The 258196-nt window shown below is 34.4% G+C and overlaps 1 protein-coding gene, 1 non-coding gene and 1 pseudogene across 3 annotated transcripts; 2 read left to right on the top strand and 1 right to left on the bottom strand.

The window, feature by feature from the left end:
• The first annotated feature begins 66571 nt into the window (after nt 1-66571).
• On the top strand, nt 66572-233044 carry Dmxl1 (Dmx like 1). Of its 2 annotated transcripts, XM_077801235.1 has the most exons (44): nt 66572-67109; nt 86380-86505; nt 89136-89207; nt 93317-93395; nt 99147-99279; nt 101821-101887; nt 103087-103265; nt 106512-106701; nt 107849-108017; nt 111869-112081; nt 115133-115386; nt 115481-116165; nt 116255-116376; nt 123758-123847; nt 123927-124029; nt 126785-126904; nt 127197-127418; nt 128292-129974; nt 130885-130992; nt 139836-140005; nt 140504-140601; nt 141567-141732; nt 142698-142959; nt 145088-146169; nt 146866-147057; nt 149875-149951; nt 165481-165608; nt 166083-166331; nt 175580-175758; nt 179443-179585; nt 186348-186433; nt 187942-188143; nt 189987-190104; nt 193296-193358; nt 200264-200350; nt 203097-203218; nt 203579-203720; nt 207680-207740; nt 219880-220007; nt 225242-225334; nt 227077-227168; nt 228088-228140; nt 229732-229949; nt 231697-233044. In XM_077801235.1, the coding sequence occupies exons 1-44, from the start codon at nt 67023-67025 to the stop codon at nt 231919-231921; spliced, it is 9138 nt and encodes a 3045-aa protein (XP_077657361.1). In that variant the 5' UTR covers nt 66572-67022; the 3' UTR covers nt 231922-233044. The 2 variants fall into 2 exon arrangements, with proteins under 2 accessions (XP_077657361.1, XP_077657365.1); XM_077801239.1 differs by lacking the exon at nt 193296-193358.
• LOC144255701 (protein zyg-11 homolog A pseudogene) lies at nt 78683-80842 on the top strand (annotated as a pseudogene).
• Trnaa-ugc (transfer RNA alanine (anticodon UGC)) lies at nt 228210-228280 on the bottom strand. The gene has a single exon. It is a non-coding gene; the product is annotated as a tRNA-Ala (tRNA).
• Nucleotides 233045-258196: the final 25152 nt, after the last annotated feature.

The following is a 258196-nucleotide window of genomic DNA, read 5'->3' as shown; positions in this document are numbered from 1 at the left end:
TCGACTGCTAAGAGGTACAGGGGATCTTTTGGGGGTAATAAAAGGTTTCTAAAGTTATATTATAACTATGACTGCAGAATTCTGTGCAGCCAAAAACATTGAGTTGGACATGGGTACACATGGCCAAATTTTATGTTGTGCAACATATATCTCAATAAATCCTTCTTAAAAACATAATAAACCAAAAACCCCAAAGGGATGGGGATACAGCTCAGTGGGCAGAGTGCTTGCCTCATAGGTACAAGGCTATGGGTTCAATCCCCAGCACCACTAAAAAGAAAAAAAAAAAATACCCTCATCTGAGGGGGAAAAACGTAACAAACACTTTTAAAACTATTTACTTATACAGAAAAGCAAAGAAATTATATGACTTTTTTTGGGGGGGGGGCTGGGGTATTGGGGATTGAACTCATGGGCACTCAACCACTAGCAACATCCCCACTCCTATTTTGTATTTTATTTAGAGACAGGATCTCACTGAGTTGCTTAGCGCCTTGCCTTTGCTGAGGCTACATTTGAACTCATGATTCTCTTGTCTCAGCCTCCCAAGCTGCTGGGATTACAGGCATGCACCATGTGCCTGGCCATATGATTCTTTTTTTCTTTAGTGTTCCCAATTACCCTTAAAACTACCATCGCAAACACATAAATTCTATTAAATGTATTTCCATTTTATAATTTTTTAAAAGATTGTTATTCTGAGGTATGGCACAGATTCTCATCCTCACTCAAGACTAGAATCACGGAAGCAGAACTCTAGAACTATCAATGATGCCTAGTTACTTAAAATTTTGAATCAGCTGGCCTAAGAATAGAACCAACAGTGTCATCTTTTTAAAGTTCTCCATGGACCCAAGCATACAGTCAGAACTGAGAACACTGATGTAATAAACAGAATATGAAATTATGAAAACAAGCATTTTTAGGTAAAATAAAGAGTAGATATATAAGAGCTGGGAATATAGCTCAGTGGTAGAATGCTTGCCCAGCATGTGCAAAGCCCTGGGTCTATCCCAACATCACACACACAAAAAAGGTACTTTTAAAAAAAATTATTTTTTTTTATTATTTCTTACATATATCACAATAGAGGAGTGCATTACATTCATAATTTTTTTGCATTACAATTGTTAATACACCTTTATACCACAACTTATCAAATCTCTGTTTGTATATAAGGTATGTTGACACCAAATTCACATCTTCATACATGAATTTTGTATAATGATGATTGTCTTCTTCCACCATCCTTGCTATTCCCCTTTTCCTTCCCTTTCCCTCCCACCCCTATTCCCTATCTTGAAGCAATCTTCCTCCCTTGCTCTCCCTCCCAACCCCATTTTGTGTCACCCCCCCCCCTTATATCAGAGAAGACATTCGGCATTTTTTTGGGGGGGGGGATTGGCTAACTTCACTTACATTATCTTCCCTAATGCCATCCATTTCCCTGCAAATGCCATGATCTTATTATTCTTTAGTGCTGAGTAATATTCCGTTGTGTATAAATGCCACATTTTTTTTTATCCATTCATCCACTGAAGGACATCTAGGTTCCCTCCACAGTTTAGCTATTGTGAATTGTGCTGCTATAAACATTGATGTGGCTGTGTCCCTGCAGTATGCTGTTTTTAGGTCCTTCAGGTATAGTCCGAGAAGAGGAATAGCTGGGTCAAATGGTGGTTCCATTCTCAGCTTTCCAAGGAATCTCCATACTGCTTTCCATATTGGCTGCACCAATTTGCAGTTTCACCAGCATTGTATGAGTGTAACTTTTCCTCCACATCCTCACCAACACTAATTGTTGTTTGTCTTCATAATGGCTGCCATTCTTACTGGGGTGAGATGGTACCTTAGAGTAGTTTTGATTTGCATTTCTCTGATTGCTAGAGATGATGAGCATTTTTTCATATATTTGTTGATTGATTGCATATCCTCTTCTGAGAAGTCTCTGTTCAGGTCCTTGGCCCATTTATTGATGGGATTATTTGTTGGGTTTTTTTTTTTGTTTTTTGTTTTTGGTGCTTATCTTGTTCAGCTCTTTATATTCCCTAGAGATTAGAGCTCTATCTGATGTGTGAGGGGTAAAAATTTGTTCCTAGGATGTAGGCTCCCTATTCACCTCACAGATTATTTCTTTTGCTGAGAAGAAACTTTTTAGTTTGAATCCATTCCATTTGTTGATTCTTGGTTTTAATTCTTGTGCTATAGAAGTCTTATGAAGAAAGTTGAGGCCTAATCCCACATGATTAAGATTAGGGCCTACTTTTTCTAATATTAGACACAGAATCTCTAGACTAATATTTTTTTTAGTTGTTTACCATTATTTATTTATATGTGGTGCTGAGAATCAAAAACAGTGCCTCACACATGCTAGTCAAACACTCTACCACTGAGCTATAACCCCAGCCCCCAAAAGTACATATTTAAGAAAAAAAAATGTTTTTGTCAGTACAATGACAAATAAAAAGTAAAATACTAAATTTTACTGCAAATTTGTTATCTGAAGCTGTCCTGTACTTTGTACATTGTAGGATGTTTAGCAATATCCCTTTAGTTACACTGATAGATAGCTAAAACTCCCATCCCCGGCTTTTAAAATTGAATGAGAAAATGTATATAACATACATAAAAACAGTAAGTCCTCACATCCTCAAATATTGTCACATCCTCAAATATTGTCACATCCTCAAATAGAGCCATCTGTGGGGGGAGCCACTATGAATGATTCATGCCTTCCATCCTGAAGTGAGAGGCTTTGACCAGTCACTTACATTTCATAGTGACCTGGATGTTGTCCTGGTTCAGGAAGTTGTGGGCTACTTCAGACCTTCAGACATTGATGTGTCACCCCAAGGGTTGAATTACACTCACCTGTTCCTTTGTGATACTACCCCTTTGCCCTGTTTGGGATAGAATGTTCCACCGAAACTCCCATTGTGTGTCCCCTTCTCTTGCTTTGACTTTGGGTGTGGCCTTCCTAGATGTCAGTCAGTCTGCTGATAGCAGACATCATGAAGCTAGACTCAACCCCCAGAAACCTGACCCTTTGCCTCATTTGAATGGCTTCTCCTCAGTAAAAGAGTTCAGCACATGCACTCTCACTCTCTCTCTTTCTTTGGACCCTTAAGGTCAGAGGAGGTGTCACAGGACCCCAAAGAAAAAGGTATTTGTCTGTCTCTATGTGATTATTTTGTGCAGCCCAGTTCACCTGGAGTGACCCTGAGCGTGACAATTTCACAAAAACAATAGCAAAATAAAATTCATTTCTCTACAGGTAAAGAATCCTTGTATCAAGCCTCATAAAATTTTCCCCCTTTTTCTCACTCTCCAAGTGCAGACTTCTAGTACATAAACCCAAATATTCTTTATCTAATATTTCAAAATATAAAGCTTCACAAAAATAATCCAAAGAAGTCCGTAAAAGCACTTTTCCCATGGGAGAGAATTCACTTAATAACATATCCCATTAATCATCTTAATAATTCTTTACATTTATTTAGAGTGTCTAGAATTATAAAAAAAATTCCTTCTAAAGACAAAATATTCCCAAATATTAAAAAGCTTAACATCACAGATTTTTCTTCTAATTCACTTGCTTTCTACACTTCAGCCCACAATACTCTGCAATCCTAAGCATGCCTAATTCTGGAGAGAAATTCCAAACCCACTAAATTTCTAAAAATCGCCCTGGAGTCCTCCACAGGCCACCAATTGTTGTGTTCCTTTTGATTAAAACACTCAGGGTCACTGCAAGTGAACTGGGCTGCACAAAATAACCACACAGAGACAGACAAACACCTTTTTCTTTGGGGTCCTGTGATGCCTCCTCTGACCTTAAGGATCCGAAGAAAGAGACAGAGTGAGAGTGCACATCCTGAACCCTTTTACTGAGGAGAAGCCATTCAAATGAGGCAAGGGGTCAGGTTTCAGGGGGTTGAGTCTAGCTTCATGATGTCTGCTATCAGCAGATTGACTGACATCTAGGAAGGCCACACTCAAAGGCAGAGCAAGAGAAGGGGACACACAATGGGAGTTTCGGTGGAACATTCTATCCCAAACAGGGCAAAGGGGTAGTATCACAAAGGAATAGGTGAGTGTAATTCAACCCATGGGGCGACAAGCCTACATCTGAAGACATGCCCTCAACTTCCTGAACCTGGACAATACCCAGTCACTATGAAATGTAGTGACTGGTCAAAGCCTCTCACTCCAGGATGGAAGGCATGAATCATTGCGAGTGGCTCCCCACACATTTGGGCATCTGGATAACTGAGTTTTATATTTTATAAACCTAGAATCTATTATTTTAATCAGACTTGAAAAAATTTTCCAGTGTATAATATCTAGCTTTCAAGCATAAAATGCAGAATAAAATTTACCACTTTATTGATGACTTCAAATTATCATCATCAATTATTGAAACTTCAATAAAAGGGGGAAAGATACACTCACAGCATGCCTACAGAGTTCTCGGCAATTTATATCATCATGGAACTAAATTCTTTTTTTTTTTAAAGAGAGAGAGAGAGAAAATTTTTTTAATATTTATTTTTCAGTTTTCGGGAGACACAACATCTTTGTTTGTATGTGGTGCTTAGGATCCAACCCGGGCCGCACGCATGCCAGGCGAGCGCGCTACCGCTGAGCCACATCTCCAGACCGGAACTAAATTCTGATAATAGCTATTTCAGGTAGTTACTATTATCCCCATCTTTTAAGGGACCAAGTTGAATTTGTAGAGAATTTTTCTAAAGTTAAGTCATTGCTAAGACTGGCTAGCTGATTCCAAAGCACATGTCCTATTAGCCACCCCAGGCAGCTACATAATAAATCACTTAGAATAAATAATATATGTGGAGCTATTTGCCCTGCATTAAATGGCCCAGACCACTGTGCTTCTTGTGTTTATGGATCTGGTTAGGCTCTGCTGAGGACTTATATGGCATATTATTCATTTCCTAGGTAGGAGCCACTTGTCTCTGTAGCCCATCCCCCAGCTTGGTCCTTGCCCAGAATCCATTTGCTCAGGTCTTGGGTAGCCTTGTGGTTTAAAAGATGCAGAACCTCTCCCAACCCTAGTGATCTTGAAGGGTGTCAATTATGATCATTCCATTTCCCTTGCCAGTAATTGCTTTGGGCATGAATACGTGAGACAATTTTGGTCAATGTGACATGACAGGAAGCCTGCTTGGGGGCATCCAGCAGAAATTTCTCCTAGCTGATAAAAATAGACCCAAAGAAGAAAATGACTCCTTTTCTTCAAACTGATGATACATTATCTTATATCATCTTATGGTCATAAGGAAACAAGCCCAGAACAAGAACCAACAGGCAGAAGATAACAGTGAAAAATAGAAGAAGCTTAAACTCCCATGTGATTGCACTTATACGACATACCTAGAACTTATATGAAATACCTAGAATTGGGAAATTCATAGAGAAAGAAAGTAGAGGTCATCATGGGTGTGGGGAAAAGGGGATGAAGATTTCTCACTTCATGGGTGCAAAGTTTCCATTAGGGGTGATGAAAGTTTTTGGAAACAGTAGTGATAATTGCACCACAAATGAATATGTAGTTAGTACATTTGCATGTAATGTAATTAATACATTTGAATAAAAATGGTTAAAACAACAACAAAAAAAGAAATTATTGGAATGAATACATTGTACCTTCCTAGAAGGTATAGTCTAGACACAGAGAGGGTGCTTTTGTTTTATTTTGTTTTGGTCTCTCATACTTGACACCATGTAGTATCTTACATGCCTTTTAACAAGTGAAAAACATTTGAAAAAAATAAAAATTCAGCAAATTAAAAAACAATTGAGAGAATCTTATTTTTTTTCTTTGTTTTTGCCCTGTGAAGTTTTTTAGATACAGTCCTATCTCAAGACCAAAAAAAAAAAAAAAAAAAAGTTGGAACTGACTATTTCATTTCTATGGGAAACAGCAATGAATGAGATAATATAGCTGGTGTTTATTAGTATGCCAATTTTTCAGAACACTGAAAAACATTCTTTTGTTCATTAAAAGATATGTCACTCAGGAAGCAGGTGGCAAAAATGTTTATCTTGCTTCTGAATCCCTCCTTCAGGTCTGCTGATGTGGTACCACCAAAAGTTCAACTATGACCAAATCTAGTAGTCAAGTTGTTTTGGGTACTTTGGGTGCTGGGTAACTCTAGCATTCCTGGTTATATCATTTTTGTTTTTATTTTTTTCCCCTTTCTCTTGGAAGCTTAAAGAGTTCTTTTTCCTAAAGGTATATTAACATGAGAATTTCTGTCATTGGCCACAAAGTTTTGGGATCTATCAATGGATAATTAGCAGAACCTGTCCATTCTTACAACCTACATATCTGTGCTTCCCTAATAAGTTGGAAAATAGTAAGTACAAAATATTGTTGTATCAATGAATAAATTGATGCTGTATGATCCAAATAAATTTTTACTGACATATTCATGTATTCACTTTTCATTGCCACTGAAACACTTTTTCTTAAAAAAGTAAATAGTTATATGGCTGGGGTTGTAGCTCAGCAGTGGCACACTTTCCTGTCATGCATGAGGCACTGGGTTCGATTCTCAGCACCACATATAAATACATAAAATACCAGTCCATTGACAACTTTAAAAAAATCTTAAAAAAGAAAATAGTTTTTTTAAAAAAGTAAGTAGACAATTACAATAAGGAAGTTTAGATGTTATGCTAGAGGTATACCCAGGTTATTGTGGAAGAACAGAAGAGTGACTTTTTAAATTTGTGTTTTTCAAGCAGAGGAAATAACATTTTCAAAGGAACATTTTCAAAGGTGATATAACTATCACCTATTGTAGATAGACTGAAATCCTATTCTGGCATATTCAGTCACATCTCCCCTCTCCTTCCAAGATTATTTCTCAGGACCATTCTACTGGTTATGTTAATCTTTCAAGTGTACATTGGCATTTTAGCTCTGGAAGCAAAATAGAAATGGTTACAAGATAGAAAGAGAACAAATGGGCAATAATTAGCCAAGAACAAGTTGAAATGCCGAGATAACCAACCCATGGGGTAAAGAAAATACAGGAGCATAAAAGAGTAAAGATTACAAGGGCCAGTTGATATTGAAGGGAAAGAAAATACACAACCCCAAACAGACTTAAAATAGTAGAGGTATATTAAGAGAAAGCCTGTAAGTTTTAGACTTTAATTTCTATCTAAATCACTACTTTCCTTATTGATAATTACTTTCTTATATAGTTAATATGAATGAATTTGTTCTTCAAAACTCAAAAAGTGCAGTGAGACCAGCTCTTCCAATATGCATTCCCTCTGATCCTGTTTGAGTAAGATTCTTCTCTTCCCTGCCCCACACCCTCAAACATGCTCTACCTCTATTCTATCTTATATGCCATTTACCTTTGATGAAGCTCCTTTTCTTTTCTCCAGTTAGTGAACTGATATTTTGGGCCTGAATAAAGTGCTAGACATTTTGCTAGATTCTGGAGATACAAAGATGACTCATACGTGGTTCTTTCCTTCAAAGTTGGAAACAACCTAAATTTCCAACAGTGAAGACATGGTTAAAATAATTATGGTATGCCTGAAAAAGAGATTTCCATTGTCCTTAAAAATCATTTTACCAAGAATGCCTAAATAATATGAAGAAATGCACACAACCTAATGGCAAATGACAAAAAGCTAGTCTGGATACTGATACAGAAAATGGGCTTTATGCCTTGAGTCAAATCAAACTTGGTTGCAGAGCTGCCCACACACTTTCTAAATGTAGGAAGGACTTTGAGCAAATTACAAAAACTTTCTGACATTCAGTTTCCTCATATGTAAGATGACAGTAATAATGGTAACTACTTTTATGAGGTCCTGGTGATGAGTAAATGAGAATATTAATGCAAAGTGTGTGGCCTGATGCCAGCTCTTTGTAAGTAGTCCACAACAGCTACCCAGTGTGAGTGAGTTATGGTGTACTAACAAAATAAATATATGCATTGTTTATACACAGATACTAAGAGGAAAATGTAAATAGTAAATAGTGATGGGTAACTTTTATTAGCTTTCTTATCCTTTATATATTTTCTACAATGCTTTATCCTTAAAAAGGAAAAAGAAGAGTCACTTGAAACAGGTTATTTTCCAGTTTGCTTTTTAAAAAAATCTATTATAACAAATATAATTAATAAAATTAGAATTAGATTCTATTGTAGCTTGAATTATTATGCCATTTAACTTTTTCTTAAATATTTAATCCTATCTCAGAAAATTAGAAAATATTAAAACATCAAGAGGGATGTAGAACTACTATTAGAAAATAAAAAAATACCAGCATATGCTTAGATATGAAGTCCTGCTTTAAATGAATAGTTCTAAATTTAAATTTGCTGAGATTATTAGGTGTGTTTGTGTGTATGTGTATGTGTCCATTTAGGAATTATTATTGTAGCAACAGAATTTGGCTTACTATACAATAAAATATTCGGTAAAGAGGTGGAAAAAATTTTTTCTAGTCCCTTGAGCGAAGCTTGTATAGAAAAAAATCATATTCTGCTTATTCAGAATTGAATCATAAACATAGAGAAAAACAATATAGCCTCAAAAAAATATGGAACACTTAGCCAGATATGGTGGTACTCACCTGTAATTCCAGCAGCTCAGGAAGCAGAGGAAGGAGGATTGAGAGTTCAAAGCCAGTCTCAGCAACATCAAGGAGCTAAGCAACTCAGTGAGACCCTGTTTCTAAATAAAATACAAAATAGAGCTGGGGATGTAGCTCAGTGTTTGAGCGCCCCTGAGTTCAATTCTGGTATAAATAAATAAATAAATAAAAAGAGCTGGCGATGTGGCTCAGTGGTTAATTGCCCTGGATTCAATCCGTGGTGCCAAAAAAAAAAAAAAAAAAAAAAAGGAATACTTAAATATTCATTAATATTTATTCTCATTTAAATATAAGAAACCAAACATGAATTTTTAAATTCACTGACTTTTCCTATTATTATAATGTAAAATGGAAACCTTCCTTACAAATCTATACTCTTTTAAAATAAATGGCTACTTTGTGCTATTTTTTTGGTAGAACAAATGTTGCAGGAAATGAGTATACAAAATAAGAAACAGGAAATATGGGTGGTTAACAATGGGTTTAATTTTGCTCCTTACTTCCACACAAACACCTGCACAGTTTTTCAAATACTGTACATGCACTAATAATTCCCAAATTTACAAGTACTGAAAATGTCATTTCTCTTTTTTCCCTGCCTTCTATTTCTTTTTCAAATTTCAGCCTAAATGTCAATTCCCCAGAGAATCTCTTTCCTAAGATTTAAGATTAAGTCACTTGTAAGAGAAGGACCCTTTTGGCCTTGATCTTCAGTAAGAAATATGTTCCGTAGCATGACCTGGTACACATGCAAATAATCATTCTTAAACAAATATTTATTCCTATGTAGCCAGTCACTATAATAAAGCACTAAGTATTCTAAGTGAATAAAATAGATTTAAAACTTTGGCCCTGATAGAGCTTACATTTTGGTGATCTTCTTTCTGCCTTTGCCTGCCTTAAAACTAGACTCCATCAGGCAGTTGGCCAGACAGATCCTAAGTCAGATCATGCCACTCTTTTAATCAATACCATCTAACAACTTCCTGTTTCACTCCGTCAAAACCAAAGGCCTACCATGAACTGTAAGGCCTTATATGATCTGCTTTCTTTCCTTAGTACTTACTGTTCTTCCAGCCTCTCCCCTTCATTCATATTGGCCTTCATTTTCTTCAAACAGGCCAGGTACACTCAGGAACTTTGCACTGGATATTCCTTATGCCTGGAGTATATCTTCTCCAAAGATCTCTATGACTCACTCCCTTATTTCCTTGACATCTTTAATAAAAGGCACCTTGCCATCCAGGCTACCCTTTGTAAAATTTTAACATCCATCCCTGACATTTTATATATTTCTCCTTGCCTTTTGTTTTCCAGTTTCTTGTTACATTCTAATATGTTCTACATTTTATTAATTTATCTTATTTATTAGCTATCTTTCCCTTAGATTTGCATTAGTTTATTCACTGCTACCAAATTGAAATAAAGCTTTCACAAAAGAATTCTTATTCTCTTATTTTCTGTTCTTTTCTTTTGTTAAAAATGCTTATATTAGCCAAGCAAGGTGGCCTAAGCCTGTAATCTCAGCTACTTGGGAGGCTAAAGCAGAAAGATGACAAATTTGCAGCCAGCCTGGGCAAGGTAACAAGACCCTGTCTCAAAAAGAAAAATAAAAAAGGGCTGGGGATGTAGGGGAGGTAGCTCAGTGGTGGAGTGCCCCTGGATTCAATCCCCACTACTTCAGTCAGGGGATGGGGGGTGGGGGTTGCAGGGGAAATGCTGATCTTAAGCCACTAGATTGATTACATAACCTACTTATGGATCATAATCCACAGTTTTAAATTACACTATTTTAATGAATGCTTTCATTGTATCTTACACATTTGTTTCACAGCATATCGTGAGTGTGTGTGTGTGTGTGTGTGTGTGTGCGTGCCCACGCACTTATTCTTTGTCATACTGTGAGTGCCATGAGAGGATGAAGAGTCAGGGCTGTCATACTTACATTTCCAGTACTAAGCATACTACTGTAACAAACCCAAGTCATGTGAAAGCAGAAGTCAAAAGGGAGCAGCAACTGTAAGCAGAAATCAGTCACCAGGTCAGTGATGAACAGAAACACAGAGGGAAGTAATAAACATGATCTATGAGAGAGGAACAGAGCTGGAGTTCCAGCTCTAAATCCAAAACTTTTTTTAGCCCCCCCACTTTTTTTTAAGAGTGAGTTTTTGTTTTTTGAAACAAATGCTACATAAATAGCAGATATATTGAACATCTTGATCAATCAGGGCCAACAATCCAAACAAATGGTAATAGTTATTCAGTAAATAAATAGTAATAGTTTCTAAATTTTAGGAGATTATTATTGAATATCTAGAGTAACTAATTTATTATAGAGGTGGGAAGACAAAGGATGATGTCTGATATGAGCCCCGTGTCCTTTTCCCACCCAGCTGGTTTCCTTTACTCTGCCGCATAGCCCTGCCACCTGAGTGGGGCTCCTGCCTGACTCTGCACAATAAGAAGAAAGAGGATCTAGAATGTATTAGGAAGATATTTTCAAATGTGAATAGAACTCCAGGAATAATCTCTCCTTGAGTGTCCTCTCTTCTAGGAAGGAAATTTAGATGCACAAACCTAATCCTCACTCAGGGAAGGAGTTTAGATTAGTGATGGAGGACATCACAAGTCTAAGTAAGAGTACCAGCCTCATTTTCTATAGGATTATATGGACTATGTATGTGGTTTAGAATTAGAACACTTGCCTGTTGCACAAGGCCCTGGTTTAAATCCACAGTACTTAGGCCACAAAGGAACTTTTGGCAATACAAAAAACTTGATATAATTTCTTGCATCTTATCAGATCATAACAGTAAAATTAGAAATTAACATGACAAAACATTGCAGAAACTTTTTAAAAGCATAGAGACTGAACAGTACTCTTTGGGGTTATGAATGAGTGATAGAAGAAATCAAGGGAGAAATTTAAAACTTCTTGGACTGAAATAAGAATAATAAGACAACATACCAGATCATGTGGGACATTATGAAGTCAGTTCTAGGAGGAAAGTTTACAGCTAAGAGTGCTTACACAAGAAAATCAGAAAGATCCCCCAAAAGCACCTTAATAATACATCTCCAGGCCCTTGAAAAAAAAGAACAAACCAATTCCAAAACCAGTAGAAGGAATGTAATAATGAAGATCAGAGCCAGGCACAGTGGCTCACACCTGTAATCTCAGTGGCTTGGAAGGCTGAGACAGGAGGATTATGAATTCAAAGTCAGCCTCAGCAACTTAATGAGGCCCTAAGCAACTCTGTGAGACCCTGTCTCTAAATAAAATACAAAAAGGGGGGCTGGGGATGTGGCTCAAGCGGTAGCGCGCTCGCCTGGTGTGCGTGCGGCCCGGGTTTGATCCCCAGCACCACATACAAAGAAAGATGTTGTGTCCGCCAGGGGCGGGGGGGAATATATATATATATATATATAAATTACTCTCTCTCTAAAAAAAATAAATAAAATAAATATTTTTTTAAAAAAGGGGGGGGGAATGGGGATGAGGCTCAGTGGTTAAGTGCCCCTGAGTTCAATCCCTGGTACCAAAAAAAAAAAAAAAAAAAATCAGAGCTAAGTCAATGAACTTTACAATTAAAAAAAAATACAAAGGATCATAGAAACATAGAGTTGGTTTTTTGAAAAGAAAAGCAAGATTGATAAGGCCTTAGCCAAACCAAAAGAAAAAGGAAGAAAAACCAAATAAATAAAATTAGAGATCAAAAAGAAGAAATCACCACAGGCATCGTAGAAATCCAGTGGATCATTAGGAACTATTTTGGAAATCTATACTCTGATAAATTGGAAAACCTAGGAAAAAAATGGATACATTTCTAGACAAATAAAATCTGCCAAAACTAAATCAAGAGGACATGGAAAATCTAAACAGTCCAATAACTTACAATGAGATACAAGTGTCAATAAAAAGACTTTCAATGATGAAAAGCCTAGGAACAGATAGATTCTCAGCTGAATTCTACCAAACCTTTAAAGAAAAACTAATGCCAATACTCCTCAAATTAGTCCATGAAATAGAAAGTGATGGAACACTTCTAAATTCATTCTATGACGCCAGTATAACATTCATACCAAAACCAAATAAGGACACATCAGGAAAGAATATGACAGAACAATGCCTCTGATGAACTTAGATGCAAAAATATTTAATAAAATATTAGCAAATCATGTTCAACAACATAGTAAGAAGATTGTATACCACGAAGAAGTTGGTTTTATTCCAGAGATGCAAGATATACACAAATCAATAAACATAATCAATCACATTAACAGAATTAAGGACAAAAATCACTTAGTAATCTCAATATCAGAGAAGGCCTTTAACAAAATTCAACACTCATTCGTGGTAAAAACACTGAAGAAACTAGAGATAGAAGGAACCTACTGCAACTTTATAAAGGCTATAAATGAAAAACCCAAAGCCAACCTCATAGTAAAAGGGGAAAAACTGAAAGCATTTCCTTTAAAATCTGGAACAAGACAAGGATGTTCACTCTCACCATTTCTACTTAATATAGTGCTAAAAAATTCTAGGTGGATCAATTGAGCAAGAAAAGGAAATAAAAAAGATAAAAATAGAAAAGAAAGAAGTTAAATTATCACTGTCCACAGATGATATGATCCTATACCTAGAAAATCCTAAACACTAATACAGATTTAGCAAAGTAGCAGGTTACAAAATCAACATACAAAAATCAATAGCTTTCCTATATACCAACCATGAATCTGCTGAGAACGAAATGAGGAAGATAATTTCATTCACAGTAGCCTCAAAAAATAAATAAATAAAATACCTAGGAATAAATCTAACCAAGGATGTAAAAGACTTACATAATGAAAATTGAAGAACGTTGAAGAAAGAAATTAAAACCTCAGAAGATGGAAAGATTTCCCATGTTCATGGATAGGCAAAAATAAAATTGTTACCAAAACCAATTACAGATTCAATGCAAGCCCCATCAATACCAATGAACACAGAACAAGAAAAAAAAAATCCTAAAATTACTTGGAAGAAAAAAAGACCCAGAATAGCCAAAGTAATTCTAAGCCAAAAAAGCAATGCTGGGAAGGCTGGGGATGTGGCTCAGCGGTAGAGCACTTGCCTCCCACATTGAGGCCCTGGGTTTGGGCCTCAGCACTGCAAAAAATTAATGAATAAATAAATAAAAAGCAAAGCTGGAGATAGCACAATTCCTGACTTCAAATTGTGCTACAAAGGCATAGTAACAAAAACTGTATGGTACTGGCATAAAACAGATACATAGACCACTGGTACAAAATAGAAGACACAGAGTCAAACTCAAACATCTAAAATGATATGTTCCTTGACAAAGTTGTCAAAAACTTGCATTAGAGAACAGACAGATTTTTAACAATGGTGCTGGGGAAACTAATTATTCATAAGTAGAAGAATGAAATTAACCCTTATTTCTTACCCTGTACAAAAGTGAACACAAAATGGATCAAACACCTAGGAATTAGACCAGAAACTATGCAACTTCTAATACAGAGCACAGGGTCAACACTCCAGCATATAGGCACAGGCAACAATTTTCTTAATAGGACCCTTAAAGATCAGGAAATAGTGCCAAGAGTTAATAAAAGGACCAGCATCAAATTAAAGGCTTCTTCTGCACAGCAAAAGAAACAATTAGGAAGATGAAGAAAGAAGGGCTGTGGATGTGGCTCAAGCGGTAGCACGCTCGCCTGGCATGCGTGCGGCCCGGGTTCGATCCTCAGTACCACATACAAACAAAGATGTTGTGTCCGCTGAAAACTGAAAAATAAATATTAAAAAATTCTCTCTCTCTCTCTCTCTCTCTCTCTCTTTAAAAAAAAAGATGAAGAAAGAATATAGAGAATGGGAGAAAATCTTTGCTAGCTACTCTTCTAACAAAAGATTAATAGATCTAGAATGTGTAAAGAACTCAAAAAACTTTACACCAAAATATCAAATAACCCAATTAATAAATAGACAAATGAATTAAAGACAATTATCAAAAGAAGAAATACAAATGGCCAACAAATAAATGAAAAGTCTTCAACATCATTAGAAATTAGGGAAATGGAAATAAATATTTTGCTGAGATTTCATCTCATACCAGTCAGAATGGCAATCATCAAGAATTCAAATAATACCAATCTCAAAAAACTAAAGGCCAAATGTTCTCTCCAATAAGTGAATGCTGATCAATAATGGCAGGGTGGGGCAGGATATGGGAAGAATGGAGGAATTTTGATTGGGCAAAGGGGAAGAAGGGGAAGGGAGGAGGTGTGGGGGAAGGAAACATGATGGAATGAGATGGACATCATTCCCTAGGTACATGAATGACTGCACATATGGTATGGCTCTACATTGGATACAACCCCAGAGAAATGAAAAGTTTTGCTCCATTTGTGTATGATGAATCAAAATGAATTTTGCTATCATATATACCTAATTAGAAAAAATAAATTAATTAAAAGAATAACAATAAATAAAAATAAATAATAATAAATAATATATAATAAATAATTATATTATTTAAATAAACAATTTATTATATATTATAATAAATGCATATACATAATCAATAATAATAATAAATAATAATAAATGCTAGAGAGAATGTAGAGAAAAAGGAACACTTTTACATGTTGGGGGGACTGTAAATTAATAACTTCACTATACAACCACTATGGAAATTAGTATGGAGGTTCCTCAAAAGACTAGGCATGGAACCACCATATAACCCAGCTATATCACTCCTCCATATTTATCTTAAAGAATTAAAGTGAACATACTATAGTGTAACATGCATACCCATGTTTATAGCAGCACAACTCACAATAGCAAAACTATTGATCCAGCTTAGGTGCCCATTATTGGATGAATGGATAAAGAACATATGGTATATGTACACAGTGTAATTTAATTTTCCATAAGGAAAAGCGATATCATGTCATTTGCAGGAAAATGAATAAAACTAGAGACCATTATGTTAACTAAAATAAGTCAAACTTAGAAAAATCAAAGGTCATATATTTTCTCTCCTTTGTGGAAGCTGGAGATGAAAAAGGAAAAGAAAGGTGGAGTTTGATCTCATGAAAATCAAAGGGAAATCAGTAGAAGAAAGGGACCAAGGGGTGGAAGGTGGGGGAGAAACTGGAAAAGTCCTAGGGAATTGTATTGGCCAGATTATATTGTTATGGTATGTGCATATAAGAGAATATGTAAAAATAAATCCCAGAATTATGTGCAACTATAAAAATTTAAAGTAAAAAATAAATCCCAGCATTGGAGGGAAAAATAACTATAAAATTTGACCATTTAGATGATCCTACCTGATTTACCAGATCTAACATTGGAGATGACAGAAAAAAAATCAAGTAGAAATAGTGTTCTTATGTTTAATCTAACTACTTATACAGACAAAGACATGCAAGTATTTTATTTATGTTTGGTATATTTTATACATGTAAATTATTTTACATATGCAAATTTCCTTAGCAGTAACAGATTTAGCCATAAAGCCAATAAACCTTACATTTCAGTGCTTCTCATTGACTTGGGCCCCTTCTAAAAATGAACCTAATTTTGTCCTTTTTTTGTTTTTGTACCAGGGATTGAACTCAGGGGCACTCAACCACTGAACCACATCCACAGCCCTATTTTATTGTATTTTTCCATTATTTTTAAGAGGGTATCCCCCCAAAATGTATGCAATTCATGCCCCCATAAAATCTGGATTGGCCCATGCCTTCAGGAATATTATAAATTGTAATGGCTGATTCAAGATCAAGTTGGGAGTTTTAAGAACTCAGGTCTAAAGAGTAGTCCTGGCTTTCATGAGCCCCAACAATTAGGTTACAAATTGAAGAGTTGCAGCTGTAACATTTAAAGAAAGAAAGAAGAAAAAAAAAAGCCACTTTTGCTTCCCTGTTCTTACCTACTGAAGAGGATAAATTAGGGCTCTTAGGAGAACATAAAAGAAGATGAAGAACCATAGTACAGCAAGTGAATATGGAAGTAATTGCTCATAGTCCCCAAAAACTGTGTAAAAAATATACTTTGTAATCATTATTTGACTTGTAATTTATATAGATCTTTAGTAAATCCTGATTAGAAATGTAACAGACAAACTGGAAATCTGAATGTAGAGGTGTGACGTAAAACTAGATATTCACATTAGTTTTCAAGATCATACTTATAAAAAAAACTATAAGAATCAAAAATGGATCTGGAGATAATAGGAAAATATCTATAGTACACCCTTCCCAGTAAACACCAGGCAGAACATCCCCCAAAGAGTTTGGATCTAGTAGAACTTCTAGAGAGATTGCCCCACTCTAAAATGCCCTCGGATCCAATAGAATTACATTCTTTTCAGAACTGTTTCATAGGGTGAAAAAGTGGTATTAAAGAATTTTCAACTAGTGAGAATTAGAACTAAAGGGATGCTTAGAAGCCTGATCCTCTTTATTTGCATAAAAATTTCCTTTAAAAAGTTCATTTGCTTAATATCACATATTCACAAACTAACCCCAAAGACTGGTAATAACTCATTCATTGCATTTTGTGTATGATTTTACTGCCCCTGCAATTTAGAAAATTAAAATCTTCATGCATTAATTCTGCTTGCCTATAGCTTTATACTCTCCATATTGGATAATAATTTCTCATACCAAAAGAAAAACAATCTCTTCCTCCTAGTTTAGAAGCATTATATTTGGCTGGCCGATGACTTAACATGATATTGATTAATTATAATAGAAGTATAAAAGGAAATACAAATTATTATTACACTTAAAATTACCAAAAATTCCAGGAGATAGATTATATATTTTTAAATAATCATTACCTGTACAACATTTTTGCTATTAAAATGTAAGATAAGAGTTTATTAAAATTGTAAATCCCTTAGTTTCAAGAAATTAGAATACATATTTTTTAAAGTTGTCAGCCATAAATCTTTACTCCTCACATATCAGATAGAGCACTAATCTCTAGGGTATATAAAGAACTCAAAAAGCTAAGCACCAAAAACACAAATAACCCAACCAATAATAAATGGGCCAAGGACCTGAACAGACACTTCTCAGAAGATGATATACAATCAATCAACAAATATATGAAAAAATGTTCAACATCTCTAGCAACTAGAGAAATGCAAATCAAAACTATTCAAAGATTTCATCTCATTCCAGTCAGAATGGCAACTATTATGAAGACAAACAACAATTTGTGTTGGTGAAGATGTGGGGGAAAAGGTACACTCATACACTGCTGGTGGGGCTGCAAATTGGTGCAGCCAATATGGAAAGCAGTATGGACATTTCTTGGAAAATTGGGAATGGAACCACCATTTGACCCAGCTCTCTCTCTCTCCTCGGTCTATACTCAAAGGACTTAAAAACAGCATATTACAGGGACACAGCCACACCAATGTTTATAGCAGCACAATTCACAATAGCTAAATTGTGGAGCCAACGTAGATGACCTTCAATAGATGAATGGATAAAAAAAAATGTGGCATATATACACAATGGAATATTACTCAGCAATAGAGAATAAAATCATGGTGTTTGCAGGTAAATGGATGGAGTTAGAAAAAATAATGCTAAGTGAAGTTAGCCAATTCCAAAAAATCAAATGCCGAATATTTTCTCTGATATAAGGAACCTGATTCATAGTGGGTAGGGAGGGGGAGCATGGGAGGAATAGATGAACTCTATTTTTTTTTAAGAGAGAGTGAGAGAGGAGAGAGAGAGAGAGAATTTTTAATATTTATTTTTTAGTTCTCGGCAGACACAACATCTTTGTTGGTATGTGGTGCTGAGGATCGAACCCGGGCCGCACACATGGCAGGCGAGCGTGCTACCCCTTGAGCCACATCCACAGCCCTAGATGAACTCTAGATAGGGCAGAGAGGTGGGAGGGGAAGGGAGAGGGCCTGGGGTTAGAAATAGTGATGGAATGTGATGACATCATTATCCAAAGTACATGTATGAAGACACAAATGGTGTGAATATACTTTGTATACAACCAGAGATACGAAAAATTGTGCTCTATGTGAATAAGAATTGTGTTGCATTCCGCTGTCATATATAAATTTTTTAAATTTATTATATCAATTTAAAAAAAAGAAATAAAAAAAATTTGTCAGCCATGTCCAGATGAGCCTGGAACATTTTCTGTTATCATAAAGCAGGAAATACTGAAAACAAACTAACCAACAAACAAAAACCAAGGATGCAGGTATGTCAAAGTGAACTTGGAGCCAACTAATACAACACTCAATGTCCAAATCTGTAAAAATGTGAACCACAAAATGAAGTAATATTGAGTTATAAGCCCATGTACAAAGTAAAAATCAGGAAGAGCAGGGTGGTGCATGTCTGCAATCCCAGTGACTTGGGAGACTGAGGAAGGAAAATCACAAGTTCAATATCCATCTGAACAACTTAGTGAGAATTTGTTTCAAAATAAAATGGGAAGAGCTGGGATCATAGTTTAGTGGCAGGGCACTTGCCTTGTATGTGCCAGGCCCTGAGTTGGATCCCCAATATTGCCAAAGAAAAAGAAAAGAATCTATGAGTCTGTACCAATATAAACAAATTATTGAATAATTAAATCACTGAGAGAAAAGAGGTGAATCTCCCATGCAAAAAGAACTTCAGATAGCTTAGGTTGATACTCCATCCTCAAATTATGGAAATTTAACTTCCTGCACTGTTAAGTGATGTCTCTGTATAGCGACTTCTTTCCAAAGAGTTTAGTATAAGAAGGAAGGAAAACCAGCAACTTATCAGTGGAGAAACATGACAAATACTGTGTCATCCAGACAATCAAGGTCAATATGAACAGTGATTTTATATATATATATATATATAATCACTGTTTTATATATATAATCACTGTCTATCAATGTAGCATTGATATGATTTAACAAGATTGGCACTCTACATCTGTGGTCTTCTTCTCAAATACTACAGCTTCTATCTTATATAAGAAAAACAGAATCAGAAAATCTCAACTTTCAAGGTTATCCAAAACAAGGAAATATCTGAGAAAATGTCATAGCCAAGAACCTAAAAACACATAATCTAAAGGTAATGGGATATATTTAATGAAATCTTGGGACAGAGAAAGGACATTAGGTAAAACTAAGAAATCTGAATAAATCACGGCCGTTAGTTAACAAAGAATCAATATTGCTTCAATAATTTTAACGAATTAATTTACACTAACATAAGTTAATAACAAGAGAACCTAGCCGTGAAGTATATGAAAATGTACACTCTTCTTACATTTTCCTTAAATCTAAAATTGTTCTAAAATATCCCAGTTTATTTTAAAGTTTTTAATAATTCTAATATAATCATATCATTTATACATTCCATCATGCTTTCTGTTTTTTCAGTGTAGTTTTAGGAAGTGAACATTTGTCAATCTTAGAGAATTTATGCTGCAGACAGCTTTAATTCTACTTAACCAAAGTGAAATAAGCAACTTATTTAATTATTTTAATTTATGGCAGGCTCTGGATATTGTTTGGATTTTTTTAATTAGAGAATAATTTTAAATTAAATCCAATACCAAATGTTTCTTTCAATTTGTTTTATTTAGCCTAATTATTGGAAGCATAAAACTTTTTTTAAATGTTTTTATTTGTGCATAATAGTTATACAAAATAGCAGATTTCAATGCAGCAAATTTGTAGATTAACATAACACAATTTGATCAGTATTATTCCCCAGTACCTCCCTTTGCTTTTCCCCTTGCTGCTCCTGATCCACTTCCTACTGGTCTCCTTTCTGTATTCATGAGATCTCTTTTGTTCCCTTTTTTTCTCCTTAGCTTCCACATATAAAAGAAAACATACAACCCTTGACTTTCTGAGTCCGACTTATTTAATGTGATGCTCTACAGTTCTATATATATTCCTGCAAATTATTTAATTTAATTCTTTATGCTGGAATAAAACACCATTGTGTAAATAAACCCCATTTTCTTTATCCATTCACCTGTTGATAGACACCTAAGCTAGTTTCATAATTTGGTTATTATGAGTTGTACTGCTACAAACATGAGTGTACACATATCTCTATGGTATGCTGACTTCAGTTCTTTTTGGTAAATTCTGAGGAGTTGTATAGCAGGATCATATAATAGTTCCGAGAACCTAGGAGATTCCTAGTCTTTTAAGGAACTTCCATACTGATTTCCTTACTGGCTGTGCTAATTTATGTTACTATCAACATTGTAGAAGACCTCCTTTTTTTCCACATCCTTGTCAGCGTTTATTGTTATTTGTAGTCCTGATGATTGCCATTCTAACCAGAGTAAGATGAAATCTCAGTGTGGGGTGTTTGTTTGTTTTGAACTCAGAAGTATTTGACCACTGAGCCACATCTCCAGCCCTATTTTGTATTTTACTTAGAGACAGGGTCTCACTGAGTTGCTCAGGGCCTCGCTAAGTTGCTGAGACAGGTTTTGAACTCATGATCCTCCTGTTTCAGCCTCCTGAGCCGCTCAGATTACAGGCTTGCGCTACCACATGCCTGGCTCAGTGTGTTTTTGATATGCATTTCCCTAATCTCTAAAGATATTAAACATTTTTATGTTTGTATTAACTTTTTATTGAGATATTTCATTTTTAAAAAAAGAAACAAGGGCTGAGAATGTAGTGTAATTGAGGAGTGCTTGCTTGGCATATGCATGGCCCAGATTTCAATTCCCATTACCACCTCCAAGACAACAAATATTTCATTTAGAAGGGTGGTGGGATTTTATCCTCCATATAGTTATTCCAATTCCTAGCTCAGTGAACCCAATACTCCACAATACTCCAGCTATTCAGGAGACTGAAGCAGGAAGATCTCAAGTTCAAGGGCAGCCTGGGCAAACTAGTAATACTCTGTCTTAAAATTTAAAAAAAAAATTATAAAAGGTTGGGAGTGTACTTCAGTGATCAAGCACTTACCTAGCAGGTCTGAGGCCCTCTGTTCAATCCCTAATATGGGGGGAAAATGTAAATAGGTTATTCCAGAATTGATCTATAAAATATGTCTGTATTTTTATAAAACTGTATGTTAAAATTAGACTCTAATCTTGCAAATTTCTATTATCTATGCATTCAGACATTTCACAAGTACCTTATGGTACATTTATAGTGACATTTTCTAAATGTAAGAAGCAGATGACTCAAGTAAATTACAACAGATTCTCCATGAGTCAGAGGTAGAACTGTTCCATTGAGTCATTACCTATCAGTCGGAAATTGTCGGGAGAATTATTTAAACATAATCTGAAATCATAATAAGGAAATAAAATAGTCCTTTTCCTACTAGCTTTCAACGTAGTAGGTTTGAAAACAAATTCGTGGAGTCAAAAACTAAAGACATTTCTAAAATGCAAAGCAAAGATGGAATTGTTACGTTAAAAAATTCTAATATCTGTTGCATTTATGATCTTCAGGACAGAGTAGTAGCCTAAGTCATTTTCAGCTAAGGTCCTATATACTAAGATGCTTCCTTTCTGTTTTTGTGCCTATGTAGGAAACATATTAGATAAGCCAATATCATTTTATTAATTCCATCATTACTATCTAGGCATCCCAGCTTCTGAGATAAGCACCTTATAAGTAATCTAACAAATAACACTGTAGCAGAAAACATAATTATGAAATTATTCTAGGCCATAGGCCAAGAATATCTGACCAAAGAGTTTTTCACTGCTCTTTTATTGATGACGTTTCTTATAAGAACACATACCAAAAATAAAGTATCAATATTTGTATACAATCCTAATTTTTTTTTAATAAAAATTAGTTCTCATGAATACCTCAAAATAGGTTGGCCCAGATAATCTGGTATGTAAGAAATACAAAATTGTGCTAGCAAGAGACTATGAGGTAATCTATTTAAAGAAGTGTGGTTTTCAAGATGAGTAATAAGTAGAAAAAAACTTGATCTGAAGTATACTTGAGAATAATACACTGATAAAGGTTATCCAATAATTCTAGAAATGCTTGATATTGTCACATAATTCTCTGACCTTGTTGGTTGAGCCCTTGAGGTCAATAAGAAATGTGTATCAAACAAACAATGATTCTAATCAAATTCCTGGTTGCCTGGTTACAGGACCTGATGTGAAAAATAAAACACTGTTTCTATTAGTTAGTACATGTTGTTAGTATAAATTCAGAGTGACAGAACTAATAGCACCCAGAGATGTTGCCCTAAATAGTTTTGTATAAGGTAAGACTTACTATATCCAGCAAAATAGAATTAATTTCAAAAAATACCCAAAAGCCCTCATTAGAAAGCTGTCTTACTGTGGACTCAGAGCACGTATGGAAAATACCTTACCATACAGCTTCATTATCACATGCTCCACGAGGCCCCAGTATGGGTCTCATCATGGGTGGAACCCCTTTATTCATGATCACATGAAGAAATCTCAAAAAGATTTTCTACAGTGGAATCTAAGATAGACTTGCTTCATCAAGGAAAGCCCAATTTCACTAAGTACTTGTTTAACTCAAGTCTCTGTTTAATGAACCAATTCTTATATCCAAGCAAATCCTTTTAACAGTAAGGTGGGTGATATCATTCAACAAATGGAAAGCATCACACAAAAGTTATGTTCCCAAACATTGTTATATTCAATGAGACCATGCTAGAATGAGTTTTTTATATTGTAACTGTGTTTACGTGGAACTCTGTGGACTTCAGAACAATAGAGCACAGAGAAGTGAAGCAAACATGGATAGACCCACTGGGCAACTCTCAAAAGGTGGAAACCTCAAATGTTGGCAGAACAGGGGATTTGTGCTGAGGAAAGGGTTATTGCTTTTATTTAAAAAAAAAAAAGTGCAAAAAGATTTAGAGATATAAGAAAAGTTTCCATGGTACTGAATTTGAAGCCTAATTTGATGTTCTCCCACATGACAATATTAAAAATAACAAAGAATTCCTTAATTCACAAGCCACCCTCTTCAATGGCAAACCCAAGAAGAAAATCTTTGCTTTATTACTTTTTAAGCAGCCACCAAGATTCTCTAGTAATTGGTTTTCTTTTAAAGATTATTTAAGCCAACCAATATTTAACATTCTATCAAATTTGTCAAAATGAGAGTGTACTATACTGAATTTTTCTATTTTGTAAATCAATTTACTGAAAACATCCCTTTTAGGAAATAACTGAATCTGACATCTAGGGAATGAGTCAAATGTCTGCTTAGATTAAATGATATGTGTCAAAAATTAGAGGGATAATAAATAAATATATATGTATATATACATAATATATAACTATATATATATATATAAGTTAATATTATTTATATATATTTTAATTGATGAGGATGAGAATATTTCTGAGTTTCCAAAATACAGTGGTTACCTCCAGGAACTGTGTGGCTGGGAGATGAGGGCAGGATAGAGACATCTCACTATATTCCCTTTTATAACTTTTAAATTCTATTTTATTTGTTATTGTGTTAAGGTGGGGTCTCACTATGTTGCCCATTGTCTCACTGTTCCTGGGCAGTGATCCTCCCAAATAGCTGGGACTACAGGTTTGTGTCACTATCCATTGGATTTTAAACAATATGACTATATGATCTATTAAAGAAGAAAACACGTTGTTTTTGTTTGTTTGTTGGTGTGTGTGTGTGTGTGTGTGCACAGGCCTTGCACATTGTTGTACCACTGCTATATTCCCAGTCCAGGAAATGGAATTTTTTAAAAAAATTATATCAATATATTTCCCTTGAAACATTATGAATACCAACAACAATGAGAAAATCTCATTCTTAAAATGGTTAAATACATGGCAAATGTCATCCTACCCCTTGGGTTAATAAACTATGCTATCTTACAATCAGAAAGAATGCAAATGTTTTTTGGAGACAAAGAATGATACTTCCAAAAACCATCTCAACAATTATATTTCACTATGCATCATCATATATTATTTAACATAGTCCTTAGGGCAAGAAATAGATGTGCAAAATTAAAACTTTCAGCTCTTCTGATAAAGGGGTAAGTTAGGAGTAGAGAGGTAAGATAATGTTCTGTCCTTTTCAAGTCTTAGAAGCTTTTACTGGTCCCAGTGAGGACAAAGAAACAAAAGGAGAATGGGCAGGACCATGTACAATAGACACATGAATTATTCAGCACAACCTATTTTAAAACCTACATTAAAAGAACATTTCCAAACCAGGCTTCTTGACACACTGTAATCCCAGCTACCGGGATGCTGTGGCAGGAGGATTGCGTGTTCAAGGCCAGCCTGGGCTATTTAGTGAGATCCTGTCTTAGAAAAAAAATGGAGGGGGTTGGGCTGTAGCTCAATGTCAGAGCACGAGCCTAGCCTGTGTGCGGTCTGGGGTTCAATCCCCCTGTGTGCTGTGTGGTGTGTGTGTGTGTGTGTGTGTGTGTGTATGACAGATTTATTTTTACTGCTCTTAGAGATTTAAATTCAAATTATTGAATCCATTCATAACAATAAAGAAAATATCTTTAAATTACTTCTCTTTAAGACTAGTAAAAATTTTTTTTTTAATTTGATAGAGACAAAACTGTAAGCCATGGTGGTAGTGGTGGGGATGTACAAGAGACTGAAGAGTATAAAAACAATAATGTTTTCCAAGGGCCACTTCTCTAATCCTATCTCTAAACCAACCCTTCCTTCCTTCCTTCCTTCCTTCCTCTTTCCCTCCATCCTTTCTTCCCTCCCTCCCTCCCTCCCTCCCTTTCAATGAGACTTCCAGGCAGCAAGAGTTCTAGAAGCCATCTTCTGGACAGGTACACAAATAACCAAATAAGTAGCACATAGCTAATTAATAATAAATGCCATAAACAAAGTGCTATGGACACACACAGAGTGTAGGTGACTATATTCCGACCTGAATATTCCTAATGTTCCTATATTCCTAATGAATAGATACAATTTTATTTATCTTTGAGAATTAATGGAAATTTTTTGGTAAAATCATTTGTTAATATATTATACAATATGTCAAAAAGCATTTATTTCTTTAAGTGATGGCAGTGATTTGGATAGATGAAAGTAATTCATAATTACTTTGTAATGCCTTTGAAGAAGACTGAAGCAAAACATTTACCTTCCTTATTACATTGAACTAATACCAAAATTAATTGTAATCTATTAAGACAATAATGAGCTTTAAACAGAATAAATTGGATGAAGGAAAATGCTAACTAGAATTTTGTTAGGGTTAGCCCATAGAGAAGGTAATTCAAATTCCAACCTACATGTAAGACATTTATATCTCATAAAATAATATTCTCTTCTTTCTCTATCACTCTTAAAAATGTTTCTCCAAAACATTCCTCCATTCTTTCTCAGTGTCTACTGTGATGCTAACTGGCTCTGGCTTCTTTCAGCTGCTTCTAACAGATTCAGATCAAGACTAGATTAGATACAACAAGGCCTTGTGATGGCATAAACAACCTCCCTCTGATAAATGGACCTGAAACATGAAAGAGGTAAACAAAGCGAAAAATCTTGGAGGTGAGCTATGAGGTTCACAGAGGAAAGTTGAACATTTGGTGCACCCACAGAGATACACATTTAAACAATATATAAAGGTCTGCCTACTATGGACCAGACATAGGTTTCTTCTAGGCTTGTTTAAATCTATCTAAGTGTACAATAAAAAACTCCATCTCTGACCACATTTAAATGTGCAATAATGATAGTTAAACCAAGGAATATCAGAAGGGGCTTATATGCCTTGTTATTTTATTTAAAATAACAATGATAACCATTAACTGTTATTAATAACACTAGTAAGAATTTACTGTTTGTCAGAAACTGAGCAAAGCATTTTACTTGCATTATATTATATAAACATCTCTCATCTAAACATCTTCGTGAAGAAGGTACTATTTTAAATTGTTTTACAAATAGGGAAACCAAGGCAAGTATACATACATACTAAGTGTCATGGCTGATTTAAAATTATATGCACTTGCACTTGGGAGACTGAAGCAGGAGGATGGCTTGAGTCCAGGAATTCAAGGCCAGTCTGGGAAATATAACAAGACTTTGTTGTATGAATGAATGAATGAATGAATGAATGAATACAGTTATCCTCTGTGTTGTACTAACTTTTGGAATTTTAATGTTAAGGTGGAAAGAACAGATGTTATTTACAGGAGTCTGAAATGATACACATTAGTACATTGACGGCTTAAGGGTGACTCCTCTTATAAATTATGTAAGTTCAAGCCAATTTTATCCACTGATTTTTATGGTTCAGCTGAGCCACACACCAATGAGGTATATAGTTTTGGCTCTAGAACTAATTGCTAACATTGAGCCTTTAATATGGTCCAGGAGTTGATCTAATTCACTAGCTAGCTGCTATTTTTATCACCCCTTCTAAGACCCTGAGGAATTAAAATTTCATTGCTGGAGAGCTCCAGAGCCAGAATTCAAACACAGACAGTATGATTCAAGGTCCTAACCACTGCTCTGTATAGCCCTTCAATTAAAAGAAGCTAACAAGTCAATTACAACAATGAATCTCTTGCCTCAGAAGTGTAGTCAAAGCTAGTTGCCTAAAAGCAGCCAAGAGTTCCATCATTTTCACATGCAACCTTTCTTCCTCCTATGCTGCTAACTCTATGGGGATGGTAAATCTTACATCACAACTAGACAGTGAAGGGGAGAGGAATAACCATAATTATTTAAGTGGCCTGGAGACCTGTATTATCAACCACTCTGCACATATGATTATTAGAGCTTCCTACTTCATAGTGGAACAGCTGGTAAGGTTCACTAAGGACTTGTTATTTACTCCTCAGGAATAAACAGAAAATTCTTCAGAAAAGATGAATTTCTTCGTTAACTGTCTATCAGTTATAGAACACCTGCTGCTCCTTTCACTGTCTTACCAAGTCTATAACCTTGGGCAGGTTCAGTGCTGTAGGCTTGCTCACCTTCAAAATATCTTATTAATGCCTGAGTGGAAGGAACACTATAAATACAAAATATTAACTACACTTACCTTTGAGACTGTAAACATAACTAGAGATTTTAATGAGTTTACATAAATTAGCATTTGCTTAGTGTTTTATATTTTCACAATCTAATTTACAAACATTTGTAATGTCATTTCCATTCCTCAGTTGCAAAAACAGAATCTCAGTATGGCAAAGTGACTTTTTTAAAGTTACATAGCATATTAAAAGTGGGAATTCGAAGCCTAATTTTTTCTTTTGTTTATTTATTTATTTATTTTTATGTAGTGGTGGGGAACGGACCCAGTGCCTCACGCATGCTAGGCAAGCACTCTACCACTGAGCCACAACCTCATCCCTAGTTCTTTTCTTAAAGCTAAGTCTTAGTCCACTAATAAATAAAACTGTCAGGATCAAAATAAATTTATAGTAGCAAAAACTAAAAATTTGCATATGAAACATTCTATTTATTAATAAAAATTTGTATTTTTACCAAATTGCCTCCTTTCAATTTCTTTATTTGATACAGGGATCAAGGTATATACATTTTACACAATGAACATTAACTCCTATTGTCACCCAACCACTCTAGCCACACTAAACATTTGTAGGTATCTGAACTAGCTAAGCTGTTTTATAATCTTGTTTGACCTGCCTTTGCTTATGCTGCTTATTTTCCCTGGAAAGCCCTCCTTTTTCCTTTGTTACCTCACCTTCCAAAGACACCCCACCCTTTTTATTTGTACTAGGGATTAAACACAGGGCTGCTTACCCACTAAGCTTCATCCCCATACCTTTTTATTTTTTATTTTGAGATAGTGTTGAACTAAGTCACCTAGGTCCTCACCAAGTTTCTGAGGCTGGCTTTGAACTTGCAATCCTCCTGCCTCAGCCTCCCAGACTGCTGGAATTACAGGCATACACTACCACATCTGGCTAAGGGAACACTTTTGTAAGAAACAGATTCACTAATACTCCTTTTCCTTATCATAAGAACTGGCCATTTCCTCCTGATTATGTCTCCCATTTACCTCCTAGCTTACTTCTGTCAGAATACTTGTATACCTAGTTGCATTTTATAGTTTCACATACCTCCCACTTAACTTGATTGTAAACTCTGTGACTACGGCTTAGTACTATAAATATATAATAGAGTCTTTGAAACTCTCCAGTATGTAGTTTTTTGAGGTATATGAGGGCTAGGATCTTCACTGAGTGCCAGAGCATTTCATTTTTTTAGCTTCTTGTATGCACTCTACTTTTAATTAATTAAAAAACTTTTTTTAAAAATTTTTTTGGTGTTGGAGACTGAACCCAGGAGCTACATCTCCAACTCCTGCATCCCAACTTTTATAATAGCCACCTTCTTAGGGAACATTAGAACATTTAGAATTCTTTAGTTAGCTGGCTTATGTGTGCATGTGTACACATCACACACACACACACACACACACACACACACACACACTTGTGCTGGAAACCAAACCCAGTGTCTTGAGCATGCTAGGCAAGCACTCTATGACTGAGTTACACCCACAGCTGTTTCTTCTTTTCTTTTTCTCCTCCTCCTCATCTTCCTCCTCCTCTTCCTCTTCCTCTCCCTTCTCCTCCTCTTCCTCCTCCTCCTTTTCCTCCTCCTCATCTTTCTTCTTCTCTTTTAATAATTCACCATTCTTAATTGGGCTTTCCTGAGGTCAAGAACCATCTGCCTCTCAGAACATTTTAACTTCAGTGACTACCCCCAAAACATATGTTCTATCTCTACAAGTGTTAATGCTTTTATCTAGCCAAAAAGTTCCAGTGACAGGGGCTGAGGGTGTAGCTCAGTGAAAAAGTGCCTATCTAGCACATATAAGGCACGGTTCAATCCTCAGCACAACATAAAAACAATTAAATAAAATAAAGGTATTGTGTTCATCTATAATATATATATATATATATATATATATATATATATATATATATATATATTTGCTTGTTTTGCTTTATTTTTCACACTGTCTTCTGCCTAATATTTTGTCTTTTTGGTTTTAAAATATGACATATCAACAAGCAAGGTTAATTCTACATTTTGTAAATGGCTGTCTAAAAAAATCTACTCAGGCATAGTTTATTTCACAGAAGTGAGACAGTTATGAGTTTCCCCTTTTTCAGGTAATAGAAGTAATGTAGAATGAGTTAAAGTGTTTTATAAATATGTAGTGAGGAAAATAATAGGATATCATAAGAGGTAAGTTTCTTCCTAAGAAATATGATATATATTCATTGGGAACCAAAGACTGTGTAACCAAACATAATGGGTTTGCATCTTGGTGAGCACAAGCCAAAAAGCACAACCAAGACAAAAGAGTAGAGAAAGATCTATTACCTGCAGCAGTTAAGGAGTGTACTGGGGTTGTTTTCAAAGCAATATCCTCTCCCAAAAAGACATATTCATGAGGTCTATACCTATTAATGTAAGAAAGCACATTAGGGATGGCCACATACCTGAGCATACTTAGTTTAAATTCAAAAGGGAAAGATGGTAGATGCATTTCTGGGCATGCTCATTCAGGGTCATAACGATGGCAGACATGAATGCTTTGGGCATGCTCAGTTCAATATTATAATGATCCAAGTTTATTCTAGGTAACTTAAAAGAATGAATTAGCAATTGGCACCAAAAAGGACACGAAGACCATTGGTACAGAATAGAAGACACAGAGAAAAAAAACCACATAAATAACGTCATCTCATACTAGACAAAAACGACAAAAACATATAGGAGAAAAGATAGATTTTTCAACAAATGGTGCAGGGAAAATTGGAAATCCATAGGAAGCAAAATGAAATTAGACCTCTATCTCTCATCCTGCACATAACTCGACTCAAAGCAAATCAAGTACATAGGCATTAGGCCAGAGACCCTGCACCTACTAGGAGAAAAAGTGGACCCAAATCTCCATCATGTTGGCTTAGGAACCAAATTCCTCAACAAGCCTTCTAAACCACAAGAAGTAAAATCAAGAATCAATAAATGGGATGGTATTAAACTAAAAAGCTTCTTTACAGCAAAGGAATCAATCAAGAGTCTGAAGAGAGAGCCTCCAGAATGGGAGAAAATCTTTGCCACCTGCACCTCAGATACAGCATTAATCTTCAGGATATATAAAAACTCAATACCAAAAAAAAAAAAAAAACAAACCAAATAACCCAATCAATAAATGGGCAAAGGGATGGAACAGACACTTCACAGAAGAAGAAATCTGAATGGTCAACAAATATATGAAAAAACTTTAACATCTCTAGAAATTAGAGAAATATAAAATAAAACTATGCTGAGATTTCATCTCAATCCAATCAGAAAGGCAATTATCAAGAATACAAGTAACAATAAATGTTGGTGAGATGTAAGGGAAAAGGTACACTCATACATTGCTAGTGGGACTGCAAATTGGTGCAACCACTCTGGAGAGCAGTATGAAGATTCCTCAGAAAACTTGGAATGGAACCACCATTTGACCCAGCTATCCCACTCCTTGGTCTATACCCCAAGGAATTACAATCAGCATACTCTAGTAACACAGCCACATCAATGTTTATAGCAGCTCAATTCACAATAGCTAAGCTATGGAACCAACCTAGGTATCCTTCAACAGATGAATATATAAAGAAAATGTGGTGTGTATACACAATGGAATATTACTCAGCCATAAATAAGAGTGAAATTATGGCATTTGCTGGTAAATGGATAGAACTGGAGACTATTATGCTAAGTGAAATAAACCAATCCCAAAGAACCAAAGACCAAATCTTCTCTGATATGTGGATGCTAATGCACAACAAGGGGTGGGGGGAGTAGAAGTTCACTGTATTAGTCAATGGGGAATGAAGGGAAGGGGGGGATGGGAACAGGAAATATAGTAGAATGAATCTCACATAACTTTCCTAAGTTCATAAATGTATACATGACCAGTATAACCTCACATCATGTACAACCACAATAACAGGAAGTTATACTCATGTATGTATAATATGTCAAAATAATTATATTATCATGTATATCTGAAAATAACAAAAAATAAATAAACTGTATTATGTTATAGTTTACAAGCAAAAAAAAAAATGAATCAGTAGTTTGACCTGGAGACCTTAGCTGCTTCTCCCCAAGTTTTTCAAAAAAAAAGTCTTAACTGAGACAAAAAGAAAGGGTGACTCTGAAGATGCATTAATGCAGGAAGAGTTTGCCCCCTAAGGTGCCTGCCTGGTTTAGTGGCTAAATGTTGCAAATCAATATTCGTTCCGTCAGTGATTGATTGCAGTATTTCAAACTCTAAAATGTTCAGCAAGTTGTCAAAGATGTTTTTAAGAGGAGATGGCTATCATGAGGTACCACTCTAAGGAGCCTTATAATTTGGGTTGCCAGATTTAACCTATAAAAATATAAAGGGCTTAAGTAGAGTCTTTATGACAGCGCAACTCTATAATGTTATAATGGTTAATAGATGCCTTAAACATTTATATAAACTCAGTATGTACAATACCAAGAGTAAGCCCTGATGTAAACTGTTACTTTTGGGTGATAATTATGTGTTAATGTAAGTACATCAGTTATAAATAATGTACTGTTCTGGTGGAAGATATTGCTAATGCAGGAGGTTATGCCGGTATGAGGAGAAGGGTGTTTATGAAAAATCTCTGTATCTTTGTCTCAATAAAACTCTTTTGAAAAAAAGAAGTCTTAAAAATATCGGCTGTTTGCAGTGGTGTACACCTGTAATCCCAGCTACTTGGAAGGCTGAGGCAGGAGGATTACAAATTCAAGGCCAGCCTCAACAAATTAGCAGGATCCTGTCTCAAAACATTAAAAGTGCTGAGGGTGTGTAGCTCAGTATTAAAGTGCCCCTGGGTTCAATCCCCAGTACTAGGGTGGGGGAGGGGAATATATGGGATATATATCTATATCTATATCTATATATATATATAGATATAGATATAGATATATATATAGATATAGATATAGATATATAGTAAGCTTAATTAACCTTGAACTTCAGATAAACAACAAATAATTTTAGTACAAGTACATCTCATGCAATATTTAGAACATACTTAAACTAAAATTATTCTGAAATCATCTGAAATTCAAATTTAACTGGGCTTCCTGTATTTTATCTGGCAATCCTACTTAGGATATGTGTGGGCATTTCTAGTTGGCACATTGTGAGATGGGGTGAATGGAGGAGTGGGATGTGTGTGTACTTTTGGCAGGAAACAGGGTTACTTTATGTCCTGAAATTATGGTATAATCCCACACAGTGAAAAATTGTCCCACCAAAAATACTAATAGTGAAAACTGACAGACTTACTGGGGAGAAAAAACAAACCAATATTTCCTCTGCTCTCTTAGATATAGCAATGGGGGCCTTCTAATTAAATTGACAAAGCATATTAACAGGGAAAATAAAGTTTGTCTATGCACACAGGAAACTAACAAAGAAGCACGTAGCTCATTAAATGGTTGGAGAATTGTATACTTAAATTCATAAGGAAAAGGGAGCAGAGAGAAAAGTTTCTATGAAAGAATAAAGAAGGTTCCTTAGGGAAGACACCTTTGGGTTTTGAGAGTAAAAAGGGAAGATAAAAAGTTTCTGGTGATGTTTGTTCAGGTAGGAATAGTTTTTCTGTCTTGGAATTTGTGGTAGGTTTATTCTTGGCTTCATTTCTGGGAGTAAAAGTGACTTTTAAGAGGGAAGTTATGGCAGCCTCATTTCCGAAAAGTTTCTGCTTTTAGTAAAGGAAACTCTAAGGACGTTTCTTTATGCATGTGTTGAATTTGAATGACCTCAATTTAAAATCATCTTCATACAAATTCTGGGATTCTGAATAGGTCGCTACAGACCCTTGTAAATCTGAACTCTTGCTCTCTCTCTCTCGCTCTCTCTCTCTCTCTCTCTCTCTCTCTCTCTCTCTCTCTGTGTGTGTGTGTGTGTGTGTGTGTGTGTGTGTTTCCCACTTATAGTTGGGGGAATTGGTATTAGTGGAAATTAGAGACTACGAGTTGAATGTGTTTAAACAACTTCTCTTTTTTCTTTATACTACTAACTCATAATAGTAAAGGTCACACTTTCTTAATCAATTCTATATTTCTGTTTTTAAATATAAAAATCGGACTGAAGACAGATCAGTGTTGCTGTGGTGGAATGCATGACTAGCATGAATTAAGCCCTGGGTCAGTAAAATAACAACAACAACAACAACAACAACAAAAAACCCCGAAACTAACACAATCCCAATATTGTCAAAGATTTTAAAGCAGGACTATGAACAGTGGTTTTGTTTATTGGTAATGTTGAAAAACACACCAGTATAGTTTCTTTTCTCATTTTGGATAATAAAAAATGTACAAAAGAGATCCTTTGGGTTTACAACCTAAAGCTGGTCATGGTCTAAGTTTTTTACTTTCCAAGAGATACAACATCTAATTAGGTCATACTCCAAATGGTACTTTTCTTTATCCTCTTAATTTTATCTTAAGTATATGAAGTACTTGACTTGGAATCTCTTTGAGAAGTTTAGAAGTGTTTAATGTGACTCAAAGCAAAATTTAAGATAAAAAAAATACTATTATTAGAAACACTCTCAGCTAACCTGTTGAGATGTGCTCAGGTTCTTACCCTGCTAACTAAGCATCTACCCTGGAGCTGAAATGGGAGAATGATAAGAGTTAGCCAGTGCTACAAGGAATTTGCAGTCCTCCCAAACTTAGTGAAATCTAAAGCAAAACTACCTTCTTTTTTGTTTGTTTATTTTTTGTTTTTTTTTTTCCCCCGTGGTGATACTGGGGATTGTACCCAGGGCTTCACACATGCTAATCAAGCATTCTACATCCCCAGTACTCACGTTGGGTCTCATACAGTAGCAATCTCCCTGCCTCAGCCTCCTGAATAGTTGGGAGGACAGGCCTGCTCCACCATGCCCTGCACAAAGCTATCTTTATCAGGTTTAAATTCATAACTCTGCTCATGTTCTTGTTTTGAAGGCTTAATTGCTATTCAAGTGTACACTTCACATCTCAAATCTTGGCCCTCATTTTTTTTGTTTTTGTTCTGTGGTATTGGGGATCGAATCCAGGAAAGCATTCTACCACTGAGCCACACCCCTAATGGCTCTTGCTCACCCCGTTTTTCTTCTTCGTTTTTAATATTTTTTTTAAGCAGTAGATGGACACAATACCTTTATTTTATTTGTTTATTTATTTTTATGTAATGCCAGGGATTGAATCCAGTGCCCCACACATGTTAGGCAAGCACTCTACCACTAAGCCACAATCCCGGCCATCTTCTTATTTTGAGAAAGGGTCTCCTTAAATTGCTAAGGCTGGTCTCCAACTTGCAATTTTTCTGCCTCAGCTTCCCAAATAGCTGGAATTATAGCACATTACAGTGCCCTGGCTAGTCCTCATTTTTTTTTTTTTTGTAACCTAAAATCTCCTCATATCTGAGATTCCTCAAGAAAAATGTTTCTTTTCTTTCCCTTTTGTTTTTGTTTTGTATTGTTTAGTTTTTGTTTTGAGATGAGATTTCATTATGTTCCTCAGATTGGCCTTAAACCTCTAGACTCAAGTGATTATCTCAGCCTTTCAAGTAGCTGGTACTACAGGTCTGTGCCACTGCATCCAGCTGCTATATCATAGTTATATTATTATTATTTTTCCCAGTGAATAATGTAGCAGAAGATTTGGGTGCCTATCCAACAGCCATTTCCAATCACCTCTTTCTTGTCCTTATTTTTCTAAGGTTAAAAAAGTCTGTTATTCCCTGGCCTCTTTTGAAGCTAGGCATTTCCAATGCAGTCCACTTATGACCATTAAGATTTAATAGGAAATGTTTGGTAGCTTTCTACAAAAATTTTCCTTCCTGATAAAAGATAGATGGCTTCCTACCTTTCCTCCTCTTTTTTTTTTTTTTTTTTTTTGAGAGAGAGAGAGAGAGAGAGAATTTCAATATTTATTTTTCAGTTTTTGGCAGACACATCTTTGTTTGTATGTGGTGATGAGGATCGAACCCAGGCCGCACGCATGCCAGGTGAGCACGCTACCGCTTGAGCCACATCTCCAGCCCCCCTCCTCTTCTTTATGTTGTCTGGCAAGGAAAAAAAAAATTTGGTGCTTTGATAGCCAATGTGTGCTCATCAGGGAGAAGCCCATGCTTTCCCACTTAACCACCCTGGAACTATCTTTGTTGTATAACACAATTGTATGTCCTTACTGTTTAAGCCATTGCTGGTTGAATGATCTCTTATGTACTGCTGAATATATCCTATAAAAATATCATTTATAGGTTAAAATGCTTAGTATATCTATCATTTTGCATCTATTGATTAATAAACATATGGTATCTTTCATTTGTTCTTGTTGTTGTTCTGGAATGACTTCTAGGAAGTTGAGTGGATTCTATGGAAACCTATGAAGCAATCTGATATTCCAATAGGAAAGAAAGAAGTGGATATACAGACTATTAAAGTCTCTCTATATAGAAACATTAAAGGGATCCATAAATAGAAATTGCTGTGCTACATATGAACATGACTTTTAAACTCAGTACTTTTGTAACCCTAATCCATATCACTACATTCACTCCTTTGGGAAGAACATTTGTTGTGACATAATTCACACACTATACAATTCACATTTCCTCCTTGAAAAGAATTTGCATTCTACTTTGCAGGAAGGGTGAAGACTGTCAAAGCTGACATTTCTTACTCCACTTCTATCCTCTCTACCCCAAAGTCTCTATTTCTACATTTGCCCTTGCCAAGAACAATTCCCCCACCTTTGATTTCTTATCTTCTTGGTGTTTACACCACCAAGAATCTTGGGTTTTTATTTGGTGTTGGGTATTGAACCCAGGGCCTCCCACTTGGTATGCAAGTACTCTCTACCGAGCTAGCCTAGGAGCTAGTTCTTAAATGAGCCCTTCCAAAGAAGGCATAGGTGATAGAATGTGATGTAAGTGGGTCTAGCTAAGTAGTGTGGTCAGACAGCAAGAGGTCTGGGCAAAGCAAGATTGTTGACTAGACAGAGGCAGCAGGACTTGGCAAGTTTAGGAAACCCAGAGGGCTTTAAAGCATCCTTTAAAAGTAGCAATCAAGGCCAAAGAAGCAAACTAATTAGACTCTTCAGGACAGTGGTCTAGAGCCACTGCTAGAAAGGACTTGTTCTTGATTGAAGTTTAGGCAACCATTGTCTTTTTGCGTACTGTAGTCTAGGTATTCTCTAGTTTGCACCTCTCCCTGTCATAACCTTCGAGATAGGGCAATTTAAAAATATTCTAATTCCGAAAAAACAAACAAAAATATTTTTAAAATAAAGATTGAAGTAAACAAGGAAAAAGAGAATGGGTCTTCATCTATTCAAGAGCTCTCAGTGTCAGGCCATCGTCAAGTCTTGACTGGAGAATCAAGTCCATATGTTAGGTAGATTCGTCAAAGCCCTATAATTTTCTTCGTAGTTTTCCTCTTTCAGGATCTAGCCTGTAGCTGGATATGGTGTCATGTATCTGTAATCCCAGCTACTTGGGAGGTGAGGCAGGAGGATTATGTGAGTCTAGGAATTGGAGGCCAGCATGGGAAACATAGTAAGATACTATCATAAAAAAAAAAAAAAAGAAAAAAGATCCAGCTTGAAAAAAGGCAATAATTAAGTGAAAGGGCAAAGACAATTTATAGTTACTGTTAACTGATATCTGATATCTTAACGGTGCTGCTTTCTTATATCTTTATCATCAAATATAACATTGATACCCTCCACTTTACCAAAAGTACATCCTTCAAAGTCATTAATGACATCCTAAAACCTTAAATCCAATGCTTTCTTCTTGGATTTTAACTTTTTTCTTCCCTGAACAGTATCCAATTTTCCCCTGAGCATATAAGCAACATATTTCTTTAAACCCTTCCATGACTAGGTACATGCTTATAATAACAGCAACTTGGGAGGCTGAGGCAGAAGGATTGCAAGTTTGAGGTCAGCCTCAGCAATTAGGGAGAACCATATCAGAACTTTTTAGCAAAAATTAAAAATTTCTGGTCTGCACCTCAGTGATAAAGCACCCCTGTGTTCAATACCCCACCACACAGAAAAATTACTTAATAAATAAAATTGAAATAAAACCCCTCAAAATGTACCTCACACTCACTTGACTGCATTAGAGGAGTTGACCCCTGACTACTAATATTAAGTGATCACTAAGCTTTTTAGTTTTGATTCTCCACTCTTAGCTTTCTAAACACTCTCCCCTTTGGAAATCACCTCCCTTCTTCAGGTTGAACTCTTGACACTTCATGGATATCTCTCAGTTTTTAATACTAGTTTTAATATCATTCCTGAGCTCCAATCTCATTTGTCCAATTATCTTCTACCATGGATACACTATAATTACTTCAAATTTAGACATTAAAATTAGCCTTAGCTACCCCAAATGACTTACTATATTATTCTCTCCCTATTTTTACTACATTAATAAGATACCATTTCCTTAAACATTTAACCCTGCTGGTCAGTGGCTTGTCTCAATTCTTACCCATAAACCTTCAAAATAGTATTCCTTTTCTTTTTCAGGATAAAAACTTCTCTAAGAATGGTATTAAGCAAACACATATACCATGTTAGACACCAAACTTCATTATCTATAATAGAAAATTAGAAACATGTAACATTACTATTCTAAAATTTCATTTTTAAAAATGAAAGCTTTAGGATGATATTTTTTTTTTCCCCAGAAAAATATGCATAGGGGCCGGGGATGTAGCTCAAGCGGTAGCGCGCTTGCCTGGCATGTGTGTGGCCCACGTTCGATCCTCAGCACCACATACCAACAAAGATGTTGTGTCCGCCGAAAACTGAAAAAATAAATATTAAAAATTCTCTCTCTCTCTCTCTCTTAAAAAAATATGCATACCAGAAGTGACTTTTTTACATATAGCAAAAAAGGTGTTTGTTTTCTTTATTTCTAGTTCTAAAGTTTCAGAAAGCAAAAGACCTTATTGAAAACCCTTGATCATTTTAAATATGCTTTAATTAAAGCACTATTTGCAACCTGGAAATTTCTATGATGCTTTTAATCAAGAACTGTAATAAAAAGTCTCTGTACTGAGAATATGGAAGTGTTCTTCTAGAACACAGAAAAGGGTCTTGCAGCCATTTGAATTTCTGGCAATTTCACCTACAGAAATAAGGATTTTTAGAAAGCTACTTACGTAAATTTCCTTCTTACAAAAGCTTCCTTTTTCTTTCCTTTGGGATACAGAGAATAAAAACTCATTAAGTGAAAGATTAAGCAGTTCATCCATTCAGCTCTGTTCTTTCTTCCATTTCTTCAGCCCTGCATTAGATATTTTTCTACAAAATTTGTAGCTCATGTCTATATCTTCATTTAAAAAAAAATCCTACTGGGGCTGGGGATGTGGCTCAAGCAGTAGCACACTCGCCTGGCATGCGTGCGGCCCGGGTTCGATCCTCAGTACCACATACAAACAAAGATGTTGTGTCCACTGAAAACTAAAAACTAAATATTAAAAATTCTCTCTCTCTCTCTCTCTCTAAAAAAAAGAAAAAATCCTACTGGCTGCATTTGAACCCAATTATGTAAATTTATAAAAGGAAGCACTTTTCAGGAGTGATATTCCTTTATTTTCCAAAAATGCAGGAAAACTGCAACTCTAATATTGATTGGAATAATAGTTACCAAGTATTAATCTCATCATCCAGATTAATAGAAACAGAATTCAAACCAACTTACAAAAAAAAAATGGATAGGATGAACATTAAGCAGGACTTGACCAAGGGTTCAAGGGAGGTTGTCATGACTTCCTCTTACTCCCTATGAGAAACAGAGTGCAGCAGAGTGCAGTGGCACACTCCTGCAATCCCAGCTCCTCAGGGGCTAGTGCAGGAGGATTGAAAGTCCCAGGCCAACCTGGCAATATACTGAAACCCTATTTTAAAATAAGTTTTTAAAAAGTCCTTGGGAGGTTCTCAGTAGTAGATTGCTTGCTTGGCAAGCATGAGGCCCTGAATTTAATCCCCATTAGCCCCCCACCCCACACACATATTTCAGGGACTGTGTTCTGGGACAATGGTCCACTCTTTAGAAATAAGAGAGATCCCAAGTAGCTACTGCAGAAAATTCTGGAGAAGGATTCTGATTGACTCAGTTGGGGTCCATCCCTGAATCAGTTACACAGTAATCCAGTAACTTGAGGTGAGGCAGGATAGCCTGGCAGTTAATGACATGTGCTCTGTTGTTGGACATTCCAGACTTAAATCCCAACAAGCTGTGTGATTTGGGGAAATTACTGACATTTATTGTTTCAGTTTCCTTGCTTGTAATCTAAGAACTACACTCTGGGGACTACATTCTGTAAAAATACATAGAATAAGCCTTTGCATTTTATGTGACAATACAAGAATTATTGCATAAATTTTACCTGTTATTCTTTGCTTATCATCCCTGCAGTTTGGATGAGAGCAGGTGGTAATAGAAATGAAGGATGGGGGAAAAAAAAAGAGATGAAGGATGGTGTGCACTGTGCTAGGCAATCAAATACTACCTCTCTGAAAGGAGATTTGAAAATTTTTTATCAAATTCTTGAGGTGCGTACCCTTTAAAGACCAGTTGCTTAGTATATGGTATATATGTATGTTGGACTATTAGGTAGTCCTTTAAAATGATGCTGAAGAAGTATACTTATTTTTTGAAAAAGAAGTTCACAATAAATACTCAATGATATAGTCTCATTTTTTTTGGTAATTTATATAGAACATATTTTAAAAACTATAATTATTAACACAGACTGATGAGATTTGTATTATTTTTATCTGCCCTTTTGTCTTCTGTATTTTCTGATTTTTAACAATGAACATATTTACATTTTAAAAAATTAAAATGAGTATATATTATCTACCATTTTCAAATCATTGTCTTTTTTGCTGAGAATTATACTCCCACTTTCTGTTTGTAAGATAGTTCAAATTTTGTTTTTAAAATGCACAACTTATGTTTACTGTTCTTTTTTAAAAACAAAAAATTCTGTAGTTGTAGATCGACAGAATGTCTCTTTTATTTATTTATTTTTATGTGGTGCTAAGGATCAAACCCAATTCCTCACACATACTAGGCAAGTGCTCTGCACTGGGCTAGCTACAGCCCCAACCCCTTGTTTACTGTTCTTTAAAGCTATTTCATCATCTCCATTTGCTTCTGTCTTGATCATCTTGCAGTTTTATAATTATTATGCTTTTCTTTTACCTCAGAAAATTTATTTTTAGCCATGCCTATCCTATTGCTCTAATTTATTAATGACATGAAATGATATTCATGTTTCTTGAGTTTGAAATTTTCCTTTTCTTCTCATTTCATTATTTTTTTATCTCATCTTTGAGGATTTTTTAAAATTGAATTTGTGTTATTGCAGAGGACATTTTCTTCTTTAGGGGAGCTAGGTCTTCCTCTTTTCTGGATTTTGCATGCTAGATTTCTTAACTTTTCCTTCCCTCCCACTTTTTATCCTTGCCTCCCTTTCTTTATTTCTCCTGTTCATAGGCATTATGACCTAATGTTAAGAACTTATATCCCTACTCCTTACTATGTGTTCTTGGGTAAGTAATTCACTATTCTATGCCTCAGTTTCCTTATTACATGCAATGGGGGAAAATTAATAGTTCCCATTTCTTAGGGTTAGTATGATAAGTTTAAAAATTAATATAAAATGCTTAGAATACCTTGTTTACTAAATATTTATGTTAACAATTATAATTACAGCATCACTGACATTTCTTTCCGATGTGCCTGTGATGTCTAACTGGTATCTATGCTGCTGAAATTGGTACACAGATACCAGTTTGGGGATTTTGTGGGATTTATATAGCCTATAGTCAATGTGCCCTCTGATCTTTTCTAGGTTCATAATCCTTTTCCATGGAAATACCACTGGAATTTGGAGCAGTTCCCCAACTCAGTGTAGATCCTGGAGCCTATGCATCTACCAGTGAAAGGCAGCACAGGTTCTGGTTGTTCATTTCTGTTTTCATCCTTCTCTTTCTAAAAATTATTTCCACTTCCCTCAGATAGAAAAGAGGCAAATAAATAAATATATTTTTGTCTATGCCTTTCTAAATTTGGGATATTTCTGAACATTCTTATGATTTGTTTTTAACTTTCAGGGATTGATCTGGGAGATATAGGCAGAGCCAAACTAAGCCTCACCAGAATCATCAAGTAGTTGGTCATTGCTTTCTCTAGTTTATCTCATGAAGTTGTGTTCCTTCCCTAACTTGGTTATTACTAATAAAATGTGTGCTGTTTTTATTAAAAAGTATTTTTTTTAATGGTTGGTTTGTTTTGTTTTGTTGTGGTGATGAGAATCAAACCCAGGGCATGCTAAGCAAACACTTGATCCCAGCCCCTAAATTGTTACTTAATTAAATATTAGTAGATGTGAAGAGTTTATGGTTCACTTTTACTCTTCCATCATTTTTTTTTTAAAGAGAGAGAGAGAGAGAGAGAGAGAGAGAATTTTTTTATATTTATTTTTTAGTTTTCAGTGGACACAACATCTTCGTTTGTATGTGGTGCTGAGGATCGAACCCGGGCAGCACGCATGCCAGGCGAGCGCGCTACCGCTTGAGCCACATCCCCAGCCCCACTCTTCCATCATTATGCAGAAGTAGACTCCATGTATTGTATGACTAAAGGAGCAACCTAAGTGACTCTTACCTAGATGAAGATTGTTTCAAAGGCACTTGCTTTGTTGTTGGCAGAGGAGAGACTATTTCTTTTGCTGGAAAATTTGATGTTCTGCTTCATTGGTACTGCTTAATACATATATGAGTGAGTGCAGGCATAGTTCCCAGTAAGCTTTGTGTATAGTAACCTGAATATAAAATATTTTTCCCTGCACATACCGCTGGAAGAATATATCATTTTAGTATTTCTTTCTGTGCTCAGGAGACATTCCCTAGTTTCTGTTCATCAACTTGCCTTCCCTGTCTCTTCACCTTTTTAGCTAAGGGAAAGTGGTAGGCTCTGGTGATCTCCCAAATCCAGGCTTCTAGTTTTCTATTTTCCTGTTCCAGAAACAATTAACCTCAGTTTGTCCCTGGCTGAGCAAAAATCCTTCCATGTGACTTCTTCTTTCCCTTTCAAAATTATTTCTCATGACTTTCACCTTCTCTGATATAGAATTCCAGTAGGTATGAATGAAAGGACACTCGGAGAGTCCTAGCAAAGTCCAAAGACCATGCCACACACCAGAATCTCAAGCAAGAGATTTATTGTTGGTAACCCAAGGCAAACCAACAAGGCTGTCCCTGAGGAGAGCAGCGCTGTGTCAGCACTTACAGAGCACCTTCATAGCCCGTAAGCAGAAGTTCATAAGCTGCTTGGGAGTTGTGTCATGAGCTGGGTTGGGGTTGATCTTTTAACAGGCACATGTTCTTACAGGAAGTTAAGCAGCATTTCCTCAGAATGGAAACTTTGGAGCCTCTAGATAAAAATGGCTCCCAACCTAAAATGGTGAATCTGATGCTAATATTGATCTGATTCCAATAATGAGAAGAACCGCAATCTTTTTTGTTAAGATTGTACAATTTACCTGTCAACAAAAGTTAGCCTTTATCGTCTGGGGTGGAGCAAGGAAAAGTGAACTTTCCTTGAACTGTGAAGAAAGAAAAGGAAAAAAAAATATTTTGGAAAGATTGTTCTTTCTATCAAAGAATCACTGAGACTCAAATCGGAAAATTAAAATCACTTCCTCTGTCTTCTCTCACCTTTCCAGCTAGAAGGCATTTGGTAGGCTGTGAATGTACTCCCTTGTGATTCAGGGGTCTTTGGTCTTTTTATAAATAATTTATAAATAATTCTCCTTTAAGTGCTTATGGATGAAGAATCATTCAACTAAACATGTAAGTGTGAGCTAAATATATTTGGTGACCATCTTTAAATTTTATAGGTTTTAGAGTTAACTTTTTATAGCAATAACGTTATAAATTATGGCTAGGATCCTAAATCATTGCTCAAATATCTATTTAAACAAAACTATTCCTGATGAATTTTACAGGCAAGGTTGTTGTTGGCAGTATAGGCAAGTTTCTAGAGCAACCAGTCTTACTTGTGATGCAATCAGGGACACCCCCCACCCCCAAAGACTGGACCTCTTAGGACTAAGGGATAAAACCTCTCATGGAATAAGATAGCCAAGCTAGCTCTTAGGCTTATGGGGTTGAGAACCATATGATAGAATTACTCGTTAAAAGATGAAATGGTTGTCAAGGCTATGAGATTGAGATAACACAGCAGTAGATGGGAAACTGGGAAAGTCAGTTCAGCCTGACTTTGAGAATGTGTGGCCAACAGAACTGCCAGCTCTGAAAAGAATAGTATTAGAGACCTACCCAGATGGTAAAGGCAACTCCAGGTGGTGAGGGGCAAATACAGGTAGAGAATTGTCACCAAAGTAATAGTTTCTTTAGTATAAATACTTTAGCTTCTTAGTATAGTTAAACAAACAAACAAAAACAACAAACAAACAAAACCCCGGCATATTCCAAGGTGGGAACCTAATGAAGCCAGATTTAAAGATAGGTAGTTAGGTAAATTGGGTCTAATAAGTAAAATTGAAAATGAAGGACACATTGATAATGGAATCCCGGAAAGCAGAACAGCACTTGGAATGTTAATGTTCCCAAGGCCCAGAGCCCATACCAAGGACAAATTAATGAAGCAGCTCCCAGCAAAAGTGGAGATGCTAATCCAAAAGTCCTTCCTGCCCAGATTACTCCTTTGGCCCACCTGTCCCCCACCCTTTGGGCCTTCCCACCTACATTCCATCACTTAAAGATAACAGAACAAAGGACAGGAATGCGACAGGAATGCAGGAAAGCTGAAAGAAGAACTTAGCTATAAAAAGGGGAACACATCCACCCTTCCATGGATTCCACCTCTTGGGTCCCCTTCTTCCTCCAGGGAGAAGTCTTTTCTGCTGTCCTTTAATAAAGCTTCTACTTTCCACTCTAAACTTGCCTCGGCGGTAACACTAAGATAGTAATGAGCCATGTAGCTTGAAGAAGCATGATGAAAAAGGTGCAGTGCAATGAAGTCCCACTTCTATCCATGATGACATCAAGAGTCCAAGTTCCTGCCTATTTCATAGATGTCATAAAAGCTATTCCCCTTTGTTCTTTGCTTGAGTCAGTCTAGGAATTTCTGTTCCCCAAGTGCTATCTTCCTTCTGACTCTCATTCCTTTACTGGAGCCAGCCTAGGGATCTCTGTCCCCTTGTTACCAAAAGCTCCGTCCTTGTCCCCAGTGCCAATCCAATAACAAGGACATAGTTCTGAGAAAAAGGAAAGAGGATTATTGCTGTGCTAGCAAAGGATACACACAGGAGACTCCTTATAAGATCCTTGCTTAGCATCTGGACGGCCATCTTAAGTGACAGCCGCCATTTAAAAAAACATATTTTTTAGTTGTAGTTGGACACAATACCTTTATTTAATTAATCAATTTATTTATTTTTATGTGATGCTGAGGATTGAACTCAGGGCCTCATGCTTGCTAAGTGAACCAGCTACCACTGAGCCACAACTCCAGCCTGACAGCCGCCATTTTAAGAAAAAGGTTTCGCTTTCCCGCCCAAGGGCCTTTCGATAAAGGCTTACCATTCCTTCATACCAATCCAACCCTTAACTGCCCACATTAGGACCTGCTAGGCTCTGATTCCTGAGCCTGCCCTATAAAAATCCCAGAACCCAAGCCTGTTTTGCCTCTATCTCCTATAGGTGAAAGGGTAAATTTTCTAAACTGGAAAGCTTGAATGTAAAAGATTAGGTATTATTAAGTTCCTCTGTTACACCCAGAACCTGAAATTCCTGAGATAGTTAAAACAACGCCCTACTGGCCATTTAGCCTAGGGCCCTGTGCAGTTAGTCACAGGGCCTGGACCAATCAGTTTGAATGTGTAACCCACTTACGAATGACCAATCACCCCCACCCGACCTGTTCCCTCCAATGAATGTGCCAATCACATCTCAGAGTTGTTGTTCAATTTCCCCGCGCCTCATGATGATTTGTTCTGATGTATGCAAAGCCCACCGCCCTCTCCAAAAAGTGTACTTAAGCTCTGCTTGAACCTCTGCTTGGGGCTCTGGGCTGCTCTCCCTTCTTGAGTAAGCACGGAGCCCCAGCGCGCTGGAATGGATCCCCAATAAATCCCCTTTTGCCAATTGCATGGAGCCAGTCTCTTGTGTGATCTCTCCCTCCGACACTCCGCCGGACCCCCCTTACGTAGGGAGATGGCCTTTATTTGTTAGCTCTGACAGACTCTCATGTGTATCTCTGCCTGGTTTCCATCTTTCATTTCTCACTTACCCTCTCTCATGCCACACTTTCCCTTCACTCCATCCCAGAGGCTGTGATTTTGCCCATCAGCAGGAATAGGGGGCTTTTAAAGAGGTGATTAAAAGGCTACATTCCATATGCTCTCAGTTGGAGTTGTAATTTACTTGTTAATTTGGTAGTTATTTCTGGGATCTATCTTATTCCTTGAGAGGTTTTACCCCTTAGTCCACTGTCCCCAAAGTTTGGTGGGTGTGTGCTTAAAGACAGATAAATCTTCCTAAAATGGAGAAGAAAGGTAATCCTGTTTTCCCTGAGATTAGGGAGGGGAAGAGATTAGGGAGGAGCAGGGAAAGAGGAAGAGAAAAAAAAACATGTTCATTTAAAAAATAAGTTGCAGTGGCAGAGCAATAAGGGATATATCCAAAGCATAAGGTGGACCACTGTTATACCCCAAGTGCTATCTCCCTTCTGGATCAAGCAGAGCCCTTAATAAAAACCTCGATTGTGTTTAAGTTCTTTCTGGGTCCATTGTTTGTTTTCTACAACTCTGTATCCAAGAACCCAAGGTTGGTAACAGTTGTATAGACATCCTTTTATTATTTTTATGAGATAATGAGTTCAGAATGTGAAATTCCAGCAACACATTCCACCTGTTTTGGCCTTAGCTATGGTATTAGGGATTTCTCTGATTCCTAACTTCGTCATCTATTGTAAATTGACAGTGAGGAGGAAAGTCCCTATTGGTGACTGCCATAGCAAAGGCCCTTAAGGGACAGACTGAGATTAATTGAAATGTTGTGTTCCATTTGTGAAGATGAATTGAAATGCATTCTGTTGTCATTATAACTAAGTAGAACAAATAATAATAATAAAACAAAAAGAAATTACGAGGGGGGACAGTTTGCAGTGGGGAGGAAGGCAATGACAAAGATTTCTGGAAATCAGAGCATGAGAAAGAGGCATAATTACTTCTTATTGGTCTGAAAATCCTAGTAACCCCTTGGTAGTTTGGTTTTCTAATAGTTTTTGCTGCCAGTAACATGAAATACACAGAATTTCATTTTTAAAGAAAAAACTTCCTCTCCCCACCCAAAGCCATTCTTCCTCTTTTATTTCTTGGAAACTAAAGAAACAAAAAAGCAACACCATAAAAATCACACTCTTTGAGGATTCAAATGACAGAATGATATAATTCAATTGCAGCTCAGGAAATAATTAAATTTAACAATTTCCTTGGACTTTGTATATTATCAGGTAGATTTTTAAACTTAGGGCTAAAGGGTAAAAGAATCTGTAAGGAAGCAGGATGGAGGCAGGTAGTGCTGCCTTCTAAATCTATAAGAAAGGATCAGGAAGGGAAGGATGAGGAACAAACATGTACAAATTACTTTATCCTCTCCCTCTTCTTATTTTACTGATCTTCCCACCAAGTCAGCATTATGGAAGTTGTCAGAAATGGATTTGGGATTGAACAGAGCTGTCCTAAGGCTAGTTGTATGACATCAGAGAATAATCTACAGGAGCAACAGCTTGAAGGTATTAAATAAAAAGTACAGAAAGACCAGTGTTTTGAACTATGCTTCTGCACAGATGAGTTTAAAATCAAAATGGAGTCATGATAAAGATGCATGTCACCAAGCTGAAACTAAGCTATTTATCTGAACTTGTGAGAAACCAAGATAGTCAAATTTCCCAAACAGGCCAGTTTTAACTGACATGAAAATGACATTCCCTCTGCTTTAAACTTACACAAAAGATATAACTTGATGTTAATTGATCAGTTGTTTTCCTGTTTTCCAGACACCCTGGCCCTGCTTTATAAGGAAAATCATTTTGAAATGACTAAACTGGTTTTTTTGTTTCTATTTTCTTCAAACATTTCTTTGTCTATAGAATCAACCTCCTTTGTTTGGATGATTAGGACACTTATTCTTTATTTTACTTTTTTGATGAACATGTATTAATTATACATATTAATGAGGTTTATGTATTGATATTACAATACACATATAAAGCATACACAGATCAAATCAGGGTGATTTAACATTTACCTCTCCTTATCATTTCTCTAGGTTTGAAGACTGTATGCTTCTCTTCTATATCTTAATAAAATATATAATAGATTATTTTGAACTATAATCATCTCACTGTGCTGTAGAATACCAGAATTTATTCCTTCTATGTAACTGTTTTATAGCCATTATCCACCCTCCCTTTATCAACCTCACCCTTACCAATGCCTAGTAATTACATTTCTATGCTCAGGTCAACTTTTTTTTGTTTGTTTGTTTGTTATTGAAGCATTTATTTATGGAATTAAATGTTATTCTATTCTAGAATTAAAATAGGGCTGGGGATATAGCTCCATTGGTAGAGTGCTTGCCTCGAATGCACAAAGCTCCGGGTTCAATCACCAGCACCATAGAGATAAATAAATAAATAAAGCTAAGCCAATTAAGATCTTTAAACTAACTTATTCTAATTTTCATCCTTTGGCGAAGGTAAATAAATTTTCTATGACCAGCCATCTCTCTCTTATATTTTATAAATCTGTTATATGTATGTAAGCCAGACCCTATCTGTATTTAGCCTTACTCTCAACTATTAATATATACTCTGTGCCATAACAAATGTTGGGGAATCATGGATACAATATATATTCAAAGATTTTTGGCTAACATTGTTTTTCTCTTTAAACTAAGTTGTCATGTGCTCTAATAACAATTCTATGCTGCAAAAATTACTTTTTAGAGTATCCTTCCTATCCTTCCTATGTCAGTAAACATTTTTTCTCTAAACTGTCAGATAGTAAATATTTTTGGCTTTTCAGGTCATATAGTCTCTCAACTACTACTCAACTCTGCAGTTGCAATGTGAAAGTTAATAGACAAAACACAAATGACTATACATGACTATGTTCCAATAAAATTTATTTATGGGCTTGTGAACTTCTTAAATTTTTATGTAAGGAAATGTTATTGTTTTATACATTAGTCAGGTTTATTACTGTTACAAAATGCCCAAGTAAAAAATTAAAAGAGGCAAGATTTATTTGCAGTTGTGAGTTTCAGTCCATGGTCATATGGTTCTACTGTTATGTGCCTGTGGTGAGGCAGAGCAACATGGTAGAGAAGGTGTGGTAGGTAGAACAGAGCTGCTCACCTCATGGTAGCCAGAAAACAAAGGGGAGAAAAGGGTCAGGGAAAACATATAGTCCCCAAGGTCATGACCCCAAGGACAACTAGGTTCTTTTTTTTAAAAAATTTTTTAAAGAGAGAGAGAGAGAATTTTAATATATATATATTTAGTTTTCGGCAGACACAACATCTTTGTTTGTATGTGGTGATGAGGATCGAACCCTGGCCACACGCATGCCAGGAAAGCGCACTACCGCTTGAGCCACATCCCCAGTTCTTCAACTAGGTTCTAAAGCCTACAGTTTCCACCACCTCCCAGATGTCCACTCAATTATGATTCCATCAATGAATTAAATGTTTATTATTGAGGATAGAGTTCTCATGATTCAATTACTTTGCAAAACACCTCTGAACATTAATGCACTGGGGACTAAGCCTTCAACACAAGACTTTGAGAACATTTCAGATACAAACCATAACCTCTTGTATTGATCCTTTCTGATGATTTAAAAGTGTGAAAATCCATTCTTAGTTTGGAGGCTATATAAAACCAAAAAGCAAAACAGATATGGTCCATGGGGCGACAGTTTTGGCCCAAATTCCTCACTATAAATATAGGAAAACTGAGTGCCTAAGGAGTTAAGATGTTTTTTTTCCAAAATCGCTTGGGCTTAGTGACAGAGATAAAATTAGCATTTTATCCTGACTCCTCAATTCATACTCTAGTCACTTTACCATATCACCCTCAGCTTAAACTGTTAAATATAGCTTGGTTAGGATACTGGATGATGATGATTGCATAAGATGAGTCTGCATAGAGTATTTTATTTATATGTCAAAAGTTTTGTTTTGTTTTGTTTTTGGTAACAGGGATTGAACCCAGGAGCATTTGGCCCTTTTTTATTGTTTTATATATTTATTTATTTTTTAAAAATTTATTTATTTACTCTAATTTCTTATACATAACAGCAGAATGCATTTCAATTTATAGTACACATATAGAGCAGAATTTTTCATGTCTCTGGTTGTTCACAATGTAGAGTCACACCATTAGTGTTTTCATATATGTACTTAGGTAATGACGTCCACCATCTTTAATACCCCCATGCCCTCTCCCTTCCCCTCACTCCCCTTTGAGGTATTCAAAGTTCATCTATTACTCCCATGCTTTCCCCCATCCCTATAATGGATGAGCATCCACATATCAGAGAAAATATTTGGCCTTTGGTTTGTTGGGATTGGCTTATTTCACTTAGCATAATATTCTACAACTCTATCCATTTATCTACAAAGACCATAATTTTGTTCTCTTCTATTGTTGAGTAATATTCCATTGTATGTGTGTGTATATATATATATATATACACACACACACACACCCCACATTTTTTTTTAAAGAGAGAGAGAGAGAATTTTTTTTTAATATTTATTTTTTAGTTTTCGGCAGAAACAACATCTTTGTTTGTATGTGGTGCTGAGGATCGAACCCGGGCTGCACGAATGCCAGGCGAGCGCGCTACCACTTGAGCCACATCCCCAGCCCCATGCCACATTTTCTTTATCCATTCATCTATTGAAGGGCATCTAGGTTGCTTCTACAGTTTAGCTATTGTGAATTGTGCTGCTATAAATATTGATGTGACTGCATCCATGTAGTATGCTGTTTTTAAGTCGTTTGGTTATAAACTGAAGAGTGGTATAGCAGGGTGAAATGGTGGTTCTATTCCCAGTTTTCCAAGGAATCTCCATACTTCTTTCCATATTGGTTGCACCATTTTTCACTCCCACCAACAATGTATGAGGGTGCCTTTTCCCCCACCTCTTTGCCGACACTTATTGTTGTTTGTATTCTTAATAGCTGCCTTTCTGACTGGAGTGAGATGAAATCTTATAATAGTTTTGATTTGCATTTCTCTAATTGCTATAGATGTTGAACTTTTTTATATATTTGTTGATTGATTGTATATTATCTCCTGAGAATTATCTGTTCAGTACCTTGGCCCATTTATTGACTGGGTTACTTGGGTTTATTTTGGTGTTAAGATGTTTGAGTTCTTTATATACCCTAGAGATTAGTACTCTAATGATGTGCGCATGGTAAATAATTGTTCCTGTTCTTTAGGCTTTCTATTTACATCACTGAGTGTTTATTTTGTTGGGAAGAAGCTTTTCAGTTTGAAATCGATCCCATGTATTGATTTTTCATTTTATTTCTTGTGATATAGAAGTTTTATTAATAAAGTCAGGACCTAATCTGACATGAAGGAGATTGGGCCTACTTTTTCTTTTATTAGGTGCAGCATCTCTGGTTTAATTCCTAGGTCCTTGATCCACTTTGAGTTGAGTTTAGTGCATGGTGAGGAACAGGGGCTTAATTTTATTTTGTTGCATATGGATTTCCAGTTTTCCCAGCACCATTTGTTGAAGAGACTACCTTTTCTCCAATATATGTTTTTGGAGCATTTGTTTAGTATGAGATAACTATATTTGTATGGGTTTGTCTCTGTGTCTTCTATTCTGTATCATTGGTCTACAAGTCTATTTTTGTTGCAATACCATACTGTTTTAGTTACTATTACTTTGTAATATTGTTTAAGGTCTGGTATTGTGATGCCACCTGCTTCACTCTTCTTGCTAAGGATTGCTTTAGCTAATTCTGGATCTCTTATTTTTCCAGATAAATTTCATGACTGCTTTTTCTATTTCTATGAGGAATGCCATTGGCATTTGATTGGGATTACATTAAATAATACTCTCCTTAATATGGTCATTTTGTCAATATTAATTCCACCTATCCAAGAACAAAGGAGATATTTTCATTTTCTAAGGTCTTCTTTAATTTTTTTCTTTACCTTTCTGTAGTTTTCATTGTAGAGGTCTTTCACTAAGTTGGTTCCCAAATATTTTATTTGTCTATTTTTGAGGCTATTGTAAATGGGGTAGTTTTCCTCATTTCTATTTCAGAGGATTTATCACTGATGTTCCGAAATGCCTTTGGTTTATGGGTGTTGATTTTATATCCTGCTATTTTCTTTCTTTTTTTTTTTTTTAAGAGAGAGAGAGAGAAAGAGAGAGAGAGAGAGAGAGAAATTTTCAATATTTATTTTCTAGTTTTCAGCGGACACAACATCTTCATTTGTATGTGGTGCTGAGGATCGAACCAAGGCCGCACGCATGCCAGGCAAGCGCGCTACCGCTTGAGCCACATCCTCAGCCCTATCCTGCTATTTTCATGAATTCATTTATTAGTTCTAGGAGTTTTCTGGTGGAATTTTTTGGATCCTCTAGGTATAGAATCATGTCATTGGAAAATAGAAATAGTTTGAGTTCTTCTTTTCCTATCTATATCCCTTTAATTTCTTTCATCTGTCTAATTGCTCTGGCTAGAGTTTAAAGAACTATGATAAACAGAAGTGGTGATCCCCATAAAACAAATGCCAAATGTTTTCTCTGATATGAGGATGATGATGGAGGGTGGGAAGCATGAGAGGAAACTTTAGATAGGGCAAAGGGGAAGGAAAGGAAGAGAGGGGGCAAGGGAAGTAGGAAAGACACTGGAAAGAGATGGATATCATTACCTTAAGTACATGTATGAAGACACAAATGGTGGCACTCTATTTTGTGTACAACCAGACATGAAAAATTGTGCTCTGTATGTGAACTATGAATTGAGATGCATTCTGCTGTCCCATATAACAAAGTAGAATACACACACACACACACACACACACACACATATATATATATATATATATATATATATATATATATATATATATAGTGAAAGAGGGCATCCCTGTCTTGTTTCAGTTTTTAGAGGGAATGCTTTCAATTTGTCTCCATTTAGAATAATGTTGACCTGGGACGTAGCATAGATAGCATTTACAATGTTGAGATGTGTTCCTGTTATCCTTAGTTTTTCTAGTGTTTTGAACATGAAGGGGTACTGTATTTTGTCAAAAGCTTTTTCTGAATCTATTAAGATGATCATATTGTTCTTATCTGTAAGTCTATTGATGTGATGAATTACATTTATGGATTTCTGTATGTTGAACCTACCTTGCATCTCTGGGATGAAGCCCATTTGATCATGGTGCACGATCTTTTTAATATGTTTTTATATTTGATTTGCCAAAATTTTATTGAGAATTATTGCATCTATGTTCATTAGAGATATTGGTCTGAATTTTTCTTTTTTTGATCTGTATTTGTCTGGTTTTAGAATCAGAATGATATTAGCTTCATAGAATTAGTTTGTAAGTGTTACCCCTTTTTATATTTCATGAAATAATTTGAGGAGTATTGGTATTAGTTCTTCTTTGAAGGTCTTGTAGAACTGTATCCGTCTGGTCCAGAGCTTTTTGTGGTTGGTAGGCTTCTGATGGCATCTTCTATTTCATTGCTTAAAATTGATTTGTGTAACTTGTGTATATCATCCTCATTCAGTTTGGGCAAATCATATGACCCTAGAAATTTGTCGATGCCATTGATATTTTCTCTTTTATTGGAGTACAAAGTTTCAAAATAGTTTCTAATTATCTTCTGTATTTCTGTTATGTTTGTTGTGATATTTCCTGTTTCACCATGGATGTTAGTAATCTGAGTCTTCTCTCTCCTTCTCTTCGTCAACGTGGCTAAGGGTCTATCAATTTTATTGATTTTTTTTTAAGAATCAACTTTTTGTTCTGTCATTTTTTTTTCAATTGTTTCTTTCTTTTTTTTTTAAAGAGAGAGTGAGAGAGGAGAGAAAGAGAGAGAGAGAGAGAGAGAGAGAATTTTTAATATTTATTTTTTTTTTAGTTCTCGGCGGACACAACATCTTTGTTGGTATGTGGTGCTGAGGATCGAACCCCGGCCGCACGCATGCCAGGCGAGCGCACTACCGCTGAGCCACATCTCCAGCCCTCAATTGTTTCTTTCATTTCAATTTTATTGATTTCAGCTCTAATTTTAATTATTTCCTATCTTCTATTGCTTTTGGTGTTGATTTGTTCTTCTTTTTCTAGGGTGTTCAGATATTATTTGTTGACTTTTTCTTATTTTAAGGATAAACTTAATGCAATAAACTTTTTTCTTAGTACTGCCTTCATAGTGTCCCAGAGATTCAATACATTGTATCTCTATTCTCATTTACCTTTAAGAATTTTTAAATCTTCTATCTGATGTCTTTTTCAACCTATTGTTCATTCAATAGCATATTTTTTAGTCTGCAGGTGTTGGAGTAGCTTCCATTTTTTATTTTATCATTGATTTCTAATTTTATTCCATTATGATCTGATATGATGCAGGGTATAGTATCTCTGTTTTGTTTTGTTTTGTTTTGTTTTGTATTTGCTAAGAGTTGCTTTGTGGGCCTGAGGTTGTGGCTCAGTGGTAGAGCGCTCGCCTAGCACACGCGAGGTCCTGAGTTTGATCCTCAACATCACATAAAAATGAACAAATGAAATGAAGATGGTGTGTCCAACTACAACTAAAAAATAAATATATTTTTTAAAAGAATTGCTTTTTGATATAATTTTTGGTCTATTTTAGAGAAGAATCCATGTGCTGCTGAGAAGAAAGTATATTTGATCATTGAAGGATGAAATATTCTCTCTATATATCAGTTAAGTTTAAGTTATTGATTGTATAATTGAGTTCTGTATTTTCTTTGTTTAGCTTTCGTTTGGAAGATCTATCCAGCAGTGAAAGAGGTGTGTTAAAGTCTCCCAGAATTATTATGTTGTGGTCTATTTGACTCTTGAACTTGTGAAGAGTTTGTTTGATGAATATAGATGCTGCATTATATATTTATAATTGTTATGTGTTGTTGGTGTATGGTTCCTTTTAACAATATGAAATATCCTTCTTTATCCCTTTTGATTAACTTTGGCTTGAAGTCTACTTTATTTGATATGAAAATGGAAACACCTGCTTGTTTCTGCAGTTTATGTGAGTGGTATGTTTTTCCCAAACTTTCAACTTCGGTCTGTGGATGTCTTTTCCTATGGCTCGAATTATGAGTCTCTTGGAAGCAGTATATTGTTGGGTCTTTTTTTTTTTTTTTTTAATACAATCTGCCAGTCTCTGTCTTTTGATTGGTGAGTTTATGGCATTAAAATTCAGGGTTATTATTGAGACATGATTTGTATTCTTAGTCACTTTTCTTTATTTTTGGTATTTAACTTGAGTTGGGTTTTTTTTTGTTTGTTTGTTTGTTTGTTTTTTGTTTTTTGGTAGTGGTGATTGAACTCAGGTGCACTCGACCATTGCAAGATCCCCAACCCTATTTTGTATTTTATTTAGAGACAGTGTCTCACTGAGTTGATTAGTGCCTTGCCATTGCTAAGGCTGGCTTTGAACTTGTGATCTTCCTGCCTCAACCTTCCATGATGCTGAGATTACAAATGTGTGCCACTGGGCCCTACTTGGTTTCTCATTGATTGGTTTTTCATTTAGTGTAACACCTCCCTTTGCTGGTTTTTATTGTTTTTCATTTCCTCCTCATGGAATATTTTGCAAAGGATGTTTTGTAGTGTAGGCTTTCTAGTTGTAAATTTTTTTAACTTTTGTTTATTATGGAAGGTTTTTATTTCATCATCAAATCTAAAGCTTAATTTTACTGGATATAAGATTCTTGGTTGACATCTGTATTCTTTCAGAGCTTGGTAAATGATGTTCCAGCATCTTCTAGCTTTCAGGGTCTGGGTTGAAAAATCTGCAGAGAATCTATTTGGCTTCCCCTTATTTGTGATCTGGTTTCCTTCTGTTTTGTCTTTTAAAATTCTCTCCTTGTTCTATCTATTAGGCATTTTCATTATAACGTGACTTGGTGTGGATCTGTTGTAATTTTGTACATTTGGTGTCCTGTAAGCCTCTTATATTTGATTTTCTAATACATTCTTCATGCTTGGGAAATTTTCTGATATTATCTCATTGAACAGATTATGCATTTCTTTGGTTTGAATCTATATGCCTTCTTCTATCCCCAAAAACATTAGATTTGGTCTTCTGATGTTATCCCATAATTCTTCAATATTTTGTTCATGGTTTCTTACTATCTTCACTGTGTGAGCAAATTTATTTTCAAGATTATTTATTTTATCTTTATTATCTGACATTCTGTCTTCCAAGTGATCTAGTATGTTGGTGATGCTTTCTATTGAGTTTTTTTTTATTTCATTTATTGTTTCCTTCATTTCAAGGATTTCTGGGTTTTTTTTCCAAAAATCTTTCTTTCTTGAATCTTTTCTTTTTTTTTTTAAAGAGAGAGAGAGAGAGAGAGAGAGAGAGAGAGAGAGAGAGAGAGGAGAGAGAAAGAGAGAATTCTTTAATATTTATTTTTCAGTTTTCAGTGGACACAATATCTTTATTTTTATGTGGTGCTGAGGATTGAACCCAACGCCCTGCACATGCCAAGTGAGTACGTTACCGCCTTAGCCACATCCTCAGCCCTTGAATCTCTTTTTCTTAAAGTAGTCTTTTGCTACCTGTATTTGCTCCCTTATCTCTGTCTTGGTATGATCAATGGTTGCCTGTATTTGCTTCCTTATCTCTTTGTTGGAGTGATAAATTTTTGCCTGTGTTTGCTCACATAGCTCATTATTTAATTCATAGATCATTTTATTTTTTATCATTTTATTTTTTATTTGTAGTTGCATACAGTACTTTTATTTATATGTGGTGCTGAGGAGCAAACCCAGGGTCTCACACTTGCTAGGCGAGCGCTCTACCACTGAGCCACAACTCCAGCCCCGGTCATTTTAATTATGTACATTCTGAATGCCTTCTCTGACATTGCAGCAACTGTGCTATCTATGTATTCTATTATTGTGGCATCTTGGTTTGTTTGGAGCACTTTCCTCTCTTGTTCTTTCATGCTGTCTATGTGTGTTCCTTTCTTGCAGTGTGGATCTGAGGTATTAACATTTATACCATATAATCTTCATTTTATTTATTTTTTGGTGGTGCTTGGGATTGAACCCAGGGCCTTGTCCAGGCGTGGGAAGCATTCTGCCAACTAAACTATATTCTTAGCCCCTCTACCCTATAATCTTATAGTGTCCCTGAAGATTACCTGTACTTCAGCTTGGTGTTTGGTTTGTAGACTCTAGCTGGTGTTCCACGATCAATGCTGCTGCAACTAAAGGTGGTAGTAGTGGAGATAACTCAAGATAGCAGTGGGGGTGTCTGCTGCCCCTGAACTGCATGGGCAGCTGAACTTAAGGTCTCTCACGTGAATTTCCAGGGACACCAAATAAAACACACACACACACTTTACCTTTAAACAAGCTTCAGGACGGCTTCTCCACTCCTGGCCTCAGGCTCCCCAAATGGGAGAGCAAGAGAAAGTCACAAGAGGCTGACGAGAGAGAGCAAGCATGTTCCAAAGTGGGCTTTTATTGGGGGGACCCTTATTCTTAGAAAGTTCCATCCAAAAAAGGCCAGAAGGGGCAGGGTATAAAGGACAGGTAAGTGTAATTCGACCCAAGGGGCCATGGGGCTACATGCCTAAGTCTGAAGACACATCCTCAACTTCCTGGATCGGGCAATGTCCAGGTGGCTACAAGATGTAGTGACTGGTCAAAGCCTCTGCTCTAGGATGGAAGGCAAGAATCATTCAGAGTAGGTTCCCCACAGGTGTCCCAATATGGGTGCAACCACTTTCAGAGAGATGAGGCTGAAAGGGTGGGCCTTACAATGGTTTTGGGCTACCTGTCCTGAGATGCAGCCTCCTGGCTGTATCTGTTGTCCCAAGATGGAGGTTAGTGTGTGGAGGGCTACGGCAATGGCTGCAGATCCCAAGATGGAAGTGGAATAGGCCTGGGTTTCATTGGGTCTGCTGGTGGGTGTTTGTGGTCCTGGACCAGGACCAGGATCTGGGTTCCAGTGTGGGTCTGTCAGTTAGCTGGGCGGTCCTGGGACTAACCTTGTCCTTTGCTTGAGTAGGCGAGGCAGACCTGGGCCTAGGCTTGGACTTCAGGGTGGGTCTGTTGGTTGGTGGTCTTAGGCCTAGTTTTATGCTTGAATTCGGGACCCCCAAAAGACCACCAGAGACCATGATCGATGTAAGCAGCAAAGAGGTGTTTATTGCAAGCTAGTTCAGTCCTCTGTGCGCACACAGCAACTGGTGATGCTGAGAGGCTCTGAGCCCAAGTTTTGCAGCAGTTTTATACACTCTTTGGGGAAGGCAGGGACTTTACATACATCATAGCCTCTCTTAGCAAATCATCACGCACCTCTGGAAAATCATAAAACAACTCTAAAACATGATTAGCACATCCACTGGTGGGAACAAGTTGAGTAAGGGTGATTGGTTACTACAAGAGGGGGATTCATTTGAACTGATTGGTTTAAGCCAAGAGGGGTGTACGTGCTGAACTACATGGTTTCCCAACATGTTACCAACCACCATAAACTACTGGGAGGGTCATCTGGCATCCCAGGTATTTCCCTGTCTCATGCTGATTGGTGGCTGCTAGGGGGTTGCTATGGGTCTCCACCTAGCCTGACTGAGTCAGGGACACCTGGTGCAGCAGATCTCTCCTGTTATTTGTAGATAAACAACTCAGCAGCGTGGGTATGTGCCTAGGAGTGCTCTGTGGGTCTTTCCAAGGACAAAGGTCACATCCCCTTCCTTGGACAGGCTTTGCTCTGAGGTAGATGCTGGCTTTTCACTAGAACTTATCCTTGGCTCCCACCCAGGCCATTGAGATGGTCCTAGGCCAGGGCTATAGTCTGGTGGGGATCTTCATGTCCTCAGTGTGGTCCCAGGCCAGGGCCTGGACCTGGGGTCCCATGTGGATCCATGAGGTGGTCCTGAGCCAGGCATATATTTTGAGACAGCATCTGATTAAATTGCTTCTGGACTTGCTGAATTGCTGAGGCTGACCTTGAACTTTTGGTCCTCCTACCTCAGCCTCCCAAGCTGCTGGCCTGAGCCACTCTGTCTGGCTATTTCAATATTTTTTGTTTGTATCTCTCTCCAATAGACTTCAAGGATCATAATTGAAGGGTTTTTCATTGCTGTGGAAGAAACAAATAAATTATACTTATTTAGCTGTTTCATTGAAATATTTCATTGTTAATCCAAGGTTATTTAATGGGCAATTTAATATGTTAAAAGAAAAAATTTAGCCCTTCCAACCTGGAGAGTACCATGGATGGTCAAGCCCGGTGGCCCAGATCCACCCACACCAGCCTGCATAGGACACAGGTTCTTAGTAGGCCCAGTTTACCCCTCCACCTGCAAGGCAGACACCCGCCAGAGCCTAGCCTCTGGCACAGGACTGCCCCTTCTGACCAACAGACTATTACTTGAGGTCAAGCCCAGCGGCCCAGATCCACCCACTTCAACTTATGCAGGATCCGGATCCAGGATGAAGTAGCACTCATTAAGGGACACCAGCAGGGTCCGGAAGCCCAATATCAAAGTGAGGTACAGACAATATGCACAGGTTACAAAAATATAGGGAAGAAACTGTAATATCTCAGATCCATACTGCAAGAAAGGAAGACACATAGACAACATGAAAAAACAAGGAGGGAAACTGCCCCAAACAAACCAGACATTATAATAACAGAACCCACCAACAGCAAAGTTGATGAAATGTCAGAGAAGGAGTTAAGAAGGTTCATAATTAAAATGATCTGTGAATTAAAGAATGACCTAACTGAGCAAATACAAGCAAAAATTAATCAGATAAGAGAGCAAATATGGGTAGAGAAAGATTACTTCGATAGAGATAGAGACCCTGAAAAAAAAGTCAGAAATCCTTAAAATGAAGGATACAATTCAGCAAATAAAAAACTCAATAGAAAGCATAAGCAACAGACTAGATCACTTGGAAGAAAAAAAGTCAGATAATGAAGACAAAGTATACAGTCTAGAAAATAAACTTGATCACACAGTGAAGATACTTAGAAAACATGAACAGAACATCCAAGAATATGGGACAGTATCAAAAGACCAAATATAAGAGTTATTGGGATAGAGGAAGGCACAGAGTTTCAAATAAAAGGAATGCATAATCTTTTCAATGAGATAATATCAGAAAATTTCCCAGGCATGAAGAACGAATTGGAAAACCAAATACAAGAGGCTTACAGGACACCAAATGTACAAAATTACAACAGATCTACACCAAAGCACATTATAATGAAAATGTCTAGCATACAGAATATTGATAGAATATTAAAAGTTGCAAGAGAGAGGAATCAGATCATAAATAAGGGGAGACCAATTTGTATCTCAGCAGGTTTTTCAACCTAGTCTCTCAAAGCCATGAGAAAGTGGAAAAACATATACCAAGCTCTAAAATAAAATGGATACCAGCCAAGAATCTTATATCCAGCAAAACTAAGCTTTAGAATTGATGAGGAAATGAAAACTTTCCATGATAAACCAAAGTTACAAGAATTTACAACTAGAAAGCCTGCACTACAGAACATCCTTAGCAAAATATTTCATGAAGAGGACATGAAAAACAGTGATGAAAATCAGCAGAGGGAGGGATTACATAAAGGAAAATCTAATCAGAGGAGAAACCAAGTCATGTTAAATACCAAAAATAAAAATGGCTGGGAATACAAATCATGTTTCAATAATAACCCTGAATGTTAATGCCCTAAACTCACCAATCAAAAGACATAGACTAGCAGATTGGATAAAAAAAAAAAAGGTCCAACAATATGCTGCCTCCAAGAGACTCACCTCATAGAAAAAGACATCCACAGAATAAAGGTGAAGGGTTGGGAAAAATCATACCACTCATATGGACTGCGGAAGCAAGCAGGGGTTTCTATCCTCATAGCAAGTAAAGCAGACTTCAAACTAAAGTCAGTCAAAAAGGATAAAGAAGGACACTACATACCGCTCAAGGGAACCATACACCAACAAAACTTAACAATTATAAATATATATGCCCGAAACAATGGAGCATCTACGTTGATCAAACAAACTCTTCTGACGTTCAAGAGTCAAATAGACCACAACAAAATAATTGTGGGTGACTTAAACACACTTCTTTCATCACTAGATAGATCTTCCTAACAAAAGCTGAACAAACAAACTATAGAATTCAATAATATAATCAATAACTTAGACAACTGACATATATAGAATATTCCATCCTTCAACGAGAGAATATACTTTCTTCTCAGTAGCATGTGGATCCTTCTCTAAAATAGACCATATACTATGCCACAAAACAACTTTTAGCAATATAAAAAAGTAGAGATACTACCCTGCATTCTATCATATCATAATGGAATGAAATTAGAAATCAATGATAAAATAAGAAACAAAATCCACTCCAACACTTGGAGACTAAATAATATGCTACTGAATGAACAACGTGTTACAGTAGACATCAAGGAGGAGTTTAAAATTTTTTTAGAGGTGAATGAGAACAGAGATACAACATATCAGAATCTCTGGGACACTATGAAAGCAGTTCTAATAGAAAAGTACATTGCATGGAGTTCATTCCACAAAAGAAAAAAAAGTGAACAAATAAATGATTAACATTACATCTCAAATCCCTAGAAAAAGAAGAAGACTTCAGCAGCTGGAAAGATCTCCTTTCTTGGATAAGCAGAATTAATATTGTCAAAATGACCATACTACCAAAGGCATTATGCAGATTTAATGCAATTCCAATCAAAATTCCAATGACTTTTCTCATAGAAATAGAAAAATCAGTCATTAAATTCATCTGGAAAAATAGAAGACCCAGAATAGCTAAAGCAATCCTTAGCAAGAAGAGTGAAGTAGGTGGCATCATGATACCAGACCTTAAACTATACTACAGAGTAATAGTAACAAAACAGCAATGTATTGGCACCAAAATAGACTTGTAGACCAATAGAACAGAATAGAGGACACAGAGACTAATTCATAAAATTAAAGTTATCTTATTTTAGACAAATGCTTTTATTTTAGAGGCTATATTGGAGAAAAGATAACCCCTTCAACAAAAGGTTCTGGGGAAACTGGAAATCCATATGCAACAAAATGAAATGAAACCCCTATTTCTCACCAGGCACAAAACTCAACTCAAAGTGGATCAAGGACCTAGGAATTAAACCAGAGACCCTGCATCTCATAGAAAAAAAAGTAGGCCCAACTTCCATCATAGTGGAGTAGGCCCTCACTTCCTTAATAAGACTCCTATAGTGTAAGAATTAAAATCAAGAATTAAGAAGTGGGCAAATTCAAACTCAATAGCTTCTTCTCAGCAAAAGAAATGTTCAGTGAGGTGAATAGAGAACATACAGCTTGGAAGCAAATTTTTACCACTTGAACATCAGATAGAGCTCTTATCTTGAGGGTATATAAAGAACTCAAAAGGCTAACTCCAAAAAACCAAATAACTCAATCAATAAATGGTCCAAGGAACTGAACAGACACTTCTCAGAAGGTGATATACAATCAATCAACAAATATATGAAAAAATGTTCAATATCTCTAGTAATTAGAGAAATACAATCAAAACTACTCTAAGTTTTCATCTCACTTCAGTCAGAATGGTGGCTATTAAGAATACAAATAACAATAAGTGTTGACAAGGATGTGGGGGAAAAAGCGCACCCATACATTGCTGGTAGGACTGCAAAATGGTTCAGCCAATATGGAAAGCAGTTTGGAGATTCCTTGGATAACTGGCAATGGAACCACCATTTGATCCAGCTATCCCTTTCCTTGGTCTATACCCAAAGGACTTAAAAACAGCATACTACAGGGACACAGCCAAATCATTGTTTATTGCACACAATAACTAAACTATGGAACCAGCATAGATGCTCTTCAGTAGATGAATGGATAATTAAAATGTGGTATATATACACAATGGAGTATTACTCAGCAATAAAAGAGAATAAAATCATGGCCTTTGCAGGTAAATGGATGAAGTTGGAGAATATAATGCTAAGTGAAGTTAGTCAATCCCCCCAAAAACAAATGCTGAATGTTTTCTCTGATATAAGGAGGCTGGTACATAGTGGGGTTAAGAGGGGGAGCAAGGGAGAATTAGAAGAACTCTAGACAGGGCAAAGGGGTGGGAGGGGAATAGAGGAGCTATGGGGGTAGGAAAGATGGTAGAATGAGATGGACATCTTACCCTAAATACATGTATGAAGACATAAATGGTGTGAATATTCTTTGTATACAACTGGCGATATGAGACATTATGCTCTATATATGTAACATGAACTATAATGCATTCTGGTGTCATATATAACAAATTAGAATAAAAAAATGGGCTAGGGGGCTGGGATTGTGGCTCAGCGGTAGAGCGATTGCCTTGCACGTGCGAGACCTGGGTTCAATCCTTAGCACCACATAAAAATAAATAAGTAAAACAAAGGTATTGTGTCCAACTACAATTAAAAAAAAATGGGCTAGGGATGTGGCTCAGTGGTAAAGTGCCACTGGATTCAATCCCTGGTACAAAAAAAAAGAAGGAGGGAGAAGGAGGAATAATAATAATAATAATAATAAGCTTTTTAATTAGACTTCCAGTTTGTCTAAATGCTAAGTTAGATTACAGGTCCTTATGTATGGAATCAAGGAATAGAATATCCTCAGACCAAATTTAGTTTAACATAAGGTAGTGTGAGTATTTCAGATGAATAATAATCAAAAGAATGCCTTTCCTTTTAAAAATATTTTTTTAGATGTGGTGAACCTTTATTTTATTCGTTTATTTATATGCAGTGCTGAGAATTGAACCCAGTGCCTCACACATGCTAGGTAAGAGCTCTTCCACTGAGCCAACAACCCTAGCCCATGCCTTTGCTTTTTATTAGCTTAGTTCTATAGTTTTTGGATTCAGATTTGGATAGTCTCAGAACTTTTGTGGCAGCCTCAAACATCATTGGGAAGTTTGATTTGGATTGAGACTGGACACTGGAAAGCCTTAGAAAAATTATGTCAAAAGGTTAGATTTATTTAGAAATAATCACAACAAGTGGAAATATTTATCGAATGCTTCCTATGCTCAGAACATTTTTCTTATTTAATTATTATAATAATATGAGGAAAGTTTACTATTATCTCCATATTATAGAAAAGTAAAGTAAAAAGAGATTAAGTTACCTTTCAAAGTAAGTGGTAAGTATAACATTCAAATCAGGCAGTCTATCCCAAGTATATAAATCAATCCTGATTTAGGGTCTAAAATATAGGTATAGCTGGAGGTGTAGCTTGATGGTAGATTGTTGCCAGAAGCCAAGTGCCAATGTCTCGGCTTGGCACAGAATCACGAGCCACCACACAGCTTTGTAGGTTCAAACAGCAATTCTTTATTCCCGATCTCACACCAGCCTCCACACACGTTCAGGGGCAATTCCAATATGTCCGATCCCAAATCCTACTCCATGAGGCTTTTTTCAAATCCCATTTGAATCTCACGAGAACTCAATGGGAACAAGCAGCAGAAACACCCTAATCCCAGCAGCAATAATCTTCAACCTCAACTTCCCTAAAACTCCTATTGTCACGCCCTAAACCCAAGGACTGAGATACTTCCTGCAGGAATACACCCTAATCCTGGATCCACCCTGGTGATTCAGCAGGGTCACCTTTCTCAAACACACAAGCAACGTCGCAGCAAATTTCCAAGGCAAGTCCATTTAACATGGGATACACTGGCAAGGATTACGATGCGTCATACCTACTTGGTAATGGCCCTCAGCAGATTGTATGCTTAGTATGTACAAGGCCTTGGGTTCAATTTCTAGTATGAAAAATAAAATAAGGGCTGGGGATGTGGCTCAAGTGGTAGCATGCTCACCAGGCATGCGTGCTGCCAGGGTTTGATCCTCAGCACCACATACAAACAAAGATGTTGTGTCCACTGAAAACTAAAAAAAAAAAAAAAAAATTAAAATTCTCTTTCTCTCTCTCCCTGTTTTTTTTTTTTTTTTTAAAGAAAGAAAAATAAAATAAATTCAAAGTTAACTTAAAGCCACTTTAAGTAAACTTGAAATTATAATTATAAAACAAGTTCAGGGCTGGAATGGTGGTGCACACCAGTAATCCTGGCCATTGGGAGGCTGAGGCAGGAGGATCTAAATTCAAAGCCATATTGGACAATTTAGGAAGATCCTGTCTGAAAAAAAAAATCATCTATAGGTATGCTAGACCATAACAAAAAATATATATTTTAGAAAAGACAGGACAGAGGATACAGTTCAGCTGGTAGAGTGCTTGCCTTGCATGCACAATCCCATGGGTTCAATCCCCAGGACCCCCCACCCCCACCCCACCACACACACACACACACACACACACACACACATAGAACAAATTGTTTTGGCCTTCTTCTTTACGAATACACCGAAATAATGGAATCACTTTCATCTTTCAAGTGTAAAAAAAAAAGGGGGGGGGAGATGGCTCTTAAACATGTTTTTTAAATAACTTTAAATTGGAAGACCAAGTAAACATATACTGCAAAAGCGTTAGGAAAAGGAAATAAAATTACTAGTACCCGCCTGTGCCCTGCTCTCCGCTGCCCCCAGTAGTAGTTTGAAGTTTTTTAGTGAGATGAAGTGTTTCTAGTTATAGCTATTTATGTAACGTTTACTGAGGACTTAAATTGAAACTGACGCTGCTAAATGTTTGAGATACAGAGAAGAACAGGACACAATGTGCTTTTACGAGGCTTAGAGTATAGAGGGGAAGACGTATAAACTCATGTTTGTCAATAATAATACTAAATTTCTGCCAAAATATAATGACACTTTTCATTTTGGGATTCTTAGGTTCTCCCCAAACAAATGCTCAAAGCAGGGCAGGCGCAATATTAGAACAATACCACTTCAAAACACGTGTTAATTATAAATTTAAAAATACCACATTAGCACTTGTCAAATGTTTAATCCTTTCAAAATTATCAAATTCTCCTGCTCCGCGAGTTGGAAAGGCGCACTCGCCAGGAGTAGCCCCGACACTGCTATCAGATGTTTGGAGGATCACGTTTACTTAAGGATTCCCGTGAGTAGCCTGGAGAGTGGTGCATGTTGGGATTTGTAGTCCTAACAGGACAAGGACGCTGCAATTCCATTAGAAGGCACTTCTCTCATTGAAACTTTGTTTCTCAGCAGTTAAATTAAATCCTAAACTAGAGCATAACTTGACAAGCCTCACCTCTTCCTAGATTTATTAGTCTGCAGCTAGGCTCATTTACGTTCAAAGCTTAAACGGACAGTGAGCTTCTTCACAAGTCTCAAAAACTGGCCTGTTTTCTGTATTGGGCGGAGCTCCAGGTGGAACTGTGCTCATGATTGGCCAGCTTCTGACCAGAGAGGCGTTTTTCTATCTACTTGGGGGAATGTCTTATTCTATTGCACCATTTTTTTTTTTCTGCTGAGGGAAATCTCGCGATATTTCAGCTAAAGGGACCCGAAGAGGCGTAGTGAGCGGCCGGGGACTGTGAGGGTGGAGGGCACCGGTGCCGGGAGGGGACAGGTCAGGCTGGGAGGCGAGCGCGTGCTGCCTGCGCCACTTGGGCTCGGTCAGGGCCGGCTGACCTGGGCCCAGAGGAATTGTGCGGACAGCGCGGCCCTCCTGGCTGGTGAGTGGGCACCTGGTCGCGGCTGGTGAGTGGACCCGGAGCTTCACCTGGGCCTTCGCGCGCAGTGACAGGTGCGCCGAGGAGAGCGGCGCTCCACCGCTCGCCGACCCGCCCCCTCCGGGCCTAGCCTGCCTGGGCACGGGATGAGTCGCGGGCCCCAGCTGAGAGGCTCGTGCTTTTGGCGCCTATCACTGTCTGCGTCGCCGCGGAAGAGCGGCCGCCGCCCCTAAGGGAAGGAGGAGGGAAGCGGCCGCTGACCCCGGGCATGAGCCGGACGCGGCGTCTACTGCTCGACTAAGGCGCCGACATGAACCTGCACCAGGTGTTGACCGGAGCTGTGAACCCTGGCGACCACTGCTTCTCCGTGGGCAGTATCGGCGATCAGCGCTTCACGGTGAGTGAGACAGACTCCCGCGTCGCCCTAGACTGGTTCGCGCCCGTGAGCCAGCCCTGCTGGCCGGGAATGAAGGACCGAGGCCAGGAGCGCCTGGTCGCTCCCTCCGGGTCCCCTTCACTTGGGGCCCAGGCGGACCTGGCCTTTGAGAACGAAGGTGGCAAAAACATTTCGTTCTTTGGGGTACCGTGTAGAGCCTGAAATCATAAGTTAGAATGTGTTAGGATTTAAAATATTTTTAGTCTTATTTCCTTGAACCACAGTGGTTGCCAGAGTCATTTGTCCAAAAATCTTTGTTGAGTAATGAGTTGAGGGCTTTTTATTTTCCTTTTCCATAGTCCTAAATTGTCAAATGTAGAAATATTTGAGATTGGTTTCGGTTTTTATTGTAAGTTAAAGTATCTTTGTAGTTGAAATGAGTGGGTGTCTTAAAACAATTACTAATTGTTTGCTATCAACCCCAGCACTGAGTGAAAGCTGCTTTTCATTTATTTTTCTTCAGATTCACTAAGGAACAACTTTGGAAAGAAAAAGTATTTTAAAAGTAACTCATTTCTACCATTCTTTGAATTTCACATATAACAGTCACGTCTTTGAAAACTTTAAAGATTGTTTGAATTAATTACTGAAAGTTGCACCTTGTTTTTCAGTATAACTTCTTTTTGCTATGGAGTAGTAATTCCAGGTTAAGGGGTACTCAAAGTTAACTTGATTTTTGTTGGTCTTCCCATGTATTATAAGGAGGACCGCCCCACATTTGCTGTTTATCAATACAGTGGCATTTTCTGCCTTACGTATGGTTTTTGCTATAGTTTCAAACTGTAAATCAGTATTGTAGGTGATACCTTTTGTCTAAATATATTTGTAATGATGATGACTTTTGCTACAACTTATGTAGATTATCTCTTTAGTTGTGATTAAAAGTAACACTTTATATAAGTGAAACAAAGTAAATAGCTTAACAAATGCCCCAGGTTTAGGAGGCTTAAATTTCTAATCTTACTGTCTAACTTTGACTTTTTCTGTGTCCTTTGTTAGAATAAATACCCAACATTTAATATGGTTTAGGCATTTAATGCCTAAGTTCTACTTTTAGAGTTATGCTAACCTAGCATTTTGCTTTCAAATAAAGACTATTCCTTCCCTATAGAGTGACTCATGCACACCTTAGTTTGCACTTGACAGTAGTAATTGTTGAAATTCTAATTCTAAATGTTTACCTAGGCAGAATATTCAGGGAAAGAATGAACTCTTAGGGTCTGAGCAACTGTGTTCTCCCTATAACTGGGCATTGCTCTCTATTCTTGTTACTTAAAGGAAGGAAATAAGTCTCATCCTTAGGGGTTTTCCTAGTGGGGGATTATAGGATAGTAATGTTGCATTTTGTATCATCTCCTGGAGTTATATGAGCACTTTGTCCAATGTAAGCTTTTTTAAAAAATTTTATATGTATACATATATTTTAGTTGTCTATGGATCAATTATTTATTTATTTATTTATTTATTTATTTATTTATTTATATGTGGTGCTGAGAATCTAGCCCAGTGCCTCACACATGCCAGGCAAGTGCTCTACCACTGAGCCACAACTCCAGCCCCAATGTAAGTTTTAAGAAAATTTTAAAGAAGGCAATCAGAATCTATATAAGTACTTTCAGATTACATATACAATAAATATTTAAGGACGAAGTCTTTAAAACCTTGGTGAATTGCCTCTCTGTTATTTTTTAGGAGAAGTCAGTTAATGTGCCAAGAATTATATGGTCATCATACACCATCATGTGGCTTGTTCCTCAATTCTGTTTTTAAAAGTCTATTTCCCTAAAGAAGGTTTTAATCATCCCCCTGCAAGCTTACTGCAGATTTCTCCCAGATTTCTGGAAACAAAAGAGTAAATAAGTTTTATTTTTTGTTTTTGTGTTGTTGCTGTACTGGAGATTGAACCCAGAGCGCTCTACCACTGAGCTACCTCCCTAGCCGCTTTTATTTTTTTATGGTTGAAACAGAGTTTGACCAAATTGCTGAGGTTTGCCTCAAACTTAATAATCCTTTTACCTCAGCATCATGAGTAACTGGGATTATAGGTGTGAGCCATTGGGCCTGGCTCTATATATATATATAAAATTTTGTGTGTGTGTGTGTTTATTTAATATAAAGAAATTCCAGCTATCTTTAATTTGGGTGGGTACTTGAAGGATTATCAGTCATGTTTTCTCTATTGCAGCCAGTCAATCCCTGACTCTCTAACATTATATCCATGGTTCGTTAGAAGCTGGGGTTCTTGCTCTTAATTTCCTGAATACTCACACACATTTCAAATTGATCTCTCTTTAAATTGCCCTTTTTTTTCTGTTTCTCATGTTAAAATACAGAATCTATGGTTTACTCCTTGAATATTGTTTTTAACATCTTAATTATTATCATTATTATTATTATTATTTTTTTTTTTTGGTGGTAGGGATCAAACCAGGGAGGGCCTGAATCATGCTGGGTAAGCACTCTTCCGCTAAGGTACACCCCTAGCCCAGATCAGTTGATTGTTCTTTCTTTCTCTTTCTTTCTTTGCAGATAGCAAAAATTAATGGTAGATGACATGTGAAGACTAAGAATTGGTCGAAATTGCAGTTTTACTCAGGGTCGGGATATGAAATCTTCTTGCTGTACCCCCTAGAAAATTCTTTTATCCCTTCTGGTGCTTTATGCCGTAAGACATTCCTGGGTTTGTAATTCCTCACTTTTCGTATTTCCAAATAACTCACCTGTTTTGGCTTTGGAAGATTCTAGAAGTGAGATCCTGTTTTCTCAATAAAATGTGAAAGGTTTTAAATTGAAATGAAATTGAACACCACTTACCATGTTTTCTAGATTTTAAAACATGCAATTATTAATAGAGGTTAGTGTACGTAATATTAGATTTTTAAAAAATACTTAAACAGACATCAAACTATTTTGATTTTGCCCTTAGTTAGAAGGGTTCTAGTGGGCAGTGACCATGTATCACACTTTATTTGTACTTTTATTATATCATTAACTAGTCTTGCCTTGTGTATTTATTTGTGTGTCTGCTGTGGCTTCCTGGCAAGTACCTAGAATAATGATTGAGGGAGTGGTGATGCCTTATAGTTGAGTCATTACATGGCTTTAATTTCTAGCATGGTTCCTTATAGTTATCTATGAGCAAGTTCTTTTGCAATCTTTTAAATTTCTTTTTTTCTCTCTGGTACAGTGTGACTGCAATAGTACTTATACATTGTTACATGAAAAAGTGCACAGCTCTAAGTTCATGGCTTAGAATATATAAGACTCTTTAAAATGTCAACGTTTATGAAATTAGAGTTATAGTCATTATAATGCTTCGCACTAGAAAGTGCTTGATAAATAGTGGTTGGGTTGATTGATTATATGGATAAAGAAGCCTTTCTGCAATATGATTAATAATTACTGTTTTAAAATAGCTTTATAATTTAGATTTGAACCTAAATAAAATATTTCTGTTAAAGTTTGTTTACATTTTTTCAAAGCCAATTGTTATGCATTTTATTATTAACACAAGTAAGCAACTAGGGAAGTCTTCAGTACACTAAATCAAAATTCTTTTTTCCTTGGTTATTGGAATGCTTCTTTTACCCTATTTCCTTGTTAATTTACTTCTGATTTTTTAGCGAAAATATGTGAGCTGTCTGATCTTGATCTGTTGATAATTTTTGGTTTTTAGGAAAATATTGCTTATAAAAGGCAATAAGAGAGGCACTGTTAATGAGAACCTCATATTTTTGTACATACTTCGTGTTGAAACTGTTTTGAATGAAATGGAAAGGGAATTAATTACCAAGAGACAGAAAAAATTGTGCTAATATTTAGGACTTCGTTTTTCTCATTTAGAATTTTAACACCTTAGCTATAGGTGGGAAAGGTTTCATTTAATTTTAGGCAACTCAGTGTTCCTAGCTAAGGGGACCCAGATTACAAATAACAAGACTTGCAGCTATGTGATGCTGGTAGATAAATGGGGACTGAAACAGCATTCTCCTTTCTCAACTCTCTGTGACAGTAAGCAGGCTTTAGTTTAACTCTGTTTTGTTCACTGTAGGGAGGCCTGATTGGGCATAATTGCTTCATTGGGAGGATGGGAAACAATTTTTATTTTATTTTTTGGAAGGAGCCACATGAGTTTTTGTGAGTGGGGAGAATGCAGAAGGGGAAAGTTTGCTGTTGTTCATATCTGGAGAAATAAATATGTTTGTAGTGATTATAAGGGCAATACAGACTTACTTTTTAAAAAATTTGGCTTTCTTTATAAAACATTATAAAATTAAAGTACCTTTAATAGTAGTACTAATTCTCAGTATTTTAAAACAATAATAAACATTGATTACAACATACCAAACTATGTCCTAGTCATTTAACTAGGGCATATACTAACAATAAATTCTTCAGGATCTTCACCTGATATCATTGGTTAAAACAAAAGGTCAGTGAAAAGAAAATCCAAGTATCTTACAGAAATCTAGGGTTTCCAAAGTAGAATATTGGCTCTTACAGTCTTGAATATTTTTTGAAATTTAGAATATTTGAGAAGATTCCCTGTCAAAATTTAAAGCTAAAAATCATGTTTGATTATATGTTTGATAGAATACATTTGCCCCAGGTTTTCCTGTGCATCAAGTTAGCAAACCTAATGTCATGTGTGCCTAGTACAAGGATTTTCCATTGGTTATTAAAAGAACGTTCTGATTATAGGTGTTTTGATAGAAGCAGTTTGTGTACCAATTGTAACATTACCTTTTTGTTTGATAAGACAGTGCCATGTATTCTTTTTTGTTTATTTGTTTATTATTTATTTTTCTTGTCGCTAGGGATGGAACTCAGGGACTCATTCATGAGCTACTACGGAGTTTTTCTCCCAGCCATTGAATTCTTTTTCTAGTAGTTGATTCTTTTCTTTTTACTGTAGATTTGTGAGGTATTTAGATCACATCAATTCATATCATATCTGGGTTCCGAAATGAAAATAGCTATAGGGAAATCTGACCTCGAATCTTGCCCTTTTTAATTTTTGTTAGTATAGTTAGTATTACATATTTAGATTTTGTAATTTAGATAATTTGGCATGAGTTAATTTAGCATCAATCTTTGTTGCAATATTCTTTAACTTTTCTTGATTCTTTATCTTTGCATTGAGTCTGATCAAATCACACAAACTTGATCACTTCTGTGTTCATTCTTACATCCCTGATTCTTTTTTATAAAATATTTTTCATCACATTTTTTATACTTGTACATAGATACAATATCTTTATTTTTATTTATTTTTATGTGGTACTGAGGATGGAACACCCCCCCATCTCCCCCCCCCCCGTAAGTGCTCTACCACTGAGCTACAACCCCAACCCTTTTATCGATTTTTTTTAATAACTTTATTTATTTATTTTTAAGTAGTGCTGAGGGTTGACCTCAGTGCGTCACATGTGCTAGACAAGCTGAGCTACAACCCTAACCCTTTCGTGGATTTTTTTTTAATAACTTTATTTATTTATTTTTAAGTAGTGCTGAGGATTGACCCCAGTGCCTCACATGTGGTAGGCAAGTACTGTCACTGAGCCACAACCCCAACTTCACTTCCCTGACTCATGAGCACTCTTAGACCATATAATAAAATTGTGTGGAAAATAAAGTCACGTTTGCCAACTTCAGATGGGACCTCAAAGCATCACAGGAATCCTCCCACCTGTTTTAACTTTAGTGTCATCTTCTGAAACCTCCCACCCCAACATTCTCTTATTTATATAAGCTTACTATCTGGAATCTGTCAGATCCTAACTCATTTTCAGTTTTAAGCTGAAAAATCCACTTTTATTAGTATCCATTCTTTCTCTCCTCCTGGTACAATTAAAGGGTTGTTTCCTGCATGTCCAGGCTTAATTCCTTTTTCTTTGTTCTGGATCCTATCTTTTCAGTGTGTCTCTAGGACTTTAGTCCCTTCGTTGCAGTGTATATACTCTCCTAGAAGTTCTAAAACATGCTTAAAATTCTCATCTTAAAAAAAAATAACCAACCAGAAAACTCTTGACAAGTTGTCTCTGACTTCTTAGCTATAATCCTTGAATTGTCTATACTTGTTGCAACTTTCCACTTGCTTCTTAACTCCCTAAATTCTGGCAGTGCTTGTCCCCTTTGTCACCAGCAATCACCTTCATGCTAACTTGAATCAACAGGTTTTCTCCATATATTGCTTTCTCTTTGTCATTTGTCATGTTAAGCATGTTGAGCATTATGTTTCTCTGGCTTAGTTATACCATATTCAAAGCCTGTCCTGTAATTCCTTGTTTACTTGTTATCTACTTAGACTGCATTGTCTCTGGTGGCAATGACATCTTTTTTTTTTTTTTTTTTTGTTATTGCATTTCAAACAGCTGTCAGATAGGGCCTTGTACATACTGTGAGGACAATTGGAAAAAAGAATCTATACTGGAGTCAAAAGAGCTGCTCCATAGGTTAAGTTCACCTTAGTCAAGGCCTACACACCTTCTTTTGGGCTGCCTTGCCTTCCCCACATTCCCAATTTAGATCTTCAAAATGTAAAATTTTGGCGACTTAAAGGTTTTAGGGTAGGGACATGGGATTTTTAGCTTCCGTTCGACTTTCCACAAAAATAGCACTCTTCCTTTATTCATTATTTCAATTCAGTTAACATTTATTGATGCCATTTCTTTAGGAGTCATTGTTTATTGGTAGTCAAAATTTTGAGTCAGAACTTTTTAAAAATTGAAACATAATATGTTAAAGGAAAAAAGCTAGTTGTAATACTTTTTTTGGGGCGGGGGGGATACCAGGGATTGAACCTAAGAGTGCTTAATCACTGAGCCACATCCTCAGCCCTTTTATGTTTTTTATTTCGAGACAGGGTCTCGCCCAAGTTGTTTAAGGCCATGCTAAATTGTTGAGGCTGGCTTTGAACTTAGGATCCTCCTGCCACAGCCTCCTGAGCTGTTGGGATTACAGGCATGTGCCAACACACCTGTCATGGTTAAGGTAATACTTCTATCCAAACATCTTCACACTTAGGTCTCTGTGATCAATTGGCTTCTGGATGGTGTTAGAGATGCAACCCAGGACCTTGTGCATGGTAGGCAAGTACTCTACCACTAAGCTGTATATTCTCAGCCCCAAATTTGCTTTTATAGAAGGAATAAGAACCTATCAGTATTGACCACACATAAAGTGTGGATAAGAAAGATCTGCAGAGTTGAGGACCAAGGTAGACCTTACAATTTTATCCATAGTTCCTCTTGCTTACCTTTTCCTTTTAACTAACTGGACAAATTGAGTCTGTGTGTAGAGGTTTTCAAAAGCATAAATTATGAAGGATTTAAAAAAAGTGTTCATTTGGAAATATTGAGTTTTTATTGCATTTGAAATCCTATTGTATACAGTGTGGGAAAGAATCACAAATAAGCTGGATTCTTGCCCTCCGAAGCTAACTATTGAATTGCCTGGATTGCTGACTGTCATAAAGATTTATTTCCCAGAGGAAATTTTTTTGATGTAGCATTACAGTATGTATTTTTAGAACAACTTTGTTGAGATGTACATGTACTATAAAGTTCACCCTTTTAAAGTTTATATTTCAGTGGTTTTAATAGATTCACAGAGTTATACATTAGTTAGCACAACCTAATTCCAGAACATTTTTCTCATCCAAAAGAAATCCCCACTTACTAATAGTTAGTGTCTATTCACTCCAGTCCTACTTACAACCATTAATCTTGCATATATTTCTTATTTACCTCTGTCATCTTATTGTCTCTAGAATTTCTCTATTCAGGATAATTCGTATAAAATAAATCATATAATAGGTGGTCTTTTATATTTGACTCTGTTCACTTTGCATATTTAAAAAAAATTTTAGTTGTAGATGGACACAATTTATTTCTTTCTTTATTTTTATGTGGTGCTGAGTATCGAACCCAGTGCCTCATGCATGCGAGACATGTGTGCGAGACATGTGCTCTACCACTGAGCTATAACCCCAGCCCTGCATAATGTTTTTAAGATCTGTGTTGTAGCATGTATCATTATTTCATTCTTTTTTTTTATTGGTTATTCAAAACATTACAAAGATTGCAGAATCACATCGGTTACACATCCACATTTTTACATAATGCCATAAGTATTTCATTCTTTTTTATGGATGAATAATATTCCATTGTATATTTTATTTGCTCATCAGTTGATGGACATTTGAGTTGTTTCCCCTCCATGTTTATGATGAATAATGCTGTTATGAGCATTTCTGTTCAAGTTTTTATGTGGACTTGTATTTTTAATTCTCTTGGCTATATACCTAGGTGTGAAACAGCTATGCATATGGTAACTATGTTTAAATTTTGGGGGAACTGCCAAATTGTTTCACAGTTTTCGTCACTTTACATTCCATCATCTTACATTCCCATCAGCAATGTATGAGGGTTTCAATTATTCTACATCCTCACCAACCCTTGTTGTTTTCCTTTTGGAGTGTACTGGGGATTGAACCCAGGGGCACTTGACCACTGAGCTACATCCTCAGTGCTTTTATTTTTATTTTGAGACAGGATCTCACTAACTTGCTGAGGCTGGTCTCAAATTTGTGATTCTCCTGCCTCAGCTTCCCGAGTTGCTGGAATTACAGGCATGTACCCCTGTGCTTGACTATTTTCTCTTTAAAGCAAAACAAAACAAAATTATCCTCCTAGCTATGAAGTGTAACATTGTGGGTTTTTTTTGTTGTTGTTGTTGTTTGTTAGTTTTTTGTTTGTTTTGTTTTGTTGTTGTTTTTGTGAACTCAGGGTCACTCAACCACTGAGCCACATCCCCAGCCCAATTTTGTATTTTATTAGAGACCAGGTCTCACTGAGTTGCTTAGCATCTTGCTGTTGCTGAGGCTGGATTTGAACTTGAGATCCTCCCCTCTCAGCTTCCAGAGTTGCTGGGATTATAGGTATGTGCCCCACATTAGCATTGTGGTTTTTGTTTGCATTTCTCTAATGAATAATGATGTTGAGCAATGGTTTAGTGTTATCATAAGTTTTAATAAAAGGTAAATAAAGGATCATCTTTTTTTTCTTTGAAGTTTGACAGACTATTTTTTAAAATTTTAAATTGATTTTTTAAAAAATAAATGACATCGGAATGCATTACAATTCTTATTACACATATACAGCACAAATTTTCATATTTCTGATATAAAGTATGTTCACACCAATTTGTATCTTCATCATACATGTACTTTGGATAGTGATGTCCATCACATTCCACCATCCTTGCAAACCCTCTGTCCCCTCACTTCCTCTCTCACACAGTCCTATCTAGAGTTTGTCTATTCCTCCCATGTTCCCCCTCCCTACCCCACTAGGAATCAGCCTCCTAATATCAGAGAAAACATTAGGCATTTGTTTTTTGAGGATTGGCTAACTTCACTTAGCATTATCTTCTCCAATGCCATCCATTTACCTGAAAATGCCATGATTTTATTCCTTTTTATTGCTGAGTAATATTCCATTGTGTATATTTGCCAATTTTTTTTTTAATCCATTCATCTACTGAAGGACATTCAGGTTGGTTCCACAGTTTAGCTGTTGTGAATTGTGATGCTATAAACATTAATGTGACTGTGTTCCTATACTATGTTGTTTTTAAGTCCTTTGAGTATAGACCTAGGAAAGGAATAGCTGGATCAAATGGTGGTTCCATTTCCAGTTTTCCAAGGAATCTCCATACTGCTTTCCATATTGGCTGAACCAATTTGCAGTCCCACCAGCAATGTGTGAGTGTACCTTTTTCCCGACATCCTCACCAACACTTATTGTTGTTTTTCTTCATAATAGCTGCCATTCTGACTGGAGTGAAATGATATCTTAGAGTAGTTTTGACTTGCTTTTCTCTAATTGCTAGTGATGATGAACATTTTTTCATATATTTGTTGATTGACACTTCTGAGAAGTGTCTGTTGAGTTCCTTGGACCATTTATTGATTGGGTTATTTGTTTTTTTGGTGCTTAGCTTTTTGTGTTCTTTATATACTCTAGAGATTAGTGCTCTGATATGTGAGGGGTAAAAATTTGCTTCCAAGTTGTAGGCTCTCTATTCATCTCACAGATTGACAGACTATTTTTTAACTGCATTTCATTTTGTATTACTTATTAAAATTTTGTGTAATTAATCTGGATATGGTGGTGCATGCTTCTAATCCCAGCTATTCAGTAGGCTGAGACAGGAGGATTGCAAGATTGAGGTCAAACTTAGCAACTTAGTGATACCCTGTCTTAAAATAAAATATAAAAAGGACTACCATTTGACCCAGTTATCCCATTCCTCAGTATATACCTAAAGGACTTAAAATTATCATATTACAGTGATACAGCCACAACAATATTTGTAGCAGTTAAATTCTTTATAGCTAAGCTATGGAATCAGCCTAGGTGTTCTTCATCAGATAAATGGATAAAGAAAATTTGGTATATATGTACAATGGAATATTATGGAGCCATAAAGAAGAATGAAATTATGGCATTTGCTGGTAAATGGATAGAACTGAAGACTATCATGCTAAGTGAAATAAGCCAGTCCCCTCAAAACAAAGGCCAAATGTTTTCTCTGATATGTGGATGCTAACATACATACACAAACCCAACACAAGGGGTTGGGGTAGGGAAGAACAGAATTTCATTGTTTAGAAAAAGGGGAATGACGAGAAGGAAGAGAGGATGGGAATAGGAAAGATAGAAGAATCAATCAGACTATGGGATGTAACTTTGGTATGTTCATATGTGAATACAAGCCAGTGAAACTCCACATCATGTACAACCACAACAATGAGATCCTAATTAGAATAAGTTATACTCTATGTATGTATAATATGTCACAATACACTGTACTGTCATGTATATCTAAAAGAACAAATAAGAAAAAGTTTAAAACGTGCTGGGTATATAGCTCAGAGACAGATGCTCCTGGGTTCAGTCCCAATTACCGCCCTCCCCCCCAAATTAAAAACGTTTTTGTGTAATTGGTATCAGCCTGTTTATTTAATGAATTAATGAAAGTTTACCCAACATGTGTATAGTCTGCTATACATATCTACTTGTTTGTGATAATGAATGACAGTGGTTGTGTCTGTAACATGCCAGGTTTTTGTAGAGATGAACTGCCAAGAATAAAATAACTACTTAAGGAATCTTCTAAGATTTTGTTAGTTGTTGATAACAAAACAAAACTGGAGAGAACAAGTTAATTACTCTCATAATACTGTCAGCTGTTTTTAACTTGTTTTGTGGCTTCTATATAATTACAGAGGATCCTCTATCTGTACTATCTTATTTCCACAGTTGAAGGCATTGAGTGACCTGGAGTTTATGTATTTATCAGTATAACAAAGTGGATATTCATTTTGCCTTATCTATTTCATGTCAAACAAATTGTTTGCCAATTTAAAATTGCCTTAGTTGATGCTGTCCAGCAGTCGCCCGCTGTGGACTGATAGCTCTCACAGGATCCCAGCCCCTGCTTGTAGCCTCTTCTCTTCTTAGTGCCCCATGGGCAGGGATCACCATGGTTCTGGCATGTGGTCCTGTCACCCTGGACTTTCTTCCTTCCGGAAGCCCAGAAGGATGCTCAGGCTGGTGTATGGTAAAAAGAAGCTGATTGATAGAATAGTAAGTGTTTTCCAAGGCAAATGAACCTGGAGATGGTTAATATCACCAAAGCTAAAATCTCTTCATTTACTTTCATAAAAGTCTTCTGCCATCATATTCATTAAGGTAGACATCACTGCAGTGCACTCTGACCTTCCAGTCCCAAACATTGTAAGTAGACTTTGCAGCAGTAGCTGGATCTAGCAAAACCTCCAGCGTCTCCTGTTAGATTTAATAAGCATTTCTTAAGATTCAAGACTATTGTCCTTTGGTCATCTTACTAGTCTTCACATTTTAGGTGATTTCAGTGTTTACTTTCACAATGAATGTTTCTTAGTTACCAAACCTGGAAAACTTGGATATCGCTAATATTCTGGTCATGAGCATATCTGCATTTCTTACCTGTAAAGATTGACTCAAATCTCTCACAGTGCACTACCTGAAATGCCTAATAACGAGCAAACCACAAATCCTTGCAGTCATCAGAGAACTTAAATGTCTGCTTCACCTTGATATTTTTGATCAAAGGCAACTCAAATCAGAACTAGCTTTTTATTTGATACAGAAGAAGGATATCCTGCCAAATATTTCCTTGGATATTTCTGGGGGCAATTTCATCACTGATGGAGCTGTAGAGTTGTTTATACCACAGTAGTCCATAATACAATTTGTGGGACTCTTAGCTACAGATATTGGTTATTCTGACTTCTTTACTACATGACTTGAAGATTTTTGGAGAAGCCAATATGAGTTAGGTTTCTGAAGCACTGAGCTGATATAGGAACAGGTCATGTTTTATGAAGGAATCTCTTTATAGGTTCTTTTTTTTTAATATTTATTTTTTAGATGTAGATGGACACAACACAATGCCTTTATTTTTATGTGGTGCTGAAGATGGAACCCGGGTCCCACCCGTGCCAGGCGAGCGCTCTACCGCTGAGCCACAATCCCAGCCTTCTTTATAGGTTCTTCATAGAGGCATTTTCAATGCATATAATCATGCCTGCCATTTCAAAGTTTGTTACTATAGGAATAAGGACTCATTAGGGATTTGCCAGTGCAGTTCACAGCCAGTGGTTGTGCTCTCAACACATTAGAGCCTGGCTCTGATCAGTGCCTGTTTACCTGTTTACTTTTCAAGACTCTGAAAAGTTTTTCCTATTACCAACAGTGGTGTCTTCTTTTCTTAACCAGTTGAAGAATTCTTGTGGATATTCTATTTGACAGGGTTGATACTGCCAAGTTGGTTACATAAACAGTGGCAGTGCTCATCACCTGGATTCCAGGACTGCAGCTGTCACCTGAGCAAATTGCACAACTTCAAGAAGAGCTCTTCATGGAAGTTAAGGAACTTCTAGCAATAATAAAACAAAGATCACTAAGAATGTAGATGTTGTTACCCTCTTGTTAGTTTGAAAGCTCTTTATTATCTTACAGAGTTACCAGGTGACTGCAACATATCATTGAAAATCAAGGATTGATGAGCTTTATCCAAGTTTTAGTGACTTTTTTCAGTGTCTTCAGTACAAAACAGAGTACTTGGTCTTTTAAACAACATAGCTGAAGTCAGAGTTCTTTTCCAATAGTGACTGAAGATGTGATGAAGCAAATCAACAATTTACTTCAAACCAAGGAATTAGCAGTGAGCTATTCTGTTGTAGTCTACCTGACAAACAGCCCTGGTTATTCTTTGACTGGCAGAGTAGTGTTCTTTTCTAGGATATGCTTGCAATCATGCAGTATTGGCCAAATTCAACTTGTAAGAATGTTGGTAATGACCTACAGATCTTGCAATTCATTTTTTACACTCCTTGGCAACTTCTCTCAACCAACAGTTCAGCCTGGGCATTGTGGGCTATGTATCATGTCTGCAGGAAAAACCCAAGCAGATGCTTCAAAATATTAGTCGAAGAAGAAAGATTGCAGCTTTTGTATGGTATCCAGGAGCATAGTCAGGTAAACCCCCAAGTACAGTAGATAGCAATTTCCATTCTAGAGAACTGAAGGATGCATTTTATGAATTGTCAGAATCTGACTTTATTTGTTGAACATCCTTCTTAACCTGAGGGCTTTGAAGGTGAGCTCTGTTCCTCAACTTCAAGTCTTCTTCCCTGTCAGTAATTGAATATTGAAAACAGTTGTTGGAGTTTGTGTATTGGCTGTCTCATTGTCCTTTTCTTGTTGGTTTTCTATAACTTACAGAAAGGCTAGATTTGTATGGTCACCATAATCTCTAATCACATCACAGTCATTTTGGGAAACCCCTTCAGCAGTAATTTGGAAAAAATCAAATACAGTGGACTTTGTGGGAAGACCTGGGAGCTTGTGTTGGAATAGCTGTGCCTTTCATCTCTGGCCTTAAATAGTTTCTCCACTTTAGGAGTTTGTCTCTTTACTGGGAAGCGGAAGGACAGACCTACCAAGAGGACTTGGTATTTATGTTAAAATGTCTCAGTTGTTATTCTGTATGTGCAGCTACCAGAAAAGAAGCACATGAACAAAAGATAAGAAATAATATATTTTAAAATGTTCTTTGGCCAGGTACAGTGACACAAACCTGTAAATCTAGCTATTTGGGAGGCTACGGAAGGAGGTTCACAAATTCAAAGCCAGCCTGGGCAACTTAATGAGACCTTTTCAGAATTAAAAAAAAAAAAAAAAAAAAAAAAGAAATGTAGCCCAGTGGTAGATCAAGCATTCCTGGGTTCAATCCTTAGTACCTGGGGGTGCAGGGGACTTTTTTTTTTTTTTTTTTAAGAAAATAGAACCTCTTTTGCCGGAGGAAGAAAAGATTTACTTTCTTTTATTTCCCCACAGACACCTGAATACTTTTCATTTGAGAGGTAGAGGGAAGAGAAACATGTGTGTGTAAATATAAATATATATATGTATGTATATATATATATGTATGTGTATGTATATATATATATATATATATATACACACATATCTTTTTTTAAATAGTAAATGCTACTTTATTTTTTATTTAATTTTTTTGGTCTCTGATCTCTTTATTTATTACAATAGCTTTATTATTATTTATTATTATTATTTTTGCCTTACAATTCTTAATACACCTTTATACTATGATGTATATTTTTTTTCAAAAATTGTTTTTAGTATTTTCTTTCTTGTCTTTTCCCCAGCAATTTGATAAATTATACCAAGCTTGTATCAATATGCATACTTGGGATGCATGTGGGACATAGTGGGTTTAGAGCCTGAAAATGAGAGTGTTTAGAAGAAATATTATATGGGAATTGTAAATCTCAGTCCTCTAAAATTTAATTTGGTGGGATTATGACTAAAACTGGGAGGAAGAGGAAGGGCCAGAAAGACTGCTATACATTTTAGTGGGTGTTTTTAATCTAACATGAAGTCAAAAAGGGATGGCTTTTCTGAGATCCAGCTTTAATTACTGCACCTAAACCCTTTTATCAACATGCTGCAACATGCTCTGAGGAATAAAGTATGAATTCCTTCCTTGCCTAAAACAGTTTAAACATAAAAAATAAAATTGCCTTTTTCAGTATGTTGTGGATATTATGCCTTGGGGTTAGCATTAGTACAGTGGTATGGTTGAAATGAATTTTGAAATTATAGTTTCAGTAGACCCTTTATACTGTTACATTTTAAATAAGATGGGTTTCTTTTTCATTTCTAAGTTTTTCTGGATGAACCATATTTTAAAATTTAGTGAACAACTGTACTTTCCATTTTGGGAAAAAGTGAGACTAAGTGAAAAAGTATAAAAATGACTTTGATTTTGAGAATGAGATTTTTTTTCTTAGGGTTTTTACTGAAGACATATTTTACAGTTTTACAGTAAAGGGTAGAAATCATAAGGTCCTATCTTATTGAATTTTCACAAAGTCAACCTCTATATGAAATGACTAAATTGATAAATAAAACATTATAATTTCTAAGAGCACCCACTTATTCTCCCTCCTAATCATTGTTCCCCAAGTAATAATTACTATCCTGATTTCTATCACCCTAGATTAATTTCACTTGTTTCTTGACTCTGAGTAAACAAAATCATAATTATGTCTTGATTTTTTAATGCATCATTGTAAAATTCATTCATATTCTTAACATTAAAAATAATTTTTTAAATTGCTACATAGCAGTGGCAAAGAGCAGTCTGTGGTAAGATCCTCTTGGAGGGTCCGAATGACCAAGTCATTTTCATAATAATGCCAAACTTATTTAGTACTTCTCTCGCATGTATCCGTGTAGTTTTCCAAAGGCACTACCTGGAGACTAATGGAATATCTATGTATTATTTTTTTTTTTAGTTTTAATTTCCAAGAGTAAATATTGATAAGCTAATTCACAAAAAATAAAGCTAAAGGGTGAAGTGACTGACCTCAGTACATTTCTATGTATAAAGGATTCTTTTTTTTTTCAAGAGTCCATCCTCCATCTCCTAAAACTTTAAAAACAATTTTTTTTTAGTTGTAGATGGACATAATACCTTTGTTTTATTTATTTTTATGTGAGGCTGAGGATTGAATCCAGTGCCTCACAAGTGTTAGCCAAGCACTGTTCCACTTAGCTATACCCCACCCCCAAGTAAAAAGGATTCTTGAGACTAGAAAGTTTGAGAATCATTAGAGTATTCCATTGTGTGATTATGGTACAATTTATTGTCCATTCCATTGTTGGTAGTATTTGAATTGGTTCTACTTTGGCACTATTATGAATAGAGTAGTGAATGTTCTTGTACATATCTCTGGAGTACTCATGGACACATTTTGTTGAGTATTTTGGGGCAAAATTACTGGATCATAGGGTTTGTATATGTTTTCCCTTCTTTTTTCTTTTTCTTTTTTTTTTTTTTTAAAGAGAGAGTGAGAGAGGAGAGAGAGAGAGAGAGAGAGAGAGAGAGAGAGAATTTTTAATATTTATTTTTTAGTTCTCGGCGGACACAACATCTTTGTTGGTATGTGGTGCTGAGGATCGAACCCGGGTCGCACGCATACCAGGCGAGCGCGCTACCACTTGAGCCACATCCTCAGCCCTGTATATGTTTTCCAAAGTAATTGTACTATTTTACATTCCTGTCAACATTTATGGAGTTCCTGGTTACTTTACATCCAAATAAGGCTTTTTTAATTATGAGAAGAAGTGGAAGAAGATTGTTTAATTTATACCAGAGTGTCTTTATAAGACATTATATGGTGGCATAGTAGAGGGAGTAAGCATGTGTTCAGTGGCCTTACTTTTTATTATTATTATTATTAATGGCTTTACTTATAACTAATTAGTTCTCTCTCACTCATGCATAGTACTAACTCAGAGACAGCCAATAACTCAGTCTAAGATATCTAATATTGAGCTGCACCTGGCTAAAGTACCTCCTTTCTTTATTGCATAACAAGATGTTCCTAGTTCCTTTTAGTAGAGAATAATAGTAGAGAACAAGATCAAGATGCTGAATGTGCTCATTGCTAGTAGAATGTCTTTGCTGCTTTCACTACATAGAATTAGCACATATCCACATCAACATGAAATTGTCAATATTTTGGAAAGTATGAGCTTATGCTAGTATTTCTAGTTGTAGTTGAAGTTGAACCTTACTGGTTCTATTATGCCTTTTCCACTTTCGTATCTTTGTACCTTCTAACATAGTGCAAACCTTGGCTCATTTGCTCAATCTGATAATACATTTAAAATTTAGTAATTGCATTGTCCATGCTATTACAATAAACAGGCCTACAAAAGGTGCTCAGAATTTATTTACCTCTCCCCACCCTGCTCAAGACTGAATTTCTGTGTTCTGGTCAAATTCTGTGTTCATCAGTTATTCTGTCCTTCTTGCAACCTTCCTTCTATAAAATATAGTATTCATTTAAAAGAGAATTAGTTTGTTTCACTTTGCTTTTAGTTATTCTTCATTCTTACTGGTTTAATTTTTGAATATCTGTCTATTATTATAACTAATGGATGGCAACAAACTCCTGGATGGCTAAAAATAAAAACAAAAAAGATGATATAACCAACTCTACTCCACACTTCATGAGTTGATATTATGCTAGTGATTTATTCTAATTTGTTATATATGACAGCAGAATGCATTATATTTCATATTACACATATAGAACATAATTTTTCATATCTCTGGTTGTATACAAAGTATAGTCATACCATTTGTGTCTTCATACATGTACTTAGGGTAATGATGTCTATCTTATTCTACCATCTTTTCTATTCACATTCCTCTCTCTTCCCCTCCCCCCCTTTGCCCTATCTAGAGTTCCTCTAATGCTCTCATGCTCCCTGCCCCCAACCCCATTATGAATCAGCATCCTTGTATCAGAGAAGACATTCGGCATTTGTTTTTTTGGGATTGGCTAACTTCACTTAGCATTATATTCTCCAACTCCATCCATTTACCTGCAAAGGCCATGATTTTATTCTCTTTTATTGCTGAATAATATTCCATTGTGTATACATACCACATTTTCTTTATTCATTCATCTACTGAAAGGCATCTAAGTAGGTTCCACAATTTAGCTTTTGTGAAAACCAAATGCTGAATGTTTTCTTTGATATAAGGAGGCTGATTCATAGTGGGATAGGAAGAGGGAGCATGGGAGGAATGGACGAACTCTAGATAGGGCAGAGGGGTTAGAGGGGAAGGCAGGGGCATGGGATAATTAATGATGGTGGAATGTGATGATCATTATTATCCAAAGAACAGGTATGAAGACACGAATTGATGTGAATATTCTCTGTATACAACCAGAAATATGAAAAATTGTGCTCTATATGTGTAATAAGAATTATAATGCATTCCACTGTCATATATAAATAAAAAAATAAAAAAGAAAAATACACAGATACTTGAATGTTGAAAAGAAACTAGCTAGACAAAGACTAGGCAGATAAAAGTCAGGTAAAGCACCTTGAGATGGCAGGAAGAACAGAAAGAAGGGTAGTGTAGGGACAGAAACCAATTGAGAGAAGGAAAGAATAGCCTGGACATGGATTTGTAGGACAGTAATTTCGAGTATTGACTACAATAAGGAATTTGGATTTTATTCTGAGTGCAGTGGGAAACTGTTCAAGGCATTAAACCAGGGAAAATTGCCTAAATAAATATTTAAAGAAATCAGTCTAGGGGCTGGGGCTGTAGCTCAGTGATAGAGTGCCTGTCTTGCAAGTATGAGGCACTGGGTTTGATCCTCAGCACCACATAAAAATAAATAAATATATTGTGTTCATCTTCAACTAAAAGAATATTAAAAAAAGAAATCATTCTGTGAAAATGAAATAGAAGGGAACAAGAATGGAAGCAGGCAATTAACAGTAGTAATGCAGGAGAAAGATGATGGTGGGTTAGATAAGACCCATAGCATTCAGGGGAGGTAAGAGAAGTGGAACCATTGGTGTACATTTTGCAGATAGGGCTAACAGGATTTGCTGTTGGACTACACATAAGAAGAAAGAGAAATAATTCCAAATAAAGGTTTGTTTGTTTTTAAATAAACCATTTAAAATTGGTCTGTTTAAAACACAGTACTTAATACCTGTATGTTCTACATGATAATGCTTTTTTAACACTTTTATCATTTTTGTTTTATTTTATTCAGGCTTATGCATCTGGATGTGACATTGTAATACTGGGAAGCGATTTTGAAAGATTACAGATAATACCAGGAGCTAAACATGGAAATATTCAAGTGGGTTGTGTAGACTGTTCAATGCAACAAGGCAAGGTTTGTGATCTTGTGGTAATATGCAGATTTGTTTTGAGTATCAGGTTTTTGTAAGGATAATCTTGAAGTATGACTTTCCTGTTTAGACTTGCCTTGTTTCAAGGACAAGGTAGCTGCAATTTTTTTGTTGTTGTTTTTTTGCTAAGAAGCATTTTAGAGAGTCTCAGAAATTCTGTAATTATAAAATTTTAAAATATGGTATAACATTTGATTTGAGAAACATAATACTACCTTTAGAATTGGTCTAAAACTTATTTAAAGATCAATTGGATTGAGGGAAAGTAATGACAAATATTCAGTTTATAGGCTAGGGATATAGCTCAGTTGGTAGAGTGCTTACCTCACATGCATAAAGCCCTGGGTTCAATCCCTAGCACCATAAAAAAAAATTAAATTTGTTTATAAGTTTATAATTTTTTAAAAACTATTTGGTAAAGTCATTCTTTGCTAGCAGGTAGTTATGTCCTTGTAACTTTTGGATAAACTTTGTGTTGAAAGGTTGATTGACTACTAAAATCTGTAATATTAATTTTCAAGTATAGAAAAGAAATGAAAAACTTTGGCTGGACTTCTTTTTGCATATGAAAAGTTGAAAAGAAAACCTTGAAGGTAAAATAGCAACAGCAAAAACAAAAGAAACGGAGCATACAGATCAGGTTAAATACAATTTAAATTTTAAATTTTATTTTATTTTTTTTTTTGAGAATTTTTAATATTTATTTTTTAGTTCTCGGCGGACACAACATCTTTGTTGGTATGTGGTGCTGAGGATCGAACCCGGGCCGCACGCATGCCAGGCGAGCGCGCTACCGCTTGAGCCACATCCCCAGCCCAGCCACATCCCCAGCCCTTTAAATTTTAAATACAATTCTGTGTAGTACCAGTATGTGAGTCCTACTAGTAGGCAATATATAAGGTTAAAAAAGCTCTATATGTCATAGATACATCCTTGTTTATAACTGGGCTGAATTTTGCCAATTCATTCCCTCCCTCTCCCTCAAATATTTAGCTACAATTGTTTGTCTGTTCCACTAGAATTTTTTTGGTGTGCCCTAGGACCTCATGCATGCTTAGCATGTGTTCTATCACTAAGCTATGCTCTTAACCTCACTGTAACATTTCCTGTGAGGAATAAAATTTATCATAAAAGAATCCACACCCCTCCCTTAAAAAAAAAAAACTATCCTAATTTCTGATAAATCTGGCAGTTTGAAAAATTAGTATTGGGGACCTAAAAATAATCTTGGTAAAAGAATTGTGTATTGTTGCAGTTTTTACTTATTTGTTTTATTAGTATTCTTTTTGTTACCTGCATCTCTTCAAGTTTCTCTCATCTTTCTCTTATTTAGACATTTTATTATTTATTACTATATTCCAAATATGATCTTTGTTATAGAATAATAAAAATCCTTGAGATTTTTTTTCATTCTCTTCATGCCTGATTGACTAGCTTTGTAATTTTGCACTTTTTATTATTGTATAAAAACTTTTTATATTATCCAGACTCAGATAGAACTGGTTAATGTTGGAAATCTAATTTGTTATGTTCAATGAAAGCTACATTTTATGATGAACTAAACTACGTGTTAGTCCACATTAGGATGAAGGAGATGCTGGGTTTTATGGTCATTCTAATAAAAGGCAGGGGTGAGGGGTGTAACTCAGTGGTAGAGTATGTGCATTAGACTCTTGAGTTCAGTCTGTAGCATTCCATATATATTTTTTAAGAATAACTTAAAAGACTAATAAAACAAAATGTTAAAAAAATGTATTCAGGGGGTTAGGGTTGTGGTTCAGTGGTAGAGTGCTTGCCTCTCATGTGTGAGGCACTGGGTTCAGTCCTTAGCACTATGTAAAAATAAAGATATCGTGTCCACCTACAACCAAAAATAAGTAAGTAAATAAATAAATAAATGTATTCAGGCAATTTGCAAAGGAATAAATCTAGGTTTTATTTTTTAAAGTTTAATGTACACTGACAGAATCATAAACTTGAAGGATAGATATCCTTAAAAACAATTTTGAGATTTGTCAGATTCTGTATTTGGTAAGTATTACATTGATATGTTTTCTTCTAAAAGGAAAGGAATTAATATTGACTCTGTATTTTATATATGCAAAGTGTTTTACAAATGTTACTTTTAGTCCTCAAAATAGAACTGTTAGGCCAATGGGTTGGTAAACACTTGTAATCCTAGCAGTTTGGGAGGCTGAGAGAGGAGAATCTCAAGTTCAAAGCCAGCCTCAGCAGATTAACTCTCACTCGACTTGTCTCTAAATAATGATAATTTTGAAAAGGACCATGTCTCTAAATAAAATATAAAAAAGGACTGGAGGTGTGGTTCTGTGGTTAAGCACCCCTGGGTTCAATCCTTGGTACCAAAAAAAAAAGAAAAAAAAAAAACAACTGTTAGAAAGAATGTTTCCCTATGTATTTTTATAATATCTATAATATTAAGGTTCAGTACTAGGATTCCGACTCAGATAGGATGATCTTCAAACCTGACATTTTTAAGTATTAGTGAAATTGTGTGTATGGACATATTTAAAACTATATTATTTATTTCTTTTGCTCCTTTGATATGTAAGTTAATATATTTATAATAATTTTTTCTTTTATCTTTCAAAAGATTGCAGCATCCTATGGAAACATTATCTCCATTTTTGAACCAGTTAATCTACCGAAACAAAAGAAAAATTTGGTCAGTAATTTATCATTTTTTCCTTCAGGATTTGAAATGTTTTTAGTATTAAAAGTGTATAAAATCAGAACAACCATCAAATAACCAGTATAAATTATACACTATAATTTAAGATACATGTTAAATCCCATTGCTCTTTAAAGTATATTGAAATTTTTTATTATAATATAGTAAATTATGCCAATGAATTGTCTTGAAATGCTTTACTTCTTTTTCTTCTAATATTTTTTACCTTACTATTTATATTTTAAAAAGTAACTTAAAGTTTGACAGTTAATTTTATTGCTAATATCAAACACCATTGTGTAGCCTTATGTGGGTGGGACTTTATTGTTGGTTTAGATCTGCATTCATTTATATTTTCTTCTTAAAGTTACATGTTTTATTTTTAGGTTCTTAACATTTCTAGAACTTAGTTTCTTGTGCTTATTATATCATGTATATCATGTATATAGAATATAATTCAATGACTTTTTCTTTATAAGGAATTGATATTCAGAAATAGTTAAGAAATCTGGTTAATCAATAGTTAACAAATATTGGTAATTTATAGTAGATTTCATAGGTGCTTTAATGCTCTTAAGTATAACAAATGAACCACATTATTTTCCCTGTCTCTAGTGAAGATTAGTAATTTTAGCCATATGAAACAAGATAGGTATAATGTAGTTGAAAGAACAGTGTGTTCAGACTCATAGGACTGGTTTCTATTTCTGCTGCTTCCTATCTCTTTGAATATAAGCAAATCTGCTTAAGAAGTTTTTTTGTTCAACTCTGAAATTGATTAATAACTTAGTCATTATTTTTTTAAAAGACATTTTTAGTTGTAGAGGGACATAATAATTTTTTTTTTTTTAAATGTGGTGCTGAGGATCGAACCCAGTGCCTCACATTTGCTAGGCAAGTGCTCTACCACTGAGCCACAGCCCTAGCCCTCATTCTTGATGTGGTTATTGTAAGGATGACATATTAAAGACTGTAGAAATGTAAAGAATCTGAAGATGTTTTATAGTAAAAATACCTTCAGATATTATTTTGTTCATTTTTATGGCATTTTCACTTAATTCATTATCTCACAAGTTACCTCTAACCTACTTTGAACAGCTGTTATTCTTTTCCTTTCTTTTTAAAAATGAGACAATAGAAATCCAAAGAAAATAATGCGTTGACCAATAAAACAGCTGTTGAGCCAATTGGTGGCACACGCTAATAATCCCAGCTACTCAGGAGACAAGAGGACTGCAAATTTGAAGCCTGCCTTAGCACATTTAGTCTACTCTAAAACACTGTTTATAATTCTTTCCATTTCTATATAGTCTTTAATCTGTCATCCTTAAAATAACCCCATCAAGAATAACTAGGTATATTTGTCTTTACCTAACCAGCACTGCAGACTCCTCATGTCAGTAGTTGATAATTAATATTTGTCTTGTTCTAAAGGACCGAGGTCAAATGCCCATGTTCACAGGTATAAGTTCAGATCCTAAAGACATGTTTAAGTCTTCCAAAGTATTTTATTAAAACCAGTATCTTTAATTGCTTGAGAAGAGAGGCAAATCAACTAACTGACCCTTTCCTATGTCAACAGAACTGTGACATTTTCTTTGGGTCAGGCCCAGGGTCCAGTGGTTATGTAAAATAATGGAACACAAATGAGAAAATATTCATAGACTTGGTCATTCTGAAACCAGTTTATTTCTTGTTTCATAAACTAATTCATAAATATTATAATTCATAAGTATTATTTTTATGAAAATAAAATTACTAAAAGAAAAAATAATGCAATGAGCTCAGGAGGCTGAGGTAATAGGATCACAAGTTCGAGGCTAGCCTTAGCAACTTAGCAAAGCCCTGAACAACTTAGTGAGACCCTGACTCAAAATAAAAAGGGCTAGGTATGTAGCTAGTGGTCAAGTGCCTCTGGGTTCAATTCCTGGTACCAAAAAAACAAAATAAAGCAAACAAAAAAAGACTGAATAGGTATTAGTTTCATAGTTGAATAAAAAACTTCTTAAGCTGACTTGCTTAGGTTCAAAATAGTTATCTCAAAATTTAAAAAAATCTAAAAAGTCTAGGGATAGAGGCAGAATGTTCCTGGGTTCAATCCCCAGTACCACAATAAATAAATAAATGAATAAATAAATTTAAAAGCTATCTGTATAGGTGTGATTACTTCTTTGTGTTAATGAAAAATATTTTCTCTGAGTTAATTTGATAGCTGTCTTTAAATTTGGAAGGAGTATCCACAGTTCTCCCTGATTTGTATGTATTTTTTAAAAAATTGTTCTAATTAGTTATACATGACAGTAGTGATTTCTGTGTTTATAGATTGTTAGTGAATCCAGTATTAGAGGCTCTTATAACCTTATGAATTAGCAAATTGGTAATATTAAAAATAAATTTTGAAAGTTGTTTACCCAGAACAAAGTATTTCAGTAACTATATGTTGAACGTAAAAATCAGCTGAAAAACAATCAGTATTTTATTTTGAGATGCCTATATTATTAAGAGTTGAACTATGTAAAATATTCAATAAAACAGACTATTTCTAGGAAGCACTGACTTCAGAGAAGGGAACAAAAACTTGAGAAGGAGAGGAGAACTGGATCAAATGGAAAAATCACCATTTGATTGGAAGATACACCAAGTCTATATATAATTTTAGAATATAGTTTCAGAAACTATGCATCCTCATTAAAAAGATTATTCCATGTTCTTTATACATCCTGGAAAATTCTTTTGAGGTGCTGGTTCATCACTAGAGGGGTACTTCAGAAATGTTGGTAGACAAGTAGATAGATCCTGCCCTGGGAATTTTAACATCTGAACGCAAGATGTTCTTTCAGTATATATATATCTAGTTGAGAGAGGGTTATGATGTTCAGGTTGATCAAGAGCCATTCTTATAATGACAGTCCTTCATAAAAGTGTATTCTGTGTACTGCTTCATATTCAAAATAACCCAGGATGTTGGTTTAAAGTTCATGTTCCTGTGCCACAAACTGGACCCTTTGAGCCTAAATTTGTGAGCATGGCTCTTGGAAATTTGATCTTTTTATAAAAATCTTCTTTGTTATCCTAAACTATTACATTGAATATTTATGGATTTTGGTCTATTAGTGGACAGTGAAATCAATTTAGTAGGCCACAATTTGAATTTTAAAGGAAAATGAATTGAAAGGTCAAAATGTATATCATATGTAGTAAGGGTAACCCCAGGTTTCATATGTATGTCTGTATGTATATGTGTGTGTGTGTGTGTGTGTGTGTGTGTGTGTGTGTGTATCTATCTATCTATCTATCTATATATATATATATACATCTCTGTGTATGTATATGTGTGTGTGTATATATATCTTTGTGTGTGTGTGTTTGTGCGTTCTGGTTCATGGTACAACATGTATTTTCTTACTGATTTGCAGACAAAAATAGTCTGAAGCATACTGTTTTAAGAAATAGAAAGGCTTTGCCAGGTGTGGTGGCATACGCCTGTAATCCCAGTGGCTCAGGAGGCTGAGGCAGGAGGATTGTGAGTTCAAAGCCAGCCTCAGTTGCCTAGGGAGGCCCTAAGCATCTTAGTGAGACCCTGTCTCAAAATTAAATATTAAAAAAAGGGAGTGGGCCTGGGATGTGACTCAGTGGTTAAGCATCCCTAGGTTAAATCCCTGGTATGAAAAAAAAAAATAAAAATTTTTAGGCCTTATATAAGAATTTATTAAGGAAGTGCTATATGTCTTCTCAGTTTTCCCATGTACCGTCATGATCTTGGATGGGGATGAAAAATTAAGAAAAGTTTAAATAGCAGAACCACAGACAAATATTTAAAATTAAACTTTTGACCATAACTATAAAAAATAATAATTTGGTCTGAGGTTAATAAGATAGGTTATATAAGATGACATGTGCTTTATTGGTGGTTATGCTAAAGAAAGAGTTTTGGGTATTCTCTCAGTAATCTCCATCATATATTCTCTTATTCTGAATGAATTGAACACTTCGTTCTTAAAAATGACTGCATGTATTATTATAATAATAAGCCTGAACATACACATTTCATAGAAAAGATGCTTATCATAATTATCTAAATGACTTTTTTCTTCTAATTTTAGGAATATTATAGTCAGTGGCAGAAGAGTGGCCAATTTTTTCTGGAATCAATAGTACACAATTTAACTTGGGATCCCACAGGTAAGAAAATAAAGAGGATTAACGAAATATTACTTGCCTGCAATGCTGCTTTTATTATTCTTATGTATTTCGTGTTGTAAGATTATGGTGAATACTAAAGTAAGTTTAACACTTTGTGCCCATTTAGAGTTGTTACTGAAATGAAGTAACATTTACTGAAATGAAGTAACATTTCATATGCACTGTAATAAATGATAGGATATGATAAATACTGTAATGCTTATTGGTTTTGGAAAGAAACATTTCTATCTGAGGAATCGTGGTGTCATTGAAAGGAGGAGCTTTCTAACCTGATCAGGTTTTAATGATGAGAGAAGGGTAGATGGAATAGGAAAAAGAAGAAAATTTTAAGATGAGACCATCAGGCCTATGTTCAGTTACTTTTGTATTAAAAAATTATGCCAAAATTTACTGGCTTAAAGCATCACTCATTTTATTGCCTATGATTCTGTGGGTCAGGAATTACTACAGGGTTCTATAGGAATGGCTTATCTCTTGTTCCATGCAGTATCTGAAGTAGCTTGTCTGTGGCTAGAGTATCCAAGAAAGTCTTCATTGATATATATGGGCCTTGGTGATTGCTATCTTCTGGAATACCTTTGTTTTTCTTGTGGCCTATTTCTTTTGCGTGGCTTCTCTAACAAGGTAGCCTAGATTTTACATGGTGGCTGGATTTACAATGTGAGAACACAAGCTGCAAGAGTTTCTAAAGCCTGGGCTTGGAAGTCCCAGAATGTTACTCCTTCTACATTATATGGTCAAAGTAAATTAAAGTCCAGTCCATATTCAGGAGATGGAGGAATAAAATCCATCTCTCGATGAAAGGTGTAGAGAAATCATGTTGCAAGGGGCATGGACATAAAAGAGACATGATTTTTGAAAATGGTTGTTACCATTCTACCACAGTTAGCAAAGCACAAAAAGAAAGCATAGATATATTCTAGTATGTATCAGCACTTCAATGGAGCTGCAGTGAGCCTCAGTGAATGATGGTAAAACTATAGTCTATGATGAAAGACCTTTAAAGTCATCCTGAGGAATCTGTATTTAATTAATTAATTTGTGTGTGCTTGTGTGTGCACACACACATGTGCATGTGCAGGGGATTGAGCCCTGGGCCTGTGCATGCTAAGCACATTCTGTACCTTTGAGCTACATACCTAGCCCTATTTCTTTTTAATTTTCTAAAAACTATTAGTTTTTTGTTGTGATTGTGGTGGTGGTACTGGTTGTTTTGGTTGCTTGTTTATTTGGTTGTGTTTTTGTAGTTCTGGGAATGAAACCCAGGGCCTCATGCATGCTAGACACATACTCTACCACTATACCCCCAACCCTGAAAACTATTACAGGTTTCAAAAGAGACAGTGCTGTGTTAAAATTTATTGTTTTTTAAGATTGGTCTATTAGCAGTGTGTTAGACTAAGGTAGGAGGAATAGGAGACAGAGTGATCTTGGGGTAGGATGCATTCACAGTTGTCTAAATGAATGAGAGGTGATTTGTTTCAGTGCCTTACCTAGTAGGTACTCAATATTAAATGAATTAATAATGGAAGGAGCACATTTTGAAATGCATTTAGGCAACTGAACTGACAACTGGATTTGAGATTACTTTGAAAATATCTGTGACCACTAGAAGAATGATATATAGGTATTGGAAGTAGTGATACATAGATATTGTTTGGACATGTACAATTTGAAATGCTTGCATGTCATATGATAATAGAAACTGTAATCTAGACCATAGGTGTCTTTGGAACATAAAAGCCATAAGCTTAAATAGAAGAGATAATTTTAGTTTTTACAATATAGTAAGTGAAGCAGCTGAGAAAAATGTTGATTAAGAACCTCTGGAATTATTTTAGAAGATAAAAGATGTACATATTCTCTGATAATTTTTATGTCATACAGCATTTTAAAACACTTCTTTGCATGAGTTTGTAAGATTGAGTATTACTAGCTGGTAACCTGCCTGTCTTAATCCTTTTTTATTGTTGTTATGTAACAAAATACCTGAGCCTGGATAATTATAAAAGGAGATTTATTTAGCTTACAGTTTTGGAGGCTGAAAGTCCATAGTTTAGCTTTGGTAAGAGCCTAATGGCGTCAGGGCTGGAGCCACTATGGAAGTGAGAGATCACAAGAAGCTGAAGCAACGTATAGGGGCCAGGCCTATTCCTTTTATAACAACCCTTTTGTGAAAACTAACCAAGGGATCTCATTAAGAGAATTATCTTAATCCCTTTTGAGGGTAGCGCTCCGGTGACCTTCCACTGAGCTTCTCCTCTTAGAGTTTTGACCACCTCATCAAGGACTTAAGCATTAGATCAGAGACCCTGTGCCTAATAGCCCAAATCTACATCATGTCAAATTTAGGAAGTTGTTAGGAATCAACTTCGTTAATAAGACTCCTAAAGCACAAGAAGTAAAATCAAGAATCAGCAAATGGGATGGAATCAAACCATAAAGCTTCTTCACAGCAAAGGAAACAATCAAGAATGTGAAGAGAGAGCCTACAGAATGGGAGAAAATCTTTGCCACACATGCCTCAGATAGAGCATTATTTTCCAGGATATATAAAGAATTCAAAAGATTAACACTAGAAAATCAAATAACCCAATTAATAATGGGCAAGGGAACTGAACAGGCACTTCACAAGAAAAGAAATAGGATAGATCAACAAATATATGAAAAATGTTCATCATCTCTAGCATTTAGAGAAATGCAAATTAAAACTATACTGAGATTTTATCTCATTCCAGTCAGAACTGCAATTATCAAAAATACACGTAACAGTAAAAGTTGACGAGGATGTGGGGAAAAATTTACATTGCTTGTGGGCCTGCAGAATGGTACAACCACTCAGGAAAGCAGTATGGAGATTCCTCAGAAAACTGATAGTGGAACTACTATTTGACCCAGCTATCCCACTCCTTGGTTTATACCCAAAGGACTTAAAATCAGCATACTATAGTGATGCTGCCGCATCAACGTTTATAGCAACTTCAATTCACAACAGCTAAACTATGAAACCACTCTAGCTGGGTTCCCTTCAAGAGATGAATGGATAAAGAAAATGTGGTATATATTCACAATGAAATACTGTTCATCCCTAAAAAGAAATGAAATTTGATATTTCTTGGTAAATGGATGGAACTGGAGACTATCGAGCTAAGTGAAATAAGCCAGTTTCCAGAAACCAAAGGCCAAAGGTTCTCTCTTATATGTGGATGCTAACTCACAATTTGGGGGTAGGGAAGAATAAAAATACTTTGGATTAGACAAAGAACAATGAAGGGAAGGGGAGGGGAAATGGGAACAGGAAAGATAGTAAAAGAATCAGACATTACTTTTCTGTGTGCATGTATGATTATACAACAGTGTAATTCTATATCATGTACAACCAGAAGAATGAGAAATTATACTCCATATATGTATAATATGTCAAAATACATTCTACTGTCATGTATAAGTAATAAGAACAAATTTAAAAAAAAAAAAAGAATTATGACCACCTCTACACCATTACACTGAGGACCAAACCTCAAACACCTGAATTCTTGGTAGACAAGCCACATCCAAATTACAGCACTACGTGTATATTTTATGTTCACAATAAAAAGAGGTTCAAACTGGGTTCAAATTTGTCATTTAATACAGCCATTTGTATACAACTCTACTATGGGTAGTGTGACTTTTGTTTTTGGTTTATGTTTATTGTCTTTATATAATTATGGACAGTTTAGCCTTTACCTTAAAAACGTTTTTGTTTGGATGATAAGTTATATGATTATTATGTTGTAGCAAATAACCCAATTAATAAATGGGTGAAGGAACTGAACAGACACTTAATAGAAAAAGAAATAGGATCGGTTAACAATATATGAAACATGTTTATCATCTCTAGCATTTAGCAAAATGCAAATTAAAACTACACTGAGATTTTTATCTCACTCCAGTGTATCCAATCTATCATAATTACTTGTTTACTTTCTTAAAATTTAGACAAGGGCAGAGATTCTAATTTGTTTAGTGTTTTATTTGTCTTCACAGCATATATTCAGCTCTCAATAAATGTTGACATATTGCTAGTTTTGTAATTATGAACATATTACTTAAAAATCAAGAATGGTTACCTCATAACTGTATTAAAAACATTTAATATTTGAGCTCAGTGATATTTCTTTAAGCTTGGAATCTGTACTTGCTGTTTGTCATACTAATGCTTCAGAGGATAATATTAACATTAAATTTCTCTTAAAATCATTTTTATAGTACAGTATCTTTGTTTTCTTAACATTTCTGGTAGTGGCTTTTCAACAGCTTATGACTGTTGATTATCTTTTTAATCTTTTAAAATTTACATATAATAGTTCTTTATTTTTCTTTTTAGTGGTTTGGTTGTGAAATAGGTTATTCCTATAATAAATATTTGGGAGCCCATAGTATATTAGTAATTTTATAAATTAACCTTGTACATAATTATTTGTGAACAGATATAAAATATTTTAAGTGAAATTAATATTTTGGTCCTGATTAATATTTACTTACTATATATAGCATGTCAGGTATTAAGGCATACATTTTTTTTTTCAGATAGTAAACTCCTTGTAGTGTCCCCAAATCCACTATTGCATCTTGCCTAAGTAATAACATTTTCTGTTTAAACTTTTTATTCTTTTTTTGTACTTTAATATCCACACTCTTTCACTTTTTAAATCATATACCATATGTTACTTTACTTGCCTTTGTTCCATTCTATACCTGGGATGATGATGATGTTTTTTGAGACAGGGTCTTATTATATTGCCCAGGCAATGCTCAAACTTTTAATCCTTACTCCAGCATCAGCTTCGTGAGTAGCTCGCATTACAGACCTGTTCTACCACATCCAGCCTTATTTATTTTGTACTCTGTGTTATTTTTTATTCTTTTTTTTTGAGGTGGGAGTTACATTGTGTTGACCAGGCTGGCTTGGAGCTCCTTTTGTATATTATCTCAATGGAGGGAGATTAAGCCCATCTGTTTGCCCCTTTAGTTATGACCCCTTATTCTAAGGTACAGGTAAAATTATGTAAACCTTGCCCCTCTTCCTTCAGAACATTTTATTCCCAACTACTTTTAACAAAGTCCAGAACTTCTTATGAACTTGAAAAATGCTTTATAATTTTTCTCTAAAAAATTTTATTACAACCTTGTATCTTTTTCTGGCCTTAGTATGTACCTTATTTCTTCACGGAACTTTTGGAAAAATATATTGAGCTGTGTGCCTTCAGGCGTTTGTTCACATTAGATCTCCTTTCTGAAATGCCTATCCTATCTACTGCTGGTTAGTGGACTAAGGATCAGGTTGTATTTCATCACTTTCCCTGTTATTTTCACTATAGGTATAATTTTTCCCTAAAATCTTATACACAGTTCTGTCATGTTGATAATACTTTATATTGGATCATAATATTTCCATGTCTTCCTACTAGGATGTGAACTTATCATACAAAGGGATAATATTTTGTCATTGTATCCTGATTGCCTAACACAATTCATGGTACAAGTAAGATGCTTTTTAAACGAGTGATGAATTGAGAGAGAGTGAGATATCTTTCTTTTCTAAGCTGTTTCAACAAAATTAAAATTCTCTTTTCCACAGTTATCTTTTTATTTTTAGAAGTTGTATTATCTTCATAGTATTTTGTGAATCTCTTGAACTCACTATTAAATACCTAAATAATACATGATGAATAATATCTTTTTTAGGTAGTCGTCTTTTGACTGGTTCAAACTGTTTGCAACTCTGGTCCAATACTAACTTGCACAAGGCAGCTGAAGGTGAAAATCCTGATAAAACAGATCTTAACTTTGGGGATTGGAGATGCATTTGGCATTGCAAGTAAGCAATTAATTAGGGAATTAAACTGATAAGCTTGTTTTATGATATTATAAATGCATTTTAGTTTGTGTAAAACTGTACTAGCATTGGTATTTTTTTTTAGTCTGTGACATGCCTTTTTTTGTACATAAAGAATTCACTGTATCCCATGTACCAAAATCCATTAAAAAAAATTCAAAACAACTAGAAAGAAATAAAAGAAATGTATAAGGCCTGTATGAAGATCATTAATGGGAAATTTGCTAAATTATGCAAAGGAAGCCAGATGCTTTTCTTACTTTTTGAATGAAAAACTTCCAGTTGTAAGGAAGTCTTTTTAAATTTTCTTTTGTAGTTACAGATGGACAGAATGCTTTTATTTTTATTTGCTTATTTTTATGTTGTGTTAAGGATCGAACCCAGTGCCTCACAAAGTGCTAGGCAAGTGCTTTGCTGCTGAGCTATAGCCTCCACCTCTGGAAATCTTTTTTTTTTTTTTTTAAATATTAATCTATATATTGCTGAGGTGAAATTATACCATCTTAATCCCAGTTCAGTTAGCAGTCTGGCCTGTGGTCCAAGGACATGTATCTTTTTTCTTTCTCTGCCTTAAATTGTATACAAGATGTCAATGAGTATTTGAAATTAACCAAATTAAAATAAATGTCTATAATGAAACTTGAAAACAAAAATTTATATGTTGACCGTAAATCTTGTCAAAATCCCATTGGAATTTCTACTTTTGAGTATAGTTCTAAATTTCATTTGAAAGTACAAAATTGGAAAATCAAGGAAATTCTGAAAATAAAGAGGAATAAGAGTATACATTATAGTAACGTGAATTCTAAAGCTATAGCTGTTTGAGCATTTTGTTGTTAGTATAGGAACAGATATTAGGTTCCAGGAATTGATTCAATTATGCATGCATACTCAGTATATTAATTAGCATTTTATATTGGGACAAATTAGCTAGCTCTGTAGAGGGCAAAGTGAAATTAGAGTCTCTTATGTAGCTGGTACAAAAATAAGTGTCAGATGGAGAAAAAAATTGAATTTCTATATAATGAAACAAAAAGATTGGAGGGTGGGGATGAATTTCCATGTTTTAGAGTACCAGTGGCAGTGTGGTAGTTACTAACCACCTATTGCTATTGAACACTTGAAATGTGGTTAATCCCAATTAGGATATACAAAAAGATACACTGAGGATTTAAAACACTTTAACATACACTTATTACACTTAGAAACATATTTATTACACTTAGAAAAAATTATTTGTATTTGAAATGAAATGTGACAATTTCTCCTTGGCCTGCTTTGTAAATATGTTTAGTACAGATCTAGCTAAGCATGACTTTGAAAAAAGAAAACTAGAAAGCAATGGTAGTGACAGGCTGTTTTGAAAAAAAATTATATATATATATATATATATATTTTTAGTTGCTGATAGACTTTTATTTTATTCATTTATTTATATGTTGTGCTGAGAATTGAACCCAGTGCCTCACACAAGCTAGGCACTGAGCTACAACCCCAGCCCAGTGATAGGATTTTTAAGATCAATCTATGGGCGAGAGGGGAAGGCAGTGTAAGCCAAAATTCCTTTGAGAAGAAAAGGTAAGTATATACCAAGTAGATGGATGAAGTGGGCCAATTGAATTCATGATTATTTCAAGTCTCCTATTAACCCACACATAATTAATTAAGTAAATGTTACCCAAAGGAAGGCCAAATTCATTTTAAAATACTGGGTTATTGTTTGAAAATATATTTAAGAATATAGTGATCCAGACTTTAGAAATTACATTTCCAGATTAAAAATTGAAGTAATTCTCTAAGGGCATAAAAGCTATGACTTCTGTTTTATGCTTTAAAGATTTTGACAAATCATTACTTGTTTGATTCTTAGGGAATGTATTTTTGTTGTTAAAATTTATCCTTGGTGTTGGAGTTGTAGTTTCAGCGGTAGAGCATGTGTGAGGCACTGGGTTATATTTTCAGCACCACATATAAATATGTAAATAAAATAAAGGTCTATCAACAACTAAAAAACATTTTTAAGAAATTTATCTCAGTAACTTGTTCATATTTAGGTACACTTAAAGTGGTAGAGGGCTGGGGATATAGCTCAGTTGGTAGAGTGCTTGCCTCACATGCACAAGGCCCTGGATTCAATCTCAGGATCAAATAATAATAATAATAATAATAATAATAATAATAATAATAGTGGTAGAGCATGTGCTTAGCATGTGTAGGGCCCTGGGTTCAGTCCCAGCACTGAAAAAAGGATAGTTGTACCTTTATAGCTGGGTCCAGTGTGCCTATAGTCCAGGTTACATAGAAGGCTGAGGCAGGAGGATCACTTGAGCCTGAGAGTTCTGAACCACCCTGGAAAACACAGCAAGACCCAGTGCCTTAAAAGAAAATGTAACAAAATTATGAGTGTGAAACTGTATTATCACAAAATTTTTATTTGAAGGCATGCTGAAGTATAATTTTGAGAATATTACAATTTTTCTTATTTATTTTTCTTGTAAATTATTCGTTGTCTTTAATTTTCAGAACTGCTTCCCAAGTTCATTTAATGAAATTTTCACCAGATGGAGAATTTTTTGCCACTGCTGGGAAGGTAAATCATGAAATACTATTGTCAAATTGTGTGTTTATACTTTAATTTTAAATTTTAAGAACATTATTCAGCTTCATTTTTTTATTGATTTAATTTGAAACATTATTTTGTATTAGAAACTAAATAGCAAAAATTGTTTAAATATAATGGTGTTAAAAGGCAGTATGGTATAATTGAAACACCTTAAACTCAGAGACAGATCTAGATGTATACTACCTTTTACCAACTTTATGATATAGGGCAAATTAGTCTCTTTGCACCTTCATTTTCTCATGTGTAAGATAGTATAATAAAACCTAGTTCACAGATCATTTAATCATAGGATTAATTTAGACAGTGTATATAAAGTGGCATATATAATTAATTTAGACAGTGTATATAAAGTACCTTCAACATGTTGTACAATCAGCAAGCTATAGCTTTTTCTTTAGTGCACATACTTTGTTGTTATCTGTTCATTTCAGAGTAGTGTATTTTTCTTGAAATTATTTTATTTTTAATCATTGGTTCACAGAACAGTTCATGCAGCACTAGTCGTCTGAAATTATTGTTTCCATGGCCCAAAGCCTTCTGCACACTGAATGTGAGACACTGTAAAACCACCGAAAAATATGTTTATTTTTAGAGGAGAGAATTTGAACTGTTCTTTTTAATTGGGTTTCTAGGTAAAAATTGAATTACCAATTAAAAGCAGCACCTAGTACTTTCTAGTTTCCCTTGTTCTTTTCTTATTTTTTCAAATTAGGTGCACATTTTATCATACATAGAATATTTTATGTAATATTATTTATTACCTATTGTCAGCATAGTCTTAGAAAATGAAAAGTGTTCTTTTTTCAGTTATCAGCAGTCTTTGTAATTCTGCTGGTGATATTTCTTTCTTAGATGATTCTTGGCTTAAGAGGAAAAAAGCCCCTAATTTCATCTTTCAGACTTTCCCAAATGATTCCATTTTCCATAGTGTGTGGTAATTAGCAAGCATTTTCTTGAACACAGAATACACCCATTCACCCACTCCAGTTCTTAAAATTAAGGAATGCTAATAGAAAACTGTCAGAATCAGAGATTTTTTTCTGTCCTGTTTAATACTTCTTCGCATCTCCAAGTTCCTGACATTGGGAAGGAAAATCCTACTTTTGCTATTTGACTTAACTTAAATTTAATTCTAATCTAGGCTTTTTTGGGTTCTTTTCCCGTAGGATGACTGCCTTTTAAAGGTATGGTATAATGTAGAAAACTGGCGGACAGCTGTTAACTCTCCAGATGGAAGTTCAGAAAAACAATCCCAAGGAGAAATTGACTTTTCTTTTGTATATCTGGCCCATCCTCGAGCTATAAATGGATTTTCCTGGCGTAAAACAAGCAAATATATGCCTAGGTCAGTGGATTGTTCATTTTTTTCCTGTGTATTAAGAGAACATTGTCATTGTGATTTGAATTGCTTTTCTCACTTTGAGAGTCCATAGCTATAGGAATTTTGAGCCTATGAAGATTAGAGTACTATTACTTACCCCCTGGTATTTATACCTATGGCTATGAGTCAATTATGATTGATGCTTAGTATAAGAACCATGTGAAAGGAGTTTAAGGTATGATAATTAGCTTTCATATTATATGTCTTAAGTCAGAGTTGTGCATCTTTTCCTTCTCTGTGATGTTCAATTGTTACATCTTTTATTATTTGAACTTTTTCATATTCATTTCCCCGTTTTGTGTCTTCTAGCACATATCTCCTCTGGATTCCTTTTTTTTTTTTTTAAGTTGTAGATGGACACAACACCTTTATTTTTGTTTGTTTATTTTTTTTAACATGGTGCTGAGGATTGAAACCAGTGCCTCACACATGCAAGGCAAGAGCTCTATTGCTGAGCCACAACCTCAGTCCTAGATTTCTTTTTTTAAATATTATCTTTATTGAGAGGAGATAGCTTGAATTCCCAAGCATTTACCTGATTATTCCCAGTGTCTTTGAGGACATTCCTTGAACTGGGTATAGATTTAACCATACAAACACACCCTAACATATACATATGTACCTTTTAGTACTTCCTTTCTTTCCTGTTGTCTTTGGAAGACTTGATACCACACTGAATTTTTGCCTATACTTAAATAAGTTGCTGAAATACAGATAGAAATCCTTTTTAGTACAACATGGCAATTTTCAGCTTGGCTGTGCCATTTCACTTTGTCTCTTATTTTTTCACTGTTTTGTGAATTTTGTCATCTGTGTGCTATGTTCTATGAAACTTCCTAAGCTATCTGTGGTATTGCAACTAAATCATTCATTAACTTTATTTCTGGGCCAATAAAATATATACCTAGACTTTTAGGCCATAGTACAGTAGACACTGTTTTTCTTGTCTATCCCTCTGGTCTAACAAGGTATAGGTATAAGAGGGACACTCTAGGAAAAATAATAGTTCGGTTCTTAGGAAAATGTTTCAGATTCTTTGGGATAAGAAAGTGTGAACAATCTATAGTGTTAGCAAAAGCAAACTTAGCCCAACTGTGTATGAGTACTATTGTTCTGTTACCTCTGAGACTGTTGCTTACTCATGTAAAAATGTGTTTAGAATAGTAAGGTCATGACAAAATATTAACTTAGTTTTAAAAGTTAGAATGACCCCAGTTGTTATCACCAACCCTACATTTTTTTGAAGCTCCCTGAATTTCACTTTTGAACTTTTGTCATTTAGAAAACAGCTAATCTCTGAGGTTATTAGTTTTCATTTTTGTTTTACCAGCTTGCCTTTAAGTATATTGTGGGAAGGCTGACCCTTTCTCAAGAGAATGAATGTGATCCCATCAAATACTGTTACTTTTTCTGACATGTCATTTTCACTGGATGATACAGTTGGGTTTGTTTTGGTTTTTTAGACTGTGTGTGTTGCCTAGGTTGGCTCTGAACTCATGGGCTCAAGTTAAACTCTTGTCTCAGCCTCCTGAGTAACTGGAATATAGGTTCACATTACCATACCTGGCTTCAGTTGTTTTGTTTTTCTATATAAAATAAAGATTCCCTCACAAATGACTAATGTATGTAAAGGGACTGATACATTGAGAAAGAATGGGCAAGTTTTTATGACAAGCATTTATTTTTTTACTAATTAAAAATTGATAAATGTAGGACAGGTTGAGAATTTTAATGATAATCCCTCAAGAACCTTCAAGACTTGGTTGCAGGTATCAAGTTTCAAAATCATTGTTACATTAAAGTAAAACAGGTGTTAGGGACCCCTACTCATCACATGGTTATACCTATTGTTTTTTTTATTGTTGTTGTTTTGGAGGCTGCTATATATTAACACAATATGCCAATGAAGATAAGATACCTTTGTAAAGAAGTGAGGAAGAAAGATATTGCCAGGGTAATGTCTCAGACAGATCAGGGTAGTCCCACCATGCCTTTTTTGTACCTCTTGCCAGTTGTTCACATTGAATATCTATAAGATATTCTGAGGGTTTTCACCTGGGGCTACCTACACTTCAGCTTCTTGGCCCTCTCCTTGCTTCTGAATTGTGACCTTATTTCCTTGCTATTTTGCTTCTAAGTTCTTATGACTCTTTTGATTCAGTTCTTTAATGACTACCTTCTGCTGTTCCTTAATCATTACCTTCTGCTGTTCCGTAATAAGCCTTTTGATTCTACCAATTACTTATTGACAATATAAACCTTGGACTTTACTTTTAATTTCATTGCCATAGTCTGTGTATATGTGAATATATTAGAAACAGAGAGGAAGGGAGGCTAGGAGAGGGATAGAAAAAAATTTGGAGGCAGGGTGGGGAAAGGAAGGAGAAGCAGGGCCTTGCATTTGCTGAGCAAATGCTCTACCACTGAACTACAACCCCACTGAGTTATCTGATAAAGCCTTCTATTGATTGTTGGTTTTAGCCAGATATTTTGGAATAAGTACCTTCTACAAAGTATTATGTCTTTTTCTTCCATTTTTCTAAACTTACTGAATTACCTGGTAGAAGGAAATCTTCATTGATATGAATTCAGGCCTCTACACCTTGATGTTTAGAGGTTTTTTAAATATATGTATAATTTATTTTTATTTTGAAAGAGGTCACAGGAAGGAATGAACTGAAAGTCAAGAATAAGGAAGGCCAGTGGAGTGTTGATTTATCATGAGTGTTCTTGTTCTCAATTGCTTTAGGTATAGATAGGCAAGGAGAGAATAAATATACAAATAATTTTTGTAGACCAGTGTGTAGGTTCCATTACAGAAAGTCAATCCCCAGTAAATCCCCTTCCAAAAAAAAAAAAAAGAAACTAAAACTGAAGCATTATTAAATAATTAAAGTATTAACCATCCACTAAATAAATCAGAAAATTTTATTAGATATAATTTTTTTGTTATCAGCTAAGGAATTATGGCTTGATCTTGGTCTTTGTTCTTTAAATGCAAGAAGAATCTTAGATTATTGAAACAAAAATTACTGAATTCTAGGCAGAAAAGAAATAGGCTGGCAAGCATTTATGGTGATAAAATCTATATATATGTTGACTTTTTTGTAGTTATATTAGTTATGTATGTTTATTTATAGAACTTTGTAGAGTATTTATGATATTGTGTGAAACTTGTATTCTTGCCTCTAAAATCTTTTTATTCCTTAGGGCGTCTGTATGTAATGTACTGTTGACTTGCTGCAAAGATAATGTGTGTCGTCTTTGGGTAGAGACATTTTTACCAAATGATTGTTTGCTATATGGAGGTGACTGCAATTATTGGTCGGAACCAATTAATTTAACAAATAACTTCAAGAGAAATACTTCCAGTAAAGAACGAGTTCAGAATGCTTTAGAAGTGAGTGTTTTTATTAGAGATTATTTCCTTTGAATTTTAAAAACTTTGTACACTGCCATTTTTGTAACAGTAATATAAGAAATCTGTGTCTTAGGAAAATAATTTTCACAAATTTTTAGTTTTGTTCCAAAAACATTCTTAAGGACTTTGTATAGAGCATAAAACCAATTAATTACCACATAACTGGTGATAACAAAAAGCTGATGATAATTGACTTAGCTGAGTTAACAAAGTAAATTAAAATAGAAGAATGCTAAGATTTAACTGTAACAATAATTTATTTCCTCTTTCTTAGAACTTGTGGTAGACTAGTTTATCTTACTCTTATCACGTGTTGTCTTTAGAACTACCAAAACTTAGAGTCTTTAATTAGTTTGGAAAGTAAAAGTCAACTTTTGATGTTTGATTTGATTAAAGATAGAATAACAAGACAGACTCATACTGAAAACAAATGGTTTATCTTTGGATTCTTTATATGATTATGGAACAATTCTTTTAAATCTGAATAGTATTCTAATATTTCCGAGTGTAAGTAAATGTATATTTCATTGTACACTCAACAACACATAGAATTGTGTTTAATATTAGCTCAAAGAAATCCTACCCTAGGAATCTGAAGAGTTTTTCTACTTTGGCTCTGCCTCTTGTTAGCTAGATGAGCTTGGGTTCTACATAAACTGTTTTATCATACAAAAGATGAGAATGACAATATTTGTACTGTCTCCCTCATGGGATCAGATGAGACGATGTTGATGAAAATATTCTGTAAATTAATAAATATTCAAATGTATTATGGTAATATTCAAAGCTTCCTGGTCACAGGGAGTAAGCTGCGGACAAAGTTGTATAAATAAAGACACTGTTTATAGACACATTATTGGAAAAGTGATTTTTTTTCAGGAAATTAATTTTAAGAAAATAAACCAAATAAAAATTGCAAAGTGTTGTGTAGAGTTTGAGAGAGGAACTCATGCACTTTAAGTTTTAGTGTTATTCTTCAGGATTCAAATATGCTATTAAAATATTGAAAGATGTTTTTTACAAATAAAGTTATTGGAAATAGGGTATATGTAACTTCAAATAACAGTATGATGCAGACTACACATACAATATAGGCATTAGTTTTACTTTGCTTTTATTCACACAGGTAAATCTAAGACATTTTCGTAGAGGTCGGAGGAGATCACTTGCACTTGTAGCACATACTGGCTATCTGCCTCATCAGCAAGATCCTCATCATGTCCACAGGAACACTCCACTGCATGCCAATGCACTTTGCCACTTTCATATTGCAGCTAGCATCAACCCAGCTACAGGTAATAAAGCATAGCTCAAAACATGTTTTTGAGATTGATTTTATAACAAGTAAGCTATACTTTTAGTTTTTGAATATATAAAACATTGGAGGTAACTGACTTTGCCAGTTTTTCATTATAGCTAGTCCACTGGTTTCTAATTATTTGCTTTTTAAGGCCATGATTTGGTTTATGATATAAAATCTTAATTCATTATTAATTTTTCAAAAGTTGAGATTTGAGCTATAGTTAATGCCACAAAAGTAATATTTTATAATTATAGTTGTTAAAACTATTGTTTGATGCTTTACCTTTGGAGTCATTTCACAAGTAGGTAAGAAACAATGTAAAAGTTATAATTGGAAGAATTACAAAACTTTTTTTTTTTTTTTTTAAGAGAGAGCGAGAGGGGTAGAGAGAGAAAGGGAGAGTTTTTTTAATATTTATTTTTTAGTTTTCGGTGGACACAACATCTTTGTTTGTATGTGGTGCTGAGGATTGAACCCGGGCCGCACGCATGCCAGGCGAGCGCGCTACCACTTGAGCCATATCCCCAGCCCAAATTACAAAACTTATCTCAATAGTTAAGTATGTATTAGTAGGCAGACTGAAAGATCTAGAATATCTGGGTCTACCTATAAATTTGGAAATTGTTTTTCCCTTTTTAGTAAATAGTGTTGTTATGTATAAAATCCATTGATCACAATTGAAGCTCTTAAGTGGAACGTTGGAATATTATTTGAAAAAGAATTAAAAGACTATATTTGTGCATGATAAATGTCATTTGTACAAAAGTGAAAAGTAAAAGCTTCTTTTCACGGCTATCCAAACTCCCATCTCTCTCCCTAGAAAAGAACTACTAATTTTTATATGCTGTGGAATATTTTAAGCATCAATTAAGCCTTAGTTGGAAATTACAATATGGCATTCTTCAAGGAAACATAGCAATAAGTATGATTCATTAGTTACTTGATTAGAATTTTGTTCAGCAAAGTGACAAGTGCTATGCTGTGTCAATGTATAGAGATACTTGAAAAGTTTTTCCAATATTCTTAGCTTTTATTTGGTTAATACCAGTGGAGCTGTAAAGGAATCCATGAATGAAGAAAATGGGAGACTATTGAATTTTCTTCATTAAAAAATTATATAGGATTAGGAAAGGTCATCACTTTTATCAAAAATATGTTGACAATTGATATAATACAAAATTATCTCCAAGATCAATGGAATAGCTTTGAAGGTCCTTGCTGAATAAAGGGCAGTACTGGGCTGGGAGTGTAGCTCAGTAGTAGAGTGCTTATGTATCAAGCACAAGACCTCAGATTCAATTCCTAGCACAGAAAATAAAATATTTTAAAAACAACAAAAAGGGTCAATATTTTGAGAATTAAGAAAGCTTAAATTCTCAGACTATGGAAAAAGCTGAGAGGTTACTGAGAAAGGAACCCTAAGTTCCAGTGTGACATCTTGACTACCTTTTAATAAGGGAAACTCTAAAACCTTTCCTTAGATATTAGGTTGCTAAGGAAAGTGTACAGTAGATCAAATTAGTGTAATATTATTAGTAGCTAGATTGAACTTTATGGAGAATTCCTTTTCCTAAATTCAGTCTGGTGGAATGACCTTTCTGGATGATATATTTCTTACTTAAAGCATAGCTTTTAGATTATAGTTACTTGCCCATCAATAGAAATAGCCACAGGAGAGGGTTTTGACAGAATATGCTCTGTCTGTGCTAGATCCCATATCCTTTTCATGAAAATTTCTTATAAAAATGAAAAACAAATTATTAGAACGAAGTCAGGATATAAAAGAGGTTTGAGTTTCCTTTTAGTTAGAATTTTTCTGCTAAAACCCAGCTTTATTCCTTCCCTCTGTGTATTTAATAGCTAGGCCTGTGGTCCACAAAAGTCATTACTGATCTCATTTTGGTTGATTGTAAGTCAGATACAAGAAAATCTTACCCATAGCTTCTTGGGAATGTCCTCTCAGTTCCTGGCAGTACTTTGTATACATCCAGAAACAATATTGGCAGCTCCTCTTGGATTTTTTTTAATATTTATTTTTTAGCTTTTAGGTGGACATAATATATTTATTTTATTTTTATATGGTTCTGAGGGTGGAATCCAGTGCCTCTTGCATGCCAGGTGAGTATGCTGCTACTTGAGCCATATCCCCAGCCCTGGATTTTATTGAGTACTTATACCAGTGTAGAAACTAGAAATGGTGGTAGGAACTGGAGATACAGTGGCAATCAAAATGGGTGTCATACTTTTGTTATGAAGTATATAATCAGGTAGGTGATAGATAAATATTAATCAAGTAATTATAGTAAGGAATGTATAGGTAATAAACAAAAGCCCTTGAACTGAATGTTAGAATTTGTCTTTAACTGAACAGTCAGTTCTTTTATCTTTTCTTTTACCATTTGTTTCCTGTAGTATTCTTCTGTTGGTATTTAACAGTAGACACATTATTTGAACAGATTTAATTTGAATTATTTATAATTTCTTTAAAAATAGATTTATTTTGGAGAAAATGGTTTATATTCCTTGAATCTATTCCAGCCTTTACCATTCAGCAGGTACCAGCATGATCCAGATATGATATAACATGATAGACTTGGATTTTTCTTTACCTGCATTAATTAGGGATAACTTGTCATAACTAAGTGGATTTACTATACTTATCACTATACTTAATAGCAATTATATCAAAAGTAATATCAAGAAACTTTTTTTTTTTAGCTGAGGGTGGTATGTTTTGAATGCTTTCCTTATGCATGAGAAAGGAACCTCAATTTTGTACCTTCTAACTTCAGCTTGATGCTAATAAATAATATCAATCACAGATTTAGATGGTTAGATCATTACAGAAGTTAATGTGGCAGTCTGTTAAGATGTTGCTAACCAGGTTCAGGGTATACTACTATAGTTCCAGTAACTCAGAATACCAGCATCAGCAAGTAAGCAAGTCCCTCAGAAACTTGGTGAGACTGTCTCAAAATGAAAAATAAAATGCCCCTGGGTTCAATCTGCAGTGTATATATATATATATATATATATATAAAGATTGATGTTGAATAATATTTTATATAGGTTAACTGATATTTAAGAGGTTTAAGATAAATGTAATATTATTATTACTTTATCCAAATCCATAGAATGGTTCACCAAGAGTGAACCCTTAACTGTGTACTCTGGATGACAGTGATGTTCAGTGTGGGTTCATCAATTTTAATAAATGTAACAATGTTGATAATAGCAGAGATTAGGCATGTATGGGAACTGAGAGTATATAACTCTTTCTGTACCTTTCTCTCCATTTTCTGTGAATCTGAAAGTGCTCTAAAAAAGATCTTTTAAAAACCAAAGCAAAATAAAATTAAGTTAAATTAAAAAGCAGAGGGGCTGGGGTTGTGGCTCAGTGGTAGAGCAGCTTGCCTTGCACATGTGAGGCACTGGGTTCGATCCTAGGCACCACATAAAAATAAAATAAAGGTTATTATGTCCATCTACAATTAAAAGCATTTAAAAAAAAAAAGTGGAGAGTCCAGGGGCAGTGGTCCACACACTTATAATCCCAGCAGCTCCAGAGACAGAGGCAGGAGGATCATGAGTTCAAAGATAGCCTCCTCAATTTATCGAGGTACTAAGCAACTGAGGGAGACCCTGTCTCTAAATAAAATACAGAATAGGGCTGGGAATGTGGCTAAGCAGTCGAGTGTCCTTCAGTTCAATCCCCAGAACCCAAAAAGAAAAAGCGGAGAAATACTTTTTCAGACACACGAAAGATATGTAATAATCAAAATAAGAATTATAAATGTTTTGTATGCCATTTGGTAAAAATTTTAATCTTGTGATTTTTTATAGACATTCCTCTTCTTCCATCTATTACGTCTCTGAGTTTAAGTGAAAATGAAGAGAAGAGTGGACCTTTTGTAGTACACTGGTTAAACAATAAAGAGCTGCAGTTTACTTTGTCCATGGAAGTCTTTTTACAGCAACTTAGAAAAAGTTTTGAACATCCGTCTTCTGAGGCCAGTGTAGAAGAAGGTAATCAAGCAGATATAAAATCTGATGAAGGTAAAGCTTTAAGACTGAAAGTTTAATTTGTTAAAGATAACCTTTTTTAAGATTAGGGTTAAACTATTGTCAGAAATAAACTCAAAAATCACAGTGGCATAATGCAAATATGCGCTAACTCATTTATTAGTATGGTGTAGATGTTACTGTTCCAAAAGTTGCTTTTTTCACATGGTGATTTAAGAATTTAGGGTTTTGTGCTCTAGTGGGTTAGTCAGCCTCCAGGACTTTGCTACTTAAAGGACTTTCTATGGAACAGTAGTATTTCCATTACCTGGGAAGTTCTTAGAAATGCATAATCTCGGCTCTATACAGACTTACTAAGCCAGGATCTATAATTTAATAAAATTTCCAGGGGATTTGTATGCATGTTAAAGTTGAGGAGTGCTAAACTCAAAATGAAAAATAAAAAGGTCTCAAAATGAAAAATAAAATGCCCCTGGGTTCAATCTGCAGTGCTAAGATCTTAAATTCCTCTGTATTCAGCCTACAGTTGCTGTAGAGAGAGAAGAGAAAGGTATAACTGTTTTTCAGCCTTGACTTGGAAATAACAAATATTATTTCACTCTCATTCCATTTTGACCAGAAGTAGTTACAGGGTTCCATATAGTTTCTTGCTGAATAACCATTATATGCTAAATTTAATACTAAATATTAGGGCTTTGGATGTAACTCGGTGATAAAGCACTTTCCTAACATGTATGAAACCCTGGGTTCAATCCCCATTACCAAGAAAAGAAAAAGAACATAATACCAAATACTAAAATATAATACTAAATACAATACTGAATATGAAAGTTCAGTGTGTATTTAGCCATCCATCTCTGCTGTAGGCTAGATTATAAATGTGTTTGTTTTTTAACAAGTTTTGTTTACCTGATCATTAGAAAAAAATAAAATATCACAGTTATAGTTTTTGCATTATTAAGTTTATGGGTGTCCTTGCAGATTGATTCTTTTCTTCCTCCCCTCTCCTATTACTGGTAATCAAACCCAGGGTCTTGCACATGTTAGGCAAGTGCTTTATCATTGAGCTATCTTCCAATCCAGTTTGATTTTTATCTATGCTTATATAAGCAGTTGGGATTTTGTTTTGTTTTGTTTTGGAGGGAAATTACTAGGATTTGAACCCTGGGGCTTTACTACTGAGCTACATCCCCAACCCTTTTTATTTTAATTCTTTAAAATGTATTTATTTATTTATTTCTGTGGTGCTGAGGATTGAACTCAGTGCTTCATGCATATGAAGTCAGCACTCTACCACTTAGCCACATCCCCAGCATCCCTTTTATTTTTTATTTTGAGACAGTGTCTTGCTTGCTAAGTTGCCTAGAGCCTCACTGAGCTGCTAAGGCTGGCATTGAATTTGTGATCCTTTTGTCTCAGCCTCTGTAGTTGCTGGAATTCGGGTGTGCACCACCATGCTTGCCTAGTCGTTGTTGTTTTGTTTTTAAAATAGTACTATGGTTATTCATGTAAACAAAAATAATGTTTTGCAACTTGTTTTATTTAATAGGCAGTTTTCTATGAAAAAGCTTTGATTTCTTTACTGATAACTATTTAATTCTAAATAGTTTGTCACTGTATTAATTGTAGTACAGTGACACATCATTTCTTCGTTGTGTGAATTTTTGTATAACATAAACTCCTAGATGTGGAATTACCAGGGAATATATAGATTTTAAATATCAATAAGTTCTGCCAAATGGCCCAGCAGTAATGTTTGTCAGTTTATAGTTTCTCTAACTGTATCCAAATATCCTCTTGTGCCTCCTTTTGACATTATCTTTTCATTATGGTTTTTTTTATCAGATGAAAAAGGAAAAAGGGCATCCTTTTACTTTGTATTTTCTTTGATGCAAGTTGAACAGAATGAGTGAATATATTTTAATTCTTTTATGCCTGATTTTTCATGCCCCTTGCCCTTTAGAGTAATTTGTCATTTTCTAATTGATTTATATATCTTATCTTTATTCTAGGGGTTGGGTACTGGGGGTTGAACTCAGGGACACTGGACCACTGATCCAAATCCCCAGCCCTATTTTGTGTTTTATTTAGAAACAGGGTCTCACTGAGTTGCTTAGTGCCTCACTAAACTGCTGAGGATGGCTTTGAACCCATGATCCTCCTGCCTCAGCCTCCTGAGCCACTGGGATTACAGGCATGTGGCACCACACCCAGCTATATGTTTTATCTTTTTAAAATCTGATAAACAGTTAAAATATTTTTTAAGGGACCATGTTAAGAAAGACTCTATATTTCTAACCAAGAATTAAGGGGAGGGCAGGGGTTGTAGCTCAGTGGTAGAGCACATGCCTAGCATGTGTGAAGCTCTGGGTTTGATCCTCAACACCACATAAAGATAAATAAATAAAATAAAGGTATTGTATGTATGTGTGTGTGTATATATACACACACACATACACACACACACATCACACATACACACATAAATGCGCATATATATATATATTTTAATTAAGGGGAGTGCTTAAGGGCTTGAATTTTCAAAAAAATTTATAATAACAAATTTAAGTTACTAACATATTGAAGGATGTCTGGAAATTGGGTCCTGTGATTCCTTTAAAATAGTTAAGATATCATGTCAGTTACAAGTGTATATACCTAGATGACTAGTGTGGCATACTCAAGTTTGTATAAATCTAATGGTGAAGAAAATACAAATAAAATAGTGTATTTAAAAATTCAGCCCCAGAATTGTAGTCCCAGTTCTAACTTTCATTTTACCATGAGTAAAACTGAGGTCTAAAGTTGTAGTGTATCTTAGTGAAATTAACCTGAGTGCTAATTGTAGAATATCTGTGTTTAGAATCCAATTTTCCACTTTTCTAGTTCAGTATTATTCCTTTTGCTCACTATTTGACTTAGTTCTGTAGGCTTTCTTATTACTCAAATTCAGTGACCTTATATCCCTGGAGCAAATTTGTTGGTAAGAGGCAGCCTATGTTTGTTAATATAAAAACTATGTTTCTCTTGAATACTTTTATAAAGCTATTCTTTACTTGTTTCATGAACTCTTTTTGCTTATAGAGATGGATGATGGTATTGATGATCTGAAAATAACTCATGACAAGAAGGAATTGGGTGGTGATAAAATAGTATCAAACTCAAATTTTACACCATTACCATCAGCTGCCATTGATCATCAGATTGAAGTACTTCTGTCTGAATGGAATAAAAATGCAGACATGCTTTTCAGTATTCATCCCATGGATGGTTCTTTACTAGTTTGGCATGTAGATTGGCTGGATGAATACCAGCCTGGTATGTTTCGTCAAGTACAGGTACTATTACTATAATATCTATGGAGATGTTCTTGTTTTATAGTATCTCTGTATATAATTTTATATGTTCTAATATTTTCTTTCTTAATTGTAGGTGTCCTTTGTTTCCAGAATTCCTGTAGCTTTCCCCACAGGTGATGCGAACTCTCTCTGTAAAAGCATAGTAATGTATGCCTGTACCAAGAATGTGGACTTGGCTATTCAGCAGGGGAAACAAAAACCTTCTGGCCTCACTCGTTCCACATCAATGCTTATCTCTTCTGGTCACAACAAATCATCTAATAGTTTAAAATTAAGTATTTTTACCCCTAATGTTATGATGATTTCAAAGCATGCTGATGGTTCTCTGAATCAGTGGCTGGTCAGTTTTGCTGAGGAATCTGCTTTTTCTACAGTTCTTAGTATTTCTCACAAATCCAGATATTGTGGTCATCGTTTTCATCTTAATGATTTAGCTTGCCACTCAGTATTACCATTATTACTGACAACGTCACACCATAATGCATTAAGGACACCAGATGTTGATAACCAAAAGCAACCTCATGATTCTGTAAATTTTGAAGAATATTCTTTGACACAACAAAATAAAAGCACTGGTGATATGGCATTTCAGGATCCCAATGCAGTTTATAGTGAGCTTATTCTTTGGAGGGTTGATCCGGTTGGGCCATTGTCTTTTTCTGGAGGAGTGTCTGAGCTTGCCCGGATTAATTCTCTTCATGTTTCTGCCTTTTCCAATGTGGCATGGCTTCCTACTCTTATACCCAGTTATTGTCTAGGTAAGCATTCTATTTTTATTTCACTAATTTAGATTTTTTGACATTATGACCAAAGGCGTAAATTTTAAATGTTTGTAAATACTTTGTAGGTGCATACTGCAACTCTCCTAGTGCATGCTTTGTAGCTAGTGATGGACAATATCTGAGGTTATATGAAGCAGTAATTGATGCCAAGAAACTATTATATGAGCTTTCCAACCCTGAAATTTCTGTGAGTACTGTCTTTTTAAATAGTTTAAGTGTTTAATATGATGTTTGCCACATTTTACTTCATAATTATTGCAGATTTTATGACACTGTGTTTTGCAAAAATGTAGGGTGTGACCATTATGTAAAGCTTTTTTAAAAATAAAAATTCTGCTACCATTACTTTTTTTTTATTGATTGTTCAAAACATTACAGAGCTCATGATATATCATCTTTCATACATTTGACTCAGTTGGGTTTTGAACTCCCATTTTTACCACAAATACAAATTGCAGAATCGCATCGGTTATACACATTTTTACATAATGGCATATTAGTGACTGTTGTATTCTGCTACCATTCCTATCCCCTACTATCCCCCCTCCCCTCCCCACCCCTCCCATCTTCCCTCTCTACCTCCTCTGCTGTTGTTCGGTTCTCTCCCCCTTTTTTCTCCCTCCCCCCTGCCCCTCACAACCTCTTATAATTTTGTGTATCATTGAAGGTCTCCTACCATTTCCATATGCTTTCCCTTCTCTCTCCCTTTCTCTCCCCCCATTCGTCTTTGTTTACTGTTACTCTTTTCCTCATGCTCTTCCTTCCTGTTCTGTTCTTAGTTGCTCTCTTTATATCAAAGAAGACATTTGGCATTTGTTTTTTAGGGCTTGGCTAGCTTCACTTAAATCTGCTCTAATGCCATCCATTTCCCTGCAAATTCTATGATTTTGTCATTTCTTAGTGCTGCATAATACTCCATTGTGTATAGATGCCACATTTTTTTTATCCATTCATCTATTGAAGGGCATCTAGGTTGGTTCCACAGTCTAGCTTTTGTGAATTGTGCCGCTATAATCATTGATGTGGCAGTATCCCTATAGTGTGCTCTTTTAAGGTCCTCAGGGAATAGTCCGAGAAGGGCGATAGCTGGGTCAAATGGTGGATCCATTCCCAGCTTTCCCAGGAATCTCCATACTGCTTTCCAAATTGGCCTCACCAATTTGCAGTCCCACCAGCAGTGTACAAGTGTACCCTTTTCCCCACATCCTCGCCAGCACTTATTGTTGTTTGACTTCATAATGGCTGCCAATCTTACTGGAATGAGATGGTATCTTAGGGTGGTTTTGATTTGCATTTCTCTGATTGCTAGAGATGGTGAGCATTTTTTCATGTACTTGTTGATTGATTGTATGTCCTCCTCTGAGAAGTGTCTGTTCAGGTCCTTGGCCCATTTGTTGATTGGGTTATTTGTTATCTTATTGTTTAATTTTTTGAGTTCTTTGTATATTCTGGATATTAGGGCTCTATCTGAGGTGTGAGGGGTAAAAGTTTGTTCCCAGGATGTAGGTTCTCTATTTACCTCTTTTATTGTTTCTCTTGCTGAGAAAAAAATTTTTAGTTTAAGTAAGTCCCATTTGTTTATTCTTGTTGTTAACTCTTGTGCTATGGGCGTCCTATTAAGGAATTTGGAGCCCGACCCCACAATATGTAGATCGTAGCCAACTTTTTCTTCTATCAGACGCAGTGTCTCTGATTTGATATCTAGCTCCTTGATCCATTTTGAGTTAACTTTTGTGCATGGCGAGAGAAAGGGATTCAGTTTCATTTTGTTGCATATGGATTTCCAATTTTCCCAGCACCATTTGTTGAAGATGCTATCCTTCCTCCATTGCATGTTTTTAGCTACTTTATCAAATATAAGATAGTTGTAACTTTGTGGATTAGTCTCTGTGTCCTCTATTCTGTACCATTGGTCCACCTGCCTGTTTTGATACCAGTACCACACTGTTTTTGTTACTATTGCTTTGTAGTACAGTTTGAACTCTGGTATCGCTATACCTCCAGATTCACACTTCCTGCTTAGAATTGCTTTTGCTATTCTGGGTCTTTTGTTTTTCCATATGAATTTCATGATTGCTTTATCTATTTCTACAAGAAATGCCGTTGGGGTTTTGATTGGCATCGCATTAAACCTGTAGAGAACTTTGGGTAATATCTGCTACCATTACTTAAAACCATTTATTACCAAACTGTCTTTGGTATAAGACTAGGATGCATGGAATATATGTTAAAATTTAGTAGTCTAAATTAATGCATGATATTTCTTTTTGACAGTTCAGCAAACACTTTTCTAGTCTATAAAAAAAAGTTAATAATTGTTAGATATGAAAATAAAAAGCCCTCAGCATGGTTATGGTTTAGGGAGGAATTCTTTTGATAGCATTGCAAAGCTTTTGCTTTATGAGAGGCCACACTTCTTTCTATGCCTAACTAATTGTAGCCTTTCAACTATATTGTCTCCGTTAAGCAAGCATTTCTACTTTTTTTGGTTTTGGTGTTTGTTGAACATCCCCTGAGGCAGCCTTCAGTTCTACGTGAGCTTCCCGTTTAGGAGATCCAAGCCATCTTCTCAGCTAGAAATTAATGCACTTGTTAATGCTTGAGTTACAAAGTTGCAGTCAGTGGTCTGTCCCAATCCCGTTTCTTCTATAAATTATTTTTAATGCCTCATTTTGGAAAAGGCAAAAATTTCCAAAACAAATACATAGTGTTACAGTAGAAATATATATTTATTAAGGATTATCTGTTTGTTATACACTGTATAAGTGCTGGGAATTTAGTCATGATCAAAACAGATACCCTTATATTCTAGTGAAGAGAGATGATGGTGCAGGGGTGGAGACGAGTCAGGTAAAAATATATACAGAAAAGATACATTTGAGAAAAGACCTGCAGGAGATGAGGGAGCTGGAATGTGGTTAAAGAAAGAGTGATCCAGGAAGAGGGATCGCCAGCTCAAAGACTTAGAAACTAGAGTATGTTGGTTATGTAAAGAAACAGCAAGTAGATCATTGTGGCTAGAGTAGAGAAAGTGAGGTGAAGAGTAGTCAGGTGTAAGAGCAGGAAGTTAGCCTTGCCAGACCATGTAAGCCCTTGTAGTTCATTGTGAAAACTTTGGCTTTTACTATGAATAATGTGGAAACCATTGAAGAAAATGATAGGGTGATAGGATTTGGGTGACATGAAATTCTGGTAACTACATAGATTAGATGTGTGAAGCAGAAGTGAAATCAGAGAAAACCAATTTGAGAAATTGGTCCAGGTGAGAGTAAAGGGACTTAGAATGGTAGCAAGTAGTAATGATAGAGATAAGAATTGAAATTCTGAATATGTTTTGAACATTGAATAGTCAGAATTGAACTGGATATGAATGAATGTGAGTAAAAAGGGTGACTCCCATGGATTGTGGGAATTCAGCATTAGGTAAAGTATTCTATTCTTAAGTTCTTTAGCAGGGTACAAGGGCAACATACAAAAATCAATAGTTTTTCTATACACAAGTATGAATTCACTGAAAAAGAAATCAGGAAAAATATTCCATTCAAAATAGCCTCAGGTTGGGGAGTGGGGGAATCCTAGGAATAAATCTAAGCAAGGAGGTAAAATGCCTCTACATTGAAAATTATAGAACACTAAAGAAAGAAATTAAAGAAGATACTAAAAGATGGAACAACCCCCACCCCGACCCCCCACGTTTAGGGAGAAAGGTATACTTATACATTGCTGGTGTGACTGAAAATTGGTGCAGCCACTCTGGAAAGCAGTATGGAGATTCCTCAAAAAATTAGAAATGGAACCACTGTTTGACAGAGCTGTCCTACTCCTTGGTACATATCCAGAGGATTTAAGATAAGTATATTACAGTGACACAGCCACATCAATGTTTATAGCAGCTCACTTAACAGTAGCTAAGCTATGGAACCAACCTAGATGCCCTTCAACAGATGAATGGATTTAAAAATGTGGTATATACGCACAATGGAGTATTAACCATAAAGAAGAATGGCTTTATGACATTTGTAAGAAAATGTTTGGCTCTGGAGATTATCATGCTAAGGAAATAAGCCAGTCCCTAAAACGCCAGAGGTTGAATCTTTTTGCTGATATGAGCAAGCTAATAAAGGGAGAGAGGGGAAGAATAAATATTCAGTAGATTAGTCAAAGGGGCATCAATGGAGGGAAGAAGGGATAGGAAAAGGAAAGACAATGAAATGAAACCAAAATAATTTTTCTAAGTACATACATGAATATACCATAGTGAATCCCACCATCATGTAGATCCATAAGAATGGAGTCCCAATTAGAATAAAATATATTCCATGCTTATATAATTATATCAAAATGAATTCTGCTGTCATGTATTACCAAAAAGAACCAATACAAAAAGGCCACCCACATTCATGGAATTAATATTATTAAGTAATATTATTGGTATTAATATTATTAAATTAATAATTAACATTATAAATATTATTAAATTAATAAACATTACTAAATAGTTTTTGGTAATAAGGCTATTTAATAATATTAAACTATCTACAGATGCAATGTGATCCCCATCAAAATACCAATGACATCCTTCACACAATGAGGGAAAAAAAAAAAAGTCCTAAAATTAATATGGAAGAATTAAAGACCCAGACAGCAAAAGCAGTTCTAAGCCAAAAAAGCAGTTCTTTATATGTGTGTTTGTGTGTATGTGCACGTATTTTTAGTTGTAGATGGACACAATACCTTTATTTGTTTTTATGTGGTGCTGGGCATTGAACATAGTACCTCACGCACGCTAGGCAACCACTCTACCTCTGAGCCACAAGCCCAGCCCCAGAAAAGCAATTCTCGAGTTATGAAAGTACCTAAGTTCAAATTATACTGTAGAACTATAGAAACTAACAGTGCATGGTAGTGACATGAAAACATTAAAACAGACATATAGACCAATGGAACAGAACAGAGACAAACCCACAGATCTATAGTCATCTAGATGATCCTTCACAAAGGTGCCAAAAACATGTTAGAGAAAAAAAAAAAAAAAAACCCTGGTGGTGCTGAAAAGAAATAGTAATCTACATAGAAAAATGAGACAAGATCTCTATCATTCATACTGCACAAAAGTAATTCAAAATGGGTGAAAGACTTAGGAATTAGACCAGAAACTATGCAATTCCTAGAAGGAAAGGTAGAGTCAACACTCCAAAATATAGACACAAGCTCCAACTTCCTTGATCAGACTCCTAAAGCTCAAGAAATAATACCAAGAATTAATAAATGGTGTGGCATAGAATTAAAAAGCTTCTTCAGAGTAAAGAAAACAGTTGAGGGGCTGGGGCTGGGGCTCAGCGGTAGAATGCTTGCCTAGCACATGTGAGGCCCTGGGTTTGATGCTCAGCACCACATAAAAATTAAATGTATTGTGTCCAACTACAACTAAAAAATAAATATTAAAAAAAGAAAACAGTTGATGTGAAGAGAGAACCTGCAGAATGTAAGAAAATCTTTGCTATTTACTTTAAAAAAATTTTTTTTTGTACTTACAGATGGACAGAATGCCTTTATTTTATTTATTTATTTTTATGTGGTGCTGAAGATTGAACCCAGTGCCTCACGCATGCTAGGCAAGCTCTCTGCCACTGAGCTACAGCCCCAGCCCCTGCTATGTACTCTTCTGATGGACGATTAATATCCATAATATATAAAGTACTCAGAAAATTCACCCCGCCCAAAAACCCCAATCAATAAATGGGTAAATGAATTAAATAGATACTTCTCAAAAGATAAAGTACAATGAACAACAAACATGAAAAAATGTGCAATGACTGTGGAAGTCAGTATGGAGGTTCCTCAAAAGATTAGGAATGGAATTATCATATGACCCAGCTATACCACTCCTCTATATTTATCCTGAAGAATTAAAGTTAACATACTATAGTGATATATGTGTACTCATGTTCACAGCAGCACTATTCATAATAGGCAAACTATGAAATCAGCCAGTGTGACTGTCACTGGAAAAATGGATAAAAATGCAATGGAGCCAAGTGCATGCCTGTAATCCCAGCAGCTCAGGAGGCGGGGGTAGAAAGATCATAAGTTCAAAGTGAGCCTTAGCAACTTAGTGAGGCCCTAAGCAACTCAGCGACACTTGGTGTCTAAATAAAATACAAAAATGGGCTGGGTATGTGGCTCAGTGATTAAGCGCCCCTGGGATCAATCCTCAGTACTAGAATAAAGAGAAAAAGAAAAAACAGTAGAGTTTTATTCAGTCATAAAGAATAAAATGTCATTTGTAGGAAAAAAATGGATGGAACTGGAGCTCATCATGTTAACTAAGTCAGGCTCTGAAAATAAAGGGTTTTCCACACGCAGATTCTAGAGAGGAAAATGGAAAAAGTAATCTATGGAATGGGAGAGATCTCAAAAAAAAAATAGAAGGATGGGAGGGAAAGGGGAAATTAGAGGGACCATTATTGACCAAATTATTATATTGTATCCCCATGCATGAGTATATAATAATGAATCCCGCTATCATATATAATTATAATGCACCAATAAAATCATAAGAAAAAGAATAAAGACAAAGAAATACTCAGTTCTTGTCATGAGTTGAAATGAAAAATTTTACATGAGCATTTTTTTGAGGGGCAAGGAGAGTCAAGAGCCTGACTTTGTGCATACTAATTTTGAGATGCCTGTTTGACATCCAAGATACTCAGTACTGGTCTCTGGAGTTTAGAGGGAGGTGAGGCCTAAAGATTTAAATTAAGAAGTTGTTGGTAGATAAATTTAAAGTTGTAGAAGTTGATGTAATTGTGGAGGGAGGGAGCAAATGATAGAAGTATTGAATGCTAGAGCATTCCATTGTTAAAAGTAGTATGAATGTGGTATATATTAGAAACCAAATGAAGAAAGTGTTTCAGAGAAGAAAATGAACAGCAGGATTAGATACATGCTTTTATGGACAGATCAAGTTAGGAATATTGACCACAATTAGCAGAGTGAACTTGACTAAAGCAGTCGGGGTTTAAGAGGCTTAAAAAATCAGTATATATAGATAGTGTGTCAACTTGTTTCTTTAGCTCTATCTTTCCCTCCTCAAAATTAATACTTAAAAAGCACTGCTTCTGGGGCTGGGTTGTGGCTCAGTGGTAGAGTGCTCGCCTAGAATGCACAAGACACTGGGTTCGATCCTCAGCACCACATAAATGTAAAATAAAGATATTGTGTCCACCTAAAACTTAAGAATAAATATTTTAAAAAAGCACTGCTTCTTAGAACATATCCAGGACATTTAATTTAGTATTTCACATTCATGGATATAAAATATTTTCCCCGTAAAAATTACAAGCAGTGTTTTTATTTTTTGTCTGTATCAATTGAGCTGTCACTCTTCCTAAGTAATTCCTTTTAAGGTAAAATCCTAGAATGTTGATTGTTGAAAGGAATTGTATTTAGTCTCACTTGAACTTAATTGTTATTTATCTGTTATGCCTAAAAATTCATGTTATTTGCTTTTAATTACTTTTGAATTTATTGTTTAGTAAAGGAGATATCAATTTTTTAAAAAACAGAAATATGTTGGTGAAGTGTTTAACATCGTCAGTCAACAATCAACAGCAAGGCCGGGATGCATTATTGCGTTAGATCCCATTACCAAACTTGTAAGTATTATTTTTCTGTTACTTAGCGTCAAGTATGTGATATGTATCCCAACTTATGTTGATATTTGTTTATATTTAGCATGGCAAAAAAACCCAACTGCTTCATGTTTTTCAAGAAGATTTTATTTTGAATAATCTTGAGAGGAAAAGTCTCGGAAAAGACAACATTTTAGCTGATACAGGTAAAGAATTTTTATATGTAATAACATATTTAATATAGAGTATCTTAAGTAGTTACTAAAGATAAATTGATATGTTTTACATTGTGTATCTCAAGTTAAAATTGTCCTGTGTACATTTCTGATATTATTATAAATATTGACAACTATATATTTATTTTGAGACAGGTTCTTAATATGTTGCTCATGTTGCCCTAGAACTCCTGGGTTCAAGCAATAATGCCCCAGCATCCGGAATAACTGGGACTACAGGCTCATGTCACTTATCCTGGCTTATTTTTTTATTATTAACTAGAAATGGAAAAAAAAAAGGAATTTCTCAGTTATATAGTTTTTAAAAAGCATAATAGAAATATTTACCATTGATATTTGCATATTCATCGAATAGATAAGATCTTACTCTACATAGGATGACATGGATCCCTGGCCTTTTAGAAACCTATAATTTAAAGAAATAGCTTAAAAATTCAAGCTATGGGGTCCTTAAAGGCTAAGTGTTTTTGTTTTTTTGTTGGTACTGGGAATTGAACCTGGAGCCATGTGCATGTCAGTGATCTGCCACTGAGCTACATCCCCAGCCCTTTTGTATTTTTATTTTGAGACGCAGTCTCTTTAAGTTACTCAGGCTGGGTTTAAATCTGCCATCCTCCTTCCTTAGCCTGCCTAGTAGTTGGAATTATAGGCATGTGCCACTGTGCCTGCTGATTAAGTATCTTAATGTACTTTTTATACTAAAAGTTTAAAATTCTTTATTAAACTCACTGCTCAACATTAGCTGTTAATTTACATAAAGGAAAATGAGAAAAATAAAACTAAAATTTCTTGGTCTTTAATCTTAATTACAGAACCAAACCAAACTCAGAAATGATGTTCCTTAAGATTAAAATCTTATAAAGATTTATAAGTTTACCACTTATCAAGTCAGTTATCAAGTCTGAAATAATATTAACTACATTCTCTACTTGTTCCAGATATTTTTTTTTCTGACTTCTCTTGTACATTGTTTATTCTACCTCTTGGATATTATTTCTAACACCATTTCCATTTTTCTTCTCTTTTAAGAAGTATTCCTTAGAATTCTCCACTTTTACATTGAACATCCAGTTTCTTACCCCTGCTTTTATTTAGTCTTCTATCATTTTCCCTGAAATTTCATGAGCTGTGAAAATACACTTTACTCATGTTTTATGATTTTGAACACGATGGAAATACGCTAAAAATGGGGAATAAAGATGGCAAGTATAGAATAAAATATTGTTTATTTAAATAAAAAGGTTTTTATCTTTTTATATTAAAATGGCAATGTTAATTTCAAATCTCTTTCATTAAATTTTTTAAAATAAAAATTACTCCCTTGTGCTTAAGGTTATGTCTTTATCTTTCTAGCATTTTCTTTTCTAATATTCTTCAATTTTTAATTTTTTATCTTTAAGACTAATTTTTTAAAAAGTTTTTTTAAAAACATTCAGGGAATTCTTAATGACTTTTACTCAGCAATTATCTTTATTATTAGAGCTTTCCAGAAAATGCTAAGGAGTTGTTTTTATCTTCTTTTCTTTCTTGTCAAGAAGAAAAGTATTTTATGGATATTTTCATTATTGGGGCATTCTTTCTTGATAGTGAAATTGTAAGAAGTAGGATTGATTTTTTTTTTTTTTCTTTTTGGTGATCATTCCTTTGTCCTTTCCTGCCTATTAATTCTTACAATTTGAATACCTAACTCAGAACACATTATCAAAGTTACCTTTTCATTTAGTTTCCTAACACAAGATGATTTAAAATATTTATGGTCATATTTATTTTCTAAAGTGTTTTTTTTTAATAATTTATTTTATTTATTTATTGTAATGTGGTGCTGAGGATCGAACCCAGTGCCTCCTCACATGTGCTAGGCAAGCATTCTGCCACTGAGCCATAAATCCCAGGTCCTAAAAAGTTCTTTTGAAAACTTTTTCCAATACAAATTTAAAAGGGCAAAAACTTTGGGTCTCAAAAATAGTTGCTTTCTGTTTTTCACATGTTCTATGACTTATAGGGTATTTACAATGTAGTTTTTTAATGTCATTTCATATCTAACCAGGAATAGCTTATAGTGAAAACTTGAAGTGTCTTATAAATTAAAAAAGGAATAATGAACCATTGATTTTATTATAATTTTTAGAAAACTCATTTAGTTTTTTTGAGCAACTTCGTATGTTGATTAATCTGTATAGTATGGACCAAGAAAAATTTTCTTAAATAATGTGTTAGTTAATGAATACTTACATTCTGGTCATTAGATATGCATCTGAATAAGTCATTCCAGTATGAAACTTTGAAAAATTTTGGCAACAAAATTTCATCATGATATATTGTCTTAAAATATACATTTTGGCATAACAGTTTTAGTGATATTGCTCAAATAAATGAAAGTTTTCACTTAAAAAATATATATTACATAGTTATTGTTTAGAAATTTTCCTCTTAATAAGATATTTATATGAACATTATGATGACTGTGATGTATGATTTTTTTAAGCCTTTCAATTAAAAAATGAAATTTAAGAATAACATATATATATAGTTGTTAAAATTTTAGATTAACAAATTTATGTGGTAAAGAAGTTGAATATATTCTACAATGCCATTTTGTATTTGGAATCCTAGATAAAAAATTTCAATTTTCTTTCTTTTAAAAATAGTTATTTTAAGTTGGTTTATTTGGTATGTTGTCTCATTTATCTGTGTTAATAATGAAAAATATCACTGATACCAACAGGCAGTTCACCTAATAGATTTTCTGAAAAGTTCTATCTAGTTGTGATAGAGTACACACAAGACAGCCGTTCACTACTACATATGTGGAATTTACACTTAAAGTCAATTCCTGTCTCATTGGGTGAGTCCTTTATTTATTTATTCATTTATTTTGGTTGTAGCTTTAGGCATAAATATTAAAAATTACACATGATTGGATAGTTTAGAACATATTTCTTAAAGTCATTCTTACGTAGTAATGATAATTATTTAGTTAATACAGAAAAGCAAAATGAGTTTCTTGTTTTCTTGCTGTGTAAAACATTAATATGCGTTCTGTTTTATCTTTTGTAAGGGAGTTTTGGATTATAAAATGTAGTAGTTATAGTATTTGTAGAGTTCCCTGCCAACTTCTTGGTTTTTACGTTTTGTAGATGAAAAAGTGGACACGAAAATATCTGAAGCAGTTTGGCAACCAGAAGAACATTATTCTTCTTCTCCAGAGAAGATCCTGTCTCCTTTTTCACAGAAGTATCAGGCTTGCAGAGCAAATCTTCAGAGTACCAGCAAGTTGTCTTTGTTTTCCGAAATGGTGTATAGCGAAGAGTTGCATTTACCGGAAGGAGTAGAGATAATAAGTGTTAAGCCATCAGCAGGTTTGTGAATTTTATGGAAATAGTAGTTGCAACAGAGACTCTAAAGTGTAAAATAGTTTTTACTGTCTGGCCCTTTAAGTTTGCCAAAACCTGATTTAGTAATCTAATAGTAGAGCCTGAGAAAATGTTAAGTTCCACCTAGGAATCTATTCACCATTAGTTATATTGAAGGGCCCTACAAAGTGACCCTTTAATATTTAGGAAAACAAGGGACATTCACATTTGTATTGAAAAATATGAACAAGGAGGAGACAAGGGGTGTTGAAAAATACTTTAAAAATGTTAATATCTTTAAGATAATGTCTAAAATTAGCAGAGAGGGGCTGGGGATGTGGCTCAAGCGGTAGCACGCTCGCCTGGCATGCGTGCGGCCCAGGTTCAATCCTCAGCACCACATACCAACAAAGATGTTGTGTCCGCCGAGAACTAGAAAATAAATGTTGGGAAATTCTCTCTCTCTCTCTCTCTAAAAAAAAAAAAAATAAAAAAAAATAAAATTAGCAGAGAGCTGTAAAATGAATGCTAGATTTAGAATCAAGATAAGGATTCAGATTTCTAATTCCTCCTTAGTCTAGTTGTTTGATTCATACCCAGCATACTTAATGTGTTTGATTAGGTTGGGTCTTTACCTATAAATGCAGGAATTGAAGTAAACTTTCCTAACGTTCCCTTTCTGCTCTAGGCTTTGGTGATTCATTTTTAATATATTGTTGTGATGTCACTAAATGCCTCCTACTGATCTTAGTGAGCCTTAAACTAAATATAGACTACCATGTTCCTAACAGTAGTTCATGCAAAAGGACTAAAACCTTTAGTTGATGAGAACATAAGTATAACTAAATTTGATATTTTAATGGATTATTTTTATTGTAGGACATCTGAGTTCTTCTTCCATATATCCTGTATGCAGTGCTCCTTATTTATTGGCAACTTCATGCTCAGATGAGAAAGTAAGATTTTGGAGATGCAGAGTAACAGATGGAGAATCTGTCACATCAAAGAATGGAAAAATGGATCTTGTATATATTTGGGAAGAATGGCCATTACTTATTGAAGATGGACTTCAGAGCAATAGTAGTATAAGTGTACCTGGTAGGCCTATAGAAGTTAGCTGTGCACATACAAATCGTTTAGCTGTAGCATATAAGCAGCCTGCATCTAATAGATCTTCTCAGGACTTTTTGATGCATGTAAGTATTTTTGAATGTGAGTCTACAGGAGGTTCATGTTGGGTCCTTGAACAGACAATCCATTTAGATGAGTTAAGCACAGTGTTGGATTCTGGCATTAGTGTTGATAGCAATTTAGTGGCCTATAATAAGCAAGAGGCATGTTTATTCAGTAAAGAAAGTATCACATCAAACACAAAGCATTTAGTTCATTTAGATTGGATGTCTAGAGAAGATGGTTCTCATATCCTGACTGTAGGAATTGGATCAAAACTTTTTATGTATGGACCACTGTCTGGCAAAGTACAAGAACAACCTGGTAAGGAAAACCTGGCATTTCCTCTCTGGGAGAGTACTAAAATTGTGCCTCTTTCTAAATTTGTACTGTTACGAAGCGTGGACTTGGTTTCTTCTGTAGATGGCTCCCCACCATTTCCTGTTTCTCTATCATGGGTCCGGGATGGCATTCTTGTAGTAGGAATGGATTGTGAAATGCATGTATATTCCCAGTGGCAGCCATCTTCTAAACAAGAACCTGTTATAACAGATTCATGCAATGGGAGCACTCCGTCTATACTAAGTTTAATAAAACAGAGTAACTCATCAAGTTCTGGGTTACATCCTCCAAAGAAAACACTGACTCGATCTATGACCAGTCTTGCACAGAAAATTTGTGGAAAGAAAACTGTATTTGATCCTTCAGTGGATATGGAAGATTCAGGTCTTTTTGAAGCAGCTCATGTACTGTCCCCAACTTTACCTCAGTACCATCCCTTGCAACTTTTGGAACTCATGGATCTTGGCAAAGTTCGAAGAGCAAAGGCCATCTTGTCACATCTTGTCAAGTGCATTGCTGGGGAAGTTGTGGCTCTGAATGAAACTGAATCCAATCATGAACGCCGCCTAAGGTCTCTCACCATTAGTGCTAGTGGAAGCACTACCAGAGATCCCCAGGCATTCAACAAAGCTGAAAATATAGATTACACTGAAATAGATTCTGTTCCTCCACTTCCGTTATATGCCTTACTTGCAGCTGATGATGATAGCTGTTATTCATCTTTGGAGAAATCTAATAATGAGAGTTTTTTAAATAAATCAAGCCAGTTGTCAAAAGAAAGTTATGATGAACTTTTTCAGACTTCAGCTATAATGCCTGATATTCATGTGTTAGAGACAGATGAAGAAACAACAAAGCCCAGAGTTATTGACCTTTCACAGTATAGTCCAACTTATTTTGGTCCTGAGCATGCTCAAGTTCTTTCTGGCCACTTACTTCATTCTAGTTTACCAGGACTTAGCCGGATGGAACAGATGTCTCTGATGGCCTTAGCAGATACTATTGCAACTACAAGCACTGATATTGGAGAAAGCAGAGACAAAAGCCAAGGTAATACTAAATTCCATAGAGTATTTGAAGATATAGCTGATAATATTTTTACTTATTTTCACAGAAAAATGATCTTAAATTTTTTTAATGAAATGATGCTATGAAGACTTAAAAAACATTATTTCTATCTTTATAGTAGTTTTGACTTCAATAAATATTTTATATCCCATAAATCATAGTGCCATAAAGGAAGGACACAAAAAAATCATCATGGCACTCATTTTTGCTGAATATTTGTGAGTTTAGCAAAAGTTAACAGATTTTTTTGTGGTATTAGGGATTGAACTGAGGGCCTCATGCTTCCTAGGCAAGCACTCTATCACTGGGAGCTACATTCCCAGCCAACTGATTTTTATTAAACAATTATTTTAGGTACTTGAAAATGCAGTAATTTCTGTTGATTTTTTTCAAGTTATAATAATATAAGTTGATAAATAATAAAACTAGCATAAGTAATTACTCCTACCTATAATAACAAAAGAAAGCATAAGAAAATTTGTTCTTTTTATCACACAGGAAGTATTTTTTAAAAATCTCCTGAATTTATGAACAAATTTGCACAATTTCCCTCAAATCTCAGATAAGGTGTGAAATTAACTATTTAAAAATCCGGTTACATTTTAATTTAAATCAAATAAGATCAAATTATAAAGAATGTTAATAAATTCTGAGTCAGTTCATTCTCTTTTTTGTTATTTTTCCAGTTATTTAGCTATATAATATCTTTGTAATGTAAAATTATGTAGAAAAAGGGAATATTAGAAAATATTTTAGATAACCTTTTTGTCAGCTTAAAATGTTTTATCATGGTTTCTGGTGCTGTGACATATGCTGATTGTCAGAAATTTTAGTATTGTTTTGCTTACAAAAAAAATTTTTTTAACAATTTTTTTTTTTTTTCTATTTGCAGGTGGAGAAACTCTTGATGAATGTGGCTTAAAATTTCTTTTGGCTGTTAGACTCCATACATTTCTTATAACTTCCCTTCCAGCCTGTAGAGCTCAACTCCTTCACCAAGGTGATTTGGTAGTAATATCTTTGGGAAGAGGGAGCATGCATGGTAGGGTAGGGTTATGGGGATGGAACCCAGGGCCTTGCACATGCCAGGTAAGCATGTGCTGTATTACTGAGCCACACTTCCATCTGATTTTGGTAGTAATCTATTACAGGGAAGAAAGTCAAGTAGAAAGAGAGAGAAACTTATGACTTTTATACTTATTTTTTTGCCTAGGCATGATAGTGATGCTGAGTATGATGTATTCTAAGTTCCCTTTATTTCATTATTTATTTCTTTATTTATTTATTTGGTATCAGGGAATGAATTCAGGGGCACTCAACCACTAAGCCACATCCCTAGCCTTTCTTTTGTATTTTATTTAGAGAGGGGTCTCACTGAGTTGCTTAGCGCAACTTTGCCATTCCTGAGGCTTGCTTTGAACTCATGATCCTTCTGCCTCAACCTCCAGAGTTGCTGGAATCACAGGCATGCGACACCTCACCCAGCAGTTTCCTTTATTTTTAAGAAATTTATTTCCTCTTTATCTTCTTTGTTAAGACCTAATATTTTTAATGGTAGATAAAAAGGGCAACAGATATTCTGCGTTTTTATTGTATTTATTTATTTATTTTTTGATTACTAGAGAGTGAACCCAGGGGCACTTAACCACTGAACAACAGTCCCAGCCCTTTTTTTTTTTTTTTTTTAATTTTGAAACAGGATCTTGCTAAATTGCTTAGGGCCTTGATTAGTTTCTGAGGCTGGCCTTGAACTTGCGATCCTCCTGCCTCATTCTCCTGAGTCACTGGGATTACAGGTGTGTGCACACCCAGCTCTGTGTTATGTTTTTAAATGTGAAATATTAAAGGTAAATTAGTATTGTTTTATTCACTTTAATTTTTTCTTTAGGTTTTTCTCTTTTTTTGCCTTTTTGATATTCATGTAAATTGAGATCCCCCCCAAATATGAACACTTCTTATAAAAATAATACATTCAAATTTAAATGCTTTACACAAAGGAAACACAGAATATAAAAAATAAAAATTTGAGCTGTGGTTGTGGCTTAGTGGTAGAGTGCTTGCCTAGTTATGCAAGGCTCTGGGCTCAATACTCAGCACCATATAAAACTAAATAAATAAAATAAAGATATTTTGTGTCCAACCACAACTAAAAAATATTTTTTAAAAAAAATTATGAAATTTGTACCCCTGAAACAGATAAAATTAGCGTGTATTGTAGATATTAGTTTAATAGCATTATATTTCAGATATGCTCACGTACTATTTAGACAGTACTCTTACGGTTGAAAGTAACAAAAATCTCACTTCAGATGACTTAAAACAGAATATTTATGAACTCAATTCCTAGAAGCTTAAAGAGATGAAGCTGGGTTCCAGAGAGGATAGTGTTACTGGTACTCTGCAAATGAGCCTCTCTATTCACTGGTCCCTGTCTCTTGTTCTTTATTTTCTATTTTGTTTCCCTCCTTGCTTCCTTTCTCCCCTCATTTTGCATTTTGCTTTGGAAATTAAAGTTAAAACTTAGTTGAGATTAATTTCTTTTTTTTTTTTAAGAAAAAAGTTTTATTGTAAATTGGCAATTCTGTATATTTAAGGGATACATGTAAGATATATGTATACAAAGTAGAATGATTAATTTAAGCTACTTAATATCCATCTGCTCAAGTACTTATGTTTGAAGGTGCAAACACTTGAAATTCGCTTTTAGCAATTTTGAACTATGCAAATGTACTATTATTAAGGGTAATCATCATGTTGTACAAGAGACCTCAAAAACTTATTCCTTTTGTCTTTGTATCCTTTAATCAGTATCTCCCCATTATCCCTATCTTCCAGCTTCTGATTACCACTATCCTACTCTGTTCTATGAGTTTTGTTGTTTTAGATAGCATTAGTGAAAATATGTAATATTTGTCTTTATATGACTTTCATTCTCTTTTTTGTTATTTTCCCAGTTATTTAGCTATATGATATCATTTGGCGTAAAGTCCTTTAGATTTATCCAGGTTATTGCAGATGACAGAATTTTTTTTATGGCTCTTTAGTATTCTCTTGTGCATTTTCTTTATTCATTCATTCATTGATAGACACAAAGATTGATTTCATAACTGAGATATTGTGAATCATACCCCAGTAAACATGGGGTTTAGGTATCTCTTCAATATATTGATTTCAAATCCTTTGGATATGTACAGAGAAATAGGGTTGCTAAATCTTAGGTTACTTCTAGTTTTAGTTTTTTGAGGAATCTGTATACCTTTTTCCATAATGGCAATAATAATTTACATTCCCACCAATAGTATATGACTTCCCTTTTCTGTATATCCTTGCCAATGCTTATTATCTTTTTGATGATAGCCATTCTAAAAGGTTGAGGTGATATTGTAGCACGTAGCATGGTTTGGTGGTATCTTTGTCTCATGAATTTGAAAAATGAACTCCACAGACACAAAGGGTGAGAGCAAAGTAACAGGATTTATTAGAGTAACATAAAGAAAGCAGAACTTCTGTATGAGGAGGAATGGAAAGAGAGGGTTGCCAGTGAGTGGTATTGTCTAGGGATGTATGTAAATCTGTAAGGTTAAGGAAGCTAGCTAGCTCTTGATCCAATCCTGGCTAAGGTGCTCCATAAGCTCTTCACATTCCCTCTGGTCCTATAAGTTCCTCTTTATGGAGGGGGTCTGGCCTTTAGGCAACATTTGTCTCACTGTCACTTACTTTTTCTGCTTACACAGGGATGGGCTTGACCTTGATGAAGCCTGGCCTTTTGTGCCTGTAGTCTCTCAGCCTGCTACACAGAAATCTGACCTTTTGAAGGTGCCCTACCTACCTATTTAACTCTTTCTCTTGCCTCACAATTGTGGTTTTCATTTGCCACTTCCCTTATCAACAAAAATGTGTTTGTTTGGGTTTTTTTTTTAATTGGCCATTCATATGTCTGTCTTTGGTAAATGTCTGTTCAGGTCTTTAGATAAAGTTATTTGATTTTTTTTCTTTTTTATTATTGGGTTTCTTATATATTTTGGATATTCACCTCTTATCAGATGTTCAGATTAAAAGATGTTTTCTGCTAATCTGTAGGTTGTCTTTACTCTCTGTGAGTTAAATCCTTTGCTCTACACAAGCTTTTTAAATTTGATGTAATCCTATTTGTTTTTGTTGCCTGTGCTTTAGGGATCTTATCCAGATCAGTGACATGGAGATTTTCTCCTGTTTTCTTCTGGTAGTTTTATAGTTTCAGATCTTAAGTTTTTAATCCATTTTTTATAGTTAACAAAAAGATTATTAAGTCATTTTGGAGAATTGATTTCTATATTATTATGTAATATATTTATTTTATTTTATTTCTGATGACTTTCCTTGCTTTCAAGTTTACTCCATTTGAGATGAATATATGTATTCCTGATTCATTTGATTAGTGTGAGTATGGCATTTTGTTATCCATTTACTTACAGGCTATATTTTGTCTTTATATTTAAATCAGGTTTCTTGGAGACAACATATAGTTGTACTTTTGTTTTTTGAATCACTCTAACAGGCTCTGTCTTTAAATTGAAATATTTTAACTTTTGTCCATTCAAATATTTTAACATTTTGTCCATTGAGGTAGTTGATTGATATCTGCTATATTTGCCACTATTTTCTATTTAATGGTTTTGTTTTCATTTTTATTTTTTAATTCATGAATGGTACTTGTACATATTTATGGGGTATAATGTGACATTCTAATGTATACAGTGTTTAATGATTAAATCGGGGTAATTGCATATATATCACTACAGTTATTTCATTGTGTTGGGGACATTCAAATCCAACTCAAATTCTGCTAGCTATTTTCAAACAATCCATTGCTATAATCCTTTATTCCTATTTTCTTCTTCTACTCTTGAGGTTTTATTTTTTTTAATATTTTAATACCTTTATTTCACTTTTTTATTTTATGTGGTGCTAAGGATCGAACCCAGGGTTTCGCACATACGAGGCAAGCACTCTACCACTGAACCACAGTCCCAGCCCTACTCTTGAGGTTTTAATGAGCATTTTACATAATTTCATTTTCTCTCCTTTCTTTCTTACTGTATCAGCTGTACTTACTTTTTTTTTTTTTTTTAGTGTTGCCCTAAAACTTGCATTATATACTTTCAAGTAACACTATACTTTTTCATGGATAATATGAGTACCTTATAACAACAAAATTGTTATTTTTTCTCTTATCTGTTGAATTATAACTGCCAGTAATTTCACTTACACATAAGCATATGCATGTACATAAAATATGCACATGTGCATGAATAATCAAATATATTCTTATTAAAAAATAAGTTTTTACTTAATGTTTTCTTAATCCTCTTCTATTGCTTGTTTTTTCTTTATGTAGAACCAAGTTTCTGACCTATATCATTTTCCTTTTTCTGAAGAGCACCTTTTTTTTTTTTTCTTGGTTATACATGGACACAGTATCTTTATGTGGTGCTGCGGATCAAACCCAGTGCCTCACATGTGCAAGGCAAGTGCTGTGCCACTGAGCCACATCCGCAGCCCTGAAGAGCATCTTTTAAGATTTTTTTTGTAGAGCATATTTATGAGCAACGATTTCATCAGTGTGTTTGAGAAAAATTTTTTATTATAATTATTATTTTTTTAAATTTTTTTGAATCCACTGCAAGAGAAATTAGGAAAACTATTCTATTCACAATAGCCTCAAAAAAAAAAAAACTTGGGAATCAACATAACAAAAGAGGTGACAGATGTCTATAATGGAAACTACAACACTAAAGAAATTGAAGAACACCTTAGAAGATGGAAAGATCTCCCACACTCTTGTATAGGCAGAATTAATATTGTCAAAATGGCCATACTACCAAAAGTCTTATACAGATTTAATGTAATTCTTATTAAAATCCCATTGACATTTTTCACAGAACTAGAAAAAGCAGTCATGAAATTCATCTGGAAAAATAAGAGACCCAGAATAGACAAAGCAAACCTTAGCAAGAAGAGTGAAGCAGGAGACATCACGATACCAGACCTTAAACTATACTACAGAGTTATAGTAACAAAAACGGCATGGTATTGGCACCAAAACAGACATGTAGACCAGTAGTACAGAATAGAAGACACAGAAACAAACCCACATAAATACAGTTATCTCATACTAGACAAAGGAACCAAAAACATACCTTGGAGAAAAGATAGGCTGTTCAACAAGTGGTGCTGGGAAAACTGGAAATCTGTATGTAACAAAATGAAATTAAACCTCTGTCTCCTACCCTGCACAAAAATCAAGTCAAGGCTGGGGTTGTAGCTCATGATAGAGTGCTTGCCTAGCATATTTGAGGCACTGGGTTCAATTCTTAGCACTGCATGTAATGAATTAAAAAAATCTATTGGCAACTAAAAAAATATTTTTAAAAATTCAACTCAAAGTGGATCAAAGATTTAGGCACTAGAACAGAGACCCTGTGCCTTATAGACAAAAAAGTAGGTCCAAGTCTCTACCTTGTTGGCTTAAGACCTGACTTCTTTAAGCAGATTCCTAAAGAGCAAGAAGTAAAATCAAGAATCGTTAAATGGTATAGATTCAACCTCAAAAAACTTCTTCTCAGCAAAGGAAACAAACAATAACATGAAGTAAGAGCCTATGGATTGGGAAAAAATCTTTAGCACTTGCACCTCAGATAGAGCACTAATCTCCAGGAATATATAAAGAACTCAAAAAACTTAACACCAAAAAAAAAAAAAAAAAAAAGGACTAGTCAATAGATGGGGTAAGGAACTGAACAGACACTTCACAGAAGAAGAAATACAATCCATCAACAAATATATGAGAAAATGCTCATTATCTCTAGTGATGAGAGAAATGCAGATCAAAACTACACTGAGATTTCATCTCACTCTAGTCAGAATGGCAATTATCAAGAATACAAGCTTTGTACAACCAGTGATATGAAAAATTGTGCTCTATATGTGCAGTATGAATTGTAATGCATTCTGCTGTCATATCTATAACAAATTAGAATAAAAAAAATAGTGCCTAGTAGTTAAATAATACAACCAACAATAAGTCTTAAAGAAGATGTGGGGGAAAAGGTACAATCATACATTAATGGTGAGACTGCAAATTGGTACAACCACTCAGGAAAGCAGTATGGAGATTCCTCAGAAATCTTGGAATGGAACCACCATTTGACCCAGTTATACCACTCCTTGGTTTATACCCAAAGGACTTAAAATCAGCATACTACAGGGACACAGCCACATCAATGTTTATAGCAGCTCAATTCACAATAGCTAAACTATGAAACCAGCCTAGGTCCCCTTCAAGAGATGAATGGATAAAGAAAATATGGTATATATACACAATGGAATACTACTCATCTCTAAAGAAAAATGAAATTATGGTAAATGGATGGAACTGGAGACTATCATGCTAAGTGAAACAAGCCAAACCCCCAAAACCCAAAGGCCCATTGTTTTCTCTGATAAGTGAATGCTAATTCATAATGAGACAGGAGTAGGGAAGAATGAAGGAACTTTGGATTCTGTGGAGGGGAGTGAAGGGAGAGGAGGGGGTGTGGTTATGGGAAGGATGGTGGAATGAGACAGACATTATTACCCTTTATACATGTATGATTAAACCATTGGTGTGACTCTGCACATGTTCAGCAAGAGGAATGAGAAATTGTGCTCCATTTGTGTACAGTGTGTCAAAATGTATTCTGTCATGTATAACTAAATAGAAAAATTTTTTTAAAAGGTTCTTTATTTGTAGATGGACACAAATACCTTTATTTATTTTATGTACTGAGGATCCAACCCAGAACCTCATACATGGTAGGCAAGTGCTCTGTCACTGAGCCACAACCGCAGCCCTTTTTATTATAATTATTAGTACATATTAATTGTATAAAATAACTGATTTTATTATGACATATGTGACATTACATGCTTTGATTGTATTCCCCCTCACTGTTACCCTTGAGAAAGTCTTTTTTAACTCATTGAACTTTGAAGTATAATTTACCTGACTTTAGAATTCTGGTTTGATAGTTTTTTGTTTTTTTTTTTCCTCTCAGCACTTTAAATATTTCACTCAGTTCTCTTGTTCATATCCTTTCCAAAGGGAAATCTACTGTAAACCTTACCCTTGTTCCTCTATGGGTAAAGCGGTTATTGTTTTTTATTTGTGTTTTAGCTCTTGTTGAAATTCTTCTTTTGTTTTTGGTTTTCTGTAATATGTATAGGTGTATTTGGTATTTGGGATAATACAACCTGTTCATTGCTTTCTGAACAATCTGTGATTAATTTGGGAATGTTCTTAGCGGTTATAACTTGAAAAATTTTATCTCCTTCTCTCTTGTTTCTCCTACTAGTTCAATTATAGTTATGGTAGGACTTTTGCAATTAGCCTACCGTTCTTGATGCCCTGTTCTGATTTCATTCATTGAATTTTTTCTTTCCATTTCAGTTTGAGAAAATTCTGTTGTTCTACTGTAGGCTTACATATCCTTTCCTTGACTGTGTTTAGTCTGTTGATGAGCCTGTCAAAGACATCCTTAATTTCTATTTTCATTTTTAGCTTTTCCTTTTGGTTTTGTTAGAGTCAATATCTGTTTCTCTTTCTCTCTACTTCTCTGCCTATATTATCATCTTTTTTTCCCCCTATGATTTTGTGGCAAAGGTATTCTTTTTTTTTCTTGTGGTAAGAACACAACATGTGATCTCTCCTAACAAACTTATAAGCAAACAATACATTATTGTTGACTATAGGTACAATTTTGTGTAGCAGAACTCTAGATTTATTCATTTTGTTTGACAGAACTTGAGGATTCCTGAATTGTAATTGCACATTTCCCTCTTCCCAGCCTCTGATAACCATCACTCCTCTCTTTGATTTTATGAATTTGACCATGTCAGATACCTCAGCAAAGTGGACTCATGAAATATATTTGTTTCTGTGGGTACTTTATTTCACTTAGCATTATGTCCTCAGGGTTCAACCATGTTGTTACATATTGCAAAAATTTCCTTTTTGAGGCTGAGTAGTATTTCATTATGGATATAAGCCACATTTTAAAATCCATTCATCTGTTGTATTTATGTTGGTGCCACATTTTGTCTATTGTGAGTAATGCTGCTATGAACATAGGAGTGTTACTGTTATGGGCCAAATTGTATTCTGAGTTCTTTAGCTATATTATTTTATTTAATCTTTAAAGCTATGTAATATGATAGTTCCATGATTAGTCCCATTTTATAAATGAATGAAGAAACTGAGACAGGAAGAAACTCAATTATTTGCCCACATTTATATATTTAGTTAGTGGTAAAACTGGAATTTAATGTATGCATTAAATTCTGGAGTCTGTGCAGTGCTGTGCTTAGTTCATTAAGCTATACTATTTACTTAATATCTTTTAATTCTAAGGAATTAAGTCCATAAAACAAATGTTGACCAGAGAAAAGTAAGAAGCAGCTTTGAGGAGGGAAGCATACCAATATAGAATACTGCTTAAAGTGTTTCTCCTTGTCTTAAAAGGATCATGGGTAATTGCTAGAGAATGAAAATACTGTAGCACAATGGCAAGTGGCATTTGCCATAAATATCTATTATGTTTTTTCAAAAAAATATATGTACAAAATATATGCTCATTGGAGTGCCACAGTTGTTTGGAAAACCAAAAATAATAAATTACTCAACTTCTAGCACTCTTAAAGATTTAAGTATAGTTGTGAATCTCATAAAAACTTATACATTTTTACTGCAAATATGTAATACACATTTCTGGTAATCGTTTTATCTCATATTCATATTTCTTATAAACATTTTTGACATTTCTTCAGGCCTGTCTACTAGTCATTTTGCTTGGGCATTTCACTCAGTAGCAGAAGAAGAACTGTTAAACATGTTGCCAGCAATGCAGAAAGATGATCCCACTTGGTCTGAACTAAGAGCAATGGGTGTGGGATGGTGGGTCCGGAATACCCGCATCTTACGCAAATGCATAGAAAAAGTAAGCATGTTTTGTTTTGATGTAAAAATAAATAGATACATTTTGGATGTTTATTTAAATTACAATCCATATTTTCTTTGCTCTCAATTATTCCCTTTTGTTTTGAGAGCAACAATATACTTTCAAATAGTCCTTATTTTTCAAAATGTTAATATAATTTTTAAAAATTTACATTTTAATTCCTAAAATTCTAGTTGACACCTTTGTTTAGTGGTATATTTCTGACTTGTACAAAATAGTACATGTTTAGAAAAATAAAATAGTACAGAAGAGCTTGTAATAAAAGGAAGTAGTCCTGTTACCTCCCCTTTGTATCCTTCAGTATCATAAGTTACTTTTATTTGTTTGTATGTATACACATATATTCATAGGATATATTAAAAAGATTTATTTAACATTGAAATAGATAACATATGGCAGTCTAATATGTGAAGGCAATTATTTGTTGACTTACAACCTATTTCTGTCAAATTTTGAACAATATTTTTCTTATTATAGGTAGCCAAAGCAGCCTTTTATAGAAAAAATGATCCTTTAGATGCTGCCATTTTTTACCTTGCAATGAAAAAGAAAGCTGTGATTTGGGGCTTATATAGGTAAGGAAAAAAAAAAAAAACTTCATTAGGAGTAAATGCATAAAGTAATATTTATTCTTGTTGATGTTGATTCATGTAGATTTTTAATTATTTTTGTGTTTAGGAAGATATTTCAAAGGAAAAAATCTTAGGTGTTCTCTGCAAGTGGGAGAAACCTGATCAGGTCACATTTGTTTGTTTTGAGATTTATCAGTCCAGAAATGTATTTTTTCTTATTTTAAGAACTTCTCAAGCTGCTTCTATGATACGAAAGCCAACAACTTGCATTTGGTGTGGGGAAGATGATGAATTGGTGGAGTCTGGAACAAGCATCTGCTGTCTGCCTCATTGAGTTCTTATGGGCTAGTAGATCCATTAAAACTGCCTCCCTCCTTTGGGTGCTCATCTTATTCCAAGCTGAATTCATTTAGAATTTTCTCTTTCACTTCTTCACAGCAGGGGGAGATTACCATAAATAGTTCACCATTTGTTTTGGATTTTGTTCCAAGTGATTTGCATGACAACATTTGGGAGAAAATCATAATGTCAAATCCATTTCTGAGAGACTGGTCTTTCAGGATTGTTTTCAGTAGGGGAAATTTGTTAAAGAGTTTGATCACCAAAGTCATCCTTTGATGGACAAGAGGAAGAGGTTATTGATGATGTTTTAATGCTAAAGTAGCACAGAAGTTAATATTATTTTATATGAATATAAATGCTTACATAATTATTATTTTGCCTTAATTTAATAATTTTTATATGCTGCTAATGCAATGTTCTTTGTAATTTGAAAGAAAATTTTTAAGTAATCTCAGAGATATGGATGGAAAAGTATTCTTTTTTCACTAGGTAAAGCAGATACATAGTAATTTATGAACTGGCAAATGTTTCTATTAAGTTCTAACTTTTAAGTCCTAACTTTAGAAGATTGTTCGGATATAGAAACATTATATTCCAAGATTTACCTACTTTCCTTTCCTTTATAGGTCTCAAAAAGATACCAGGATGACACAGTTTTTTGGACACAATTTCGAAGAGGAGAGGTGGCGTAAAGCAGCTTTAAAGAATGCCTTTTCTTTGCTAGGCAAACAAAGATTTGAACATTCTGCAGCATTTTTTCTTTTAGCTGGTTGCCTCAGAGATGCAATTGAGGTAATGAATAAAACTTTTTAAAAAAATTGCATTATCATCCTTCTAAGCTCTTTATCTAGATTTTTTAAAAATATTTTTTAGATGCAGACCGACACAATACCTTTATTTTATTTATTTATTTTTGTGTGGTGCTGAGGATCAAACCCAGTGCCATACACATGCCAGGCAAGCACTCTACCACTGAGCCACAACCCCAGCCCGTCTTTATCTGGATCTTAAATTTTTATATTTTAATTTCAGCTTTAGTAGATAACAACCCAAACCTAAGTAACTGAAATAACTGATAATCTTTAATAGTGGCTTTAAAAATTTTGTCACTTAGATTGAATAGTATTTATACAGAATTAAGATAAACTACCTTGCATTGGTTGGTTAGTAGGATAAATAGTTTATGTGGACTCCTAAAACATGAACAGGTTAACAAAAGATCTCTTTTCTCACTTTAAACATATTTAAATGTTTATCTGACTCTGTCTTAGTTGATGAACCTTAGAAAGTTCTTCAGTGATTAGTTCTCTGTAAACCTTAAAAAATTATGAATAGATTTTCCATTTCTGTCTCAAAGTATCCTTTGGCTCAGAGTCTCATACAGGAATCAAGACAACTTTTTAATTTGGAAATGCTGTACTCTGCTGGGGTGAATAGAGAATATACTCTTGAGAGTAAATTTATAAAATATATGACTTGCATTGACATTGTTTAGAATTATTTGCTATTTCCTCATTCAGCTAAATCTTTTCTCAAATAAGTATTTAGTAATAGCCAATAGATTTTGAAATATTAACATAATTCTTACCTAATGGATTTGTTAAAACAGGCAATATATGTTTTGTTTCTTCTTATCCTTCTTTGGTAATTTTGGAGATTAATAAAGCCTTGTGTTTTTCTAGTTGTTAGAAAGTTGAGTTTATCCTAAAATGAAAGGTGCCCGTGCTTCTTTATAAATAGTATTTCTCTTTTTAAAGGTATGTCTTGAAAAGCTGAATGATATTCAGTTGGCTCTTGTAATAGCAAGACTCTATGAATCTGAATTTGATATGTCTGCAACATATAAATCTATTTTACGTAAAAAGGTTTTGGGAATTGATTCTCCCGTCAATGAATTCAGTTCTTTGCATATAAATATGCATTATGATCCTTTTCTACGGAGTATGGCATATTGGATTTTGGAAGATTATAGTGGTGCTTTGGAAACATTAATAAAGCAACCTACCAGAGAGGATGATGGTAAGTCATACTTTTAAGAGGTTAACAATTACAAGTATTATTAGTATTTGCTGACTGTGTAGACCACTGTTGGGCACGAAGGGTAGTAGAAAACAAATTTATGGGCATTATGACTTTATGATTTACTTTGGGACATAGGATTATATGTATAGTTTTACTTTTCAGAAAGATATGTCCTTTGAAAACCAAGAACATTGGATTTTATATTTTTATGAAATGGATTTATTGAACACAAATATATTATCAACATTTGAATATAAATACTTTTGGATGTAAAGCCAGTTTTATAATAAGTTGAATTTATGGTGTTTTGTGAATTATGGTAAAAGATGTATTCACATAAACAAAGTTTACTTAAGTGATGTGATTAGAAGGTCTTAAGTTGTTGACTATCTTGTTCATGAGATAAGTAATGTAGAGGGCCTTTTAAGTGTATCCTTTGGAGCTCTGCTTTGGACTTTTGTAGAAATTTTTTTTGCTAAAGCTTTCTTGGAGGCTAGTATAAAATGTAATTCTTTATGTAAATTCATATAAAATGATGGGCTTTACTTTGTGAATATTTTTCCAGGATTGAATTGTGTCTGGTAGCTGGTACAATAGGTGACATGTCATTTGGAATACTAACTAGAAAAGCTTCTAGTTCATCACTTCCTGTGTGGCATCATTTAATCAGAAAATATCACCTTATAAAGCCATGAGACTTAGTTCTTCAAGTCTCCTAGCCACCATTTGAGCTAAAAATTTTCTTGTTTTTTTTAAATTCAAAGCTTTAATGTTTATGGATGCCAGGAGATGCCTTTAAGTTCAGTCTGTGAGGTATCATTAGAAAATAAACATGTGAACAGAAGATACAGTTTAAATATAAACAAAATATACAACAATAAATAAATCATGAACTAAAGATTTTCAAACTGGCCTCTTTGTATTGAAGGGGAAAAATAATAAGTCATTTTCTTGTTCCTACATTTATTATTGTATAAATTATACACACAAACACATAGGTATGTATATATATTTTGATGCTTTTAAAACCAGTTAACCCTGTATTCTTCTGGAAGAAAACACAAAAGATAATAGTGGTGTGGGCCAGGGTGATTGGGGTAGAGGCAGTGATAAGTATTTGGATTTGGGATATTTTAAGTTTGGCTAGCCAAGAGTGGATTGGATATAAAATGTGAAGGAATTAGAAATCAAGGCTAATTTCTGGCTTCTTAGATTGAATAGTAGATTGAGCAGTAGATAAATAATATGAGGAAGTGTTTTCTATCAAGAAGCCTTCTCTAATAAGAACTTTGGACAGAGAATATCTAGGTAAAAAATAATTTGTGCCAGCTGGGCCCACTGGTGCCCACTTATAATCCCAGCTGCTCAGGAGGCTTAGGCTTAGGATCACAAATTTGAGGCTAGCCTGGGCAACATTGTGAGACCCTTAATGACACCCTGTCTCAACAAATCAAAAGATCTGAGGAGGTTGTTCATTTATAGAGTGCTTACCTGGCATCTACAAGCTCTGGGTTCAATCCCCTATACTGCAAACAAGGAAAAAAAGTGATTTTTGCATATGGCATGTTAAATGAAATAGGTTCTGAGGCAAGATTGTATAAATCTAAGTGGAAATAGAATGTAGACCTTAGAAGTTAGATAGGAATTTAGATATTCAGGGTGAAGTTGGGACTAGATATAGAGATGTGCATATTATCAGCATATAGAAGGTATTTATAAAGCCATGGGAATATGTGAGTTCAACTCAAGGAGTAAAATAAAAAAGAGATCAAGAACTGAACCCTAAGGTGCTCATCATTGAAAGGTAGAGAAGATGAGCAGGCCTAGCAAAGCAGACTGAGGAGGTATGTCTAGGGCAACAGGAGAAAAAGAACTAAATGTTACCTGAAGAGGTTTGTTTTAGTGGGAAATCAGCATAACTTTTGTTTTTCTACTGTTTTTAGAACATTTTTATTACATTTGTGTTCTTGTTTATTCAATGCCATGGATTTGTGCGGTCTATTAATAAAAATTCGTCTAAAGGTCAGGTAAAGGTTCCATGGTAAAGAAAAGGGACAATGATATAAATACCCCCATTGAGATCTTAAAGAACTTTTCTTGATTCATGAAATGAATTTACTTTCAGATCAAGTAATGATGTCAGCCTGTAATCCTGCAGTTTTTAATTTCTACAATTATCTGAGAACACATCCTCTTTTGCTGAGACGTCATTTTGGATCATCTGATACGTTTTCCACACACATGGGTTTAACAGGAAAAAGTGAACTGGCAGGAACAATTAATTTAAGTGAAAGAAGATTATTTTTCACTACTGCTAGTGCTCATCTAAATGCTGGCTGTCCTATGTTGGCTTTGGAAGTATTATCAAAGATGCCCAAAGTCATCAAGAAAACAAAACCTCTTTGTAGAGCATCTAGTTTTCTCGATACTAGTAAAGATTCTTCTCCATTAAAATTGAATACAAAGGAAGATAAGTCTTCAGCTGTTGATTGGTCACAATCACTGATGAATGGTTTTGAATCTTCTTCTGAGGGTTCCTCAGAGAAACAATCAAACTCCACTCTCTCTTTTGATTGGAGCCAACCAAGTGTCATGTTTCAAGATGACTCTTTAGAGTTAAAATGGGATAGTGAAAATGATGAAGAAAATGAGGATCTTCCTATTTCATTGAAAGAACTAAAACCTCTACAGAGAAAAATAGATAAAAAATTAGATGAACTAAGTAATTACACAGAATCTTTCAGCACACTAGATGAAAATGATGTGTTAAATCCATCAGAAGATATAATTGCTGTTCAATTAAAATTTAGAGCATGTTTAAAAATTCTCACAGTAGAACTTCGTACTTTATCTACTGGCTATGAAATAGATGGTGGAAAATTGCGTTACCAGCTATACCACTGGCTTGAAAAAGAGGTGATAGCTCTTCAGAGGACTTGTGACTTTTGCTCTGATGCAAAAGAACTACAGAGTGCATTTGAGAACAATGGAGATGAATTCGGATTAAATGAGAATTCTGATGATTTGCATCATCAAATAAAAGTGAAACAACTGAGAGAAAATTTTCAGGAAAAAAGACAGTGGCTTTTGAAATACCAGTCTCTGTTGAGAATGTTTCTTAGTTACTGCATACTTCATGGCTCCCACGGTGGGGGTCTTGCATCTGTGAGAATGGAACTGATTTTGCTTTTGCAAGAATCCCAACAGGTATGTAACTTCTAATCAGTCAAAAATAGACACCTCTGAAATAGTTTTTTTGTTGTATTTTCTAGTTTTGAATACTAAAACTGTTGCTTTTCTTAATTATACTTGCTTTAAGGAATGCTCCTTTTTTTGTAGCCCATCAAATTTTGAATTTTAGAGCTATGAATATATTGCAATTGGAGGACAATTCTCTATCGTACTATTCATGACTTGCTTAATTCACACTTTACATGACTATCTTGTAAAGTGATGAGCTCCTCTTTATTACAAAGGGACATCTTTTCTCTTTTTTTTTCTTTTTTCTTTTTTTTTTGGTACCAGGGATTGAACTCAGAATACTCGACCACTGAGCCCCATCCCCAACTCTACTTTGTATTGTATTTAGAGACAGAATCTCACTGAGTTGCTTAGCGCCTCATCATTGCTGAGGTTGGCTTTGAACTTGAAATCTTCCTGTCTTAGCCTACCCAGCTGCTGGGATTATAGGCATGTGCCATTGTGCCTGGCTGTTTCATCATTTTTTAAATATGATTGCTGGAATGTTGACCATCTCAAGTTCTAACTCTGTAAATTATGTTGTTATTTTAATTTTCAGTTGTTTGAAGTTTTTCAAGGAATTTCTGAATTACCTAAATAATGAATTAAAACTAGAAATATTTTTTAAATAGTTTTAACATATTTTTCTTCTTTGTTTTTAAGGAAACATCAGAACCACTATTTCCTAGCCCTCTGTCAGAACAAACCTCAGTGCCTCTCCTCTTTGCTTGTACAGCGAGTGCCAAAACAGTAGTTGCCAATCCATTATTGCACCTTAGTAATCTGACACATGATATTCTACATGCCATAATAAACTTTGATTCACCACCTCATCCTGACAGCCAAAGCAATAAAGTAAGTATGGTTGATTTTAAACTTTTAGTTCACCTATATGTGATGTTAAAAGTGAAAGATAAATGTTAATCCTTTTTTAAAAAAGAAAATTTGAACATCACACTAGATATAGCAGTTGTTTTATTACCAAGTTTATATTGATTCTTATGAAAGAAAACTTCTGGTGCAGATCAGACTTATTATGTTACTTGTACCCAATAGTATATTCAGTTTCTTTTAAATATATTTTTAAAAAATCAAAATGCTAGTTATTTAGTTTTAGTTAGTTTCATTATGATGAGAGCAGTAGGTACACATGTAGATTTGTAATTCTTTAAGTAGTACATTTAGCCAAAATACTGATTGTTTTTGAAGGATAAAAACTTAATATTTTGGTATAAAAGTACTAATGGAAAGTAAGGTTTTTCTTTGTTAATTTTAAAGGATTACATTTTTTAAGGACAATGGGGTGAAGTGTCTTGCCCCGTCACTCCTCTAGGTTAGCTGAATGACCTGCAGTGCTTGTTAAAAGTTTGAGTTCTTACGTTTACTCCAAACTCATTAAATCAGTCTGTGAAAAATCCCATGAATATGTATATTTTTAAGACATTCCTCCAGTGATTCTAATGCATAACTATCGTATCCTCTTATCCATCATTATTCCACTTTATTCATTGTGGATATCACACTTCATGTTTCATATTTACTCTTGAAATATGAAATCCTTTGGAATAGCTGATTTTGATTATCTCTTCATATTCCTTGGATTTTTTTTTTTAACCTCATAGTCTAACATGTGGTTTTTGCCCACCTCCAAGGTTATAATGTCACACCAATTTGATTTTCTCCTTGGCTGGGAATATAGCTCAGTTGGTAAAGTGCTTGCCTTGCATGCACAAAGCCCTGGGTTCAATCCCGGCGAGCGCGCGCACACACACACATACTTACATACCAAAAAAAAAAAAAAATCTGATTTTTCTCCTTGCCTGATAATGGACCCTCTTTAATAATTTAATTCTGATAATTTGATTTTTGTCACCTCTCTTCCTTTACTGCTTTGTAGTATAAATGACTGTAGTGCTTATTACATGTTTTGGAATTTAAGTTCTGTCAGACTGTGTTCATTTTAGCCAAACTTTACTCTTAGCAGCTAAGGAGGCTGACTGAGGTAGGAAGATTGCAAGTTCAAGGCCACCCTTGGCAACTTAGTGAGACTGTGTCTCAAAATAGAAAATATAAAGGACTGGGGATTTGGCTCACTGGTAGAGCACACTTGGGCTTGATCCCCAATATCATGCACACATGTATACAGTTTAATTATAGCATAGCTACGTACCACTACATTATCTTTTGCTACCGTAAGTAACTTTTGCTGCTTAAAAATGACTTTGAAACATTAATGGCTTTAAAAAGTTCTTATTTATTTTTTCTCATGGTTCTATGTGTTGGCTTGTCAGTTATTCTGGTTTGGCCCAGAAAGGCTGATCTATGGACTGTTCATTCATCTAGGCAGCTGGTGAGTTGACAACTGTGGATGACCTGAAGTGGCCACATTGACATTTTTGTGGTTGGCAGGGCTGACGCAGGAATCTGAGTTTTCTGTGTCTCAGCTTCCTTCAGGCAAGCCTAGTGCATTACTCCAGGTTCTCCAGAGAAACAAAATCGCAATAGTTTATGTAGGGGAGAGGAAAGAAAGAGAGACAGACAGAAGTAAGAGAGTCCCAGTTTGAAGATCTGAGAACCAGGAAAATCTGTAGTATAATTGCCAGTCTAAAAGCAAATGGGTTCAAGACACAAGAAGAGCTGATATTTCAGTTTTGAGTTTAATGCAGTAGGCAAGAGGAGTTCCCTCTTATTTAGGGTTTTTTTTTTTTTTCAGGTCTTCTAGTTGATAGGATGATCCCTACCCATATTATGGAGAGCACTATGCTTTAATCAAACTACTGATACAGATATTTATCTCATCTGGAAGCACACAGACAAACCCAGAATAATGTTTGACCAAATGTCTGTGTACCTTATGGCTCAACCTACCTAGGTTTTTTCACATGAGAGTTGTAGCGGTTTAAAAGCAGTAAGAGTAGAATTTGCAGGGCCATTTGAGACATAGATTCAGAACTTGCATCTTACTTCTAGTGAGTCTTCTTGGTCAAAGCAGGTCATAGGCTAGCCCAGATTCAATGAATCAAGAAATAAGAATCCGTGGGGTAAAAATGGGAGTTCATAACTCACTTGAAACTAATGTTTGAAATATGATATGTCAAGAGCTTTGTAAGGTTTTGAACAACCAATAAAAAAAAAAAAAAGAAATAAGAATCCAGCATTGTACTGGAGAAGCTACAAAACATTATGATCATTTTGCAGCCTCCTATATTTGGTCTTACATCTTCATTTAATGTGACATTTTTAATTTATTTCACATGTCTTACTGATAGTTGAAATAGAAAATAACAATTAGGTTTTTATTCACTCCCCATTTTTACCTACTTAAAAATAATAATCAGAGAATCTTAATATTCTAGTCTACTTTCTTACCTAACTATTCCTTCATCTTTGATTCTACTGTTATACTTCCCGTCATGCCATGTTTAGAGTCTTCCTCAAAACAAATGTTTGACTCTACTGCCTTTGAATTGCTTTGTTTTATAAATTCTGCTCTTTTCTGCAAATTTTTTGTAGTGAGACTTTTTTAGTTGGAAATACATATTATAAAAAATATAGTTTATAGAGACAAAACCTTTTTCACCTTTTTGAAAATGCTAATTATATTAGGTCTTGAAAAGGATTATACTTAAAAATATTAATACTTAAAGTGATTTTCTTTGTTTTTTTTTCCAGGTATATATAATGCACACCTTAGCAGCCTCACTTTCTGCTTGTATTTATCAGTGCCTTTGTTGTAGTCATAACTACAGGTAAATATCTTTTTGTGAAATTTAAGAATTGTTGCAGTAACCAATGAGGTTTCATATTTGATACATTATTACTTTAGAGTTACATGTGGCAATTTAAATAATGCAAAAAGCATTTAATATATTTTCTTTCATTGTGAATAGTTAGCTTGTCTTCATGGCAAATAAATCTCAAGTGAATGCTTATCAATATAACTTGTTAACCTATTAATTATCACTGCCTTATGCTAGACGTTGTGATAGATGCTGAGAATTTAAAAATGAAAAAAATAAGACCATTTTTTCAAAATATTTTTTTTAGTTGTCAATGGAGTTTGTTTGTTTATATGTGGTGCTGAGAATCGAACCCAGTGCCTCACACATGCTAGGCAAATGCTCTACCACTGAGCCATAGCCCCAACCCAGATAAGCGCATTTTTAAGGTCAGTTTAGTCAAAGACAAATATGTAAACTGAGAAATCATTCGTATTATGACTTATTACTTAAAAGATAAATACTACAATTTGATAGTAAAACACCAAAGGAACATAGAAAAAAGGAGGGACTAACTTGTAATTAATAAAAATTGCACATGAGAATTGATGTTTAGGATTTTTCTAGTATTCTAAAAATACTTTTTTTTTTTTTTTTTGGTATTGTCTCACCCCTCTTCTATTTTCTTTATACAGTAGAACTTGTGGGTTCATCTTATTTTTCTTTTAACTTTTATATGTTCTTTTTTTTTGGTCTCTGTGTGTTGTGTGTGTGTGTGTGTGTGTGTGTGTGTGTGTGTTTAGGGCAAATCTCAGCTTAATTTTCCAGACACTGATTCATTTTTCAGCAATGTCCTCTCTTTTAACTAGTCAAACATTACATTTTAGAAGTTCTGTTTTTCATTCATAAGATCTCATAGAATTTTTAAAACTTTTATTTTGTTGGTGCATTATAATTTTACCTAATAGGGTTGGTGATTATATATTCATACATGTACATAATATGACAATATAACTGGGTCATTTCACTCCCCAGTACCTCCCATTTCTCTTCCCTCCTCTCTCCCCTGGTCCCCTTTCTCTGTTCCACAGGTCTCCTTTCTGTTCCCATGAGATCCCCCTCACTGTTTCAAAAAAAAATTTTTTTTAATTTGCGCGTACTAATTGTACATATTTGTGCAGTAATGTGTGATATTTTGATATTATATATACTGTGTATAGTAATCAAATCAGCACATGGCATATCTATGACTTGAAACATTTATCATTTCTTTTTGGTGAGAAAATTCAAAGCTACAAGACAGTTTGTCCCTATTTTGAAACATATAATTAATTATTGGCTATAGTCACCCTGTGCTAAAGAGCACTAGAACTTATTCCTTTACCTAACTGAAATTTTGTACCTACTAAACAGCCTTTCTCTGTACTTCCCCTTATCTTTTTCTAGCCTCTGGTAACCACTGTTCCACTCTTTGCTTCTACAAAATGAACTCTTTTAGCTTCCACATACGAGAGAGAACATTGTAGTAATATTTGCCTTTCTGTGTATCTTGCCTTTTTTCATTTGACATAAAGTCCTCAAGGTTCATTCATGTTGCCAAAATGGCAGGATTTCCTTCCTTTTATGTATTACGGTTAAGTGTGTATATCACATTTTCTTAATCCATTCATCTGTTGATGAACACCTTGTTTGATTTCATCTTAGCAATTGTGATTAGTGCTGCAGTAAACATCATAGTGCAGATCTTTCTTCAATGTACTGATTTCTTTTCCTTTCTTTTGGATATGTACCCACTATATATAGGATTGCTGGATTATATAGTAGTTATAATTTTTAGTTTTTTGAGGAACCACAATACTTTTTTTCATAATGACTGTACAGATTTACATTCACAAGTACAGTCTATGAATAGAGTTCTTTATCCACATTGTCACCAGCATTTGTCATTTTTTGTCTTTTGGATAATAAGTCTTTCTAATGGGGGTGATATAATATCTTATTGTGGTTTTGATTTGTATTTCCCTGGTGATCATTATTAAGCATTTTCAAATATATATTTGTTGGGCATCTGTCTTTTTTTTGAGAAATATCTATTGAGATAATTTCTGATTTTGTGATAGGATTATTTGATTTTTTTTTTTTTTTTTTGCTATTGCTGCTGAGTTCCTCATATTCTGGATATTAGTCCTTTGTGAGAAGGATAGTTTACAAATATTTTCTTCCATTCTTCAGGTTTTGTCTTTACCTTATTGATTGTATTCTTTGCTGTGCAAAAGCTTTTTAGTTTGATATAATCACGTTTGTCTATTTTTGCTTTTCCTGCCTGTACTTTTGAGATCTTATCCAAAAGTCTTTGCACAGACTAATATCCTGAGGCATTTCCCTATTATCTTCTAGTGTTTCATAGTAGTATATTTTTACATTTCAGCTTTTAGTCCATTTTAAGTTGGGATTTGTATATTACGAGAGATGGGGATGGGATGGGGTCTAGTTTCATTCTTCTGCATGTATATATTTAGTTTTTCCATTACCATTTATTAGAGACTCTCCTTTCCCCAGCATATGAACTTGGTGCCTTTGCCTGTATTCTCTGTTTTTTCCTTTAGTCTGTTTGTCAGATTTTATTCCTCTACCATGCTGTTTTGGTTATTATAGCTTTGGGGTATGTGTATGTGTTTGTGTTTTCTGTGCTATATATTGAACCCAGGGCCTTGTGTGTGCTAAGCTGATGCTCTACCACTGAGCCATACTCCTAGTTCATAATTAGTTAAGACATTATTGTACAGAATAACAGGATTAACTGTGATATTTTCATACATATATTCAGCATGTATTGATTATATCCATCCACCCCCTAGCACTTTTCTAGTTCAACATTTCTCCCATCTCAGCTTCCAAATTAGTTTTCAGTACTATAAGTGCCTATCACCTTACTTGGCTACAGTATATTTTGAAGTTAAGTATTGTAATATCTTTGGTTTTTTTTTTCAGTTGTCTATGTGTGATTTATTTAATTTATTTATGTGTGATGCTAATAATTGAACCCAGTGTCACACATGCTAGGTGAGCACTTTACCACTGAGCCATAATCCCAGCCCCTGGTTTTGTTCTTTTTGCTTAAATTTGCTTTGGTTACTTGAATTTTCTTATGATTCCATACAAATAGTCTGTTTTTGGTGTCTGTGGTGAATATCATTTTGGTATTTTGATATGAATTGTATTGAATTTCTAGATCACTTTGATTATTATAGACATTTTAACAGTTCTTCCAATGCACAAACAGGAGTATCTTTTCTCTTTTTGTGTGTTTTTATCATATTGCATAAGTGTTTTACAGTTCTCATGAAAGAGATCTTTTACCTCTCTGATAAAGTTTATTTCTATGTAATTTTTTCTTTTGTTGCCATTTTAAACTATGTGTTTTCTTTTTCAGTTCACTCTTGGCATGTAGAAATACTACTGATTTTTATATGTTGATTATATGTTCTGCTACTTTATGGATTTTATCAGTTGTAACAGTTTTTTGGTGGAGTCTTTGGGCCTTTCAATATTTATGATAATATATGCAAATAGGAATTTTTTAAATTCTTCCTTTCCAGTTAAGATGTGCTTTGTTTGTTTCTTTTTTTTGAATTTTTTTAGTTGTAGATGGACATCATATCTTTATTTTTATTTGCTTGTTTTTATGTGGTACTGAGGATAGAACCCAGGACCTCATGTGTATGGGGCAAGCGCTCTACCACTGACTACAATCCCAGCCCAAGATGTGCTTTATTTTTTCCTCTTACTTAATTGCTTTGGTTAGGACTCCAGTACTATATTGAATAAACGTGGCAAAAATTGACATTCTTTTTACTTAAAGTCAGCATACTAAAGTGATGCAGCCACATCAATGTTTATAGCAGCTCAATTCACAATAGCTAGACTGGGGAACCAACTTAGGTGTCCTTCAGTAGATGAATGGATAAAGAAATTGTGGGGTGTGTGTGTGTGTGATATTGGATTCAGTTTGCTAGTATGTTTTTTCAATGGAATATTACTTAGCTTTAAAGAAGAATTGAATTATGGCATTTGCCAGTAAATGGATGGAGTTGGAGAATATCATGCTAAGTGAAAGAAGCAGTCCCAAACAACCAAATGTTTTCTTTGATATGCAGATGCTAATTTACAATGGGGGGCAGGGCACTAGGGAAGAATAGAGTTACTTTAGATGAGGTGGAGGAAGAGTGAAGAGAGGGGAGGAGAAGGGATATGGGGATAGGAAGGAGAGTAGAATGAGACAGACATATTACTTTATGTATATATATGACTGAATGACCTATGTGATTCTACAACATGTTCAATCAGAAAAATGAAAAATTATACCCCATCTATGTATGATCTATCAAAGTGCATAAATGCATTCTACTGTCATGTATAACTAATTAAAACAAATTTTAAAAAGTTTTTTTAAAAGGAAAAAAATTGACATTCTTTTTCCAAATCTTGAATTTTTATCATGAAGGGATGTTTAATTTTATCAAATGCATTTTCTGCATATGTTGAGATGATCATATGTGTTTTAATACTTGATTCTATTAATGTGATTTATCATGTTTATTGATTTGCATATATTGAACTGTCCTTGCATCCCTGGGGTAAATCCCACTTGGTCACATGTCTAGTCCTTCTGATGTGATATTGGATTCAGTTTGCTAGTATGTTGATAAGGACATTTTGTATTTGTGTTCATCAGTGATATTAGTCTGTGCTCGCTCGCGCGCGCGCGCGCGCGCGCGCTCTCTCTCTCTCTCTCTCTCTCTCTCTCTCTCTCTCTCTCTCTCGATTTTAGTGTCAAGAGTAATACTGGCCTTAAGAATGAGTATATAAATATTCCCTTCAGTTTTCTGAAATAGTTTTGAGAAGAACTTAGTTCTTCCTTAAAAGTTTGGTAGAATTCAGCAGTGAAGCTATCTAGTTCTTTCTTAGGACCTTTTTTATTATTGATTTAATCTTTTGACTCATTATTGATCTCTTCAGTTTTCTGTTTCTTCACGGTTCAGTCATGGTTGGTTGTATATATCCAGGAATTTATCCATGTCTTCTATATTTTCTAATTTATTGTTATAGTTGTTCATGAACCTCTTTTGTATATTTTTGGTATCAGTCTTTTTCATCTCTGATTTTATTGGTTTGGGTCTTATCTTTTTATTGAAACAGGATTGCTGTCTGTAATATTCTTGTCCAGAAGCCTTTTTCTTTCAGAATTTTAAATATTTATCATTCCACTTCCTTCTAGCTTGCAAAATTTCTACTAAGAATTCCACTAGTAGTCTTACAGGGCTTCCCTTCTACATGATGATTCATTTTTCCCTTGTTTCTTCCAATAATTTATTTGTCTTTAATTTTTTGACAATTTGATTACGATAGATTGAGGTATACATCTCTTTGGATTCATCTTTTTTGGTTCCTAGACTTGGCTCTCTATTTCTTTCCCCAGACTTGGGAAATATTCTGCCATTATTTCTTTGAAAATGGTTCCTGTCTCTTTCCTTCTCCTTCTGGAATGTTCATAGTATACTGGATAGTATTCCAGAAGTTTCTTTCTTTCTTTCTTTTTTTTTTTTTTTTTTTTTGCAGAACAGAAATCTTTATTTATTTATTAATATTTTGCATTACATTTCTAAATACATCATTATACAATAATTTATCATCTCTGATTATATATAAGGTATGTTGACACCAAATTCACATCTTCATATATGTATTTTGTATAATGATGAGGGTCTCCTTTCACCATCCATGCTATTCCCCTTCTCCCTCTCTTTCCCTCCCACTCCTATTCCCTATCTAGGGGTAATCTTCCTCCCTTGCTCTCCCTCCCAACCCCATTTTGAGTCACCCCCCTTATATCATAGAAGACATTTGGGATTGGCTAACTTCACTTACCATAATCTGTTCTAATGCCATCCATTTCCCTGCAAATGCCATAATCTTATTGTTTTTTATTGCTGAGTAATATACCATTTTGTATAAATGCCACTTTTTTTTTTTTTTTTTTTTTGGTATCCACTCATCCACTGAAGGACATTTAGGTTGGCTCCACAGTTTAGCTGTTGTGAATTGTGCTGCTATAAACATTGATGTGGCTGTGTCCCTGTAATATGCTGTTTTTAGGTCCTTTGGGTATAGTCCGAGAAGAGGCATAGCTGGGTCACATGGTGGTTCCATTCCCAGTTTTCCAAGGAATCTCCATACTGCTTTCCATATTGGCTGCACCAATTTGCAGTCCCACCAGCAGTGTATGAGTGCACCGCCCCCCCCCCCAGCATCCTCGCCAGCACTTCTTGTTGTTTGTCTTCACAATGGCTGCCACTCTTCCTGGAGTGAGATGGTATCTTAGAGTAGTTTTAATTTGCATTTCTCTGATTGCTAGAGATGATGAGCATTTTTTCATATATTTGTTGATTGATTGTATATCCTCTTCTGAGAAGTGTCTGTTCTGGTCCTTGGCCCATTTATTGATTGGATTTTTTTTGGGGGTGCTTATCTTGTTCAGCTCTTTATATTCCCTAGAGATTAGAGCTCTTTCTGATGTTTAAGGGGTAAAAATTAGTTCCCAGGATGTAGGCTCTCTATTCACCTTATATATTATTTCTTTTGCTGAGAAAAAACTTTTTAGTTTGAATCCATCCCATTTGTTGATTCTTGGTTTTAATTCTTGTGCAATAGGTGTCTTATTAAAGAAGTTGCAGCCTAGCCCCACGTGATGAAGATTAGGGCCTACTTTTTCTTCTATTAGATACAGATTCTCTGGTTTAATCCCTAGATCCTTGATCCATTTTGAGTTAACTTTTGTGCATGGTGAGAGATGGGGATTCAATTTCATTTTGTTGCATATGGATTTCCAGTTTTGCCAGCACCATTTGTTGAAGATGCTATCCTTTCTCCAGTGCATGGTTGGCACCTTGTTCTAAAATAAGGTAGTTGTAATTTTGTGGGTTAGACTTTGTGTCCTCTATTCTGTACCATTGGTCTACTAGCCTGTTTTGGTGCCAGTACCATGATGTTTTTGTTACTATTGCTCTGTAGTATAGTTTAAGGTCTGGTAATAATAATACCACCTGTTTCATTCTTCCTGCTTAGAATTGCTTTACCTATTCTTGGTCTCTTATTTTTCCAGATGAATTTCATGATTGCTTTTTCTATTTCTGTGAGGAATGTCATTGGGATTTTGATTGGAATTGCATTGAACCTGTAATAGTGCTTTTGGTAGTATGGTCATTTTCATAATATTAATTCTGCCTATCCATGAGCAAGGTAGATCTTTCCATCTTCTAAGGTCTTCTTCTATTTCTCTCTTTAGGGTTCTATAGTTTTCATTGTAAAGATCTTTCGCCTCTTTTGTTAGGTTGATTCCCAAGTATTTTATTTTATTTTGAGTATATTGTGAATGGGGTAGTTTTCCTCTTTTCCTTTTCAGAGGATTTGTTACTGATATACAGAAATGCTTTTGATTTACGGGTGTTGATTTTATATCCTGCCGCTTTGCTAAATTCATTTACTAGTTCTAGAAGTTTCTTGGTAGAGTTTTTTGGGTCTTCTGGGTATAGAATCATATGATCAACAAATAGTGCCAGTTTAAGTTCTTCTTTTCCTTTAGTTATTCCTTCAATTTCTTTCATCTGTCTAATTGTTCTGGCCAGTGTTTCAAGAACTATTTTGAATAGACGTGGTGAGAGAGGGCATCCCTGTCTTGTTCTAGATTTTAGAGGGAATGCCTTCAGTTTTTCTCCATTTAGAATGATGCTGGCCTGAGGCTTAGCATGGATAGCTTTTACAATGTTGAGGTAAGTTCCTGATATCTAGTTTTTCTAGTGTTTTGAACATAAAGGGGTGCTGTATTTTATCAAATGCTTTTTTTTTGCATCTATTGAGATGATCATATGGTTCTTATCTTTAAATCTATTGATGTGATGGATTACATTTATTGATTTCCATATGTTGAACCAATTTTGCATGCCGGGGATGAATCCCACTTGATCATAGTGCACTATCTTTTTGATAGGTTTTTGTATTCGATTTGCCAGAATTTTATTGAGGATTTTTGCATCTATGTTCATTAGAGATATTGGTCTGAAGTTTTCTTTCTTTGAGGTGTCTTTTTTTGGTTTTGGAATCAGGGTGATATTGGCCTCGTAGAATGAATTTTGAAGTACTCCCTCTTTTTCTATTTCCTGAAATAGATTGTAGAGTATTGGTATTAGTTCTTCTTCAAAGGTGTTATAAAACTCTGCTGTATATCCGTCTGGTCCTGGGCTTTTCTTGGTTGGTAATCTTTTGATGGATTCTTCTTTTTCCTTGCTTGATATTGGTCTGTTTAAGTTGTATATATCTTCCTGATTCAATCTGAGCAGATCATATGACTTAAGGAATTTATTGATGCCTTCACTATCTTCTATTTTATTAGACTTATAACGTTTCAAAATAATCTTCTATATTTCTGTAGTGTCTGTTGTTATATTGCCTTTTTCATCCCGTATGCTAATAATTTGGGTTCTCTCATCTTCTCTTCATTAGCATGGCTAAGCGTCTGTCAATCTTGTTTATTTTTTTAAAGAACCAACTTTTAGTTTTGTCAATTTTTTCAGTTGTTTCTTTTGTTTTGATTTCATTGATTTCAGCTCTGATTTTAATTATTTCTTGCCGTCTACTGCATTTGCTGTAGAAGCTTTTATAGGGCTTTGAGATGTAGTGTGAGATCATTTATTTGTTGGCTTTTTATTCTTTTAAGGAATGAACTCCATGCAATGAATTTTCCTCTTGCTTTCATAGTGTCCCAGAGATTTTGATATGTTGTGTCTGAGTTTTCATTTGCCTCTAAGATTTTTTAAATTTCCTCCTTGATGTCTTCTGTGACCCATTGTTCATTCAGTAGCATATTGTTCATTCTCCATGTGATGTAGGAATTTTTCTTCCTTATTTTATCGTTGATTTCCATTATGATTAGATAAAATGCATGGTAGTATCTCTACTTTTTTGGGGATTTGCTAAGAATTGTCCTGTGACATAATGCATGGTCTATTTTTGAGAAGGATCCATGTGCTGCTGAGAAAAAAGTGTATCTGCTTGATGTTGGTTGATATATTCTATATATGACAATTAAGTCCAAGTTATTACTTGTGTTATTAAGTTCTATAGTTTCTTTATTCAACTTTTGTTTGGAAGATCTGTCCAGTGGTGAGAGGTGTGTTAAAATCACCCATGATTATTGTGTTTTGGTCTATTTGTCTCTTGAACTTGAGAAGGGTTTGTTTAATGAACATAGCTGCACCAAATATATTGTTTGGTGCATATATATTAATGATTGTTATGTCTTGTTGGTGTATGGTTCCCCTGAGTAGTATGTAGTGTCCTTCTTTATCCTTTTTGATTAACTTTGCCTTCAAGTCTATTTTATTTGATATAAGTATGGACATCCCTGCTTGCTTCTGAGGTCCATGTGAGTGGTATAATTTTTCCCAACCTTTCACCTTCAGTCTGAGTATGTCTTTTCCTATCAGATGTCTCCTGTAGGCAGCATGTTGTTGGATCTTTTTTTTAATCCAGTCTGCTAACCTATGTCTTTTGATTGGTGAGTTTAAGTCATTAACATTTAGGGTTACTATTGAGATATGGTTTGTATTTACAGCCATATTTATTTGTTTTTGTTATTTAACTTGATTTGTTTTTCCTCTTTGATTAATTTTTCCTTTACTGTACTACCTCCCACTGTTGGTTTTCATTGTTATTTTTCATTTCCTCTTCATGTATTGTTTTGCCAAGGATGTTTTGAAACGCTGGTTTTCTAGCTGCAAATTCTTTTAATTTTTGTTTATCATGGAAGGTTTTTATTTCATCTTCAAACCTGAAGCTTAATTTTGCTGGATACAAGATTCTTGGTTGAAACCCATTATCTTTCAGCATTTGAAATATGTTGTTCCAAGATCTTCTAGCTTTCAGAGTCTGTGTTGAAAGATCAGCCACTAACCTATATGGTTACCTCTAAATGTAATCTGCATCCTTTCTCTTGTGGCTTTTAAAATTCTCTCTTTGTTCTATATGTTGGGCATCTTCTTGGTGTGGATCTCTTGTGATTTTGCGTATTAGGCTTCCTGTAGGCTTCTAGGATTTGGATTTCTGTTTCATTCTTCATGTCTGGGGAGTTTTCTAGTATTATTTCATTGAACAGATTGCTCATTCCTTTGGTTTGTACTCCTATACCTTCTTGTATCCCAATAACTCTTAAATTTGGTCTCTTTATGCTATCTCATATTTCTTGGATATTCTGCTCATGGTTTCTTATCAGTCTCACTGTGCTGTCTACACTCTTTTCAAGATGATATACTTTGTCTTTGTTGTCTCATGTTCTATCTTCTAAATGTTCTACTCTTCTGGTGATACTCTCATTTCAGTTTTTAATTTGGTTTATTTTCTTCATTTCCAGGATTTCTGTTTGTTTGTTTGTTTTTGTTATAACCTCTATTTCCCTGTAGAGTTGATCTTTTGCTTTTTGCTTCTCGGATTTGTTTATGTAATTCGTTGTTAAAGTAATCTTTCATTGTCTGCATTTGTTGTATAAAGTCTTCCTTGAGATTCCAGATCATCTGAACCATGTATATCCTGAAATCTTTATCTGACATTCCTTCTGCTGCAAATGTTACCTTCTCTAATGTTGAATTTTCGTGCATCATTTGTGTTCCTTTCTTTCCTAGTCTTTTCATACTGCTCACATTTCTTTCTAGCTCTGTGTGACTGTTGTGTTAATGTTTTTTCCCTATGTATTTATATTGCTCTTGTATAGTTCCAAAATCTCTCTGATCAGCTGCAGAACCGCGCTGGTAGCCACACCCACTGATAGATGGCAAGTAAGGTTTTCCAAGATGGATTCCGTCTGTTTCCCGCGTAGGGTGTTTGGTGAGGTGGGGGGTGCTGGGGTGACCTTGTGCTGTATTCAGAGCTCGGTCTGGTGATCCCAAGCAAAGCCTCTGCGTTCTGCGCCACCCCACCTTCCATCTGCACAGTACCCCCAGAAGTTTCTTAAGCTATTTTTGTCTCCCCCTAACCCTTTTTTGCTGCCCCAATTGGATAATTTTTAGTAATTTGTTTCCAAGGTCACCAATCCTTCCTTCTGCTTGATCTAGCCTCATGTAGAATCCCTGTATTTAATTTTTCAGCTCAGCAGGTATAATATTTTTCATATCAGTGATTTATCTTTGGTTCTTTTTAATATTTTGTATTTGTTTTCAGGTTCTTCTTGCATTGCTTTCTTGAGCTCTGAATATCTTTATAGTATAATTTTTAAAATTTATTTTGAATTATTTGTTTTTGATTCTCTGTTGCATAAATAAAAAAATTTATTTAGGTTGGTTGCTGAGAGTTTATTTAGTTGTTTTGTTTGGAATATATTCCCCTGGCTTTTTTTTTTTTTTTTTTTTTTTAAATTTTCCTTGAATCTCTATCTTGCTTTCTCTGCATTTCATGTTGCAGCATCATCTTGGTGTACCGGCCTCATACAGGAGAGGTTTTTACCAATTTGATTGTCCAGAGATTTTAAGATGCCTCTCAAGTTGTTGTGTCTGTCCAGACCACTCTTTCTGTTTTTGGAAGCATCATGGTGTTGAGGACATGCCATGTCCTGTTGATATTCTGAACGTGATATAATCATAGCCAGAGTTTTTAACTAGTGTAGAAAGTTTTGGTGTCTTGTTACAGTGCTTTCTGTCTTCACAGTGAAGCTGAGTATGGTTAATATGTCTGTCTCTTTCTTTGCATTAAGATGGGGAGAAGGGCCAGGCATGTTGGCACATGCCTGTAATCCCAGCGGCTTCGGAGGTGGAGGCAGGAGATCAGGAGTTCAAAGTCAGCCTCAGAAAAAGCAGGGCGCTAAGCAATTCAGTGAAATCCTATCTCTAAATAAAATACGGAATAGGGCTGGAGATGTGGCTAACTTGTTGAATTCCTCTGAGTTCAATAGCTGGTATCAAAAAAAAAAAAATATACGGGGAGAGGAGCTGGGGCTAGGGCTCAGCAATAGAACACTTGCCTAGCACATATAAAGTACTGTGTTCGATCCTCAGCACAACATAAAAATAAAGAAACAAAATAAAGATATCATGTCCATCTACAACTAAAAATATATATGTATTTTTAAAAAGATGGGTTGAAGATCTGTGACAGTTGCCTGTAGTTACTATTAGGCCTGAACCTTCTGATCCTGGACGTATAACTGCTAAAAGTATACCCATTATGTGACTACCTTGTTGTTTTTCTGTGGTCTTGAGTCACTCAGAATTGCCAATTCCTCTTGACTTCAAGTCTAGGTTGTTAAAGAGACAATTCCTTAGGTGGGCAATGTGGATGTTGTGGTGCTTGGTGAATGACCACACTCATTGCAGAAAACAAGTAGGCCTGGATTTATTTCTGGGAGAGGTCTTCTGTAATGGCTAAGCTTTGGTCCCAGCTACCAAAAGCCTACTTAGTTTGTTTGCCTTATTAGTATCCCATACAAAGTTAGCTAGAAACTAGGCCATAAAGTAACTAACCACAGCAATTATGTGCTATATGCCTTTTTCAGAGAGAAAATTAGAGCCTCACTTTCCTGCCCTTATTCTGCTCTGTTCCTAGGGTGTGCAGCCCTAGGATGTGCTTAGACTCCCCTTAAGAACTAGCTCCTTGGGCTGGGATGTGGCTCAAGAGGTAGCGCGCTTGCCTAGCATGCATGCGGCCCAGGTTCAATCCTCAGCACCATATATAAAGATGTTGTGTCCGCCGAAAACTAAAAAATAAATATTAAAAAAATTCTCTCTCTCTCTTTATTTAAAAAAAAAAAAAAAAAAAAACTAGCTCCTTGTTCTGCAATCAAGGAATACTAGTGAATGTATAGACCCTTCTAGTCCCAGAGCTACCAAGTTTAGGATGGTGTCCTTTTGTTCATAGTTTTTAAAATTGGGATTTTCAATATGTGTACCAAATTTCCTTTGGAAAAGAAACACGATGTTACCTTGTTTTAAGCTCCTTTTCTGCACTGTACCAGGGGCATGAAGGTGTTTACATACCCATATAAAAAAAATACCACCTTTCCTAGTCTATAGAGATGTGTATTTTATTCCCTTCTCCTTCCAGAACTAGAGAGATTTAGAATGTGGTTCCTTAGGTGGATATTGTGAGAGTTGGGGCATTTTATGTATATAGTCTTCTTCTAGACTGTCAGTGGGTTAATAATTGACTTTTTCTTTCACTCCTCAGTGCAAGTCAATTAAAAGCAGAAAGCAGCCAGATGTAGTGGCAACTGCCTGTAATTCTAGTGTTTTAAATAGAAGTATTACAAGTTTCAAGCTAGCCTGGGCAACTTAGACCCTGTCTCAAAATAAAAAATAAAAAGGGCTGTATATACATATGCTCAATGGTATAATCCCCTGGGTCCAATCCCCAATACTGTGTTTTTTAAAAAAGGGGGGAAAAAGCCAGAATTCAATAAGTGCTGCAGGGGTGTTTTGTACATTTTTTTGAAAGATGGAGAGGGAGAAACCTCTTCTCTGTACTGCTCCCAGGAGGGTGAAGTCCTAGTTTCGGCTTTTGTACCTGAATAAAACCCTACTTATTTTTCTGGGTTCTAGAAAGATCTTGTTTATCTAGTCTTCTCCTGCTCCCATAGTTGATGAAGTAAGAAATCATGGAGATTCTTAGGATTATAGCATTATATGTGAAGTCTAGACTCTCTCCTCCATAGGAGAATACTTGGTGTTGGACATTCCTTTCCCAATTTTATGGTGCAGTTCCCCCGGGTAAGGTTCATACTTGAGTGTGCCTTGGCTTTCCCCACATGTTTGATATGGAGATTTTTTGAGTTGTCCAGTGGTTGGAAGTCTCTCCACTGATTTCTGACTTTCTCTTAGGGAGAATTGATTGATTGATAGGTGCTTATTTTGTGTTTCCAAGGGTAGAAGGAGAATCAGGAGTTTCCTATTCTGCCATATATGTGTTCCCTTTCAATTTCTTTCTGATTTTAATAATTGCTTCTAATTACATAATTTTTTTAAAACTTCTTTGAGTATAATATACTTTTCTTAATGTTCTGATAAGTAGGCTTCTGCAAGTGAAATTTTTTTTGTGAGTTTATATCTCACATTCTATCACAGCCTTCCTTGATTTGGTTTTAGTTATCTGTTCATTTATGACTGTGAATCCTACATATGTGGCCCCACTTAACTACTCTGGTTATATGTTCCCAAGATGACTTCAGCTGGATTTCTTTAACCCTGATCCTCTAAAAGTTCATTTCTTGATATTGAATATGGTTTTGTTTTCATCAGCATATTTTTTAAACATTTTTTTTCAATTGTAGTTGGGCACAATACTTTTATTTTTTTTTATTTTTATGTTGTGTTAAGGATCAAACTCAGGGCCTCACATGTACTAATAAGCGAGTGCTTCTACTGCTGAGCTACAACCTCAGTCCTTCATCACCATATTTTTAATCATCCTTTGTTTTTAGGGGACTATTGCAGGGCAATGGGGGATTGTTGTTGTCCCACTGTCATCTTGAAACTGGAAAGTAAAGCCAGAGAACTATTTACAAATGCATCAGAATATTATGACCACTGAAATTTGTAAAACTGAACAGATTCTAGCCAATAACTTGCTATATTTAACTAATATATTTATTTAATGTATGACATAGGAATATCTAAATTACCAGTTTCTGATATTTTTACAAATTTTTGGGGCCACTTTCTGTCACAATTATTTCATATTCTCAGATTGTAAGTTATTTTGTTCATTTATCTGTTCACTTAGTCTTAGGTTAAAATGTCATATTGAAGAAGCTTAACCTAAATCCCCAAATGTATGACATACTTCCTTCTTTTGCCTCTATAATGCTGTATGCATAGTTTCATCTTTAAGAACAATATAACAAAATTAGTGTCTGTTTCCCCCACCAAAATGTAAGTTTCATGAGGACAGAAACTATTTTTTCATTATATGCCTGGTACTTGGTTTCAGTGCCTAAAATAGGTTAGGCTAATCATTAAATATGAAATTGAACCTAAATTCACTTTATTTTCAGTCCGAAAAACTTGTTTTAAACTTCTGTAGTTAGATTTGCTTCTGGTGCTCCACCATGAACTAATCTTTTCATTTTTATATGTTTTATGTTTTTTATTAATAAATAGTCTTTAAAACTGTCAAATGATTTAGAGAATGTATATTTTAAAAAAAGAAAATGTATATTTACACTTTAAAGGATATTTAGGAATATTTTTCTGTTTTTTGTTTCTTTGTTTTTGCAGTTCTGGGAATTGAATAGGATCTCACACATACAAGGCAAGCACTCTGCCACTTAGTTACATCTCCCTCAATACAGCCCAGTACTTTCCTTTAATATAACACTAACCCAAAGAGTACACTACTTTTGTGTTACAGCAGTATAATAAATAAATATTAGTTGTATATAAGGTAACTTAGAAATTAGATCTAAAACTAGGAAACATTACATATATAATTCATCATAGATTTAAATGTTGTTTTCTTTTCTTAGTTCATTTCAAACAAACCAGTTTACTGGAATGGTGTATCAGACAGTACTGCTTCCTCATCGACATTCCTTGAGAACAGGAAGCTTAGATGAAGCAATAACTCCCAATACATCACCATCTCAATGGCCAGGTATAAATAATTTGTATATGAATGAGTTCTTTCTCAGTCTTTTTAAATCAAATTTGGGTTGTTTTTGCCATATGATGATCATTGTTAAATTTTTCTAGAATTGACAACAGTTGATCATTCACCACTTATGACGAATTCTGCAGTTACTTAACATTAGTATTTCCTTGGTCATTATACTGAAATAACTCAAGTCTTTTGTTATATTTTTTAAAAAATTTTGCTCTTCTCATAATATCAAAATTTATGCCATTGAATTTTTATTTCTGATATTTGAGTCAGACTGCAGATTTTCAGTGTTTAAATAGAATAGCCCAACATTTGTTTATTAACTATAACTTTTACTGGTTAAGAATCTAGTGAAGAAAATATTGAATCCTGATTTGGTATAATTTTTCAAGAATTAGAAAAAATACAGTTAATTTTTAACTTAAAAGTTTATCATCAATGGCAGCTATGTTTGTTGTTTGTTCTTAGGAATAACTTGTCTAATTAGACTTTTGAATTCTTCTGGTGAGGAAGCCCAGTCGGGACTTACAATCTTGCTCTGTGAGATTCTCACAGCAGTATATCTTAGCCTCTTCATTCATGGCCTGGCAACACATTCTAGTAATGAACTATTTCGGATTGTGGCCCATCCCCTAAATGGAAAAATGTGGTCTGCTGTATTTGGTGGAGGTGCACATGTTCCCAGCAAAGAACAGGTGCACTCAAAAGCTTTACGCGGTGAGTTTTTAGTCTTTTTTCTTTGTTTTTTTAAGGCTGAAGTTTTTATTTATTTATCAAAATGGTTACTTTGTCAAACGTAATTACATTTTAATTTACTCACAGAAAACTCTTATTAAATACCATTTCTTAAAGCTTGAGCAAAAAATTTTATGAGGAAAAGTGAATTAAAATCTCTGGTGCCATTTTCACTCTTTAAGATATTCCTGCACCAGTGATTAGAGTTATCAAATGCAATTTTATTAAGTCTTTTACTATTGTTTTGAAATATACTGTAACATTGGTTTTTGTTCTATCCCAAATACAGATTCTCTCTTCTTTCTTTGGCAGGAAGGCACTTTGCTATGCCTAGTCCCCACCAGGTAGTGGTATTCTCCATGGAATGTGTGGGCTTTTCCAAAGCTCTTTCAGCCATCAGTTCTCATAGCCCTCCCAGTCTTGCAGGCAAGATATTAGCTTTAGAAATAGGCTTTTATAATTCAGCTTGCTTTGTGTTGTTTTAGAGGGGTTGGTGTAGAGTGGAACAGTTTCATTTTGTTTGGCATTTTTGGAAAACTAAGAATTTTCCTTTAATCAAGCCATATTTTTGATTTAAAATAATGATTAGCATTTTACAAAACTGTTAACAGCTATTTGTTCTGCTTTCAAATTCTCCATTTTGGATATTTTATATCACTTAACCTTTAACATTTATAATTGTGTAAAAATAAAAAAAAACAATGCTAATCATGAGAAATCAGGCTATGGCTTGAAATGACTGGAAAAAATTTCTAAATGAGGCTGCTTTTATGACTTGCATATTATAATTCTTGCCATTAGGGTTTTGGATTTCTAAGTGTTTATAGTACCATGAAACGTTAAATATTTTAAATAATTATATTCCCTTTTCATCTCTAATGTTAAAATTTTATATATTACATTTATTTAAAATTTGAAACAGCAAACTTTCTCAATTTGAAAAGAATCTTCATAATGCTTTCTGACTTTTTTGTTTTTGTCATTTATTGACCCATACATGATAACCTTGACTTTCAAATTATGAAAATTATAGGGTATAGATTTATGAATTAATATATAGTTCTGGAAAGCCTGATTCATCCTATACTGGCATTGAATAAGTAAAAAAAAAATTGTTAATGATTTTCAAAATCTAAGCTCTACACACACATTTGAGAAGTTCAGCAAAATTATTTCTTTATGAGTTTTAGTACACTTCTTTTCTACCATCTACATTCAACTTATACATGTACTTATGTGTATTTGTGGGCTTGCATATTTATGTGTTCAAAGTCCACACAATTGAGAATTTGATGGGCTTCATTGCTTTAAGAATAAATTATTGCCAAAATCTACACCATGATTGATAAATTATGTCTTTCTCTCCCCAGTCCCCTATAATTTGTTGCTACTTGAGATTAAACCTCATGCTTGCTAAACAAGTAGTCTATCACTGAACTACATCCCCAACACTTTTATTAGTTTATTTTAATACAAGGTTTCATAAGTTGCTCCAGTTGACCTAAAACTTGTGATCTTCCTGCATCAGCCTTCCAAGTAACTGGAATTACAGGTGTGTGCCTCTGAACCCAGCTGCTAAAATTGTTTGAATGAAGCTAATATTAAAAGTTAGAAAAGTAGTTATTTTGTTAAATATTAAATAATTATTAATAGCATTTATTATGCTTCCCCAAAGCAGTTTCCACTAAATAGTGGTTCACATCATGATACAACAAAAAGTCCTGGTAGCCAAGATTCCACTTTGTCTTTTTAATTGGATTTTTTTTTTTTTTTAGTTATTTAATTGGAATTTTTTTTCCAGTTCCTTAGTATTTTCTTCTTTCTAATTCAGATTTCTTCCCCGCTCCCAACAAAAATAAAAATAAATTTAAAAAAATGAAATCTCCCAAACTAAGCAAGGATTCTGTCCTTTATAAGATTAATACTTATAATAAAGAAAATTTATTTGTAAATTTAAACAAAAGTCAACATTTTTTCACTAAAGGGACCTTTTGGTGTCCCCCAAGTGTTATATGCCCTTGCAGCACAAAAGCAGCTCTATAAAGTATGTAAACAAATGAGTATGACTATTTTCCCTCTCCACAAAAAAAAAATCTTTACAAAAATATGTTGTAATTTGGGCTCAGATTCTGGCTCAGTGGTAGAGTGCTCACTTAGCACGTGCAAGGCACTGGGTTTGATCCTCAGCACCAAATAACATTAATAAATAAAATAAGGGTGCTGTGTCCAAATATAACTAAAAAAAATATTTAAAAAAATATGTTCTAGTTTGACAGCCGCTGCTTTAGAAGTAGAAGTAGTTTGTCAGTGCCTCATTGGAATAAAATACTTGCCGTCTTTGTTAAAAGAATTTCAGTTTTTAAGAACTAAAGTTATTGTTACTAGGCATGGCATGGACTTCACGTTGGATCTCTTCCACGTATTTGATGTAATTTCAAAATAGGACTTGTGCAATAGGACAAATAGCAACAGAGAATAATTCATAATCTTTACTACCATGGCCCCTAATTTCCTTTAACAAGTTCAGGATCCAATTCAGTTTTGGCTCTTTTAAACTTCTGAAAATATACAAGGTAAATGGCTTCTTCTCAGACCTCCTAGTATCTTGCCTGGTATTTATCTGCCTACCACACTTTGCTTCCTGCTCTGATCATTATTTTCTTTCTCTGGTCCATACACTTTATCCTAAATTAAACTTTTTTCTTCTGCCTTTCCTCCTTAAGAACTTTAAATTTCAAATACAAATTTGGCATTTTCAAATGCAGGTTTATTTATTAAATTTACCTTTATATATTAAAATAATGAAAAATTTTGTCATATCTCTTTTCTGGTTTTTAAAATAGTTATTTCCTGTTATTTCTGTTTTTTGTATCTGTTAAAAAGAAATTTCATATGAAATTCACCTTGAAAAAAACTTTCACAATCTACAGGAGCAAGATTTATAGGTCTATTGATTTTAGTATAAAATAATTGGTAAATTAATTTGGGCTCTTTTTAATTTTCTGAAAAAAAAGTCATTTAATACTCTAGTCTTATTAATATGAAATGTTAAAAAAGGATAAATTTTTGCTAAGGAATGTCCACATGTGTGTAAAAAAAACAAAGAAAGAAAGAAAGAAAGAAAGAAAGAGAGAGAGAGAGAGAGAGAGAGAGAGAGAGAGAGAGAAAGAAAGAAAGAAAGAAAGAAAGAAAGAAAGAAAGAAAGAAAGAAAGAAAGAAAGAAAGAAAGAAAAATACATTCTTATTAACTAGCCATCAGGTCTCAGTTCCACCCATTTTTGCTATACAGGGATGTATGAAAAATCTTACTCAAAGTCCAGGTTGGTCCTTGTTTGACCACTTGGATTTATTTGTTTGCTTATAGGCAAAAATACTATTGCATAAATATTTTTTCAAATACCATTATAAGTACCTTCATAATCTATATCCTACCATTAACTGAATCTCAAATAATAAAAAATATCAAGTAACCAGAAATTATTTGCATCTATTTAACATCTTGTTTTGGGAAACATGATAGCCAAATAAACATGTTTACTTAGTGGTAAGGCTGATTGTAGTCACATCCAGGTTTTGGTGTTCATCTGTCTTTGAGAACCCAGAAACTTATTTTAAATACAAGCAGTGATGCATATAACTGTAGGAACACTTAAAGAAAACATGAATGATGTGATTTATCATTTTTTTAACCAGGAAAAAAAAAAAAACATGTTTACCCATTAAAGGATAAAGCTAAAAAGACTTGTTGGAGCTAGTCAGAGAGAAGAAAGGGTAGGGAGGAAAGGAGAGGGAATAAGTTAAGAAGGGAGACTGTGATAGTGAAGGTAGTAATGGCAATTAGAAACAGCAGTTTTGTGAAGCAGATCTTGTAAAAGCTATGGAGAGAGAATCTGACTGCTGAAAATCAAACAAGATAAAAGACCAGCAGTAGTGATTTTCAGTATGAAGTAAAATTCTGAAATCTCAGTTTTTGAAGGCATTATTACATTCTGAAAACACACCAACACAACCCTGCAGCTGATAAATTTTAGATTATATGTAAGCAGCCCTGCAGGTATGGATTATTATAAAATATAATCTTGATATCCTAAGGGTCTCATTGCATTAAATAGTGATCAATATACATTGTTGACCAAGAGGATGAAATAACATATTTAGAAAAGTGGTTCTGAATTTGGTCAAAATTAACATAAAATTTTTGGCTTTTAAATTTTATCAAATGAAAACTGACAAGTCTGGAATATTTCATTTTCCTAAAAATCCTGTTAGTATCAAAGTATTGTGTATTGAAGATGAACTACTTGTTTAGAACCCCTAAACGTCTGTTTTCTAAAAAGTGTTTTCAAAAGCTTGGTACTAATACAAGAATTTGAAAGTCAGCATTTGTTTTTCCCTTCTAATATAAATTCTTTTCTTTGCAATAATGGTCTCATGAATTAAATTATTTTTTTTTCTTTATGTGTCTGTCATGTACTTAATGCACCAATTATTTTAGAGACATAATATTTAAACTTACAAGCTTTGTAATTTAAGAAAATGATAAATTTTACTAGATTGTAGCTTGGCAGAGCAGAATTCTTAATGAAAATTTTAACATATAAATTAGTCTAAGTTTAAATCTTATTTTTGTGAATTTTAAATAATAAAATTAGATTTTTCTAACTAAACTGTATTACAGGTGATATGTATGTACATGGAGTTCTTAATAAGTTTGTCATATGGTTAATTATAAAGTAGAGCATTGGCTAAACAAATAGAAATTTTTAAAAAATATATTTTTGTTTTTGGATAACAGTTAGAAATCCATACTTTTGCTTTTTATTGCATACTGTAAAGCAAAACAAAATATTTTTCTTTTATTTTAATAATATTTATTGCATTGGTGATTATTTGCAATTAAAAGAATTATAAATTGTCTTATAAATTTATAGTAATGACTTTTGTCTACAAAGTGAAGAATGAAATATAAAATGAATATTTTATTTGCAGTAAACATAGCATAAGTTTTTTTTAACTATGAGGCTGCTAATGACAGGTATGCTAAAGACATTTTAAACTATATTTTTAGCATTTTATTATTTATGATAAATGTAGATCAGAAAATCCGTATTTTCTTTTTCCTGTAAAACTTGTATAAATATAAAAGTTCAGTATTCAGTGATTATCACATATTATATTCTGTACTTCGTGATTATCACATGTTGTTGCTGTCATTCCTTTAGCAAAATAGCAAAATTTCTTGACCAGAAAGGTAAGACTTCATATTTAAAATTGGTATTTAAGATACAATTGAATAGGGCTGGGTTGTGGCTCAGTGGCAAGTGCTCAACTAGTATGTTTGAGGCACTGGGTTCGATCCTCAGTACCACATAAAACAGTAAACAAACAAAATAAAGGTATTGTGTCCATCTACAAATAAAAAAGAAATCTTTAAAAAAAATACACACACACACACACACACACACATATAAAATCAAACATGCCAACCACTTTTAAACTGGTGATTTATTATCAAGAACTGTTAAAAGATTGACAACAAAAGAATATGTAATTTTCCTAGGGAAGGGAATACATTTTTTGTTAGTGTCTCAAATGTATTTTGTGTGAGGGCTGTATAATACAAATTTAAGTTTAAAAAGCATTCCATTCATTAATTTTATAAAATTAGAGAAGACAAATTCTTATATAATATGGGTAGAGAAAGCACAAAGGTTGACTCTCTAGCAAATGCACAGGTCTAGACTTTTACAGAAATTTTACTCCTAAAACTAGATGACAAATCTAAGTTTTTGTATAACTTTAAACAAAAAGAAATACCTATCTTACCTAGACTTCATTTAATATTTCTGATACTGAACATATTATCTTTCTCCCAACCTTGTTTTCTAATATTTTTGGCAGTCCCAATTCCTGCAGCAAAATGACTTTTATGTATTTCCTTCATTCTAATTGGGGAGTGAGGTGTACTGGGAATTAAATCCAAGGCCTTACATATGGCAGGCAAGTGCTCTACTACTGAGCTACATCCCTAGCCCTAATTCTATACATATATATATATAGTTTTTAGTCTGATGTAAATTAAGATTAAAAAAAAACATCAAATTTGCCATGTTAACTTTTTTATGTGTATGACCAGTAGTGTTAAATATATTCACATAGTTGTGAAACAGATCTTCTGAACTTTTTCATCTTGCGAAATCTGAAACTATATCCATTCAACAATTCTCCTTTTTGTCTTGCCCCTGAACTTTTATAATTACCTTCTTAGTTTCTGTTTCCAGAAATCTGTCTATCTTAGATAATGCATATGTGTAATTATACAGCATTTTTCTTTTTGTGACTGGCTTATTTTATTTAGCATAACATCCTCAAGGTTTATCCATTTGTAGCATGTGACAGAATTTTCCTCCTTTTTAAGGCTGAGTAATATTCCACTGAATGTATAAGTTCCATTCAAATTTTCAATAAAATTTGTTGAGTTTGAGCTGAAATCTTACAGATAGAACAATATTATGGCCCTTGGAGTGATTGAAAACTGAGTAATACTGTAGAACAGTGATCTCTGGACTTCTAATTACATAATCCTGTCCACAAAATATTACTGAGCAATCCCCTAGTGTATGCATATTTATATGTCATATTATTGGTCTGATATGAAACACTGACAAAATATTTTTTTCCTCGTTTTAACACTTCAAGATACAAGGTAATGTACATGTAATGATTCTGGGAAAATCCTGAGAATCAAACAAGCTTTCTAATATCTGGATAGTATCATGTTAGACTTTTTTTTTAAAATGTCATTAACCTTATTCTTTGAAGATCTAAGAATACCTTTAATTCACTGCTTCTTTAATCTTTTCTCTTTTGAAATCTTTGAAGTTTACTTGTAAAAGTGTTATACATTTAATTTTGAGGATTTGTTTTTATACTTAATTTGTGTTCATATACATTTATACTTACCCTTTTTACCTGAAGTGCCCCAGTGATAAAAGAAAGTGAATATATACCTGAGATTGAGGATTTAGACTGATTTGTTTTGTTGAAAGCAAGGAATGAATATGAAATCTATTTTATTTTAAACTTTAACTACATGACATTTATATTGTCTATATCTGTATTTCTCTCAACATAAAATATTTTCAACCATCATTTAAGTAATTCACCTTCTCCCTATCTATCAGGGCTATATTTGAAGGTCCAGGATGATATGCCCCCTGAAGTTTCATTTACCTCTCACACTCAGTAGGATTTGATTGAAAAGTAGAGAGTGAGATGGTTCTGCTGATTAAGTTCAGTTTTTAAAGAAACAATATTTGAATGTATAGTCAGAATATTAATTTCATTGTGTCTTACAATAGTAAACTGAAATTAGAAATATTGACAATAACTTTCCTATTACGTTTGAATTTTAATCACAGTAATATATGTGTATTAGTGAATCAAGTAGTACAGTAGAACTTATTACAAAAAGCAGCATTATCATTCTTATTTGTCTAATACTTCTCATTCCCATTCCTTGAGGAATCTTTCCTTAGACATAGCCTCTTAATCATTTCTCCATTTCTGGTTTGAGGTTTTTTTTAAGAGTTTCTTTTACTCTGAAAAAACCTCAAAACAGTTCTAAGAAAAAACAGTATAGAATGTGCTGAGGGTAAAAAAAAGTTTCGTAAGGGAAGGAAGGTATATTAGTCTCCATAGTCTATAATCTTGATATGAAAGCCTGCTTTTGGAACTACTTTCTATGTACAAAAGCAACTGAGAAATGCACTTTTTAAATTTATGTCAGAACTTTTCTTAGTTGTCTGACATTTCCCCATGTATGCCGTCATTTTTCTTTAGCCACTTTTTAACCTCTCCATCCGTCTTATAATTCATAAACTCTACATACAGGTTCCTCTTCAGTTTTGTTTTTAGGATGTGTATTAATAGGTATATTGGAAACTTGATTTTGATTATCAGATATTAAGAACAAAGAAAAATTTACACATTTAATATGATAAGTATTTTTAAAGTAATTTGAAAGATTAAGTAATAATGATACCACTATTTATATTCTTAGAATACTAACATTTTTAAAAATCTTTCTTGTTTTCTGAAATAACCAAATTACTGTACTAAACTCAGAGCTTGACTGTAGCTTGATATATTTGCATGTGCATGCTGTGTCTGCAAGCTGAGTAGCTTTAAACAATAAAACATTGTATTACAGTACGAATTTTATATCCCTGTTGGGAGGTAAGTTAAATCTCATTGGAACCATTGAAGAATATTGGTATGCCTATAATGTGAATTATTTGCTATATGTTACAAAATACTTGATTCTCTACAGGTTATTTGCTGCTTGTGTTGGGGATTGAACTCAGGGCCTCTTGCATGCTAGGCAAGAGTTCCACCACTGAGCTACACCCCTGGCTGGGCAGTTTGCCTCTTATGACTTAGTGTTGATTAAAAATTTGTCAAGACTTTTTTAATGCTAATGTCTTTAGGGTTCTAGAGTAGAATACTTACTAATTATGAAGAATGTTCAGAAAGTAAAACAGTAAAGATTGTATTTTCTCTTTATTCTTTGTATTTCCATTGACTAGAAAATTCCATCTCTGAACCATTTCCAAAGGTGTGAAACAGTTTAAATAAGTAATCATGATACTCAGATTTTTAATTTTTTTTAGTGAAAAATGTAGTTTTATATTAGATATAATGCCAAGTGGTTATTGAAGATCTCAAAAATGAATTGTTCCCTTTAATTAATATTGACATTCCATCCTGTGCTTTAAAAAACAAAGTTGTGGCTGGGGAGCGTGGTAGCTCAATGGTAGAGCATGTGCTTAGCATGCATGGGACCCTGGATTCAATCCCCAGAAAGCCACCCACTTCATTCCCCTGACACACACCAAAAAACAAAACAAAACAAAAATCCTCCAAGTAGATGGGTATAGTAAATTTCCTTCCATGTTTATAGATAAATTGTGGACCTGCTTACAAACAGACGTTATATCCTATTATCCTATATATACAGTTGATAAGTCAGCATTCAAAGAATTTAGATAAAAGCAGAGGTTTCTATACAAAGAGTTTTTTGGCTCACTTCCCTTACCTATTTTCTTATCTGCTCTATACTTTCATAATCATATCTTGGTGTTTTTGGTATATGCTTATTTGTAGTTACACTTAGATGAAATAACTACAATGAAAATAGTACTTACTTTAATAATACTTTTTCTTCTTAGTTTCTTCACTAGTTGAAGAAGGAGAAAAACAGAACAAACGTTTTAGGCCATCAAAAATATCTTGCAGAGAATCTGCCCCACTGACCTCCTCCTCACCACCGGTAAGCCAGGAGTCATTGACAGTCAAAGAGAAGTTCATCCCACCTGAACTCAGTATCTGGGACTATTTCATTGCCAAGGTAATAAAAGTACTATCTAGATCAATAATTACATGATGAAATGGAAATAAAGGTGTTTAAAATAAGTGTACTTGTTGGTGCTTCCAGGTATCTTTCTACAGTACTTTAGAAGATCTTTTTTTTTTTTTTTGTATCAGGCTACATTTAAAAAAAATACTAAAATACTTATTATAATGTTTGTTTTATCTATGTGTGTTTGTGTATAAATAAGTTTGAAGGTGGTTTTTCATAAATTATGATTTCAATATTTTAAATAAAGTTGTTAAATAAAAAGAACTTAGTTAACACTTCATTGTTAATGTGATTGATAAGGATTTAAGAACAAAGATCATGAGAAGTGCCCTGATCATCTATCATCATGCTCATTCTTTTCTTTTTTTTTCCCCAGTGCTGGGGATCAAACCCAGGGTCTCCTTCATGCTAGGCAAGTGCTCTACCAAAGATATATCCCTAGCTCCTCATTCTTTTTTAATACTACAGACAGTCCCATGTTGTTGTGACAGATACAAATATCAGCACCAGTGTTGAGCTAAATAACATTACCTCAATAACATGATTCAAATTTAATTTACAGTAGTATGAATAAATGAGAATAATTGCATGAAGTATAAATTCTCCTGTTATCTCTTTATTTCACCGAATAGTATGTAAATAACAGAAAAATCTCATGATCAGGAAACAGTCAATTCAATTCTTTTGAATTTTGTCAGTGATTAATCATTTAACACTATTATTCTGTTCACACATAGCACAGTATGTAGTTTTTGTTTTTTTTTTGTCTCCCAAGATAAACTCGTGATATTTTACAAAATTAGATAACAAAGAGGGAACTGATCGACTTAAATGAAAGTGAAACAAACAAACAAAAAAGAGTAATAGTGCTGAGAATAAAATTCAAATTCAACATAAATGGAATTATAGAAAATATAAATAGGGGGGCTGGAGTTGTTGCTCAGCAATAGAGCGCTCGCCTAGCATGTGCAAGGCGCTGGGTTCGATCCTCAGAACCACAGAAAAATAAATAAAATAAAGGCATTGTGTCCAACTATAACTAAAAAAAATATTAAAAAAGGAAAGTCAAGAAAATAAAACTGGAAATGTTGACATTGCTGCCATTTGAAAGAGTGCAGATATACAGACAGGAATTTAGTGAGGATAAACTTATCAATATAAATATAGGAAGTTGTGAGGAAGGATGAAAATGTTCCAAAGATAGTAGTGTTGACAAAAATAAATAAACCAACCAACAACAAACCCCTCCACATTAAAGAGATATATAACATTAAAAGTAGAAAGAGTAAAATACTAGAAGCTGACACAAACTTATAAATTATATGACAATTTCTAAAGTATAGAAAAGATGGTTGCTTTATAAGTTATAGAGTTAGAAGAAGGCAAACACTATTCAAACTATACTATATATATCCTTGGGAAGCTTTTTACATATGAAACACTTCTTAATATTTCTAATATTTAAATTATAATTTACTTAATGCTTTCCTATTTTATAAAATGTTTTTTATACATTTATACCCAACAGTAAGATTTTAGCAAGACTTTATTTAACTGTCTTGTTCCTGGATTTCCTTGTTAAATTTATGGCTGATCTGCCCTGTTCCAGTCAATGTTGCAACCAAAGGCTAGTTGAGATGTTAATCGTCCCTAATTATTTGAGTCTGAGGTATCTGTTGTTTTTGATAATGCCCATGAACATGAAATTTTAAAGCTAACCCCATCTTGAGATGAAAAAGGAGTGGCTCCACCAACATGCCAGATTCTCTTGGTTTTATTCAGATTCAGTAGATTTTCTTAAATCTTCTGTGTACTATGTGTATTTGGTCAATTTGCTGTGCCTGTTTTTGAAAACTTCCTTACTCAGCTATTCCAGAAGTTCCACCCTGCATGCTGTGTTGCATTTCCCACAAGCCAATAACTTTTTAAACTTCCTACATCTCCTATTCCATTCTCTCCTTGCTATCTCCCACCCACTCCAGATGGTGCTGAAGATTGAACCCAGGGCCTCAGAAGTGCAAGTTAGGCAGGTGCTGTATGACTAACCTAACTCTCTAGTTCCTCACTCATAATTTGCATCACTTTATAAGTCATTGAGAACCATGCTATCAAACTACACTGGTTTACCATCTTTTCTTTTCTCCTATTATGATGGAGGTAGAGTCCTTCCTATCAAAGACCATTTCCTCCAGTTTTGTTCTGAATCCTTTTCTTTTTTCCTCTGTTCTCACATCTTCAGTACTTCTGTTCTTTATTGGCTCTTTAACCATCAGAATTATGCTATAGTATCTATACTTCCAAACACCTACTTCGACCCTAACACTTTTTCTGCTACTTTGCCACTTTCTAAAACAACATACATATTTTCTTTTCTACTGCCTTACATTATTTCCTTTTTGTAATAACTCATTGTATGGTTTCAATCCAGTTACCACATTGAAACTATTTTTGTTGAGTGGCAGGTGACATCCATGTGAAATATAAAAAATTTTTTTTCATTATCATTTTATCTGACTTATTATTATTAGCGACATTTAACCAACTTACCACTTGCTCTTTAGAAATTCTTGTTTCCCATTGCCTTGAAGTCAGTCTCATCGAGCTTTGTTTCTCCTAAATCTTCATCCTTAAAGTTGCTCAAATTAGAAGCCCGGAAATCATTGTTTTTCCTTTTTTCTTACTTTCCAAATATGTTGAACACAACTTGAGTCTGTTATTTCTCTACAGCTCTAGTCCTAATACCTATATGTGAGCTGCCAATTCTTGGATTAGTTGCTGTTGTTTCCATTTCTACTCTTGCCATTGTCATTTTTCTCCTAAGAGTGTAGTCATAGTGATATCATTAGATTATAAGTCTCAATTCCTGTTCTCTGCCTAAAAGGCATTAGTGGCAACCCATTATACTCCTTTATTGTGACCTACAAGACCCGGCCAGAGCTGTCACCTGCTATTCTCTTAAACCTTTCTTCCAACACTTATCCAATTGCTTAGCAGCCTTTGGTGAAACTGCTTTTGTTCATACCAACTCTTTCACAAGTACAGCCTTTCTAAGTGGTATTTCTGCTACCTAAAGTGCTTTCATTTTCTCTTATTATATGATTTATTCCTTTTTGTTTGTCAGGCCAAATTTAAATGCCACTTTTCAAAGAAGTCTTCATCTTTCATGATCAGCTTATGTTCTCCATCTCAATTCTTTTTTTCCTGTTTTTTTTTTTTCTGTGTGGTAATGAGGATTGAACCTGGGCCCTTGCACCTTGAACATGCTAGGCAAGCACTCAACAATTTTTTTTTCCTTTGTAGGGCTTAATATATTTTTACTTAGTTTTCTGTTTCTTCCTTGTCTTTACCACTACAGTGTAAGTAAGCTCTGTGAAGACAGTTGAAGCATCTATCCTAAAAATTCTTATACTATCCTATTCTTGTACTCTTTTAAATCCCTACATAAATCTTTAATGGGCACATAATGTATACTTAAAAATTTTTTTGTTGATTCGATGAGTAAGTAAGGAAATTGTGTTAAAGTGATACCACAGGCATAGTATTGCAAATACTAGTGACTTATGATGAACTATCTACAAATGGGATGAATTGTTACTATTAAGTTATATGTTTGAATGTATCAAATAAGATATTTGGTTAACAAATTGTGTGATTTTTGTTTGATTGTTTCAGCCTTTCCTACCACCTTCCCAAAGTAAAGCTGAATATGATTCAGAGGAGAGTCTGGAAAGTGATGGTGATGATGATGATGATAATGATGATGTTTTAGCTTCAGATTTTCATCTCCAAGAGCATTCTAATTCAAATTCATATAGGTATGTAATATTACATTTTAATCTTCTTTTAAAAATCATCCTGGCTTATATGATATTTTTGAAAATAATACATGTGCTTTATAAATTAGTACACTAACACATTTCTTAAATTGTAGTTGAAATTGTTAAATTGCTTCCCTTCAACATAATTTATCAGTTAAACTTTTTTTTTCTTTTAGTACTAGGGATTGAACCCAGAGGTACTTTACCATTGAGCCACATCCCCAGCCCTTTAATTTTTTTTTTTTTTTTTTTAATTTTGAGACAGGGTCTAACTAAGTAGCTTGGGCCCTCACTAAGTTGCTGGCTTTGAACTAAGACCTTTTGACTAAGCCTCCCAAACACTGGGATTATAGGCATGCACCATCACAACCGGTGTCAGTTAACTTGACTTTACATGAGGAGACCCTCTATAATTTCATTACTCCTCACAGATCTTCTCACATTATCCCTTGCTTTTGGGTTCCTATGTCCCACAATTTTAGCTTTGAAAATCTATTGCTTTTTCAGGAAAACATTAGTACTATGTCAAGTACTATCTTAAAAATGTTTTCAAATCTTATAAAAATCATAAATGTTCAAAACACTGATTCCTAGCTCCAGTGGTGCATTATTCATACATTCATGAGTAGCTAGTGTATTATCTTGTTTCTTGATGTGTTGCTTATAATTTATACAGACAAAATATGTTAATATAAATTTTGAAAAGAAGTAAATGTGTCAGAGACAGTGAAATACTTCTTTACTTTTCTCTTATTTCTATATTTTATTGAAAAAATATATATACACAAATGCACACACACACTATATATATATATATATATATATATATATATATATATGTAAGTATATATACACATAAAATTCTGGAGTTTTTTTAATATATGACAGTGGAATGCATTACAATTCTTATTACACATATATAGAGCACAATTTTTCATATCTCTAGTTGTATACATAGTATATTCACACCAATTCGTGTCTTCATACATGTACTTTGGATAATAATGATCATCACATTCCACCATCATTTCTAACCCCATTCCCCTCCCTTCCCCTCCAACCCCTCTGTCCTATCTAGAGGACATCTATTTCTCCCATGCTCCCTCTCCCTATTCCACTATGAATCAGCCTCCCTAACATTCAGCATTTGGCTTTTTGGGATTGGCTAACTTCACTTGGCATTATGTTCTCTAAATTCATCCATTTACCTGCAAATGCCATGATTTTATTCTCTATTGCTGAGTAATATTCCATTGTGTGGGCTGGGGATGTGGCTCAAGCGGTAATGTGCTCGCCTGGCATGCACGGGGCGCTGGGTTTGATCCTCAGCACCACATAAAAATAAATAAAGATGTTGTGTCCACCGAAAACTGAAAAATAAATATTAAAAATTCTCTCTCTCCTCTCTTCTCTCTCTATATCTTTAAAAAAATATTCCATTGTGTATATATGCTACATTTTTTTTATCCATTCATCTATTAAAGGTCATCTAGGTTGGTTCCACAGTTTAGCTATTGTGAATTGTGCTCCTGTAAACATTGATGTGACTCTGTCCCTGTAGTATGCTGGTTTTAAGTCCTTTGGGTATAGACTGAGGAGAGGGATAGCTGAGTCAAATGGTGGTTGCATTCCCAATTTTCCAAGAAAGCTCCATACTACTTTCTATATTGACTACAACAATTTGCAGTCCCACCAGCAGTGAATGAGTGTACCATTTTCCCCACATCCTTGTCAACACATCAACACTTATTGTTGTTTGTATGCATAAAAGCTGCCATTCTGAGTGGGGTGAGATGAAATCTTAGAGTTGTTTTGATTTGCATTTCTGTAATTGCTAGTGATGAACATTTTTTCATGTATTTGTTGATTGATAGTATATCATCATCTGAGAAGTGTCTGTTCAGGTCCTTGGCCTATTTATTGATTTGGTTATTTGCGGTGTTTAGCTTTTTGAGTTCTTTATATACCCTAGACATTAGTGCTCTATCTGATGGGTAAGGGGTAAAGATTTGCTCCCAAGATGTAGGCTCTCAATTCAACTCACAGATTGTTTCTTTTGCTGAGAAGACTTCCTAGTTTGAGTCCATTTCATTTATTGATTTCTTGATTTTAATTCTTGTGCCACAAGAGTATTATTAAGGAAGTTAAGGCCTAATCCCACATGATATAGATTAGGGCCTATTTTTTCTTCTATTAGACGCAGGATCTCTGCTAAGTCCTTGATCCATTTTGAGTTGAGTTTTGTGCATGGTGAGAGATAGGGGTTTCATTTGATTTTGTTGCATATGGATTTCCAGTTTTCCCAGCACCATTTTTGAAGAGGCTATCTTTTCTCCAATGCATGTTCTTGGCACCTTTGTATAATATAAGATAATTGTAGTTTTGTGAGTTAGTCTCTGTGTCCTCTGTTCAATACCATTGGTCTACCAGTCTGTTTTGATGTCAGTACCATGCTGTTTTGTTATTATTGCTCTGTAGTATAGTTTAAGGTCTGGTATAGTAATGTTACCTGCTTCACTCTTCCTGCTAAGGTTTGCTTTACCTATTCTGGGTCTCTTATTTTTCCAGATGAATTTTATGATTGCTTTTTCTATTTCTATGAGGAATTCCATTGGAATTTTGATCAGAATTGCATTAAATCTGTATTGTGCTTTTGGAAATGTGGCCATTTTGATAATATTAATTCTGCCTATCCAACAACAAGATAGACCTTCCCATCTTCTAAGGTCTTCTTTGATTTCTTTCTTTAGGGTTCTGAAATTTTCACTATATAGATCATTCACCTCTTTCATTAATTCGATTCCCAAGGGTTTTTTTGTTTGTTTGTTTTGTTTTGTTTTGTTTTTTTTGAGGCTATTGAAAATGGGGTAGTTTTCCTTATTTCCCTTTCTGAGGATTTGTCACTGATATACAGAAATGCCTTTGATTTATTGGTGTCGATTTTATATCCTGCTACTTTGCTAAATTCATTTACTAGTTCTAGGAGTTTCTGTTGGAGAGTATTCTAGGTATAAAATCATATCATCAGCAAATAGTGCCAATTTGAGTTCTTCTCTTCCTATGTGTATCCCTTTACTTTCTTTAATCTGTCTAATTGCTCTGGCCAGTGTTTCAAGAACTATGTTAAATAGAAGTGGTGAAAGAGAGCATCCCTGTGTTGTTCCAGTTTCTAGAGGGAATGCCTTCAATTTTTTCTCCATTTAGAATGATGTTGGCCTGGGGCTTAACATAGCTAACCTTTATGATGTTGAGATATGTTCCTGTTATCCCTAATTCTTCTAGTGTTTTGAACATAAAGGGGTGCTGTATTTTGTCAAATGCTTTTTCTGTGTCTATTGGTTCTTATCTTTAAGTCTATTGATGTGATGAATTACGTTTATTGATTTCCATATGTTGAACCAACCTTGCATCCCTGGGATGAATCGCACTTGATCATGATGCAGGATCTTTTTGATATGTTTGTGTATTCGATTTGCCAGAATTTTGTTGAGAATCACTTATGGGGGAGATCAATTCATGTATCAGCAGATTTTTCAACACAGACCTTCAAAGCCAGGAGATCATGAAACAACATGTACCAAGCTCTGAAAGAAAGTTGATGCCAGCCAAGAATCTTATATCCAGGAAAGCTAAGCTTTAGATTTGATGATGGAATGAAAACCTTCCATGATAAACCAAAGTTCAAGAATTTACAACTAGAAAGCCTGCACTACAGAACATCCTCAGCAAAATTATTCCATGAAGAGGAAATGAAAAACAATGATTAAAATCAGCAGAGGGAAGGATTATACTAAAGGAAAATCTAATCAGAGGAGATACCTAGTCATGTTAAATACCAAAAATAAACAAAAATGGCTGGGAATACAAATCATATCTCAATAATAACCCTGAATGTTAATGGGCTAAACTCACCAATCAAAAGACATAGACTAGCAGATTGGATGAAAAAAAAAAACGACCCAACAATATGCTGCCTTCAGGAAACTCATCTCATAGGAAAAGACATTCACAGACTGAAGGTGAAGTGTTGGGAAAAATCATACCACTCACATGGACTGTGTAAGCAAGCAGGGGTTTCCATCCTCATATCAAATAAAGTAGACTTCAAACTAGAGTTAATCAAAAAGGATAAAGAAATACACTACATTACTGCTTAAGGGAACCATACACCAACAAGACTTAACAATTATAAATATATATGCCTCAAACAATGGAACAGCTATGTTCATCAAACAAACTCTTCTGAAGTTCAAGAGTCAAATGACCACAACAGTAATTGTGGGTGACTTAAACACACTTTTTTCATCACTAGATAGATCTTCCAAACAAAAGCTGAACAAAGAACTATAGAACTCAATAATACAACCAATAACTTAGATTTAACTGACATATATAGAATATTCCATTCTTCAATGAGAGAATATACTTTCTTCTCATCAGCGCATGGATCCTCCTCTGAAACAGACCATATGCTATGCCACAAAGCAACTCTTAGCAAATATAAAACAGAGATAATACCCTTCATTCTATCAGATTATAATGGAATGAAATTAGAAATCAATGATAAAATAAGAAATAAAATCCAATCCAACACCTGGAGACCTGAATGAACAATAATAATATTCTCCTGAATGAACAATAGGTTACAGAAGACATCAAGTAGGAGATTTAAAAAATTTTAGAGGTGAATGAGAGAGAACACAGATACAACATATCAATATCTCTGGAACACTATGAAAGCAGTACTAAGAGGAAAGTTCATTGCATGGAGTTCATTCCTTAAAAGAAGAAAAAGTCAACAAATAAATGACTTACCCTGCATCTCAAAACCCTAGAAAAAGAAGAGCAAACCAATACCAAAAGCAGCAGAATACAGGAAATAATTAAAATCAGAGATTATTTCAATGAAATTGAAATAAAAGAAACAATTGAAAAAATTGACAGAACAAAAAGTTGATTCTTTGAAAAAATAAATAAAATTGACAGACCCTTAGCCATGCTGATGAAGAGAATGAGAGTGAAATATTTCTTTATGAAAAATTACTTTGACATTTATTGGTGTATTCGATTTTTTTATGCTAAGTTTACTTTTTCAATATGAAAAACATTTGCATGACTCTGAAGTCAGAGTATAACTCAAAACCAAAAACCAACCCAATTAAAAAATGGCCAGGAGCTGGTGTTGTGGCTCAGAGGTAGAGCATTCGCCTAGCATGCGTGAGGCGCTGGGTTCGATCCTCAGCACCACATAAAATAAACAAATAAAATTAAGATATTGTGTCCCCCTATAACTAAAAAAAAAAAAAAAATTGTATTTTTTAAAAAATGACCAAAGGATTTGAATAAACATTTCTCCCAAGAATGACCAAAAAACACATGAAAATCAAACGCATGGTAGGACACCATCTTGTATTCATTAGGATAGCTACTATAAAAAATATCCAAATAATGATGTTGGCAGAAATGGGGAGTAATTAGAACCTTTGTTCCCTTCTGGTAGGCATATAAAATAGTGCAGCCACTGTCAAAAATGGAATAGTAGTTCCTCAAAAATTTTAAAAAAATAGAATTACCATATGATTCAGCAATTCCATTTCTGAGTGTATGCTTAAAAGAATTGAAAGCAGGCACTGAAGCTAGTTTTTGTATGTCCATGTTTATAGTAGTATTACTCATAGTCACCAGCCGGTAGAAACAATCCAAATGTTTCTTGACAGATGAATGGATAAGCAAAATTTGATATTGTACATATAGTGGAAAATTATTCAGCCTTATAAAGGAAGGAAATTTTAACAAATGCTATAACATGGATAAATCTTAAGGACATTATGCTAAATGAAATAAACCAGTCATAAAACAGTAAATAGTGTATGATTCTGCTTACATGTTATTCTTAGACGAGTCAACGCTTAGAGACTGACAGTTGGAGGTTGTTAGGGCCTGGACAATGAGCAGGTATTGTTAAATGAATATAAAGTTTTAGTTTTGTAAAATGAAAAGAGTTTTGAAAATGGATGCTGGTTGTGGTTGAACAACTATATGAATGTACTTACTGCTGTTGAACTCTACACTTCAATATGGTTAAAATGATAAATGTTACATTATATGTTATTTTACCACCAAAAAAATATTTAAAAGTGAATACTTTAAGAAATAAGTGTGTTCCACTTGAACCCATGGTAGGACACCATCTTGTACTCATTAGGATAGCTACTATAAACATTTCTTTGATAAAAAGTCAAATGAAAAGTCTCATATTTTTAAATTTCTTCCTTATACCCTCTACAGATAACCACTTTTGCCAGTTTTCATTTGATCGCTTTTTTTACGTTTCTGATTCACCCTTCTGTTTGCAAAAATAAACAAATGCATCTGTATAATTTTATCTCCTCTGCTTTCTTACACAGATTATGTAGCACACCATATCTAATGTTCTGAAACTTCCTTGTGCATTATTCATACTTCCAGAAGTTCTCTCGTTATTAATACTTAGAGATCCTTATTTATTTGATTTTTATGGTTACCCTAAAATTTCACACTTCAAAATGGTCATTATTTAGCCGGTACAATTTGATTATTATTACTCCTCTGCTATTGTAGATAATCCTGACATGAGTAACTGCATCTATTAAATTATTTTGGTTTTGTTGGGGTACACCTTCAGGATAAATTGTTAATAGTGGATTTCTGGTCAAAATGTTGTGCCCTTCTAAATCCCTACACAAATCTTTAATGTATCCATTTTTGCTTTGTTTTTAGTTGGTCATTGATGCGATTGGCAATGGTGCAATTGGTTCTCAACAATTTGAAAACATTCTATCCCTTCGCAGGTCATGATCTTGCAGGTAATAAATATCTTAATATAAACAAATGGTGCCGTTGCTTTGGTTTACTATTCTGTATACTTTTTTTAAATAGTGGAGAAAAGGTTAGACTTTCTGTTGTGAAAAACCAACCCTCTATAAATGTACCTATCATGCAATTAGGTGCTTGAGGAGGGCTATGTCCAGGAAATCAGAAGCACTGAACCTGATATGATTAACTATTATGAGACTATATTATAGCTCTCTGAATGTTGGGGGATTTAATAATGGTAACAATGTAGAAACTAAGCAAACACAAAGCTTGTAAACTACAAAGGAAGAAATGGTTGTGTAGGAGAGAAAGGGGTATGATAGTATACCAAATGTTTCAGCTGTGAAAAGTATTTTTCATTTATATATGTGAGATCATATATTTATATATTATAGACAAGTACATATAAGATAAATATGTATTATATATTATTTATGTGTAATACATAATATTAAAATATTGATTTAACCAAATTTTTATGATGTTATGATAAGGGGAGGAAAAGTTTATTTTTAGTAACAAATGAGTAGATCATTTACAAAATTAAAAATCATGAGCACACAGTATAAACATGTTATGTAGATATGGAGAGGTAAATAACAGCAGTAGTTAAAATAGGCTCAGGACTCAGGAATATGGAAGTTTAGAAAAAGGTGCTGAGTTTCTTGGTAAGTATTATTTAATACTTTTGTGTGTATTTTCATTTTTTTTTATTGTTGGTCGTTCAAAACATTACATCTAACTTGAAATATCATATTTCACAGTTTGATTCAAAAGGGTTATGAACTCCCATTTTACCCCGTATACAGATTGCTGAATCACATCAGTTACATCAATTACATTTCCATTGATTTACATATTGCCATTCTAGTGTCTGATGAGTTCTGCTCTCTATCCTAACCTCCACTATCCCCCCTCCCCTCCCCACCCCTCCCCTCTTCTCTCTCAACCCCCTCTACTGTAAAACATTTCTTCCTCTTGTATTGTTCTTCCCTTACCCCTCACTTCCTCTTGTATGTAATTTTGTGTAACCCTGAGGATCACCTTCCCTTTCCATGCAATTTCCCTTCTCTCTCCCTTTCCCTCCCCCCTCTCATCCCTATTAATGTTAATCTTCTTCTCCTGCTCTTCGTCCCTACTCTGTCCTTAGTTACTCCCCTTATATCAAAGAAGACATTTGGCATTTGTTGTATTTTCATTTTCTAAACAAATCTTAAATTTATATGCCATACAGAACTGATACAAAGGTTTAAAATAATTTTCTCTCACACATATTTTCCTGATTTTCAGATACATTTTTCTTGTGAAAAAGTCAGAGACAGTAAAGTTGAAATGCTTGTACAGATTTCTGACGTCATTTTTTTCAACCTCCTGTATTTCTATGTCTGTATCTCACATGTTGACATGTGCTAATAGCTTAACTGAGTCTTTCCTACAATTGAATATGGCATTTTACTGCAGAAGATAAATATGAGTCACTTATATTTTCCCTTTTTAGAACTTCCAGTCAGTTCACCTCTTTGTCATGCGGTTCTGAAAACTCTTCAATGTTGGGAACAAGTTCTTCTTCAAAGACTTGAAATCCATGGTGGACCACCTCAAAATTATATCTCAAGTCATACCTCTGAAGAGAGTTTGTCTGCAGGTCCTGCTATTCTGCGCCACAAAGCTTTACTGGAACCTACAAACACTCCTTTCAAGTAGGTTTTCCTTTGGATAATATTTTTTTTTAAGAGAGAGAATTTTTTAATATTTATTTTTTAATTTTTGGTGGACATAACATCTTTATTTTATTTTTATGTGGTATGAGGATCGAACCCAGTGCCCTGCACATACCAGGCAAGCGCACTACCTCTTGAACCACATCCCCAGCCCCAATGGATACTATTTTTAAGTATGAATTTTCCTAAATCAGAATGTTGTCAGGTAGTATTTAGAGAAAGAAATATTATAATCTATCTAATTTTCAGTTCTAGGCTCATATGAATGTCTTTGTGTAATGTCTACAGTAGTTCAGAAGTTAGCAAACTTTTCTTGTGAATGTTCAGATAGTAAATATTTTAGAGTTTTGGGATGTGCTAGTCACAATTACTTAGCTCTGCCATTGTAGAGTGAAAGCAACTATATACCATACATAAATGTTTTGATTTGGCTATGGCCCAGTAAACTTTTTTTTTTTAATGGGGCAGGCTAGTTTTGGCCTATGAGCTGTAGTGTATTGATACTTACTTTAGAGCAACACTGTTGAAAATAACCACTCATCAACCGTTTTACTGTCCATGAGATGAGAAAGAACCAAAAGATAAATCATTTCACTGCCTGTTTTATCTAGAAAGTCTTACTACAAAAAAATATTTACTGAACTAAACAGTGTGTTTAGTTCAGTAAATATTTTTGTAGTTGGTTTTTGCTTAATGTTGTAGTTGGTTTTTGCTCTTGCACAAGCTCTTACCTTATTACTGATCAGTAACAAAGAGTTGTGGGTGGGTAAGTGTCCATAGACAGCACTTTCAGTCGATGTTTTTCTAGTTCTTGTCTGGTATGCATACCTATTTTTGTTATCTCTTGTGTCCCTACATTGGGGGTCAGCAAACTGTGCCCAATCCTCTGCCCAAATTTAGCCCTCCTCCTGCTTTTTAAAATAAAGTGTTATTGGATCACAGCCATGCCATTTTCATTTGCATATTATAGGTTGAGTATCCCTTATCCAAGATGCTTGGGGCCAGAAGTGTTTCAGATTTTAGAGTCTTTTGTATTTTGGAATGTTTGCATAGACTTTACCATTGAACATCCCTAACTCAAAATCCAAAACTTAAAATGTCAACATCTAAAAAGTTTCAGATCTCAGAGCATTTTGAATTTTGGAGCATTTCAAATTAGAGCTGCTCAGTCTGAATGTTTGGCTGCTTTCCCATTATAGTGACAGAGTTGAGTACTTTTGATAAAAACCATATGACACACAAACCCTGAAATATTTACTGTCTGATGCTTGGTTGGCTTGTTACAATGATGCACACCTGTAGTCCCCTGAACTTTGAAGGCTGAAGCAGGAGAATTGCAAGTTCTAGGCCATCTGCAGCAATTTAGTGAGGCCTGAAAAAACTTGGTGAGACCTTCTCTCAAAATAAAAATAAAGGGGCTGGGGATGTGGCTCAAGCGGTAGCGCGCTCGCCTGGCATGCGTGCCCGGGTTCGATCCTCAGCACCACATACCAACAAAGATGTTGTGTCCGCCTAAAACTAAAAAATAAATATTAAAAATTCTCTCTCCCTCTCTCTCCCCTCTCTCACTCTCTCTTTAAAAATAAAAAAATAAAAAAAATAAAAAAAAAAATAAAAAGTACTAGGGATGTAGCTCAATGACAAAGTTACCCTGGGTTCAATCCCCAGTACCAGAAACAGAAAAAGAATGGATGCTTCCCTACATCATAGGTGTGGTTCTAGTTAATTTATTATAATAAGGATTCATATAGCACCGAGGAATTGTGGTCAAATTAATTAGAAATGTCTGAAGGGGATAATTAAATTTTCTATCTCTGTGTAGATCCAAACATCATCTGGCATTATCTGTGAAGAGGCTTTGGCAATACTTGGTGAAGCAAGAAGAAATTCAAGAAACGTTTATCAGAAATATATTCACAAAGAAACGATGTCTAAATGAGGTCTGTAGAAGTTAGAACCTCTTTACTATTTTATTACAGAAATCTTTTATATTATCATTGAGACCTTAAAAATGAGATACATTTTATAGTCTTTCTAAAACACATTTTTGTATCATAAATATATGCAATTAATGCTTAGTCAAGTGATTCAAAATGAGAGAGGCAATTATTTTCATCAATCACTTTAATTTACAGTAATTAATTTGTATGTACTTAGGACTTTTTTTTCCTCATAGGTATTATTTAAGATTCTGTATCTCTTGTTTTTCTGTATTTTGAGTTATGATAATCACTTATTTACAAAACAAGGTAGAAATTTCCTTTGATTTTCATGTGATAGTTCCAGCTATGTTAGAAGTTTAATTGAAACTTGGTTTTTGTACTGAAAACATTTTAATGTACTCTTTCTTATTCTTTAGATTATGCTTAAATAAAATTTTACAAATTCAAATTAACTTATAATTATACTGTAATTGGTTGATTATACTTTGATATTATCATCATAATGGTTATTTTTTTGTCATTTAGTTCAGTGCTACTAAAAAGTACCAGTCTGATAATACGGGGGAACTTGCATCTGAATGTAAATGAACATCTTGCTTCCTTCATTGAGAAAGTTTCGCTACTAAAAAATATCAGGTGAACTAAATAGTAGACATAGTTATGTAGTCGATTCTTTATCTCCCCTAAACCAGTAGCAAAGTGTTCAAAACTGCCAGGCATGGTGGTGCACACCTGTAATCCCAGCTACCTGGGAGGCTGAGGCAGGAGAATTACAAGTTCAAGGCCAGCCTCAGCAGTTTAGCAAGGCAACTAAGTGAGACCCTGTTTTGAAATAAAAAATAAATAAAAAGGACTGGGGATATAGCTCAGGTAAAGTACCCTGGGTTCAATCCCCTTCAGTGTCCAAAAAAAAAAGAGTCTATAGACCACATTTTGAGTAGCACTGAACTAGTCTGAAAGTAAGCTTTTACAGTTTTTAAAATGGAAGGAAAAAAATAAGGAAATAGACTATGACTTTACAATAGACAAGAAATCAAAAAGCAAGATGACATCAAACCTTAAATAAAAGGAAAATCACTTATATTCTGTCGTCTCGCAATTTAAGTACTAATTTGCAGGAGGCAACTGTACGTGCTATTATTTACTATTCGCCTGATTTTGTAAATATATTCAAATTGACCATGCCAGGAAACAGAATATTATATAGTATTCTTGCTGACTTATAAGACTTTTCTTATGAAGTCTAGTTAAACAGTTTATTTTGTTATATTTATTTTGTTAATTTAAACTTATATGAAATATGTCTAAGATGTTTAGTGTGTAAGTTTACCACTAAAACAGTTCAAGAAAATGTTTGGATAAATAAAATTAATAATGGATGTACTAGAGAAGAATATAAGACTAATTAAAGATAGGTTTATTGGAAAGATAATGTTTTATTTTAAATTTATCTTTTTCTCAAATAATGTAAGTTACAGCATTCTGATGTGATATATAAAAGCACTGCTACATTGTTCTGTATAAAGTCATGTTTGCTTGCTACTTTCTCTAGTGCACTTTTTAATATGAATACGTAAATTTTGATTCAGGACTAGAATTATTAAGGGTACAGAGTAGTGTAACCAAGCCAGAATGTATAAGAATAGCAGGTAATAAATACAGTTGCACATATTTAAATTTCTTTATTATCTTATTTCTAGTTTTCTTTGGAGCTTCATTATTACCTTAAGAAAATTTTAAAATTACTTTTATTGCAATTATTTTAATAAAAGCATGACCATAAGTGTTGAACTGACAGCTTTGTAACTATCAGTAAGCTATATATTTTCTCTGAATTTTAGGGTTTTTATCTGCAAAGTGATTATTTCATCCTATACTTTGCAATGTTTTTGAACAATAGATTTAACTGGCTCAATCACTGTAGTTATGAGAAATTTGTTGTTGTTGCCTATTGTGTTATTCTTGATTGTGATAATCTTGAAGAGACATTTTTGTTGTTCTTTTTAGATATACATGAACAGTAGAGTATATTTTGACATATAACATGGAGTATAACTTATTCTAACTAGGATTGAAGAGACTTTTGATAAAAGGGAGTGTGAAAAGAAAAAAATTATATAGTAAAACAGGTTGGATGGAGTTAAATAGGAACTTAACTTTATAGGGATGGTATAAAATTATTTAATCTTCTCTGGAAAGTTGAATAGACTATTTTTGTTATTCACAAATTTACATTCCATCTCTTAGTCTCATAAAATAGTAATTACATTAAAGTTATTGTGACTATTCAACTGTTTAGGAGATAAATATATGACAGGCCCTATATTTTGGTTGCAAGATGATGGGAAAGATTTTGAGACTGCTGCTGTTTTTTTTATTTCTTCATCTGACCTTAAAACCCTGGTGTATCCTGAGATCTCTTCTTTTTCCTATATAATGTAGTTTACTAGTGCATGCATTTTAAAATAGAATCCCTTCCCTATTTGTTCTTATTTGGAAATTAAGTACAGATGACTGCAAATATTCCCTACAAAAATTTGGAACTTGACAGCTGCTATCTTTGTTCCATTCCTTTTTTCTGTTTTCTTTCATTTTCTGAAAAGAACTAAAGTCTTGAACCTTTCATTACTATTATTATTATTATTATTATTATTAATGTGCTAATACCTCCTTTTAATAATGATATGCACCTTTAGCAACTTCTTGACTCTTTCTGGCTAAATCAGTAGGCAACAATTAGAAAAGTAAAACTAAAATTTCCTAATCAGAAGGTTTTCCCAAGATATCATATTTTATGAAAATAAGACATATTAGCATCTGTAAAAAGAGTTTGTTTTTTTAATTTATAGTAATCTGGAACCAGTAGTTCAGGATTTTTAAATATAAAGTACTTTAGAATCAGTTTTGCTCAAATGTTAGCATTTGAAGAGCAAGCAAAAATTTTAATGCTGTAGGATAAAATTTGTAGTGAATGTTAATGATTTATGAGCTGTTAAGTTTTCCTGTTCCCTTTCAATGCACATTCACACATACTTTTTTAAAGTGTTTGAAATTTAAGAATAACAATGCAGATTCATGTCCTTTTCTAAGTAAATTGGTTAAAAATACAATTTTTAAAAATATCCCCAGTATTTTGCATGTTACATCTCATCTTTACTTTGTCATGTGATTATTCTTTCTTGATGAAGTCATTAGAGGACAACAATGAAACCATCAAAAATTCTATGATGGAGGAGCCAAACTTCAATAAGGTACAAATATCATTCAACTGAAATTAGAAATTGCATTCTTAGCTAGAAAAACAAAATATTTGCATTTTAGTTTCCAACTGAACTTTGTTCCCAATGGAATGAAAGTATTGTTTTTTCAAATTATTCTCTCTTTTTAGCAAGTGATAAAAATGCTTTTTCTTTTGTTAATTAAGAGAATGCAATTTTAAAGGGAGTTGAATGTATCCTATTTGGCTACAGATTTTTCTGAGTACATACAACAGAAGTTCTTAATAAATGTAAATTACTCTAGCAGTTGTAAAAGCATAGTAGGATTGTACCATTTTTTAACTAAAATTTCTCTCCAAGGATATTAATTCCTAAAAGTATAGCAAATATTATTATATAATCATTTATTCTACAGATAGGAATAACATATAGCACAATGCTTTGTGCATAGTAAGTACTTATAGTACTTAAGAACCAAAGCAGAAAAGATGAGAATTTGTACAATCATGAAAATTTCCCAGAGGTTCTGTGATTGCATGTTCAAATATGACATTATTATATTGATATGTAATGTATTTTTCATATTATTTATTGTCACTAATTTTAAGATAATCCTACCAAAGTGATTTTTAGGGGAAAGAATTTTTCAAAAGATTTTTTAAAGACTACTAATTCTACCTTTATTTATTTTTTTTTTTAGTTGTAGATGCACACAATACCTTTATTTATTTATTTCTATGTGGTGCTGAGGATCAAACCCAGTGCCTTACACATGCTAGGGAAGTGCTCTACCACTGAGCAACAGTCCCAGCCCCCTTTTATTCTTTTTCAAAGGAATCTTTTAAAATAGAAGAAATAATTTTATGCAATTAATAACAAAGACTTAGTTGACACAAGTGTATATCGTAACTAAAACTTTAGCAAAATAAATGTATATAACTCATACTTTAAATTTTTCTAATGTTTTTTGGAAATTTTCAGAGAATATAAATCAAATTTTTAATTAGTTAACAATTTTCTTTGCTAATTGTTACTAACTACTCCCTGTACATTATCAAGAATTTTTATCCAAAGGTTTTTCTTTTGATCCTGTTCATAAAATGTTAATAATTATAGTGTTATATTTCTGAAATCCTCATGTTACATCAAAATGCAGTCATTTTGTTTGGTTAACATCATAACTATTTTGCAAGAATTTTTAAGCACTTTACTGTACGTTTTTTAAAATAACTTATTAGGTATGTTTGATCTAAAACAACTCCACATATTTCAAGTGTAAAACTTTCATTTTGGATTGTGTGTTTATGAAGCTATTACCAGAAGGTGATGCATTTATCCACCACCCTCCAGACTTCAATCCCTCCCTTTTACTTCCCTCTCCCCTCTGTTCTTTTTCTCTCCAAACAACTAGAGATCTGATTCCTGACATTATAAACTAATATACATTGGAATTTTATGTAAATGGAATTATATCATTTTGGTTTTTACCCTTTACTAAGCATAATTATTTTGAGATATCTCCATGTCATTGTCTCAGTAGTTCATTCTTTTTCATTTCTGTTATGTGTGCATTATATTGTATGGACATTACCAGTTTATCTGTTTACATATCATTTAACAGTTGAGCTTATTCCATTTGGGGGCTCTTTCAATAAAGCCTGCTTTGAAAATTCATGCATATGGCTCTTTTATGGACATATGCTTTTATTTCTGTTGTGTAAATAAATGCCTATAAGTAGAATGACTGGATCATATGGTAGGTTTATGCTTAACCTTTTTAGGAAACTGCCCAAGTGTTTTCCAAGGTGATTGTATCATTTATACTTTTCTCATCAGTGGTTGAAATCTCAGTTACTTCATATTCTTCTTCTTCTTCTTTTTTTTTTTTTATTGAAAAGCCTTCTTTGGGGGCTGGAATTATGGCTCAGTGGTAGAGCGCTCGCCTAGCATCGGCTGGACCTGGGTTCGATTCTCAGCACCACATAAAAATAAAAGCATTGTGTTGTGTCCATCTACAAAAAAGATTCATATTTTCTCTCTCTCTCTCTCTCTCTCTCTCTCTCTCTCTCTCTCTCTCTCTCTCTCTCTCTCTCACACACACACACACACAAAATAAAAAGAAAAGACTTCTTTCTTTTTTTTTTTTAATACCTTTGTTTTATTTATTTATATGTGGTGCCGAGGGTTGAACCCAGGGCCTCGCATATGCTAGGCGTGCTCCCTGAGCCATAACCCCAGCCCAGTTACTTTATATTATTTATAGTTTGTATAGTTAACTTTAGCCATTCTAGTTTAATGATAGTTCATCATGGTTTTATTTTATAGTCTTTTTATTCTCTTTACAATGTCTTTTGTTGAAGACATTATCCTTTCATCCATTGAATTTCCTTTTCAAAAATCATTGACACAGATGTGTAGGTCTATTTCTGGACTCTTCTTTGGTCTATCAATCTGTTTTCCATCTTTATGCTAGCTGCACAGTTACTTATTACTATAGCTTTATAATCTTTATGTGTATTGTTGTCCTTCAGATATATCCTTCTGCAAACCAAGCTAGCTAGCTTGCTTACTTATTTGCTTACTTTTTCTTTATCACACTGACTACTACTTCCAGTCCCAGACTGAATAAAAATATTGAGAATAGATTCTTGTTTTTTATATATTAGAAGAAAGCATTTAGTTTTTCTTTTCTTTCTCTTCTTTTTTTTTTTTTTTTTTTGTACCAGGGATTGAACCCAAGGATGCTTAACCACTGAGCCACATACCCAGCCCTTTTTAATATTTTATTTAGAGACAGGGTCTCTCTGAGTAGCTTGGGGCCTTGATAAGTTACTGAGGCTAGCTTTGAACTTGCGATTCTCCTGCCTCAGCTTCCTGAGCTGCTGGGATTACAAGTGTTTGTCGCCACACCCAGCTAGCATTTAATTTTTTTATTCTATCTATATAAAATATCCAGAATAGATAAATCTATAAAGACAGAAAGAATTGGTGCTTGCCAAGTTCTTAGACAAGAGGGGATGGGAGCTGAATGCTTAATGAGATTTATTTTTGATACTAAAAATGTTCTGGAGGGAGAAAGATATCATAGTTGTACGTTTAGGTTTTTTTTCTTTTTCTTTTTTTTTTTTTTTTTTTTTTGGTTTTATCATGAGGTTACCTGTAGGTTTGTTGTAGTTGCCCTCATAAGCTTGGAGAAGTTTCTTTATATTATTAGCTTGCTGAGAGTTTTTTAATAACAAAAAAAAATATTTTACTAAAACATAAGATTTACAGAAGATTCCAGACAAGTCATACTATATTGTCAAAAGCTTTTTGTTGAAGGGAGATCTATACTTGATAGCAAAGTGACAATCTTCTTAGGGAGGGTTGTGCTATTTGTTTAGTGTCGATTCAAACAATCATTCTTGTTCATCTATAGGATTTTAAAGTAAACACTCTGCAGCTCACCCTGATAAACTATCTTTGTTTACCATGCTTTATGTTTACTACACTGTGCTTTATACTTTATCTTCACATACTATGTCCCCCATGACTAGGAAATGAATAAAAGCAGTTTCACTACTTTTAAACTTTTCCCAGCAATCCATGTTCTAGCATCTGCTTCTGCTTTACCATGGTGAATTGAGAAAAGATATAGATTTGATAATGTGCATTTAATCACCAAAGGACTGAAGATGTCCTAAGTTTTATTCTGTAATGTTTCTAAGACTGTTGTGTCCATTAAATGCAAACAAAAAATGAAGACAACTTTATAGAACAGAAGTGATGCACATTTGATGATGTGCATTTGATAATCAGATTGATTTAAACACTACTTGTGGCAGACAGCCTAGTCTATGTTTCAAGTATTTCTGTGACTTGAACTTTGTTGGTCTCTCACTGCTGTGCTTCATCATTTTCTAATAGATCCTCTGAATTAAGAACACTTAACAAAGCAAGAGTCAATAGCAGAATTATGGGAAGCTGGTGCTGTGGACCACTTATCTTTCAGAATACATAACATATTCTTCCTGACCTGTCTACATTAAGAAAATAAAGTTTGGTCATGAAATGTACTTTAGGTGCTGCCTTTGGGTATTCTTCTGGAAGGAACAATTAAAATCCTCTCCTCAAAGTTGGAATCCTAGAGGCCAGCAGTGACCACATGAAAATAATGGGTATTGCTTTTATCTGATTCTGCTTTGATGCCAGGAACCACTTCTACCAGCCAATGCTGGCTTTCCTTTGATGATTTTTCCAGGCAGCCCAGTCATCTTTTCAAATTCTGAATCAGCCCACTGGTCTTTTTTCCCCATTTAATCAGGAATGGATGTTGAATTTTGTTAAATGGTTTGGGTTTTTTGGATTTTGTTGTTGTTTTGCTACTATTGAGATGATCACATGGCTTTTCTTTTGTTAGTCTGTTGGTATGGCTAAATAAATTTATGGATTTTTTTTTAATGTTAAACTAGTCTTGCATTCATGGCCCCACTTCAGCCTACTTGGCCATGAGGTATTATCCCATTTCAATATTGTCAGTTTTTATTTGTTCAAATTTTAAGAATTTTTGCGTCTATATTCATGAAGGATATCGGTTTGTAGTTTTGTTATACATTTTTTTTTAGTTGTCAGTGGACTTTTATTTATTTATTTATATGTGATGCTAAGAATTGAAACCAGTGCTCACACATGCTAGGCAAGTGCTCTACCACTGAGCCACAACCCCAGCCCTTTTTTATACATTTTTTGCTTTATGTTGGTATTAGATTTATGTTAGCCTTTCTTACAATAGGTTGGCAAGGATTCTTAATATTTGGAATAATTTATATAGATACAGGAGTATTATTTCTTAAGTGTTTGGTAGAATCTTTGAATTTTTTTAATTACAAATTCAAATTCTCTAACAGGTATAGGACAATTCAGGTTATCTATTTCTTATCTATTGGGATAAGCCACCATTCCTACTCTCCTAATTCAGTCTACCGTTACCTCTCAGTAACTTAAGCCGCTGTAGTAGCTTCTTCATTGACTTTTGGCAGCCATTCTTATACCCTTTATGTTTTAGCTCACACCAATCAGAAATTTCAAACTCTACCAGCGGCTTTCTCAGCCCTAATATCTTTCCTCTGTATTATAGCTTTTAAATTCCTGCATGAGCTTCTTTCTCTAGTTTTATCTTCTACATGCTTAGTCATTCTCAAATTTAGTTTGCCTAAAACACTTGAGATGTTAGGCACCATTGCTTTTGCCCCATGATTATAGGATTCTAAATATGCATCTGACATAGAGTTTAGAATCTTTGTATTTTAAAAAGTCACCTCATTTCATTCTCATGCAGCTCAGATGACACCACGTTATTGAGAAATATTTAGATAATAGAAAACAAGAATGTATTCCCACATTGAGAAAGCTTTTTGACATTTATATCTGCTTGAGCTTTCCTTCTGCACTTGGGGAAAAAGCTCCCCAGATGAAACTGATATATTCCCCTCAATCCAATAATTGCCAGCAAATAGTAGATCCCTCTGTGCTGTAGAAATATCTCTCTGCCTCCAGTTTCTTCAAAACCTAATAATAGACACTTAAGAGTATTTTAGCTATCAGGCAGATAGATGGGTAAATTGGGATTTTATCATGAAATTACAGAATTTGATTTGTCTATTCTTGCTGGGCCAGAGGTAAGACATTCCTAGAAGACAAGTTGATTCTCAACCCGAATGTTCAGCAAACACTACTGAAATATTTTTATTTGTAAGCAAATCATATTTTAGATTAGAATATATTTGACATTAACATCTAATGACTATGGTTTTCTCTTCATAGTGGTTATTTTGATTTGGTTATTATATAAATCTCAGCTCTGCAATTGAACAGTCTGATGTCATTTTAAAAAATATTTTGAACTCTTATGAATTCTGTGGTCAGCAGGTAGGCATTAGTGATATTTTTATCTAAATTTTTCAGGAAATAAATTTGTTATGTGCTAATTACAAATTAATATTTTCTGCATTTTATAGTAAGTGGTGAAACATTTTGTAATTCCTTTAAAAAGATTGAAGGTTAGGAAAAATAAAATGAAGTATACCCCACATTAAGCAATGTTTCGAACTCTTAATAATTGCTTCCACATTCAAACTTTTATTTTAGTAAATTGATTTTATATAATTTCTTCTGAATTTAAAGATATTGTATACACTTTCTTTAGGGTAAAGGAATGTAAGATATTTTCCCCTTGTGTAAACTACATTGAATTATGGTTTACTAAACTTCTACTGACTTAGAGGAGTTACCATGTCATCGAGGTTTCAGATTTTTCCTCTATAAATAGAAAATTATTTAGACCAGAAGTCAGTAAACTATACATACCTGGTCAAACCCAACCCATGAGCAAAGAATGGTCTTTACATTTTTAAAGCATTGTTTGGGGCGGGGGGGGGGGAATGTGCAACAGTAACCATTTGTGGTCCACACAACCTAAAATATTCACCATCTGACCATTTAACATAAAAATATATAAAATACTATTAAATGGCTGGGGATATAGCTTAGTTGGTAGAGTTCTTGCCTTGCATGCACAAGGCCCTGGGTTCAATCCCTAAAACCACCAAAAAAAATTAAAATACTATAAGAATTATAGTACTAAGAAATTTGGTAAATAAATTTTAATTAAAATGTTTTGGTTCTCTAAAGTTAATTCGTTGTAGCTTCGGAGTATAATCAATTAATGAAGTTCTGAGTTGTATCAACTATCTTTTTATAAAAATGTGAAAAAACAAATTTGAAAAAAATTAAATTCCCCTTATCCAATCAATTTTGTCTTAGGAATTATATACAATAGCACCTTTGGAATTGAAATATCTAAAAAAACTTTCTTAAAATAATTTATGCAAGTATCAGATGCTAGACTAGCATACTATTTGGCCTATTCTTAAAGTCATATTTTATTTTCTTCCTTGTAGATAGAAGCAGATTTGGGATATCCTGGAGGTAAAGCAAGAATTATTCATAAGGAATCTGATATCATTACTGCATTTGCTGTTAATAAAGTAAGTCTATAGATTTTTTTCTTTTCTTTAATCATTACATGTTCATAGTTGAAGAATCAGTAAGTTTATTTAATGTCTCTATTTCTCCTTTCCAAAACTACTTCACACTTCTTAAATTATAACCTGAATCAGTTTTCTTTATTTTATAAATTGATTATATTATTTGGTAATGTGATTTTATTAACATATAATTTGGGAAATGTAACTGATAAGATTTTTTATTGCAATAGAGAAAAGCATATAAATTATTTATATATGCAATAACTTTAGAATTTATGTGAGATAATAGCACGTAACACAAAGAAAATATTTTCTATATTTCTTATGAGTATGTTAAATATAATTCTTACTATTTGATTAAATTTAAGCCTATATGTGGCTTATAAATTCTCCCACTACCAGTAGTTTCCCAAATAGTATTTTTTTTTTGTTTTCCTTATACTTATACTTACCATCCTCCTTAGAGATGTCTCTAAGTTCCAATAGTAAAGGTAGCCTTAGATATAATCGTCCAGCGTTGAAATTTGTCTTAGTTATTTCCCCCTTTTATCTCCCTTCATTGCCTTATTGAACAGTTTCTAGTCACTTCTTTTGTTTTGTTTTCTTTCCATTAATTTAAAGATAAATGTTATCTTTTTTCTTGTATTCCTAAAGGATAAAGAAGGCATATGTGTGTGTACAAGTGCATGCATGTGTGTTCATATGTTCCTAATTTGCAATAATTTTATGTAATTTAGTTATGTATCCTGTGGAATTACTCATTCAGAAATTCTTACACCAGTTATTTCTTCATCTTTTTGTGCTAAGCCTGTCTTCTCTTTGATTTCTCCTACACAATTCCTTTGTCATTCTGTCCTCTTATTTCCCTGTATCTTTCATCTCATTTTTCTCAGAAACTTGAACAATGACTAACTCTGCTTGAAGCAGGCAAATTTGGAATTAGGTCCTTTGTCAAGCAGTTCTTATATTGTAGTGTGTTTATAACATGGTATACATATGTCAAATATAAAATTTTTGTCTATACCCTACTCATCTGCCGCCTTCTGAAGAAAATTTTATTTAAAATAGTCTATCCAATACAACTAACTAGCTTTTTTCTTTTGGGGGTCTGTATATACGTAACTAGTAATGAGTAATCATTCATATATTTAAAGTGTGCCATTCACTTGTAAGTGTATGCTTGTTTAATTATTTCTCCAGATTTGATATTTTTATATCCTTGCTAAGTTATAATTGAGAAATAATATTTTTTGGTTTATATTTCTTTTTGTTTGTTTGTTTGTTAATATCATTGAGATTGAACTTTTCCCTATTTGTTTAGTTGGGAACTATATCAAGAATTGTGAAGTTTATGAGATTTGACTTTATATTCAAGCTAACAAGTTAACTTTCACAGTATAATGGATGCTGTTTGAAGATATGAGAATCCTGAATCACAGACAAAAGACTTTATTTCTGACAGCAAGAGCAGTAGCGAGAATATCATCATTTTCACACTGGTTCTCTGAGCTACGATTCAAACTGAGAAACAACAAAAGAGAACCATATAGAAACAGTACCTGCATATGCAATGGGTCATGTTATAGGAGAGGATCACTCACTTTAGTGAACCCAGGTCTTTTCTAATGGACAGTAAGCATACCTGACATTTGCTCTGGAAGGAGAAAACCATCACTGTATAAACATCCTGGGAATGATCCTACAGGAAAAAAAGGACAGTCAGTGATTCATAAGACATTCAAAATTGGAGAGATCCATGGACAGTCATCTTCAATAGTCTAGTTATCCTTTTCTTTACTTATTAATTCATTAGCATTTCACATAATAATATAGTAATCGTATTTTCTCTTTGCCGTCGGTATCTTTCTGTTTTCTGTTTGAGATGTGTTTATTATTATTTTTTTTTTCAGTGCTTCTGATCAAACCTAGAGCTTAGCTCATGCTAGGCAACTGCTCTACTACAGAGCTACATCCCTGAGATGTGCATTTTTAATCCATAGATCTTTAAAATTTTACATAATTTAATCTGACCAACTTGTCATTTGTGATTTCTTCTGGCATACTTCTTCCTCTCTTTTCTTGCCCATATACTTTTTCTCTGTGAATCTTTCCTACTTCTGTTTTTCTTGCCTGAAACTGAAAGGTTTTAGGAGAGAGTGATATTATTTTATTTAACTAATTAACCATATGTCTTTAGAATTTCTTATCTCCCTACTTTCTCTAGTTTTCAGAGATTTTATCTTCTTTAGTATCTTCCTCCACATTTGGGGGTTTGTTGTTGTTGTTGTTTATTGCTTTGGGAATTTTTTTGGTTTTTGGTTTTTGAGATGGGATCTCACTGTGTTGTCCAGGTTGGCCTCAAACTCCTGGGCTCAAGAAATCCTCCCACATCAGTCTCCTGAGTAGCTTGGACTACAGGTGTGTGCCACTACACCTGGTCCCTTCACAGTTTTGAGTTGTGCAAACTTTTAGGGAGATTGTAGCATTCTAGCAGACTAGAGGGAGTGAGTGCTGGGAGAGCAAATAAGCTGATACATGTACTGCCATTCATAGTTGGCTTTCTGTTGGATGTACTGGAATTCCTAGAACATAAACATATCTCAAAGTTCAAGCTTATGATTATTTCACCAAAAGTTTAATTGCTTAAGTTAGTTTAAAATATTATTTTTAGGGATTATTTTCAGACATACCCAATGTATCTATTGTGCTTTCTTATTTAAAAATTTCCGTATGATTTATTTTTCAGGCAAATAGAAATTGCATAGCAATTGCTTCCAGCCATGATGTTCAAGAACTGGATGTTTCTGGAATTCTGGCTACACAGATCTATACTTGGGTAGATGATGATGTAGAATTGGAAACCAAAGGGTACGCTTATACTTTGTTTTTATTCAAAAATGTTATATTTGGGACTATATGTGCTGAACTATAACCTTTAAAAGTTTTTTTTTTTTTTTAAGGAATGTTACTAAAGTATAAGCAGAGTAGAACCCAATGTGGTAAAAAGTAAATAATGGGTGGCAGGAGCTTCAAAAAGGAAAGTAAGAGTTATGAGAGAGAGAGTAAGTGAAGGGAATGGAAATTGAGTATGAAAGTCATTGTGAGTTAGGAGTAAGAGTTGAAGAAAATCTATTTTAAAGGGAAATAGTCAACGTTAGAGCTCTCAGATGGAAAAAAAAAAAGAAGGAGTGATAGGTTGTTTTCATTCTGGTTGACATTCCTTTATAGATCAGAAGATTTCTTGGTTATACATGCTCATGATGATTTAACAGCTGTTCAAGGCACAACGCCATATACACATAGTAATCCTGGCACTCCAATCAACATGCCGTGGCTTGGTAGTACACAGACTGGCAGAGGAGCATCTGTGGTATGTAAAGTTAAAGATATTTAGGTTTTTGATAGCTCTGCCATTTTGGTTAATGGATAAAAAAGGATAATTGAAAGGTTTTTTAAAAGTTTATTTTAAAATAAATTTTAAAAATAAGCATACATAAAATTATTTTAAAAGTATGCTTTGTTTTAAAACCAAAGAAGTATATTTTAATTAATAATTTTTTGAAACCTAATGGTTCAGAGCAGGTGTAATCATGGTATGGCCCATAGGAGAGATTAATACGTGCCCAATAGTCTATATTTAAATAGCTACATCACTAAGAGCAATGCTTAATTTTTTTTTTTTTTAGTTATTTGGGGGTGTAACCCATGGCCTTACACATGTTAGACAAGTAGTCTAACACAAGCTGTGTTCTCAATGGGTCTAAAAAAAAAGTCATGCATTTTGTGGTTTCATGAAAATTTCATGAAATTCTATTTTAGTGTACATTTATGAATAAATTTTTATAGGAAAAGCCAAAACCCTTTATTTATATTTTTCCTGTGGGTGCCTTCATGGTACAGTGGCATTATTAAGTATTTGCAACAGAAACTATATGCTCATAAAGCTTGATATATTTATTGTCCAGCACTTTATAAAAAATGGTTTGCCAATCCCTGGTCTAGAAAATATCATTTAATAGTAAAAATGGTCCCTTTTTAGTTATAGATGGACACAATGCCTGTATTTTATTTATTTATTTTCTTTATGTTGTGCTGAGGATCAAACCCAGTGCCTCACATGTGCGAGGCAAACACTCTACCACTGAACCACAGCCCCAGTCCTTTTCTTCATACAGAGGCAAAATATCTTTTTTTAAACAAAAACAATTTTTTAAAAAATTAAGCAAAATGTGATATAAATATTAATGGAAACAGATTTTTTCTGAAGTGAAGGGGGATCTATTTGAAACCTGATCACCTAATAGGTGATCCATATTTATACCTTCAAGATTTTTCTTTATTGATATATAAGGTATAGGAATTGATTCATAGAATCAAAGAAACACATGTTGTTTCAGTGACTTTCTAAGTGGCAGGGGGTTTTTTTTTTTGTTGTTGTTTTAAAATTTTATAAGTCCTGTAAAATATTTTCCCTGACCAAAAAAAAAGTTTTATCAATTAGTTTGGGTAATTGTTCAAGGAAAGGCTCCATCATCTTTAATAATACGTTTTAATATTTGGTACTTAATACATTTCTTTATAGCTAATAAAACCATATAATTCTTTGCATTATTTCTTGTAGCTGTTTTCTCCTTACTCATTCATCCTTACTCCTTACTCATTTCATCCTTACTCATTTAAATGAAATTTGAGTTTTAAAAAAATCAAGTGTTTCAGTTTGTCACTATGTTGAATTTGTGGTAGAGCTCAATATAAAGCCCTCTACTCTTCTTAATTTGGTGATTTCAGGAGCCACTGTTTTAAGGATTAAATTGAATTTGAAAAGCAATTTAGTAATTATTCAAATGACATGACTTGGTTAATATAGTTGGATTTTTTTCAGTTGACAAATATGTTTAAATTTGTAAAATTTAATTATAATATTTTAAAATCAAATTTAAAGAGAATATACAGAAAATATGCATAGAAATAATAGACTCTTTTTTTTTCCAGCTTCAGAGAATACAGTACAATTCATATAACAGCTTTCTTGCTGGTCTCTTGCACTCTGTTCTATACAGAGCAACAAATGTTTCTAAAGCATCAATCAGATTGTTGCTCCCCTCTTTAAAAATTCAACTTTTTTTTTTGTAGATGGACATAATACCTTTATTTTATTTATTTTTATGTGTTGCTGAGGATCCAATGAATCCAGTGCCTCATGTGTGCTAGGCAATCACCTGCCGCTAAGCTACAGTCCCAGCCCTTTCCTGTACAACTTTAAAAGAACAAGTCATTAACATAGCCTCTAATGCATTAAAAGTTTTACTGCAGCCTTGTCTCCTTCTTCACTTGGTTTTTCTTGTTGTATTTACATTGGCTTCTGTTTCTCAAACTCATTAGTCTTACTGCCATGTCAGAACTTCTACTTTGTCTTCTGCTTAACATGCTCTTTTCCTCTATTTTACCATTTAGATCTCAATTCATATTCCCAGAGATTTACCTGACTTCCCTAGTAAAGATATCTGTCCCTCATCACTGCATCCCCAATTATCCATTATTATCTAATTTTATCATCTTTATAAGAGTACTTATTAATTGTTGAAATCAGCAATTCATCATTGTTTAGTTGTCTTTTTATACCCTCTGGTATGTAAGTTCTTTCAGAGCTTATATTCTGACTGCCTTATAGACTGATGATCCCTAAGAATAGTGTTGGACATATTGTCAGTGAATAGAAAAATTTGTTTATACTCCAAATCATTATAAATAGAAATTATCTTTGAAATTTCTGTTAGGGTTGAATTTTTTTCCTGTCTACATCTTAGGACAGCTTTTTAGTTGTGGATGTCATGATTTGTGAACATAAATATTGGGATTGACCCATCCTTTTTTCAAGAAAGCAAGGCCAATAGAATAAGGTCCTTCTCTTTTATATGAATTTCCCCTGGTAGTTAATGATTTTTTTCTTTTCTTTTCTTTCTTTTTTTGTCTTACAAAGTTCAATATGTGCTTTCAGGGAAAAAAAAAATCGCTCCTTGGCGCACATGGCGCACACCTGTAATCCCATTAGGAAGGGAGGCTGAGGCAGGGGGATATCAAGTTCAAAGCCAGCCTCAGCAATGGCAAGGCACTAAACAAGTCAGTGAGATCCTGTCTCTAAATAAAATACAAAATAGGGCTGGGGTTGTCACTCAGTGGTTGAGTGCCCCTGAGTTCAATCCTCTATACCCCGCGCCCCCCCCCCCAAAAAAAAAAGATGAAAAAAAGAACAGGAACTTTTAGGCATCTTTAAGAGCATGGGATTTAAATATGAGATTTAAACAAAAGTGATACTAATTAATTTTTCTTTTTATCTGGAGAATTGACAAAATATTTTTTAATTCTATCATTCTACTGACTCATGAATACTAATACAAAAAAGAGTATATTTGTTATAACCAACTTCCGCTGTTTGGGAGTATGAGTGCATTCATATATATTCTAGTTTTTCTATCCCTCAACAGTTCTGCTGACCTAGTAGTCTCTTTTCTTCCTACCAACTCCTCATCTTCTATACAGATTTCAAGCTAATTGAACAATTCAATATCCCAAAGCTCAACAACAAAAAATCTACCTGAGACTTAGAATATCATGTAACTATAATTATGATGCAGTACAAGTAAGAAGTAGTCTACAAATTAAAAATTTCCCTTTAATTTTGTGTATTTTTAACATTCTTATTTAACAAGCTAGTTAAATCATTCAAAGCATGATTTTAATCATGTGTGTGGCACATGACTTAATCCCAGCAGCTGGGAAGGCTGAGGCAGGAGGATTGCAAGTTTGAAGCTAGCCTCAGCAATTTAGCTAGTCCTAAGCAACTTAGCGACACGATATCTGGTACTATAAATAAATAAATAATAAGATGAGTTAATTGTCCCAAACTATCAAAGTTTACTTGAATTTCTGTTTATCTCTCTTATTTTCACATGCTTCTGTCTTTTTAACTTCATGTTATTCATGAATATTCCAGTAAATTTAGTACAATCAGAGAATTGGTAGGAGCACCATTAAACTTCTTAATATTAATCTTAATGTTAATATGTTTAGTAAGTTTAGTATTCATAATGGAAGTGGTAAAGTCATATGAAAATAAATAATTGACTTTCCTGTCACAATGTAAATTATTTTACTTTTTTATCTTATTGTATTTATCATCTTTTTTTTTTTTTTTGGTGTTGGATATTGAAACCAGGACTGCACATATGCTAGGCAAGAGCTCTACCACTGAGCTACACCTCTAGCCCTATATTTGAAATTCTTAATCTTTTTATTGAAACTATAAAATAATTCTTTTTTTTTTGCCAGATGATTAAGAAAGCCATTAATAATGTCAGAAGAATGACTTCACATCCAACTCTTCCTTACTGTAAGTTGACAATAATTAGCAATGATTCTTAATTTTATATGTAGTTTTGGCAATTTTTATTATAAGAAATTTATGGAAAACTTTTAGTTTCAATTGAAAGACATTTATTCTACTTTGATGGAGAATATTTGCTAGTAAATAAAATCTTCACTTGAAAATTGGATAAAAACAGAAAAAAAGGTATTTTAATGAATTAATAGAGAAAGTGAGCTTAGTGCAGTAAATAGGGACATTTTGTCTTTTTAACATTTTTGGGGTTCCTTAGTGTTAAATTGTAGTTGATAATTATTGTTTTAATAAATAAGATTACTGCCATCTTTCATTACACACATCTTTACCAGACCTTGGTCATTATTGCATGATTATAATCAGTTTGTAATTTATTAACTTTTGTTAGTTTCTTTTATGAGACACATTTATAGTAAACATAGAAAATGGTTATTAGTCAACTCCTATATGGTAAGGTAGCATATGTATTTTTTTTTCATTTTTTTCTTCCTAGGTATCTCAAAATTTCTCTTTCATTAGCCAAGAACTTAATTTATGGGGAACTTTTTGGAGGTATTAACTGGTGGGTTGGAATTAATACTCATATTGTTATGTGAGTATTCCAAGTTTTTAAAGTATGATTTTTATGTATAAATCAAATTGTCCTAGTATATCCTAACAAGAATAGGATATGTAAACTAGGAGTTATTCATATGGGTCTGGGTGTGTGGCTCAGTGGAAGAGCACTTGCTTAGCCACATGTGAGGTACTGGTTTCAATCCTCAGTACCACATAAAAATAAATAAATACAGTAAAGGTTAAAGAAATTTAAAACCCCTATTGAATAAAAGCCTATCATGCTTATTTTTTTAAAAGAGGTATTCATGTACCTTCAATTTAATAACCTATAAAAATTTGTACCACTTTTTCTTATAGTAGATATTGCAATAACATACAATTGGCAAAATCAGTGTTCTTTTCTGCTAAATTATCATAGTGCTGTTAACGTCTGTTATCAAAATTGTATGTTTTCCTTGCAAAAGGATCAAGAGAATCATATGTTTTAAATGAAGAGAATAACTTCAGATACATACACTAGAAATATAAAATAATTTAAAAGACTGGTGGTCTATTTTTCCTACCTTTCCAAAATAATTTAAAACATTAGTCTGTTTTCCTATTTAATTTATTTAATATTTTATATATATATATATATATATTTATCCATGGTTTAATAATGTGAACTAAAAACTAGTCATGAAGTCTATAGGGTAAGGAGTCAAAATGTACTTTATATATAGAGAAAGCAAGAGATATTTGCCATTGCTTAAAAGTATAGTACCCTCTGCAGTAGGGTTTGTAAGTTTCCTGAAATACTGAAAGGACCTGACTTCCTCTCACCCTCATAGCATTTATCCTAACAGGTAAATAGCTTGCAGTGAATATTTTCTACTTTGGACCCATAAAGTTAGATGATGAGACCCCCTCATCTTCAAAAGCAATTAATGTACTTATTTTTGGAAATATTAGATAAAACTAAATCACTGTTATCTTGAGAGGTAAGTATTTTCTGTGTTTAGAGAACTACCATAACTGGTAAATAAGAGACTTGAAAAATTAAACTAAATAATCACTGGACTTCCCCACCTCCCCCAGCATTATCTCTTCATGTCATGAACAAGTCCCATAAGTAAGTAGTAATTCAGTTCAATAATGAGTGCTTTTTATGTAATGGAAATGTTAAGAGACAGGATGTTTTCCAAAAAATCCTGAAGTTCACATATTTCAAAATAGCTCTTTTCTTTCCCTTGAAATAGATATTTAAAATTTTTTTTTTTTTTTCTGGGCTGGGGATGTGGCTCAAGCGGTAGCTCGCTCGCGTGCGGCCTGGGTTCGATCCTCAGCACCACATACAAACAAAGATGTTGTGTCCGCCGAAAACTTTAAAAAAAAAAAAAAAGATTATTTTTTTTCTTTTGGTGCTGGGGATTGAACCCAGTGCATACTAAATAAGCACTCTACCACTAGCTATTCCCGCAACCTAATTCTCAAAATTTCCCTTTCATTAGCCAAGAACTTAATTTATGGGGAACTTTTTGGAGGTATTAACTGGTGGGTTGGAATTAATACTCATATTATTAAGTGAATAACATAACATAACTACTTTTTCTTCTGCTCCAGAGAATTTTTCAGAAATTAAACTAATGCATTCATAGTTTCCTAGATTGGAAAGCAACTGTTTCTCTACGTATGAATTTTTTTTCCAACCTGAGCAATTATACAACTCTTTTAATACCAGTGGGGCGTCTTTTAACTCATCTCAATTAATGACACTCTCTACTTAGAGTCAGATTCTACCAGTTAGGGACTTGGCCCAACAAGACTGCACTCAGTTACAGATACTCATCACAAGTATTGGCTTTTTGCCTGTATTCTTCACATACTGGCTATAAGTTGGGAGTCCTATGACTCCCTCCTTGGGTTTGATTAATTTGCCAAAACAATTCATAGAACTCAGGGAAATACTTTATTTAAATTTGCCAGTTGTTTATTGTATTAGTTAGGTTTTCGTTGCTGTGATCAGAATACCTAACAAGAACAACTTAGAGAAGGAAAATTTTATTTTGGTTTATGGTTTCAGAGGTTCAGTCTGTAGTGGGCCAATTCCATTACCCTGGCCCAAGGTGAGGCATAACATCATGGCAGAAGGCACGATGAAACCTACTCAGCTCATGGTGACTGAGAAGCAAAAAGAAAAAGAGGAAGAGGCTGCAGGGAGGAGGTCTCCAGTGATGCATCTCCCCAGACCATCCCCCCACCTGCCTACAGTTATTGTCTAGTTAGTCCATTCAAAGTAGGATGGACCGATTATGTTATAGCTCTCATAATCTAGTCATTTCATGTCTAAATATTCCTGCATTAACACAGGAGCTTTTGGGAGACACCCCCAAATTCATAGCATTTTGCCCCTGGCCCCCCAAAATTCATGTCCATCTCACAATGCAAAATGCATTCAGTTCCTCTCCAAGAGTCCCTATAGTTTTAACAGTTCCAGCATTGCCCAAAAGTCTAACTCTAAATTCTCATCTGAGACTCAAGCTAAATTCCAAACCCCTTTACAAATTATAAGCAAGTTACATATATGCATGTGCAGTAGACAATGGCACAGAGTAAACATGCTCATTCCAAAATGGAGGAATGGCAACATACACAGAAGGTATAGGGCAAAAGCAAGACCAAAACCCACCCAGGCAAACAGGTCTGGTAATTCTGCATATAGCTTCTAGGACACATGGCAACAAGGTTTTCTCTGCACTGGACTGGGATGGCCCTGTCCTTTTGGCCTTGCTATTTGCAGGGCATGTGTGCTGTCTTTTAGACTGGTTCTTTCTGCAGCCAGCAGCTTTTCTCATTAGGCAGTTCATATGGCATCTCTTAATTCCTGAAGTCTCCATTGACTTTACTTTAACACCTTCATATATCACACTCTTGGGGACAGGTGCAGGGACACAGACTCTGCTATACTTTGCCTGGCTTCTCACTGCCTTTGAAATCTGGTAGAAGCCTCTATGTTCCCTTAACTTAACTTTAGTATCCTGCATTCCTGCAGAACCAGCATCATGTAAATGATGCCAAAGTTTGCCTCCAGCTTGGAGCTGTAGCTTGGTGCCCTGGAATCACAGCTGCAGCAGCCTCTGAGTACCTGGGCAGCTGAGCATAGAGAAACAACTCCCTAGGACCCCAAGTTTAAGCAGGTTGCCCCTAGAATCTGTTCTCAAAGGATTTTCCTTTACAACCTTGAGCCTGCAGTGGGTGCGATCTTGAAAATTCCTAAATTGCCCTCAAGCCATTTTTTTCCTATTGTGTCTTTGTAAAGTTTGTTTCTTTAGTAGCTATGATCTCTTCAACACTCACAACTTTCTTGACTTAAGTTTTCTTTCACTGTTCTGGCCAAAAGGATTTTTTAAAAACCATTGGGCTCTTCTTTCTGCTCCTGATTCTCACAGTAAACCTAGCAAGAAGCTGCCAGCAAAATCTGTGCTACTACCTTAATGCTGTGCTGCCTTGAAATTTCTTCTACTGGATTTCTTCTATCGCCTTTAAATTTGGCCTTGCCTAACATCTCAAGACACTAGCAAAATGTGGACAAGTTCTTTGCCAGAATATAATACAGATGGCCTCTAGTCTGATTCCTAGTAGAATCCTCATTGAAACCTCAGAAGTACAATCTTTATTGTGTGCATTCTTACCACATTCTGTTTTGAGCTTCCACTGGAATCTCCCAGTATGCTCTGTTTACAACATTGGCTTCTCCAACCTCCATCTCCAAACATATGCAATCCTCTCCTGCAAACCAGGTCCAAAGATTTCTGAACCACGTGGTTAGGTTAGGCATAGCAACTATGCCACTCATGATACTAATTTCTGTATTAGTTTGGTTTTTGTCACTGTGTCCAGAATACTTCACAAGAACAACTTAAAGGTGGAAAAGTTTATTTTGGCTCACAGTTTCAGGGATTCAGTTCATTGTGGGCCAACTCCACTGCTCCAAAGTGAGGTATAACATCATGGCAGAAAGGTGCAGTGGAGGAAAGCTACTTAGCTCACAGAAGCCATGAAGCAGAGAAAGAGGAAAGGGCCACAGGAAATATGAACCCTTCCAGGGCACACCCCATAGTGAACCACCTCCTCCAGCCATGTCCCACCTGCCAATAGTTACTACCAAGTTTGTCCATTCAAAGTAGGATGGAGTAATTAGGTTACACCTCTCATAATCTAGTTATTTCACTTCTGAATATTCCTGCATTAACTTAGGAACATTTGGGAGACACCTCATATTCAAATCATAATGATTTTAAAAGAATATTATAAAGTATACTAAGGAAGAGATATATAGAGCAAGATACAGAAGAATCCCGAGGGCAGAAACTTCTATTCCCCTGGAGTTGGGGTAGAAGGTACCACCTTCCTAGCATTTGGATACATTTCCCAACCAAGTAGCTCATCAGGTCTTGTTCAGGAGTTTTTTTATAGAGTTTAGTCTTCATATAAGGACTACAGCTTATCACTCTAACAGCTACTTCCATTTTTACTAACAATAATTAGGACCAATTTATTTGCAAAATAAGCCTAGTGTCATTAAACTTGACCTGATTATTTATATAAGTACAGCAAGAATAGACTGATTGCACATACGTTTTTTGATGTCTGCTTTGTAGGAACACTAACAAGGAATCTTGGGGCTGGAGATATAGCTCATAGGTATTGCACTTGCTTAGCATGTGGAAGGCACTATGTTTGATCCCCAGCACCACACACAAACACTAAAGTATAGTAAGGCATCTCATATGAGACTTCAAAAACCTTTAGAAGTTAGGAAACCAACCCAAGGACTTTGCCTTCAGTTGTATACATTTGGATGAATCCCTCTCTTCTCAAGGTCCGAAATATCCTGGGATTCCTACCCAGAAGTGGTAGTCCTTACTTACCTGTAAGGCAACCATGTCAATGAACTATGTACACACAGTAGTAAGCCTGTGTGTGTGTGTGTGTGTGATTTCAAATTGCTTTAAAATTATCTAATCATCGGATTCTGTGCATTCTCAATGACTTGTTAATATAACGAATGCTTTCAGTTTTGTACTGTTACAAAAAGACATCTTTTTTCCCAGTGCTAGGGATAAAAAAAACCCAAGGCCTCACTAAGCAACCATCTGCCAATGAACCAGCCTCAGCCCCAGAAAGAAAATTCTTATTGAACCTGTGCAAATATCTATATTGCCATGAAGATAAGAATACTCAATAATACCTTTCAAATTCTGGAGGGATCATGTAGGAAGAAAACATGACTTTTCTTCTTCATTCACAAAAGTATACTATACAAAATTTCTGTAAACTGTTAGTACCCTAAAGAAAAGAAAGTATTCCTAAAAACAAAACATTAAAGAAGAAGCAGTGTTTCAAACAAAATAAATCTTTAAAAAACAAAATTTTTTAATTTGATTTTTCAGTCCCATGTCATAAATTCTTGATCTTAATTAGCAATTTCCTGAATCTTCAGTTTTTCCTATTAGAGTTCTGGACATTCTCATCTACTCTAGTGGTATGATCTTAAAGTTACCAGGAATATGTATGTTTCAGAAACTTCCATGAATCTCCTTGAAGACAACTACTTAAAAGTTGTAATTGTTTGTAAAAGCTTTCAGGAAAGCATCAGGGTAAAATGATTAACTGTTTCTCAATGACAAAAATCATGACCATCATTGAAAATTTGATGATAAGCAATTTATTATATTAACAACACAGTTGACAAGGAGATTATTTCTATGGCATAAAACATTTTAATATTACTGAAAATATGAATGAAAACATTATACCAGGATATATCAGGTTTCTAGAAATTTCATAAAATTTCTAGAATACTTTGTAACATTTACCCAAGCATAAGCTGAGATTAAACATCATCTTTACTTGACAGTGCTTCTCGAGTAATTTCACATATTAAATCAGCCTAATTATTTTAATATCACTCTTTTTATAGGACAAGGGAACAAATCTTTCAAGATGTTCCAGGGACCCTCAAAATTTCTAAAGATACTTTGAGGCCAAAAGATTTAATTTAGGGTTTTATTTGGAAAAGATTGTCAAGAATATCAGTTTAAAACACATAATTAAAATAGTATCACAGGTTGCTATGAGATAAATATTAATTTAGACAAAATAGTAACTAAAAGATTTCAAAGGAAAATACAAAAAATTATATAGATGTAGGAAAAACACCTCAGCTTTTTAATATTGAGAAGTTGTAGTCTTACTAATCAAAGACCTAATAAAGACAACATGCTGAAGCACAGGAGATTGTCTTGATAAAGCACACGATCTTAATTTAGCCAGGTTTCTAAAAGTTAAAAAAGAATCTTTTACAATCTCATCAAGAATAAACCAAGGGCTGGGGTTGTGGCTTAGTGGTAGAGTGCTTGCTTAGCACGAGTGGGTCACTGGGTTCCTTCCTCAGCACCACATGAAAATAGATGAATGAGGGGCTGGGGTTGTGGCTTAGTGGTAGAGAACTTGCCTAGCATGTGTGAGGCCCTGGGTTTGAGTCTAAGCACCACATATAAATAAATAAAACAAAGGTTCATTTATAACTAAAATAAATAAATATTTTTAAAAGTAGATGAATAAAAGTATTGTGTCCATCTACAACATAAAAATATGTTAAAAAAAATAAAAATAAACCAAGCCAGGCACCATGGTGCACACATGTAAAACCAGCAGCTTGGGAGGCTGAGGCAGGAAGATTTCAAGTTTAAAGCTAGCCTCAGAAAAAGCAAGGTACTAAGTAACTCATTGAGACTTTGTCTCTAAATAAAATACATACAAAACAGTGCTGGGGAATGTGGCTGGGTGGCTGAGTACCTCAGAGTTCAATCCCCAGTGCCGGAAGAAAGAAAAAGAGGGAGAGAGAAGGGGAGGGAACAATAAACCAAAAATAATTAAGAAAGCATTGCACTAATAGACTTTTTGATCTCATTATTCCTTTAATAAGATAAAGTAGGGGCAGAAGCTGTGGCTCAGCGGAAATGCACTTGCCCGGCATGTGTGAGGCACTGGATTCCATTCTCAGCACCGCATAAAAATAAATAAAATAAAGGTCTATCAACAAGTTAAAAAAAAAAAAAAGATTTTAAAAGAAGATAAATAATGTATATAAATACACTCAAATCTTAGCCAATTTGACCATACTAAAATTCCTTTTCAAATTCCTCTTCCCCAAACTTTTATACAATGTTCTTGTATATATCTGAATATGTACCCTATGTGCCTCCTTTTATTCTAATGTTTTCTCAACTTTAAGATAAAAGTTATTATCTCCTTTAGCAAAAACATACTTGTCATAAATCAGAGCTTCATCTACCAAAAACATGTCATACTTTCTTTACACACAGAATTGTTGCTTTTATTTTTCTTGGTAGTTTTAATTACAAATTAGAATTCTTAACTTTTTCCAGTAAGTTCTGGTAAAAACTAGGAAGAACATAATTTTGTACAGTCACAGAAGCATTTTATAGTTTGGTAAATCTGTAAACCACCCTTTCATTCTGTATAGAAGCACATTCTTTCTCATAGTACAACTTTTCAGTATGGCACGGGACATATTTACTAAAACCTCAATATCTGTAGTTCTGTAATAAGAACCCAAAAATTATATAAGCCTAGGTAAAGCAATTAATGTTTTAGTATTTCACCTTATATAGATGATCCAGATATTCAGTAAATATTCAGCAATTAATTTCACTTAAAGGGCGTAAGTTGCCAAAGGATTTTGGGAAACTCTTTGGGGTAGTTTTAACACCAGACAAGGACAGCTATTACCAAGTTATTTTTCTTGCTGACAAATTTTGTAACAAAGATAACATGAACTTATTTGACTAATAAACCCAGGTAAAATAAAAATTGAATATCCAATTACATTTAATGTTGACAGCCTTGAAGATGAGTCTTTAATCTACACACTTAAATTATCTTTTATTTGCCAAAGATTATCTATGGTCATATGAATTTGAAGAACACTTGAGTCAGTCTTTTTTTTTTTTTTTTTTTTTTTGTAGTTGCTGATAGACCTTTATTTTATTAATTTATTTGCAGTGCTGAGAATCAAGCCCAGTGCCTCATACATGCCAGGCAAGTGTGCTACCAATGAGCCACAGCTCCAGCCCATTGAGTCAGTCTTTTTAAGAGTTTAAGGAATATTTAATTTTTATAAGAGCTGACTATTATTAAAGGCACTATTACAGATTAATTTGGGGAAGATCATCATCTGAAGGTAGAAAAAATAATACAATTTATGAAATACCTCCAGATTTACATACACATAAAGGAAGAACAGATCCTATAGATTTCATTCCAAAATTATAGCCATTTGCCAGATACAGACCCACTAAAAATTTATGAAAAAAAAAAGTAGTTCATATAAATAATAACTGGGGACTGGGATATGCTCAGTGGTAGAGCACATTCTTAGTACATAAGGGCCTTGGTTTGATTTCCTGTACAAAATTAGAAAAAAGATGTCTCCTTTGCTTTTTTGTCTTTTATAAGGAATTTTTTTTCCGAGAAGCAATCTCTGATTCATTCCTTTCAGTGGTTTCTGTGTTCAACCAAAAGGTGCATCCCTCTGTTTCTAAGGCATCAGGGATCCCCTTTTTTCTAGTGTGCCCTATAGATGAACAATTTTGTCTTTGTTAAAACTTACCCATTATGGCCACCATAATTATAAATTGTCTTTCATAAGGTTTATGCATTTTTCTAGAAAAACATAGGTTCTCAGTTAATTTTTCTTCTACATAAAAGTAACTAGAATTTGAAGTGGAGGAGTTCTAGATTCCTGAATTCACATGAACACACAATTCCCTGTCTTACAACTTTATCAACCTGAGGCCTCCTACTGGACCAGAACAGTTTATATCACACTCCATCTATCTTATAGACCTTGTCTAGAATAGAAGTGCTTAAATTGGAGAGCCCATGATGAAAGTTGCAGAGCTTAGATCCAAGAGGGCTGTTTTAGTCAGCTTTTTCACCACTGTGACTAAAGGACTTGACCAGAAAAACTATAGGGAAGAAAAAGTTTATTTGGGGGCCTACAGTTTCAGGGGTCTCAATCCAAAGACAGCAGACTTCATTCCTCAGGGCTCATGGCAAAGAGTGTGGCAGAGGGAAGCAACTCACATGTTGGTCAGAAAACAGAGAGGTCTCCACTTGCCAGATAGAAATATATACCCCAATTCCCACTTCCTCCAGCCACACCCTACCACTTCAATTACTCTATCCCTATCATGGGACTAATTCACTGATTCGGTTAAGACTTTTATAACCCAGTCATTTCTCCTCTGAACCTTCTTGCATTGTCTCACACATGAGCTTTTGGGGGACACCACATTTAAATCATAACAAGGGCCTACAAATGTGCAGCAAGAAGCAGTGAACAAAAGGGGCTCAGTAGAATTCATTGTCCCTGGGGGTCATGATCAGGGAATCTCCCTGGTATCTCCCTTTTGACAACAGAACTAGTAAAAGATAAACTTAGGCACATTAAAATGTTAAGTTTACTTGAGCATTCAGCTTAAATTCATGAATCAGACAGAACCAAACCACAGGTAGCTCAGGGCTTTACTGAGATGAGGGGAAATTTTAAAAGTATTTGAGGAAGCAAAACAAAAATAAATCTGGTTGATTAAAATGCAGAGTCCTTGAGGTTAGTTGGCAGTTTTTATTTGTAAAACCTATGGTTAGAGATTTATTTGAGTTTTGCTTAATTAAGCTTAAGTTTTATTTTATTGTTGTATATTGAGTTGGGTTTCAGTTGGCTCATTCAGGAACTCAAAGCCCTACCGCCATCTCAGCCTGTACGTTGTTTATTTTTTCAACACTATAAATAATGCTAGAAAAATGTAAGTGCTTTTTAAACACAGATAGTCCAATTTTTAAAATTAAGTTAATCAAAACTATTAGAGAAACAGGGAAGAGTTAATATCACCAGTCTCAAGAAATTCTGTCTATGCAAATTAAAACCACACTCAGATTTCATCTTACTCTAGTCAGAATGGCAATTATCAAAAATATAAGTAACAGGGCTGGGGATGTGGCTCAAGCGGTAGCGTGCTCACCTGGCATGCGTGCGGTCCGGGTTCGATCCTCAGCAACACATACCAAAAAAGATGTTGTGTCTGCCAAAAACTAAAAAATAAATATTAAAATTCTCTCTCTCTCTCTCTCTCTCTCTCTCTCTCTCTCTTTAAAAAAAAATATAAGTAACAATAAATGTTGGCAAGAATGTGAGCGGAAAGGTACATTCATACATGGCTGGTGGAACTACAAATTGGTGCAACCACTCTGGAAAGCAACATGGAGATTCCTCAAAAACTTGGAATGGAATCACCATTTGACCCAGTTATCTCACTCATTGACATATACCCAATGGACTTTAAAATCATCATCACTATAGTGACATAACCACATCAATGCTTATAGCATGCATTTCTCAATGGCTAAACTATGAAACTAACCTAGGTGACCTTCAGTAGATGAATGGATAACAAAAATGTGATTATACACACACACACATATACACACACACACATATACACACACACATACATATACATATATATGTATAAAGAAAATGTGAGTTTAATATATATGTAAATATATATATATATATATATATATATACACACACACACACAAACACATATGTGCACACACAATGGGATATTACTCAACCATAAAGAAAAATGAAATCATGGCATTTGCCAGAGAAATTGCTGGAACTGGAGACTATTACACTAAGTGAAATAAGCCCATCCCCAAAACACAAAGGCCAAATGTTCTTTCTGATATGCAGATGCTAACACACTTTAAGGGGGGGTGGGTGGTTCATTGGACTAAACAAAGAGGAATAAAGGAAAGGGATAGGGGTGAGAAAGATAGTGAATCCAAAATAACTTTCCTATGTTCATATATGAATACATAACCAGTGTAACTCTACATCATGTGCAACCATAATAATAGGAAGTTATACTCCGTGTATGTATAGTATGTCAAAATACACTCTACTGTCATGAATATCTGAAAAGAACAAATAAAAAATTTCCTCAAAACTAAAAAAAAATGATAATTCTTTGTATTTCTATTGTTAAATTTTTTTTTTTTTGTCTTCACCCTACCACCCCTTCCTGATGGTAAAACATTTCAAGCCAGTTAAAGTTTATTTATTTTAAATGCTTGGTAAAGAATTAAAGAAAATTAGCTAATAAATGTGACTAGCAAAGTGCTAGATGTCTTTATATACATTAACATAATTTATCACCCTCCCATACCACATTAATACTGATAATTATAATTAACATAAATTGGGTTTGATAATGTATATTTCTGAGTGCTTTATATAAATGATCTCATTTACTTCTCATTATCCAATTCTATTAATTGTGTGAATTAAATTTCATATGAAGATAAATTTATATAAATTGACTATGATTTACTTCCTAAGTTTTTCTTTGGTAAAGATTTCTTGTACTAGATTAAAAATAAATTTTCCCAAAGATTCTTAAAATAAACTTGAAATTTTTGTCATCTTATGATACAGATCTGACAGGCGCTCAAGATGGGAGTGTCAGAATGTTTGAATGGGGCCATTCTCAACAAATAACCTGTTTTCGATCTGGCGGCAATTCAAGAGTTACAAGAATGAGATTTAACTATCAGGGAAATAAGGTAGTGTGTAAAATGGAAATGGGAAAAGAGGCTTTTGATTGTGTTGGGGGTTTATAAATATCACTAGTTTGAGTTTCTGAAGAGAATAACTCAGTAAGTCAATAATAATGCTTTAATCTTATATGAATTCTTTGTTTTTTAAATTCTAGCCAAAAAGTACATTTAAATTTATTTGGTTCTTCCCGGATATATGCTGTAAATATGTCCACTAAAATTAAAAGTTGCCTTAGGACCAATGATAGTATATTACACTATATTACACCATCGTATATTATACATTTTTTATTTATTAAATGTTGATTTCTTTATCCCTGGTAATCTACTTCAACTATGATCCAGCACCAAACAGCAAGTTGCATTTGGGAACTTGGTAGAAGTACATTTTACAGTCTCCTCTTCAAACTTACTGAATCACCATCTGCATTTTAAATAGATACTTTTGTGATTTGTATACTTATTTAAGTTTTGAAAAACACTGCTCTAGAACCAAGATATTAGCAAACTGTGATCTAGCCATCTATTTAGTAAATAATCTTATCACAGTTAATCCAACTATTGTTTGTTTTCTTTGGCTATTTTCCACTGTAACAGCAGAGTTCAGGAGGACAAAGACCTTCTAGAGGGCAAGCTAAAATATTTATTATATAACCATTAAAGAAAAAGTTTGCTGAACCTACCTCCTCTAGAACATCCCTTACCTTTATTTCCCCCTTTCTCTGCTTTCTTCAAATTGTCTCTCTGCTCCTCATATCTCAGTTGCACTTTAAATAATCATTATAAAGCAAATCAGCCTCTTTGTCTTTAAGTCCGTAATCCACTAAAAATTACTCATGTAGACCCTAGCTAATGGTATATCTACTTTTCTTTCCCCTAAGTCTCTCAATCTTTAACCTTCCTCACATGTTGCTTGTATAATTATGTGCTACAACCTTTTGTTTACTCTTTGTCACATAGCTTTATTTCCATTTCACAGAAGTCAGTATTGTTTAATTTAGTTGTGAAATCATATTTGGAGAGCTTATTTCTTAATGCCAATTAGCAACATTCTTTGTTCCCTAGAGGAAAATTAAAATCCATTGTAGAAACCAGTAGAATTTGTATCAGTTAAGCATTGCTAATCTGAAATCTGAAATGTTCCTAAATCTGAAACGTAATTAGCAACAAATGAACATTCCTAATCTGAAAATCTAAAAATGTGAAATGCTCTGAAAGTACTTTTGAGCACTTTAGGTTGCTGGTAAAGTTTTGGATTTAAGAGCATTTTGGATATCAGATTTTCAGATTAAGGATACTCAACTAGCATAATCTATGCAAATATTCCAAAGTCTGAAATACTTCTGGTCCAAAGCATTTTTGATAAGGCATATTCAACCTGTATTCTCATTTGAGTTCCTTATCATTATCCTTTATATATTCATAATTTTACAATTTGTTGTCAATACTACATTATTCCTAATAGTGTCTATAAATAGATCATCTTGTCAACAAAATTGCATAACAAGCAGCATAGTTACCTAACTACAATATAGGTAAGATCATATTATTATTTTTTCTAAGAATCCTTCAAGATAACTTCATGTCAAAATCTTTAGCATGATATTTAAGACCTTCTAAAATCTTATTTTTCAGCTTTAATTCTCAGTACAGTCTTCCACATGAGCTTTTTAAGGCTTGACAGGCAGAGAACTTACTGTACATTTACCTCCATCATGAATCCCAAATACCTAAACATCCTCTCCATTTGATTGTCGACTACTGATAGAAATAGACAGCCAAACTTCAACAAGGACAGTAGAACAGGGAAGAATTCTTGGAAAATTAAAAACATGATTCTAAAAAATTGTGTTCAGTCATTGAACTAAATCTAAAGTATTATGTGTAAGAATGTTTAAAGCAGCACTTTTTTTTCTTTTTTTAAATTTATTCTCTTTAGATATACATAACACTAGAGTGTATTTTGACATGTACATACATGGAGTATAACTTCCCAATCTTATGGTTGTACATGATGTTGAGTTACACTGGTGGTGTGTTCATATATGAACATAGGAAAATTATGTCCAATTCATTCTATTGTCTTTCCTGTTCCCCTCCCCATACCTTTCCTTCATTCCACTTTGTCTAATCCTCTGTACACCGCCCCACTTATTGTGGGGCATCTGCATATCAGAGATAATAATCAGCCTTTGTTTTGGGGGAATTGGCTTTTTTCACCTAGCATGATAGTCTCCAGTTCCATCCATTTACCAGCAAATGCCATAATTTCATTTTTATTTATGGCTGAGTAATATTCCTCTGTGTGTGTGTGTGTGTGTGTGTGTGTGTAGGTACCACATTTTCTTTATCCATTGCATCTGTTGAAGGTCATCTAGGTTGGTTTCATAGCTTAGCCATTGTGAACTGAGATGCTATAAAAACTGATGTGGCTGAAGCACTACTTTTTGTAATGGGATAAATTGAACTGTTTATAAGAGAAAAAAGCAACACAGTTCATGGGAAGAACTGAATAGCACAACAGAAATAGTTAAAAATCATGTTTATGGGTCTGGGGTTGTAGCTCAGTGATAGAGCATCTGCCTAGCATGTGTGAAGCACTGAATTTGATCCTCAGCACCACATAAAAATAAATAAATAAAATAAAGGTATTGTGCCAATCTACAATTAAGTATATTTTTTTTAAAAAATTATGTTTATGGGGCTGGGGTTGTGGCTCAGCGGTAGAGCACTTGCTTCGCACATGCAAGTCACTGGGTTCAATCCTCGGCACCACATAAAAATAAATTTTAAGTGAAATAAAGGTATTGTGTCCAACTATAACTAAAAAATAAATATTTTTTAAAAATTATGTTTATCATTGGGAAGCACAAATTAATAAATTATCCTATGATAAAAATGTCTCAGGAAATATTCTAGAAGAAGAAGAAAACAAAATAATGAAGGTAAAGCAATATTCAAAAATAAAGAATAATTCCCCAAAGCAAAGAATAGAACTTTATAGGAGAAAGAGCCTGCTAAGTATTATGTTGGGGGGAAGTATTGAAAAACAACATATATTCACATACATCCTGGTTGTTTTGTTATTGGATTTTTAAATTGAAGGATAAAGAAAAATACTATAATAAGCTCCTATGACAGAGTAGTGGTATGCATAGTTATTTACAACCTCCACCTTTCAAACTAATGGCATCAATTCACTCTAAGATTAATTTGACCATAGAGCATTATCCACAGAATTCTCTGATAAATAAGAATGGGACCTGAATTGAAGTCCATCCAAACTATCAAAGTTGATGACTAATAATACATGTGCCCTCTCTCTGAAGAACATACTTTATTTATTCAGAAAATAGAAAAAAATAAGAAATATAAATCCTGGAAAAATACTTGTAAAATACCTGTAGAAACTATGGGTTAATATTCCTAATTTTAGCCCTATTAATTTTTAATGGACCAATAATTTATTAGAGATATAGACTAACAATAGGAATAATTTATGAAAAGTCTGTGCATAGTCAATAACCTTCACTAATAATTGAACTCAAAATTAAAGGTTTTTTTGTACAAAATTGTCAAATATTTCAAATTTTAATACTATTTAGTGTTACCTAAGAAAAAAATTGGTGTGAATTCATATTTCCACTTAGGATTTAATTTTGCCTTCATCTCTCAATTTTAAATGACAATTTTTGACTAAGCCTTCCCATTTCTTTTTTTTTTTTTTTTTTAAGAGAGAGTGAGAAAGGAGAGAGAGAGAGAGAGAATTTTTAATATTTATTCTTTAGTTCTCGGCGGACACAACATCTTTGTTGGTATGTGGTGCTGAGGATCGAACCCGGGCCGCACGCATGCCAGGCGAGCGCGCTACCGCTGAGCCATATCTCCAGCCCAAAGCCTTCCCATTTCTGAATATCTATCACATAGTTATGAAAAGGCATATCTGATTGATTGTATATTATATTCTGAAAAGTGTTCAGTTCCTTGGCCCTTTGTTGATTGGCTTATTTTATTTGTTTTTTTGGTGTTAAGTTTTATATATTTCCTAGATGATGGGCATGTGGTAAAAAATTTGCTCCCATTCTGTAGGCTGTCTATTCACCTCGATGATTAGTTGTTTTTGTGAGAAGAAGCTTTTCAGTTTGAATCCATCCCATTTGTTGAATTTTTAATTTATTTCTTGTACTATAGGAGTCTTATTAAGGAAGTCTGGGCTTAATCTGACATGGTAAAGATTTGGGCCTACTTTTTCATCAGTTAAGTGCAGGGCCTCTGGTTCAATTCCTAGGTCCTTGATCCACTTTGAGTTGAGTTTTGTGTATGGTGAGAGATAGGGGCTTAGTTCCATTTAGCTGCATATCGATTTCCAGTTTTCTCAGCACCATTTGTTGAAGAGGCTGTCTTTTCTCCAATATATGTTTTATAAACTATAAGGGGAAAACACAGAGCTAGATTTGTCTTGACATGGAAATATAATAAATGAAAATGGAACTGTGGAACTATATATTACAATCCCATTTGTTATTTAAAAATGCTGTATGTAAATGTTTAAATATTCATAGAAAGAAATCTTAAACAACATCAAATGGTTGTAGTAGATATTAGATCTGGAAGGAGGAAAGGACAAGGGTCCAAAATAAACATGTGTTTTACTTATATATTTTACATAAGCATAGACAATTTTTACAATCTAAATAAAAAAATATTTTAGCTGTCTTACTCATCCTGGAAGATCTTTACATACTCCTTTATTGAATTATGTTAATGTCTTCCTAATTATAATTATTCCTAGGCTCCTGTAGTAGAATTCTTTTAATGTGACAATCCTTATTTCACTTTCTACTCTTAACATGTTTTTCTTGTTTTATGTTTCTGAAAGTTCTTATTTTTTCCTTTTCAGAAATGTTTTCTTTCGTACATATGACTTAAACTTGGTCATATATAAGTTTAGTAGTAATGTACTTTTTTGGAGTATTTATAGAGAATATATAGGTGATGCTTTAGATTACTATAATTAAAGGGGTATCTGGTGTTTGTTTCCTTTTTGTCTACCCTGGTATATTTTTTAAGCAGAAGCTAAATGTTGTTTTTGAGCTAGATTCATGCATAGGTGAAGTAAAATTTTGAACAATATTTCAGTTTAATATTTAAGCAAAAGTATGACTGTCACAGTTAAGATAAGTTTAAATATGTGCTTTTATATTAAACATTTAAAAATTTTTAAATATTTTTTCTCCAAGTTTGGAATAGTTGATGCTGATGGATATTTAAGTTTGTATCAAACAAACTGGAAATGTTGTCCAATTACTGGGAGCATGCCTAAGCCATACCTGGTAAGCCAAGACTTCCTACCTATATAATAAATTTGAATTTTTATTTTAAAGAAACCAAGAATGTATTTGAGACAAGATATATTCAAGAAATAAGTAAAATCTGTTCAGTTTTATGTACTCCCAGTCACTTTATATAGGCTCCTGTCCTTGTATTATGTTTAAATTGTTCTGTGAAACATAAAAATCCTTTGTCTCTGGTAATTTGGAAAGTTAATATGTACAGAACTAAATGGTACTTCCAGAGACCCATGCAATGTATATATTATTGGAGCCCTTTTCTAACTCATTAAGCTGCAGTAGATTTCATACCTACATGGAATGATTGTCATATCAGTGCATCTGATTTTTTCCTGCAGTCCTGCTTCTCCACAAACAAAGTAGAAAGATTATATTATAACCTGTTTTTCTATCTCCCCTCCTTTTTTTTTTCGTGTGTGTGTGTGTGTGTGTGTTTGTGTGTGTGTGTGTGTGTGTGTGGTGTGTTCTGGGGAATAAACACATGCCCCATACATGCTAGACTAGTGCTCTGCCACTGAGCTAAACCCATGGCCCATTTGTCTGTCTCTTTTTAAATGAAATATTGAGGTATCTCTATTCAGTGCTATGTAGACTTAACCTTCTGTGGCTTCAAAGAACACTGTATTAATATTTAATACATTCTTCAGTAAAGCCCTTTACAGAAGTAAACAATACATATCTGGAAGAAGTTAAGAATATAGTTATGATTCCAGTAATTCATTCAAGGTTAAGTGCTAGAATACAATATTAAGTGAAAGTAAGCAAGTGACAGTTGGTTAGGATACATTAAAAAACTTTAGTTTTGTTTGTTTGTTTTCTTTATGTTTTTACTAAGCCAACAGATTTAAATTTTGGTACTTAAAGAGTCTGCCTTTCCTTTTTTAACTGATTAAACTTTTATAATTTATCAAGTTATTACTTGATGGAATATTGAGAACTACTGTAAATTTTCTAATTTTGGTGATTTAGTAATTTTTATTCATAGATTTGAACAATTTTTTATAAGTTTAAATATTTCTGAAAAATATGTGGTGTCAGGTTAACAAACGTTAATTCAAAGCTAATCTAAAATTCTGGTTTCTATCTTTTCCTAAGACAGAAAAATTCACTAAATATACCAGAGGAAATATTTAAAGTTTAACATCCTTATGTTTACCTTTGAAGTTTTGGTCAAACAAAAGTGAAGGGCTTGGGTTTACAGTGTAGCTCAGTGCTAGAGTGTTTGCCTAACATGCATGATGTACTGGGTTCAATCATTAGCACCACAGGAAAAGAGAAAAGTGAAGGGCTTCATAAAGTATCATGACATAACAGTCTAGTTAAATGGTGCAGGAAAAGTGTGCATGTGTCTGTATCTGCATCTGTGAAAGAGTAGAAGGTCTAGAGGGTGTAGCTCAGTAGTGGAACACTTACTTGCCATGCACAAAATCCTGGGTTTGATCTCCAGCACCAAAAAAAGAGAGAAATAGATAGATAGATAGATAGATAGATAGATAGATAGATAGATAAGAAACAAATGTGATAAAATGTTAAAAGTTGCTGAATCTGAGAGAAGGATATGTGAAAGTTCTCTGGGCTACTTTTACAACTTTCTAAAGTTCAGAGGATTAAAAAAAAGATTTAAGAAAGCCATAAACTACATGATCACTTTTTGAATAATACATCTACCTGGTTATGAAATTTTTAGTGACAACAGTAACATTTATTGTTTATAACCATTCCAGACTTGGCAGTGTCATAACAAAACAGCCAATGATTTTGTCTTCGTTAGTTCCTCTTCTCTGATAGCCACAGCTGGTCTTTCAACTGATAATCGGTAAGAGATGATAGCTGAAACTGAATTGTATATGTATAGCTGATTTTTTTATTGCTCTATGTCCTTGTGCCTCAAGAATAATTATGCCTTTAGGTATTTTTTTCATTAAAAAGACTATTACTTAGAACATTTTTAATGTCCTACTTTTAAAGTTAGGGAGAAAATAATTTGGTTATTAGTAGGATGTACTTTGTATTATTTCCTATGGATTTAAAAAGCTTGAGACAAAAATAGACTCATTATTTATTGGTCATGTCATTTAGTTAATTTAGTTAATCCACCATGGTCTTATTTGGTAGATAGATATGACTTTCACAACAAGAAAATAGGACTCAAAAAGACTCAGTTTTCTAATATCTAATCCATAGCAGCCCACTTCCCTTCACCCCGCCTCTGCAAAAAGCTAAATTCTCTCCTTTTCACCTAGAACAACTGAATTCTGAGGTCAAGGCACACTGAGGTTACTGAGCTTTTTACATTTATCTGAAAGGCCTCAGTTTTCACTAGAAACTGGTTTTTAGGACTGTAGAGTCTTCAGCCTATCTTCCATAGAAATTCCTTACATATATTGATGCCTCTTTATATCAGAAATTTTTCTTTGTGTTCAAGAAAGTTCAGTGTCTTTTTGCTTTTTGTTTATGTCATTTCACCTGATAATCAAAGTAGTTTCTATATTCACCCTTTATTTGATATTAATGTAACTACCTGTTAAGCTAAAGTTACGCAGCTTTATAAAATGATAGTTTTTAGTTTTTTTGTAAAACTATTATGTAAACTTGTTGGTTTGTGTTTGATACTTTTATAAATTTAAGAACATTCTTTGAGAGAGTCATATGTTATTTCATTTACATGAGATATACTTATTTTTTATTCTGTTAACTTTCTGTGTCACTCAAAAAGTAATCTTTTTTTTTTCCAGAAACATATGTTTGTGGGATACTCTCGTAGCACCTGCCAATAGTTTAGTCCATGGTAAGTTTTTTAGTTGTGGGGGGTTTTGGTTTTTTTTGTTGTTGTTGTTTGTTTGTTTGTTTGTTTGTTTTGTGATGCTGGGGATTGAACCCAAGGCCTTTTGCATGCAAGGCAAACACTCTACCAACTGAGCTAGATCATGTGTTTTACAACTTTTAAGGTTTATTTTGCTCATGATATCAGGGTTTGAAAACAAAAAGATATACATAATTAACTCTACCTGATACCTTGATGCAGAACAGTAGGATACAGAAAATATAAAAAGCATTTGTCCTTATTTTGAAGGACCTAGCCATAGGTCATTATTATGAACATCAATTATACCTAGTATTATGTCCCCTCTCACCACTCCTATTCTGCATTGTACAGGAAGTCTGAACAGTAACACAAGAAAAGGAAATAAAAAGTATGTAGATTGGAAGGGAAAAATAAAATTGTCTTTATTTATAGATGTCATGATTCTGTAGAAAATCTCAGTCTATAAAAGAAACTTCTAGAACTAATGTGGGAATGTAGCAAGAATACAAGGTCAATATACTAAAGTTAGTTGCTGTAAAAATAGTTTCTTAGGGCTGAGGTTGTAGCTTGGTAGCAGAATACTTACCTAACATGTGTGAGGCCCTGTGTTCAATTCTCAGCACAGTATATAAAATAAATGTCTATTAACAACTAAAAAAAAATTAAATAGTTACTTAGATCATGGAACAGACATACATACACAGTAGACAGAACTTTGATGAAAGCAGAAAGGCAACTTAATGAAAAAAGAATAATTCTTTCAACAAGTAGTGCTAGAACAATTGAATGTTGAGATGTTTTCAGAGAAATGCTGAATACAGAAATGCTGAATGGCAAATAAATATACAAAAAGGTGATCATCATAAATAATCATCAAGGAAATGCATGCTGAATTTGCTAAAGGTGATCATCATAAATAATCATCAAGGAAATGCATGCTGAATTTGCTATAAGGCGCCACTCTATACTCAAATAGCCAAAATTAACTAACTTGAGAATATTAAGTGTTGACGAGGAGGCAGAGAAACTAGTAACTTTTCTACGAGTATGTTGCTGATAGAAGTATATAATGAAACAACCACTTTGGAAAACTGGCAGTTTATAATAAAGTTAAATACCTAACATGTCCCAGCTGTGGATACTGTTGCATATATACCCAAGAGAAATGACAATGCATATCTATAAAAAGCTTGTACATTAACTTTTTAGCAGCTTTCCTTATATAATAGGTGAGAATTGGAGACAGTTTTTCCAATTGGATGTCCATGAGGAAACTTTATATAATAGAGTACTATTCATCCACTATGACTGGTTAGATCAGATCAACATAGGTTCCCTCTCATTGTGCCATGGCCAGAAAACTTTCTCTAGGAAATAAGCTGGGGCAGTTGTATGGCTTGTTTCCCATCTTTCAGAGATGGGAATGCCCAATGATGTCCAATCTCTCAAGTCATTTCTTTTCCTTATATTTCATTTGGCTTTTAAATTGTTTAAGGCAAGAAAGTAAATCTGGTCTTATGCCATCTTAGCCATATTATTAAATGGGTTTTAACATTTTTCTTTTATCTTTCAGCTTTTACCTGCCATGATAGTGGAGCCACAGTTTTAGCATATGCTCCTAAACATCAACTACTAATATCAGGTGGCAGAAAAGGTTTCACATGTGTATTTGACCTTCACCAACGACAACAAAGGCAACTTTTTCAGAGCCATGATTCCCCTGTTAAAGCCATTGCTATTGATCCAACTGAAGAGTACTTCGTTACGGGATCTGCAGAAGGCAATATAAAGGTAAACATGATTGATACCACAATATCTACAAAATGAAAAAAAAAATTAAGAAATCTTAGGTCTTTAATCACTTTGACAATACCAGTCTTAAGTAATAGTAGTATTATTTCAACAGTGCTAATTACTTTTTAAGAAATCCTTTGATAAATTACATTTGAAATTTTTTTATTGCCTTAAAATATGCTTAACTCATGCTTAAGAAGTAACTTCTCTACAAGTATAAACATCCCAGACATTAGAACTAGTCTTGCCTCTATATTCTTGAGTTGTTTAATTTACTGGATTCAATTTTCATGTACTGAGTAATATACTGACATTTTCTTTTATCCCACATTTGTCCCATTTTTTTAATATAATAAAAGTATCCAACCACTCAGTGCCTGAGTGAAGAATTCTGAATGTACCTGGATAAGCCCTGTGCCTAGAAGTCCTTTCAAACTTAGGTTGTTTAAAATGTTTAAGCAGCCTTGTTAAAAATGTTAAGGAGATTTATTAAAGGTACAAATTGCAGAAATACTCAGTTGTGAAGTCCAAGGTTCAGGAAAGTGCATACTTACTGGGGTTTTTTGGAGGGTCGTGTGGCCCCATTTGGAAATGGATAAATCAGTTTAGACTAGTCTCCATGTAAAATAAGTGGTCAGCAACCCTACGCCAGGGATCTGATATTTTAGAATTCATTAAGCAATTAGCATATTTAGTGCAATAAGATGGACTTCTAATTATTAAAACTGGTAGTTTTCATAATTCTCAGCTAGAAAAAAAATAGAACTATAGAAATTTGAAAAGGTTTTTCTTAGAATCAAAGTAAAAAATAAAAAATATAAATTACATTCAGAAACCATAATTTAATAAATTCATGTACAGAGTAGTATGAATGAACACATTTCTGAAAGTTTTTTTTTTCTAATGATGACAATAAAATCAGGAAATAAATTAGTTTTCTAAATCTAAAATCGATGTTCTACAGCTTGGGAGGCTACAGCAGGAGGATCACAAATTCAAAGCCAGCCTTGGCAAAATCGAGGCACTAAGCAACTCAGCCAGACCCTGTCTCTAAATAAAATACAAAATAGGGCTGGGGATGTGGCTTAGTGGTTGAGTACCCCTGAGTTCAATCGCCAGTATAAAAAAAAAAAAAGTAAAAATAATAAATAACATAGATCTTCTAAAACATATAAGTAATTCACATAAATGAAGATACTTATAATTTTAAAAAAATTTTTTTAGTTGCACATGGACACATATCTTTATTTTGTTTATTTATTTTTACATGTACTGAGGATTGAAACCAGTGCTTTACATTGCGAGGCAAGCGCTCTGCCACTGAGCCACAACTCCAGCCCTGATACTTACAATTTGCTTTAGAAATAAACACATTTATTTTGATATGGGCTGAAAATAGAAAATCTAAGTAAGTATTCTGAAGTTTTAAGAGCTGATGTTTGTCTTGTAGCATAGCTTTACCAGGATGGAGAGCCTCTAGGTGTTTTCCTCTTTTCAGGATTCTGATAGCTAGGTACTCAGTAGTACAAAAACAGGAGTATTCCACTATACATCTAGAGAGCAAAAGCTCAGCTAAGAAATAGAAAATTTTTATATTTTAGTCTCTGTAATACTAAAAGTTTCTGTGGCATTGTACACTTAACCTTCATATAATTAGGTTTTCTCATCTCCTATGCAGGGTTAATACCACCTTATTATAAGATACTATCAACCCAATTTTCATTTTGTTCATAATGTTTTTCAGATTTGGAGTCTTTCTACTTTCAGTCTTCTCCACACCTTTATCAATGAACATGCTCGGCAGTCCATTTTTAGAAATATTGGAACCGGAGTGATGCAAATTGAGACAGGACCAGCAAATCACATTTTCTCTTGTGGAGCTGATGGAACAATGAAAATGAGGATATTGCCAGATCAATTTAGCCCTTTAAATGAAGTGTTAAAAAATGATGTGAAATTTATGCTGTAATATTTTTACAAAAAAAGATGTATAATTTATTACCTGTTTGGTGGAAGTTACCAATAGATGTCATGTACAGTAATCATTCTCTATACCACAAATAAGCTATTGCTTTATTATTTTAATGTTCCTTTTATGGAGCTTTGCCCTTGATGCACTGATGCCTTAAAAATTAACAGAATCATTCAGAATTAGATTATATTGCCTAAAGTAGAATGTGTAAGTAATGTTATAATAATACATATTTATAGTATGGTGTAGTGAGTATGTCATAGAGTTAAAGGAGTTTTGTTTTCTTATTGTTGATAAACTCTTCTGCAGATCTTTCTGCATGAACTGAGAGTAAAAATACCGTTTAAGTAATGGCAGTTGCACATAATAACTCATCACTTAATCCACGACACTCTTACTTCCTTTATCAGACATATGCATCTCAGACTCTTTTCCTCTTAATGATAGGTTGATATTTGAGTAAGAACTCAATAACATCTCTTAAAACTGTCATTGGAACATAAATGATAAACAAGTCAAATGGCTCATATGTTAAGTTTTCATCAATTTCCCCTCTAAAGCCCAAATTGTGTGTATGTAGATGTATTTGTGTGTATGTATATGTGTGTGTATATATATATGTATATATATCTTACACATCTTAGTTGAACTTCATTTGTATGTATATAAGAAAAAACTACATATATTTTCATGTGTTTTGTGCCATAACAACTACTGCCACCAGAATAATAACTTTTTTTGCAACTGTTTTCTTCATTTAAGAAAATTTTTTTGAATTCCATTCTAATTTTCAGATAAATTTCCAGATGACTTCTAAGATTATTTTAAAGATTACATAGAGTCAAGTAAGTCTTAGCAGGCAATAAAGATTCTGTGTTGGCACATGTAAAACACTTAAAAGTTTATCATTTTGTCAGAAGATATTTGAGTATCTACAGAAATTTTACTTAAATTTTATCTTTATTTCTTATTTTTAGGTGCTTTTTAATCTTAATATTCTGAAAACCTTATAGCAGTGTTTTTAGAAATAAATGTGAAAAGAGTCAAATTAGTATTTACAAATGTAAAATACCCTCCAGACCTACCATTAATAGAAAATAAACTAAACCTTATTATTTTATTATTTTTGCCAAAATACATTATTTTATTATAAGATATGACCAAAATATTTAAAATGCACTATACTTATGTATGCTAATCCTATTTGTTTCATGCTATACCTTTTTTTGACTCAGAATTATAGAAAACTTGATAAATACTTGATTTTAACCAATGAGACAGGAGGCAAAGGGGACTAAGTGTTTAAGGAACAACTGTATAATATTTAGCTTAAATTTATTTTGTTCAGTAGGAACTATAAATTAAGAGCATTTTTATGTAAGGAGATATGGACAACTATTATCTTGGAAATTAAACAGTCAACGCAAAGAAATGAAGGGCTGGTAAAATGAATTTTGTAATATCCTCAGGATACTTTTATCATAAAAGTATATTGTTAAAGATTTTGTAAATTGTATTTCATAATTTTAAATGTATTGAGCAAGTTGCAGTGAAACACTGTTATTATGTAGCGAGAGTTTATAAACCTGTTCCTATAAATTGTGCAATAACAATATATTACTATTTTGCCATGGAGAAATCTGTGACAACCATTGCAAACAATATTATTGTTTGGTGTAGATAAGCATAAGTTATTTTTCAGTCATTTCTTCACAAATCAAGATTCAAAAGGCTATAAACACTTTCAGTGAGATAGAAAATTTACTATTGTGCTTATTAGAACAAAAGGCATTGGGGATGAACTATTAATAGTATTTTAATTGAGGGTTTATATGAATAACCATAAATTATGTAAGCCCATATGTATTTATAACCAGAGTCATAATATTTTAAATAAACAATCATGCAGTGACTTTTTTGGCATGCTATTGTTTTAAGTAATATTTGTGCCAATTTAGTTGACTTTAAATATGTGACATTTTTAAATGGAGGATTTATATATTTACATGTGATTAATGTAGGGAGGATTGAATAACCTTCTCAAATACCCTGTTCTTCCTTTTCTACAATCGTTTTCATCTAATAGTAAAGCATTTATCAAGAAAGATGGGAGGGCTGGGGTAGAACAGTTACCTTGAATGTATAAGGCCCTGTGTTCAAACTGCAGTATGAAAAAGGAAAAAAAAGAAGAAAAGAAGAAGGAGGAAAGAAAACTATGGGAATAAAAATAGTTAAAAGGGACATACGTATATGTAAAATTTTATTATCCGTATATGTGAAATGAGAACTCAAAATACATTGTTTAATTCTGTTTTATGAGAATTTGGTTCTAACATTTCACAATACTGCAAGTCTCATTTTCTGGAAGGTAGGACTTTTCTTATCTAGTACCATGAGATAGTCACCTTCATCCTCCATTTTGGCCACCCACTTTTTTAAAATATTTTTTTTCTTAATAAAAGAAAGTTTGCAGAAATTTCTCAAATTGGTCTCAGCAACTGAAATGATACAAAGCTACATATTAAAAGAAAAGCCTTATACAAACTTAGGGCAGGAATGATGTTTTAACAGGATTATAAACCCAGGCAGACATGTTTTACTAAACATAAAAATGTCATATGACAGGAGATCATAGTCAAAAGAAAAGTGGACCAGAAGAAATATTTTAGATAGGAAATGTCAGTGGTCCTATATACAAAGTAACTCGATTTTTTGGAGAAGGGTCAAACTGTGAATAAGTATTCCCCAAACAGGACATTGAAAACAATTAACAGTCATAAAATGTGTTTATTCTCATTAGTGGTTAATAGAATGTTAGGGGGAAAAAGCAACAATGAAAAGGCATATATTACTTTATTGCACTTTGCAAATAGTGTGCAAAAATTTTTACAAACTAAAGTTTTGTGTTAAGCGTGCATTGAGCAAAATTATTGAGGTCATTTTTCTAATTGTGTTCAATTCATCTCTCACATTTTAGTAATTTTGTAATATTTCGTGCTTTTTATTATATCATGGTGATTAGTAATCTTTGTTAATATTATAATTGTTTTGGTACACTACAAACTACACGCATATAAGACTGCAAACTTAATCAACAAATGCATTTCTTCTGATGTTCTACCAACTCTATTCCCTTGTCTCTCTCCTTGTCTTCAGGCCTCTCTGTTCACTGAGCCACAAGAGTATTAGGTCAGTAAGTAAACATGATGTGGCCTTTTTAGTGTTAAAGGAAGAGTCACTCACCTTTTCCTTTAAGTCAAAAGCTAGAAGTTATTAAACTTATTGAAGAAAGCATAAAAAAAAAAAAGTGGAGCTAACCCAACAGCTAGGCTACTTGTGCCAAACATCCAAGTTGTGAATGCAGAAGAAAACCTCGTGAAGGAAATAAAAAGTGCTACTCCAGTGAACGCATGAATTTTAAGAAAGTGAAACAGCCTTATTACTGATACAGAGAAAGTTGTTTTTCTGAATAGAAGATCAAACCAGCCACAGCATTCCTCTAAACCAAAATCTAATCTAGAACAAGGCCCAGACTTCAATTTTATGAAGGCTCAGAGAGTTGAGAAAGCTGCAAAAGAAAAGTTTGAAACCAGCAAGGGTTGTTCTGTGAACTTTAAGGAAGCCATCTCTAGCAAAGTGCAAAGCAAAGCAACAAATGCTGATAATAGAAACCGCAGCAAGTTATCCAAAACATTTTGCCAAGATTGATGAAGGTGGCTTCACTAAACAGATTTGCAGTGTTGATAAAACAGCCTTATATTGGAAAAAAAGATTTCATCTAGAACTTTGAAAGCAAGAGAGGAGAAATCAAATGCTTATCTTCAAAGCCCATCCTGATTTTCCTGTTAAAGAATAATGCAACTGGTGGCTTTAAATTTAAGCCAGCGCTCATTTACTATTCTGAAAATCCTAGATGGAACCCTTAAAAATTATACCAAATCTACTCTGCCTATGCTCTATAATTGGTACAAGGAAGCCTGCCTACAGCTCATCTACTTACAATATGATTTACTGAATATATTAATCCCATTGTTGAGATTTACTGGTCTGAAAAAAAAAAGTCTTTTCAAAATGTTGCTACTATGCACCTAATTACCTAGGAGCTCTGACAGATTTGTATAATGCTTTAATGTTGTTTTCATGCCTGCTAACACTATATTAATTCTGTGGCCATGGATCAAGGAGTAGTTTTGACTTTTAAGGCTTATTATTTTATAAAACACATTTGTAAGACTATAACCTCCGTAGGTAGTGATTCCTCTGATGGATTTGGACTGGGCAAAGTAAATTGGGAATCTTCTAGGAAGTCTTCACCATTTTAGATGTCATTAGAATATTTGTGATAAGAGGTCAAATGTCAACATCAATAGGAGTTTAGAAATGGATTCCAACCCTCATGAATGACAGTGTTTCAAGACTTCAGTGGAGGAAGTAACTGTAGGTATAGTAATAATAGCAAGAGAATTAGAAGTGAAGCCGGAAAAAAAAAAAGTAGGTGAATTGCTGCAGTCTCATAGTAAAATTTAACAGATGAAAAGTTGCTGCTTATAGAAGAGGAAAGTGGTTTCCTGAGGTGGAATCCAATTCTGGTGAAAATGCTATGAACATTGATGAAATAAAAATGGATTTGAATATTATACAAATTGAGTTAATGGAGCCAGTGGCAGGGTCTGAGAGGATTGACTCTGATTTTGACCCCCAGGTTCTAGTGTGGATAAAATACTATCAAACAGCATCACATGTAACAGAAATCATTCATGAAAGAAAGAGTTAATTGACACAGAAAAATTTATTTTTGTCTTTAGAAATTCCTGTCAGATATGGTAGCTCTTGCCTTTAATCCCAGTATCTCAGGAGGCTGAGGCAATAGTGTTGCAAGTTCAAAGCCAGCTTCAGCAACTTAGCAAGGCCTTAAGCAACTTAGTCTAAAATTCCTACAGCTACCTTAGCCTACAGTAGCTGCTACTGTGATCAGTCAGTAGCCATTGACTTCAAGGCAAGACTCTATCAGTGAAAAAATTACAATTCACTGAAGAAGCAGGTAATTATTAACACTTTGAGATTTTGGAAATGTTTTAAGATTCATGCGTTTTTATACAATGCTACTATACAATTAATAGACCCTGTTATAGTATAAACATAACTTATAGGCATAGGGAAACCAAAACATTCATGTGACTGGCTCTTTTGTGATCTGGAGCCAAACCTGCAGTTTATCTTAAGTATGCCTGTAATACCGTTTTTCATTACACTGGTATAAGGTCCTAACAATGACAGCATTCATTTTGGTGAAGATGCAGGGAAATGGGCACACTCAATACTGCTGGCAGAACTACAAAGTGGTACAAAATTGCATGGATGTGTATTAAAATTGAATACACATCTGTCAGTGGACAGCCTTCTTTTGAGAAATTATACTATAAAAAAGCACTCATTCACAAAATTATATACACAGATATTTATTGAAACATCTGAGGGAAAACTACATATAAACTAAATGATTACCTGTAGGTAAATGATTGAATAAATTGTGGTACATCCATATAATGGAATATTGTCTCAACACTAAATGACCTGAGAAAAGTTTGGTAAGAAAAAATAGATTACAGCACAAAGTAAAAGCTGTAACATCCCATAATTTTAGGGGATTTTTGGTGTATATTTATGTTGAACAGAGAAATGTGTCTGGAAAAATACAACACTTATTTTTGTGTTGTTTTGTGTTTTTTCTAGTACTGGGGATTGAACCCAGGGATGCTTAACCATTAAGCAACATCCTCAGTCCTATTTTGTATTTTATTTAGGAAAGGGTCTCACTGAGTTGCTGAGTGTCTCACTGTTGGTGAGACCAGCTTTTAATTCCTAATCCTCCTGCCTCAGCCTCCAGAGCCGCTGGGATTACAGATGTGTCCCACCATCCCAGGCCAAAATACATTTTTTAAGAGAATTTTTAATATTTATATATTTTTTTTAGTTTTCAGCAGACACAACATCTTTCTTTGTATGTGGTGCTGAGGATCGAACCGGGGCCGCACGCATGCCAGTCGAGTGCCCTACTGCTTAAGCCACATCCCCAGCCCCCAAAATACAATATTTTTAACAAGTTTTGGAGGGAACATATTTCTAAATTCCGTTTAGCCTGTCTCAGTAAAGCAACACCAAAGACAGTTTGTGAGTATATGTTAGGGGGAAAAAACCTATTTTTTATATCAAATAGAATTTAATGACTTTGGAAACTGTTCAGTTGACTAAAATGGTCTTGGATCAGAAACACTTTTGGATTGTTGAAATATGTTCAATGCTTGAATTTAAGCTGAAAGGTTAAAAAAATATTGCTCTTGAGTAATTGTAAAAAATTGATCATAAATTATGTAAATGTGTTGGTTAGTCTTAGAAATATAGATTTCAACACCTGTTTTCAAAGCAAAATCTTACCTTTGAACTTTTCAAGACATCATTTTCTGCTTGGTTTTCTCTACTATGTTTTGATGTATAATTCAGTGAGCTGGATGCTGAGTTAGAGCATTGCAGGGGGGTTTTACTTTCAAACAAAAACACTTTAAGTTCTCCCGCTGCAAATACAGATGAGTCATAGAAATGATTGTCAGCAGGGTGTGGTGGCGAATTCCTGTAATCCCAGTGGCTCCAGAGACTGAAGCAGGAGAATCGAAAGTTCAAAGCCAGCCTCAGCAAGTTAGCAAAGCCCTAAGCAACTTAGTGAGATCCTGGCTCAAGATAAAAAATAAAATGGGCTGGGGATATGGGTCATTGGTTAAGTGCCCTTGGGTTCAATCTCTTGTACAAAGGAAGAAATGAAATGATTGTCTATTCAATGTATAGGTCTATTCAATGACCTATGTAACAATACTCAACTAGTGTATTGTATTGGCCCTGGACATGTGCTAAATATTACTTTTTAATTGTTTGTAATCTAAAGATATTTTCTTTTTGAAGCCATACCTCATTTTCAGTTTATTCTGTACATGAGGAAAAATAATTTTTTTTCAGAACTTGGAACTGAACTCATGGATGTTCTACTACTGAGCTACATCCCCAGCCCATTTTTATATTTTGAGATGTCTTACTAGGTTGCCCAGGTTGGTATCAAACTGTTGATCCTCTTGTCTCAGCTTCCTGAATTGCTGGGATTAAGACATGCACCACTGTGCCCAGCTAAGAAAGATAATTCTTAAAATAGCATCTAGTTCTGTGTATTTTTGTTTTAGTCTGTTTTCCAGAAAATGCACCAAGTTATTATGGTCATTCAGACATGAAGATAACTTATATAATTACAATATTTTTAAAGACTCCATAAGGACTCTCCTAATGAGAACCTTGATGGGAATAAATTGATGGAAATAAAATGCTCCAATATTTACCCTAGAGAAAACTTCATGTGTAGGTGGTAGAGCTCTACAAATGAGGTACCTCTTTTGAGAATAAGTTCCACCATAGAGCACAGCTTAGCAAGGGAATTTAGAGCTAGATTTTAGCCCACACATTCCATTCCATTTTACTATGTGTGGTACATAATTGCACAATCATTTACCATTGCTCTGAATCTTATAGTCAAGTCTTAAGATTCTTGCAGAATAAAGAGAGCCACCTAAATTTCAGATATTTTACACATCACTACCCTCAGAAAGAATTATTCAAAGACCATTTCTAAGCATATTAGTTGACAGAGAATGCAATAAGCCCTAAATTGCACATATTTAGGAAATAAAGATCTATAACCCCCAAACCTCAACTTCAAAAGAAAAAGATTGTTTGGAAGTGGGATACACAGTAGTGCTGACAGGTTCTACTGTAGTGATACAATATGGACTTGAATTCAGCAGAGGGTCTCATTTTGAATGGTGAAACAGAAGAGGTCATAACTCTGGCTACTATAGAAAATAAGGACTTGGGGGCTGGAGTTGTAGCTCAGTGGGAGAGCACTTGCCTAGCACATGTGAGACACTGGGTTTGATTCTCAACACTGCATATAAATAAATAAAATAAAGGCCCATCAACAACTAAAAAAATATAAATTTTTAAAAAGGGGCTGGGGCTGGGGCTTAGTGGTAGAGAGCTTGCCTTGCATGTGTGAGGCACTGGGTTTGATCCTCAGCACCACGTAATAAAAAATAAATAGGGCCTGGAGTTGTGGATCAGTGGTAGAGAGCTCACCGAGCATGCACAAGGCACTGGGTTCAATCCTCAGCACCATATAGATGTAAAATAAAGATATTGTGTCCACCTAAAACTAAAAAAATAAATATTTAAAAATAAATAAATAAAGATACTGTGTATTCATCTACAACTAAAAAGTATTTTATAAACAAAAAGAAGGGCTTGGGAATTTTACATCTTTATACATGAAAGTTGAGAAATTAGCTCAGAGAAAAAGGGAAGCATCAAAGGAAGAGATAATGTTCCTTAGAGGCTTATTGATAAAGGGGAAAAACAAGTGAATATAAATAAGGGCCCTATTTATCAAGTCAAACCCAAAAGAGACAATTATCCCTTCAAAGGTACTTTTTAAAAAATAAATAATTTGATCTTTATATTACAAATAAAACATTGTGCTCCTGAACTAAAAATCAGTAACATGCCCCCAAATCATCTTCTTGTGTATAGGAATACATGCTACTGTGATTACATGTATAGGGTTTGCACTGTGGTGGTGGGGATTCATCTCTATACAAATTTACTATACAAACATACAAATATACATTTATTATACAAATATACATCTCTATACAAATCTTTTTAAACATGTAGAGCCACTCCATAAATAAAGTAATGAAATAGGAAAATGGTAACTCAATGCATTCCAACTTGGATTAATATTAATGAAACTAGCAACTGCATTAATGAAAGACAGGAATTGGAAATTTAAAAATTTGTAGGAATGGACAGTTGGAAGATGTATAACAGGACCTGCATGAATTCAGGAATGACACTGAAACAGGTAAACATCTCTTAAATTAACATAATTATAACAGGCCCAAGGGAGAATAGATATACTAGAAGTATATATTGAAGAAAGAGGATAAGAAGGAGAAAAAAAAACTTTGAAATATTGTAAAGAAAGTGACAGGTATAGAAAAAGAAAAAAAAAACTGTTTATTGAAGGGCAGATCTCTAGATAAAACCCAAGAGCTACAAGTGAGGAAAGCATAACTTTGAGCCAGGATTATGCTCAGGCCTTGAAACTGAATGGAATTTGCTCTGCTGATTTTTGAAATTGCTTTTGACAGTATCTAGCACTAGAAAATAACTAGACATGAGAACACAGAAAATGTCACTCATACTCAGAGGAATATCAGTCAAAAGAAACAGACTCAATAATGACAGGCATAATTGAATTAATTGGTGTGGTACTTAAAACAGTAATTATTATAGAGGAACTAAAGGGGGAAAAACAGTAAAAGGAGATGCTAAAAAAAAAAAAAAAAACTATGGGCAGTCCCAGACTTATCATGATTCAACTTGTAAGTTTTCCTCTTTAAAATATGTATTCAGTAGAAACCATGCTTTGAAATGTGAACTTGATCTTTTCCCAGTCTAATGATATGTGACACATTACTCCCTCAAGATTCCCAGTTGTAAGCTAATCAAAGTGTCCTGAAGCATGTTTCAGGAAGGCTGAGTTAAGCTATGATATTCAGTAGGAGACATGTATTTAATATGCTCTTTTTTAGTTGTTGATAGACCTTTATTTTATTTATGTATTTATATGTGATGCTGAGAATCGAACCCTGTTTCTCACATATGCCAGGCAAGTGTGCTACTGCTGAGCCACACCCACAGCCACAGCCTATTTAATGTGTTTTTGATTTATGGTATTTTCAACATAAGATGGGTACAGTAGAATTTAAACTTATCAAGTTGAGGTGCAACTGTATATTGAATTTATAGAGCTGAAAATATATGAAATTAAAAGTTTGCGGATACGGTAAATACTAACTTAGGCATTCTTGAAGACAAGATCAGAGAATGTAAAGACATGGCAACTGAAGCTATGCAAGATAAGCAAAGAGGCAAAGTTTAGAGGAAAAAATATAACACAAAGTAACATTGATCTGTTAATGGTGCTATAATATCTAGTGGTATGAGTCATATAGTTTGAATTGCAGAAGAGTAAGAAGGGGAAGAAAAAACAGGTGAAGCTTACAATTTTCAAAATGTGATGAAAACTAAAAACCTGGAAATACAAGAAGCTCAAAACCCCTAATACATACATCACGACCAAGGCATATTATAATCAAGTTGCTGAAAATCAGTGTTTTAAAAAAATGAGAAAAGCTTAAATGCATCCAGAGGGGCAGGGGAAGGCACTTCCTGGGGGGGGGGAGGGCGGGAGGAAACACCAGTTATGAAAAAACTGTCAAACAAAAATCTATATTCTGCAAAAGTATCCTTTGAAAATGAGGCAAAATAAAGCTCTTTCCAGACAAAAGAAGCTAAAACATTCTGTTTCCAGAAGATCTGAACTGCAAGCAATATTAAATGAAGTTCCTCAGACAAGGACATAAAACACCTGATGCAAACTTGGCTCACTAAAAATTTGTGAATCCTAAATATAGCAAATAAGTGGGTAAATATAAAAAATGCTATCCTGTTTTAATTTCTTCCAAAGACAAACGCTTAAAGCAAAAAAAAAAAAAAAAGTGATTTTGGGAGAAGGTAGTTAATTGAAGTAAGGAATATGACAATCATAAAAAGGGTATTGTTTCTAATACTCTTCACAGAGGTCACTGTTATGGACTGAATTTTACTTCTTCCACACCACATTTCTATGTTGAAATCTCAATCCCAATGTAAATGTATGGGTAGTGCCATATATTTTATCGGTGAAAAAACTCAGAGCCTATCTAAATTCAAGAGATGGAGAGCTATAGACTCTACCTATTAAGGGAAAAAGTGTCAAAGACCTTTTGTCCATTTAAAATCTACAACAGTTCACCCTATATTCATCAATCGTTTATCCCACATGTAAGATATACTTACTGCCTCTCCAGAACTCCAGACTGTTACTGCATCAGAACACCAGGATCCTATCATTTAAATAAGGTCCAGGTAGAATTTAGGCTCCTTTAATGAGTTTTCTCAAGTATGACACTTCTCAATCTAAAGATCTGCATATTAAGGAGATAAGTTATGTGCCCTCCTTATACCAAACATACAGTGGTGAGACAGAGATAGGATAACTATCTCTCATTCATAAAGAGAGAAAATAAGAGTTACATAGTAGTCCTTGGTGCATAGAGATTCTGTAATTTAGACACATGTCATCTGTTTCTCCAATAATCCTATTCCCTGGAAGTAATTCTTCTTTTGGCTCCACCCTCTGAAACAACCTTTCTTTTCCATGACAGTGAGTGGTCCATGTTCCCAAACATATAATCTTTTCCACCTATTTCCTGGCCAAAGTTTAAAGGTTCAAAACCCTGTTTACATTTTATGCTACTCCCATCACTTAAAGTTCAATCTAGTAAGATTGCTTTTAAAACTACTAGGTTTCTTATATATTAAGTTATAATCCACTTCAATAGACAAAATCCATACCCATATATTTTTTCCCTCAGATAAGCTGTTCTCTACCTTGGCCTGCATGCAATGGTATATACCTGCTATAGTATACAATCTTAAGATTCTTAGAAATCCTAAACTGGGTGTGGAGCATGATTGTAGACCCAAAAATTTGGGAAGCTGAGACAGGAAGAGCACTTGAGCCCAAGAGTTTAAGGCCATTGTCAACATAGTAAGACCTCTATCTCGAAAATATATGTAACATATATTCTTTGAAAGCTTTGGCATCTCACTTAGAGGATATACCTGATACAACTTTAAATCTTTTGGAGATCTTTAAAAAGTGGGGGATGGGACTAAATAACCACCATATTGACTATATCTTTACTCCAAAATGAGTTTTACTCCATGACAATGTTAAATAATTAAAAAAACTTCAAAAGCCCATTGCTATGGAGAGAGCTCAGACACGAAAGTAACTACTACACTCACACTTCACTCTGAAGATTATTAATCAGAGTAAAAGAAGTGAGGCTACTAAAGGAGAACAACCTGAAAGAAGAACATACCAGGTGAGCATGCTGTGCTTCGAGAAACACAGGATGAAGATGGGAGCCTGGCTTGCTTAAAATCAAGTAAAGCATTTTCATGTGCATCAAAATACAAAAAAAAAAAATCTTTCATCAGACTCAAGAGTTTAGGCCATATTTATATACAAAAAAAATCTCAGGAGATGAAATTGTGTATTCAACGATAACACCAATCTGAACTCTATAGTATTTAGAATAGATTCATGTGAGGCTTGAGATAGTCAAAAAGGACAAAATAGTTCAGGAAGGAAAGAACGTATGTAGACAGAGTCCATTGGGTGCAGTGGTAAAACAAAGGTTCTACCTGGGGCAACTCTGTTTTTGTGAAAGAATCACTTAAAGGCTGGCCATCTGAAAATACACAGAGAACCTAGGTGGCTGACCCAACAGAAGTCACAGTGCATAAAGTCACCCTTTGATGCAGACAATAGTTCTAGCAAGTTGTCTTGGGAAGAGGTGTGTTTTAGTAACTGTGTTACCACAGGAGGTAGTAACTCTGCATAATAAGTGAAAAATACTCCATGATGGACGTATAGCCACTTCGTGATGTGCAATAGCCGGGACTGGGTGTTGCTGTCAATTAAATAGGAAAATACCATTGACCTTAAAACCTTGACTCTTCCTCGACCCCAGAGTTTCTAGTTTGTAAGACATTGGACAATTCTATCCTACCTGATCAGTACCTTGACTTCTCCTAGGAAATATATCTGTACTTTACCTCATCCATAAGGTTACTTTCAGGACAAGATTATATGTTAGGATGAGTCTTCAAACCTAAGTAAGGCTAGAAAGAAAGAGTTGAAGCTTTGAACAATCCAATCATTATTTTAGAGGATAAAGTTACAGCCACGCTTTAAATCAGACTTGTTCATCTCCACACTCCCGCAAAAAATGTAGCTAAAATAAGAAATGCCACATGGACATTTCTGTGGGCTGTGCATATTGCACATCCTTGTTTTAGTACTTTGCACCTTGCCAGAAAGTGTTAAACCATATCTTTTTGTCTCTTCTCCCTTTACCTGGAGTGCTGTTCTCTCTGCCTGGAAAACTCTAGTTTAACCTTTGTAACTAAGTTGGATGGATCCTCCTTTGTGAAGTCTTTCCTGTTCCCACAGAGAACATGAGTCACTTCCTTTCTCCTTTCAGAGAATGTGTCCATACATTTTTTTTTTATCACTCGTATCATGGTGCCATGCAGTTATTTTTTATACTCAAAAAGGTTGTCATTACTGTCATTGAGGAAGCAAAGTAGAGGTCTGAAGTAAGAAAGAAAAATACACTAAAAAACTAGAGGAGAGAAGTGCTGGGAAGCTACAGAGACACTACAAGTTTACAGGGTAAAGACTCTGCTGCTAAACTAGACTCAGCCAAAAGATAGTGCACCTTGCTCAACATTCAAATTAATGACACCTAATCTCCAGCTATATTTTAATAGAATAAAAGAGACAAAACCCAAGCTAATGACCAGGCTTCCAAGTAGAAACACTAGGATTGGGCCACCAGGTTCCACCTACAGAGAGCTTTGCTATAGCAAAAACAGAGAAATAACACAAAGCCAGTGGATACCACACCTGTAGGGAAGTCTCAATCCAGATTACTCTAAGACACTTTGGCAAAGTGAGGATTGTGCTTTACAAAGGTCTGCACAAAATAGTGGAAGATAAGTCCCTTTCAACAAATGCATAAAACCCAACACATGAATACAAGAAATGTAAAAAAGTGAGCTAACAGGATACTTCCTAAAGGTCATAATTCACCAGCAAATGACCCCCAAAATATTGAAGTGGATTAAATATCAGATAAGAAATTCCAAAGAATAATTATAAAAATAATCAATGAATTCCAAGATAACACTATCGGAGTCTAGCTCTGGCAGGGGGTCTCAGATGAGGAGTCGGCAAAAAGCAGCCAAGAAACAACACAGACACAAGAGTGAAGGTGCTGAATCTTATTCTTTACTTGTGAGTTAATCATATATACTTTTCATTTTGGCAGGCTCACAAGTATTTTGTGGTTACAAAACAGGAATCATTATTCAAAGAAACAAAATTTTATGTGGCTACAATTAGATAAGAAGAATGTATCTTGGCTTATGCATAAGCAAACATTTTTACTTTCAGTTCGCCTTTTTGCTTTGAGCTGTTTCTGCTTAGATAGCTTTTAATAATAGTTAGAGATGTCCCAGACAATTGGCCTATATCTTGACTATTCTTTCTTGACTTACTGACTAGAACTGGCACTGTGGTTATGACAAGTGGTTAACTTGAAAAGAGAGGCTACTAATTTTAATCAAACAAGAGTAAGAGCACCAAACCATTGTACACAGGAACAAGAACAAGTTGCCCAGTACCAAGCACTAATCTGCCTTCTTAATATTAATTTTTCTTCTCTGTATTTTTTAAATATTTATTTATTTATTTATTTTTAGTTTTCAGCAGACACGACATCTTTTTTTGTATGTGGTGCTCAGGATGGAACCCGGGCCACATGCATGCCAGGCGAGCACGCTACCGCTTGAGCCACATCCTTAGCCCTTCTCTATATTTTTAATTTAATTTCTCAAAAACTTCCTTGACTGTTTTTCCTACAAGGGGTTTCTCATTAAACATTAACAATTTACATTCCACAGCTGAATCATTGCATTTAGAGCAAACAGATTTATTCTTTAGAAGTAGTTGCATTAATTAGGAAAGTCATGTTTTTTTTTCCTTTATACTTAATGGTCATATGAGAAGTCGCAACAATACTTATTAACAGGAATACAAAAACAAACCAGCCCATTCCCAGAAACATGCTGCACTCCTCCAGAGGATGGACGCCTTGCGCCATCCACCTCAGTAGGGCCTTGCCTTTGCCTGAGTCAGGGGAGGGGGCGCAGCAGAACTCAGAAAAACAACTGAATGAATTAAGGAAGTCAGCTCAGAATATGAATGAAAAATTCAATAAGGAGGTAGAAGCATTGAAAATAAATCAAACAGAAATCTTGGAAACGAAAGACAACAAATCAAATCAAATGTTCAATTGAAAGTGTCTCTAATAGAGTAGACCATAGTGAAGACAGAACCTCAGAGCTGGAAGACAAAGGGGCCAGACTTGAACAGTCAGACAGTATTAAAAAAAAAAAAAAAGCAATGATGAGCAGAATACACAAGAACTCTGGAGCAATGTGTAGAGACCAAATATAAGAATAATTGGAATTGAGTAGTGTTCATGGGATAAACTCTTTTTTTTTAATTTTTAAAATTTGTTCTAATTAGTTATACATGACAGTAGAATGCACTTTTGACACATTGTACACAAATGGAGCACAATTTTTCACTCCTCTGGCGGTACATGGTGCAGAGTCACACCAGTAATGTAATCATACATGTATATAGGGTAATAATGTCTGTCTTATTCCTTCCCATCTCCACAGTCCCTCCCTTATCCTCATTCCCCTCTGCACAATTCAAAGTATGGATAAACTCTTCAGGAAAATAACAGAAACTTTTCCAAAGCTTCAGAATGAGATGGATATCCAGATGCAGTTGGTGTTTAGAACCCCAAGTAGACAAAAATCAAAAAAGAACCTCTCATTACACATTTTAAAAGCCTCAAGAGAAAGATGTCAGGTCATATTTAGAGGCAAGCCAATCAGAATCACTTCTGATTTCTCAGCACAAACTATAAGCCCAGGAGGGCTTGGACCAGTGTGTTCCAAGTCCTGGAAGAAAATAACTGTCAACCAAGACTGTATATCCAGCAAAACTATCATTCAAAATTTAAGATTAAATAAAAACTTTCCAAGATAAGTAGAAACTTAAAGAATTCATGACTACTAAACTGGCACTATAGAACTTAAAGAAATACTGCACAGAGAAGAAATAAAAAACAAATCTCAGAGCTCACAAAAAAAGTCTCGTACAAAGAGTAGCTAAACAAATAAGAAACAGGACCAAATTAAACATGATAAATAAATCAAAATGACAGGAATTAATAAACATCTCTCTATAATAACATTGAGTGTAAATGGTCTCAACTCTCCAATTAAAAGACAGAGGGTGGCAGAATGAATTAAAAAACAAGGCTCAACTAATATTGTTTACAAGAGATACACCTAACACCAAAATTAATCAGAAGAGACAAGGTCACTTCATATTGCTAAAAGGGACATTTCAACAAGAAGATATAACAATTATAAATATATGTCTCCAAAGTAGGTGTAACTAATTACATAAAAGAAACACTACTCAAATTGAAGTACCACATAGATCCCAGTACAATAATACTGGGTGATGTACCTCTCTCACCATTAAATAGGTCATCCAAACAAAAATTCAGTAAAGGCTCTCTGGACCAGAAAAATATTATAAATCAAATAGAACTAATAGACATCTATAGAATATTTCATCTAACAATGGCTGAATACACTTTATTCTCAGGGATTCAGAAAACCTTCTTTAAATTAGACCATGTTTTAGGTCACAAAGCAAGTCTTAGAAAATTAAAAAAAAAAAAAGATAATTCCCTGCACTTATCAGATGATAATAGAATGAAATTAGAAATCAACATGACCAAACCCTAGAGGAACTATCGAAACATATGAAGATTGAATAATACTCTTTTGAATGATGGATGAGTGATAGAATAAATCAAGAGAGAAGTCAAAAAATTCATAGACTCATGTGAGAATAGTGACACAACACACTAGAACTTCTGGGACACTATGAAGGCAGTTCTAATAGGAAAGTTTACACCTGTGAGTGCCTACATAAGAAAGCCAGAAGGTTCCCAAATAAACAACCTAATAATGAATCTCAAGGCCCTTAAAAACAAAACAAAAAGCATAATAAGCTTATAATTAAGATCAGAGCTGAGGGCTGGGGTTGTGGCTCAGTGATAGAGCACTTGCCTAGCATGTGTGAGGTACTGGATTCAATTCTCAGTACTGCATATAAATAAATAAAATGATGGCCCATTGACTACTATGTGTGTGTGTGTGTGTGTGTGTGTGTGTGTGTGTGTGTGTAAAGATCAGAGCTGAAATCAATGAACTTGAGAATAATAAAAAAAAAAAAAATACCAAGGATGAATGAAACAAAGAGTTGGTTCTTTGAAAAGATAAATGAGATTGATAAGCCCTTAGTCAAACTAACCAAAAGAAAAAGAGGGGAGATCCAAGATGGCAAGCTAGAGGGAGGCTGCATTCTGTGTCACTCTAGGACCTGGAATTCAAGTAATGGGAATACTGTTTCTCTGTGAGTGACTACAGGACCCCCGACAGCTGCTCCTGGGCAGGAATCATGGCCAACATGCCACACAGGTCTCCAGGCCTCAGCGTCAGCCCAGGACTCCCACCATTCCTCCAAGTGCCTGAGTAGGACCACCAGCATTAGCACCCATGCAGGACAACTGGCCGCAGCCCATATGCAGGAACTCTGGCCGCCACTCCCGTGTATGCCCCTATCTACCAACATGGGGTTCTTCCGGTGACCTCCATCTTGGGGCACTGCAACCACTGCCACAGTCCCTTACATGTGGTAGCCTACACTTGGGGACACAGCCCTGGGAGTGGAGACAGCTGCCAGCCACAATTCTGCATGTCACAGGGCTGCATCTCTGAAAGCACAGCTCAATGCCACAGCCCAGCCCCATACCACCCAACACCTCATAGCTGAAAACTGCCCCTCCATCTTGGAAAACCTTTGTGTCCATCTTTAGACAACTTCCAGCTTCGAACACTGGCTGGGGCCAAAAGTCCCCAACTCCTCCTTCTCTACAGCAACCACTAACCAGGCACAGTGCCTGCAGCTATGTAGCTGGTCTTAGCTTGTAAAAATAGGTTGCAAAACCAGGTCCTGAACTGCCCAATATAAAATACTGTCTGTGACAGGTTCACAGCCCCCAGAGCACAGCCCACAAGACCCTCGGAGAGAAGGGTACTTGATTGGGAAATAGAAAGGGAGGGAGGGAGTGATACGGTTTGCAGACTAGGAATTGCAAGGTCTACAGATGATATAAGGAGATAAGACTAGGCACCCATATCACACGAGCGGGCCCCAAAGGAGATCCTTAGGCGGTAGTCTCCAATCAGGAACTGGCAAGTGCTATAACCCACCTCCAGGAGGTAAACCCCCAAGACCAACCCTCCCACCCTAATAACTTTCACCAACCCGAGGGTGGAGACAGCAGCAAACACAGACAACCCCACCTACTGGATGAGAAGGGAAGCAGGAAAGATACTCATCTCCAACAAAAACACTCCTTGTATCTTCCTTCGACATTCATTTTTTCCTTTTTCTCTCTCTTTTCCTGCCCTCACATCCCCAAAATTTGTGAAACCAAGTGCTTTTCATGAGTGAGGTTACTGAGGACTGGGATGTCTGAATAGTATATTATAGTAGTGCTGTATATTCTTTTATCTCCTATTTTTGCTTTTCTTAATATTTATATTTTTTGGTGTTTTTGTACTCTACTGTCTTTGTACTTACTTGTCTCCCCCAAATCACTTTCTCTCTCTTCTCCAGCTACTAACCAACTTCTTGAGATTCCTCTTTCACGCTCTCTAAGATCTAATAACTCTATATCCTCACCTCCTACCCCCTCAACATCTCATCCTACACCTCACCCTTGTTCCTTGTCCACAATCAGAAACTGTAGACACTTTTGCAAACCTATTGTTTATATTGTAGATAATGATTGAACGTACCATTTCGGTATATGGTGACAAAACCATAAACATATATTGTTTGTATTGGGATCTGTTCACATTGTTCTCTCCCTTAAAGGAGAGGTATTGGAAACCTGCAGGGACACTATAAATCTATATGCTGAAAACTGTAATACCTCGGATCCTTACTAGAAAGGAAGACACACAAACAACATGAAAGAAACAAGGGAAGAAAGTGTCCCAAACAAACCAAGATATTACATTATTAGAATCATGGCCAGCACAACAGAAGAAATGACAGAGAAGGAGTTCAGGATGGACATAATCAAAATGTTCTGTGAATTAAAGAATTATATAAGAAAGCAAATACAGGCGGTAAAATATCATTTTGATAAAAAGTTACATAAGCAAATTCAGAAAGAAAAAGATTACTTCAATAAGAAGATAGAGATTCTGAAAAAAAACAAACAGAAATCCTTGAAATTAAAGAAACCATAAACTTAATTAAAAGCTTAATAGAAAGCGTCACCAACAGATTAGACCACTTGGAAGACAGGACCTCAGACAATGAAGACAAAATATATAATCTTGAAAAGAATGTTGACCACACAGTGAAGATAGTGAGAAACCATGAGCAGAACATTCAAGAATTATGGGATAGCATAAAAGAGCAAATTTAAGAATAATTGGGATAGAGGAAGGCATAGACTTCCAAACCAAAGGAATTAACAATCTATTCAATGAAATAATATCAGAAAAATTTCCAAACGTGAAGAATAACTTAGAAAATCAAATACAAGAGGCTTATAGGACACCAAATATACAAAATCACAACAGATTTACAACAAGCCCTATTATAATGAAAATGCCTAACATACAGAATAAGGAGAGAATATTAAAAACCATGAGAAAAAGGAATCAGATTACATATAGAGGAAAACCAATTAGATTATGTGCAGATTTTTCAACCCAGACCCTGAAAGCTAGAAGATCCTGGAACAACATATACCAAGTTCTGAAAGAAAATGGATGCCAACCAAGAATCTTATATGCAGCAAAATTAGGCTTTAGATTTGATGATAAAATAAAAACCTTCCACGGTAAACAAAAGTTAAAAGAATTTACAACTAGAAAGCCTGCATTACAGAACATCCTCAGCAAAAAATCCCACAAAGAGAAAATGAAAAACCATGATGAAAATTAGCAGAGGGAGGTACTACACTAAAGGAAATACTAATCAAAGGCAAAACCAAGTCACGTTAAATACCAAAAATAAACAAAAATGTCTGGGAATACAAATCATGTCTCAATAATAACCCTAAATGTTAATGGCCTAAACTCACCAATCAAAAGACAGAGACTGGCATATTGGATTAAAAAGTAAGACCCAACAATATGCTGCCTCCAAGAGACTCATTTCAAAGGAAAAGACATCTACAGACCGAAGGTGAAAAGTTGGGAAAAATCATACCACTCACAAGCAGGGGTTTCCATCTTCATATCAAATAAAGTAGACTTTAAGCCAAAGTTAATCAAAAGGGATAAAGAAGGACATTTCATATTGCTTAAGGGAACTATGCCTCAACAAGACTTAACAATTATAAATATATATGCCCAAACAATGGAGTATCTATGTTCATTAAAGTCTTCTCAAGTTCAAGAGTCAAATAGAACACAACACAATAATTCTAGGTGACTTTAACTCACCTTTTGTTTGGATAGATCTTCCAAACAAAAGCTAAACAAAGAAACTATAGAACTCAATAATACAATCAATAACTTAACAGACATATATAGAATATTTCATTCATCAACAAGTGAATAGTTTCTCAGGAGCACATGGATCCTTCTCTGAAATAGACCATATATTATGCCACAAAACAACTCTTAGCAAATACAAAAAAAGTAGAGATACTAACCTGTATTCTACTAGATCATACTGGAATGAAATTAGAAATCAATGATACAATAAAAAATAGAAGCTACTCCAACACCTGGAGACTAAATATTGAATGAGCAAAGGGTTGTAAAATACATCAAAGAGGTGATTAAAAATTCTTAGAGGTAAATAAGAATACTGATACAACATGTCAAAATCTCTGGGACACTATGAAAGCAGTTCTAAGAGGAAAGTTTATTGCATGGAGCTCATTCCTTAAATGAAGAAAAAGTCAACTAATAAATCACCTAACATTACATCTCAAAGCCCTAGAAAAAGAAGAACAAACCAACACCCAAAGTAGTAGAAGACAGGAAATAATTAAAATCAGAGTTGAAATCAATGAAATTGAAACAAAAGAAACAACTGAAAAAACTGACCAAAACAAAAAGTTGATTCTTTAAAAAAATAAATAAAATTGATAAACCCTTAGCCATGCTAACAAAGAGGAGAGAGAAAACTCAAATTCCTAACCCCTGTGATGAAAAGGGGAAATATAATGACAGACACTACAGAAATACAGAAGATAATTAGGAATTATTTTGAAAATTTGTACTAAAAAAAAACCCCACAAAATATCAAAGGAATTGATCATTTCTAGAGTCACATGACTTGCTCAAACTGAGTTAGGATGATATACACAAGTTAAACAGATCAATTTCAAGCAATGAATTAGAAGATACTTTCAGAAGCCTACCTACCAACCACAAAAAGCCCAGGACCAAATAGATACAGTTCTACAAGACCTTCAAAGAAGAACTAATACCAATACTCCTCAAATTATTTCATGAAATAGAAAAAAGAAGGAATGCTTCCAAACTCATTCTATGAGGCCAATATCGTCTTGATTCCAAAACCAGACAAAGACACATCAAAGAAAAAAACTTCAGACCAATATCTCTAATGAACACAGATGAAGAAATTATCAATAAAATTCTGGCAAATTGAATACAAAAATGTATCAAAAAGATAGTGCATCACAATCAAGTGGAGTTCATCCCAGGGATGCAAGGTTGGTTCAACATATGGAACTTAATAAATGTAATTCATCACATCAATAGAATCAAAGATAAGAATCATATGATCATCTCAAAAGATGCAGAAAAAGCATTTGACAAACTACAGCACCCCTTCCTGTTCAAAATACTAGAAAAAATAGGGATAACAGGAACATATCTCAAAATTGTAAAAGCTTTCTATGTTAAGCCCCAGACCAACATCATTCTAAATGGAAAAAAAATAAAATAAAAGCATTCCCTCTAAAAACAGGAACAAGACTGCGATGCCCTCTTTCTCCACTTCTATTAACACATGTCTTGATACTCTAGCCAGAACAATAAGACAGACAATAGAACGTAAAGTGATACAGATAAGAAAAGAATTATCATTATTTGACAATGATATGATTCCATACCTAGAGGATCCAAAAAATTCCACCAGAAACCTCTAGAACATATAAATGAATTCTGCAAAGAAGCACGATATAAAATCAATACCCATAATCAAAGGTATTTCTGTACATCAGTGACAAATTCTCTGAAAGAGGAACTAGAAAAACTACCCCATTTACAATAGCCTAAAAAAAAAATACCTGGGAACCAAGTATTTTATTTGTTTATTTTAAAAAGGTGAAAGACCTCTACAATTAAAATTAAAAAACACTAAAGAAAGAAATTTAAAAATACCTTGGAAGATAGAAAGATCTCCATTGTTTTTGGATAGGCATAATTATATTGTCAAATGACCATACTACCAAAAGCACTATTCAGATTTAATGCAATCCAAAGTAAAATCCCAAGATATTCCTCACAGAAATAGAAAAAGCAGTCAGAAAAGTCATCTGGAAAAATAAGAGACTCAGAATAGCTAAAGCTTCCTTAGCATGAAGAGTGAAGCAGGTGGCATCACTATACCAGACCTTAAACTATAATACAGAGCAATAGTAACAAAAATGGCATGGTATTGGCACCAAAATAGACGTGTAGATTAATGGTACAGAATAGAGGATACAGAGACAAACCTACATAAATACAGTTATCTCATTGATGTCAAAAACATTGAGAAAGGATAGCCTCTTCAACAAATGATGCTGGGAAAACTGAAATACATATGCAACAAACTTAAGTTAAGCCCCTATCTCTCACTATGCACAAAACGCAACTCAAAATGGATAAAGGACCTAGGAATTAAACTAGAGACTCTGTGATTAATAGACGAAAAAATAGGCCCAAATCTTTCTCATGTCAGATTAGGCCCCAACTCACCTATAGCACAAGAAGTAAAATCATTAATCATTAAATGGGATGTATTCAAACTAAAAAGCTTCTTCTCAGCAAAAGAAACAATCACTGAGGTGAACAGAGAGCCTACAGAATGGAAGCAAATTTTTACCACATGCACATCAGATAGAGTACTAATCTCTAGAATATATAAAGAACTCAAAAATCTTAACACCAAAAAACCAAATAACCCAATCAATAAATGGGCCAAGGGACTGAACAGACACTTCTTAGAAGATGCTATCCAATCAATCAACAAATATAAGAAAAAATGTTCATCATCTCTAGCAACTAGAGAATACAAATTAAAACTGCTCTTTCTTCTCACTCCAGTCAGAATGGCAGCAATTAAGAATACAAACAACAATAAGTGTTGGCAAGTATGTGGGAGAAAGGTACACACATACATTGCTTGTGGGACTGCAAATGCGTGCAACCAATATGAAAAGTAGTATGGAGATTTCTTGGAAAACTTGGAATGGAACATCATTTGACCCAGCTATCCCACTCCTCAGTTTATACCCAAAGGACTTAAAAACAGCATGCTATAGTAGTGCAGCCGCATCAATATTTATAGCAGCTCAATTTCCAATAGCTAAATTATGGAACCAATCTAGATGCCATTCAGTAGATAAATGGATAAAGAAACTGTGGTATATATACACAATGGAATATTTACTCAGCATTAAAAGAGAGTAAAATCATGGCATATGCAGGTAAAGAGATGGAACTGAAAAATATACTGCTAAATGAAGTTAGCCAATCTCAAAAAAACAAACGCCAAATGTTTTCTCTGATATGTGGATGCTGATCCATAATGGGGAGCATGAGAGAAATGGAGGAACTTTAGATAGGGCAAAGGAGAGGGAGTTGAAAAGAGGGGGCATGGAGATTAGAAGTGAAATAAGATGAACATAATTACCCTAAGTACTTGTATAAAGACACAAATCGTAAATCGTGGGACTCTACTTTGTGTACAACAGAGACATGAAAAATTGTGTTTTAAAAAATCAATAAAAAATTTAAAATAAATTGTGTTCTATATGTGTAGTATGAATTGAAATGCATTCTGCTGTCATGTATAACAAACTAGAATAAATAAATAAATAAAATTTAAAAAAAGAAAAAGAGAGAAGACCCAAATCAATAAAATTTGAGGTAAAAAAAAATAGAAATCATCACAGACATCTTAAAAACCCAGCAGATCATTAGGAACTATTTTGAAAATCTTTACTCCAATAAATTGGAAAACCTAGAAGAAATGGATACATTTCTAGACAAATACAATCTGCCAAAACATAATTAAGAGAATTTATAATGATATACAGGCAGTATATTATAATGATATACAGGCAGTAAACCTTCCAACAGCAAAGCCCAGGACCAAATGGGTTCTCAACTGAATCCTATCAAACCTTTAAAGAAGAACTAATGCCAATACTACTCAAATTATTTCATGAAGTAGAAAGGGATGGAACACTTCTAAACAGCTAGTATGACACTCATACCAAAACCAGATAAGGACACATCAAGGAAAGAAAATGATAGAATAATAATGACAGAATCACCATATGTTAGATGGAATTTAATGAGAGAGACATCAAAGAGAATTAGACATCAAAGATGGCTTCAAAAGATGGAAAGACCTCCCATGTTCATGGATAGGCAGAATTAATATTGTTAAAATGGCTATACTACCAAAAACAAGATACAGATTCAATAAAATTTCCATCAAAATATCAATGATATTCCTCACTGAACTAAAAAACAGTCCTATAATTCACTTAGTAAAATATTATTGAATCATGTTCAACAGCGTATCACAAAGATTGTACACCATGACCAACTTGGTTTTATTTCAGAGATGCAAGAATGGTTTAATATATGCAAATCAATAAATGTATTCATCACATTAACAGAACTGAGGAGAAAAATCACTTACTAACCTCAATAGGTGCAGAGAAGGCCTCAACAAAATTCAGCACCAATTCATGATTAAAAACACTGAAGAAACTAAAGATAGAAGACACCTCAACATCATAAAGGACATATCTGAAAAACTCAGAGCCAACCTCATAGTAAATGAGGAAAAACTTAAAGCATTTCCTTTAAAAGCTGGAATAATATAAGGATCTCCACTCTCACTACAATTTAGTGTAGTGTTAGAGATTCTAGCCAGATCAACTGGGAAAGAGAAGGAAATAAAAGGGATTAAAAATAGAAAAGGAAAAAGTCAAATTATCACTGTTTGCAGATAATATGATCCTATATCTAGAAGATACAAAAAACTACACCAAAAGAATGCTAGAGCTAATAATCAAATTTGGAAAAGTAGCAGGTTACAAAATCAACATTCAAAAAATCTACACCTTTTCTATATACCAACAATTAGTTAGCTGATAAAAAGGTTAGGAAAACAATTCCATTCACAATAGCCTCAGAAAAGAAATATACTGAGGAATAAATCTAACCAAGGAGGTGAAAGGCCTCTACAATTAAAAGTGTATAACATTGAAGAGAGATATCAAAGATGGCCTCAGAAGATGGAAAGACCTCCCATGTTTATGGATAGACAGAATTAATGTTGTTAAAATGGCTATACTATGAAAAACAAGATACAGATTCAATAAAATTTCCATCAAAATACCAATGATATTCCTCACTGAACTAGGAAAAACAGTCCTATAATTCACTTGGAAGAATAAAAGACCCAGAATAGCCAAAGTGATTTTAAGACAAAAAAGCATTATTGGAGGCATCACAATACCTTTTATCAAGTTATACTACAAAGTTATAACAACAAAAACTGCATGGCACTGGCATAAAAACAGACACGTAGACCAATGGTACAGAATAGAAGACAGGAAAAAAACCCACACAGATCCAGCCATCTGATCCTTGACAAAGGGGCCAAAAATATACATGGAAGAAAAGACAGCCTTTTAAACAAATGGTGCTGGCACAACAATGTAGGAGAATGACACTAGACCCTTATCTCTCACTGTGCATAAAAATGAACTCAAAATGTGAGTTCATTTCACACCAGTGAGAATAGCAGTCTTCCAGAATGCAAATAATAATAATGCTGGAGAGAATGCAGAGAAAAAGGAACATTTTTATACTGTTGATTCATTGGACTGTAAATTAGTACAACCACTATGCAAATCTATATGGAGGCTCCACAAGAGACTAGGCATGGAACCACCATATGATCCAGCTATACCTCTCTTCAGTATTTACCATGAAGAATTAAAGTCATCATACTTCAGTGATAACATGAATAACTATGTTTATA

This window comes from Urocitellus parryii, chromosome 1, assembly GCF_045843805.1.
Source record: "Urocitellus parryii isolate mUroPar1 chromosome 1, mUroPar1.hap1, whole genome shotgun sequence".
NCBI classification, from domain to species: domain Eukaryota; kingdom Metazoa; phylum Chordata; class Mammalia; order Rodentia; family Sciuridae; genus Urocitellus; species Urocitellus parryii.
This window is presented reverse-complemented; position numbering and strand designations above follow the sequence as displayed.

Coding starts and splice junctions, on each gene's coding strand:
- Dmxl1 (XM_077801235.1), top strand. CDS start 67,023: ATGAACCTGCACCAGGTGTTGACCGGAGCTGTGAACCCTGGCGACCAC. Junction 93,396..99,146: donor TTTAACTTGGGATCCCACAG/GTAAGAAAATAA, acceptor TATCTTTTTTAG/GTAGTCGTCTTTTGACTGGT. Junction 203,219..203,578: donor GTAGAATTGGAAACCAAAGG/GTACGCTTATAC, acceptor ATTCCTTTATAG/ATCAGAAGATTTCTTGGTTA.